A 230,253-nucleotide genomic window follows, 5' to 3' on the forward strand; every position below is an offset into this window, starting at 1 on the left:
AGTTTTAATGTTTAAGGGTGTATATTTGGAGTTCCAATCCACTCTAGTAAAATTTCAAATCTTTAATTTTCTGCCAGTTACAAAAGACAAAACACTTCCTTGTTGCTGTTTCAGGAGGCACCTGGGTCACCAAAGCCAAAGGAAGAGAGCTGAAGAGTGGTTGTCAGACATGAAGGAAGGGGCATGGGGGGGGGTTATGACTTAGTGAATGTAGAGATTGATGAGGTTCATTTTTTTAAAAAAGGGTTTCAAATTTTAATACATACCAGTATAATATGGAAGACCCAACAAAAGAAGAAAGCTAGTCTCCAGGTTAGGTTTCCTGATAGGTTCTGAAACCAGGCTGTAGCCGCAGGAAGGATGTGCTGAAGACTACTTTCAGAAACCATACCTTGAGGAAGGTGGACTGGGATGAACTGGCAACAAAGCTTTGGCCAGGTCTACGAACTCTGGGCCAAAGATGGCTCTTTAGAACTGTGTTCAACAATGGGAAAGGGAGCAGAAAGGTGTATGATAGCACCAGATAGGCACTGGATGTGAGCTGCCTTATGGGTACAATTGTGGGCAGCTCATGTCCCTTGACTGACAGCCAGTCTTTGGGTGGAGCTAAGTTAGTAGGTTGTGGCCAACAACTCTGCTGTAGTAGGCTGGTCAGAACCCTTGCCTTGAATAGGATGTGGGCAGTTTCCACTGTCCTCCAAACTGTATTTAGATGCCTGTATTATGCAAAAATCTATATATACTTGGGTCCAAACCTAGAATGCTCTAACTAATGATTTATTCATTACTCTGCCATTAATATATAGTATTGTGCTAAAAATTGTAACCATAGTGATGGGAATATAACCAGAGGTAAAAGTTCTTGCTTATGATGTGTAAGGCCATGAAGTCAATCTCTAGTACCACACAACAACAACAACAACAACAATAACAAATGTGATAATAAAACCCTAATTTTTCTTTGGTATTTTCTTTTGGTATTTTTCATCCCTGGTATACTAATATCTGGTTTTCTGCACACCTTTTTTGTATGAGACAGGATGTTATGTATCTTATGATGGCCTCAAACTCACCATGTGCAGATAATTTAGAACTTCTATCCTCCTGCCTCCACCTCCCAAGGGCTGGGATTACAGGTGTATAGCCCCATGGTCAGCCAGTGTCTGAGACACTGGAGACACATGCAGGACTTCACACATGCTAAACAAGAAGTTCCCCAGCTGTGCTATGTCTCCAGCCCTGCATGGTCTTATAGTATGTGTTAATCATACTCTTACAGTATGCTTTAATACATTCTGTGTCAAGATCTTTGTCATTTACTTTACATTTTTTTATGGTCATTTTTATTTAGTCTTCTGCATAAGTTCTAGGTTCATTTTTTTTAGCAATATTAGAAAAGAATGGTTGAATTAAAGGCAGAGGTTAATTAATTTAATTCTGAGTCACCATGATCTCAAAGAATTATCTTTGACTTTCAATTTGTTCAAATTAATATCTTCCCCAAATTATCTTTTGTATTTCTCACTGGTATTCTAAACTCAGGGTTTTTTTTTTTTTTTTTTTTGGTTTTTTTGTTTGTTTGTTTGTTTTTTCAAAGTATTATGTATTTTTTGTTAATTTCCTACCTGGGTTGTTTTATATTTTTACTATTTTTTAATTATTTTTCTAAGTGGGGTATTTGCTCTCCACTTTTGAGTTTCCTCCCCAACGCCCCCCCTCATACATATGTATATAAAGATGGATTATGTATTAATTTTAAATAATAGTTGATCTAGTCTTCTGCTTCGGTCTCCTCTTTGCTGACACCACAGATGTACACCATTATGACCAGCCTTGATTTGTTTTTTGAATTAAAGATTTGCTATATAGCCTAAGCTGTAGTCCAGGCTGACTTCAAACTGCCAACCCTCCTGCCTCAGCCTCCAGAATGCTAAGATTGCAAGGCATGAGCTTCCATGCCTTGTTCTTTTCTTTTCTCTTTTGGTTAAGATTTATTATTTTATTTTATGTAGGAGTGTTTGGTTTGTATGTACGGATGTGTACAAAATGTATCCCTGGTGCCAGCAGAATCCAGAAGAGGGTAGTGTATCCCCTCAAATTGGAATTAAGGGTAGTTGTAGGCTACAGAGTGGGTGCTGCAAACTGAAACCATATACCTTGCAAAGCAAATACCCCAAACTGTGGAGCAAATATCTTCTGGTTTTCAACATACTAATTGATTTCTGAATTTCCTTCAATTGTGTAAGAGGTAGAATAGAATAGTATTATACTTAGAACAGTGTATATTTAGAATAGTGAATTCTAAAACATTGAATTCTCAAGCCATTATTTGTTGTGGTCCTATCTTCTAATTCCATGTTTTGAGAAAGTATAACATAAAAACAAAAGCTTGAGAATGTGTGACCTTTGTGACTCAATGCTCCAAGGCATGCTAATCATAAAACAGATAGTGACATTCCTCCACCCACCTGCGTCCTGGGTTCAGGGATTGTTTGTTCAAAAAGGACCACCCTGACCATTGCTGGAACCCGCTATGCAAATGTGTAATTGTTAGAGGCTCATAGAAACTGTCTTGAGAAATAACCCACACAATTACCAGTTATTCCTTGTGACTCTGGTGACTTGTGACTTCTTCGTGACTCTTAGCTGGTATTTTTGGTATTTTCCAACAACGCCCTCCCCACCCCCTTGAGTTGTGGTTTCTTCCTTTAAAAACTCCCTTACCCAGCTACTCGGGGCTCCACAGTCCTCTACCCCTGAGTGGTGTATGACTGTGGGCCCCAGAGTGCTCTTGGAATAAAAGTCCTCTTGCAGTTTGCATCAAGACCATTTTTCATGAGTGATTTGGGGTGTCACCTTTCCTGAGTCAGAACGTGGGGGAGTCCTCACGTTGTGGGTCTTTCAGGTTCAGCTGTTGTCTGGTTAGTGGCTCTCTCTATCATAAAAGGATTCCCATCCCTGTGGGAAAGGCATTGATACCCTCCTTTATAATCCCAGAACTTAGCTTAGTTTCTTAATATTGTTTGCTGGTAAATTAAAGAAAAATCAGCCATCTATCTCACTGTATGTTAAAAATGGCTATTAGCTACAAAATGCCTGCTAGTATTATCAGATATTGTGGTGGTTTGAATAAGAATGGCTCCAAAGGCTCATGTAATTAAATGCTTAGTCACCACTAGGGAGTAGAACTCGTTGATAGGATTAGAAGGATTGGGAGGTATGGCCTTCATAGAGGAAGTGTATTACTGGGGGTGATCTCTGAGGTTTCAAAAGCTGTGACAGGCCAGTCACACTCTGCCTAGAGCTCAGACTGTAGCACTTAGCAACTGTTCCAGCGCTTGTGTGTCACCATGCTTGCTGCCATGATAATCATGGTCTAAAACCTCAAAAACTGTAAGCAAGCTCCCAACTTAAGTCTCTCTCTTGTAAGAGTGGCCTTGGTCATGGTGTCTCTTCATAACAATAGAACCATGACTAAAACATAAATTAACATTAACGACTTCTCTTCATTTGTTTTGGAGACCAGGGGCTATGTTTTAGACTCAGAATATCTTCTCACCAGTTCTCCCAACCAAACATCTGCTTCTCATACCAGTGGATTTTTTCCATAACCCAACACATGGAGAGTTGAAGATTTTCACCTCCAGATGGGAAGGCAAAAGTAAGGTGTGTTATGAGTCACAGCATTCAGTAGGTCATGAGGAACATTTGAATCTCCATGATCAGGATCTGTCATCGGTTTTACTTCCGCATTTTTTGAAAAAGAAAAAAAAAGGCATCAAATACACCCTGATCTATTATTATATCAGTTACTTTTCCATTGTTGCGATAAAACATCATGACCAAGGCGACTTACAGAAGAAAAGATTTATTTGGGCTTCTGGTTCCAGAAGATCATTACCATCACAGCAGGAAAAGCATGGCGATGTGCTGACATGGTAGCTGGAGCAGCAAGCTAAGCTCTCACATCTTAAACTTCAAACATAAAGCAGAGAAAATGAACTAAAATAGCTCAAAGCTTTGAAGCCCTCCAGTGCCTGGTCTTCCACCAAGGCCATACCCCAGACAGCACCAACTGGGAAACATGACTTCAAATGCCAGAGCCCACAGGGGACATTCTCATTCAAACTACCACACCTCCGTTGTTTTTGTTTGTCTTTTTGTTAAATAAATCTATAATGGAACCCAGGACTTGGTATGTGTTGGGCAAGAGCCCTACTATTTTTCTACAGCCCCAGTGTGAGTCTAGACTACTTCGAGGTCTCTCAAAAATTTGGAGATCCAAGCCTACATGGTGACACATGCCTAAAATGCCAGCACTCGGGAAGAATAGGCAGGACTCTTCATAGTCATCAAAGGAAAAATCTACCAAGATAAACTCTCAATTCTGAACATCTATGCTCCAAATGAAAGGGCACCCACATTCATAAAAATAAACTTTACTAAAGCTCAAAGCACAAGAGCAGGGAATACCCACAATACAACTCATGGACCACATGAAGCTCAAGAGGAAGGAAGATCAAAGAGTGGATGCTTCAGTCCAACTTAGAAGGGGGAACAATATAATCAAGGGAAGTAGAGGATAGGATGGACTTGGGAGGAAGAAAGGAGGGGGAGGGGGAATGAGGGGAAGAATCAGGTATGGTAGGAGATGGAGGAGATGTACAGAGGGTCAGAAAATTGAACAGAGCTGTGTAGCAATGGGGGATCGGGAACTGGGGGTAGCAACCAGAGTCCCTGATGCCAGGAAAGCAAGAGCCTCCCAAGACCCCACAGGGATGACATTAGCTGAAATACCCAACAAAGAGGAGGGAGAATCCATCAAGACCATAGCCAGAGGTTAGGCACGGCCCCCTGGTTGAGGAATGGGGCTATCCACCCATCTCCAAAATTTTAACCCAGAATTGTTCTGTCTAAAGGAAATACAGGGACAAAGAGTGGAACAGTCTGAAGGAAAGAGACTGCCTGTCTTAGTCAGGGTTTCTATTCCTGCAAAGACATCATGACCAAGAAACAAGTTGGGGTGGAAGAGGTTTATTCAGCTTACACTTCCATGTTGCTGTTCATCTCCAAAGGAAGTCAGGACTGGAAATCAAGCAGGTCAGAAAGCAAGAGCTGATGCAGAGGCCATGGAGGGATGTTACTTACTGGCTTGCTTTTCCTGGCTTGTTCAGCTTGCTTTCTTATAAAACCCCAGACTACCAGCCCAGAGATGGTACCACCCACAAGGGACCCTCCCTCCTTGATCACTAATTGAGAAAATGCCTTACAACTGACTCTCATGGAGGCACTTCCCCAGCTGAAGCTCCTGAAGTGATAACTCCAGCCTTTGTCAAGTTGACACAAAGCTAGCCAGTACATTGCCCCACCTGGGGACTCATCCCACATACAACATACAGACACCAAACCCAGACTCTATTGCTAATGTCAAGAAGTGCTTGCTGACAGGAGCCAAATACAGCTGTCTCCTGAGAGGCTCTGCCAGATCCTGACCAATACAGATGTGGATTCTTGCAGCCAACCATCTGAGCACAGACACCCCAATGGAAGAGTTAGGGGAAGGACTGAAGGAGCTGAAGGGGCCTTATATGGCATCAATGGGCCCTTGGTCCTGTGAAGGCTTGCTGCCTCAGTGTAGAGGAATGCTAGGGCTGTGAGGCTGGGGGAGGACCCTAAGCAGGGTAAGTGGGGGTGAGATAGGGGTTTGCTGAGGGGAAACCGAGAAAGGAGATAACACTTGAAATGTAAACAAATAAAATATCCAATTTTAAAAATGTATAGATTCAGAACATTCTCAAAGCACTATAAGTGTTCACTGATATAGACAATACTTGAAGCTAAATCACTGACTCCAATTTTAGTGCTTCCTCTAGCATACTATCCAGTTAATTCTACTTGGGTTCTCCTCACCAGGTATATCTTCTGTTCTTTATTTGTTTAAATAGACTTTATTTGATTTATTGTGCACACATGTGCGTGTGTGTATGTGATATATATGCTGGTATGAATATCATGAGATCTAAACACTAGATAAAAGTCAGACAACTTTCTAAAGTCAGGTCTTTCCTTCTACTTTCAGGTGGGTGCTGGGGATAAACATAGGACTCCAGCCTTTCATGATGTCCTGTTTGGTTCTTGCTTTCAACTTGGCACAAGCTAGAGTTATCTCAATTGAGGAAATATGTCTATTCAGATTGTTGTGGGAAAGTCTGTAGACATTTTCGTGATTGATAATTGATGAGGGAGGGCCTAGTTTATTGTGGGTGGTGCCACCCCTCGGCAGGTGGTTCTGGAGTATATTAAGAAAATGTACCAAGAGAAGCAGTGGGAACAAACCAATACACAGCATTTCTCCATGACTTCTGTTTCAGTTCCTGCCTTCAGGTTTATTCCTCAAGACTCTTGCTGCTAGGTTCTTGCCCTACTTCAATTCCTACCTTAGCTTCCCTCAATGACTGTGACTCAGGCTATGTAATCCAAATAAACCCTTTCCTTCACAAGTGGCCTTTGGTCAGTGCTTTATCACAGGGATAGAAAGCAGATTAAGACATGTGGCATGTTTCCTTACCTGCTGAGCAATCTCAAAGCCTTTTCTGTTCTCTTTTGTGAGATAATGTATTCTAATCTACAGAAATACTCTCAGGGGAAAAATGCTATCAAAAGAGGAAATTGAAATAACAATAAACAGTAGAGACAGAGTATGAGATGATATAACTAACATTAGAGATCTTTAAAACTGCACCCCACCCTCACCCCCTCAAATAGCAGAGGGGCGGCAGAGAGTGAACCGGTGAGTAGTTTTTTTTTCCAGGTTTCTGCTTCTGTTCCTGTTTGAGCTCCTGCCCTGATTTCCCTTAATAATGCATTTTAAACTAAAAGTATAAATCAAATGAACCTTTCCACCCAAAGTTGCTTTGGGGTTTGCTTTTTTATCAAAACAACAGAAAGCTAACCAGAGCACCCTTCCTCCTTGAAAAGCCACCAGGTGCCAATTACTTTTCAGCTAGAGGTGGGACTTCATGAGTCCGTCCCTCAACTATGCTGGGACCTCGCCTGACTTGGTCTTGTGCAGGTCTCATCCCCTACTTCTGGCTTGTCCAGTCTTGCCACTCCCTCTTCGGAGATGATCTTTGAGCCTTCCCAGGAGGGAGGATGATATAGATGTTTCACTTAGCTGAGTACTTCTCAGTCTCTTATTAACACTGATCAGCTACGGCTCTTTGAATTCATCTATATCGACTGTAAAAAGAAGCTTTTCTGATGAGGGTGGAGAGATGTCCCAGTCGAGGCTATAAAGGTGAGAATTTAGCAGAGAGTTTAATACAACATTCATTTAGCAGAATAATAGTATCAGGTTCTCTCCTAAGGTCCAGGGCCTAGCCAGCTGTGAGTTTTTGGCTTAGTAAATGGTACCAGAGTTCCATCTTATGGGATGCACTTAGAACCCAGTAAGAAGTTGTTACTTACTTGTATACTATTTGTGCCATTGTCACACCAGTGGACATACCTTGTCAGGCCAGTTATTAGTGTAGCTGGGTAAGACTGTTGGCAATTATTCTACCCCCAGAGCATGCACAGAAACTTATAACACTATGAAACATAGCCAGTAGAGATGAGGCCTCTAGGTCAGTATCAGTTTGATTTCTCAAAGTCCTGTGATTCAAACATATACTGTTTTTAGCAATAGGGTCTTACTCTCCAGTTCTGGAGGGTAACCAAGAGCAATGTAATGTTTCAAGTGGTCTATGGGACTCCACTGACCAATGACTCAAAGAGAGAGTGCTCATGTATGGCATTGGATTCTTGATTTAATTGCTTATGGTATCTGGGAGAAGCATTGTCTCCTTCTCCGTGTTATAGGATAATGACATTTAAATCCTGTCTCAGGGTTTTACTACTGTGAATAGACACTATGACCAAGGCAACTGTTATAAAGGACAACATTTAATCAGGGCTGGCTTGCAGGTTCAGAGATTCAGTCCAGTATCATTAAGGTGGAGCATGGCAGCATCTAAGCAGGCATTGCATAGGAGGAGTTGAAAGTTCTGTCTTTATCCAAAGGAAGCCACGAAGCAAACTGACTCTGCTGCATTGGACAGAGCTCCAATTTGATTGAATTGTCAGTGGTCTTACCAAAGGCAGTACTCTGGATGTTGCAATACCAACCTTCCAGGCAAGATATACCCAGTAGCACAATAGCAGATGATGGTTATAATGACATCCTGCTTGGATATGAGGTGGGACCCTCAGGAAGGAATCTCAGGTCTGGTACTGTAATCCTGGTCAAAGGATCAGGCTGGAGAGGTCATAGGCCCTTGGGTAGGATCTGCTATTGTTACTTTGCAAAATAGTCATGTTATCAAGTTGACTTCTAAATATTTATGTTTATACCCATAGATGTAGACTGAATTCAGCCTTGGTTAGTGAAACTTTTCGTTGTTGTTGTTGTTGTTGTTGTTGTTTGCAGAAGCAGCAGTCAAAGGAGAATGTCATCATTGGCTAAAACGCTGAGTATAAGCAATTGAATGCTCAGTCCTAAGCAGGGCATCTCTACCAAGTGCCTGTAACTGGCACATATAAGAGACACAGAGACCTCACATTTTATTTACAAGCTGTAAGCCTAGAATGGGCAGGTTCTATGTTACTCTCCTTAATATCTAAACCATATGCCCCTTATTACCAACTGCTTGATAACAATTCTCCTGGGTTGCTTCTGCTTCATCAGCCTGTCTTCAGGGTGCACACTCCTGGCCATGTGGTCATGATCTATCCAGGATTGTGGTGGTCTCCTCTCCGTCTTCTCTTTTCCTCTCCTTTAGTGGGCTCTCTCCAGACCTTCACTCAATCAAATCCTGCCTTCCTCTCTCTACCACCCAATCACAGGCTCTAACCTTTTCTTAATCAATTAGGAATTTCTGGGGGAACATTCTTTACAGTGCATAGGATAATAAAATGCTCTATGGTCAGGTTGCAGCCTGGACTAGGGCACAGAATCCAGCTTCTGAATACACAGCACACAAAAGTAACCCCGAGCCCCTCCCTCAACATGACCATGGTTTGTTTGCAGATTGTCACAGAAGCAAAGGCAGAAACTTCACAAGCCTGCAAATGGAGAAGAACATTGTGAGATACTGTCTTCTGCACACGGCATAGCTATCTAACATTCATGAACTCACATTGTGCGGTTCCTTACACAAGATCAAGCTAGAAAAGTTCTGGTATAGAGATGTACTACATGATCTCCAGGCTCCGTCCATTGTGGATAAAGTCTTAAATGAAGGTGTGTTGTGGACATGAGCATAGCACTTCAAGGACCCCAATGCCTCAAACCCACAGGAATGGAAAGCCTTCCCCTGATCAGAGGACTGTTGTTGACATTGTATACAAAAAGTATCCACCACTGTTTCCTCCTAGATGCCTGGATCCTAGGACTGCATGGAGACAAACTAACCTACATCCCCCATCAGCATTGGAGCCTGCCTCCTCATTCAGTCCCACTTAATATACATGCTGAGTTTCTGGGATGGTAGTATTTCTTCATCAGAGCACACAGCCCACCCAATCTCTCTTCTGTGCCTTATGTCTTATCATTTCTTCATTCTCTGCTATCCTAGTCAAATCAGTCCCAAAGCCGTGCAGATGTTGTCAATCAAAAACATCAATACAAACATTCAACCAAAACTTTCAGAAAAAAATATGAAACAATACCATAAAAAGGTAGTAGTCTACAGTTATTTAACCATGGAACATTCTATAGCGATCACTTCCAGGGCTGAGAGGCCATGTCGAGTGCACCTTGATATAAATTGGGCTGCTTGGAAATAAATACCAGAAGCTCTGGAAAGTGGTGGTGCATGCCTTTAAACCCAGCACTCTCGAGGCAGAGGCAGGCAGATCTCTGTGAGTTCAAGGCCAGCCTAGTCTACAGAGTGAGTTCCAGGACAGTTAGGACTACTCAGAGAAACCCTGTATGGAAAAACAAAACAAGACAAATACCAGATACCAAACAGATGTCCCAAAAGACGGCCATGCTATTCTATCTGTTCACTCTGCTAATTAGAGTTTATGTAAAGAGTTAGTTCACTGGAGAAAATGACTGTCTTCAATAAATCTTAACTCCTTTAAGACATTCCCTACCAAAACCAATAACACCATGCTGTGACAGAGGAATCCTTCAGAAAACTCAATGCTGTATCAACTAAAAATATTAAAATGTAATCAAATGACTGACATAAAATATGAAGATAGTTCTTTAAAACATAGGTTTTTTTTTTTTTTTAAGTGCATATGCAGGAAGATGGAGAGAGCTGTGACTAAGCCTCCCGTGTACATACCACCCTACCCAGCTTTAACTACAAGTCTGTCAGGCCTGGCGCTGATCCTAAGTGAAATGGCCCAGATCTTTACGTCCTAGGGACTTAAGCTCTTGGCTGCACTCTCCTTTCTGATCTCTGGCAGCTGCAGGGGATGCCATGCAAAATGCCCAAGGTCTAATATATTGCCCACACTGTAGCAGCCCCACATTTCTGCCAGGTGATTAGGGTCAATGCTTCCTTCAGCTCAGTACTTTCTTTCTTGCTCATTGGTTTCTTGGCATAGAAAACCTAAAGTAACTGGGCACCCAATGAAACTTGAAATTGAGGGATATGCTTGCGGTGTACCTGGGTGGAATATCCTATTTCTTGGAGCCGAGATTTTTAAAGTGTGTTTTTATTACAAAGAGATCTTTTATGGATTCCCTCTTTGGATCAACTTTTCTGTAAAGTACTTTCTGGGGCTCTGTAAATTGGACACATCATTTGTATCATTTGTCAACTGGGCAGAATCTAGACTTACCTGGGAGGTGGGGAGATGGGCTCATTTTGATTGTGTTGAGGTGGCAAGGCATGCCGACTGTGGGTGTCACCATACCCTGGCTGGGATCCTGGGTGTCACCATACCCTGGCTGGGATCCTGAACTGCAAACATGGAGAAAAGAAACTGAGTAGCAGTGTGCATTCTCTGCTTTCTGATTGGAGGTGCACTGTAACCAGACACTTCAAGCTCCTGCTGCCTTGACTTCTCTGCATGATGAGCTATGACCTTGCACTGAGATGAAACAAATCCTCCCCCCCCCACCCCCCATAATTTGCTCTTGTGCGGGTATTTTTATCATAGCAACATGGAAAGAAATTAAGACAGGTAAACCTAGAGACAGAAGTATTGATTCCTGTCAAGATGAAGTATCTTTTCTAAACAGAGCTTTCTTTATTACTTTAGTCATTTAATCATTCTCTGAGCCTCACCATGGAAAATGGGTTCTTAAGCATGCCTTGGCTTCTTTTGAGTGTTGTGTTGAGGACTGAGTCCAGGACTTTGTGCACACTTTGAGCATGCGCCGCTGAGCTGCATCCCTGCCCAGTGTGTGCCTCTTTATGTGAGCTGTAGATTGCTTTCTTTACTACCACAGAAGTTCTGACATTCATTTCTTGCAGAGTGTGGGCATAACTTGTACCACATGTCTAAGAGTCATCCTAGCAGTGTGTCCTGGGGTCCATGCCAAGGTATTAAACTCAACGCATCAAGAGACTGTTTCCATATTCACCAGGGTTTCTTTAGCTAATATATCCTCCTTGATCCTAGACTCTTCACATCTAATCCTGTGGAAGCTGTCTCAGCTGGGCTGAACATACTGACTACATATAGACTAGATCCCGAGATTCTTTTTTCGGATAGATTGCTTGTTCTTCCCTGAGATTCTGGGAGTTCTGTCTCTTCTGGAGCTAGGCAGCTTCTCATATATCAGTGAGGAACCTGCCCTCTATCTGCCCTCCAGCCACAGGAGATGAAAAGTCTGGGTGTAATGTGCCAGCAATCCCTCAGGCTTTTGTGCCACTGATCAATCACCTCCAGCCTTGGCTTGGCTTGTTCCAGAACATCTTTTTGCCCCCAGAGACAGCCACCCCATTCCATTGTCTTCATAATTACTGATGTGCTTATACTGTTCAAATACTGATTCCGTTGCTCTACGCAGTGCATTCACTTCTAAAGCTATGGCATCCCCAAGAGTGTTAATCATACTGCCCCTGGGTGCTGAACCCTGCTCCACCAACCACCCAAGATGGGTTCTTATTTTCAGCCAGTAGATAGTACATATCTTCATTTTGTTTATGTGTTTGTCTGTCTATATCTATTTATTGTGTTGTTAATCAAACCCAAGGCCTACCATTGAACTATGTTAACAACCTTAGGACCTACCTTCAGTGACTACCTTTTCTGGCACCACTCCTGCTATCAAGAGCCACAAGCTATGTTTCCCAGGAAGCACCCAGATATGCTTCAGGTATGTGCAGATCAACATGCAAGATGTTTGTTGGCAAGGGTGTTGCTTAAGAACCCTGCTTAGAGGGGAATGAAGAAACAAGATTGAGCTAAGAGTGTAACTATGATTGTTGTGGCCTGATGCTGTTTGTTTTCTGATGTTAATTCTGCTTCCTCAAGAGGGGTTGCCTCCCCCCACCCCCCAGGAGCAGTCAGCCAAGTACTTAGGTGATCTCATGAGAACCTTCTCCCCATTTTAATTGGTCAATAAAGGTTAGATCCTGTGATTGGGCAGTGAAGGGAGGAAGTGGGACTGGAGGTTTGAGAAGGGGTGAAGGTAGAGGGGTCAGAAAAGGATGAGAGGGCAAGGAGAGGGGATAGAGGAAGAAGAGGATGAGGAGGGGGAAGAGGAGGAGGGGTGGGGGGGGAGGAGGAGGCCACAATGGACCAGAAGCACATGGCCAGGAGACTCGGGGGAATAAGTTAGTATAGTGTTAGATCTGCCCAATCTAAGCATGTAGCTTACAATTATAATAACTTGTTTGTGTGGTTTTTATATAGGCTTATGAAAATTTCAGCAACATATGGAGCTCTCAGAACAAAGACTATGGTAGGGTCTCTTAAATTGTCCTCAGACTGGACAATGAAAGCAGATAGCTGTCACTCTCTACCACCATGGGAAAGGGTAATATTATTGAATGAGCTGTTTCTCTTTGTTGGAGAATAAAACAGGAAGCCAAGCCCCACTGGGAGCTAGCAGCCATCAAGTTTGTCTTGAGGAAGGAGCTTAGGCTGGGCAAGATACCATAATGTCTACTGTAAACAATTTAAATTCTTTATTGGATTTTAATAGTAATAATAAAAAAAGAGTCACTAAAATTTGCTCACAAGGAAAAAAATTCACTTGTCTAGAGACTTAGTAATGGGAAGTAAAGAAGTTTCCTAATCTGAAGAGTGACTTGGACCTTACAAAACAAATAAGAATGTAGGAGTGGCTTTGTTTGTTGAAACTGCTGATAAGGGGTCATTAGCTTCTCACCCCGTCACTTACTCCAATCTGTCTACCTTAGACGAGGTGTGTTGGGGTGTGTATCCAAGCTGTGCCAAACAGAGCAGGGCAAGCAGGGAACCTGTGTAACCGGAGCAAATAAATCAGGGCCTGCTGCTTCGGCTATGAACTCAGTTATCACGTGACACCTACACCAAGAAGCAGTTATGTCTGATTCTCAAGCTTTTGAACATAGCATGTCTCTGCAGAAGTCTGATGAAGAGATGAAGGTTGCTTTTGTTTTATGTGTATGGGTTTTACTTGTATGTCTGTCTGTGTACCACATGTATCCCTCTGAAGCTAGGAGAGGGCATCAGATCCCCTTGATCTAGAGTTACAGATGTTTTTGAGCTGCAATGTGGATTCTGGGAATCGAACCAGGGTCCTTTAAGAGCAACCTTCATCTTTGATCTATAGTCCCTGCCCTTTCTTTTCTTTTTCACTTCCTTATTTTTTTTTTCCTTTTCTTCCCTTTCCTCCAGATTCTCATAACAGAATCCAATCTAAAAATGTTGGTAATAGCAAGTGTTTTATTTTATAAGTTATATAAACGATACATAGAGAAATTATGTGTCAGAGAAGCCAAAATTCTCATTCATTCACCTGTTGGCAAATTATGTTTACAAATGTTTGTTAAGTACTTATTGTTTTGGGGCAGTGTACAGAATTAATCCCCAACTTGAAGATTTGAGCCAGTTAGGGAAAAGAATACATAAGTAGGCAATTGCAATAGATAGAGGATACAGGAGTTTGGGGGAAAGAGAAGGAGAGGGAAGAGCAGCAGTGTAGAGGGCATTTGGGCATTTGATTCTGGAGCTGGTGGTGTGGGGAGAGAATGACACCAATTAGCTACATCCTTACAGAAGGTGACACTTAAACTGCATCTGAGGAATTTTTGGAATGTTTTCTGGAGACAGTCCCTGAGAGGAACAGGGCTTGGGAGAGCCATGGTGCCGTGAGGAACTCACTGTTGGTTATCCAGAGCTGGCATGGAGTATGGACATGGAGATATCATAACAGCAAAGCAAGGAGCAGTGTGGGGGGCTGGGATGCTGCTCTGAGGACTTTACTCATTATTTCAACAGGATGCAAGGACTTAGAAAGCTCTTCCACAAGGCATTATGTAAACTGATTTGGATGTAGCATGGAGGGCATAGGGGGATTCACATGAAACATGGTAAATTTATCTATATAAAATGTACGTGGTATTTAAAGATGATAATAATAAAATCATAAAAGTAACCTATACATGCATTTCTGTATAGATAAGTATGCATATATATCCTGATACCTATTCTAATGTATACATGTATATATATGTATATATATATATGCATTAAAATTATATATGTATGGATGTGTATATGCACATCACTCTCAGCCACTTTTCTTAAATATACCACTTTAATTAATTATTAAATTTACCTCCCAGCCACAGTTTCCCCTTCCTCCTTTCCTCCAAGTCCTTTGCCTCTCTCCAACCCCATCCACTCCTCTTACTCTCCAGAAAAAGGGAGGCCTCTTATGGTAAATATACCGTTTTTAATTAAGATACTTATCATGGCAAGAATAAAGTTATGTGAGGAGATTTCTGAGTGCTTGTGAGAAAACTCCAAGAAAACAAGAGAAGACCTCTGTTTTTTCAAAAACACAGAATTGTTCTTGGAATGTGTTTTTGTGCTCTTCCCAGGTGGGGTTGATAAGAGTGAATTTACTTCAGCTGTCGTTACTCATGTGCCTCTACGCAAAGAAACATGTTTTTGCCACGAGGCTTATCCATGTGGTTGAACAACTTACTCACATGACTCTTCTTAACCCTCAGAGTATAAATTGTCTGATGCATTAAATAAACTTGGCTATTTCATGAGACTTTAGTCTGCCTTGTTTATTGGCTCTGTTCTCCCAGGTTCATGCTGCCAACTAGAGTGGTACAAAGTAATGTCAGGGCAGCTTACTTGTAGTCTGTGTGTATGTATGTGTATGTGTGTATGTGTGTGTGTGTGTGTGTGTGTGTGTGTGTGTGTGTGCACGCGTTGTCTCTGTGTAAATGTGCATGATGTATGCATATAGGTATGTGTGCATGCCATAATGTCTTTTTCAACCACTTCTCTACCTTATGTTTTGAAACAGTCTTTCACTGAGCCCGTTGATCACAGATTGGGTGGATTGACTGGCCCACAAGCCCCTGGGGTCCTCCTTGCTCCCCTGAACTTGGGTTAGAAACATTCATGGCCATGCTCTGCTTTTATGTGGGTGCTGGGGTTCTACAGTCAGGCCTTCATCCTTATGCAGCAAATACTTTATCCACTGAGCAACTTACTCAGTGTTTACTCCAAGCCCCAACATACTTACAGTCTGCTTCTCAGAGAGACCCCTGGTATAATCTCTTTTACCAGTTCAGATCACAATACTATACTTGATCATCATTTATATTTATTTCTACTTTTATTTTTCCAATGCTTGCATTTTTGGTTTAAAATGAACAATGTATAAATATAAATATCCACAGGATACATGTATCATCCAATCTATGCATATTTTTAGAATTTGCTTTCAGGAATGTGGTACCTTCCTTAAACAGTGTATGGCCTCTGTGCTTTATTTTCTAGCTAGAAATTACATCTATGAATATTATCTGTTAATTTATATATTGCAAAAAAAACTCTAGGCAATATAGGATATTAAAAGGAATGCAAGTTTTGGTACCCAAAAGATACAAAGTTAAGTCTTAATTTTATTACCAGATATTTGATGTTGGGTGCAGGTATTTAACCCTTGAAAATCTTCGATCCCTTTATAGAAAGTAAATATAGTAATGGGAAGTTTCAGGAACATGTGTTCAGTAACTTGCATATATGTTAAGACGATGGACTGTTAGATGTAGAGAGCTCATTGTGACGAGGGTATGGAGATGGGTTCTCAGCTAAAGTTCTTGCTGCCTAGATACAGAAGGGTCATACAGGAAGATGCGCTGAATCTCTCTAGAGAATCTCTTCTAAGTACTACCTGTCAAGAAAAAAGCTGATGAGCAATGAGCTGAGGCAGGAAATAGGAGGTGGGACATTGGCAGGAAGTCAGAGGATTCTGGGAAATAGTGCAAGAATAAATAGAGTATAAAAGAGAGATTCAGGAGAGCCATGGGGGACAGATGGAGGGAGATAAACTGAGGAGACAGACAGACATAAACCAGCAGGGAGACACTGAGAGGACTAGAAGAAAGAACCAGGGCAGGAATGAAGGAGAAGTAACTAACTACATGGCAGACACAGAATAATTTAAATGGGTTAAATAAGTTATGAGCTAGTCAGGGAATGAGCCAAAGGCTTATGGTCTAGGCATTTATTAATAAATATTTAGTCTCAGTTGTCATTCCAGGAGCAGAACTGGGAAAGGAAAAAAAATGGATACATAATTTTTTAACAGGCAGGTTAAGTTATGGTGAGAGTAATTTTTCAAAGACTTCAGAGTGTGTTTACAATAGTGAGTCTGACAGCTTCAAATTGTATTGTATAAGACAACAAAGGTTTGATTCTCCCCCGCTGTGTTAGCTCAGTTTCTCTGGGAAACCTTTCTACATGTGAATAGGCATGCAAGGGATGCGTTGAAAGCAGACACAGCAAAGGAGGTTTCAAGTCTGTGGCAGAGAGTCAAAGCAGCAGGCCTGCATAGGCGGCATCCTGGCTGTCAACACAGTGAAGAGACATTCTTCCGGGCCAACAGAGAATTCATCACGAGCCAAGGTCACTTGCTGGAAAAATCCTCTGCTTTACAAGAATAGGCTGAATGGGAGCCCTCAGCATCCTGCTAGTCATTACTGGAAGAGTTCATGGGAAACACAGCCTTGGACGGGATACACTGGTTGATGCCGGGGGGCTAGGTGTTGTACAGTCCACCATCGCAGGATACAGAGAAGGAGACCATCTTTAGTGAGTCAACAAAAGCCAGTTGGACTTTCAAGCCCAAAGCTCAGGCAGGGAATCTGGTGTGTCATAACCCAGATGTCGTTAAAACTACGAATAATCCTCAGATAAAATCACAAAATGGAAGGGCTAAGAGTACAGTTCCAGCAACATCAGAATGTAAGGAAGTACATGGTAAAGTATAGATTTCACGCTCTTTGTTAGGGTGTCTATAGCATACTGAAAAGCTCAGGTGGACGTGTAGTCAGGTGTCCAAGGGTCTGACAATTACACTGGCAATTACACTCACATAAGGCTCCCATTCAGGGCTGAATAAGTCAGGTGATGGAAGGCAATAAAGGCAGGATGGATTCCCTAGGCGGGTATTGTTGGGAACTAAGAGGGTGTGGGGGAAGGAGCGGGGAGGGAGGATAGCCTGCATCGGGCCAGAGTTCCTCCTTTGCTCTGGGCAGGCAGACGCTTTCCACTCGGACCCGGGTGGCCATCTAAGCCACTGACAACACTCGATGGGGGGGAGGGGACTGTGGACAAGGGGCAGCCCCCAATAGGGGGCCCCAGGGATACAGGAGAGAGGGCAGAAGGAAAGAGATTCCCACTCAGGCGAGAGTCCTTAGTCTGGGCCTTGACTGGAGCATAAGATGGTCTTCCATCGGGAGATTACAAAAGGCTCATTAGAGGAAAGCCTATCCCATCGTCCAAACACAGCGGGCCTTGATGAACCGAGACAGTCTATGGTTTTAGAGCTTTGCTGTAGAAAGGCAGGGAGAAAGGAGAGAAAGTGGAGAGAGAGAGAGAGAGAGAGAGAGAGAGAGAGAGAGAGAGAGGCAGGCCATGGCCAAGAGGAGAGAAGGGGGAAAGGAGAGAGAGAAGAAATAGAGAGTAAGAGAGAGAGAGAGTGAGAGGAGAGTATGAGGAGAGGAGAGGGTAAGAGGAGAGTGGAGAGTAAAAAGAGTAAGGGGAGTAAGAGAGTTGGGGCTAAACAGCCCCTCTTATGGTAGGCTGTTATCTTTACTGTTGCTAGGTAACTGGGGAGGAGTGTAACCTGAAGGTCAGAAGCTTGGAACATTGTCTATGTGACTGCTAGCCATACTTCACCTGTGGGGACTGTGGGGGGTGGTAACTTCGACAGGAGCCTTGAGTCCAGGAGATATGAGGGAACTCTTTCTGTCCCAAGTAGGTGACACCACCAGTTCCCAGGGTTCCACACCTCAACTCGACTAGAGACCAAACTGTGCATAGCCCAATGCCCCACAGGGTATACAACACAATTTCAAAACTGTCCTGGTGGGCAGTTTTGAAGTCATGTCCTCACCAGGAAGTACTTCTTAGTTGTGGCTGAAGCAGCTACACCGTTGACAAGTTCATTCTGAGTGTGGCTTTTTTCCTGGTAACTCCATCGGAGTCTATTCTTTTTCTCCCTGAATCCACAAGCCAGTGATATACCTGGGGGTATCCTTGTCTGCTTAAACCAGCTATGAGTATTTGAAACATGACCAGTTATAACTAAAGGAGCCACTAACCAAAGAGTGTAGGTGGGCTGGACAGAGAGCCCTGACACATATGTAGCAGATGTGCAGCTCAGTCTCAGTGTGGGCCTCCAACAACTGGAGCAGGGGCTGTCCCTAAAGCTGTTCCCTGTCTGTGGAATCCATACCCCAACTGGGCTATCTTTTCAGGCCTCAGTGGGAGAGGATGAGCCTAACCCTACATAGACTTGATGTGCAGGGTGGGGATGGAGGGGGTGGAGGGAGGGAATCTGTGATGGAGGGACAGGGAAGGTAGCAGTGACTGGGATGTAAGATGAATTAGTAAATTAAGGGGGGAGTAGCTTGTTCTCTCTCTCTCTCTCTCTCTCTCTCTCTCTCTCTCTCTCCAGCTACTCACACACTCCCATATGTGAGTGGTGAGTTTGGTGTGGTAAAAATGAGGGAGGTGCCTAGGGAATAGACATCCTTGATACCTCCATGCCTTCTGTACAGGAAGCACAATGGGAGATGCACAAGATTGGGATTTGGCCTTCACTCTGATGTTCCAGGCTTCTGGTGACCTTGGGTGACTTGCATATAGGAAGCTTTCTTCCCTGGAAAGGAACTGTAATTTTTTTTTTTTTTTTCATCTCACCAAGTGACTGTGATGTCACGGAGGCATGGCAGGCATCAGGCAAGTCAAAAGTACTTTGAGTTTTCTAAGTGGTTAAAACACCTTGGGGGAGATACCACTCAATACTGCTTTCTTCACAGGGATTCTGGCCAAATGAGAGGATGCTCAGCAAAGCAAGCTGCAAAGCCTATTGTTAGGAGGAAATAGGCCTTGGGGGAGGTCACATCTTAAAGCACAAATTTCCCCCAGTGCTTTAATGATGGGGCCATGCTATAGAGGTCTGGGCCTGCAGAGAGAAGGGAGACATGAAGATAAACTTCATTGTTTTGTGTGTGTAGTTTTCTCTTTTGGCACGCTAAAAGGCACTGCCATCAAAGGACAGTTGTTGACTCTAAACCTGCTGGGGAGGATGCTGAGCTGTTGGAGGTAGAGTTGGCTACAGAGATACAATCGGAGAGTGGAGGGAACAGACAGTTCATTGCTTGAAATGAAGTAGAAGATTCATTTACCAAAATCTTTGGTGTGCCTGCTTTTGCTCACAAACACCCCTCTTCTCCTTGCCTGTGGGGAGCTCTGAAGACCCTGTGCCAATCAATAAACCAAAATAGTAAATTTGGGAACCAACTTTCCTTCCCTGCCTAGCTCAGTCCTGCCCTTGGCCCCTCTAGAGGTAGAATTCATGTCCATTTTCAGCCCTTCCCCCTTTTACTTATCCTCACAGGAACACATGAACGATACTACCTGCCTAGGGCCCCAAGGTTCACAGATCATAGCCAAAGAAGGCTCACTGCCAGCATTTCTTAATGAAGGAGGTAGATTATTTTCCCTCTGTGGATTATTTAACTCTTGGGGTAGGGGTGGGGGTGGGGGTGGGCAGGAGGAAGTTCTTTGTTTTGTTTTTGTTTGGCTGTTCTCCATCTGTAAACCAGGCTGGCCTTGAACTCAAAGAGGCCTGCTTGCTTCTACCTACTTCCCAAGTGCTGCATCCCAAACAGGCATGCAGGCCTATGCTTTCCTCATTAGGCTCATATCAGGGATACACAGGGGATGGGCAGAGTGGGACACGTGGGCTGAAGTAGTATGACCAGCTCTGCCACCTGTTGAAGTCTTGCTGGCTGAGTCATCTTCCCTGAGGGACAGTCTTGATACTGGCCCAGAGGAGGTTTAATAAATCCTTCCTGATTACTAACATCTGTGACCTCACACACTATAATTTCCCCTGGCAAGCCCATTATTACAAACCCTCAGTCTGACCGGCACAGTCCAAGGCCAGGTGTTTTGATGAAGTAGGATGTAAGTTCCTACCTTAGAAAATGATAGGCGTAACTTGCCTAGCTGGCATTTTGTAGAATAGTTGACATGGACACATTGTATTTACTTCTTTTGGCTTTCCACAAAACCCTCTCAAAGTCTTTGCAAGCCACCAAATTATACCCACATTGTGGCTGCCTTTTGTATAGGCTGTACTCAGGTGTGTGTGTGTGTGTGTGTGTGTGTGTGTTATAAGTGTGTGTATGTATGTGTGTGTGTATGTGTGTGTTATAACTGTGTGTATGTATGTATGTGTGTGTGTGTATGTGTGTGTGTGTGTGTGTGTGTATGTATGTGGGTTGGTACTCATGTACGAACAGTTGCCCATGCACCCTAGGATGTGGTGGCCCACAGGCAATTGTGGGTCTTACTCAATTGCTCTCTACCTGGTATATATTGAAACAGGGTCTCTCTCTGAACCTGGAGCTCACCACTTTGGCAAATCTGACTATCCAGCTTGCTCCCGTAGTCCATCTCTGCCACCAGCACTGGAATTATGGGCGGGTCAGGCCCTTCCAGGTCTTCGTGAATCCTGCTGATCTGACTTCTGCTCCCTAACTTGTGCAGTAAATGCTTTACCCAGAGTGCTTTCTCCTCACGTCCTGTGGTGGACATTCAGTTCAAGTCAATGAGTGTCTATGGTCATCCTGCATCTGCTCTCTGACTGACAGCACAGACCTGAATCAGGAATTAAAATACCGAGTCTGCTTTGAATGGAAATAAGAACCTTTTGTTGTTGTTTTAGTACTGAAAACTAGACATGAACAGACAAGCGTACTCTTAGCTCTTCCCCCACCTGCTCCAAAAACCATAGGTTATGCGTGGTTTTGAAAGAGAAAAACTGTTATCTAAGGGCTTCTCCTTCCTTTGGAGGGACTTGGCCTCATCATGAACCTTTCTTTCATTGTCAAGTTCAAATTTAACTCATTCCATGGTCCTTTCTTTATCTCCCTTTCCTCTTTGTGTGCTATTTTTGGTTCTTCATGTGTTCAGTTAGTCGTCACCCAATTTAACAGATAGTGACAGAAGCTCTGGGGCAAGCATGTCTTCCAGGCTAGAGTCATAACAAGACATTCCTGGTCTCTGACTTTGAGGAGCTCACTTTGTGACTGAAGTCACACGTTTACTCAGTTAGTAGTCCCTCCTTACCACTGTCAATCGTCCCAGAAGAGTAGCTTTCTGTTCATTTTTCCATACCCTTTGGCCCTCAAAGCTGTTCTGAAATAGCGATCACAGAAGTCATTGGTAGCTTCCCAGTTGCCAAATGGTCAGGCATCATGGCTCCCCAACCCCTTTCACTGTATTCAAGACCTCCTTCAGCTCTTGTCACAGGCATCCATTTATGGAGACAGATACATGTCATGTCCCCGGGGCCTTTTTCTGTTACACCACTCACTAGCTATGTGGCCTTGGTGAGTCACATAACTTCTGACCCACAGTCCACCTCGAGATTCTGTCAACTAGAATGAAAATGTCTATACACCAGGGTTACTGTGAGGATTAAATGTGCTATTACAGATAGGTTCCTGTCACATGATACACAGTAAACAAATATTAGTCATCTTACTTTGAACCGCATGCTGCGTCCCTGGTTTCTTGTTTGTTTCTCAGACAACTTAAGCTGGCATTTCTTTCCTCATTGTTTATATTCCCTGCCTCTCTGGATTAAGCAAAATAAGATTTGTTTATTTATTTATTTATTTATTTATTTATTTATTTGATGTTGCTCAGAATAAATCTATGGAAACTCTAAAATTTTCTCTTTGGAGGAGCAACTCCTTGCCACCACTAGTACTATTCTTTGTCCCCAGTTTTAGTTGGTTTTACAGAGCAGGGCTGAGGTCTGACCCATGCCTGGCCAGTCATCGACTTCTGTTTTTCTAGACAAATAGTAGTTAATTCCGGAAAAGACACTGGACTGCTCAGAAGCTCTGGGAGTAAAAGAAGCATTGCTTTCTTGCTTGTGTGTGATAAGACAGAAGAAATTACTGTGGTCACCTTGCTACTCCAAGCCCACACAACTCCCCAGTGGGGCTAAGTGGAGGAAGTGGAACCAGGAGTGGGAAAAGAAAGATGGTGTCTGGTGACATTGTTTAGGTCCCCTAGATCTAGTTTATGTTTTCTGGCATTCACCAGCAAAGAAATTTTAACTGAAATAGTTTATATGCAGGCACGCACTTGTCCATGCAGCAGAGGTTTATTGTGTGTCTGCTGTGTGCTGGAGTCTATGCTAAGTTGGAGCTGTAATGGTGGGCCAGGCTTGCTCTCTGCCTTTGAAAAGATGATGATTTAGTAAGAGAAAAAGAAGCAATTCACGATATAGTACTATTAAAATGACAGAAAGAGACGGTGGTGCCCTGGAAGCTGAAAGAGGACATTTGAAATGGGGCCAGTAGCAATGATGGATGGCTTTTGGGCTGTGGTGTGTGTGTGTGTGTGTGTGTGTGTGTGTGTGTGTGTGTATGTGTGTGTGTGCACGCACACGCACACTCGTACTATATGGAAATCAAAGATACACAGCCAGGCAAAGGCGAGACGAGCATTGGAAAGTGTTTCTTGTGGTAGGATGATGGTGAGTGAAGAATCAGGGAAAGCAGGAATTGGGGCAACTTGTGGAGGCTTCTCCACAGCATGGCAGAACGCTAAGACTATAGACATAAGCAAGAGTTCAGCCCAGTAAGTAGTTATCAAGTTAAGGGGTTTCAGTGCCAGGGCGAAAGGCCTGCAGGAGAAGATCGTATAGAAATGGTCTCTACTGCTGTCTTCACAACTCCGATCCATGCTACTTCTAGGTAGAAGTGGTCCAGACACAAGGTGCTGTGCCTCAGCCTTCTGTTCTGAGCTCCAAGGAGGGGACTCCATGCAGATGCAGTGGGTCTTCAGGAGAACCTCCACCTTCCTCCCTCCGCCTCCCTCAGGAGCAGGAGGATTATCATCTTTCCAGTCTTGGCTTTAGAGCCCTGAGTCATCCTCACTTCTTCACATCCCTTCCCTTCGTGATCCTCGGTGGTTGCCAAATCACAGAAATTCTATTTCGAGGGTGTCTCCATTTTCATTTGTACTGAAGAGGGTTTTTTTTTTTTTTTTAATTCCTCAGGAAGTTTTTCCATTTTTCTTCTTCTCTCTGAGCTGGTTATATGACCAGGCATGTTTCCCTCCCCGGGACCTTAAGCTCCCTCTGTTCATATCTTTGTGTGATCCCCTCTCCATAAGCAGATGGAGAATCTATCCCATAAATGGCCCCAAGGGTGATGGACTGCAGTTTCCACTGTTACCTGATCTTTTGTGTTGTTTTTCAAGACAGAGTTTCTCTGTGTAGCCCTGGCTGTCCTGGAACTCACTGTGCAGACCAGGCTGGCCTCAAACTCAGAGATTCGCCTGCCTCTGTCACCCAAGTGCTGGCATTAGAGGAATACACCACCACTGCCCAGTTAAATCATCTTAATATAATGCATCTTGTTGAGAGATTTCTTCTAGACTCTGTCTAGAAAGGTGGTCCTCAGTCTGTGGGGTGGGATCATTTGGGGGCAAATGGACCTTTCACAGGGTTCTCAGATATCCTGCATATCAGATATTTACATTATTATTCATAACAGTAGCAAAATTACAGTTATCAAGAGGCAATGAAATAAGTTTATGGTGGGGGGGTCACTACAACATGAGGTATTAAAGGGTCACAGCATTAGGACAGATGAGAACCACTGCCCTAGAGCCTTTTCCTGCATGCTTGATTATATAAGTAGACACACCAGGAAGACCATCTGGCAAGAGACTGAGTAGTCTCTGGAGTTAATGACCATCTTCAGTCAATAACCAGCCACAAGCCAAGGACTTCAGTCCCACAACGTTAAAAAAATAAATTCTGCTAGCAACCTTAGAAGCAGACGCAGTACCCGTTGAGCCTCCAGATGGAAGGCAGTAGTGGCCAACCTGATTACAGCCTTGCAGAAAAGCCCGTTAAAGTCTGTGTAGACTCCCGCTCCCCTGAAAATGATATCAGAGGCTGGAAGCTAACATTTTATGCATCAGTATCGCAGTGGCCTGTTTGCACTGTCGAGCAGAAGTTAACTGCATGTGTACTGACCACTCCCTCTATGTCCTGTTAGAACACTGTGATTCAGATAGAGTCAGACCCTCTGTATCTAAATGTTCAACATCTACAGATCCAGCCAACCACAGATTGAGAAAAGAACTCTCTAAACCCCAAGTCCCAGAGAGTTTCAAAAGCAGAGTTGTATTTGCTACATACTGAGCATTGCCAACGTACCACATGAATGAAGTGGCATATTGACATAACCTGCTGTAGCCTCTTGCCACCCCTCAGGTCCTCTTTCTGTTCAGCATTTACTGGTTTGTCTGGCTTACTGTTCTTGTACTATCTACTAGTGACACCCATGATGACTGCCTATACTGAATAGATATAGATTTCCATATTGTAGTTATTATCTAAGCAATGGATTCTATTTGTTTTCCATTGTTGTTATAAACACTGTGCTGGTTTGAATATGCTTGGCTCATGGGAAATGCTACTGCTAGGAGGAGTAGCTTTGTTGGAGGAAGTGTGCCACTTTGTAGTCGGGCTTTGAGTGCTCCTAGACCTCAAGCTCCTCCCATTGCCAAAGTGTTAGTCCTCTCCTGCTGCCTTCTGATCAAGAGGTAGAACTCTTGGCTCCTTTTCTAGCACCAAGACTGCCTGGATGCTGCCATGATGATAATGGATTAAACCTTTGCAACTGTAAGCCAGCCCCAATTCAATATTGTTCTTTTTAAGAGTTCCCTTGGTCATGGTGTCCCTTCACAGCAACGGAAACCCTAAGACAAAAACCATGACCAAGGTCCTTGATGGAGAGAAAGGGTTTATTTGGCTTACACTTTGACATCATAGTCCCTCTTTCCTCTTTCTCCCTCAGCTAGGAATCCTAAAAGTTTCACCATTGTCCAGTCTGCCCAGCCATTGGCTGTCAGAATCTTTATTTAGAATGTCTTGTGTGTGGACACTTGTGTGAGCAGTTTTGGGGACCCAAATTAACATAATACAAGCCACTACATAGGAAGATATGAGCTATATGGAAATATTATGCTATTTGTATAAGGTTAAGTATTTGCTGATATTTGGTATCCACAATTTTGGGAAGGTAGGGGGCAATCCTTGGGCCAATCCTCCTTGATACTGGTAGACAATGGTATTAGGTATGCACATGCTTCAAGGACTTCAACTTCTCTACCCAAAGGGGCCAAAACAATCTTATTCAGACAACAACTTCAACTCTACCAATGACACTTACATTCAAGGTAGGGGGTAGAAAAGTAGATAGGACTATGATTGTCTCTTTCACTAAGGGCAAATTTCCAAAGCCACACCAAGCAGACCTTTTCTTAAGTTTCATGAGCTACAACTTGGTTCTTGGCTTCAACCTCAGATATATCTTCCAAATGTGTACTGTAAGCCAAAGGCATGCTGGGTTTACATGGTCTTTACGAAAAGGGTGATGTCAAGAAAAAGCAGGTACTGTCAACCCCAGGGGAAAGAGGAAGTGGTCTACCTTGGGTGACATTTCATTCGCAAGGCAGCACAGGTATGACTCTCTGTGTTCTCCTTTCCCATCAGCCAGGGTTAAGATTATCATCACAATTAGGCAAGGGAGGGAGAGTGAAAAGGAGACAAGCAGAAACAGATGTGTACTCCATAAGGACATTAATAGCATTTTGCTAAATTAGATTATGATTATATAGTCATTATGCCCAAGATTTTAATGAATTTTTAAATGCTCATAGCCCAGAAGCATTCTGGGAAGTAAACAAAAAATTAATTGTGCTTTTTTTTCCCCCCAAGAAGTATACAGTCTGTGAGAGAAAACAGTCATTTTGCTAAAATAATTTTAAGAACAAATGAAGACTATTTAATGAAATGTAGCTATGGTTTCAGAAGAAAGTGGTATGCTTTGTATATATAATTTGGAACTGGTAAGACTTAAATGATGTATATACACAGGTAACATTGAGAATCATGACTCAGGTATGGTCCAAACGGAGCATCCTTGCATTGGCAGGATTGATGCTCTCTTGTGTGGATGTTTAGAATAGTCCTTGGGTGAGAGATAATCAGACTGGGCAAACACAGGGGGTACCTCCATTTTGTGGGTCTGTTTCCCCTGGCTTTGCTCAAACATACACTTAGCCAGTAGGCATGTGCTGTTCCTGGCAGAATGAATGCTACCAGCAGCCTAGTTGGGACTTAGCCAACAAAACAGCCATTCTCCAACCTCAGACACAAGACACTATCAATCAATCAAGACATTCTACACTCCCCTGCCCTCTTTGCCAGATGTAGAGTAAGAGAGATGACACAGAAAGAGGCTGCTGAAACTGTAGTGAAATGAGAAGACAGAAGCTGGCTATGTCATGATGCAGCATGTGATGATGGTCAGAAAGCTTGAAAGAAGCAGAGCAAAGCACTTAGCACCCTCCCAGTGGGAGCTAGCAAGTTCAATGTTTTCTTATTTAATAATTACTGAATTACACCACCACATCACGATATGCCTCCAATCCCTGCTTGTGAGCCACAGTCCAAGGCTTCTGGCTACTCATCAAGGACTGATTCAATGTGACTGCATACATAGTTACACTCCTCTCACCAGTCAAACTCATCAGTGCAAATAGTAAAAGCACCAAATCACCTTTCTTCTGTGATTCAATAACGTGAGCATTTTCTATATATGCACAGTGCAGGCTAGTGAGTCAGAGGAAAACCTTGACGGGGGTGGGGGGAAGAAGGGAGTGGGAAGCTCACTGTGGTGGAAATGAGATCCCAGTCTCCATTCTAACACATCTGAGGCACCAGAAAGGTTCTTAACTTCTGTCTTAGTTAGGGTTTTACTGCTGTGAACAGACACCATGACCAAGGCAACTCTATAAAGGAAACATTTAATTGGGGCTGGCTTACAGGTTCAGAGGTTCAGTCCATTATCATCAGCATAGGAAGCGTGGCAGCATCTAGGCAGACATGGGGCTGGTGGAGCTGAGAGTTCTACATATTCATCCAAAGCAGACAGGAGAAAACTGACTTCCAGGAGCTAGAAGGAGGGTCTTAAAGCCTATACCCACAGTGACACACCCACTCCAACAAGGCCACACCTCCCTGGGCCAAGCATGTTCAAACCACCACAACTTCTGATCTTCAGTTTCTTCTCTGTCAAATAATGATGTGATTTCAAATGTCTCTTAGAACTCTACTTTAAAAAAGTATGACATATCAATAGACATTCTGGATTTTTGAGATGGTAGCTCAATCGATAAAATATTTCAATTTTATTCACAAGGACCTGAATCCAGATCCTAGGAAACACATAAAGAAAAGATGGGTGTTGACACTTGATTGTTATCTCAGAGCTGGGGAGACAGAGACAGGCAGGTCCAGAGGCTTCCTGGCTAGCCAGTCTTGCCTAATGGATGAGGTGAGCTTCATGACAATGAGAGACCTTGCCACAAAAGAGGCATCTGGCCCCTGAGAAACAACATTGAAGATTGTCCTCCAGCCTGTACACACACACAAACACATACACACACATGCACACACACACACACACCCCGCATTCACATGAACATTTGAGCAATATATTCACAGAACAAATTTTTAAAGCTTTTCATTTATTCTTTGTGAATTTCACACCATACATCTCAATCCCACTCATCTCCCTCCATATCCGCCCTTGCCCTTGCAACATCCCTCCCAAAAGAAAACAAACAAATAACATCTCACCATAGAAGCTGCAGTATGCCATGGTGTGTCACACAGTATACCCTTTGCCCATCCAGCAACTCTTCATTGCAATGAGTCATTGGTCTGGTTCGAGGCTTTTGGCTTCTGCCACATGTATCAATACTGGATCCTCACAGGGACTCTTCTGAGATATCCTGTTGTTGCCCTGTGTCATGGGGATCCTGCAGCTTTGGATCTGCAGGACTGGCCCCTTCATATGCTCCAGCAGTTCATGATGGGGTAGATGTTGGGATACATCAACTCAAAGCCCTGAATCTGGGCCTGGGTGATAGATGAATTGTTCAGTCCATCTGCTCTCCTGCACGGGCACACCAGGGCCAGCTCTCCCACTTTGCCCAGGCCAGGATTGGGACCACTTCTTTTGTCTGCAACTGGCAAGGAGCAGGTACAGCTCTCTTACTCTCAGGTCACTAGGGCCAGCTCTTCAGCAATGCCTGGGTAAGGGGTGGGGCCAGCTCTCTGGAATGCAGCAATCTGTGAATGAGAGCGGTAGCTCTCAAGCTCTCATGCCCTTGGAGCTGGCTCTACTGTGCCAACTCTACTGTATTGCCCATTTGAGGTGCGGTGCATGTGTGCATGTGTGTGCGTGCATGTGCTGCAGCTGATGAGGGGCAGGGCCAACTCTGTGCAACCTTCAGACATAAACTGGGCCTGAGGTTGCAGCCCAGACCAGTGACATGTCTATAGCCTTTGGTCATTGACACAGACACAGACATGTCCCTTGGAAGCAGCCACCACCATCACTCACATCAGGCTGCACCTCACCACCTTCACTTTTCCAGTCTGCCACCTTCACAGTGCACAAACCATTCTGCTTCTCTTTCTCTTCTGTCTTTCGTGATGGCGGTACATGGGCCTCTGGGTGTCCTCTTCCCATCTGCCCAGAATACTTACTTTTCTCCTAAATAAAATTCTGAATGCTTTTAAGTTTGTGGTATCAGAGATTCACTTGAAAGTCCAGCACTTGGGTGCCTGACACAAGCAGATCTCTGAGTTTAAGCCTAGCCTGGTCTACAAAGCAAGTTCTAGGATGGCCAGAGATGTTACACATAAGAACTCACTTCTTAGGGTTGGCTAAAGTTAAAAGGGGATATTTATTAGAAACAGAAAACAAGGGTGAGCCAAACCCAAATCTACACAAAGATAGCCTAGGTCTAGGGCCCTGGCACAATTTAAACTAAAAAAAGTAGTCATACTGGTCCGAGAGGGGGCACTACTGAGGTCCTCTGTGGATGGCAGGAAAGAAGTAACACTGAGAGTGTCTAGCAACTGAGAAGGATCCCAGTGCCTGAGAATCAACAGCAGCCATATGCCATGCACTGGTCCAAAGCTGGCCAAAGCATTCTAGCTGGATATCAGCCTAGCATTGGGGAAAATAGGACCAGCTCCCAGAAAATACAAAACAACTGCACACTGGGCAGTGATTCCAAGAGTGGTTCATTATAAAGATTCACCAACAAAAATATTCAAATTGTTTAAGAGCAAAAAGCACTGTTCCAGGGAACTGGTTTGTGACTTATGGTGACTGTGTCCCAGTCTGTCTTCTCTTTGCATGTTACAGAGGAGTGTGGGAGGACAGGAGACAGCTCATGTCTACTAGAGCTGCTTGTGCCCTTTAGTGACTAAGAGAAAGGACACTCTACTATTAGACCCAGAAGCCTGAACACCAAGTCTAAACTTCTTGCTGTCCACTCCCTCCATGCTGAGACTGCTGATGGGGCAGACAGCCTGTGGCTACCTTTAGCAGGTCGCCTCTCCTAACATCTAGTTTAAGAGAAGATAAGCATTCTTATCTGTTGCTGTTGTGAGCTCATAAGCACAGGGTGTTCACAAAGCACCCTGCACCACCACCACCAAAATTACTGTAATTAGCTCATTGTAGTTTTATAGTATCATAACCCATGACTAATTATAAAACATCAGAACTATACTTTGGCTCACATCAATAAGCAACAGTCATTCACTTGTGTATTTATTAAGGACAGTTTAAAAACTTATTTACAATTATAGAAAAGGGAACTTAGTTCTGGAAATGCCATTATGAGCATACAACTTTCTTATCTGTGTCCTTTTTTCTTTTCTTTCTTTACCATTCCTTTTGGCAAGGTTGTATGCCTGTGTATACACACTTAAAGCCTGTATCACCTTCCCTACTTCTGCTAACCCATGTGTATTAGTTGCCTTTTTGTTGCAAGGATGAAACATTGACCAAACCCAACTTGGGATGGTTTTTTTTTTTGTTTTTGTTTTTTGTTTTTGTTTTTTGTAGCATACAGTTGCAGTCCATCATTAAGTGTAGTCAAGACAAGAGCTCGAGGCAGGTACGTGGAGGCAGGAATTGAAGCAGAGACTGTAGAGGAGAGTTTCTTGCTCCTCGAGGCTTACTCATTTTAATTACTTCTGCAACTCAGGGCCACCTGACCAGGGAGAGCACTGCCCACAGTGATTACTTACACAGCAATAATCAAACATGAAAACCAATTTTGGGGCGCAATAGGGGCTATTCTTATTTGTGGCTCCCTTTTCACAGATGACTGCAGCTTATGTCAAGTTGACAAAAAGAAAATAAAACAACCAACACATCATAGAAGGACAGATTGCACTTTCTCCTTGTTATGTGGTCTATGCGATTCTTGAAGCTTTTGGCAATCCACCTCACGAACTGACTGCAGTTAACACACACAGTTCTCAGCCATCTTGTCTCGTTGCAAAAAGCACTTTCCCCTAGAGCTTCCTGCTAGGATTTCTCATTGCTATTGCCAACATCCTAAGACTGGTCAAAATCTCCAGGCTGTTGGGTGGTTTGTAGACCATCATCAGATACATTAAGGAGAAAGAATAAAATTGGATCTATACATCCGCAGTGGCTGCTCAAGTCCTTCCTGGATGACTTTGGGGCTGGAGGATTCCAAGTTAATGGGAAGGCTGATGCAGAGACTTGCAAGACTGATACAGGAATTTATTTGGGAAGGAGAATAAAAGTGAAAAGTTTTTCATTCCCTTTTGCTGTTTGTTTGTTTGTTTGTTTGTTTTTCAAGACAGGTTTCGCCTCCTCCTCCCAGGTGCTGGGACAAAAGGCATGTGCCACTGCTGCCTTGATGAAGAACATTCCAACTTCTTAAAGTTCAATGCGACACTTAAAAAAAAGAAGACTGCAGCATATCCTGCTGAGGACCCAGACTCACTCCTCCTCTCTATTTTTCTTTCTCTCCACTCCCCCAATGGTGTTATGGTTTTTTTTTTTTGTTTTGTTTTGTTTTTTTCCCAATTGACACATTTCCAGGTCACCTGCAAAGAGGGAATCACAACTGAAGAACTTCCTCCATCAAATTGGCCCGTGGGCATCTCTGTGAAGCATTTTCTTGATTGGTACTTGATGGCAAGGCCTCATCCCACCCATCATGGTGGTGCCACCCTTGAGCAGGTGGCCCCCACATTGTATAAAGACGGTAGCTTAGCAAGCTAGAGGAAACAAATCAAATAAACAGCACTCCTCCATGGTCTCTATTTCAGTTTCTGCCTCCAGGTTCCTGCCTTGAGCTTCTGCTGGAGCTTTCTTCAGTGATGAACGGTAACCTATAAGTCAAATAATCCCTTCCTTTCCCAAGCTGGGTCAGTGTTTTATCATAACAGAAAAAAAGACAACTAGGACAGATGGAAAAACATATTTCTTCTTAGTTACTTTTTCTGGATTCTATTGTTTCTACCCCCGGTGCGTGTATTCTTCTCTTATTCCATTTCTAGATTGTCCTAATGACTTTTAAGGGTTCTAGAGTATGATCACTCACTCCTGAACCAAGTGTATTCCCAATGTGCTAAGCATTGGTGTTGTGTGGATTATTCTTTCAACAAATGTTTCTTGAGCAGACGCTGTGTGCTGCCTCATACAGGCAGAACAGTTAGGACCATGTACACAGACCTTTATCTATAGAAGCTGAGAGCCCAGTGGAAAAGCCAAAGAAATGAAAAGGGAATGCTAAATGACATGTGAGAGCCGCAAGAAAGGTCACTTCAATATGTTATAGCTCATTTCACCGAATGTCATCCTTGACCAAGGCCACAATGTAGCCAACATCTATGTCCCTGGAGCATACGAATAATCCCCCAGAAGATCCCAATCATGGGCTCCTGTTATGAAATCTATTCTGAGAGGCCGTCCAGATGGCCACATGGGCAGGCCATTTCTAGCTGTTGGCTTGCGACTGGCTCACCCCTCTAAAGCTAAAACAGACTCAGTAAACATGTGCTGAATCAGACTGGCCATTGTTGCTTTGATTTTTTTTTTTCTTGTTAGATGATTAAAACCCAGAAGGCTGTCCAGAATCAAGTATGAATAATGCAATTGTTGCTGGACTTTTTCAAAAATGGACATTTTCTCAGTCCTATCATATTTAAGTTAACTGAGCCAAGATAAGCCTGCCCAAGATAGGTTGCAACTAAGGAGCCGTGGACAGAACACACTGTCCTCTCGGGTTTCCGACCCACAGCATTTAGCAGAGGGGCAGAGGGTGGCCCATGCCATATCAGATGCACTTCCATGATGGATGACTGAATGAGGTAAGCTCTAGGGATCCAGGGATATCAACACACTAATGGAGACAGAGGTGGTATGTGCAAAGCCCAGAGAGCCAAGTATCATTTTTTTTCCTACTCTGAATAAAAATCACATGACTTTTCTCCTCTAGTCCTACATCTGACAACCTTCTCTGAAAAGTCTTTTAGAACATAACCGGAGTTGGGAAGAATGGGGAAAAAAATGTTTCCTTTTGCAAACTTTTGTTATCAGTCTCATTGAAGGCTTCTCGTTGTTCAAGGGCTAGGACACTGCCCGAGTTCTTCCCAGGACACAATGACTAAGAACCAGGAGCAAAGAAAATGGAAAAGAAAACAATTTCCAGGGACTTTAAAGGCTTTAGAAGGAGCTGGAGGGCATTGTCAGGACCCTTAATGGCTGTCCACCAGAGCCATTCACCATAAGGCTGCTTAGTTGTTGTTTTCTGCAGAAAAATAATGACAATGCCCTCCCTTTCACAGCCATACTTTTCTTCATCATTACATTACTATGATCCAATTACACTGTGCATTTCCTAAATTTAGGGTTTGTTTATGAACAAGTGTCAGAATTAGCACCTACCGTGAAGTGTTGTGATTTAGGAATTGTACTGGCTGGTTTTGTGTCAACTTGACACAGCTGGAGTTATCACAGAGAAAGGAGCTTCAGTTGAGGAAATGCCTCCATGAGATCCAACTGTAAGGCATTTTCTCAATTAGTGATCAAGGGGGAAAGGCCCCTTGTGGGTGGTACCATTTCTGGGCTGCTAGTCTTGGTTCTATAAGAGAGCAGGCTGAGCAAGCAAGGGGAAGCAAGCCAGTAAAGAACATCCCTCCATGGCCCCTGCATCAGCTCCTGCTCCCTGACCTGCTTGAGTTCCAGTCCTGACTTCTTTCACTGATGAACAGCAATGTGGAAATGTCAACTGAATAAACCATTTCCTCCCCAACTTGCTTCTTGGTCATGATGTTTGTCCAGGAATAGAAACCCTGACAAGACACATTATTTTGTTAACGATATAAAGAAGTTTCTGGTCATTTTACCATGTGTATCATTGCAGCTTGCCTCCTGATACACTTGCACCAGGAACTAGTTATGGTCAGAAACAAGGCTTCCCAGCTCCAGCTGAGCTCAGTGTTCCTGAGGACCCAGAGGCAATGTCTGCTTCTTGTCTCTCTTGTCTACACAAATTAATTTGCTCCCAGGAAGCTCCAGTTTGTTTTGTTTTCCAGTGCTGGGCATGGAACCTGGGCCAGTGTTCATGATAGGCTAGCAGGTGACCACTGAGCTACCAGCGATGGACTTTTGAGGCAGGATCTCACTGAGAACTCACTGTGTTGCACAGGCTGGACTGAAAGTTCCCATCTTTCTGCTTCAGCATCTGCAGGGCTGGGATTACAGCTGCCTGGCACATGCCTGGCTCAAAATTGTTAATTATTTGTTATTATGAAATAGAAACAGGGCCCAGAGAGATGGTTCATCCATCAAGAGATTTTTCTACTCTTGCAGGAGACCCAGATTCTCAGAATCCACATCTGTTTGGCTCACAACTGCCTGTAATTCCAGAAAATTCATCTTAGTCTGATTTCCCCAGGTACCAGCGTGCATATGGTACACACATATACATACATACATACAGGCATATATATATATATATATATATATATATATATATATACATATTTTAAAGAAGAAAAGGAATGACCAACTTTAGATTGAAATTAAGTGAGCTCTCATGAGTCCTGACCATTCCTCTGTGAAATGAGATAAAATAGACACAATACAAAAGAAAAACCATTATTCTTTTGTAAACTTAGTCTACTTTACCCACAGTTTTGGTTTTCACGTCTTTTTATTCTGTATGTGTAGCAGGTGAAATTAGTTTCTGGATTGCTTTCTCCAACTGGCTAGCTGCAAGGGATCCAGAGAGAGAAAAACAGGATGAAGAAACCCAGATGACAGTGTCAAGAATGTATAGATCTGATTTCAGGTTTAGTTTTCTAATGTTAATCTTTAAGTTTCCCTGAGTTCCTCCCACGTGGCTCACTGTAATAAATACATCTTTTCTTCCAGCAGAAAATATAAATGATGTTTTCATTAAAACCCTTGATTTTTATCTGCTCTTATCAAGCCCTCAGTATGTGTTAGGCACAGTGCTAAGTGCGTGCTGTGTGCCTTTCATTTAGTTCTAGAAATAATTATATCAAGCAGGTTAAGATGATTGTTTCCATGTTACACATAAAGGCTCTGACTCACAGAGAGCTTAGGTTACTGACCACAGGCTCCAAGAAGCCCTAAAGCATGTCATGTCAGACTCAGGATAGGCCAACATCCAAGCTCATGCCTTTAACCAGTACACAAAGAGCCTTTTCTTTTCTTCACCAAGACAATGAAAAATGAACGGGTCTCAGTCCTCCCAGGAGCTAAGAAAACAATGGTAACAAGAGCTTTTGAACAATTCTATTGATTGTATGTCTTGTAAGTGGGTCTTGTAAGAAGAACTCCTTGGGTGTAGACCAGTGTGAGCCAGTATATTGCCCAGGACTACAATTAACAGTTTATCTTGTGCTGCAGTAAGGTCAGCACCAGCCCACATCATGCAAATGTACCAAGGCTGACACTGTGATGCTCTCACGTGTTCTTTGAACATCTTTGAGCATCTTAGCTTTCTTGGGAAAGTGATCATATATACAAGCACAAAGTAGAAATTTTACTGGAAACAGTGGGCCACTTTGGTTTGTTTACAACACAAGACAGGTCAAATTATTTTGGTAGACTTTGGAGCAAATAGCTCCTAAACTTGCAAATTGACTTCTTTGTTGTGATGCTTCTATCATGGCTTTTAGGGGCAATTTGAAAGGAAAAAGATGGTGTCGGGTAGAATGATGACTGGATCAGCAATTTATTCTTCTTACTGGGTGAGCACTGCCTGTTCAGATCCTAGAAAAATCTCAGATGAACATGCATGGTATTACCTGGTGGGAATGTTGCATCCGGAGACATCTACTGGGCTGTGAATTCCATATACTAAGGGTCATCCGGAATGTCCCAGCAGAGGAGGACCCTAACACTTTTATTATGATACAAGAATGGGAAGGTCACTATAGGCCTGTTTTCCTCAGAGTTATAAAAGAGTAAATAAATGAATAAAATAAATTTTCTTACCTACACTAGTCTATCACCACATGGTAAAAATAAGAGCTTCTCTTGAAGCTGCAACTTTTTAAAGAATGTTTTTATTAGCATGTATTAATTCTATATAATAATGGGTTTCATTAGTACGTTTTCACACATGGATGTAATATATTTTGTCCGTATTCACCACTAGCCCCCACTTCTCACTCTTGTCCCCTTCTCTCTTTGGTTGACCCCAGGTCTCCTATCAACTAACTCTCCCTCAACTTTCAGGTTTTGTTTTGTTCTTCTGTTGCCCAATTAGCTTCCTTAGGGTTGCTTACCAGAGTATAGTTACCTTTCCAGTGGTATCGCCCCTGAAGAAAATATCTCTCCCATCAGCCATTAACTGCTTTTAAACCCTCAGGGAGGATACGGCCCTATGAACCACACTACTCCCATGACAGGATGCTGACGTGTAGAATCTTATATAGAGTTTGTCCTGGAAATCACAGTTATGAGTTCAGGTGTACCACAGCCACGTCATTCAAAGAAATCGGTGATAACACCTCACTCCTCCATTTTTTTCTCATATTCTTTCTGCTCCTTCTGTGTTATTCCTTGCATCTTAAAAAAAATTGGTATTATTGTCTCATTTGTGGCTGGGCACTCAATACTCCCTTAGTCTTAGTACTTTGGCTAGTTATGAGTCTCTTTGGCCACTGTTGACCACTGGAGGTGGGAAGGGAAATGCTTCTCTAACCAAAACTGACAGCAACACTGGTTTATGGACATATATACATAGTTATTTAGAAGGGTTCACTGTGTCTACTTAGCAGAACAACTAGGGCCTATGGCCTGCTTAGCTACAGGCTTTTCATTGGGCCAGATATGAATCCTGTGAGATATCATTGGGCCAGATATGAATACTGTTGGCAATTCTCCACCAGAAGCCTGCACAATACCTTTTGGCACTGTGAAGGATAGCTAGCAGGCACCAAGACATTTTTTAAGAGATACGAATGAATGATGAGAAAACATTGCTAATTATCTAGTGGTTCTCAGAAGGCCAGTGATGAACAGGGTTTCTCATCCAGATATCAATGCCTGGGTGTTATACCAGCATTGGGTCACTGAGTAATTTATTTTAGGCTACCTATTCTGAGACCAAGATGGCTGTGAGACTCTCCACTTTCTTTCAGAATGCCTGGGCAAAGCAGCTGGTGCTGGCCATGTCTCTCACCATCATTGTCTTAGTCAGGGTTTCTATTGCTGCACAAGCATCATGACCAAGAAGCAAGTTGGGGAGGAAAGGGTTTATTCGGCTTACACTTCCATATTGCTGTACCTCGCCAAAGGAAGTCAGGACTGGAACTCAAGTAGGTCAGGAAGCAGGAGCTGATGAAGCATGGAAGGATGTGACTCAGCTTGCTTTCTTATAGAACCCAGGACCACCAGCGAAGGGATGGCACCACCCACAGTGGGCCCTCCCACCCTTGATAACTAACTGAGAAATGCCTTATAGCTGCATCTCATGGAGGCATTTCCTCAAGGGAGCACCTTCCTCTGTGAAAACTCCAGCTTGTGTTAAGTTGACACACAAAACCAGCCAATACATTCACCGTCATCATCTCTAGCACCAGCAGGATCACAGGCCTTTGTATAATATGCTCCCATTCAACAACAACACTAGATATGTCAACAGCATCAACAAGGTCACACACTTCAACTACCCAGTGCCTGTTGGAGATAGTGAGAATATGCCCACATACCCAGCCACCGGGCCTGCTTAGGTACAAGCCTGAAATGCTTGAAGAAACTATGAACACTCCTACAAATGGAAGAGGCCCCCTCTCCTCCACTCCCCAATAAAAACAAGAAGAAGACTGCCTTAAGACAGTTCTTTGGCATACATATGGCTTTAGCATTTATTAAAGACTAAGGTGACATTGCACACTAATGAGAAGCATGTGTTTGTTTCTTTTTACAGTGACTTAAACTGGCTGAATATCCATTGTGTTGATTTTACAATCATCAGTCCTGGGAACACAGCTTCACATGAACACACAGGCCCAAATGGTAGAAGCATGTTTGGGGTGTTTCAGAAGTTGTTGGAAATGTGTGCATGCGCTTGAAGTGCTAAACCTGCCCTAAAGTGACACTACACATCAGAGGCTAGAGTCACCAGAGATACCTCGGCTTCCTTACACATTGGCTGTTTTGATTTACATCTTGGTTGTTGCACACTGGAAACCCTTGGACTGTTGTGAGGGTTTTTACAGCCCTACCTTCAGTTCCCTAGCACAGGATTACAACCCACAGTTTTAGAATCAGAGGAATTAGTCTTCTCATAGGACTCCATTTGAGATAAAGGAGCTCTCCCGGGGTGGAAGGTGCTGCAAGAACAGAAGGAGACGCACTTCATGTACTCTATGGTTACTGATGTGGCTCACATCAGCTGACATGAACCTTAGGGTAGACCCTCAGATTTGGGGACTTTTAATATTGTTTCTAGTTTAGGTCTGAGTAGAAATGTATGTGTGGGGGCGGGGCAGAGGGTGGCAGGGGTTCCTTCCTCTTATAGTATCACTTTATGGCTGAGGTCTCTGGCTAAAATAAGAAATATTGGCTAATATGGACGGCCACAGCTTCCCAGGATACAAGGGCAGCCTGGACATCTTCAAGCTAAGGCAGCAGGTGCATCCCAGAGCCTCCTGAGCTTTCGCACGCACCTTTGCACACCGGGTCACTGTCCTGTGGGGAAAGCCCTGCACTGAGACAGGTCCCTGGACTCTCTCGGGGTCCGAATCTGCTTCAGCCTGCCCATAACATCCCAGAATCCAAACATCTTCATTTACGGAGTGAACGAAATCCCACTGTATGAACAGTTCACTTTGCTTCCAGATATTTTGCTGAAGATACACCAAATAACAGATTTTTAAATACTGGGAATGGTAAAAACATGGTTAGATTCTTCCCTGGAACAGGGTGGGTTTAAATGAAAAGAGCCCAAACTCAGTCCAGAACTGTCTCAGAACAGTAGGAAAGATGGGCCTTCTTCGTACAGGCGAGCTGACACAGGCCATCTTCCCGGGATCTGACCTTTCCATTCCCTTTCTTCTGAACGATGCTGGCAGCTTTTCAGCAGCAAAGCCAATTCAATTTGTTAACTGATGGTCCTACTTCCTAAATGGATTGAAAAAAAAAATTATGGTGCATACAGGGTGTATTGTGGGTGAAGAACAACTGCAGTCACTGCGGGCAGACTTAGTGAATGGAGGTTACATGGGGGTGGGGTGGGGCGGGTAGAGGGGTCTGCTTGGCACAGCATACGTGTGTCCAGTGACATGCATGATGCACTCACACATGCAACCGCAGCAGAAGTATGAGTCTTGCACGGGGATGTGAAAATGTGTCCGCAGGGCCTTCATGGGATGCACAGCGTGATTTCCTGGGCATTATACCGAGTTCACCCTAGAGCAATGAGAGGAAAGAAGGCCAGGATTGGAAATGGCAGATGAAGTTTTTTTATCCACCCCCCCCCCCCCAAGGGATTTAGGAAATGGTTTTGGGAAAGAACACAGAGCGCAAACCGCATCCCTGGCTGTCTCAAGCCCCCGAGGGGTTTGCAATTAAGAAGGTCTGGGGGTGGGTGCGAGGGTCTAAAGGTGGGTGGAAGGATGGAAGGAAGCGGCGTCAGTCAACTTCCTCGGCTGGGCTGCGGTGGCTGTAGCAGCAGAGTGTGCACCGGGCTGGGCAGCCCTCCCCTGGGCCGGGAAAGGGCGGAGCTGGGCGTCGCCATCCGGGTTGTCCCCTCCTCCCGGCCGCTCTCGGGTGCAGAGCCCTCGGCGGTCGGGGAGGCTCAGAAAGAGCTCTCCCGGAGCTGGAGTCGGGAGTGCGGCTGGCGGAGCTGGGCTGCAGGAGCTCGGCCGCGCTGGTGTTCGTAAGTCCCGACTGTGGGGGTGGGGGTCGGGCAGGGTGCAGGTCTCCACTGAGATGCTGGGGAGTCTCTGCCAGAGCCGGGAGGCGGGGACGTCAGGATTTCGGCGTAGAGGAGCGCCTGACCCGACCTGTAGGGAGGATGTAGACCCTCATTGCCAGGTGCCCGGAACCTAGCGGCCCGAGCTGGGACCCAATGTTAGAGTTTTAATATCGGCTTTCAGAATGCACAGCAGACAGTCCAAACCGTGGAGTTGGGGAACTGCAGAGCCCTGAAGGGCTAGGAAATCCGGACTGCGATGGTGAGGAGCCTGGGGAGCGGGGATTTGAAGTAGATGTCACGACCGTGAATTGAGGGTGTCTGAGCCCAGAGAACCGGAGAGGAAGGATGTAAAGGAGGAGTAGTCCTGTGCGCATTCTTGGGGCGCCCTCCACAGGGCAGAGGGGAACGGAATCCCGGAGGGGAATGCCGAGTAGAGGAAGAACAGGGCGGAAGGGGGTGCCCAAGAGAGGGGAACCCCCCTCCCGGAAAGAGTAAGGTGAGAGAGGCATGAACTTCTTGAGGAAGATGGAGCGGGATTCTCCAAGGAGACACCGCAGAGAGTTGTGCTGATAGCTGTAGGTTTCAGATTTAGAGGCTATGGTAGACCGAGCGGTGGGAAAGCACAAAGGGGCGGAGGTGGCCGGCGGGACAGTGCTGGGAGTATATCAGCCAGTTGAGAATGCTGTCCTTTCAGTGGAGGTGGCCGTGGACACCTCAAGAGGGTATTCCCTTGACAGCAGATTGAGGAACCCTAGACAGGACAAGTGAGGACCCAGCAGCGTTCGCGAGTCTAGGAGTACTGGGGGACCTATGAAAGGGTGATCAGTTGCCAAGAGCAAGGAAGCAGCCAACTGCCTCAACTCTCTGAGTAGTTATAGGTACCCAGGAATACTAGAGAGACCCTTGGTCCTGGTGAGCACTTTGTCTTGCGTACGTTGCACCTCATATTTCTGACCTGGGTTAGAAATGGTTTTGCTTGGGGGTGCGACGAGGAGAGACTAAGGTGAAAGGAATGGTCTTCAAGTGAGATTTCCGATACACACGGGATATCTACCTTTTGCGCTTTGGGCAGAGCACGTATGATGTAGGTGTGTGTAGAGTTACAATCCGTAGGTCCTATTTGTTCTTGTCCAGTGAGAGACAGCTTCTGAGGGACGTCAACAAGCACACAGCATGCCACAGGCAAACTTTAGTGTTCCAGTGTCCCGTACTCCGTGTTTGCATTAGTGAAGGTTTGTCTCCCGCAGCTAGTAAAAAGTCACCTTTACAGAAGGCACTAGCTACAATTCCCCTGTTAAGGTTATTCATAGTCTGCTCCCATGCCTGGGCTGTTCCACCCTTGTACCCGTCCATCCCTGGCATCTCAGAGGCTAGGTCTAAGTGCAAATCTCAAACCATGACCTAAGCGTAATCTGTTCTCTATTGTTTATCTTGGGTATACAAGTTGTTACATTTAGTTAAAATAATGCTGAGCATCTTGTTACCTAAGGTATATTGCTATTATTTGTGGTAATTTATTTGGGTGTGACAACTGACTCAGGTTTTTTTCTGTGATTTCTTTGCATTGGAAGGTACTTGGGTTTGGAAAGAATATCTTTCCTTCTAGGCTATGAGGCCAGGTTCATTCTCTGGCACACACTGAGATGCCCACTCTCCGAGAAAGCTGAGGGTTTTTGTTTTTTTAACTTTGTTGTTTTGGGACAAGGTCTCATGTAGCCCAGTTTTGGTCTCAAACTTAACTACGTAGCTAATCGTTCTGTCTCCATTTCCCAAGTATTGGGATTAGAAGTATGTGTCAACACACTTAGAAATTTTGGTTTTTTTTTCTTCTTCTATAATGCAGGGGATTAAACACGGAGCCTAGCACATGCTAAGCAAATATTCTATCTCTGTCTACAGCTTCAATCCCCTAGAGCTATTTGGAAACTAACATTTGGTGGGTTTTTCTTTTGTTTTGAGACAGGGTCTTTTGTGTATTCCTGGCTGGCTGGAAATTCTGTATGCAGACCAGGCTGGCCTTGAATTTATAAAAATCCACCTGCTTCTGTCTCCCTAAAACTGGAACTGTGCTCCACACTGGGTAGCCCAGTGTGGTTTTTGTTGTTGTTGTTTTGTTTTGTTGTTGAGGATGTTAGTATTGCTTTTTAAATTTTCTTTTGCTTTTCTTTTCATGTTTCCTTTTTCTTTCAGGAAAGGGAAAGCTTTAAGAACTATGCAAAGCACACTTTCATTGCAAAATGCCATATCTGAATGGAACACACTTGGCTGCGCAGAGCACATACCCAGAGCTTTTTAAACTACCTGACCCTTGCATGAAAGATCCACAATATCATTATTGCAAGCAGTGTGTTTACTCATTTCGACACAAAGCCAGCTGACGCTTTCATTTTTTTTAATTCAAGTATTAAAATGAATATGTTTGTATGTATACAGTCAGAGGACTATTTCTCCCCTTCAAAAGCATTCCCTGGGCAAGCTGGGTACTAAATGTAGTAATGCTGTCATTGCTGAGAATAGTCCCGGAGCGCCTGCTTTGGACCTGCTTGCAGATTCTGCAGCACATTTGCTGCTTGCCCCAGTGCCTGCAGACCTGCAGTTGGCAGAGTCCAAGTCAGTATGAGGTCAGCTTGGGCTTCTGGAGAGCTGGGGTTTTAATATAAACTATGACAACAGTGATGATTCTCTGGAAGGTTTTAACAATTCAAAGGAGGGCTTCCGGTAAGCATGCCACTTTTTCTTTCTTTCTTTTTTTTAATTAGTGCTTACCCAGAAGTTGCAGATTTAGAATAGCAACCAACACCCGAGATAATCAACTTAGAAGCAAGAAGGAACAACCTGGGAAAGCCTTCCTAATGCCTGACCCTTTGATAGAGTTCCTAACGTTGTGACCCCGACCATAAAATCATTCCATTGCTACTATGTAACTGTAATTTTGCTGCTGTTCTGACTCATAGTGTAAATATATGATATACAGAACGTCTCATAAGTGACTTCCCCAATGGGGCTGAGACCCACAGGTTGAGAACCACTGCTTTAGAAGTTTTTGTCTACTTAGCCAGATTCATTTGGGTTTCTGAAAGGACGGAACGGCAGGGCTGGGAGTTTATCACAGGACAAAGCTGCTCCCCTCATGATAGTAAGTAATTGGAGACAGAGACAGAGGCACATGAAAGGGGCCCAGAGCCTTTTAAAGGGATTCCTCCATTAACTGTTTCCCCACCATCTCCTAATACTACAAGGCAAGCAAGCATTCTAGGTGGAAGCCACTGGGAGCCATTTAGGTCCAAATTAGCCAGGTGTAGTAGCATACGCCTTTAGCCCCATCATCATGGAAGTGGAAACACATGGGTCTCTATTAGTTTGAGGCTAGCCTGATCTGTATAGCAAGTTCAAGCCAAACTACATAGGGAGGCCATCTCCAAAAACAAAACAAAACAAAACAAAATAAAACAAAACACCAAAAATGAAAACAAAAACAAAAATGAAAACAAAAAACAAAATAACAACCCAAATCAATAAAAGTATTACCTTCATTTGGGTATCTCCAGTATGTTTAGGAAAAATAGCTTAGAAACATCACTTAGTATACTTTATAATGTATTAGGGTATGTGAAAATCAGTCTCATTTTACCTCGATGCTCTTTGCTGGGCAGTTCTTTGTCAACAGCAAAGTTAAAGACTGGTTTTCTCATTCCCACCGCCACCACACTCCCCAAGGTATCCAGAAAGCCTTACTTATCCATACTTAGGCCCAGAGCTTGAGTTTTGAGTTTGATTTTTAACTTTGCCTAGAGGCAAATGGAAGAGAATGGTTTCTGATAATGTATTTCGCATTAGGATTCCAGGGCACACAGCGAACACGGAAGCCAAAGAACAGAGCTTAGGTCCCCCTTCTCCTTCGCTTTCATACCACCATGGCTCAACATTGAGCTAGGCGTGTTCTTAGACATGTTGCTTCTCCTCTTTGGACCTCAGTTGCTACTGTATAATTTCAATTTCCAGTGGCATCTATTTTGAAATGATTTAAAATGAGAATCATAATTGGTATGGACTATATGGATTTGTGAGAAAAATTAAATATGATTGGGCATAAACAATTCTGAATTCTCTGCCTAACACAGAATAAGTGCTCAGTGGAGACTGGCTCTATGTGTTCGTAAAATTATTTATTCGTAGGTATGTATTAAAACTCTTTTGATTTCTTGTGAAAATTTATCATTTCCTAGGGAATGATATTCTTTTGAGCTGAGCTTTGTGAATTAATATGTGAATGAGACAGATTTATTTTTTTTTCTACCCACCCCTGAGAAAAATTTATTTTTATCTTCCGACCATCTTTGGGTTTTTGTTTTTAAAGTTTTAAATCATGGGGTTTAAAAGCAACTACAGTTAGTTCACTTTTAATTTAGATGTTTTTAATCTGAACTATCCTGTTATGGCTATATATTACAGCTTACAATGGTAGTGAAAATTTAAGAGAAATAGTAATTTAAATCTCTCTTCTGTAGCTCTTTTCTCCTACCCTGATTCAATAAAACTCTCTTTCTTCTTCCCTCCTCCTCTCTGTTCCTCCCTCCGTCCCTCCCCGCTTCCTTCCAATGAAATGCATATTGTTTGCTTAGCTTATTTTGAAACGACTAGCCTAGAACTCACTGTGTAGCTGTGAATGACTGCACCTTTCTCTACCATGAATTCTGGAGCTACAGGTCCCTGCTGTCCCTGGGCCTGTTTCATGTGGTGCTGGCGATTATGCCCGGGCCCTCATGAGAGCTGTGAGTGTCCTACCAATCAGCAACGTCCCCAGCCCTGAGAGGCTGGCTTATGATGAACATTCCTCTTTATTAAAATTCGAGTTTACAATGCTTTTTTTTTAAATGACAAGGAATAACAGTTTGTCATTCAGTCCTCAGCTGTTTTGTAAATGTTGACATTACATTTCTCTGTGAGTTCTACTATTCCAGGATAAACTAGGAAGGTGGTATAATAATTTAATGAAAGCCTAATCAATGGTCGGGGATATAAAACATCCTATTTTATGACGTGTTCAGTGTTTGATGAGAACTAGGCTGGAAACCAGCAAAGGCCAGAAGTGTAGAGGGCCAGGAGACATGGTCTTTGCCTCTGCAGAGTTCCTGTGTGTGCTTTCTACCTGTCCTGAGAATATGTACTAGCAAAGGTCTCTCTCGTAATTACTTTTGCCAAGAGTTAATATGACTTGCACTGAATGTTCTTATATCAGCTCAGCTACTTTTCTTGTTGCCGAGGCAAAAAGAAAAAGAAATCTAATAAAGACAATGGAAAGGAAGGCTTATTTGACTCAGTTTAAGAGAACAGTTCACCATGGCGGTTAGCATGGTGGTGAGAGCCAAGAATTCTGCTGTCTTGGAAGCAGAGGAATGCGTGTGCCCTCACTCAGCTCACTTCTGCTATCTTCCTCTTTATTTGGTCTAGAACCCCAGTGCATGACAATACCCAACCCATAGGGTGAGTCTTCTTTTGGTTACATCCCCACAGCAAGCCCTCCAGGACGTGCTCATCTGCTCATCGGCATTTCTCCTAGGTGACTTCAAAAGAAGAAAGGCACAATTCTCCTGCCTCCAGCTCCATTTCTTGGAGCAAGCAAGACAGGTAGATCTCTCCTGAGTAATCTAGTTTTGAGGCAATTTTAGCTCTTGAGGATTAGGTCTCACTATAGGCTCAGCTGCCCTGAAGGGAGATGATATTAAAGCACTCAGGGGCAGGCCTGGTGGTGCACACCAATAACCCTAACACTCCAGAGATACAGACACAGGAATTGTAAAGTCTACACTAGCCTGAGCTGCATTGGGGCGACCCTGACGCCGGGAGGTAGGGCACATTTCTGGAAAGAGCACAGCGCTTCACAGACAGGGATGTAAATTAGAGCGGCTTTTTAGTTGAAAGCTAGAAACCACTGTGACTGTGACTCTGTTTGTTGTGTACAATAGACACACCTGGGAGTGCCCCAGCTTCATAGCAAACCATCCTTTGAGAAGCTCTGGGTAGGGCCTAGGTATCAGATGTTTAGAATGCTTTTCAGATGATTCTGAAAGTCAAGGGCTACTGCCTTGTGGAATTAATAACCTGGGCGGGGGTGTGGTGTGTGTGTGTGTGTGTGTGTGTGTGTGTGTGTGTGTGTGTAAGAGGGCCTGAGTTGTGGTGGTTTATGTCTATAATCTCAACATTTGGGAAACTGAAGCCAGAAGATCGATATTGAGTTCCAGACCCAGTGTGGGCTACACAGTGAGTCTTTGCCTCAAACACAACAGAAAGAAAAACCAAAACAGAAAAGTTGTTTTGGTTTTTTGTTTGTTTGTTTTGGTTTTTTTTGAAGGGGGAGAGAGGGGAGAGAAGGAGGACGAAAACAAAATAGAATAGACAGGGGTGGGAGATGGGTCTGTTGCTAAGGTACCTGCTGTGAAATAATAAAGACTTTTATTGGTTCCCAGGATCCATGGGAAATGGTATGGTGGCCTCTGTTAACCCAGGACTGGGGGGTGAGAGTGGGAGAATCATGGAGTTGGGTGGATCCCTGCAGCTCATCAGCTAGCCAGCTTAGCTCATCAGTGAGCTCTAAGTTCTACTGAGAGACCCCGTCTCAAGAAAGGAGACGCCTGATGTGAACTCTGGCTGCCACATGTGCATTGCTGTGCATGTACACATAGACCCACATGAACATGTACAATCAGCACACACACACACACACACACACACACACACACACACACACAAACCTAATAAAAATATTGCTTCCTTTTGGGCTTTTGTTTTAGTGATAGGTGTATGCAAGGTTGCTTCAGAGCCTTATAGGACTTTTTCCCTTTGTACTGACAGCTTCCCCTTATTTTCTATCTCTGTGTGTATATCAGTTAAACGGTTTCAAACCTTGTCCAATAGAGCTTTGCTTTAACCTGTGTGACGTGGACAACAACACCGTCACAGTGATTCTAACAATTTTTAATTGTATTTATTCGTTTATTGGGGGAGGGGCAACGCATGCCATGGCGCATGTGTTGAAGTCAGGTGGTGATGACTGAGAGGAGCTGGCTCTCCTTACACCATGCCTGTCTAGGGGATTGAACTTGGGTCCTCGGGTGTGGAACACGGCTTGGTGAAAAGTATTTTTGCCTTTTGAACCATCTCACTGACCCCTAGTTTTTCTTCCCAACTAAGGTCTGAAGATCATAATAAATTTGTCAAAATAATGATGAGGAAATGGGGGGAAATGTCACAGAGACCCTGCTGCAGGATCGCCTGCCACATCTTTGTATCTCTTTTGACTAAACAGATCCTACAAGGAAGGGGGTTGTTGGGAGTGTTAGCTTCCTCGCTGTTAAGTAATTGCCCGTGGCTGGGCACCAGCTAGTAGCAGGCGATGTGTTTACATCATGTCATTTAGTTCTCAGAACAGCCCTGACACATAGGAAGCATTATCCTTGGTTCCATTTCACAGACAAGGAGACTGAGATCAGAGAGGCTGTGACTTGTCTAAAGGGCAGCTCAGATGGAAGTCTGAGCTGTCTTCTCTGCTGCCTCCATACTCATTTGTTAAAGCGCCTCTAACCTTTAGACTCCTGCTGTAAGTAGGAGGGAAATGTCTTGAGGACCTCTGGCTTTTAAAATTAATTAATTATAGGTGGCTGGGGCCTGCTGCTCTCCCCTGACTTGAAAAAGAAGAGCCCTCCACTACTCAAGCTATTGCTCTTATTATTTTTTCAAGACAGGGTTTCTCTGTGTAGCCCTGGCTGTCCTGGAACTCGAGCTGTAGATATGGCTGGCCTGGTGTTTCTGTGTGTAAGTGCAACTGTGTGAGTGTCACAGCATGCATGGGGATGTCAGACACCACCTTCTGTAGTCGTTTCTCACCTTCCGCTTTGCTGAGGTAGTTTCTCTTGTTACAGAGGCTCCGTCCTGCACTCCAGGCTGGCTGGCCCATGAGCTCCCGAGAAATTCTCGAGTTGGTCAATAAATTCTCCGCCTTGCTCTAGGGATGCTCAGGTCACAGATGCTCGCCACCACACTGGTCTGTGGATTTCGGAGATTAAATTCAGGTCATCTGGTTGTTCTTTGACTGCCTGAGCCATTTGCTGGCCCTGAAGTGAGATTGTTGATGGATTTCCCAGTAGTCTGGGGACCACAGGAAAACTTATTCATTCACTCACTCGTTCATCAAATTTAAAGGGCCTGCCAAGTGCCAGGGTCTAGAGTAAACACTGTGGATCAAACAATGAGCAGAAATAATCGCTGCTTCTCTAGAGGCTACAGCTTAGAGGTAACTTTGTAACAACACTGTCCCTCAGAGTCAAGTGGAGAAAATACTTTTTGGGGGTCCCTGCCCTCCCTTTCCTATCTCTCCCCTTCTTTCTGGTCCCCTTCTCCTTCCCCACACCCTCCCCGAACAGTTTCTTCTTTGTCTTTCTTATATGGTTTGTGCACAAAGCTAAGACTGCCAGTAAATAGTGGGGCAGTAGTTATTTACCTATTGGGAAGTTTACAATAGCTTATTTAAATGTCGTATTATCTCACATTGCATTAAAAATTACTCTTCCCAAAGATGAAGAAACTGCTCTCTGTAACAAGTTAAGCAAGTTGGACAATCAGGTTGAGGTAAGCCTTTTGAGATGAAGGAAGCTAGTTCTTTTCTCTATGCCTAGGGGAGCATTGTAAACTTGCAGGACATCTATGGGGCTAACAGACTCTCGTCAATGCTGTGATGAAATAGCTGACAAAAGGAAGAGGGCCACGGGGATTGTTCAGTGGGCCTCATGCTTGCCGAGTAAGCATGAGGACCTGAGGAGTTCAGATCCCCAGAACCCACATCAAAGCCAGACATCGCACTGTGTATCTCTAACCCCAGTGCTTGGGGTTGGCGGTAGAGACTTGCAGATCTCTGGGGTCTTGCTGGGCAGCCAGGCTAGCCGAAACATTGAGTTTCAGATTCTGTGAAAGAGCCTAGTTCAAAAGTAAGATGGGGAGAAATAGAGGACAGTGCTCCATATTGACTTCTGGGTTTCTGCAAGTTCATACTCAGGCATATGCACACACACACATGTGCACCCACACATGTGCACATACATGTGCACACACATGTGTACATACATACATGTACACAAATACACATACATGTGCACACATACATGTGTGCATACATATATTCATCTTTCTTGCAGCTTCCACACAACTAGGAATATAAAAAGGAAGGAAGAGTTTATATTGGTTTACAATTTAGGGTCCAGCCAGTCCTTCCTGATCACGAAGCCTGGTATCAGGTGCATGAGGCAGCTGGTCCCATCGAGTCTGCAGTCAAGCAGCTTGCTTTCCATTCCCCCCTCCCCTTTTTTAAAATTGGCTCTAGGATGGCAGCCCATGGGGTGGGTATATCCATTTCAGGTTGGGTACTTAGGTGAAACCTCCTGGAACCACTGTCATAGGCATGTCCAGAGGTGCAGATCTATCCCTGCAGTAGTTCTGAAATCCAGTCAAGTTGACAATAAAGATTTAGCTATGTAGACTAACTCTGTTTTTCTATGTGAAGAAGACTCCATACTGTATTAGAGCGGTAATCATTGAATGAATAAATTAGTAATAATCATGATTTTAATACACAACAGGTATAAGAATAATTCCGATTTTAAGAAGAGCTAACCTAAATAACCATGAAGTAGCTCCCAGTCTAGGCAAGCTGATTCCTGATTTTAATCAATCCCTGCCCCCCAGGCCTTTGTGAAGCCGAGGGAGCCCAGGGTGAGGGTTCCTGATTTAAGAGACTTTTTGTTGTTGCTCTTGAGATACAGCTGGCAGCAGAGGTGGTGACATTTATCCTTCTCAGCTAATGTTGTCAAAGATTAAATACGGAACAAGTAGGAAAACAGATTCTGTATCCACAAATAAAAGAGTATGTCTTTTCACCAATGTCTTAAAGCATGCTTGGCCCCTCCATTAGAATCTACTCTTTTTAGTCCAAGAGAATATCCACGAGGGCTGCAGGAGGAGCTAGAGAAACTGGAAGAAGGCCGAGCTTCCTCAGACTGCAGAGGGAAGGGAAATTCATAGATGTACTTTGCTTACAGACAGTGGTTTTGTGAGGGAATGAATGAAGCCTTTTATCGGGGAAAGCTGTCTTCTTGTTTGTCGTGGACTTGTTCAAGATAGCATTAATGAAACTCTAAGTAGAGGGCAATGTGAAATCAGCAATGGAAGGCAAGACTACACAAATTGCCAAATTTGTGTTCTGCAAAATGAATTCAGTGCAGAAATCCCACCTTAGCTTTCCTAGTTCTGCACTTTAAGCAAAGCAACAGCGGTATTCTCGAGTTGCCACGAAAGGGGAATTCATTTTTCTGTATGGGCTAATACTGAAATGGCTATGGTATTAAAAGGCCACGTAGGCAAATTCCAGAGGGCTGTGGATGCTGGGTGGCCTTTCAGGAAGGTTTGGTTCATCGGGTCTCTGCACAAGAGGTGTGGATTAATTCAGGAAATGCTATTGCCATTTCTCAGGTTGTACCCCCACCTCTCCTAATTCACAGGACCCTTGACCTCCTCTCCTTCTTGCCCTTTTCGTTATAATATCCCTCCTTACCCCCAACTTTCAATCCTCCTGCCTCAGCCTCTCAAGTGTCTGTAATAACAGGTCTGTGCCACCAGGCCCAGTCTCACTGATGGTTTTCTGTTTCATCTGGGATATTAAAAGTATTACATCTCTGAACCTGAAGAGTCACTCCTACACAGAGGTAACAGGAGAAAAGGGAAATCTGTACCGTTGGGGTATAAATGGCATCAGACAGCAAGGGTGGCTTCAGGCGAGAAGTCTCAGTTCATCTGCAGGGGTTTTGACCACTTCATAGGTACCCAACAGTGAGCAAGACATAGTAAGGGACAATGTGATTTAAGAAGCACATGCCTCTCTCTGTGTGTCTTTCTCTGTCTGTCTGTCTGTCTTCTTACACACACACACACACACACACACACACACACACACACACACTACCCAGTGCATGCATGTATGTATACACGCACACCAGGAGTCTGTAAGATGCAAGGACTCCAGTTTTCCTCCATGAATGAAAAAAGGAAACATTAGACTTAAGCACCGTGGGTTGAGCTGTGAGTCTGTGGTAGAAGATTGCATGCCACATTGTTAAGGCAAAGGCGACTTCAGTGTGATCTCTGTGCTTAGAGTCGAGCGCAGGAGAAACAGCTCCAGAAAGGTAGCATTTGGATGGAGAGAGGATCTGGTTGTTCTTGATGATGCGACAGCTTCAGGGGTAGTACAGGAGGCAGACATGAGAGGTGTGCATGCTGCAGGCCTGCAGCAGGCCTTGGTTTCCACTGTCCTCTATAATACTCCATGCACTGCATGCTTACTCTATGTGTTTGCAAGTTAGTGCTCAGCCACATGAGGCTTCACAAAGCCAGGCTGCAGATCTAAATTCTCTTCTGCAGTTGAGTAAGGAGAAAGGAAAGGGAAAAGAAGCCATTCATTAAAAATTATTGTTTGGGACCTGGTGAGATGGCTCGGTAGGTAAAAGTGCTGTGCAAATCAGACAGACCTAGGTGTGATCCCCAGTAGAAAGAAAACTAACAACTGGAAGTTGTCCTCTGACTGCCTCAGGAGCATCGTGGCATGCATAAGTGCACACTTACACACACCGAATTCATACAAGCACATACACACTAATAATAAAGAAAATCAAAATTTAAGAATACATATAGTGCTCAAGGCTGGAGTGGCACTGTAATGCCAGCACTATGGAGGCAGTCTCAAGAGGAACAGAAATCCAAGGTCATTGCCTACTAAACAGCAAGTTCAAGGTTACAGGAGGTTCTTTCTCAAAAGCAAAACAAACAAACGAATACATAGTCCTGGGTTCTAGTGATGCAGAGAGGAGGACGATGCGTACCAGGATGCAATGTGTTTTTGAAGAGGACCACACAATTAACAAGGAGTATGATTTTGGGAAGTCAGGATTGATGTGCAGAAAGATAAATGAAGACAAAAGAAGAAGGAGTAATTGCTGGCTGTTGGTAACAGTAAGAAAAAGATTTTACAGTATGCCTCAGCTTCTTAGAGAAGCAAAGACCTCTCAAATTTTTGCTAAGGGTGCTCCAGTCTTATTTCATACACACACACATACATTCACACACACACCTTCACACACACATACATTCACACACACACAAACATACATTCATACACGTACTTTCATACACATACATTCACACATACACACACATTTATTCGCACACACATACACATACACACATACATTTACATACATACAAAAATTCACACACCCATACACACATTCACACATGCATTCACACACACATATATTCACACACATACACATTTATTTGCACACACATATACATACACACATACATTCACACACACATACACACACATTCACACATGCATTCACACACATTCACACACACTTGCAAGCTGACAGTGCTTTTCAACTGACATTATCATAATAATAACAGTGGTTCAAAGACTTGAATTGAGCCGTGTGTTTCTCTTTACACTTTATGTATAATTTTTCTTTTGGTATAAGAAACACACTGTCACAAGACATGTACAGAAGAGGGAATTACATAGAGGAGGACAAATAGGGACCCATGACTATACCATAGTCATTCACTTAATAGACTCTGTGTAGACATTGCAGCTCCATAAAAATCTTGACTTATGAAATAGAAAACACTGTCTGTAATTATGTGATATGTCTCTATGCTTGGAGAACCACTGTACTAACTGAATTCCAAACAAGATAATAATATTACCATTCCTGTATGAAGGCACAACGCAGGAACGAGTACTAAGTGACTGCTCTGTTCTAGGCTTGCTGCAATGTAACTTTCTTTGGATTTTCTCTAATTTGTTCAATTCCTGTAGCAACTAGAGGAGAGAGCAGTCATCCCAGTTTTCAAAAGAGCCCAAGTCGGTCTATACCAGGGCTGGTACTTTAAATTCTTTCATAATGATGGGACATGGCATTTTAAAATGCTGATTTAATTTTAAGTTAAGTGCTCCCTGAATATCCAACCTAGAATTACTACAGGGTAGGGCTTCCTGTCCAGCTAAGCACCTTATCTAAGACATTCCAAAAGTTAAGGAGTTTCTGGTGCCGACTGAATTGATATCAGTGGTTTCCTGAATCCATCAGCAGCGTAGGGTAGGATTAGGAGGGAGACTTCACGAAACATTTTTTATTCCATTATTTCATATGCCTGTAATTGTGTGTCTGCCGTCACATGCCTGCCTTCATTCTCTGGCCTTTCCTTGGATCTCTTGCCTGCTGTGTACTGCTTTCAATGCTAGAAAGGTCTTTCCACCTGGGAGCCAGTTGCCTGACAAAACAAAGAAGATTCGGGGAGGCAAGTTCTACCCACCCAGAGACCTGACCTGTGTGTCAAAGGGCTGTATAAGGTCATTGACATTTAGAAATGCTTTGCTTTGGGTTTGGGTAACAACTGTTTGAAGACAGTGAATCTATAGCTCTTTGTGATTGTGTATGGACACAGTATGATTAATACTTAATGAATACAGTTGAGTTAGCAAACTTCCAAACAGAAAGCTTAGGCCGTCATGAGTGGCCTCAAGTGGCAGTGAAGTTTGCTGTGCACCCACCCACCCACCCATGTGCTTTCGTGCTGGTGCCCAGAGGCAGGCTCAACTTCTGATGACTCTGTAATTGTGAATAAAGGCTCTGAGATCCTCCCTGATCTCTAACAGATAGTATTTATTAAACACACGTGTATGCTGTATTTGAACAGTTTTGATGCACTACATTCTCTTTCTTAAATTTGTATTATAAATATTTTGTGACAGAATGGTGACAACCTTCTCTCTAAGGTTCTCACCCAATCTGGATAACTTTAGCCAAGTTTGTTTCCTTCCTTCCTTTCTTCCTTCCTTTCTTCCTTCCTTCCTTCCTTCTTTCCTTCCTTCCTTCCTTCCTTTTCTTCTTCTTTCTTCTCCCCTCTTCTTCCTCCTCCTCCATCTTTTCTCCCTTCTTCTATTTTTTGGAGGAAGGGGGTTTAAGACAGGGTGTTTCTAGATGTCCTGGAACTCACTATGTAAACCAGGCTGGCCTTGAACTCACAGAACTGCCTCTGCTTCCTGAGTGCTGGGTTTAAAGGTGTATGACTTGGAGCCCAGCCTGCCAAGGGTTTTTGTTTGTTTTTTCTTTCTTTTTTTTTTTATGTGCTTTACTTCCAGATTATTTTGAAGTACACCCCAAATATCACTTGTCAATCTTGTCAAATGTGATTTAAAAGATAAGGACTTGTTATAATTTTTTCACCTTCACAACAGCCCTATTAATGGGGTGCCGTTATGATCTGTGTCTATAAGCTTAACAGAGTAGCTCAGGTCACCAAGCTTAGAAATGGCAGAGACACCACACTAATGCTGCCTAGCTCCAGAGCCTGTCCTGCTTACCAAACACCATAAAGTCACCTCCAGACACCATTGCCTCACACTAAAGGACCGGATCGTCCCAGGAGCAAACTTCCAGGGCTGGAACTGAGTTCCGTAAAGATCGATTTAAAGAGTTTCTGGTGCTGACTGAATTGGTATCAGTGGTTTCCTGAATCCATCAGTAGCGTAGGGTAAGGTTAGGAGGGAGTCTTCACAGAACATTTTTTATTTCATTGTTTCATATGCCTATAATCCCTCAAACCTGTTACACGTGCCGCCATATTGGTTTCCAGAAATTGAGTTACCCAACCATTGCTGCTAACTGGGTCTCTCTGTAAGCACATGCAGACAGAATGTCTATGAGAGGCTCCGGTGTCAACCCCAGGACCAGCTTGAAATATTAATGGATTCTATTGAATAAGAAGCATTGATGAAGCAGTCAGACTCTTACTGTGATAGTTTGAAATGTTGGAGAAATCCACACTGAGAAGGGACGGACGTAGTAGGAAATGTGACTTCCACTGACTGCCGCTACCAAGGGAACGAAAAGGTTTCTTTTCAAATAAATTTTTCTTTGCCTTTCTCTCTTGGCAGAGCAAGCCAGTCAGGCTTCCCACTGAATCTTTTCAGTTTGTAGCACTGCTAATTGTGTGTCTGCTGTCACATGGCTGCCTTCATTCTCTGGCCTTTCCTTGGGCCTCTTGCCTGCTGTGTACTGCTTTCAATGCCAGAAAGGTCTTCCCACCTGGGAGCCAGATGGCTGACAAAACAAAGAAGATCCGGGGAGGGGAGTTCTACCCATCCAGAGACCTGACCTGGCAGGCCCCTCCTAAGCATTGAAACCTGACGTAGAGAAGACTAGGAGGGTGGATAAACTCACACAGAACCATGACTCTTCCCTCACAAGGCATCTGCTTGGTCCATCGCATGCTTCAGAACAGAGCAGAAAGCAAATTCTATTTATTGATTGGTCAAGACATTTTGGCTGCCTCGGATCTCCGAAGCTAGAATCTTGTTCTCTCCATCAATCAGGCAGCATATTCTCTCTGCCTCCTTTCGTCATTGAGATCACTAACGTTTGCCAATTCTTGAATCATTATTTCTTCTCCTGTCCCCATCACAGAGGGTGTATAACTAACTACTGGAGGGCTGCCCGGTGCCTTGTTACTACCCTCACTGTGGAAGACTAGACTCTGTCATGGTGCTTTTGAGGCTGAGAACAAATTCCACCCACGTCCCTCATGGAATATGCCAACTAGTTCCTCAGTCGCGGTCCTTGCTAAGAAACACACATGTTCTTTTTTTCTCTGTGCATGTGGTGTAGGTGGGTGTGCACGTGTGTGTGTGTGTGTGTGTGAGTGTGCCCCATTTACACGTGCAGAGGCCAGAAGTTGAGATCAGGTGTCAGCTTACTTACCAGTTCAGATTTGGAGAGGCCTCTCATTTGAACCTAGATTCCATTGATTGGCTAGATCAGATGACACCTACCTTGTACCCTGCCACCAACAACCCCACCCTCCACCCCAAGCTCCCCGCTCCCCTGTAGCGATCCTTTTGTTTCAGCCTCCTAGCAGAGGGATTATCAGTACACGCCACTAGGCCTGACATTTTAGGTGGGTCTGAGGATGCAAACTTAGGTCCTAGCGCTTGCTCAGCAAGAACGGTGTCCACTAAGATGTCTTCCCCAGCTTTGACTCGTGTTTCCTTTAAATATTGGTTGTCCAAACTACTTTTATATAGCTTTCATTATTGGTGTGATTTCAACAGTTAAAAAAAAAAGTTCAATGGGAAAAACAATGGAGAAGAAGTCATTCTTGCCAGTGGAGTGGGTTTAAGTGTGACATCACGGCTCTGTGCCACATTTCCCTTGAGGGTGGCCTCCCATAAGAGCCTATGGCAGACATTTCAATCACACTACCTTTCCTTCCCAGGTCCAGAAGAGACCTGGGACATCCCTCATTACTCCAGGAAGCCCTTACCAAGCAATAGCAGAAGATGTGAACAGTGAAACCTATGTGCCATTTGCTAACCCTGACTTTGGTTTCCCATAGATGTGGGAAGTGGTTCTGAGAGTGAGAACAAAGGATGGGGGAATTTTACTACTCAAGGGAACCAAACCATTTTCTGGAATACAGATGACAGGAAAGACATTCGTTTGTTTGTATGTTGAGACAGGGTTTCTCTACGTAGTCCTAGCTGTCCTGGAACTCTCAAGAGTGCTGGGATTAAAGGTATGCACAATCAGACTCAGCTAATAGTTGTTTTGTTTCCTTTTTGGTTTTGTTGTTTGTTTGTTTTGTTTTGTTTTGTTTTGGGGAGGGGAGTTTCCTCTGTGTAACCCTGGTTGTCCTGGAACTCACATGTATCGCTACTCCCCCAACGAAAGAGAGAGAGAGAGAGAGAGAGAGAGAGAGAGAGAGAGAGAGAGAGAATACTTCAAATGCTAACCTTTCCTAGAGGCTCTGAGGGTTGAATTCCCCCTTTCTGCTCACAATAGGTCTTTCACAGTTGGCACTGTTCCATGGATTTTCAAGAAATTGCAAAGTGTTAAGAAAATGGGACACAGCCGGGAGGTGGCCGCATGTGCTTTTAATCCTAACACAGATTTCTGAGTTCAAGGCCAGCATGGTCTACAAGGTGAGTTCCAGGTCAGCCAGTGATACTCAGAGAAAACCTGGTTGGAAAAATCAAAGGGGGAAAAAGAGAAAAAAAATGAGATTTCCTTGACAGAAACTGTTTGCTGGGTGCCCGGCAATAGTTCATGTAACCCACAGAACTCACTGTGCAATAGGAAGAATGCTTTAGGTGAGTCCCTGCTTACTAGAAAAAATTTCCAGCTGACCAGCTGTGCTGTGTAGGTAGGGGCTTGCATGTTTGACCTCACAAGGACTGGCTGTCCCTAGGAAGACTGACAGAGCATGCTGGGCCGTCTCTGGGATGCCTGAGATTTGCTTTTTTGTTGCTGCTTTGGTTGTTTTAACTAACAGCACCGCCACTCCCCCACCCCCACCCTGCAAAGCAAAATCCACTTTGGAGATGGTCTGATTTGGCTGCAGGAACTACAGAGATGCCTTTTGAAGGACTCAGTTGTGTGTTGGGGATGGAGAAGGGACGATTCAAAGCCTGTATAGGTCAGAGAGCACTTCTTTGACCAAGTGTTTTAGATTGTTTGTTTGCTTGTTTGTTTGTTTTTTAAAAATCAGGTAGGATTTAGAGGATGTTCCCCTCTCTTAAAGTTTATTTCTCTGTGTTAGTGCTTATCTAAAAGTCTTTAGCTGAAATCACTTTGAGCTCATTGGTTTTTGTTTTTTGTTTTTTTTGTTTTTTTGTTTTTTTTTTAATCTTCTGGGTCTTTTCCGATGTTTTCCAAAGGAAGAAGGGAAAAGACCAAACACTATTTGGGAGCGCTGAAGTAACTAGATTCTATGCATGAGGCTTAAATAGCGAGCCAGGAATGAATACAACCTTTCAGAATATAGGACAATCCTTTGTGAAAGGCAGCGCTGGGTTGATGGAAATGAAGTTGCAAGTGCTGACCTTGAATTTTCTGGTAACATTGAGTACTTGGCTGCTCCTAGCTTCTGTTTGGACTTGCAAACAGCTCTGTGGGTTCAGTTTCCTTTGTTTGCTAAAGGGAACTTGGGGCCTTTATAGTGCGCCCTTTGGGTTTTAAACTGAATCTTTGTTTTGTTTTGCTTTGCTTTGCTCTGCTTGAGACAGGATCATACTCTGGAGCTCAGGCTGCTGTCCTCCTGCCTCAGCCTGATCTGGGCTAGGATTACAGGGACAAGCTAGGACATCTGGCTAAAACACATCCCATTTGAATGTCCAGCTGATGGCGAATTGGCCTCATGTGGGTGATTAGATATAGAATAAGTTTGAAAGTGAGAAGAGATGTTTGCGAGCCCTTAGTGGTCTCGACACCTGCAGCCAGGTGCTGAGCCTTTCTTATCCTCCCAGTTTTGAGATGGCACTGTTGGGGCTAGCAGGACTGTAGAGGAGATTTTAAAGTATATGCTTCATTTAATATGACAGGAGCAGAGCTTGGGCCATCGGCCTTCCAGCCTACTTTACTTCTAACACCAATACGTCCTCCAAAGAAGAAAATAGATGATAATAGATAATAGATGGGCCTACTTGATATTAATGAATGTACCAACTATAATATATTTGGTTTAGGGCAGCCTTCAATTAAATTTTTGCTAGCATGTTCTACTTAAAGAAGAAAATAAAACATCAAAATGCAGGAAGATCAAGTGCGATGAGGACTTTTGCTTAAGCCTAACCTGTCAGCAGTCTTAGATCTACGGTAGAAGCCACTCTTGTTACCGGCACTAGCCAAAATTCGTAGAGAGATGAAGGGTGTAGACAGGTCTGCATTGTAAGAATCATCTTCTCATATCAACTGAAGGAAGCCGGCTTAGACATTTTGTAGTGCTTTCCAGGAAATAAGGTTGAAACGGAAAGTGTGTCCGAAATAGCTCGGCAGCCTAGTGGCCAAACTTGGAAGCCAGATGACTCTTGCCTTCGCTACCTCCTCACTGAGTGATTTTGGACAAAAGGCTTACCGTGTTCCCTTATCTAGGTCACAGCTAGAATTCGGTAGACTCTATGTCATCTAGTTAAAAGGAATGGAGAGTTAATATATACCATGGACCTACAACTGCCTAGCATAGGCTGGATATTCGGTGTATGTGGATCTTAATGATAATTTGTTTGCAGGTGGAGAGAGGGCACTCGGTTCCAAAGATGGGAAAAGGCATCTCCCATTTCTGGTAGGAGCACAGGAAAGCTGGGTGTGATGATGAAGGCCTCGGGGAGATGGAGGCAGGAGGATTGGGAGTTTAAGACCTTTGTCAGCTGCATGGGAATTTTGAGGCTGCCCTCGGTTCTTTGAGATTCTGTCTCTAAATAAATAAATAAATAAATAAATAAATAAGGAGCATAGGATAGAAGCAGGTTAGTTGGAGAAGCTTGGTTGTCTTTGGAGAACATTCAGTTTGAAATAGCTTTGTTACAGCTCAGCAGAGATGTTACAGTTACATCAAGTGGGCAGCAGACCCTTACTCCATGACAGCCTAGTTTTCTGCAAATCGCAGACTCTCTGGTTTTCCTGGCAGCTTCATGTGTGTTCCCCACAACCATTCCATGGATTCAGATTCACGAACAATAATGAGGGAGATAATGGCACAGATTAAAAACTCACCAAGTTTGTGTTAAAGAGAGAAAACATTTCCCCCAAAGCCCTAAATATCTTAAATAAAGTAGTATGTAAATGTCTTATATAAAGTAGTACGTAAGTATAAACCTCAGCATGCCACGGTCACAGAAATGCTGAGACTGGACATTCAAACCAGAAAAGGAACATTGTGTCTTTCTCTTACCCATTCAGGTCATTCTTGGTTTTGTTTTGCTTTTGTGCTGGGAACTGAATGGAGGCCTTGTGTATGTCTGTGTAGGGCAGTACCAATGAGCATCTTATCCCCAGCTGATTTCTTACTTTTTGAGGTACAGTTGCTAACTTGTCCAGGCTTGACTTGAGCTCACCATGCAGCCCAGGCAGTCCTTGAACTTGTAGTCTTTCTGCCTCAGCCTCCTGATCAGGCTGGTTCACAAGCTTGCTTTATCAGGCCAAGCTTCCGTGTATTCATTCATACAGAGACTATTCCCTGAGCACTTACTGTGTACTATGGACCGTTCTAGGCAAGGGTGTGATGGTAAATACGCCAGACCAGGATTCCTTTGCTGAGGGAACCTGTCTGGGCTAGCACAGAGGCTAGGAAGAACAGACAATAAACATAACACACAATGTATTAGTTTCCTATCCATTCAGATGGCTGCTGTCTAAGAAAATGGGGCTAGAAAGATGGCTCAGTGGTATCCGGTTACTCTTCCTGGGGACTGAGGTTCAATTCCTAGAATCCACATGGTCACTCATAAACATTTGTAACTCCAATATGCAAAGAATCTGATGCCCTACAGACATTACAGGCATGAAATACACAGACACACATGCAGGGGTTGGGGTGCACTGATACAAATACAGTAATACTCTTAAGAGAGAAAAACAGAAAAGAAGCCAGTATTGAAGCTGTGCAGAAATTGGAACATTCTGGTGGATAACAAAAATTGCAGCTGTCATTGAGGATGGTGTGGCGAGAATATTTAAAATTCCATTTTAAATGTTCTCAAAATATTTAAAATGAAATTACTATTATCCAGAAATCCCACTTCAGGGTATGTGTGTACCAAAGGACTGGAAGCACGGTCCTGAGAAGATATTTATACACCACAGTCACAGCAACTTCACTCTCAATAGCCAAAAGGGTGGGATGACTCCTCTACTGACAGACAAACATGTAGACAAAGCGTGATGTACACACACAATGTTGACCCTCAAAGAAGTGTTGACACATACTACACACATGGCTGAAACCAGGGGACGTGGTGCCAAGTGAAATGTCACTTATAAGTAATACTATTCATTGAATCCCAATAAAAAGCTGAAATGTTCCTTTGGTAAGGATATAGAAAACTGGTTTTTTTTTTCCTTTTAATTTGTGTATGTGTGTCCATATCTCTGTCTCTGGAGCGTGTATGTGTACATATGGGTGTACTTGTCCTGAGAGGAGCATGCAGAGGCCCCACTTTGTGGGGGTCAGTTCTCTCCATGTGCTAAGGATTAAATTCAGGTTATTCGGTTTGGAGTCAAGTACCTTTGCCTTGACTTAATGTTCCCAGCAAACTACTTTTAAATATTGTTGGTTGAATTATAAATTGTCTCAATCATTTTTGGAAGACAGAATTGCAGTCATCGTAGTTTAAATGCATATAGTCCTAGCAATTAATCTTCCAGGATTTACTTCATAGATATATTAAAAAGTGTGCTAAGAAAAAAAAAAGAAAAAGAGATGTCACTTATAAAAAGATTTTGAGTCCGTGAATATGAAGTCCCAAAAACAGTACATAAAACAAAAAAATAGTTTCCAGGGGCCAGAGAGAAGAGAGGAGGGAGGCCTGAGCAGGAGATAATGGGCTTTGTTTTGCAGGAGAGAAAGAGTTGTGGTTTAGACAAATGAGTGTGCTTAACTACATTCTGAGAAGGGAAGAGATGGGACACTGAAATCAGCGGTGCATGTCTGTGATGTCAGGGCTTAGCAGCCCGTGTGGGAGTTTTGAGGTCATCTGGGCTAAATAATGAGACTCTGGAAGAAGAATAAGGAACAAGGTTGAGAGAAAAAGACAGAAGAGGAGGAGGAAGAGGAGAGGAGTGGGAGGGAGAGGAGAAGGGGAGGAGGAGGAGGAAGAAAAGATGAGGAGGAGGACAGGATGAAGACAAAGAGGTTAAGCTGGTAAATTTTGTGTACTTGAACACACAGAGGGAAAGTAATACATTAAGCTACAAGGAGTAAATCTGAAATGAAACGGGGCAGAGTGTGGTGCCTGGTGGAGCGCCAAGCAGCTTTAAATCAGGAGGGAGGCTGGGTTTAAATCAGGAGGGAGGCTGGGTAGCTCCTCGAGAAGCGGAGGCCTGAGGAAGGCCTGAGAGGGCTTGTTTATCTCCTGGCAGCCATGGTGATCTTAATCTAAGACTAAATCTTCCAGGGCCCGTGGGCGTGGGCGCGGGCGCGGGCGCTGTGGCAAAGAGCAGACAACGTTCAGGCAGTGTCACTGGGAGGTTGCTGAGGTTGAAGCTGGGGTTGGCCACTTTTCAGCTTGGTTAGAAAGACAATCCAGGCGCTCAGGTGGCACCTGCACTGGCTTTAATGAGATGTCACCTGAGACCACAGGTCAGGTGACTGCAATGATAAATGCTTGTGACCCTTTCTAAAGTTGAACTGGAGCCTAGAAGCAAAAAAAAAAAAAAAAAAAAAAAAAAAAACAAAACAAAAAAAAACCCCCAGAGGTGTGATTTTTCTTTGTTTCTTTCTTTTTATCTTGGTTTTTCAGGTTGTTATTGAGCCTGGGGAGGCTTGGCTTCCTGGGAGCTGAGAAAACATTCATTTTCAGTATGAATTGTAAGTCCCTCATAACCTTGGGATTTGCAAAGCTTCGTCTGACCTTCTATCACCATCTAAGTAAGGAGGGAGCTCAGATAGTCTTATTTCAGGTACTCTTTACCTGATATATCATGTGACATGGAACGAGGAGCCGCCTAGAAAACTCTGTGACCTGGTTGTGTTTTATGGTGAACTTAGGAGACCAGTGTAAATGGTATCAACTTACCACTGTTTAAGACAACACTTTGTACTTATGACGAAATTAGGAAGAGACCGGCACCCTTTCTTTGCAGTCTTCAACTGATTCCCACAACTCAGTTTTGATATCACTTTTCTAGATGTGATAAGAAAATGGTAGGCTCAGCTTGAATCTCTGCTCTGCAATCAGGAAGATTTCCGGGCCACCACATTCTGACCCTGAGGAGGTTCACACGAGGGGCGGCCAATGACTTTGCCTCTCCCACAATCCTGCTCTCTAGACAGGGGTTCTGAAACTGCACTGCAGGGATGGGGAGGGGTAGAAACAGGCTCTTTCAGCATGTGTCCTTTCCACACTATGACGGTCATAGTTGGAAAAATATATTCCACCAACCTTGAAAATGGTCCCTACTCCAGTTTTTGGTAACCAGTCTACCTAATGTTTGACTTCCTTTAGTTTATAAACAAAATTCTTTCCTCTCTTCCTCTCACCTTCAACCTGTTCCTTCCTTTCTTCCTCTCATGCCTTCCTTCCTCCCTTCCCCTTCCCTTCCCTTCCTCCTTCCCTTCTCTTCCTCTCTCTCTCTTTCTTTCTTTCTTTCTTTCTTTCTTTCTTTCTTTCTTTCTCTCTCTCTCTTTTTCTTTCTTCCTTTCTTTCTTTCTTCCTTTTACTTTTTATTGGTTCTTTATGAATGTCACATCCTGCATCCCGATCCCATTCATCTCCCCATCCCCTCCTCTTCTCTCCACCCTTTCAACCTCCCTCACAACAGAGACATAAACATTTCCTGTGGAAGCTATAGTGTGTCACAGTATATCCCACACTTTTACCTTTTGCCCACACTTCTTTGCTTGCAAATGTTCATTACGATGAGTCTGGTATAAGGCCTCTGGCTTCTGCTACTTTATCACTGCTGGAAGCTCACTGGGACTCCGCTTGGATACCCTGTTGCTGCCCTGTGTCATGGAGATCCCATAGGTTTGAATCTGTAGGACCAGCCTCTTTATGGATTCCAGCAGTTCCTTGATGGGGTGGATGTTGGGGTGGGGCCAATTCAAAGCCGTGGATCTGGGCATGAGAGGTATCTAAGCTGGCTAGCCTGTAGGCTCTCCCGCTCTTATGCCCTTAGGGCTGGCTCACCAGCAACCCCCACAGCCAGAGCCAGCTCAACCCTGCTGCCCAGGTGAGGTACAGGCCTGCTCTCCTGGGTGCTGCAGCAAGTGAGGGGCTGGGACAGTTCACCTGCTCAGATGACCTCAGGAACAGCTCTCCTGCCTGCCATAGGTGGCGAGGAGTGGATGAGGGGCATTGCTTCCCCCCCCACCCCCCCCGTTACCGAACAGAAGACAATGGTGGAGCCAGCTCTTCCACATTCGTGCCTTTGGGGATGGCTAGCCTGTACCCCTGCCACCAGGGTCAGCTCTATTGTGCTGCCCAGGTGAGGCACAGGGCCTGCTCTCCCAAGTGCTAGCACTGGTGAGGGGCCAAGCCAGTTCTCTTGCTCTCATGACCCCAGGGTCAGGTCTCCCGCCCGCCACAGATGGTGATGGGTAAAGGTGGAGGAGATCTCTCCTTCATCCATGCTATCACACCAGAGATGAGTGGTAGGGCCAGCTCTCCCATGCTCATATCCTTGGGGCTAGCTCACCTGCAATACTCAAAATGTGTGGGATCTCTCAGGAGCAGTCTCAGGAGTGTTATGCCTTGGTCGTACATTAGGGCACCAGGCAGGGGTCATCTTGGGCATGAATGATCTGCTCCCTCAAACCTATGTGACCAGACAGATGGTCATTTCAGGCTATTTTTCTGTCTGGGACCCGTGGAGTGAGTCTGATGGTCGTCTGGGGCTTGCTCCTCACTGGCTGCCTGAGTGGCTGCTTGTGAGAGTTGTCCCAGTTTACTCCCAACTGAGGCTGAAGGTGGGCTAAAGGTCCAAGGTGGGTTCTTCTAGTCTCCAGCTTGCTCTCCATCTTGGGCGCCCATTCAGACCTGCCTGGAATGGGATTGTTTGTCATCTCAGGCTTGCTTTTTTTTCAGGGAATGTTAGGTTACTAATCATTCGGACGTTCCTACATCAGAACAGTGAATATAATGTAGACTTTCTCCTCTCTGCCACCTCCTGACACACACGTGACACATTAGCCACGTCTGCAATGCCTCTCTCGGCAGGCCTCTTTTTATTTCTTATACAGGGGATTGAACCTGAGGCTTTGTGCACACTAAGTATATGCTTTACACAGATCCACATCCCTATCACTGGACAAGATTCTTGGTGCATGCTTTCCAACCTAGGTGCTTTCACAGTAAAGAAAGAAAAGGGGTATTTTCTTCATCTTTGTGCATACCCCGCTGTGCACAATCATCTCTCCCTGGTTATTGAGCCCAGAAAACTTCCAGTACCTCTGGTTTCTCTCAGCAGACAATGCTGGGAATAGAGCCAGTTGTCTTACCCCAGGGTCAAATGATCCCATGCAAATGTAGCAACTTCTTACTCTGATAGATCTCTATCAGTGGGAAAGCAGGATTTAGTAGCCATTCTGGGCGGATATGTGTGTGTGCTCGTCAGTTTGACAGGAGTTAGGATCATCAGGGAGAAAGGAGCCTCGGCTGAGCAACTGCCCCTGTGAGATCCAGCCGTAAGGCATTTTCTCAACTAGTGATCAATGTGAGAGGGCCCCGACCCATTGTGAGTGGTGCCATCTCTGGGTTGGTGGTCCTGGGTCCCGGGTTATAAGAAAGCAGGCTGAGCAAGCCAGGAGGATCAAGCCTTACAGTGGTACCCCTCCATGGCCTCTGCATCAGCTCCTGCCTCCAGGAGCCTGCCCTGTTTGAGTTCCTGTCCTCACTGCCTTTGGTGATGAACGGCAATGTGGAAAGTGTAAGATGAATAAACCCTTTCCTCCCAGAATTGCTTTTTGGCCCTAGTATTCCATTGCAGCAATAGAAACCCTAACTAAGAAAGGAGCGAAAGAGTAAAAGTCCAGTGAATTCAGCAGACACTCTGGGTTCTCACTGGAGAGGAAAAAGAATTTAATCCCATGTAACACAGTATTTATCTCTAAGAAATCACAGCCTCATGTGGGTGTAGAAGAAACACCCAGATAAGTACAGAACAAGACTGTGTCTGAATGGGACATCAAACTAAAAGAAATGCAGGCTATTTGCTGAGGCTCGAGGTGTTGCTTTGGCTTCATGCTTTGGAGAACATGGCGAGCTAGCGTCAGAGAGGTGCCTTCAGAGATGGATAAAATTCACAAATATGGAGAAAGTCACACCCAGTAAAGAGATTGGCTTAGACGAAGACCCCAAAAAGGAAGCCCCAGTTGAGCATCTACTTAAAAGATGTGACCACTCAGATTTGTTTGTCAAAATAAAAATCTAGAAACAAACCGTTTATTCACAAGACGGTGGTCAAAGGAATTGTGGTATACTTAGCCAATGAGAAGTGGTCATATGGGAAAATAAGTCAAATAGAGATTATAAAATGATTAATGGAAAAATAAACAATATTAAATGACAGAAGGAGGCTGCAGAACAAGTGAGAATAACATAAGGGTTAAAATATACTACAGGATATAATATTTGTGGATGTGTAATTTCGCAACATTTTGATATCATTAATGTTAATACTTATCCATAATTTCGTAATGTCTTCAAGAGAAAACAGTGGTCGATGAACAACCAATTCAGTACATAGCAACTGTTGCTGGGGAGGAAAAGAGGTTCCTGCTGAATCCGTCTTACTGGGAGATTGGTGACTAGAAGAAAGGTGCACACATATACACTCATGCATGTATTTAAAATCTGAGGTAAATACAACACGCTAAGATTTGACAAACCCTTGTTTATTGTCTATACACTTGAACTATTTAATAATTCTAAAATGAGGTGCATGGACATTGGTGGCACCCACCTGCAGTCGCAGTACTTGGAAAATCAGAAGTTCAAGTAAGAGAAAGTCACCGAGCATTGGGTACAGCAGATGATGTCCGAATGTCCCTTGGAGCCCAGTATGCCATGGTAGGAAGGCAGCCATGAGTTCAAAATTCAAGAACAACTTGTCTTACTTAGTAGCTACAGGCTATCCTAGGATATGATGGGGACCTTGCATTACACACACACACACACACACACACACACACACACACACACACTGGAGGATGGAATAGATAGTCACAGAGAGAGTCAGATACAGAGAGATAGACACAGAGACAGAAATCTATGGCCTCTGGTGCGCTGTTCTGTTTACTCTCTTTGCTGACTTCAGAGAAGGATGAGTCCCACAGATGTAAACCAAGGTTGGGTCGTGGAAATGCTTTGACTGCCAAGGTCAGGAATGTGAGCTTTCATTGGCAGTTGGAAAGTTGGAAGTTACCAGAAGCTTTGGAGCCGCCAGCCCCCGCCCCCCACTTTTTTTTTTTTTTTTTTTAGCTGAGTTTTAGCCAATCAAATAAGATAGAATTCAGGCCAAGAACAGTCAGGAAACTGTCACCATCGGTGCTGCTGGCGCAGGATGCAGGTCTGTAGACATAAACTAAACAGCAGCAGGTTTATGACTATGGTCATCCTACCCAGAACATACTTTATCTTGTCAGAAAGGAGAGGTTTGTTTGTTTGTTTGTTTGTTTATTTGAGACAGGATTTCTCTATGTAGTCCTGCTGGCCCAGGAACTCAATCTATAGACCAGACTGGCCTCCAACTCACCACCCACCTGGCTCAGAAAGGACAGGTTGTTTTGTTTTGTTTTGTTTTTTTAATATGCTAAAACTTGTTTAAATTTTCATATCTAGAAATCTCTATAGCCTATATAGTCCCCACTGTCTTAGTTTTGGTTTTGAGACAGGATCTCACTGAAGTGCACAGACTGCCCTCGAGACGACACGAGTGTAGCCAGCTTTGAGCTTCTGCTCCTTCTGCCTCTGGCTCCTAAGTAGCTGGGAATGTAAGCCTGCACCAGCAAACCTGGTGATGGATTTCAGTCTAGACTTCAAGTCTGTAAGTAAGAAGTTAGCCATGCTAATAACAAAAGTAGGTATGCCAGACATTTGTTTGTGGTGCTGTCGAGGACAGATAGGCAGATAAAGGGAAGTCATGGTTAAAAAGCTAGGACCCATAATGGTCTCACAACATGTCAGGACTTCCCATGGCACACCATACAAGAAGAAAGAAGAAAATGGAAAAACAAAAAGAAAAGAAACTATAATTCGGGTGGGAACGGGCAGGCAGACTCTGTTCAAAACACTCAAGTCGTTGAACTCTTGGGGTGGGAGAGCAGGGTCTATCTGTGCAGTATTGTCCGTTTGCTTTAAGGCTTCAGTACTCTGGCTCTCACCTAGTCTCAGTCAAGTGCCTCAAACTATGATGAAGAGACATTTTTTTTTCTTTTCCATTTTTTATTAGGTATTTAGCTCATTTACATTTCCAATGCTATACCAAAAGTCCCCCATAGCCACCCACCCCCACTCCCCTACCCACCCACTCCCCCTTTTTGGCCCTGGCGTTCCCCTGTACTGGGGCATATAAAGTTTGTGTGTCCAATGGGCCTCTCTTTCCAGTGATGGCCTACTAGGCCATCTTTTGATACATATGCAGCTAGAGTCAAGAGCTCCGGGGTACTGGTTAGTTCATAATGTTGTTCCACCTATAGGGTTGCAGATCCCTTTAGCTCCTTGGGTACTTTCTCTAGCTCCTCCATTGGGAGCCCTGTGATCCATCCATTAGCTGACTGTGAGCATCCACTTCTGTGTTTGCTAGGCCCCGGCATAGTCTCACAAGAGACAGCTACATCTGGGTCCTTTCGATAAAATCTTTCTAGTGTATTCAATGGTGTCAGCGTTTGGATGCTGATTATGGGGTGGATCCCTGGATATGGCAGTCTCTACATGGTCCATCCTTTCATCTCAGCTCCAAACTTTGTCTCTGTAACTCCTTCCATGGGTGTTTTGTTCCCACTTCTAAGGAGGGGCATAGTGTCCACAATGAAGAGACATTTTTGTGATAGCATGCTTGCATAGCAAGCTCAAGTTAATTAATTAAAGATGTTTGGACAACTTCCTTATACATTTTGGCGAAGCTCACCACTTCCAAGTCAAGGAAAACAAGCAAGTCAGCATATAACTAACATTATGGTGTTATAGATTTAAAGTGTTCCCCCCCAAATCCATAAGTTCTAATCCTCATCCCACTTTGAGGATGTTAGGACCTGAATGGTATTGATAACCTAATAAAAGACACTGATTACCTAATAAAAGGAAGCTGCATGGCTTTTGTGCCCTGCCGGGGCCCAGCTACAAGAGAGCTGTCTGTATGTCAGAGGTGAACACTTACCAGGCAATAAGCCTGTTAGCACCTTGTTCTTGGCCTTCAAACCTCCACAGCTGTGAGAAATAAATATTTGCTGTTTAAAAACCCCTTTGGTTTGTGATATTATGCTATGGCAACCTGAAATGCCAGGACTTGATTGGTTCTGTCTGAGGCTGTCCTCAGTGTCACAGAGAGATTCTTTCAGAGCCTGAGTTGAAGCAGGAAGCAGATCTTTGCAGGCACAGTGGGGTACAGTAACATTGGCAGTGTGGAGTGAGTGGCTTGTGCAGACAACCAGGACAGGCTGTTCTGGCTTTCCCTGCGCAACAAGAATAAGAAATTAGGTCCCCGACTCTTCCCTTGTCTCTCATCTCTGGCATTATTGGCCTTTTCCAAGCCTAGATCTCCATTCCCTGAATCTTTATTAGGCCCTCTTGGGACACAAAATTACCAGTGACAGAAGATGAAAGAGTAAAAGCAGGCTGGTGGTCTGAAATTCAGTCAGCAATTTAAAGATGGTTATAGCTATCTACCATGTAGATGAACCAGATACAGGTTCCAATGTCCGATGCAAACACTGTTCACTGTGTAAAACACACTGTGATTTCATTGCGAAAAATTCACTGCATGTGTGTGAGCAGGAGTGTGTCACGGAGCCACTGCGAAAGTAAGGGACAAGTTTGAGAGCTGGTTCTATCCTGTCACCATGTGAGTCCCCAGGAATTGAACTCAGGGCATTAAGCTCAGCAGCAAGTGCCTTTACCCACTAAACCGTCTTGCCAGCCACCATTGTTTTTTAGCTCTCTCTGCCCAAGTCTTGCCATATAACCCAGGCTAGTCTTGAATTCACTAAATAGGCCAGGCTGGTTTTGAACGTATGACAGCCTTCCTGCCTCATCTTTCTAAATGCTGAGATTGTAGGTGTGAGTCACCTATGTATTGACTGTATCTTTTGAAGCAGGCAAAGGATGTCGTCTTTCATTTTGTCTTTGAATAGTTGTTATCTACTGATGAATCCTGGGGTCCCTTTTCTCTGCTAGTTACAACCATCAGAAAGGAGGTATAAGACCATGTTACAGTCTCAAAGAACCTGGGCTGGAGGGACAAAGCTCTCTCTACCACAGTAGTGAAATTATGTGTGCATCTGGCCATAGCATGTGAAACTGTTAGGTGAACATTCTAAGAGGGGGAGACATCGAAATTGCCTGAAGACAGCTTCCCGTAACTCAGAATTGAATTAAAGTCTCCTCTACAGTTTCTAGAGAAAAACTGAGAATCACGTGATTTGCTCGAATTTATAACAAATAAATAGACCAGATCTGGGGACCCTTTGAAAGTGTGTAGCCCATGAACTGCAGAAGGGTTAATGTAAAGCATACGGCTGCTAGGAAGGCTTGCATCTGTGTGGTGTTCCAATTCCACTCTAAGAAGGCAAGGACATTCCCCAGATAGCGTGGAGATGAGCAGCTCCGGGCAGTTCACCTGGGATGACCCAGGTCCCGGCAGGTTTGCGGCTCCATGGAAGCCGACTGCCTGTGAAGCTAGAACAAGCCAAGGGGGTGCATAACTGCAGCCAAACCACACCCAGTGAAGCCAATAGCTTTGCTCGAGAGGGAAGTCTATGGAGACTCCTTGTCCCCAGCCTTTAATTAGCAGGTGTTTCAGACAGCAGGGCTTACCCTGACTCAAACAAGCAGTCTAGAAAGATCAGATGAGCCTCTTTACTCAGCCAGTCAGCTAGCTGATTGGCCTTAGAGTGTTCAGTGCGCTCTACTGAGTTGTTCCCAGCTCCTCTGAATTTTCCCTCCCCGTGACACAGAGGCTGCGTGTCGTGTGAGGTAGATGCATTCTGTGTGTACAGTGACGCCTTTTGAGGAGAGCACCTGCTCAAGTAACGTTAGCTGAGATGTGGGTAGCAAAGCAGGAAAGCACAAAGCGCTCGATGGAGGGCCTTTCCTTTCCTCTCTCGCTCTCGTTATATACAGAGTCATATAGGAAGGCTCAGAAGGCCTAGAAGATGACAAGCCTCCCTGTCAATATCAGACAGATGTAGCTTGGGGCGTGGAGCATGAGATTTTTTTTTTATATTTAATATGAAAAGCAATTGAAAAGAAAAGGACCAGTCCGCATGGCAGATCAGACGCTTCTGGTTGCACCAATCCGAACATTCCAGGTATAAGTTACAGAGCTCGGGTTTATTGGCAAAATAAAATAAAACCAACTTTAAAACAGCATCTTCAAACAAAGACAACAAAACCTTAATGCCCATTCCTCCAGCCAGAAATCCAACACAACGCTTAAGAAGACTCCCCAGTGTCCTGTAATAAGTAGACCACTTCTTTTTCCCTACCGCTGGTTTCTGTCAAACCAGGCTTGGTCAGATTATTCCAAACAGCCTCGTTAGCATGTTAACCAGGCAAGTTCAAAACCCACAGACAAACTGTATATATCCACTAAAATGTCGAGGTGCTTTTTGGAGGGTGGTACTTCAATTGCTAGTATTCATTCTTGCCAATCTTTAGATATTTATGTCAAACATTCTTGTTTCCCAAATTGAAATAGTCCTAGTTTTCCAATTATACAGGTAAATGTTGAGACATCCCATAATGATTGTATTTACCTAAGAAGAAAAATAGATTTCCTGAAATCCCAGCACTTGCTGATATCAAAGCTGCATTAATTCTATGCATAGGTATGTTTTCTGTGTTACACTTCTGTGTTTGCAAAAAATAGGACACACTCTTATTTCTTCCTTGTAGTAAAGCCTTTCATTTCCCTTATCTAACAAGTCTCTTCTGGGCTTGCATGATGTACTTGTACTCACTGTTCAAAATGCAGGGATGCTGCAAAAGAAACGGGGACGTACAATCCTCCTGGATTTCCAGAAATGAGATGTAATAAATATTGCATAGACTTGTAATTTATTCAGTCTAGTCTTCCATTTTTGGATGTCAGGATACTATTTGTTGGGTTTTCTCAAATATAAGGGAAACGTGCACTGATTGTTGGTGAATCCAAGTTAAAATTATCTCGGCTAATAATAGTATTTGGTTGGTAACACTAAGCCTTAAAATATGACATTATAAACAACGATATGATTCTTGGCAGAAGTTACAAAGCTCTGGAAGAGCCCAGCAGTCTCTTGCTTGATAGACGACTGAAGGTTCTTGAAGCATCCGAGTCTGCACTTGCTCTATCTCGGTTTTCAAGGCTTCCTGGGGGGCTGGGGGGGGGCAAGGCTCCAGTTCTAATTGAGCCCATGCTGTTGTGTTAGCTGACATTGTTTCTCAGACCCTGTGGTTATGCAGTGATGTGCAAGGCTGACCTGGGGATTCTGGGAGCATTTCTTTTGACCTCTATCGAGAGTGTTTGCTCTTCTGTTCTTTGCCTAACAACCAGCAGGGCCACCCTCTTGCCATCTGTGCATCCTGCACATAATGGCATGAGGTAATGTCACAGAATCTGTTTGTTGATGATTTCAGTATGAGCAAAATAGCCCGGGTGAATTCTAAAATGTACTGTAGCCGAGCTTATATGGACTGGGATGCTGAGACATGGAGGGATGGTGGCTCACAGCAAGTCTCATGGTTAGCAGTAGAGCCATACTGACAGCTGGAACTTTTTTCCTCACTGGCTTCATGCCATGCAATCAGCAAGTCCGAGTTTGTGGTACGGTGGTGTGGAATTTTTGGAATGCATCAAGGAACACCATTGCTTTGGAGGGTGTCTTGGTGGCTAACAGTTAAACTGTCTTTCATACCAAGATATCTCAGTTTCCCAAATATGGAGTTTACTTGATTTTCTTCTTTGTTGATCTGGGAGAGGCTTTATGAGATTGCGTGGAATCTTAGTAGCAGAATTCAGTAACTGCTTTGCTTTCGTTTTTGTTAGCATGCATTATTTATATGCGGTAGGAGGTTTCATTATGGCATTTTCATACATGTGTATTATGTTGGCGTTCTTTCTCCTAGCATCTTTAGGTTGGAATGTCTCAGTGCATCAGTTTTGTAAATCTGGCCACAATGAATCAGTTGTTAAGAGCACCTTTGCTGCTTTTGCAGAGGCCCTTGGGTTTAATTCCCCGTACCCACAGAGTGGCCTGTAAAACCCCTGTTGCAGGAGAACCTGATGCCTTCTTCTGGCCTCTCAGGTACTGGAATCACAACTGAGACATCTGGGACTGTGATCTCAGTCTAGAGAGCTGATGTTTCCAGGCTAGGAGAAATCTTTACACATCCTCAGGACCACACAAGCAAGGTGTGAGTTTACAATGGGACGGAGCCAGTTGGATTTTCCTCTATGTCATCAGGGACTTGTATTTTAACTGTTTTTAGGGGATTACAACAACCACTGGAAACTTGCCATTCTATCTTTACTAAAAAGGAAAGGTATTCATGTATTTGTCATCAGTCTAAACTAGATAAACAAAGCCAAGCCTTAAGTTTGGGGACTTGAAAGAGGGCTCAATGGCTGACAGCACTGGCTGTACTTTCAAAGGACCCAGGTTCAGTTCCCAGCACATATATGACAGCTTACAACTACCTATAACCTTAATTCCAGAAGATCCAATACTCTCTTGTGGTCTCCAAGGGCACTAGGTGCACAAGTGGTACACAGACATATATGTATGCAAAATACCCATACATATAAAATATAATAATAATGGGAACAACAGTGATCCATTTATCCTTTTAAAAGGTACTTTGTTTAGTGCTGTGACTTGTTTGTTACTTGCTTGAGACTGGGTCTCATTGTGTAGCCCTGGTTGGCCAGAAACTCATGATCTAGATCAGGCTTCAAGTTCACAAAGATCTTTCTGCTTCAGCCTCCAAGAATCTGAGATACAGGTGTGTGCCACCACACCCAGCCTGTGATATCCTTTTAAAAACATTTACTTTACTTTAATTTTTCTGTTTTGCCTTCATTTTACATTTTTATTCTAAATAATTTAAGAGTTTCTTAGTGTAAAACTTTCAGCATGGAGCCTTACAAGACATAGACATGTTATATAACATTTTATAACTTTTATTTTTGATATTAAATGAATTCATGGTACACATGCTCTATTTAGCATATGATTAAGATTTTTTTGTTTGTGGTTTGGGTTTCTCCAGACAGAGTTTCCCTGTCTTCAGTGTACCCCTGGCAGTCCTAGAACTCACTGTAGACCAGGATGGCCTTGAACTCACAGAGATTTGCCTGTCTCTGCCTCCCAAGTGTTGGGATATGGATGTGCCACCACAGTCCAGCGATATTTTAAATCTATAATCACTGGACTCTAGATGCAGAACCCACAGACAAAGGGAGACAGCTGTGATGGCGATGGGGTATAGGAGTGAATATGTTGTAAGAGTTGGGGGCAAAAGGCTCAGCTCCAGGAATTCCAACTGACTGGGTGCAACCACCCATTTTGGTGTGCCTATTAAAGAGATGCTTGGTGGTCAAAGACAGATGAAGAATTTAACCAATGGGGCCACCCTGGGAGCACAGATAAAGGTGTTCAGTGACCTACCTTCCAAAGGGTCATGGTAGCTTTACTCTAAGAATCAACCAGGAAACAAGAACTGTGCATAACTAAACAGCCTAGGTAAACAGTTCTGGTTGACCACTGGCTGGTTCTACAGGATGGTTTGAAGAAATCCTCATGTTTTGAGGGAATAAGCTAGCCACTTCTATAAGGTGACCCTTCCTGCATAGGGTGACTTGTCTGCGAATTCTGGAATCCAAGGTGACTTCTAGGGCAATCCTTGGACACCTGAGGGACTCTTTTTTTTTTTTTTTTAAGATTTATTTATTTTATATATATGAGTACACTGTTGCTGTCTTCAGACACGCCAGAAGAGGGCATCAGATCCCCATTACAGATTGCTGGTTGCTGGGAATTGAACTCAGGACCTCTGGAAGAGCAGTCGGTGCTCTTAACTGCTGAGCCATCTCTCCAGCCCGAGGCGCTGCTTGTAAATGCCTAAAGGAGATAGGAACAAGCTAGAGGCCGATCCGTTGGGTTGGTATTCTGTGTTTACTTACCTTGTGAGCCAAGTGCAGAGCTAAATTGTAGAGGCTTCTCAGCAAAAGCAGTCCCCAAGTGCCTGTCATGCTAAGTGGTGGCTGCTTTGTTCCAAATGTCACCAGAACATTAATGTGTATATTTTATCTTTTCAAAGTACCCTTTACTTCTGCCCACCTGACTATTATTTCTTATTTTCCTGAGGCTTGGCTAGAGCGGAAGTCACCTCCTCTTACCTACATCTTTTGGCAGTCACACTGAGGAGTTCAGTGTCTTAACTGAGCCTGACAAACCCTGACAACCAGTCTTCCTGACTAACAACTCAATAGTTCTTTCCCTCCCCCTTTAAGAGCTATTCAGTCAGTAGTCGCTAATCATCTTCCATATGCTAGATACTATTTTAAATATGGAAACTTCTGCAAAACCAGTCCCTGTCTTGAACTATCTGGTGACTCGTGAGGACGTGGGTGGAGTACACCAATGATCATGTGCAGAAGAGACGTGAGTAGAGAAAGCAAAACTGGATACTACAAGAACTAGGCAAAGCTGTAACTAGGCACACCTGATGAGGAAGGGCTTTTTCTTAGAGAGTGAGCTGGAGTGGAATGGTTAGAACACAGTAAGGTTGCAAGGGTGGAAGCAACTATGGGAGATGGAGACTGCTGGACACTGTAGAAGATTCATTGCTGCGATCCAGGCTCTAGGCCATTGACATTGTGTGGTCTCGGGGGGGGGGGGGGGGCGGTAAAGTGTAAGCTAGTTCTACAGAGAAAGACCCAGTCTTAAAGGCAAGGCATAGAGTTTGCATTGTAAGCAAGTGGGCATTTGCGGAGGAACAAGATGACAGAGTTCCATTTTAACTATCACCAGGAAGTGGGTGGAGACCACACTGAAGGTTGAGGGTGTGAGGCAGGGGAGGTTTACTAACAGGAGAAAGGATACTCATGGGGCTGATGTTGCTATAGTGGAAGTTATTGTTAGAGTTGTGAGTTAAAGAGAGAACGCATAAATAGAAAGAGCACATGGATTCTAGAGATGATGTGCTGAAGCCTGTAGGCCTGGATGTCCTGAGATGCAGGGGAAGGAGCAAGTCTGGACTGAAGATGTTTGAAGACAGTGACTTTGAACTGCCTATGCCACATTCAGCTGGACACTTTTAGAGCAGTCGGTTATTTAAAAAAACCCTAATCTCAGGGACGCTCTGGCCAAAGGAATGTTTGGGAATCTCCTGGTCTAGATAGTGGCTGAAGGGCCTGGAAAAAGAATCGGGGTGGGAGGAGGGATGAAGATGTTCCAGGTGGCTTCTGGGTCTCCCATAGTTGGCGGGGATGGTGAGAGAAAAGAACCGAGAGTGACAGTGGGAATCTTTGATACTCAGGGCAGATAAGCATTGGAACCTGCTGGAAGGGGACAGTACTGCTTCCTTCCTGCACTTACTTCTCTTGCTGTTGTGAGACGACGTCTCACAATGCGGTCAAGTGTGTTCTCGAACCCTCAACCCCTCTGCTTTCCAGATGCTGCCTGGGTCTATTAGCCTGTGCCATCCCTCCTGGCACACCCTCCATTTTCCTTCTATAATATTGAACGTCATCTCTTACTGATACCACTGCACTTACCCCATTCTCTCTTGTGTTACTCCCAAATAGTCCCCCAGCTATGGACCCACCAAGAAGCCACAGCATCCCCCCATTCATATTTCGTTCCTTTGTATCCTTCTAGACCTAACACCAATCCATGTTCCTCATGACTGGCCTACACTAGTCTGTTCCATAGAGATTTGTTTGAGCTTCACTCCACTCTACACTTGATTTTGGGCTAACTAGTGATTTGGGCTGGAGAATTCTCTTTAGAATAACTCTTTTGAGGAAAGGGGTGTAGTTTTAATCTTTCTCTGTGGCCTGGAGTCTGGAGTAGGCTATTTCCTGTTATAGGGAAGTTCTCCTTGGACAAAGTGACTGACTTGAGTTTATCTGTTTGAAGTGGCATCTTGAGGATTGAACTTGTAGCCTTGAGCAGAAGAGGGCAGCCAAGTAAGTCTGTAATGGATCTCATTCTGAGGTGGTATCTTGGTTGGCTGCTAACCACATCATAGGAAGGAGTATGGAAGGGAGAAGTCAAGAGTGAGGGATGGATCTTTCCTCAGAATGGGCACTAGGAATGTGGAATGTACTGTACCTGTATCAACACTGAGATGTCAAGATTCAAAATGAACTCAAACTTTACAGCTGGTCTTTAGAAGCCTTCCTTCTACAAGCAATGTCCACTCTGGCTCGATGAAAATAAAGACTATTAGGTAAGATAGCAAGGCTCCACGAGAAGTATCTTAGGAATTTCATGTTAATAAGAATTATAACTCATTGCCATGACTGTATGACTGGAGTATAAGCGATAAAGTGAGAGCTCCAGCATCCATGATGAGTTGGGTTCACTGACCTATCCCAATATGCCAAGTAAAGTCTCAAGTGATGGTGAAAATAGAGAGAGGGGGGATTTACTCAACACATTGGGAAGAGGAACAGACTAATGAGTCTAGGAACTCCCAAGATGGTCTTCAAGTCACTAAAGTGAGACCTAGGTTGACTAGCATAAGAATGGAGGCAGAAGAGCAAGACGTATTCACAAATGAGCAGTCCCCATCTAGGTGTGATCTGGTCAGTCGTAGATTCAGTTCTGCTCGGAAGAAGTCCTTATTTCTTGAAGGGATCAATCTAGTCTTCAGTGTGATATGATGGCCTGTTATATCCTGGATAATTCCTTTAGGTTAAGAAGGTGGTCAGTCCCATCACGTCCTTTTGGCTGTCCTAGAATTAAAGGTAAATGCAGGTTTAGGACAGTGACTTGCCTCTGTGCTTTAACCTTGAAAGAAGATGAGACAGGTTGGGAAGGCACTCTGAGTGGTTAATATGCATATACAAACTCAGGCAGGAGACTGTCCCAAAGTAAAGGTGACAGCTATACCGTGAAGGCAGTAATGTCACACTTTCATCTTGCAATCAGCTTCCTTGTAGGCAATGATAAGGAGTTAGTGGGTTTTTAACAAAACAGCATCGAGTGTCCGTTATGACTGTGGTTTTGTTGGTTACTCTCAAAGGGAGGGTTTCCTATCAGACAAAGAGGTAGTTACTTTGGAAAGAACAGTGAAATAGTACCCTCTTTTTCTGACAGGTTTAGAATTTCATACCCCTAGACCCCCAAAGGAAAACGTAAGCCTTTTCAGTCTTTAGAAAGACGATCTTTACAACACCCAAATTGCTTGGCCATTTAAGAAATTATGTTCTGGGTTGGATAATGGCAGTTTTATTGCTGACTAACCAGGATTCACTCGCAGGGGCACAACACAGAGAGCTATGAGGGAGATTCAACAACTGAGGTGGCTGCATTTTAAACATCTAATTTGCAAAGGAAATGGTGATTCTGCTGTGTGTGTGTGTGTGTGTGTGTGTGTGTGTGTGTGTGCATGAGTACATGGGAATGTGTGTGTGTTCCTTTGAACACACCAGAAGAGGGCATCAGATCCCATTACAGATGGTTGTGAGCCACCATGTGGTTGCTGAGAACTGAACTCAGGACCTCTGGAAGAGCAGTCAGTGCTCTTAGCTGTTGGGTATCTCTTCAGCTCAATCTTTCCCCTTTCTGCTTCTTAGTTCCATTAACCTCTTCCTAGTTAGTTTTCTGTGAGAGCAAAGTAGAAATACCCAATGCTAGCAGAAATTCAGTATGCACTCAGAAAGGGCACGAGTAGTAGGAAGACTGGAGGAGCTTTAATAACAGGCTCAGCAGCTGTAGCTGTCTGAAGACCAGCAAGTGAGCAGCATCACACACCATCTTCTCTCAGAGCAGACTGATAGCCATTAGTTCCCAGAACCGAATAGGCTTCATTCCATCCATTAACCAAACCCTAAAGTTGAAGTCGTTAGAAATTCTTTTGTCACTTGGCTATAGGGACCCACTGATAGATAGATATCCTATCCCAGAGGATAGGAGGATGAGAAGGGTGAATTTGTGAAGCACTGTATCATTTACCTCTGGATACAGAACTGTATGTGCTTGGTATGACTTTCCCAACACTATGGAAAGTGTCCCATTGATGTATCTGAATGGAGCCTACTGCTCAGCGTCTTTCTGCATGGCATCCTACCCTCAGTGTCTCCCAACCATAAAACTGGAAATGGTAATAATTTCATTTCTTTTTTTTTCCTGGTACTGGCTTTTTATTATGGACTATATGACCATGTATTTTTTTTTAATTAGGTATTTTCCTCGTTTACATTTTCAATGCTATCCCAAAGGTCCCCCATACCCACCCCCTCAATCCCCTACCCACCCACTCCCCCTTTTTGGCCCTGGCGTTCCCCTGTACTGGGGCATATAAAGTTTGCAAGTCCAATGGGCCTCTCTTTGCAGTGTGAACCTGGAGGGTATCATCCTGAGTGAAGTAACCCAATCACAAAGGAACTCGCACAATATGTACTCACTGATAAGTGGATATTAGCCCAGAAACTTAGGATACCCAAGATATAAGATACAACTTGCCAAACGCATGAAATTCAAGAAGAACGAAGACCAAAGTGTGGACACTTTACCCTTTCTTAGAAATGGGAACAAAACACCCATAGAAGGAGTTACAGAGACAAAATTTGGAGCTGTGACGAAAGGATGGACCATCTAGTGATTGCCATATGCAGGGATCCATCCCATAATCAGCTTCCAAATGCTGACACCATTGCATACACTAGCAAGATTTCGCTGAAAGGACCCAGATATAGCTCTCTTTTGTGAGACTATGCCGGGGCCTAGCAAACACAGAAGTGGATGATCACAGTCAGCTATTGGATGAGTCACACGGCCCCTAATGGAGGAGCTAGAGAAATTACCCAAGGAGCTAAAGGGAACTGCAACCCTATAGGTAGAACAACAATATGAACTAATCATTTCTTTTTTAAAAAGACTTATTTTTATTTTTGCACATGTGTGTGTGAGTCTGTATGCTGCAAGTGTGCCAGTGGCCACAGAGGCCAAAGGAGGTCACTAGATCCCTTGGAACTGGTATCACAGGTAGTCATGAGTGGCCTGAGGTGGCAACTGGGAGCCAAACTCGGGTCCTTTGAAAAAGCAGCAAGCTCTTAAATAATGCCTATCTCTCTACCCCCTGACCTCACTTTCTTACCTCCTTTACAAGAGAGATAACAGGAGCCTGTGTATGAACAGCAGAGTTCCATAAAAACCAGCATCTCCAGAAAAGATGTTGCTAATGGCAGCGGGACATATTGAAAGACATATTCTGTCTCCCAGGCTCATCCCTGTAGACGCCCCTTCAAGCTCAGCCTGAGAAGCCCAGGCACTGTCCAATCAATGGTGGAGACACCAAGTAGCTAGCTTGCTTACTCTCTCTCTCTCTCTCTCTCTCTCTCTCTCTCCCTCTCTCCCTCTCTCTCTCTCTCCTCCCTCCCTCCCTCTGTCCCTCCCTCTCTCTTTCTTTCTACTTTTAGAAGAATGATGATATCTTAATATTACTTCCTTCTATATTGTCTTTTTCTGTGTTTCTCTTTCTGTAACCTTTGTTGTTTTTCTCTTGGTACCTTCAATTTCTATGTTGATCCTTAGTTCAGAGTCTGTTCCTGGCGAGATACTATGGTTTTGTGTGTGTGTGTGCGCACACGAGTGTGTGCGCTCCTGTTTGATGGGCGATGGATAAGTGGATGTCTTGGCACAGGTTGATGAATGCCATGGTAGAAGAATAAGGCACACACAAACCACCGTGCTTGTGGCAATAATAAGAGCATAAAAGTTTTTGGGTTTAGAACCAAGCATCTTGTTAACTACTTTCCAGGCTTCCTATATTGTAGCTCTTACTTCAGTGTGTGAGACAGCTCCTCATAAACTATTTCATAGAGGAGAGATTTCAGGCTAGAGGCATATGACTTGTGACATCAGTGTTCAGGACTGGAACCTAGGTCTCTCTGCCAGTGTCACACAGAGGAGTTCACTCAGAGGTTGCATTTTCTAGGTTTGTGACCAAACACAGGTTTTTTGAGTTGCAGGATATGGTAGAACTATTTACTTGGGGGGCTGAAGTAGGAGTTTCATGTGTTAAAGGCTAGCCTTCGATACAGAACACAACCCTGTCTCATAACAACACAAACAACAACAAAAGCAGAGGTGTCGAAGAGATAGTTCATTGGTTAGAGCGCTTGTCAGTCTTGTAGAGGGCTCGGGTTTAGTTCTCTGAGCTCCACTAGAATCAGGCACATGTGTGGTACATGCAAGCAAAACATCAAATAAAACACACATACTCATGAGATAAAATCATTTCATAAAGTAAACTATCTGTGCTCTGCCTGAAGTCTTACGCTGTGTTTCATCTGTTTGTTTTCTCAGGAGTTCCTCAGGTCCTGATTGAAGCACTTGAAGTAGCTTATCTGCCAGCTCTACCTCCCTGCTTGTTTGCAGAAACCCCATGGTTCATCTCACACCTCAGCTGGAGCGTGGATTGCACATCTGTCATAATCCCACTACACGTCTCTCTATGGAACACTACAGACGCTAATCTCTACAAAGGCAAGTAGCCTCCCTTTTTGGTCATTGTATTCCTACTACCTAGAAGTTATTGCCTAACTTGGAGCCCATCCCTGGGACCACTTAGTCACTCACCGACATGGAGCCCATCCCAGGGACCACTTAGTCACTCACCCTTTCAGACCACACAACTTAGACATCACAACAACATACACAGCAGGTAAAATTCTTACCCTCACTTTATAGAGGAAGAGACTAAGACCTGTAAAGTTCTAGCTGGCCATTCAGAAAACAGCCAAACCAGGGCATGGATCCTGGTTGTCCTCAATTTCTTTTACATTTTTATTCTTTTTGTTCCTGATCTTTTTTTTAAAATCCTTACTAGATATTTTTCTTTCTGTATTAAAAAATGGGAAGTTGAGAGACTACATTTTCTGAGCAGCACTTGTATCCCCTTTAGTTGAGGACCTTTGAAAGAAGGGGTGCATTTAGATAAGTAAGATTTAAGTTTCTTCGGGAAAAAATATAGAAAATAAAAGCCACATAAAATGTCTGTGTGTTAAAAATGGATTTTACTCAGTGAATACACATGAAAGCCCATAAATTTTTTGACATAGCTCTTGTTTTATCTCCTGATTCCAGTGGAGCTCAGAAGAGAGTGTGGTTGATCACCACCTAGAAATCCTAAGTATAATGCAAGCATTTCAGAGGCCTGACATTCATCACCTACGGACATAGTTATCCGGGTTTGGCAAATCCCAAGCTACTTGCTTCCCTGAGCACCAGCTAAGGAAAAATAGAGCAGTCTATGCAATCAGATTTTAGTTATATTTAGGCCATGTTTTAGTTTCTCTGTTGGATGAAGGCTTGAGGCAGGTGTTAAAGATAAGAATATTAGGCATGCCAGGCGGTGGTAGCGCATGCCTTTAATCCCAGCACTTGGGAGGCAGAGGCAGGTGGATTTCTGAGTTCGAGGCCAGCCTGGTCTACAGAGTGAGTTCCAGGACAGCCAGGGCTACACAGAGAAACCCTGTCTCGGGGGGTGGGGGTGGGGGGGGGAGAATTAGGCATTACAAACTTGGTCAGGTAGAGAGTATAGAACTAAGAAAATGACCTTGGAAAGGGGTGTTGAGAGGGTTTAGCTGGTAAAGACCCCTCACTACAAACCTGACAACATGGATTTGATCCCCGAAATCTATGAGACAGAAAGAGGGAGAGAGTTAACTCCTCTACTTGTCCTCTAATTGCTACACTTGTGCCATGGCACCCAAGTATGTGTGTGTGTGTGTGTGTGTGTGTGTGTGCGCGCTGAAAAGGCCAAATAAAGGTTTTTGTTTTAAATAAAGGAAGAAAATGCTCAGTAGAATAACATTCATCTTAAAACGAAAGAAAAAGCTGTGTTTCCACTGTCAGCCAGCAGAGGGATCGGTGTGCCTGGGCTTCTGTGACGGACCCACTGAGGCCTCACTGCAGTAACAGGCCTTGACCGTGTAGAGGCTCTGCAGATGGGTACCAACACACCCAGCACGTTTGTTTTTCAGCAATGATGACTTCACACTGCTCAGATGCTCCACAGTATGCACTGCTCTTTGCAAATCTCATTGACAAATAATCTGCCTTTAACTTCAGTGTCAGCCAATTACTTGCCTTAGATTTTAAAGTTTCCAGGAAGATTGGTGAATAGTTTCAGATGAGGTGGGTGCTGAAGAAATAGATGCCTTGTTTATTTGTGTGTTTGTTTGTTTGTTTGTTTGTTTACTTTTGGCTTTTCAAGACAGGGTTACTCTCTGTAACAGCCCTGGCTGTCCTGGAACTCACTTTGTAGACAAGGCTGCCTCAAACTCGCTATTTATGTCGGTCTTTTCATTTATTTATCTATTGATAAGACACTGCTAGCTATAGCACCGGTGGTCTTGAACTGTGGAACTCAGGCCCCCCTCCAACTGACAGCCTTCAAAGTCTGGGATTATACACATATGCCATCATTCCCAACTGAAAGCTATTCTTTTATTTTAACCCACTTAATAATCCAAGGACAACTGATTGATTATATTTAAGTAGTAACTGGGGAATGTAGAGGTCTTTACTTTCTAGGTATCCTTAGATCTTATTACTAAGTCGGGGAGACTACCACGGCCATTATACAAGAAATGCCTCTCCCTCACACTGTAGAGACCAGTAACCAAGGAGTCTGAATGTTGCCACCGTGACAGAGGATGCTGCAACTCCGCAGTACAGATAAAGAAAACGAGGCCCAGAGAACCCACCCAGAATTCCGTGCTTCCTGGGGTTATCTGAGCAAGCCGTGCTCCATTATGAAAAGATATAATTCCTTGGCCACCTTAGCTACATTTGTCTCTTCAGTTTTCCTCTCTTTCCTTCAGGTTGTCTAACTGAGCCCCGAGGAGCCCAGGGCCACCGCTGTCATGACGACTGCCATCCTAGAGCGCCTGAGCACCCTGTCAATGAGTGGGCAGCAGCTGCGCCGTCTGCCCAAGATTCTGGAAGAAGGACTTCCCAAGATGCCATGCACCGTCCCAGAAACCGACGTGCCCCAGCTCTTTAGGGAGCCGTACATCCACGCGGGCTACCGCCCCACGGGGCACGAGTGGCGTTACTACTTCTTCAGCCTCTTTCAGAAGCACAACGAGGTGGTCAACGTCTGGACCCACTTGCTGGCTGCTCTAGCGGTCCTTTTGCGATTCTGGGCCTTTGTGGAGGCAGGGGCATTGCAGTGGGCCTCTCCCCACACCCTCCCCCTGCTCCTCTTTATCTTGTCGTCCATCACTTACCTCACCTGCAGCCTCTTGGCCCACCTGCTCCAGTCCAAATCAGAGCTGTCCCACTACACGTTCTACTTTGTGGACTACGTCGGGGTCAGCGTCTACCAGTATGGCAGCGCCCTGGCTCACTTCTTCTATAGCTCCGACCAGGCCTGGTATGAGCTGTTTTGGATTTTCTTCCTGCCGGCGGCTGCTTTCTGTGGCTGGCTCTCCTGCGCTGGCTGTTGTTATGCCAAGTATCGCTACCGACGGCCTTATCCAGTTATGAGGAAGATCTGTCAAGTAGTACCAGCAGGGCTGGCCTTCGTCCTAGACATCAGCCCGGTGGCACACCGCGTGGCTCTCTGCCACCTGGCCGGTTGCCAGGAGCAGGCGGCCTGGTACCACACCCTTCAGATCCTCTTCTTCCTCGTCAGCGCATACTTCTTCTCGTGCCCTGTCCCCGAGAAGTACTTCCCCGGTTCCTGTGACATTGTGGGCCACGGACATCAAATCTTCCACGCCTTCCTGTCCGTCTGCACGCTCTCCCAGCTGGAGGCCATTCTTCTGGACTACCAGGGACGCCATGAGATCTTCCTCCAGCGCCACGGTCCCCTGTCTGTGTACAGCGCCTGTCTCTCCTTTTTCGTTTTAGCTGCCTGCAGTGCGGCCACCGCCACCCTCCTGAGGCACAAGGTCAAGGACAGACTGATTAAGAAAGATTCCTGAGGTCCTTCAAATGAGGAAAGGTGTGGAGGTGGGCTACTGTGACTTGGAGAAAACTTGACCCAATAATAGAAGTTGACTTTTTATTTTTCAGGCTTGATTTTTTTTCTAAATTAATATGTATTACGGGCTGAGGATGAAACTCACATTGGTAGAGAGTGCTTATACAGCATGCAGAAAGCCCAGGGTTTGATTTCCCAGGGCCACAGAAGCCAGGGGGAGGCACAGGCAGGAAGATCAGAAATTCTAGGTCACCCTCTGACATATAGTGAGTTCAAGGCTAGCCTTTGATACATGATAGATACCATATCTCAAACAAAATTATTATGTATTTTCAAAGGCATGGTATGACTATGGAATTTCAAATGCAGGCCATTTGAGAGTTTTAAAACAGTGCGTTCATTTTTCTGTCTGGGTGATAGCCTTGTTTGGGAAGAGATCTTGGCTAAGATTCATGAGACCCCAAACTAAGGAGAGCCATCTTCACCCATGAGCAATGAGCAGAATTCTGGTTGTAGCTTCCAAAGAGTAGTCCTGAAACTAGACAGATATTTAAACTGGACTGCCAAGTATAACCTTGCCCTAACAGAACAGCCACCCTCCGCGCTGCTGGGCTTGGTGTCTGTGTAAACTGACCAACGAACTCTGTCTTATCAGGATTTCAGATTGCTTTGGGTGGAAAAAAACAGAATCTTCAAGAAGTTTCCTTGAAACTCTTAGACAAAATGGACTATTCAATTTATCATTCCTGGTCTCGACCACTGGTTCTTCTCTCAGGATAACCAACTAAGCTGGCCAATTTGCCTGAAGTACTACTGTTCTCATCCCTAGTCTGCATGGTAACAAAGAATCCCGAAGCTATTACCCTTCCAGGAAATGCTTGGAGCCATATGAACATTCAGGAAGCTGATTCCCGCGTAATACAGAGGTATCGACAGATTTAACAGTGCCAAGAGCTGCCAAGAGACCCAGCCAGCAAGCACGGCTACCCTTGCCTGCCTGCTGCCCATGGGACCCTTGTAGTTTATATCTGAGGACAGCAGTATTAACTGCCAGCCACTTAGGGTTGTCTTGCAGGTCAGGAGATTGGTTGTCTGAAGGTTTGAAGAGACTCCTTTACAAGCATGGTTCTAAAGTTCTCCGAGAAAGCAGACTATGTCAAGCGGATCCTAAGATCCAAGGTTCAAGCTGCTGTTAGATGCTGCCCCGTGAAGGACCAACGCAGCTACCCCAGTTCAGAGTCCTCATGAGGCAGTTCCACCTCCGACTTGAGAAGAAACCTTAAAATGGGTCCTAGGAGGGGTGAATGTGTGCTCACCGTCGTTGGCCCCTGAAGGTCCCTTGAGTAAGAACGAGGCACCTGATGGCCGAAGGCACTGTCCGTGATATGGCTGCCAGCCCCTGATGTGAGGGGAGTGGTGCTTGCAGCTGAGATGTTCTGGCCACACAGCTCTCCCCGAGGACTGTCTTCTGCATGAACCCAGTGGAGGAGGCTGTGTTTGAGGAAGGGCTGAGGTGCCCTCTACTCGCAGGCTGCACTTCCTATCATTATAAGGTCCCTGTGTACTAAAAAAGGAAGCTAAAGTTTCCAACTCCAGTTAATGAACCTCCTCTTGCTAGTCTTAAAACCTTTGTTTTCTATATATATATTTTTTGTGCGAGTGACTTGTGAATTTTGTGCCTTATACATGGGAATGTCTAAACTCTTTTATTTTAATATATGCACACATGGAATTTTTCTGTTTTGTGTTCTTGGGACAAGAAAAAAAAAGGAACCCCCAAAAGCTAGAGTGACCTGTCAATCAACTATTAATCTGTATGTGAGAGGGGTCAGCAGCAGTATCCCTGCTGCTTTTAAATCAAGAGAGCATGTGTCTCCTGCACTGTTTTATTAGATGGGGTTCTTGTTCATTCATGGTCAAGAAGATGAACGCCTATGCTAGCCAAATGACCCAAGGTTCTGATTGTCTAGGTCAAGTTCATGCCAAGGAATGTTAGCAAAACTGAACGGGTTTGGACTGAGCAAAGACTTCTTAGGGTGTGTATGTGTAAACGCTCCAAGTAGAGGGTCTGTTTAAAATGGGAACCAGAAAGTGTTAGAAGTTCTGCTGTTGTGGATTCAAAGACTGTATTCTTTTAAAAGTTGGTGGGAAACGTGAGAGAGGAAAGGGATGAGGAAGGCGGTCTTCTGGTGGTATCTGTGAACAAAGATTTTTTTTTTTCCTTTTTCCTGAGATCAGATCTCACTGTATAACCCAGGCTGTCCTGGAAATCCTTATGTAGACCATGCAAACCTTGACCTCTAGAACTCTATAGAAATCAAGCTGTCTCTGCCTCCCACATGGCAGGGCTAAAGGTGTGGCATTCTGAGTCTTGTGGACAGGGATCTGTGGTATTCAATGGTCCTGCAGCCTAGGGTCGAGCTGAACTCTGTTCCTCACAAGTCTGTGACACCCGTGACACCCGTGACACCCGTGACGCCCGTGAGAAACGTGAGATACTGGCGTTCAGTTCCTAGTTTAATTATACAACTATTGCTAACTATGGACTTGGGAACTGATGAAAAAGAAAAAGAAAGTGATTTCTATGGAGTTGGGACTTGAACCTAAGACCTGCAACATGTTAACAAAGAGTTCTCCCATTGATGTGCACCCCAGGCCAAGCAACCGTGTATTTATAATAGATATTTGGGGAGGGCACTGAGGTGGGGGGAAAACACCAGTATCTAATTGGAATAATGCAAATGCCTTTACAAATGCATACACAAATGGGTGATTTTTAACTCTTCAGAGTCCTCAAACAGTGTCATTAAAATGGGCCTATCAGGATGGTAAAGACTAGGCTAGTTTAAAAGTAACAACCAAAAATTGTAAAGAGGAGTATGCATGCCTCTTGATTTTACAATGGAGTTTGTCACCCTGCAAAATCAGCATAATGTTTAAAAAGGTATAAGGGAGATAGTTTATCTTGCTCTCCAAAACTAGAAATTTTGGTTGTTGCCTCTCTTAGTTAAGACTTTCAACCCATTAATATGTAAACGCCTCTGATAAGATTAAACCATCAGTCATCTATACTTTCTCATGAATAAGATTCTTGTGGGTTGATATAAGGCCCCACTTAGTTCAAGAAGAGGATACACTGGACATGGGGGGCTTGTTTCTCATTTCAGAATCCTGACTTTTGTTTGACGGTGAAGGCTGTTTTTGTTGTTTCTTGTTCAAGGTGTTTGTTTTGTTCGAGATGGACCTCACTGTGTATCCCAGGCTGGCCTGGAACTCCAGATGGATTCTCCTGTCGCAGTCGGCCAAGGAGCTGGGATTCCAGGCTGCACCAACACCATATCCAATTCTAATAAAACTAATTTTAAAGTTCTTAAAGATGTCAGGGTTACAATTTCAGCTCTTAAGTCTCTCAATAACAATAGTGTAAGCCATAGACTGGAAGCTTGAAATAGAATTCAGAGCCCTGACAGGAGGGTAGTTTAGCCCTGTTTCGGTCGCCCTCCATTTGTTTGGTTACTATTCTGTAGTTCCACCTGCATCCTCCAGAGGGTGATGTTGTCACTCTCAGTACACTCAGAGCTTGTTGCCAAGGCTTCATGGCTAGATCTGTGTTTTGCTTGGTTAAAGAAAAAGTGTGGGATTTTTTTTCTGTCTCTATAAACCTACTTACGTGAATAATCATTAATCAGATTTTGCACATGGATTTTTGTCCTGTTGGTAATGGACCCAGAGCTCATTCTAAAGCTGGGTTTTATTTAGCCTGCCAACTGCCAACTGAAAGAGGTTGAACACTACACCTATCTAAAACTAGGAAGATATAAAAACTTTGAAAAATAAGTCTACTGCAGAATAAACTACCCTTCGAAGAAATGTGGAGTTGATTTCTCTGCAGATTTCAGTATAATTGCGTAGATATTCCTAGCTACATCACAATCTTATTAAAGATCTTGGATTTTGAATTGATTTTGGCCTACATTATTTTGAGATATAAAAATTATGAATTACATTGTTGTGTTCTTCAGAATCAGCCTGAGTGGATCACAAAGTCAGATCCACAGAGTTTTTTTGAAAATAGTGTTTGATTCTTCCGTGAAAGTTGTCTGATAATCTTGCCTAACCCCAAATCCCCGTCATGTGTCACTGGGATTGTCCCTTGCCCAAGCAATTGGCTTCCTCCGACAGATAGGAGCTAAGAGTAGAAGGGTGGAGCTTTACAAAGGTTCCCTGCCTTTCAAGGAGCTGTGCAGAAAGATCGGTGGAAAGGTGGGTCTTTTGTTTGTCTTGATTTTGTTTTTTAAAAGCAATATCTGATTATTGAAAAAAATGTAGAAAAGTGAGAGGAAAAGATAATCCATAGACCTATTTAATAACAAATGTTTTGAGGGAAAAGAAAAAGGTTTTATCAAACCATTTTGAATAGTAAAATGTATGTTAATGCCATCCAAAAGTCCCTGGAGGCAGGGGAAGGAACTAAAGGTTTTTAAGCAACTGACTGCTTTCATTTTATAAAGTACGAAATCAGCAGTCTTCATTCAGTTCAGCTTACAGGAATGCCAAGAGCTCCATTGCACCCCCTCCCGACGTTACGCCATGTACATAACCTGATGACGCCAGGTTAGCAGACAAAGTAGGTGGCGCACTGGCTCTCCTGTTGAGAGAACTGTATGACATGCCTCCTCAGACTCAGATGCCCAGCAAGGACTGTGCTAGAGAGCCTTTAGCTGGAGCCCAGCCCGCCCAGCCCGCCCAGCCCGCCCAGCGAGCCCAGCGAGCCCAGCACGCCCAGCCTGAAAACTGCGTACGTGAATCCACTGATAGTCATCTCGCAAACAGCTAGGACTGCCGAGTACCAGGCTTTGCTCTAAGCCCCTGGAACCCAGTAGCAAAGAAAGCACACAGTACCCTTAGTTGTAGACAAACAGAAAACCGAGTAGATGAAGTGTATTCATTGTGTTATCGGTGCCAGGAGAAAAAGTCAGGAAGAAGTGTGAGCGGGAGAGCTAGGGTGAGTTTGGCTTGGCTTGGTTTAGTTTGGTTTATTCTATGAGTGTGGTGTTTTGCCTTTAAGTATGCCTGTGCTTCCAATTTGTATAGGGCCCATGAAAGATAGAAAAGGGCACTGGATCTTCTGAAACTGGAGTTACTGGTGGTTGTGAGCCACCATGTGGGTGCTGAGAATTGACCCCAGGTCCTCTGCAAGAGCCACCATCAGCTCTTAAGAGCTAAGCCATCACGCCAGCCCTATGGTTTTGATACAGAGTCTCATGTTCCACAGATTGGCTTTAGACTTGCTATGTAGCTGAACTTCTGGTCCTGCTGCCTACAACTCCAGAGTGCTGTGATCATAGCAAGGTCTTATGCAGCGATTCTGGTCAAATCCGGGGCTTTCTGATTGCTGGGCAAGTGCTTTATCAATTGGGTTACATCCCCAGGTCCATCAACTGTGAAAGGGAAGTGAGGACTCTGGCTGTGTTTTGTCCAAAGTGTGCCAGCTTAGAAAGGAGAATGGTGAGGACAGAGGTTGGTAGTTAGGATGGAGCACACAAGCCCTTATGGGGACTTTACTGAAACCAGGAAATGTGGGGGTGGGTGTTCTGGTCGCTCTTAATTTTTTAAATTATCAATTATCTATTTCCTTCCATTTACACAAAACCAGGTTATTGTTAGGTTCTTCCATTCATGGGCCTGGCCCAGCAAGCTCTTGCCTTCCTGTGGGCACACATTTGGGGGTGGCAGATTGTTTCCAGAGTATTTTTAAACAGCTCAGGATGCTGGGTTCTGCTTCCTAGAAAGACTTCAAATATTTCCTTCTCGTTCTGTTAGCATTTGAATTGCACTCTGGGTAATTTTCTGGGCAGACATGAAAAGACACCTCGCCAGCAGAGTCTATAAATAACTGTACCAGCTTTTATGACACTTGACTAATCCTGAGTTTTTCTCTCAATTTCTTTCACACACACCCCAATAACAAGCCTGTTAGTACTTCCCATTTTTGTTGCCCCTGTTTTACAATAAGGAATTGAGGCATAAATCAATAAATTAACACAGGACTACCTGGTTTGGTAATGGAGTCTTCCAGAAACTCAGGCCTTTGGATCCGAAGTTTCCATTCTTCCCCATCAGAACCAAGCGAACATAGGGAAAAAAGATGTTCCCCCATGTCTTTGTGTGAACTAGGAGAGCTTTTAAATCGAGAGAAGGGGGCTATGTAGATTCCCTCCACATCCCTCCCTCAGTAGAAAAACAAACCTTTGTGTGCAGTTCTTGGTGCATTTCTGCACACACTGGCCACACTTTTCCTCAGAGTGACACTGCTGGGCTGGCTGCTACCAGAGATGAAATTCCATACGCACTCAGCACCAGGATTCAGCTACAATCCCCAGAAAGACTTTCTAGACCATAAACCTGCTTAAAGAACCACGAACTGGCCTCAAATTACCATGTCTTTGGGTGGCACGATGCTGTAAGTGTATCTCATGTCTCATTCATGTAAACGCGAGCGTTATTCCAGGCAGAGCCAACTTTTTCTCAAAGACAGCTAAAGAAATATATGTCCTGTATACTGTTTCTTGGAATCTGGTTCTGATATAAGAATAATGCCATAGCTTGGCTATTGGGGCTGTTTGCCTTCAGCGAACACCACTGGCAGTCACTCCCACCATTTACAATGAGCAGAATGCTTTGGGTTCTGTACACAGCCCAGTACCCACTCTCTGGGCTCCCAAGCATCTCTCTCCAGAGCAGGGCACCTTTGCATTTGGGAAGGCTTTCTTTCCACCAGGATGGGATGAGATGTGCATCATCCTCTCAGAGACACAGAGTTAGAGAGGGCGTTCTGCTATATCTTGAGTAATTTCTTTGTTTTCTTCCACATTTCTAATGCCATGTTCCTATTATTACAGACTCTCCTAGGCATCAGGGGGAGCAGGGTCCCCAAACCACAGACAGGCCTGCTTACCTATCCTCTGTTACTGTGGTCCCCAGGTCTACAGGAGAACCCTACCGTGCCTTTTTCTTTCCCATCTCAATTCCCAACTGTTTTGTGTCTCGTCCCACAAAAAGTATGCCAAAAGGATACTTTGCTGTGCAAGCCCCAAGACTTGAGTTCAATCCCCAGAACCCATGTTATTAAAAATGGGTACTGTATTGTACACTTGTAATCCCAGTGCTGGGCACAGGGCGGGGCGGGGGGGGGGGTGTGGAGACAGGAGGACCCCTAGGCTTCCTGGCCAGTCACCCTAGTTAGCAATCTCCAAACTACAGAGAGATCCTGTTTCAAAATGAAGTAGCCAGCTCTGAGGTTGTCCCCTGGCTTTCACATGCCTGAGCATGCACAATTGTGTGTGTGCTCGCACATACATGCGTGTACTATTGTGTTGCACTATCCATGGGAAGCTGTGAATAAATGTCTGCTGGCCCCAGTTAGGGAACTCAAGACAAATGAAAGTACAGATAGCACACAAAGTGTTTAATTCCCAGCACCCTTGTGGTGGCTCCTAATGACCTGTAACTCCAGTTCCAAGGAATCTGGTGCCCTCTTCTGGCCTCCTCAGGAACTGTACACTCATGGCACACAGACATTCCTATAAGCAAAAACCCATACATGGGGAAAAAAAACCAACAACAACAACAACAACAACAACAAAAACCAAAAAAAAAAAAAAACAAAAAACTTTTTACAAGTCCCCCTCCCTGTTCTTTTTTAGTGGTAACTTAATTTTATCATCTATAGCTTTCCCAGTTCCCAGCCACCCTTTAGTCCATCCATTCAGGAATTCTCAACCAGACAAAGATTACCATAGTCATTGCACTTATAAGATGCTAAGAACTACCAAGAGAGCTAATATGTGCTAACTCATTCTGTGTTCTCAGCAACTTTATAATTTTTTATTATTATGACTGCTATTATCATTGGCTATTATTATCCCATTTTGAAACCAGGCTGAGGTTAACAAATTTCCAATGGGTCACAGAACTGGCAAGTGAGTGACAGAATCAAGTCCTTTGATTATCCTAGAACTCCCTCTCCTCAAAGTCACGGTGGTCCACCTGTGCCTGCCTTCCAAGTGCTTGCTGTAAAGGCATACACTGCCATTACCTGGCTCAGAAACAGAATCTATACTTCTATGTCATTCAGAGGTTGTCTGTCTTTCTTTCCCCATCCTTATCCTTCTTCTTCTTCTTCTTCTTCTTCTTCTTCTTCTTCTTCTTCTTCTTCTTCTTCTTCTTCTTCTTCTTCTTCTTCTTCTTTTTCTTTCTTCCTTCTCCCCTATTCTTCCCCTTGTTCAGCTTTTGCATTATGGAGAAACTTCCAACATAGACAAAATCAGACAGAACTGTATAACAAATCTTTATGCAATCAAGTTGACAATTATCCACTTATAGATAGCCTGATTTCATTTGTAGCCCCACCCCATCAGCAAACCAGGCACTTTCCCCCAAGATGCTTCCTTGATTATTTTTAAAAGATGGACATTTCTCCTTCTTTTTTAATCTACGTGGGTTTTTTGTTTACTTTTGTACTTATTCAGAGACTGAGTGACTGGCTGTCTGTGACCCAGACTGACTTAGAATTTCCTATGTAGCATAGGCTGTCCTTGAGCTTGTAGCAACCCACCTGCCTCAGTGCAAGGATTATAGGAATCTAACATCTGGCTAAGGTGAAATGTTTTCAAAGTAAAGATCATAATACTTCTACTATGTCTAAAATACTAATCAATTCCTTGGCATCATTAAATATCTAATGTTTGATTCCCAGTGACTTTACAAATGCTATAAATAACTAACATGATGTCTAATTGTTTGTATCAGGGTCCCAACAGAGCCCATACTGCCATTGATTGGCTGTTGCTTATGGTTCTTTTAATCTGTAAGGTCTCTTCCATCTGGATTGCATTGGCAGAGCAAGATCTCATGTCTTGGAAATGTCAATACTCCAACCAGCTACTTTATCCTGTCTGGGGTTCCACCAGGACTTCTCCTTGCATAGATTGCAGGGAAGAGCTTGAGGCATTAATAAACTCATAGGAACTCACTCATTGATTTCATGAAACTATGAGAATCTCTCTCTGTCTCTCTCTCTCTGTCTCTCTGTCTCTGTCTCTCTGTCTCTGTCTCTCTGTCTTTGTCTCTCTCTCTGTCTCTCTCTCTGTCTCTCTCTCTGTATATATACATATACATATACATATACATATACATATACATATACATATACATATACATATACATATATATATATATATATATATATATATATATATATATATATATCTTAGGGTTTTACTACTGTGAACAGACACCATGACCAAGACAACTCTTATAAGGACAACATTTAATTGGGGCTGGCTTACAGATTCAGAGGTTCAGTCCATTATCACCAAGTGGGAGCATGGCAGCATCCAGGCAGGCATGGTGCAGGAGGAACTGAGAGTTCTACATTTTCATCTGAGGCTGCTAGCAGAATACTGGCTTCCAGACAGCTAGGATTAGGGTCTTGAAGCCCACTTCCACAGTGACATACCTATTCTAACAAGGCCATACCTCTGAATAGTGCCACTCCCTGGGCTAATTATATTCTAACCATGATTATATATATTTCATATATAATATATATGTGTGTATATGTATGTAATGTATGCATATATCTGTGTATATACACACACACATATATATATTCGATGTTATTATCATCGTCTTTTCAACCCTCTCTCTCTCTCTCTCTCTCTCTGTGTGTGTGTGTGTGTGTGTGTGTGTGTGTGTGTGTGTGTGTGTACAGTTGAAAGCTTTATTACTCCAGAGTCATCTACGAAGCGAGGGCTTCAATATTTCTCCAGTGCTAAATGAGGAATGTCTGTTATTTTCACAGCTGTGAGTGGATTAAGGTAAAAAAAAAATTCAGTTAGGAAACAGTTACTAGTCAACGGTTCCTTGATGTCTTAAACCCCTGTCTTTGGACTTATAATTTAAAGCTTATTCAGCTATAGTACCTACATTAACATAGGTATTTGAGAATAATTATTCTCAAGATAAAGGGACTTTATGGCTTCTTTTTTGAGGCATAGGCAGGGAAAGGAGAAACTACCATAAGTCACCAAATATGAGCAAAATTAGATCAATTAGGAGCCTATTAAGTGACAACTAAATTTATAACGTTGTTGTTATAGCTCATAAGTTTGTAATAATCATTGCATAGTAATATCTATAATAATCAGTGGCTTCAGTAACTGTTTAGCACCTTGAGTGATTGGTACAACATTTCTTCAAATTAATAACATACATTTCCAAACTTCTCCCTATAGGTGAAGTGGGGGCAGGTGCAAGCTAAACTTGTATATTCACTGTTAGTGGGAAGCCTAGCCCATAACAAAGCATTTATTGCACCATTTTTCTCTTATTTATTTGGTGTGTCATCAATTCTAGGTGCAATTAACTTTATTATTGTAGCTATAAACCGCCAACCACAACAGTATCAACCTCTTTATTCATAGAAACAGTTCTTATTACCCCATCATCCTCCCTATCTTCAAGCATTATAAAATGCTTTTCAAGCAAACAACACTTCAGTATAACTTTTTGTTTGACCTTTTAGAGGGAGGGGGCCCTGTTTTATGTCAGCACATCCAGAAGTACATGTTCCAATTCTAACTGAATTGAGCAAAGTTTCTTATGTTGTTCCTATTACTCGGGTGGAAAATAATAACATTTAAGTACATGGATATCTTATTCCGTGTTCTATTTCTGTGAAGAGACACCATGACCACGGCAACACTCTAATAAAAGAAAGCAGCCAGACATGGAACTGGAGAAGTAGCTGAGAGTTCTGTGTTCAGATTCCAGACAGCAGGAAGAGAGAGACACTGAGCCTGTCTTACTCGGGCTTTTAAAATCTCAAAGCTCACCCTCAGGAAGCCACTTCCTCCAACAAGGTCACACCTCCTAATCCTTCTCAACTCGTGCCAATCCCTGATGATTAAATATGCAAATAATGAGCCTACGGAGGCCATTCTTATGAAAACCACCACAATGGCGATAGTCTGAGCCACACCATCAATTTGCCTCCTGTTTGAGGCCATTATATATTAACTGTAGGTTTAGACATTGATATTCCAGCTTTCTTTACATTGGCTACTATAATTATTACTATCCCAACATGAGTAAAAGTACTTAGCTGGCTAGCCACCCTCCATAGAGGTAACGTCAAATGGCCCCCGCTTTGAATTTCTTTCTTACAGTAAGTGAAGGTGGAATTTTCTTATCTAATCGCTAGACATCATAGGTGCACAGATCTGAACACAGGTCCTCATAGTTGCCTGCCAAGTACTTTACAGACTAAGCCATCTCCTACCAACTCACAGCCCCATTTTTAAGGCAAAGTCTTAATGTGTGCCTTAGGGTTACTACTGCTGTGATGAAACACCAGCACCAAAAGCAAGTTGGGGAGGAAAGGGTTTATTTGGCTTACACTTCTACATCATTGACTATCACTGAAGGAAGTCAAGACAGGAACTCAAACAGGGCAACAACTTGGAAACAGAAGCTGATGCAGGAGCCATAAAGGGATGTTTCTTACTGCTTTTTAATTTTTTTTAATAGAACCCAGGACCACCAGTCTAGAAATGACATCACCAGCCATGGACTGGACTCTCTTCTATCAACCACAAATTAACAAAATGCCTTACAGTTGGATCTTATGGAAGCATTTTCTCAGTTGAGGCTCCATCCTTTCAGATGACTCTAGTTTGGGTGTCAAGGTGACATAAGACTAGCCAGCATACTGCATAGCCTGGACTTTGTGGTCCTCTTTCCTCCCTTCCAGAGTACTGGGATCACAGGTGTGTGACACTTGACAAGGTCAGTCCTCTTTTAAGATAAGAGGCTCCAGAGAATGAGGATAATGGGATTGAGTATGGGAGGGTACTCTGGGGACATGCCACTGGCCAGTTGTCCCTCTTGCCCCCACCTAGAATTCAAGGCCTGCTATTTCTGTCCAGCAGAAAAGAGGAGAATAGCAAAAATCACCGCCAAGATAATCCAGAACACAGACACAGCCATTTGGAATTTGTCCTGGGAATTTAGCAACTGAAGAGTAGGGAGGCCGTGGGATTGAAAACCATGAAGTCAGTTCTTCACAGAGAGTCAAAGAAGTGATGGATATTAAATTAAATAGTCCCTAGAGGGGACTTTTCAGGCCCTGTCCTGTCAGGTTCCTTGGGAGACATCTTCCAGCCTTCTGAGCTCCTTCTCCATCTCTGATAGAGTGTTGATGGGTCCAATTTTGTATGTCTTGTGCAAAAATACTTTTTAAAATTAAAGCTGCTGTCCTTCACGAACGCAAGGCCATGTCATGCTCCCAAAACAGCATTCCATAGCTCCCAAACCCTTCCTCCAGTTTTTACCATTTTTTTCCCATCTTATTTGCTGTTGTTTGGTTTTGGTTTGGTTTGGTTTTTTGAGACAGACTCTCACTGTTTAGCTCAGTTCAGCCTTAAAGTTGCTGCACTCTCCAAAGTACTGGATCCTAGCACTATGATCCTAATGTTCGAGCACACACCAGAGAGAACAGAGAATTCTGTTGTGACTCCAGTTTCTGAAGGCTGGGATAATCTAAGAATGTGGTGTCTGCATCTACTATGTATTAATGTGCTACATACTACTAGTCCTTAAAAGTTGAAGAAGCAAGCAAAAGATACCTTGCTTCATAACAGCCCTTTCTTATAATAACTACTCACAACTCGCTCACCAGACAAAGGCAGCTGCCCCATGACCTAGTCACCTCAAAGACAAAACCTTCTCTCCGCGCCATGATCACTATCACCATAGCAATTACATCTCAACATAAGCACCACAGTGGACAGACCACATTCAAATCACGGCAGAGACTCGACCTGGCATGTCCTCTTTCCAAATGGATAGCAATTTTTAAAGGCCACAGACCAAGGAAGTTGTCTCTACCTATGCCCTTCTGTGGTACAAAAGTAAACTAAAAGACACTCCGCTGACCATTTGACTAGTAGGGTTTACTCTAAAAGTACACGAACAGAAGCCACTCCTCAAACACAAACTGATTCCTCCAGAGCAGTGGGCTCAGGTGTGACTGACCCTTCCAGTCCCACAAGCTCCCTCCTTTGCACCAGGGAAGGTGGACCCAGAGCAGCCAGACTGTTCAGCCATAGTCTCCCAAGCCTGTTTATGTGCCCTGGGGTTTAGGAGAACTGATATGAATGGAGAGATCGTGGGCCTGCAAGAGTACAAGCCTATCATGGTGAGTCACTCATCACTGATGCTGGATACCCAGCAGCTTTGAGGTACTGAGGAGCGGGGAGCTGATGGGCTGAGATGTTCATCATGACTACTCCCAGTCGCCATCCTCGTCACTGGCTTGGGGACGGTGCAATGGTGGGAACTTTTTAAAATTTTCAGCAACTGCTGTGATGCTAGTCAATTCATTGAAAGTTTTAATTAAATAGACAAATCTCTGTAAGTCTGGGCTTCGTGGAGAATTTCAGGAGGTCAGCAAGAAATACATAATGAAATGCTGTCTTAAAAGAAGAAAAGAAGGTAAAGGAGAAGGAGGAGGAGGAGGAAGACATGAATGAACAATAGTAGAGAGAAAGGAAGAAGTACAGGAAAAGAATTTTGTGAGTTAAGCATAGCCTTCTCCAGTAACATCTTTAGCTGTTACTTACTGCATTCTCACCCTGGCCCCTGAAGCTTCATGCCAGTTAGTGAAACCCACAGGATGATTTGCTGTGATAAGCAGCCATAAAGGCAAAGCAGATATGGTATCTATTCTTGCTTGTCAACCTGACACTATCTGGGATTCGCTAAACCCCAAGTGGCTGGATATACTTGTAAGAGATTTTTCTTAATGAAATAATTTGGAGTCAGAAGACGCACCCTTAAGATCTCGTGAGGTGGGAAGATCCACCTTTAATCTGGGCCACACCTTCTGCTTGCAGCCTATATAAAGGATGTGGAAGGAGGAGGCTGGCTCTCTCTTTGCCTGCTTGCTCTGACTAGCAAGTCCCTTCCTTCACTGACATTAGAGTCTACTTCTTTGGGACTCTGGCATATACTGAAGACATCCAGCTGAGACATCCAGCCTTGTGTACTGAACAACTACTGAATTCTTGGACCCTTGGTTGATAGACAGCTGTTGGACTAGCTGGATGACAGCCTGTAAGGCACTCTAATAAACCAAAATCCAGTGTGTTCATGTGTGTATGGTGTGTCCATGTGTGGTGTGTTTGTGTGTGTGTGTGTGTGTGTGTGTGTGTGTGTGTGTTTGTAGTGATAGGTACAGTAAAGCATTTATGTCTGGCTTTAAATGAAAGGTATGGTAAAACCTTTATGTCTGGATTTAATTGAAATGTTTCAGCAAAGTCTTCGCTATGTTTGGGTCAATTAGTAGAAGCTAAAAATTATTTTGAGACTGTTTGAAACCTGAGGAAATGTCGTCTCTCTCTAGAGAATCTGCACTTGGTCCTATGTGAGAGCTTGCAGCTGTACCAACCTTGGTTTTAAGGTGCTCCTAGCAAACCTGGAGTTCTTACTTTTGATTATAGCTAGCAGTGATCAAAAGGCTCGTCTGCTCTCATGGGCAGCAAAGGCAAGATAACTTTGGTAGCTAGAACCTTCCCAGCCCCAATTAAGCTTGTATAATATTTGAACAAAGTCACTGGAGTGAGCTAGCGGGATGCCAGCCTTTTCCAAGAAGGATGAACCCTCTTGCCCCTTCAGAAAATGAAGGCTTAGCATCTTGGTAAGCTTCTCTATTTACTTCGGCACCTACAGCCAACATCAATCAATGTGTTTATTCATTCCATCAGTTCTGCTCCTCTAGGGAACCCTGACTAATGCAGCTGCCATCTTAACTGGTGGCAGCAAATGACCCATGATACTCTCCCTCAGGCTTACTACTCTACCGTTTCTCTAAATTCCTAGGTCAGAAAACATGTTATAAAGACCAAACTCCTAGGAAATTTGAGACATAATGGAAAAAAATCTCTGGGCATCTTAGCTTCCCTTTTATTTCCCCATGCTGACAGACTCTTGGTTTCTTTCTTTTCCTGATGATCTTTCAGGAATGGGGTCACTTTTTTTTTAAAGGAAAAAAAAAAAGTTGTCCAGAAAATGCTATACTCTGCAGTACACATGACCCTGACAATATTTCACTCCCCTGAATTACTTCTTTCTCATGACTCGGTCTCTCTTTGAAGGTTCTCTCTTCCTCTGTGGTTCTTATGTATCACTGATGCTATAGCTATAAAGCAAGGACTAAGGTAGGCGTAGGCACTCTCCAGCTTTTCAGTCAACAGATACCCAGTAAAGTTCTGAGACCTCAGCACACAATCTATAGGAATCTACGGTGGAACAGATAGCTAAGAGGGGACCAGGAAGCCGTGGAAAGACTGGGGCTTCAAATCGGATCAAGTCTGAGCAACGAAAATGCAGTCGATTATAATCTAATCCACAGCCCTTGCCTCATAATTTGATGAGTCTGAAGTATTTAGCGCTTTCACTGGGGAGCAACCACTGTACATTGTGTCTGGACTAGGACAGCAGCTCTTTCCCCAGAGAAAGGGTGCCTGAGCTCTTGGGAGGACTAACGTGGAGCAAGGAACTTCTTTGTAACAACTGATCTAAAGGGACGTGGTCCAATCCCAGACCTCACTGCGCGAGCCAAGGCCTAAGAACATCCGCTTTCTTCAGCCCACCCCTAGGTTGCATCCTCTGGGAGCCAGGAAGTGGGGGCTGAGGAGAAAGGGAAAAGTATGGGAAAGAAAGGGGGCGGAGCCGCCTCTGCCACACCCATTAGCCACGTCCTGTGGCCACTAGAGTCAGTAGTGCTGTGCGCAGGCGCAGACCTGGCCTCCGCCTCCCTTTCCCCGCCCCCTAACATCCTCCCCTCCTCCCCGCCGCTCCTCCCCTCTCTCGACTAGTGTGTTTGGCGTTACCAGGGAGTCTGGAGAGGCCCGCGAGTGCAGTTTGTTGCCAGGGTAACCCGAGCGGCAAAAGGCAACCGAGGTGGCAGCTGCAGGGCAGCGATGGGGACCAACCCGGTGCACGGCCTGCCCTTTCTCCCGGGCTCGTCCTTTACAGACTCCACGGTGAGGGCCAGCCCGAAGGGTTCTCCACTTGGCTCGCCTCTGCGCTCCTTCATTCCGCAGGCTCCGTCGTCCTCGCGCATCCCAGCCTCTGCCGATTTTGCTTGGCCTCTTGGTAGTCCACTCACCCTCCTGGGTCCTCACCGTGGCCCTGTTCTTTCTTTACTGCCCCATCTACCTGCCTTCTGGCCCGATTACCCCAGGCTGTCTCCAGGCCTCTCCCCAGCTGCACTGTAACCCTACTCAGCGCCTTCATCCTCTCCTACCGTCTCTCCACAGCAGCCTCATTCTGGATTTGTCTCACCGCTTCTGAATCCTCAGGGTCACTGCCCTTCAACCCCTTTCCTCTATGTGTATGCATCTTTTCCACGTACTCCTTTCCTGACGGGTCCCCACCCCAGTCTCTGGCCTTTTGAGTTAAGGGTCACTTTTCTCTCCAGCTACAGCCTTCCCTAGAATTGAATCCCCCACCTCCCGCCGCCCCCACATGCTGGTTTTCTTGTAGTTTTTCTCTGTAAAGCATTCTTCCTCCTCTCCTTGTATTTCTTCCGTCTCAACCATAGGAATGAACCACTTAATGTTTCTCTTTCTGTAGCCCGTGTGTGTGTACTTACACACATGATTCATTTTCAGACTGTGTGTGTGTGTGGGGGGGGAGGTTGTTGTTTTATCTTGTCTGCAGCCTAGGCTGGCCTTGAACCTGAGAACCACCTGCCTCGGCCTGCAGACTGCTTGGATTAAAGACATGCCAACACACAGGGCTCCCGTTCAGATTGCATTTTACTCCTTTGCCCCAACTGTTTATAGTCATCATCTAGATGAAATTAAATATTAAATTAAATAAAGTCCAGGGTGGCGATGCACATTCGTAATCTCAGCTTTCAGGAAGCTGAGGCATACGGGTGGCCAATTTGAGTCTAGCCTGGGCTACATAGCTAGTCACTGTCTCCAAACGACAGCAGATCCAAACCAGACAGAACAGGAGCTTCGTGAAAAGGAAGTGGCTCAGAGGATAAAGCACTTGCTGCTCTCATAAGAGGAGTGGAGTTCAGATCCTTAATACCCAAGCAAGACGCTTAGCTAGACTGACCCTTACCTGATGCAGCCTACCCATGCCAACTTTGGTCTTTCATATGTATTTCCACATACATGCAAACAGGCATGTGCATATACACTCATATCCCCCCACACACACATGCTCAGAACAAACCACCCCAACAACAACAAACACGTCCTATCATATCAAAGCCAAGTGATAACAGTAATTTGGGTTCTTAGTTTCCTCCTAACATAGGTTAACTGTTTGTTCATTTCTTTCGACACCAGGTCTCAAGCAGTCCCAGTTGACTTCACACACTATATAGTCTGGGCTGATCTGGAACTGATCCTCTGGGCTCCTAAGTGTGGGGTTACAGGCAGGTCACCAAAGACAGATCTTTGTGTCAGACAAACACTCTAACAACAGAGCTACACTCCCAACCCTAACTCTCAAAAGCATTCGGCATTTAAAAAAATTATCAGAGTTACAGAAGTAATTCTGAAGAGTCAACATTAAGATTGGGTGACGATGACCATAGGTAAGCCAGTGGTCATTTGTATTTATACGGTTTAATGATTCAGACTCTTACATTTCTCTTTCCATTTCTTAAGGCAAATTATTTCATCTACTTGTTTTCTAGGGGACACAGATTTCAATTTTAGTTGAAAATGTGGTGAGACTCTCAGACTCTCTTCTAGTCTTGTATTAAGATGGTCATCTTTTAAAGCTACAAGCTCATTCAATGTGATTCCTGTTTGTTTGTTTGTTTGTTTGTTTGAGACAGGGTTTCTCTCTCTTTTCACCCGACTAGCCTGAAATTTGCTGTGTAACTTAGCCTATCCCCAGACTCACTATGATCTCTAGCCACCATTTCTCAAGGACTGGATTAAAAGAAGTCTGGCATATGGTGCCTGGCCAGCATCATAGATTTTCTGTTTTAATGAACTTTTAAATTTTTATATGATCTAAAACTTGTAGACATTGTCATATGCTGTGTAGCGTCAGCTAACACATTTGGTATCTGCAAGTGTGGATTATATGTGCATGTGTGTACAGGAATGCGCAGCTCGCATCAAAGCCCAGCAACAACAGAAGTTCAGGTGCTTGGTCGATACCCTCGAGGAAAGGCTCAATTGATTTGTGAGATTCTACAAGTGTGGGTAGGAGTGCCAGACTTTAAATATTTATATGGAAAGATGAAGTGTCTTGGACATACTTCAGTCCAGACCACTAGACCTTTTATGGTAGTAGAGACCATAAGAGAGGAGGGAAGGATAGGCTAGACTCCAAGGAAACTGAGAGATAGTCAAGTTATTCTCTCTATTCTTAATAAAAATAAAGTTTATGATTATTTGTAAATCATGTATGCATAACATGTTAACCATATTGCATGTGGACAATTTGAGAGTGACCCCACAAAGAACATAACCCCCCACTGAATTGCTATAACCTTAATTTTGCTTTCCTCCTTTATCTATTTTTTTCTATTTCTGATAACAAACAAATGCGTATTCATGCAGAAAAGGAACATAATCTAGAAACACTTAGTTCAGATGTTTACCAACTCCAGTTTGTATGCTTATAATTATAGTGTATTGATATAATTTTATACGATGCTTTTTTTTTCTTAATAAATGTAGATACTTTACCAGGCTGCTGCATGGTATTTAGAAGCATTTCAATTCTGGCATAACAATCCACTACGTGAAATTTCCATTGTTTCCTTTCTTCCTCATGTGTGCTGTTTAGATTGTTTTCAACATTTAAGAATCATAGGCACACACATATCTTTGTCACTATTATGGCACATATCTTTGTCAGCTTCAAGCATATTATTATTTCCCATAATTTGGGAATGTATTTTAAAAATCAATGTGTAAGGACAGGGTTGCTGGGAGTTCACATATATGCCGGCAAGCTGCTTTTCAAAGGCTTATATGAATGTATCAGTGTCAATATAATAAGAAGAGTTGTTGCTTCAGGTGAACTTCAGAAAAGGTCATGACTCATGATCTCCGGAGAAGAAAAACAAAATTAGCAAAAATAAAAATAGAATACAGATGAAGTGGTATGGTAGAGGCGAATCGGACATCACAGAGCAGGGCTGTTCTATTTTAACCTTAGATGGTTTCTACTTCCCTCCTTGCTCCTGACCCAAGTGCTTCAGTTTAAAAAACAAAGCTTTTTCATGCAGCAAAACATGTTGATGTACGTTTTGTGATGCTAAGAAGCCAACATTTGGAGCTGCAGAGGTGGCTCAGCATTTAAAAGCAAGATCTGCTCTTGCAGAGAACTCAAGTTCAATTCCCAGCACCCATAATGGGTGGCTCATGGCCACCTGACCATCCAGGAGATCTGAGGGCATCTGCACTCACACACACATCCACATAATTTTTTAAATGTACTCTTAAAGCAGAAGTTTAAGGTATGGTAGTTTAGGAAGTTAGTTGTTTTCCTTAAAGACTTATCTGAGGTCATTAACGGTATACACCTTTTCTTCAGAAAACAGCATTCCACCGAAGCCAGACACTCAACTACAGGAACGGCTATGCAGTTGTCCGACGTCCCACCATGGGGATAGGTGGAGACCGGCTCCACTACAACCAGCTGTCTCAGGCCGAGCTGGATGAACTGGCCAATAAGGCACCCATCTTAACTTACGGGCCACTCAAGCAAGCCCCACTTGCAGAGTTTGTTCCTGCGCATGTGGCTTTTGACAAAAAGGTATCATCTGGGATTTTAAGGGCACCCCTTGACTTCAGATCTGAGACTTGCCCCGTGTTACCAGGAGACCACCGGATTCCTCTCCGAGAAAATTGTTCAGATGCCTCAGCGTTTAGTCACAGACACCTAAACTGAGTCTTGCAGCAGGCTTTTCCTGGAATAGTTTCCAAACACAGTTCAAAGTTGCCTGAATTCTAAATCTCACATTTGGGATGTCTCAAGTTCTTCGCTCTGTTTCCCACCTACTCTACAACAGCGAGCCCTTAATCTCTATGGACTGAAAACATCTCCATCTGTTAGGGTTTTTTTTTTTTTAAGTTTTCATTCACTCACTCACTCACTCACTCACTCACTCACTCACTCACTCACTCATTCGCCCACCCTTTCCTTATTGGTCCTATTTAAATTTTAAACACTCTAGTGACTATTTTTCTCCAGTAAAGTTCACATGTCACAAAATAACAAGAACAAAACCCCTCCTACCTCCGACTCCTTTAGGAAGAGAATTTTATCTCATCCTTGAGCCCCAAACTGCTTCTCTGGGGACAGCAGCGATGCGTTTGCGAGTTTGGACAGGCGTTCGCCGCCACTGTTCTCTCGGGCCTGTTCCAGGTCTTTGATTCCATTACTTCTCCATTGCCTCTGGTCTCGCACATGACTGTTCTCCCTCCTGGTTTCCCACTCCCGTCTGTCTGGTCCCTCTTTCTCTGGTCTCCCTGCCTCCTTGGTGGAAGCATGTGAGGGTTCCGTTCTGATTCTTGAAGCTCCCTTCTTAGGAATGTCATCCACCTTTGTGGATTCAGTCTTTTCAGGACAGACAAACTGTCAGTATTTATTTTCAACTCTGACTCCACTGAACTTCAAACCCTAGCCATGGGCAGCTTCTGACAGTGGAATGTCCTCACTTGGGTGAGCTGTTCTTCACACATAGCCTCTGCATTTATTTATTTACTTGTCCATCCATCCATCCATCCATCCATCCATCCATCCATCCATCCATCCATCCATTCAATTATCTATCTATCTATCTATCTATCTATCTATCTATCTATCTATCTATCCATCCATCCATTTGGCTTCTGAGCTTCTATGCTTGTCTCTTCTCCTCCATATTCAATGAGATGACAAGCCAAGAATTTCTCTTCCATTTTTTGCCATTGTCGTTTTTCAAAGTTCAGACAAGCAATGTGATCTCTAGAAACTTAGAAGGTTAGAACACAAGCCAAGACCATTGACTATAGAATTCAGTGAAAAGATACATCTTTAATCAGAGTATATAAATGTTATTTTTCCTTCCTTTCTCCATGTTATCATGACCTCATCCTACACAGGACAGGTGACACTATATTAATACATTTTGTGTTAGCACTGATTCCGATTGCTTCCTCATAGAGGCTTAGAGGTCTCTCTCTCTCTCTCTCTCTCTCTCTCTCTCTCTCTCTCTCTCTCTCTCTCTCTCTCTCTCTTTCTCTTTCTCTTTCTCTTTCTCTCTTTCTCCAGACAGGGTTTCTCTGTATAGCTCTGGCTGTCCTGGCTGGCCTCGAACTCAGAAATCTGCCTGCCTCTGCCTCCCAAGTGCTGGGATTAAAGGCGTGCGGCACCACTGCCTGGCAGAGCTCTTTATTCTTAGCAAGAGAAGGGGCAATTGACTGAAAATTAGCAGTTAGTGTGCTGGAGAGAGAGTTCAGTGGTTAGGAGCACTGGTCACTCTTCCAGAGGATGCAGGTTCAACCCAGCACCCAAATGGTGGCTCACAGCTCAGCTGCCTGTAACTCTGCTTCCAGGGTCTCTGACAACCTCTTCTGGCTTCCACAGTTATTAGTTATGAACATAAAGAACAAACAAACAATAACAACATAAAAATACAAAAACCAAAAAAACAAAAAACAAACAGAAAAAAACCTCAGCCAAACAAAAACCAATCAACTGCCAAACAAATAACTGCTTTATATAATAGAGGGGTTGTACTTTTATTACAGGGTTTCACTGTGTAGCCCAGGCCAGCCTTGAACTTGTAACCCTGCTGCCTCTGCCTCCTGAGTGCTGAGGCAATCAGCTTGTAACACTTTATCTGGTAGTTAGAATCTCCTATGTGCTCTATAAAGGTTAGAGGAAACCCAAGTGATTTTTTTTATAGACAAACTGAAATGTACTTAACTATCCAAGTTCAATACATAGACAAGAACAAGTTCTGCAGCAGTGTTTTAATACCTAGAGATTTTACTGAATATAGTTCTTGTCAGTGAACTTGAGAATAATGCCAGAGTGAATCAGTCAGTTTCTTAGAGAAATATTAAATACATTGTAAGGTACCAGTTTCCCTACAGAATCTGAACATGGGGCTGGAGAGAGTGCTCAGTCGTGAAAGAGCGCTTGCTGTTCTAGAAGATCTGAGTCTGGTTCCCAGGACCCATGGCAGGTTGCTCACAACCTCTTTAAACTACAATTCCAAGGAATCTGATACCCTCTTCTGGCCTCCACAGGGACCTCTCTATCTTCTCTGTCTTTCTGTCTCTCTGTGTCTGTCTGTCTGACTGTCTGTCTGTCTTACACACACACACACACACACACACACACACACACACACACACACAAGAAAGCTTAAAATAAGAGTCCGAGTATAATAAAGTGACTATAAAATAAGGTAATGTAAGATCCATGGTGTGTACCTTGTTTAGCCTTTCTAAAACTTTATAGATTTGTCTTATAATAACAGTTCATTTGTAGATGTGCAAAGATAGGAGATTAGTGTTAATCTCTAATCGCTCTCTGTGTTAGAAAGGGAATGCCTCAGGAGTGTGGCTGTGGCTCCAGTTTCAGTCTTGGTCCTTATCTCTGAGCTCACTGTTTCCTATGGTGCCTATGAAGGTGTCTCCCAAACACATGGCTATGTTACTGCCTCTATTGCTACCTTCCTAATACACAGCTCAAACTGAGCACGTCAGATGTTATCTAGTCACGCCTCTTCCTTCCAAATGCGCTCCTCCGACATGCCCTCATGTCCATTCTTGTCAGTTGGTTAAGAGCTCCAGTTTTCCCGTCTCATGGGCCAAAATGCTGGGGTCACCCTTGTCTATCCTTCAATACCAACTTCCTTCCCCTAATCCAGCCTAGCATCTTAAATCAACATCAGCTCAAATTTCACCTCCCGGTGCACATTGTTAAAGCCACCTTCTTTTAAAGCCATGTCCGTTTTTCTACGGGGTCAGCACGGTATTCCTAGCACTGAATTTTCCTCAGTACATCATCCGGTTTCCACTCCCCCTGACCCACGCCATCCCTAAACACACACACACACACACACACACACACACACACACACACACACACACACACACCACACACACACACAAACACCTCACCATCCATCCATCAGGCTCCTTCTACTGTTCCACTGTGGTCGCTGGTGATTGAAGATCCATTCTTGAGAAGAGCTGGCGCTCCCTTTGCCTCTATATTCTGCCTATCGCTCCCATGCTGTTTCCTTCTTCCATGTTCTGTCACCATTGCCTAGAATCACCCCCCACCCCCCACCCCCCGCACACGTTCAGGTTTATCTAAAACTTTATCATACCTTAAATTTAATAAGTTTTGGCCACTTTTTCCATTCGGGTTCCTCTTCCACCTCAGCCCCAGCTAAGAAGCAGTGAAATGTGTGCAGAGAAGGAGAGGCCAGTAGAGTTTCGGTTCCAGCTCTGGCCCATATATGGCCCCAGAAGAGTTAGTTTGCCAGTGTGGATGCTAACTTTCTTCCATTGTAAAAGTAGCGGTGTTGGACTAGCTGATGGCTTCTGCTTTAACGGTTTGTATGGTTACATGCCTCTGGTTCAAACACACCCTGTTTCCTGTGAGTTTCCGCAGTAGAGTTCACATTTTGAATTCTTTGCATTTGAGCCAAACTTTAAAATTTTCCTTCTCCTCAGTTATTTCCCTTTAAATATCCCACCTTTCATCTTTCTTCTTGGATTTTTAAAATAATGTCTTCCATCTCATTTCTTTCCAAAATTGCTGGAATTTTAAGGACTTCCTTCCTTTATATTCATAGTTTTTCTAAGCAGTAGACATTTATTTTTGTTTGATTTTCTACTTTTAAAAATCTTTACCTTTATATTCTCTCTGATTAAGAAACATACGTGTGTTAACTTAAGGGTCTTAATTTTCTTCCGTGCTCCCCCCCCTTACTTAAATAGAGGTTTGGGTAAACTCTTTTGCCTACCTACAGCATCCTTCTAATGCTTGGTCTCTCTGAACATAAATACTAAATAAAGCACCAAAATACAAGGTAATTCCACAGCATGGCAATATGTGCTTTTATAACATGGTTTAATATTTTAAATATGTCCTTAGTAAGCTATTCTGACTTCACATTGGGTGAATGATCCTCAGAAGTCTAAGCTTTGGTCTCTGTAGAACACAAATGCTTCTGAACACTGTGAGGGCAGGTTTTTAAAGATGCTGTCCAATGAGTTTATGGCAGGACACTAGTTCCACTCTTCCTGGATTGTGCTATTTTAAGGGCAATAGCTGCTGTCCCCCCAGATAACAATGAGAAATCTTCTCTTGGGTTTTACAGGTGCTGAAATTTAGTGCCTACTTCCAAGAAGATGTTCCCATATCAATGGAGGAGCATTACCGAATCCGCCACGTGAACATTTACTACTACCTAGAAGATGACAGCATGTCTGTCATCGAGCCCGTAGTGGAGAACTCTGGGATCCCACAAGGCAAGCTAATCAAACGCCAGCGGTTCACCAAGAATGATATGGGAGACCACTACCACTGGAAGGACCTCAACCGTGGAATCAACCTTACAGTGTACGGCAAAACCTTCCGAATTGTTGACTGTGACCGATTCACTCAGGTAGAGTGCATTCTCCGTGGGCCTGACCTGGCAGCACATTCTAGCTGGTGGGATACAATTAACTGCTCCATTCACTAGTGTATAGGGAAGGACACTGCTGATTGTGTGTGTGAGTTACTAAGCAGGTTAGTGTTTGTGTTAACGTGCACACATGTGCCTCTCTTCAGTACAGAGTATAAACATTAGGGAATCAATGCTAAATTTGTCCTAGCTTTTAAAGAAGTAATTACACACTTATTTTTAAGTGAGTTAGAAAGTTTAGGAACATTATTCCATCTTAACTTGCCTTACCTTGCCTTCAGAGCTAAAGTGGAACATGTTTTTGTGAAATTTTAGATTGTAGATGCTTGTCTTAAAACAGTGCCAGAATTGTGTATATTTAAGATATCTAGTTCTCTTAGCATGATGCCTTCCTACTATATAAGTGTGCGTATATATGTATGTCTATATGTGTATATATAAATATATACATATATATATATATATATATATATATATATATATATATATATATATATATATATGAAAGTGTGTGTATATATAATGAATAAATACCTCAGACAGTTATCAGCTATCATCTGCATTGTAGAGTTGGGTCACTGGAGATAGTATCTCTAATACATGCCCAGTCTGTCAACAACTCGTTAGTATCATCATATCACACTTATTTTCAGAGCATGATTTATGACTTTTAAAACCTTCAGAAAGGTGTTGACATTAATTGTGAAATGTTAGGACTTTTTGGAAAGCCAAGGCATTGAATTAAATCCATCAGAGAAGATACCCCTGGATCCTTACACTCAACTCCGGAAAGAACCTGTGCGCAAATATGTCACCCCGTCAGACTTTGACCAACTGAAACAGTTTCTCACCTTTGACAAACAGGTAAGCCACCTAATCAAGTAGGCTTACTCCTGTTCAAATGTGGACGTATGTTTATGGGTAAGCTGCCTGGATAGCCTGCATATAATTTAACCATCGTCACACAGTGGTTCTGTGTAGGGCTAAAAGCATGCCAGGGCCTAGATTTCTAACTTTTAAATACATTAAACATTTTATTACATTTTATTGATTTTTGGATGTTTAATGCATGCCATGCATGCACTGCCTACTGGAGAAGGTCGGAGGACAACTTCTGGGCACTGGCTCTCTCATTCTGCCCTGTGTGTCCTGGGCACTGAGCTCAGGTTGTCACCTGGTAGGCCTGGGCCATCTGACAGGCCCTCAGTTTTATTATTAGAGATATAAAGGCCTCTGCGGCACTGTCACGTGACTCCGTCTATGTCCTCTCATGGTAAAGCAATTCCTGAGCCTCATGCGTCTACATCCCTCCATTTCAAATTCCTCACTCCTTTTCCTCTATCATAGTCAGGGTTACTGTTGTCGTGATGAAACATCATGGCCAGAAGCAACTTGAGGAAGACAGGGTTTATTTTCCTTTTCTTCCATGTCACAGTTCATCACTGGAGGAAGTCAGGACAGGAACTCAAGCAAGGCTGAAACCTAGGGGCAGGAACTGATGCCAAGACCATGGAGGGTGCTGCACACTGGCTTGTTCTTCATGGCTTGCTCAACCTGTTTTCTTAAAGAATCCAGGACCACCAGCCCAGGAGTGGCACCACCCACAATGGGCTGGGCCCTCCCCTATCAATCACTAATTAAGAAATACCTAACAGGCTTGCCCTACAGTCTGGTCTTATGGAGGCATTTTCTCCACTGAGGCTCTTCGATGTCTGATGACTCTAGTTTGTGTTAAGTTGACATAAAAACTAGCTTGCACACTACTGCCTGATAACTTAATCTCATAGAAGATTCTGGGTAGGCTTACATGCATTTGGGGGAAAGTTTAACGCTGTTATATATTTATTCTGATACTACATAGTTATTAAAAGAAAATAAAGCGGTTAATTAAAGTAGTTATCTTCCTCGGTTCTCCAGGACCTCCATCTCAATGCATCCCCGCTGACTACTGCATTCCTGATAGAGTTCAGAAGGCTCTGAGCACTTTCTGACTCCGGCCCAGCTTTCCAGGCTCTGCTGCAGTACAGAAGCAGTGCTGAATCTTCTTCTACCCAGAAAGGGAAAGAGAATTAATAACAGTGATTACTCTGAAGATTTTGTCCTAACTTACTGAAAGTTTAACTTTTTTATTTCAGAAGTTCTACCCTGTGTTAGCATGGATTTAGCATTATGGATTTTGCTGGGTATTTTGTTTGTTTGTTTGTTTGTTTGGTTTGTTGATTGTGTTTTTATTGTTATTATTGTCTAGTTTGCTGATGTTGTTGAGAAAGGGTCTCACTATGTAGCTCTGGCTAGCACAGAGCTCGATATGGGGTAGGGGTATGGCTGCTCCAAATTCATAGATGCTCTGCCTCCAGGATTGTAGGACTAAAGGTATACACCACACCCTAATCTTAAACAAACAAATAACTTAGTTATTTTTTTTTTAGACAAAGTCTCACTAAATAGCCCAGACAGGCCTCAAGTTTGCTATGTATCCCAGCCTTGATCTGAACTCACCTTCTAATTCGTTGAAGAATTGAGTTGGAATTTTGATGTGGATTGCATTGAATCTGTAGATTGCTTTTGGCAAGATAGCCATTTTTACTATATTGATCCTGCCAGTCCATGAGCATGGGAGATTTTTCCATCTTCTGAGATCTTTGATTTCTTTCTTCAGAGACTTGAAGTTCTTATCATACAGATCTTTCACTTCCTTAGTTAGAGTCACACCAAGGTATTTTATATTATTTGTGACTATTGTGAAAGGTGTTGTTTCCCTAATTTCTTTCTCAGCCTGTTTATCCTTTGTGTAGAGAAAGGCCATTGATTTGTTTGAGTTAATTTTATATCTAGCTACTTTACCGAAGCTGTTTATCAGGTTTAGGAGTTCTCTGGTGGACTTTTTAGGGTCACTTATATATACTATCATGTCATCTGCAAATAGTGATATTTTGACTTCTTCCTTTCCAATTTGTATCCCCTTGACTTCCTTTTGTTGTCTAATTGCTCTGGCTAGGACTTCAAGTACTATATTGAAGAGGTAGGGAGAAAGTGGGCAGCTTTGTCTAGTCCCTGATTTTAGTGGGATTGCTTCCAGCTTCTCTCCATTTACTTTGATGTTGGCTACTGGTTTGCTGTATATTGCTTTTATTATGTTTAGATATGGGCCTTGAATTCCTGTCTTTCCAAGATTTTTATCATAAATGGATGTTGGATTTTGTCAAATGCTTTCTCAGCATCTAACAAGATGATCATATGGTTTTTGTCTTTGAGTTTGTTTATAAGGTGGATTACGTTGATGGATTTCTGTATATTAAACCATCCCCCCACCCCCCGCATCCCTGGGATGAAACCTACTTGGTCAAGATGGATGATAGTTTTGTTGTGTTCTTGGATTCAGTTAGCAAGAATTTTATTGAGGATTTTTGCATCGATATTCATAAGGGAAATTGGTCTGGAGTTCTCTATCTTTATTAGGTCTTTATGTGGTTTAGTTATCAGAGTAATTGTGGCTTCATAGAATGAATTGGGTAGAGAATCTTCTGTTTCTATTTTGTGGAATAGTTTGAGGAGAATTGGGATTAGGTCTTCTTTGAAGGTCTGATAGAACTCTGCACTAAATCCATCTGGTCATGGCCTTTTTTTTTTTTTTTTGATTGGGAGACTATTAATGACTACTTCTATTTCTTTACAGGATATGGGACTGTTTTGGTCATTAATCTGACCCTGATTTAACTTTGGTACCTGGTACCTGTCTAGAAATTTGTCCATTTCATCCAGGTTTTCCAGTTTCGCTGAGTATAGCCTTTTGTAGTACGATCTGATGATGTTTTGGATTTCCTCAGGTTCTGTTGTTATGTCTCCCTTTCATTTCTGATTTTGTTAATTAGGATACTGTCCCTGTGCCCTCTAGTGAGTCTGGCTAAGGGTTTATCTGTCTTGTTGATTTTCTCAAAGAACCAGCTCCTGGTTTGGTTGATTCTTTGAAGAGTTCTTTTTGTTTCCACTTGGTTGATTTCAGCCCTGAGTTTGATTATTTCCTACCATCTATTCCTGTTGGGTGAATTTGCTTCCTTTTCTTCTAGAGTTTTTAGGTGTGCTGTCAAGCTGCTAGTGTATGCTCTCTCTATTTTCTCTTTGGAGGCACTCAGAGATATGAGTTTTCCTCTTAGAAATGCTTTCATTGTGTCCCATAAGTTTGGGTATGTTGTGGCTTCATTTTCATTAAACTCTAAAAAGTCTTTAATTTCTCTGTTTATTTCTTCCTTTACCAAGGTATCATTGAGTAGAGTGTTCTTCAGCTTCCACATGAATGTTGGCTTTCTATTATTTTTGCTGTTATTGCAGATCAGCCTTAGTCCATGGTGATCTGATAGGATGCATGGGATAATTTCAATATTTTTGTATCTGTTAAGGCCTGTTTTGTGACCAATTATATGGTCGATTTTGGAGAAGGTGCCATGAGGTGGTGAGAAGGTATATCCTCTTGTTTTAGGATAAAATGTTCTGTAGTTATCTGTTAAATCCATTTCTTTCATAACTTCTGTTAGTGTCAATGTGTCTCTGTTTAGTTTCTGTTTCCAGGATCTGTCCATTGATGAGAGTGGGGTGTTGAAGTCTCCCACTATTATTGTGTGAAGTGCAATATGTGCTTTGAATTTTACTAAAGTTTCTTTAATGAATGTGGATGTGTCTGCCCTTCCATTTGGAGCATAGATATTCAGAACTGAGAGTTTATCTTGGAAGATTTTACCTTTGATGAGTATGAAGTGCCCCTCCTTGTCTTTTTTGATAACTTTGAGTTGGAAGTCAATTTTATTTGATATTAGAATGGCTACTTCAGCTTGTTACTTCAGACCATTTGCTTGGAAAATTGTTTTCTAGCCTTTTACCCTGAAGTAGTGTCTGTCTTTTTCCCTGAGTTGGGTTACTTGCAAACAGCAAAAAGTTGGGTCTTGTTTATATAGCCAGTCTGTTAGTCTATGTCTTTTTATTGGGGAATTGAGTCCATTGATATTGAGGGATATTAAGGAAAAGTAATTGTTGCTTCCTGTTATTTTTGTTGTTAGAGTTGGGATTCTTTTCTTGTGGCTGTCTTCGTTTAGGTTTTTTGTAGGATTACTTTCTTGCTTTTTCTAGGGCATAATTTCTGTCCTTGTGTTGGTATTTTCCCTTTATTATTCTTTGAAGGGCTGGATTCATGGAGAGATACTGTGTGAATTTGGTTTTGTCATGGAATACTTTTTTTTCTCCATCTATGGTAATTGAGAGTTTTGCTGGGTATAGTAGCCTGGGCTGGCATTTGTGTTCTCTTAGGGTCTGTATAATATCTGTCCAGGATCTTCTGGCTTTCATAGTCTCTGGTGAGAAGTCTGGTGTAATTCTAATAGGTCTGCCTTTATATGTTACTTGACCTTTTTCCCTTACTGCTTTTAATATTCTATCTTTATTTAGTGCATTTGTTGTTCTGATTTTTATGTGTCGGGAGGAATTTCTTTTCTGGTCCAGTCTATTTGGAGTTCTGTAGTCTTCTTGTACATTCATGGGCATCTCTTTCTTTAGGTTAGGGAAGTTTTCTTCTATAATTTTGTTGAAGATATTTACTGACCCTTTAAGTTGAAAATCTTCATTCTCATCTATACCTATTATCCTTAGGTTTGGTCTTCTCATTGTGTTCTGGATTTCCTGGATTTTTTTGGGTTAGGATTTTTTTTTTTTGCATTTTGCATTTTTTTGATTGTTTTGTCCATGTTCTCTATGGAATCTTCTGCACCTGAGATTCTCTCTTCCATCTCTTTTATTCTGTTGCTGATGCTCACATCTATGGTTCCTGATTTCTTTCCTAGGGTTCTATCTCCAGAGTTGTCTCCCTTTGGGTTTTCTTTATTGTTTATACTTCCATTTTTAGATCTTGGATGGTTTTGTTCAATTCCATCACCTGTTTGGTTGTGTTTTCCTGTAATTCTTTCAGGAATTTTTGTGTTTCCTCTTTAAGGACTTTTACCTGTTTAGCAGTGTTTTCCTGTAATTTCTTGACGGATTTTTGTGCTTCCTCTTTAAGGACTTCTACGTGCTTATCAATGTTCTCCTGTATTTCTTTAAGTGAGTTATTAATGCCCTTCCTAAAATCCTTTACCAGCATCATGAGATATGATTTTAAATCTGAATCTTGCATTTCGTGTGTGTTTGGGTATCCAGAACTCGCTGTGGTTGGCATACTGGGTTCTGATGATGCCCAGTGGTCTTGGTTTCAATTAGTAAGATTCTTATGTTTGCCTTTCACCATCTGGTAATCTTTGGTGTTAGGTGTTCTAGCTGTCACTGGCTGGAGCTTGTTCCTCCTGTGATATTTTAGCCCCTGTCAACACTCCTGGGAGACCAACTCTCCTGAGTCCCAGTGGTCAGAGCACTCTCTGCAGACAAGCTCTCCTCTTGCAGGGAAGGTGCACAGAAGTCTGGAGCTCAGATCCACCTCCTGATTCCTGGGGTCAGAGCTCTCCATGGGGGCTGACTCTCCTCTGGAAGGGAAGTTGTCCAGGGGTCTGGGTCTCAGCTCTGTCTCCTGGCTGAGGATGAAGGCCCAAAGGGACCATGTCCAAGAAGCTCTGTTGCTTCTGCCATCCATGTGCTCTCCTGCATAGACTGGTCTCAGTGATCCCAAGATTCTGGGTGTGCTAGAGCCTGCCTTTGTCATTTGACCCTTTTACTGTTAGCACAAGACCCTCTGGGTTTTTTGGAACTGATGTTGTGTTTCACTCACTAGTGATCTCAGGTTCCTAGGTGTGCTAGGGTGCCTGAAGCATAGAGAGTCCTCTGGGGACCTTGGGACCCTCCACTGAGATTGTGCCCAAGATGGCATGGGCTACTTTAGACTCTTAAGTCTCCACTTTGGACTCCTCAAAGGTCCTTCGATTCTATGCCATCTGGGACGACACGGATAGCTTGTTCGGGGAATGTCGTCACTACATCATTCATTACTACCTCATGGATGACACCGTGGAGATCAGAGAGGTCCACGAACGGAACAACGGGAGAGACCCCTTCCCACTCCTCATGAACCGACAGCGTATGCCCAAAGTTTTGGTGGAGAATGCAAGTGAGTTCGATTAAACGTGTCCTGTTTCTTGTGGGGGCCGGGTGGTTGGAGGGACTCAGTAGGGTCAGTGGTGTTAGGCTTTTGTCCTTGGCGCTCTTGGTGCATTCTTGGGTTTTTAAGAATGGTTTTTCTGTAATTTGCCTTTTAGACCAGGTATACCTCCTACATACACCAGTAGAGATGGTTTGACATGGATTAAAAACAAAACAAAACATGCAACAGACAATTCGTTTAAAGACAGATAGAGCAAGGCTTCTAGACTGAACCTGTTTAGTGTTGGGTTCACATGTTTGTCTTGGTGACATGGAAAGTACATGCCAGAGAAGCACTTTGGCACTCAGTACATCCTAGCCCTCTCTCTTCTTTTTATTTTGAGATAGGGCCTCACTAAATTTCCAAGATGGCCTCCCCCTCACTCTGCATCCCAGCCTGGCCTTGACCTTTCACTCCTGCCTTGGATGTTCCGTCAGGCCCACATCCAAGGCCCAAGGAACACCTAATCTTAAATGCATTTCATTGTATGTTTTTCAGCCTTTGATTCTTAGCTCAACTAAGCCAAGTGAGTTACAGAGCATCTCACTAAGTAACACTGGCTCGTGTGGAGTTTACTGTGTAGATAGCACTTCCATGGCAGTGCTGGGATTAAGGTGTGTGCCTTCATGCCCAGCTTTATATCTTGGTTTCGATATAGTAATTAGAAGCAAGAACCAAGATTTACACAAAAAAGCGAACAGTTAGGGCTTAAGAAACATCCTTAGGCTGCATAAGAACAGAAAGTAAAATGTGATAATGTAATATTTGCATAAAGTAAAATCCATTCTTTGTATCCATGGTGAACATTCATTTAGAAAGCTGGGACCTGTGTCAGAAGTATCTAAACTTATCTTTACACTGAGCAGAGAGTTGGGGAGATGGACAGCCATTTTTGCATGCTCTCTGGTTCATGCTGATCTCAATAAGCAATTGATGTATACCAGAGAGGTAGCAAACAAGGAACAAAACAATTCGTTTTTTATGTTTTTTTCTGAGAGAGAGAGAGAGAGAGAGAGAGAGAGAGAGAGAGAGAGAGAGAAGAGAATGAATCAGAGCAAAAACAAATAAAACAGATAAAAAGAAAAAATACAAAGAATCATTAAAATAGTTTGTTCTCCAAGAAAAATGAGCAAAATTGGCTGTCTTGAACTAAGGAAAAAGAGAAGACTCAGAATCATCAATAGGAAGGAAGGGGACATTACAATAGATACTCAGAATCATTAGTGAGAAGGGAGACATTACTGTAGATAGCACAGCATTATAAAAACTTGCTACAGGCTGGAGAGATGACTTAGTAGTTGAGTGAATACTGATCTTGCAGAGGACCTGAGTTGGGTTTTCAGTGCCTACACAGGGTGACTCACAATTGCTGTAACCCCAGTTCCAAGACCCAATACCTCTGGTCCCAGCACACATATATACACATAATCAGAAAGAGAATAAATACTTTAAAAAGCTCACTAGAGATCATTATGAACACATAGATGACAAATTTAGATATCTAGAAGAGATGGACAGACTTAACAGGCAATACAACTCTTTCAAGATACAATCAGCATAAGAAAATCTTTAAAGATGAACAGACCAATAACAAGCTCCAAATTCTTCATTAAAACCACATGACCATCTCAGGAGTCACAGAAAACACATTGTATAAGATTCAACATCCTTGCTTAATAAAACCACTAAACAAATTATATTTAGAAGGAATGTTGTACTTCAATGAAATAACCTGGCATTATACTGAATGAGGTGAAGCTAGGCATCTTTATCTGAGATGGGAATGGTTACTCTCTTTTGCCAATTACAACAATAAAGTCAAAAGAGATTAATTATGTAAATGCCAGACACTAAACAAAGAGGGGGAAATGACTTAAGAAACTGAAAAGGGCAGGTTTGGTTTTTGTTGTTGCTGTTGCTGTTGTTGTTGTTGTTGTTGTTGCTGCTGCTGCTGTTGTTGTTGTTGTTGTTGTTGTTGTTGTTGTTGTTATTTCTCAAGATCAGGAAAGCCTAGGAAACCAAAAAAAAAAAATGTGCAAATGGGCTTTATGAAGTTAAAAGGTTTCCACAAAGGAAACAAAGAAAGGGTTTAGAGACAACATGTAGAATGGAAAAAACATTGCAAACTATACTTCTGTAAGGGACTAGTATCCAAAATACCTGCAGTGCTAAAGGGTAAATTCTCAATAGCAAAACCAAACAAGTGGACAGACAGACAAACAGCAAGTGGCTCTGTTAAGAAACAAAACTAAATCCGGATGAATAGTGATAAAAACAAAACCAAACCAAAACCAAAACCAAAAAACATACAGGGCCAAAAAGATAGATGCATTTAAAAAAGATACGTGGCTAACAGTTACAGGAATGAGTGTTCAAAATTAGTAATCATCAGATAATCTGAGCTCAAAACTATAACAAGAGTGCTTCATTGGGGGCTGGAGAGATGTTTCAGCAGCTAAGAGAACTAGTTGCTCTTTCAGAGGACTTGGGTTCTATTCCCAGCACCCATAATAGCAGCACAGGGACATCTGTAGTTCTGACTACAAGGTGCTGGTGAGAATGAAAATTAATACAAACATTATGGAAAACAGAATGGTGATTCCTCAAAAAATTAAAGCCAGACCATCCATCATCCCTGTGTGTCTCTCTCTCTCTCTGTGTGTGTGTGTGTGTGTGTGTGTGTGTGTGTGTGTATTCAAAGAAAGTGATATTGGTATGTTTAAGACATATCTGTGCATGTATGTTTAATGCAAAACAACTCATAGTATCTAAGAAATAGAAACAGTCAAGTGTCCATCGACCAATGCACAAAGAAAACTGTGGTTCCTACACAATGAGATACCAGTTCTCCATAAAAAGAATGAAACCTGTCATAGGTGCCAACGTGGGCAGAATGCTGGAGATCATTTATTGGGTGACGTAAACCAAGCACAGAAAGAAAATTATTATATGATCTCACTGACTTGTGCATAGAGTATGACATTGATCTTGCTGGGGCTCGGCGGCTCATACCTGTAACCACAGCACTTGGGAGGCTGAGGCAGGAGAATCACCAATTCAAGGACAGCCTGGGCTTCCTAGTGAAACCTTGTCTTAAAACAGAAAGAAAATAAGAACATTGAACTCATGAAAGTTGGCCATTAAGTGGTGATTATCAGAAGGTGGGAAGAGTGATGGAGAGGGAGGGGCTGGGGAGATGGCTCAGTCTGCAAGGTGTAAACCTTAGAATCAAACTTTGGATCTCAAGGAGCCACAGAAAAACCTTGTGGGTGCAACAGCTTACCCTATGTGTATCCCCAGGGCTGGACGGTGGTGGTAGCAAGAAACAGGCAGATTTCCAAGAGCTCATTGGTTAGGCAGCCTAGTTAATTAGTGATCTCCAGGTTCAGTAAGAGTAATCTAGATAGGTGCCTGATGTTGGTCCTCGGCCCCAATGTTGACTCCAGTGTAGTTAGTGCACACACATATGAATGTGCACCTACAAGCCTTCATGTAAATATGTATACCTACACAACACACACACACACACACACACACAGACAAGTAGAGAGGAGAGACAGGAAGAAATTGGCTAATGCTACTACACAGCAACATAACTATAGACAACTGTATACTGTATATTTCAAAAAGCTAGGACAGCCACACCAGGCCACGCCTGAGCTAGCCCACAGGAGACTGAGGCTACAAACTCAAGGAAATGCAGTGCTACATAATAGATAGGGCTCTGTCTCAAACAGGACAAGAGAAAACAAAAGAAAACAAAACAAAATATGAAAACCAAAAGATCTTGACTATTTTTACCATAGAGAAATAAAACATTAACATATTAATCACCTGATTTAGTCACTACCCAATATATATATGTATACCTATCAAAACATCCCATTAATCTCTGCAATTTGTGAGAGGGATGTGTGTTCAAGATAGGATTCCTCAGTGTAACAGCCCTTGCTGTTCTGTAACTCGATTTGTAGACCAGGCTGGCCTCAAATTTACAGAGACCCACCTGCCTTTTCTGGGATTATGCCAAGTGCTGGGATTAAAGGTATGTGCCATCACACCCGGCTACTACATACAATTTGGCGATGTCCACAGAGACCGTGTGCTGATCTGAAATAAGTCAACCATTAGTTCTCAAAAAGCACTGAAAAAAAAAAAAAGAATCAGACTTAGTTCCCAAATGCAAGACTCATTCAGTATTTGAAGGTGAAGATAATCCACATGAGTGGATTATTGTAATCATCTCATTAATTGTCTATGTCCCTGCCTCATGTGTACAACTAAGCCATGCTCATTCATAGCAGTGGTGATCGTTAGGTGGACAGCGACCCATTACCCATGCTATTATTATCTAGTGTCTATCTCAACAGAGTATTTTCTCCACAAAGATCGGAGTTGGTTTTGCACAATTACTTGTGTAAACTCGGTAGCTAGCAGTGCACTTTGTGTGCAGATAATTCCTAATAATTGTTGGGTAGAAGATTGGGTGGCAAGCTGGAACCAATTCTCTTATATGCCTCATATGACTAGGTATTAATTCTGTGGATCTTTGAAGTTTGTGATAATAGAAGAGGTGTAGAAGAGGGATTTTATGAAAAATATCTGGCATATTATTTGTGTATTCTCTCAAAGATTGGAAAAACACAGCCTGATGACCATCAATAGGTACTCAATCCTTAACCAGAGCCAGCCCTTAAAGTACTCAGCTCTCCACAGGGTCCCCAGTGAAGGAGCTAGAGAAAGGACCTAAGAGCTGAAGGGGTTTTCAGCCCCATAGGAGGAACAACAATATGAACTGACCAGTACCCACAGAGCTCCCTGGGACTAAACCACCAATCAAAGAAAACATATGGTGGGACTCATGTCTCTAGCTGTATATGTAGCAGAGGATGGCCTAGTTGGTCATCAATGAGAGGAGAGGACATTGGTCTTGTGAAGGTTCTATGCCCCAGTATAGGGGAATGCCTGGACCAGGAAGCAGGAGTGGGTGGGTTGGGGAGTAGGGGGAAGGGGGAGGCGGGAGGGGATAGGGGATTTTAGGAGAGGAAACTAGGAAAGGGGATAACATTTGAAATGTAAATAAAGACAATATCTAATTAAAAAAAGATTGAATATGTCTGCTAGAATATAGGATTATAAATTAAAAAAAAAAGAGTACTCAGCTCTCATGTCAAGCTTTCTTTTCCTGTTTATTCTTTCACCCTTCCAACCCTGTCTCCTATTAGAGAATTTCCCGAAGTGTGTGCTGGAAATCTCAGACCAAGAGGTGCTGGAGTGGTACACTGCCAAGGACTTCATTGTGGGGAAGCCGCTCACCATCCTGGGGAGGACCTTCTTCATCTACGACTGTGACCCATTCACACGACAGTTCTACAAAGACAAGTTTGGAATGCCTGACTTACCACCAGTTGATGTGACCAAGAAGGAGCCACCTCCAGTAAAACAGGTAACGGGATAGAAGTCCCAAATATGGTAAGAATAAGATGTAGACACTGAAGAACTCCATAAAGATGGATGACTTCTGTATGATAGAAACTTAAAAAGAAGAAATACAGAGCCCATCACTCTATGAAAGTAGCCATGGTCTAGCGATAACCAAAGAAACATAGCATTAATAATGAGGTTTTATAATCTGCACAATTTTAAAGATTTTCAGTACCTAGTGTTTGTCTCATAAAAATGCAATTTTCTTATACTGTTCACAAGAAAGCCAGTTAGAATAACCTTTCTGAGGTGCTGTTTGTTGTCATTTTAATTCCTTAGAATATTGTTTATCTTTGGTCTACAAAATATGCTTTGAGGGCTGTAAAAGAATACGTGTTTTATGCAGAATGAAGAATGAGGTTGACAAAACTTATCTATCCATACTAGTAGAAACTTGTAAGGCCTGTAGAAAATAAAGTAAGTGTATGCATATTAATGTGGAAAATGCCCATAGCGTTTCTCAAGTGACCGAGTATCTACAGTTCTGAATATAACCGCTGCTTCTAAAGGCTAAGCAACAGCTGTCAGAATGGATACCGTATCAGTTGTGGGCACTGCTTTCCTTTGTAGGAGTGGGAAGGTATCAAGCAGGATGACCAGAGAACTTCCTTCTGATAGTCACCAGGCAGCTATAATAGTTACGTTTATAGCCAAGCTCACGTTAGTGTTAAGATGTTTTAATTTTTTTCCTATTTTCTTTTAGAAGCAAGGTTTCTCTGTGTAGCCTTGGGTGTCCTGGTTAATCTCTAGACCAGGCTGGCCTGGAATTCACAGAGATCTGCCTGCCTCTGCCTCCTGAATACTGGGATTAAAGGTGTGTACCACCACCGACTGACTTTTTTCAAGCTTTAAATCATGTACAAATCCAGATAACATACTATCTTACCTACTTCCATGGCATTAACTCAGAGGACTTTCTGTAGATTCAAGTGGTTTCCCCACTGCTTTTAAGTCAATCAGTCTCCCACATCTGGAAAGTATTTTTTCCTTTTTGTCTTGTTTTTATTGCTGGCCATCAAACCTGGGATGTTGCACATGATAGACAAGTCTTCTGCTACCTAGCTATATCTCTAGCTCTCTTAAACTACACAGAAGAGAAAAATATGGCATTACAACCCAACATTATAATACTATTTACTTTAGATGACTTAGCAATGTCTCTCAATTAACCTCTGTGTGTTCAGTGTAATAGAATGGTTAGAGGATGCTCTAATGTCCTTTCACTTTGCATACTGCTTGCCAGGCATGTTCAGAGGTCACAAACTCCCCCAGCTTTGGTTCATTTAGAAATACCTCTGTTTGTCCCTCATTTCTGAAGGACAGCTTTGCTACATATAGAATTCTCCATGGGCGTGCTTTCTTTCTTTTCTATGTTTTTAATGTTGCTGTGGTCTCTGTGTGTGGAGGTCAGGGGAGAATTTTTGGGAGTTGGTTCTTTCTTTCCACTGTAGATTCCAGGGTTCAAATTCAGGTCGAGAGGCTTCTGTGGCAAGTGGTTTCAAGTCGATGAATCACTCTGTGGGCAGGCCCTCTTGGACCATTTTTAAGACGGTTGTTTTAAAGCCATTGTCAAGCACACCTCCCTTGGATCTTCTTCAGGGATAACATCTGCTTATTTTTCTTTTCCTCTAAATGTGCCAATTTCCTAGCTCCTTAATGTGTCTTGTGACTTGCTGAGACTAAGATGTTTATTCATTTGTTTTTGAGACAAGCTCCAATTACACGGCCCAGGTTGGCCATAAACTTACAGTCCTCAGAAGTTGCTTTTGAGTGTTTCTGAGCTGGTTGACCTTTAAGAAGACACTCACAAGTGACCTCTAGTGGAATGTGAACACCAGGAGCTCCTCTTCTTGTTTTCTCTCCAGGAGTTGCCTCCTTATAATGGCTATGGACTAATTGAAGACTCTGCTCAGAATTGTTTTGCTCTCATTCCTAAAGCTCCCAGAAAAGATGTCGTTAAAATGCTGATGAATGACAATAAGGTGCTCCGCTACCTGGCGGCCCTGGTGAGTGCCTCTGTTAAGCAACTGCAGATGTGTATAACATAGTCATTTGTGTGTCGACAGACCTGTCCAGAGTCTATTTCCTGAACAGTAGAAACTGTCTTACTGATTTTTAGAACTTGATGTGATAACTACACTGGATACACTGTGTTAAGTATAAAAAGTTGAATTATACTAGTTTAACAGATACTGCCTTTTGAAAAATTTAAAAATTACTTTATGTGTATGAATGCTTTGCCTGCATGTGTGTTCATGCACTGTAGAGAGCAAGAAGCTGCTTGACCTGTCTTCCTCTAGGGATGTTGGGAATGTAGTTTACAACCTATTGATTCAGGCTCCACTCGTATCTCCCAGCATTTAGGTTTTGCCTCTTCCAGACTCTTTCCCCCTAAAACCTAGAGCACTACCTCTAAGCCATAAAACTCATCTTTTTACTTTACTAAGTGACTTCTCTGTTATCTTAGAGCCAAGCCAAATCCTGATGCTCACAGACTATTATATTTACCTATCCTTCTCCCTAGACCTTATCTTGAGAATTGCGTCTAAGTCAACAGAACCAACCTTATGGTCAAAGCCATATGTACTTTGAAAAGGACTTCAATGTAAACATATGTGAAGCTTTGTTGTACGCATGGGACTGAGTTAATTCTTATCAGAAAACTTTCTTCCAAAATTGTAGTGTGCTTAAATATGGCTAAAATAAATGAATTGGCATCAGGCTCTTGACGTTTTGACCCAGTACTGGTATCTGAGTTGGGCTGAGCAGAGTTTTATTGTTGCCTCTTTGTGGACCATTTTCCTGCTGTCCAGAGACCTGTAGGAACACCTCCCTCCCCATACACACAATATACCATGTGTGTGTCCTGTGCCATGAGGCCAGAAGATAGGTGTCAGGTCCTACAAGTGGAGTAACAGCTGGTTGTAGATGTTATGTCTTAGGGTTTCCATTAATGTGAAGAGACACCATGACCAAAGCAACTCTTATAAAGGCAAATATTTGATTGAGGGCTGGCTTACAGGTTCAGAAGTTCAGTCCATTCTCATCATGGCAGGAAGCAGTGTCTAGGCAGACATGGTGCTGGAGAATGAAAAAGTTCTGCGTCTTGATTCCAAGGCAGTCAACAGTAGACTCTCCCTTCTTCCCTGGGCGGAGCTTAAGCAAAAGTCCTCAAAGCCCATCCTCACAGTGACACACTTCCTCCAACAAGGCCATACCTCTTATACTGCTACTTCCCACCACAGGCCAGAGTCAAGCATACTGAAACCACCACGGGTTGTAAGTCATTATATGCGTACTGGAAATTAAACCCAGGTCTTCTGGAAGAACAGCTAGTGCTCTTAACTCCTGAGCTTCCCATAGTCTAGCTCTCTACACTCTCCCTTTGATAAATAGCAAAACTATTTTAAAGTGTGAGGCTTAGAAAGAAATGTAAGTTCAGGGGCTGGTGAGGTGGCTCAGTGGTTAAGAGCATTGACTGCTCTTCCGAAGATCCTGAGTTCAAATCCCAGCAACCACATGGTGGGTCACAACCATCTGTAATGAGATCTGACACCCTCTTCTGGTATGTCTGAAGACAGCTACAATGTACTTAGATATAACAATAAGTAAATCTTTTTTTTTTTAAAGAAAGAAATGTAAGTTCAAAATCAAAATCAAGCTTAAAAGGATGAAGGATGTGTTCATCAAATATAAGGAGCTAAAAAGCAAGATTGAAGATTTCAACAGAGAATAAAAACAATTCCTCTCTCCCCCAAAATTTTAAGTTTTGAAATATATTTTGAGGATGAAACTGAAAAAAGATTTGCAAAACACTTGTTAAGAAATCAATCCATCACATTTTAAAACAAATCTCTTGAGAAACGGAGAGTAAAGGAATTGTCTTAATCTTATAAAATACACCTATAAAACCCACAATAAACAGCACACAGAACAGTGAAACGTTGAGAAACTACTGTCTGGTATCAGGAACAAGGAGGCAAGACTGCCAGCACACTTTATGCTCAACTTTGTTCGGGAGTTTCTAGGCAGAGCAGTATAAGGGAGAAAGGATCAAGTATAAGCCCAGGGTAGTTAATACTGTAGCTGTAGGTGGATTCTAAGTACCTTAGGAGTAGAGAATGTACCCACTGCAGAGTGCTGAGCCCTGTACTTGGCAGAAGACCTGTCCCATGCTTCCCAGATCACTAAGTGTTGACCACTGTGGTGGTTAGAACAAGATGTGTCCACTACATAATGAGCATTATAATACTTGGTTTTTTATTGTTGGCACCTTTGCAGGTGGCTTAGGAAGTTCGGTCTTGATGGCAGAAAATGTGTCACAGCAGGGTAGGGATGGGACTTTGGCTTTCAAAAGCAACTGGCCATTCCCAGTTCTTTTCTTTCTGCTTGTGGGTAGAGATGTGAGCCCTCAGCAGCTGCTGCCCCATCTGCTCCATCTCCTTCTGCACCATCAGCATGGACTCTAATGCTGTAGACCCATGGGCCCCAAACAAACTCTTCTATAAGCTGCCTTGTTTATGGTGTTTGATCACAGCAACAGAAAATGAATACAGTCACTCTGTGGAAGGGATCCAGCTTTGGATGTATGTACAGTTCCCTGGAATGTCAGAGCTCTGGAACTCTCCAACAGTGACCCTCACAGCAGATAGGTGTCCCTGGATGTTGATGCATTGCCTGACCTGAGACTCAAGGCTACAAAGACTTTCACAGTTGATGAGACCTGTGGGGGTAGAGCTATTTTTCCTGTACACCTTTTTTGCCTCAGTTGAGCCACTTACCACCTTCACTTCTTCGGTTTGTCAACATCCACCCCCTGGCTCTCTACAACTGCTCATTGGAGCAGTCTCTCCTACTGGGCCTGTGGCAAGCTGACCCATGCCCGTGCTTGTGTCTGTTCTCAGGCTGCAGATAGCTCAACTACTATCTTTTTTGTTATTTTGGTTTGGTTTCAAGACAAGTTTCTTTTTGTTGCCCTGGAACTAGCCCTGTAGACCAGGTTGGCTTGGAACTCAGTAGAGATCCACCTGTCTCTGTCTCCAGAGTGCTGGACCTAAAGGCATGAACCACCACGGAGTCTCAAAATTGTGTCCAGCCTCTGCACTCTGAGGTGGGGAGTCCTCTATGCTGTGTTTGAGCCTTTTGAAGGCTGTGAGTTTGTCAGGTTGCTGGGCTCACCTTTTGGGTGAGTTTTCTCCCTCCGGCTGGAGCTATGCTCAGCCTGCTTTCTTCCCAGTGTTTTGCTCTTGTGATTCTCTGCTGCATCCTTTCAGGGATGGAGATGCATCCTTTTGTAAATTGCCAAAGCACTTCCTCCCTTTCTGACTTTGGACTCTTAAGCCACCAAGGGTTCTTAAATAGAAACCCCCACGAGTTGTTCTTCTCTAAAACTAGAAGATCTACTAACATTGGGTCTACACTCCTGCAAGGCAGCAATCACCTGGAGTTCAGTGCGGATGGCTTCCCTTTCGAGGCCTTCCTGAGATGAAGCCTGTCTGTCCCAGCCTGGACCCTCAATACATGGAATGTTTATATGAATCCAGCTTGGTTTCATTTGGCGTCCTAGAAAGATCATAAACTTTGATATTCTCTTTCCTTCATCTTCCTAGGAATCCCCTATCCCAGAAGACAAAGACCGTCGGTTTGTCTTCTCTTATTTTCTTGCCACGGATATGATCAGTATCTTTGAGCCACCTGTTCGAAATTCTGGGATCATCGGGGGCAAATTCCTGGGCAGGACTAAAGTTGTTAAATCATTCTCTCCAGTTGACAACCCCATCTACTACTCACCAAGTGACTTCTTCATCGGTGCCGTGATTGAGGGTAAGCCTAAACATAGCTCAGAGTTTCCTCTTGCCCTGGAAAATGGATTCTTTGTAGCTGTGACACACTGCATTCTTAAGCCTTATAAGAGGTAGTTGACTGTGTTCTGACTAAGATGATAGTAATATGACTGTTTTCATGCTACCATTTCTTAATCTCCTTGCTTATCAACTAAACTATAAGCCGTTGCACTTGTTGATACTACATTGTTGTTTATATCAGCTTCAATCATTAGATAGAACCCGAGGAAACCACTGCATATTAATGTATACAGCTGCTCAAATTTCACCTACATGAAACACGCCTGTCATCTAAGAACATAGGAGGCAGGTGGGTTTCTGCATTCAAGGCCAACCTGGTCTACACAGTGAGTTCTAGGACAGCCAGGGCTTTGTGGAGAGACCTTGTTTCCAAAAACCAAAACAAAGCAGTCCACTAGTCTGGATCACAGACGCTAACCTGTGGGCTTATCTCTGCAGGGTTGGCATCATTTTGCTCCTGCTTGCATGAGAGAAACAAAGCTGAATTGAGTGTGATGCTCCTCTCTCCTCAGTGTTCGGCCATCGGTTCGTCATCCTCGATACAGATGAGTATGTTTTAAAATACATGGAGAGCAACGCTTCCCAGTATTCACCAGAAGCCCTGGCCTCAATTCAGAACCGGATCCAGAAGCCGGAGCTTCCCGCACCAGAACTGGAAAGGTCTGTCTGACGGCCTAAGGTCAAGACTTGACACATGCAAGGCATCTAGAAAGCAATTCCTCTCTGTGTGATTGTATGTGTATGTGGTATAAATGCACACGTGTGCACAGGTGTGCATGCTCCTTCATCCGTGTGCAGAGGCCTGAGGAGACCCTTAAGTATCCTGTTCTGTCACTCTCTGCCTTCTTTCTTTGAGGTACAACATCCCACTAAGTCTGGAAGGTGCCCAAGAAGCCAATGATCTTCCTGTCTCTGCTCCCCACAGCACTAGAGTTGATGGTGCAGCCACACCCAGGTTTTTTGTTTTGCTTTGTTTTTATGTAGGTGCTGGGACCTGGGCTCCTCAGACCCACATGCATACGCAGCAAGCATTCTGACCCACTAAGCTATCTCTACAGACCCCCTAGAAAGTAATTCTTGTCGAAATAAATATGTAATCACGGTTTAGAATTTCAAATTTCCTTCTGCTGGTAGAAGCTGTTGGGCAGACATGGAAGATGCTTTGGGCTCAACACAAGAACTACGATGTTAGACGTCTTCCAGTCTTCATCCCTGTAGCAAACAGTTATGAATGGATGCCTGTCAGATCTACTTCAGATCCCTTGACCACTGGCCTTATCAGTAAACAAAATAGATAAGAAATTGCTATCTTTCTGGACTGACCTAAACAGGAGTTGATAGAGAGTAATATGAGTTTGTCATACAGTATAATCCGTGATAAACACCCTCCAAAACTAAAGAAAATGTAGGAGGAAAGCCTTTATGGAGGTTGGCAGTGGTTTGTACTTGGGAGGGAGGGGCGACGCCGTGAGGGCAACTGGAGCAAACCCTTGAAGGGAAGGGAGATCTCTGGGTCCATGTGTAGAGATTTTCAGGGTGAGCACAGAGGCCTGCCAGTTAGCATGCTCAGCTGAGCATATGCAAGGCACTGGCAAGACAAGTGGGAGTGGCTGGGGTGAGAGTGGGAAGAAGAGGGGTGCTTGCTGAAATAAAAAAAAAATTAAATCAACAAGGAGCTAGATGGTGTAAGATACCCTGTGTTTTTGCAAAGGTACTAACTTTTCTCTGAATGAAGCAGAGAATTTCTGAGTAAAGGAACAGCAGGGTTTGACATATGCTTTGAAGAGGCCCCTGACTGCTGCATTGATAATCCAGTCAGAGCCACATGTGGTGGTGCATCCCTAATCCTAGCCCTAGGGAGGTACAGGCAGGAGGTTCAGCTACATGGGGAGTCTGAGGCCAGCCTGAGCTACATGACATTGAAAGGGCGTGGGGGGAGGGGGGAAGGGAGAGAATGAGAGATCAGGAGGGAGATTAGAAACAGGGGCTGGAGGGGAAAGTGTGGTCAGGATGTAATATATTAAAGAATAAAATAAGTAAATAAGGAGCTGGAGAGATGGCTTAGTGGTTAAGAGACCTGGCTGCTTGCTCTTCCAGAGGTCCTGAGTTCAATTCCCAGCAATCACATGATGGCTCACAGCTATCTATGCTGTGATCTGATGCCCTCTTCTGGCATGAAGATCACTCATATACACTAATATATATATATATATATCGATACTGTGGGAGATGTCTCCTGAGCATGAAGGCAGGAGACGTGAGGAAGTTATCTCATTGGCTGAGGCAATGTGATGAAAGAGAAGCCACACGGGGGATGTGAGAGAATCAGGCGACTTCAAGAGGATTCTAAGATGGGGTCTGAGCAGCAGGAAGGACTTCCACCAACTGAGTACGTGGGTAAAGGAGTTTGTTAGGGTAATGTGGTAGAGATTTGGGTTTGGGATATATTTTATATTTAGGAGATAAAATAGAATCAAGGATGAGCTGGCATCGAGCAGGGAAGCAAGGGCTTCAATGAGGAGCTTCATCAGAGTCTGTGCTCAGCTTAAGATTGAAAAACAATACGAGAAAAAAAATGCAAAAATACAAAAGCTGCCTGCCTTTGACCCCATCTCTCCGGAGGCCAAGGCAGAGCTACGGTAGATTTGAGGCCATCACAGTCAAAACCCTGTCTCAAACAACAGAAAAGGTGCTGTGGTATGTTAAGATTAAGTCGGGGAGGGAACAGAGGATGTGTGGGAGGTGGGCAGAATTGCTGAAGTGTGTGAGAGAGGATGAATTTAGCAAATAAATGGAGAGAAGCTAGTGCTGTTAGAAGCACTGTTTATCTAGCACAGTGGTCCTAACGCATGGTAGTCTCCGACCATTCACAATTTACAAAACTACCACAGTCCTGTATCAGTTATTTCTCCGTTGCTGTGGGAAGATTCTATAACTAAGCAATTTATAGAAGGCCTTATTTAGGCTTGTGGTTCCAGAGGGGGTGAGAGTCTATTGAGGAGGTGAGGGAAGCACTGAAGGAAACAGGAAGCAGGAAGCAGTAGGCAAGTAGGCATGGAGGCAGGAGACACATTGTCAAATGTAAGCACCAAGCAAAGATAATGAGCAGGAAGTGAGGCAAAACTATAAACACTCAATCTCCACCCACAGTGATGTTCCTCCTCCAGCAAGGCTAGCACCGCGCAAAGGTTCCAAGGCTAGCACCTCACGAAGGTTCACAACCTCCCGCAACAGTGCAACCAGCCGTGGACCAAGTAATCAAATACATGAGCCTATGGGGAACTGTATTAGTCACAGTTCTCTAGAGGAACAGAGCTCATAGAATGTATGAATATATGTATACGATAATGTGAAGGAATGGACTTGCCAGTGACAGTGAGGTCAAGTAGACAAAGAGGGCCAGCTTCCTTTTTCCATGTCCTTTACAATGACTTACATCAGAGGGCCTGGCCCAGATTAAAGGCACATCTCCCCACCTCAAAATCAAGATTAAACATGGTCATTCCGCTTCAAATAGGATTTAAGTAAATTTAATGTTTTTAAAAAAATCCCTCACAGGTGCACCCAGCAGCTTCGCTTTTAGTTAATTTCAGATGAAATGAAGTTGACAACCAAGAATAGCCATCACAGGGACAATTTTCATTCAAACCAGGGACACGAAAGATTTTTTTTTATGTATTCATATTTAACATATTGGAAATTCTATCTGAAAATGTAAAAATGTTTCTTTTTAAATACACTAACAAAGATAACTTTGGGGGGGGCACAAGGTTGCAGGTATTCTCAACTAGCCTTGAAATAAGTAGCTGAAGCTGCCCAGAATTATGCCTCTACCTCCCAAATGCTGGGACCACAGGCACGTACACGAGCACTCCTGGTTTCATAGAGTTCTAGGGATCAGACTCAGGGCCTCACACATGCTAGTTAACCACACTACGAACTGAGTCACAAAAAGGGAGCAATCGTGGAGAAAGCAATGTGTCTGTTTCCTCAAAACAATTATTTGGAAGAATTATATTTTACTTCTGTTGAGAATATCTTTTTAAAAATATTTATTTATTTCATTTATGTATATGAGTAACACTGTAGCTCTCTTCAGACCCACTAGAAGAAGACATCAGATCCAATTTCAAATGGTTGTGAGCAACCATGGGGTTGCTGGGAATTGAACTCAGGATCTCTGGAAGAGCAGTCAGTGCTCTTAAACTCTGAGCCATCTCTTCAGCCTTGAGAATATCTTTAGTATATGGCTTTCTTTAGAGGAGACAACTGAATTTTCATGCTTTTAAATTCAGCCTGGAAAAGCATCATTTATTGTGTAATATTTGGGAAGATTCTTGTACCCTTGTGGGAAAGAGGAGTGGAAGGTAAACATTGGCAGTGTTGTCATTTTTCACCTTATAGAACCATACTAGGGTCTGCCAAACACCCTGGGGTCCAGGAATTATTCTTTGAAACATTGATTTTGGTGGCAGGAAGTCAGAACTTGTGGGAATAGGCATAGATGGGCAGACAGAAGTGGTTGGCAAGTCCTTCTGATTGTTGTGTTAGTGTGGAGTACATTAAGCACTGGAACTTATAAAATGTTTATATATCTATTTCTATATCTATATATCTCCAGTATTATTTTATTTACTACTGCAATAGGAAAAAAATGACCAATTATAATGCATATTCACCATCAATTTTTAAATGCATCTTAATTCTAGAGATGCTAAATGTGTGTGTGTGTGTGTGTGTGTGTGTGTGTGTGTGTGTGTGTGTGTGTGTGTAGTTCAGGGGCAACCTGAGCCTCACAATGGTGGAAAGAATTTCTAGGTGAGTCAGTATGAAGCAAAGTTGAGGTTGTTTTATGAAAATAGAGACTTTAATATAGATTTACGCAAAGGCATAGGAGGAACAGAAGGAGGGAGGGAAGGGAAGAGAGAATGGAAATGGGTAGGAAGAAATTGAGAGGGGAGAAGAGAGAGGAAGGGAGGAGAGTGAGGGAGGAAAGAGGGAGGGAGGGCAGAAGGGGAATGGAGAAGGAATCAGAGAGAAGGCAGAAGAGAAGGGAGGAGAAAAGATGGGGAGAGAGAAGAGAGAGGTTTGAAAAAGGGACTGTTAGACGTACCCTAGAGTGGGCTCAGGCTCCCTGGGGGAGAATCATATTTAAGTATATTCACTATAGTGTATGCATATGGTTTCGATGGCTACCAAAAAACACATTACTCAGAGAATTTGAAAGATTAAATAAAAAATACTTGGGTATAGTTATTTTCTCTAAAGAACTCTCCTTGCCCGACTTTAGGGCACAGGCCTGTGGTCCTATCTATTGACAGCTTCAAGGCATTCCTGAAGAACTTAGGGAAAACTTGTCTCAAGAACAAAGTAAGATGAGACTGAAGATGTAGCTCAGGGCAAGGGAACTCGCCTGGCATGTGCACCATCTGGTGTGTAATCTCAGTATTACAAAAATAGATAGATGAATAAATAAATAAGCAGATCCCTTCTTTATTAAATGAGGTTACAAAGTGGCTTCACAGGAGCATTATAAGTGTTCAAACAAAGGAAGGAGTGCTGACTAAAACCACAGGTCCAGAAAGACCAAAGGAATCCTTACTGTATCATACTTCCCACAGAGCCAAGCACACGTCCTGATTATAAACCTGTTCAGCATTTGCTTGTGAGATATTTCTTTTTTAAAAAACAATGGGACTTTAATCCTTTACAGGTGACTTGATGCCATTCAGTGAAAAGCTTAGTCCAGGTACTGGGTGGGGAGGAGGGTGAGAGTTTGCCCCTCCCCCCAACTTCCCCATCTTTCCATTTTGGTTCATGAGAACTGAAGAAGTAGTTCGGCCGTGAGTGCTAAGGGCCCACTTGGTATTCATGGCCATTACATTCAATTCAACTAGTTCTCAAAAGGGTCCCCTTCTATTCTGCCGTGTGTGTGTGTGTGTGTGTGTGTGTGTGTGTGTGTGTGTGTGTGTGTGTCTGTGCTAACACCAGCAGAGCCTGGGAGCTATTTGCTTAAGCACCGCTACCCTACCAGCAAAATCTTACATTTGGCAATGAGGAAAAGATGCAATCAGTGCTCTGTGACCTCTCTACCAATAAAAGTCAGGGGCCAGGCAGGGTCTGGACTAAGAGGACTGTTGCTATCTCGGTTTGTTCCTTCTCACCTCTCCCAGTTCTCTGTGAGAGGAAACACTTGCAGACGAAATTCATCTTGTGTCCTGTACTCCCGTGTCTTCAAGCCCATCCAGCTTTGGCTCTTTACCTTTCTATGTATAGCAAAGTCTACACTAGGATGTGCACACATCCTTCATTCAACTAATAATCCTAAGAACACTGCTCCGCCCACCCCCATGTGTGTGAGTATGCGTGTGCGCGCACACACACACACACACACACACACACACACACACACACACACACACACACAATGTGGCTCGAAATTATCCTTAACTCCAGTTCCAGAAGTACTGATGTTCTCTTCTGACCTCCATGGGTGCCAGACACACATGTGCTACACATATATTGATGCAGGCAAAATGCCCATATGCATTAAATAGGTAAGCCAAAAATAAAGAAAAGAAAATTCAAATGTGAGATAAAGTGGTCTAGTGGGCACTTCCTCAGCTCACCCATCGAAAGTTCTTTGTCACCTTCTCTTGTCACCTTCTCTAAATGCCAGGCTTCTACTTTGCATCCCTGGCTGCTTAAGAATCAAAACATTCTTCATGAATTGCTTTCTTGAAGGCCATTGACGGTTTTCAAATATAGCAGTCTCAGCCAGGCAATGCGGCGCACACCTTTAGTCCCAGTGCTCTGGAGGCAGAGGCAGGTGAATCTCTGAGTTTGAGGCCAGCCTGCTCTACAGAGCAAGTTCCAAAACAGTCAGGGCTACACAGAGAAACTCTGTCTCGAAATCCAAAAACCGATGAACCAAACAATCAAAAGCAACAACAACAAAACAAGTAGTAATAAGTACTTAAACTTTTAAGAAAAAAATAGTCTCGCTCATTAGTTGAGCAGGTATTTGAGCTTGCACCCTGCATTAGACCTTACATTAATGCTAGCTTATACAAATACCCGAGATGACAGGGGGCTGGGATCTGGATGATCCAGAGCAGAAACCAGCAGCTTTCTGTTGGTAGAGATTTGGATGCTGAGTGATTCAGTCACAGCATCTCTTGGAAATACCCAACCCCACCCTTCCAGCATGAAAGCAGCCACAGACAAAGGGAAAGGGATAGGAGATCTTTCTGAATAAAGAACAATCTTCAGCTAGCTTTGCCCAGTCCAGTTCCCAGTCCTCCCCTCCCTGGTTAGCTTGTTTGGTGAACATGCAGTAGTAAGTACTCTTTATTGCCCTTCTCTGGAAACTTCTGCTCTAATCTGGAGTGTCAGAATCTCCTGCTCCCCGTCTGAGAGCCTGTCAGGTACATCTTCTGATTTACATCGTTGCTGTTTGTCAAGATCCCGGGTTTGTCCTTTTATAAGCTCTCTAGGTATTGCAATGTGAGCGCTCTCTGTCCTAACCACTCTCCTAACTGATGCCTGCATTCTTTTTGTCTGTTTACGGTGTCTTTTGAAATGCTGGTTACAACTGAAAAGCCATTGTCACTTCCTCTCCCAGCACATCTGCTCGTGCGTCCTGTCTTTATTTTTGCTTCTGGTCTTCTAAGGTTGAGGTAATGCGTTGGGATGATATCTGAATCCTCAGCGCAGTGTCTGGTAGAGAGGGGGCTATCAATGCGGGCTAGCCCCACCCTTTCTCTTCTCTATGGAAACCTTGTAGACACCTTTGACCTCTTATATCTTGTACCATGTCCAACAAGCTGTTGCGTTCTGTTGTTTGGTGCTACAATACCTCTTGCTTCTGGTTTCTCATGTTTTTGTTCTCACCACCTGCTCTTGATTTAAAACAGGCTGTCATTAAGAGCTGTATTTGCATGCACTTGGTACCCACATCGGTAACACCAGAAACAAGTTCTCACTGACTTAGCCCAGATGGGTTTATGTTTTCCATGTATCACAGCAGCTAGAGGCAGATGGCTGTTCCCAGCTGGAGATGGGAGTTCAAAGTCAGCCTCAGCTATATAGGGAGTTCAAAATCAACCTCACTATATTATGTCTTGTGCCAAAACAAAACAAAAAACAGCCAAACGAGCAAACAATAACTATAATAATTAATTAAAATTAAAAAAAACTTTCCCAGAATCCCCTACCTGCCAAGTTTTTTTGTTTTGGTTTGGTTTGGTTTTTTGGTGTTTTTTGTTTGTTTGTTTGTTTGTTCTTTGTTTTTTTCAATCTCATTGCCTGGGCTACATCACTCCAAATGCTAGAAAAATCAAATATTGAAAAGAGTTCTGGCCTTAACCACATCTCCCCCTGAAATCCAAAACCAACCAACAAACAAAAGCTCATGACTTTTTGAAGCAATTTAAATTAATTGTATGAAGAAGAATAAGTAGGCAGAATGACAAAGACAACAAAGCAACAAAGGCACTTTAGAGAAGCGGCACCTGGCCCCATGGAACCCCTGCACCCACACAGGTCTCCATGCAGGGATGGGCCTTGGCATGAGTTAAGCAGTACTACTCATTCCTATCCTAGCCACCCGCATTTCCTCCACATGGGATGGGTATTTCCTCTGCTATTTGAAGGGACGTGGGTACCTGGATTCCTCAGGGAAACCCCCAAATGATCCATCTGATACGTATAATAACTTTGATCATATATATTAAGATATGTGACAGGCTGGGGACCCCATCTCCTGAAAGCATGGGAAAGATGGAGGTTCAAATACCTCGTATCACTAAATAGCCCCTGCCTATTCACTTACATTTTAGTGTATACAACTCAGATAATAAGAGTCTGTTTTTACTTTGCTATAAAAGTAGTATCTGTTTGAAATTTACAGGAGTAAACCAGGCATGGTGGTACATGCTTGTAATATCAGAACTTAAAAGCTTTGCTAGGAGGACTGGGAGATAAGAGCTAGCCTGGGCTACATCATGAGACTATGTCTTAAAAAGTTAAGAATGACAAGGACAACAAAGCAGAGGGAATAAAGCTTAGGTTATACAAGTCGAAGTGAACACAACTATGTGGGGAAGTCTCACAAACCAGAAATGACAGCTTCTAATATTTTGTTGTTTAATAGACATATAAAAATCAAATATTCTTTGGATGCTGTTTGCTGGCTTTTGCAATCTACCAGGAGCATTCCAGATATCACAGAATGTTGTATGAAACATCAATAGTCGTATTCTCCAGCCAGGCGCTTCTATTGTGTGTATCATGTGTGACTATTTTTGTGTATGTGTCCATGAGAAGGTTTGCCCATTTGAGTGCAGGGCCCACAGAGGTCAGGAAAGGGCGCCGGATTCCTTTGGGCTGCGGTTCCAGGTGGCTGTGAGTTGCTGAGCTACAGGACATGGGCACTAAATTCGTGTCGATGTCAAGAGGAGTGTGCAATTTTAATTGCTGCAGTTTCTCCATCCCCACATTTTTTTATATTTTTAAATATTTATTTGTGTGTTTTGCTGAGTATATGTATATGCGTCATGTGGGTACCTGGTGTCCTCAGAGGCCAGAAGAAGGCATTGGATCCCCTGGAAGTGGAGTTACAGATTGTGTGGGTGATCAGAACAAAACCCAGGTCCTCTGCGATAACAAGTGCTCTCACTGCTGAACCAGATCACCACAGCCCTGCCCCCACATCATGTCCTTTTATTTTCTAAGTGTAGTTTCCTGGAGTTTCTTTACACAGAGAAGAAAATCCAAATGTCTATATTTTTATACTTCTGTACATTTTACACAAAAGCTAGCACTCTGAACACACTTAGGCACCAACACACTTTGGTTTTCTAACAAGCTTATTGCTCAGAGGAAATACAAATTGAGCTTCTACTTCCAGTGGCCATGTTGTGAAGGGACAGACATCCCTCTTTCTAATACTCTGTTACTAATTTCTCAGTAATGGCGAAGCCTAAACTCCTGCCTGTCCCCTAGAGAAAGAAAGTCTGTAAACTCCCATAGACGGTCTTTTACACACTCACCAAAACTGAGCAGGGGACGTTCAATCTGTGAGAGCTCTCCTGTTGGCATAGCTACAGGCATCTCTTCTAAGGACTCGGGCACTTAGATTTGGATGAGGCAATGCTAGTCTGCAACAGTTGAAAGAGAGAAACGTGGCCCCCACAAACAGCAAATGGGGAATGGTCGAGTATGAGACCTGTGAAGGGAGATGGGGAATGGTCGGGTATGAGACCTGGGAAGGGAGACAGCCCAAACACGGTCCTTAAGATGGGGAGATCAGCCACCAGGAGCTGCTTCTAGGCTCCGTGTTACAACTGGTTTTTTATTTATTTGTTTTGTTTTGTTTTTTAGGAGCTTCCCAGATTTCACCAAATAAACGCTTTGATCGCTGAGGTTGATATTGAATATATATCCCATCATTTCCTTTTTTCTCAACAGCAAGCAAGCTACAGGAGAACCCATGGTGCAGGGTACAGAGGAATCCAAGGTGCAGGACTTGGATGCACTGATAGACCAAATCCATATGCACCTGAAATACAATTCATGCAAAGAAAACCTCCGTGAAACATTTCAAATGTATGACAAGGATGAATCGGGATATGTGGACAGAGAGACGTTCTTTAAAATCTGTGAAACTCTTAATGTCCCGGTCGATGACTCGTTGATTAAGGAGGTCAGTGTGGATTGTGGTCAGTGTGGATTGTGGTTTGGCCTGATTGCACAGGCTGAGGACTGCTCATTCCTTCCTACAGAGTTAAAAGAATCAGATCTCCTGGTCCATTCTGATGATGGGATTTCCCACGTCACAGGATCGACTTCCTTTTCTTATTGTTGCAGCGGGAGTCTCTTAAGATGGGGGTGGGGACAGATGGCAGAGAAGTTGTTAGACTAGCATGTAAGGGATGGGACTAGCATGTAAGGGATGGGAGGCAGTGAAGATCTGTTCCTAGGGCAACAGCTGTCAAAATAAGTGAACTGTACTGGATGCTTGCAGGCTTTGAGGTTTTACAAAGCTAACTCATCAGCAGGGACTATCATGGAAGCCAAAGCCGACAGGCCCACTGCCCAAGGCAGTAGTGTCTCTAGGAATAACATGGGAGCTTTAGATGGGGAGAAGACATAGACCTTCTCCTCTTAGACGTCTCATGATTGCTACATAACAGTGTCATCTCTTTTATTACAAATCATAAGGGACCCCCGTGGAAGTCAGAAAACCTTTCCCTCACCCTGGCCAGGACTCTAGCTTAATATCAAGACGGGCTCATTGATTAAGAACATAGAGGCTTTCTTGACCTTTTTGAAGAACTTCAAGCAAGATGGAATGTTTGGAAATTAAGGTTTCTTTAGGAAGTGGTTTTGATTAAGATTAGGACGCAGGGTTTTACTTGGTCTTTTTAAACATAGACAGGATGCTAAGGCTGTGATAATGACGATGCCCTTATAAATATGGATCTCACCACTGTGGTCTCGCTATGTGTAACATGGGCCTTAATGTCGGACCTACCTTCCAGGGTCACAGGATTACTTTGGAGTCAGCTGAGGATATAAAGGCTGAACTTTGTTTGGGTTGGCAAAAGCTGGGGCTCTCTCTGCGTCAGTGTAAGTGCACTCTGTGCACGCCGCCGTTAAGCTGAAGGAAGCTGGCTCACCTATCCTCTTTCTTTCTTTTTATTTTGTCCCCTTGCAGTTGATCAGGCTGTGCACCCACGGAGAAGGCAGGATTAACTACTATAACTTTGTTCGAGCTTTCTCGAACTGACCTGAACGAGAGAATGCGACAACATTTTTGACACTGAGCCGACATTGAGAAATCTACCACCCAAGCCTTTCAATAACTCCGGAAGTGGTATTTCTTTTCCCACTCTTCTATTTCACTATTACTCAAGTCTAAATTAATATTCAAAGAATTGAAGACTGGTGCCTTATTTGGAGTGGAAGGGGTACCATGATGGTTAATCGTATACTTAAGGGGCCAAGGGGTTTCAGAACTCATCAGAGAGTATACTGATGTCTGGGAGGGTGCTTGGAATGAGGTTAATTGTTGAACTAGTAAGCAAGTAAAACAGGCTTTAAAGTAAGGAGACTCTAGGCAGTAATTTGAAAGGCCTGAATATAAGCATAAACTGTCATACACCTGAGTAAGAGAGTCCTCCCGCCCAGTTGCCTTTAAACTACCGATATGGCCTCCACCAGCCTTCAGATGCAAACTTCCTGTATCCTGAGCTTACAACCCTCAGCTCCTTTCCAGCTTCCAGACTCTGCCTGCACAAGCACACACGCTCAATCATACCACATCACAGCATACATGATTACCTTTCTGATTCTTTGGAAAAGCTTAATACAGATGTAGAAAGCTGAAGAACAGAAGGACTGATAGACTTTTCTAGACACGTTTGAGATGTTGAAAAATAAAGCTCACAGTAGTCCTGTTACTGCTGACTAGTCAGGGGCCTCTCTACCTACCCATCCAGTCCCTCGATATTGTATGGAGGCAAACTGCATGGGTTTCAGAGTGGAATTCTAAGCCCATCAGTCGGATAAAAACTGGGAGCTTGAGGTCTGGTTTAATGGTAGGTAGAGTTCTTTCTTAGTATATACAAGACTCTAAATTCAATTCCCAATTCCACTAAAACTAAAGTTAACAACAACAACAAAAAGGAATAAGTAGTAATGTGGTAGGTATAGTATAGTACCTATTTTCATAAGACCTGCCTACCTATAAATTAATTTACTGGACTATAATGTACATATTTTAGAAAAGAGTTCCTTTTAGTGACTAGCACTTTCTAGACAGCCAGGGCCACTCTTTGATTGAAGAGAGCCATGCTAGATTCTTTCCTGCCCCTCAAAACATGCAGTAGGGAAGATGAAGTCATGCAAGACCCAGAATGCCCAGGTCTTCTCAAAGCTGCCAAGCCCCTACCCCCCGCCCCCCGCTTTTGCCTTTTGCAAGGAGTTAAGATACATCTTCCTAGCTTGTTCAAGGGGTTCCTTTGCAGCTCCAGGCTATCTCAGGAAGAAACCATGTTTTGTTTCCTCCCCTCATTTCTAGCTGCTTGAAGTCTTAAGTACTTTAAAAAAAAAAAAACCTATTTCAATCTAAAGTTGTCATGCTTTATCCTGCCTGCCCTATCTGGTGCTGTCCCAGGCCTAGTGTGTGCTAGACAAGTGCGGTCCGGCCTCTGGCTCCTGTATCCGGGCTTTCACCTTTGGAATATGAAGGAGGAGTTAAAAAGGAGAACCAGGAAGCTGGGGAGCAACATATTATTCCACTGGTTAGTAATATCATTTGGAGCCAGGGCTGGCTAAATGGCATGTGTCAGACTGGCTTGTTCTTACATACATGGCACTTTTCTTGAGGGAGCTTTTAGGTCATTTTCCACAGAGATCCTGTGCACAACCCTAGTCCCCAACTGCTCAAGTCCAAAGGCTCCTCTGCTCCTCCTCCTTCCCTTCCTCAGAGAGGTCTCTTGGGAGGCGGCCATCTCAGACTGACGTGCCCTTCCATGGGATCTAGCTTACCCAGTGCTCCCTCCCAGAAGGTACTCAGTAATTAGGGAGGCCAATCCCTTTCCTTTAGATTTATCCTAAGCAAGAATCAGCCATCTCAAATATGCTTTCTAAATTCTAGAGCCCTGAGCCAGGGGGATGGGTCTGTGGGTAAAAGTGCTAACTGGGAAAGTGTAATGACCTGAGTTCAAAACCATGGAGCCCAAAAGAAAGCCACTGTAGTTGCATGCATTTGAAATTCTAGCACTCCTCCAGGGATATGAGAGGCAGAGACCAGAGCCTCCCCAGGAAGCTCATAGGCCAGTGATCCCAGAGTTCCCAGTGCAATGGCTATTGAGTCTCTACTTCAAAGAAGACAAGGTGATCCAAGGTTGACCTCTGCTCTCTATATGCACACCATAGCAAGCTCCCCCTCACACTCAAATATGTGTACACATACTGTCTTACTTATAGTTTCATTGCTGTGAAGAGACACCATGACCAAGGTAACTCTTATAAGGGATGACACTTAACTGGGGCTGGCTTACAAGTTCAGAGGTTCAGTCCACTATCATCATGGCAGGAAACATGGCAGTGTCCAGGTAGGCAGGATGCTGGAGAAAGAGCTCAGAGTTTTTAGCATCTTGTTCTGAGGGCAGCCAGAAGACTGACTCTTCCACACTGGGTGGAACACTAAAGCCCACCCCCCACAGTGACACAGTTCCTCCAACAAGGCCACACCTCCTAACAGTACCACCGCCTATGGGGGCAAGCATATTCAAAGCACCACACACACCAAACTAACTATCTATCTATCTATCTATCTATCTATCTATCTATCTATCTATCTATCTAAAGTTTAAACTTGGGCAAGTTGAGTGACAGTACCCAGAGTATCCTGAGAGCCCCTCCCCAACCCAGGATTCTGTATTTTCTAATCTTAAACTATTGCTGCCTCCCTTAGACGATGAAAATTCCAAGATGCTAAGGGCTGCTCCTGTCAATCTTTCACAGATAACTATGGTCAGTAGCACATGGAAACACTTCTCAGTCTTTTTCCAATAGCTTTGGGTTTTTGCTGAGATAGAGATGTTCTCTTTAATTTTTTTTTCATCCCCTTAGAAGCAGCAGCACTCATGCCCTCTGTCAGCATTCTATTGCTCTGAAGAAACACCATGCCAGTGGCAACACTTATAAAGAAAAGCATTTAACTGGGGCTTACTTACAATTTCAGAGGTTTAGTCCAGTGCTGTCATGGTGGGGAGAATAGCTGCACACAGGCAGACAAGGTGCTGGAGAAGGAGCTGAAGTGTTCTACCTCTGAATCCACGGCAGCAGGAAGAGAATGAGTGAGCCACTGGGCTTGGTTTGGGCTTCTGAAACCTCAAAGCCCAGCCAGCCTAAGTGATACTTTCTTGAACTAGGCCACACCTCCTAATCCCTCTCAGGCATGGCTATTGCCTAATGACCAAGCATTCAGATATATGAGCCTTTGGGGACCTTCTGAAGCCACCACACCCTGGGACCTCAGTCCTGACCACATATTTCGTATCTTTCCCACCAGATACCATATAGATAGACCTTTCTATTTGCTCACTGTAGTGTCAAGGAGAAAGTGGTCGTATGTAAAGTTGGCTTCCTTCCCATGCCTCATCTTGCACCTTCCAAACTGATCCAAGACTGAGAAGACCTGCTAAGCCCTGACAAGGTATGAAAGGCATCTCGTAGACCAAGGCTGAAGGGCATTTCTGTGGAAACATCATCCTCACTTTTCACTCCAAAGTCAGAGTGGATCTCACTCTTCTCTGAGACCCTGGAGGAGCATGCAGCCATGAGGTGCCATCAAGTACTGTAGGATACTGTCACAACTGGCATGCATCTTGAAGCCTGGGCTCAGGTGGCAAATGATAGCTAAGTGATACCTGTACTGAGAGCAATACTAAGAGATGACTGCTCTTTCAAATAAGTCACCGGAGAACGGAATCAGAATGAGCACTGCCAATCGTCTGCAGGGTCAGCAGCATACGGGTAGCTAGCCACAGCTATCAGACTTAACTGAAGGAAGTGTCCAAGACTGATAAGGAAGGGTCATTGTTTCAGGGCAGGAAAAAAACAAAAAGCTGCCTTTTGGGTAAAGACAGGCTTGGTGGTGGTGAGCCTCTGGCCAAGAGCCACTATTCCATCCAGGATGTGTACCCCAAATACACCAGTAGGAGGCCTTGGACATACTGTCTAATTTAGGGGTTTCACTTGTGTCAACGGGCTTTCAGTACACTTGGGAATCCCAGCACTTGGGAGGCAGAGACAGGTGAATTTCTGAGTTCGAGGCCAGCTTGGTCTACAGAGTGAGGTCCAGGACAGCCAGGGCTGCACAGAGAAACCCTGTCTCGAAAAACCAAAACAAAAACCAAAACCAAAACAAACAAACGAACAACAACAACAACAAAAAAACAGGTAAAGACGATTTCTCTCTTGTTTCCAAGGACCCCTGGGTATGTGGCTTTTTAATCCTTTTGGAACACAAGCACACGCATGTCCATTAAGATCAGTTTAGCCAGGTATGGCTGTGCACATCTACTATCCTGGCACCTGGTAGGAAGACTGTCCAAGTCCAAGGACAATCTACTCTGGAACACAGTTGAGGCCAGCCAGGACTATATATTTTAAGATCCTCATCTCAAAAGCAAATACAGAACAACTGATTTAAAGGTGGGCATGCTGGTACACACCTGCAATCCATGCTCTCAGGTGGCCTAAGGCTGAATTGCCATTTGAGGCAAGCCTGGACTAAAAAGCCAGTTAACAGGTCAGCCAGAGCTATGTAAAACAAAACAAAACAAAACAAAACAAAACAAAACAAAACAAAACAAACCTGTCTCAAAAATTATATATAGGTTTGTTTGCACCATGATTGTAATACCATCACCAGTCACCATATCTGGAGGTGAGGGGAACCCCCACAGGGCAGATGAGAAATGGGCTGAGCTAACGGCTGGATATCATGTGGCATGCTGTGCAGAGCAGGACAGAAAGCCATCTGCACCAAGGCTTGATGCTGCCAGCTCCACTCTCTCTCTCTCTGGGTGATTTTTACCCCCCCTGGAGGTTTCCTTTGGCTAACTGCCACCTGTAACTGCACACATCTCCTGAGCACCCCCCAAGCATGGTTCTGGAAAGTGCCGCAGACAGCTTCGTGCACAAGCAGGCTGTTTACACGACACCAGTCACTGCTGATGCCACCATGCTTACTAAATTGGGGACACTGCATTCACGGAGACCAAGACCCGTGTCCCTTCCAAAGCTGAATGCCTTCACAGGAGTAGTCAAAACAGAGGCCTTCCTTCTGGTGCTTCCAGCTTACATAACCTCTTAGGAAATCCCCTTTGTTGTTAGAGACGAAATAAAAACAATGCATATTACTCACAAGCATGGGAAATGCAAGTGCCCTCCCTACCCCAGTTCATTAGCTTCCATTACTGCTGTGGACCCACAGACCCCAAACCAACCAACCAACCCAGCCAGCTGCAGTGGCACACACCTTTAATCCTGCTCAGGGGCAGAAGCAGGTGGATCTCTTGTGAGTCTGAGGCTAGCCTGGGCTACACAGTGAGTTCTAGGTCAGCCAGAAATACATAGTGAGATCCTGTCTCGAAACACATAACCAACCAACCAAACAACAACAACAAAAAGCCAAAACAAACAAAAAACCCCAATTACTATATAGTGAAAAATTTTAGACAAAAACTAAAGTTGACACAGACTTGTTTCTCAAAGTAAAAACAAGTGGAAGAATCAAGACTTAAAAAAAACAAAACAACAAAACATAACAAAAACAAAAATCTACCCTATACAACACACCAGTGAAGCCTATCAGAGATTGTTATGACCAATAATTCTGTGCCCTTTATTCATGTATTTCAGAAAATATTTGATCATTTGTTTCAAAATGTACATTTAAAAAATCCATACAAAACTGTAGCTTGTTTCTAAAACCAGACAGAAACAGTGGAAAAAGGACTCTGGAAAAAAAAAAAAAAAAGACTTCACCAAAAGTAAGACGCCCCTCCCCCAACCCTTTAATAAGAAAGCATAAATATGGCAGGTACACATTTTCCTTGAGTTCCTTGTTGAATTTGGTCCATAACATGAACAGGCTAATGTAGAAAAACAGTCAAAGTGTCCACATTTGCATTGTGAGTTGCGCAGGGGCACCAGCTCCTCCGCTCATCCTTCAAGTGTGTGTTAAACAGAGTAACTGAAAAGTGAGGTTTAATCACACATGAATCTGTACCCCAAAGAATGCAGCACTCACCACCACAGCCAGGCCCCATCATGGGGGTGGGCGAGCAGTAGCGGGGCGGACAGGGCTCACCACTGTGGCTGATTCTTGGAAACATGGCCCATTGTTTGCACAGGAACAAGAAACCCTGGAATGCCTTTGGTGATGATAGTGATGTCAGCGACTCCAGACTGATCTTATCCCCAGACACTGACAATGTCCCGGTCTGAGGATGCTTTTGTTTTTGTTTTCTTCAACACATTTATTTTATTTTTTAAAACAACGTAAAGATCTCGAAGACGTCACAACACATTCTGTAAGATTGCCACAGAAACCCACGCAGGGCCGTGCGAATGACAGCAATAGGAAGGGACTGACACTTCTGTAAGGGATGATGACGACCTCTCCTGTGGGTCCCCTCTCTCCAGATATTGCAGGATGGATGCAGTAAGGGACAAGACCACCGGCTGGGAGGGTTATTGCACAACCCGGAATGGCAGGCGGGAACAGGCAGGCAAGCAGGCTAGGGTCAGGGAGGGGATTGGTGTGGTACTAGGAACACAAGATAACCCTGACAGGAATCCAGGAGCTTTGCAGCTACCAGATCACAGGCACTGCCAAACAGGTTACCAATGAGCTAAGACTTGGAACAAGGGAGCACAAGTAAACACATTCCTCATACAGACTCTGGGCTACATGGAACTAAAACAGATAGGAAGAGGGTGCTGTTTCTAACCTGGGGTGGGAATGAGGAAACTGGAAGAGCAGGGCTCGCCACACAGGGCCAGAGGTACACAGAGGTGACCTTTTTCCCAACCCCCAAGCTTCCCTTATTAGACAGGAGGCATGGGTGTCTGCAGCTGGGTTACCTCACAAGCTTCCACAGCCAGAAGGTACAGACAATGGGAGACTAGAAAAAAAAAAAAAAAAAAAAAAGAGAACAAGCAAGGTCTCACGCTATGTGTGAGGGAGAAGAGGGTCATAACAAATGACACATACTGTCAACCCATGTCCCTTTCCCCTGGAGCTGTACTGAGGTATGCTGTCATTGGCTTTGTATGCCAGTCAGCCCTAGAGCCTTGGCAGTTGGGGGGCCAGGCCATACAGTACCAGTGAAGGCCACAAGGCAATATAAGGCACTTTTTAGAGTGACAGGACAAGGACCTGCTTAGGACAAGAACAAAAGTTTCACAGAGGCCACTCGGCGTGACTTTTCTTCTCATCTGCAAAGCTTTGAAAGCAGATGTAATGGAGCTAACACTTGTATTAAAAGGCAGGGAAAGGGCGAGAAGTCGGTGCCAGCATCCTCCTCACGCTCACCACGGGCTGGAGAAGGGTTCTACGGATGTTTTCAAAAGCCTGGCATTGATGTTCTCCCTAGCATCCTGTTCTGAGGGAAGAGGCTGCACTCAGGACGCCGAGGGAGGTGGAAGAGCAGCTCACTGTTCTGACTCACTGCCTGTCGGTCCATGCCGCACCAGAACAGAGCCAGAGAGAAGAATGTGCTGTAGACACAGAGGCCCTCAAGCAGAGAAAGTTCCCTAAGCCCGGACCCTATACCTCCTCCCACTCCAGACTTCAGCAAACCCAACCAGGAAGGCTGAAAGCCATTAAAGACAAATGCAAATGAAGGCCTTCCCTCGCTGCAAGAAGTCAGCAAGTTTCTTTGAGGATGTGTGGAATCTAAGTGAGCTTTGTAGACTTTTGGAAAATGCACTCTTTCTGTTCCTACTTTAAAAAAAAAATGCCGGAGGGGACTAAACAGGGGAATAAACCTTCAGGGGCTCTTACAGTCCCAGGCACTCTTCAAAAGTACTGTGTGAGTAGCCAGAGCATAGTCATCTAAATAGAAGTGACTAAAGTTCACCCTTAGGCTAGCCACATGCTGCTGCTGCTGCCGCTGCTGTGAACCAGTTAGGGACACAGGGCTAGGACTGACCAGAATAGCAGAAAGCCTCCTTCCCTGGCTTTAGCCTGCTTCTTCTTCCCCAGGACCACCTCTGACCATAGGAGGAAGACAAGGAGCTAATTCATAGTGTAGGCACCCAAGCCTGAGGAGCTTGTAGAAGTAACTGTCCCCTGAGTCACCACACCTCTGGGGAGGGCAACTAGCAACAGGGGGTTCTCGGTCCACCAGTCCTGCCACTGGCACCTACTGGAATTCCAGGGATGTTGAGAGACAGGCAGTGGCTGCTGAGGTAGTGATTAGAATCTTCTGGTCCTGGTAGATGGTACTGAACATCTCAAACTTGGCGGAGTATGGCAGGTCCTTCACTAAGGGTGTGGTACTTTGGGGACAGGAGAGCCTGCATAAAAACAAAGAATGGGGCCAGAGCACCCAGATTACATGCTAGCCTGCATGTTTGAAGGATGGTGTGGAACTTAGTTTCTGTAATTCTGGCAACAAGGTTTGTGCCAACTTCACAAAGTCTTGGCTTTCCTATAACATCAATGCCAGAGAGGCTGGGTGGGTGAGAAAGCACCCCATAGTTCTCCCAAGCCTGCTAACAGCCCAGAAGTCAAGGCTGGCGAGCTGCTGCCCTTGGTCTCAGGCTTTTCTGGAAATGAACACCCCAAACTCCTACTACTGACCTTATGTTCTAGAAGAGCCTAGATCAATCCCAACAAACCAGCAACAGAGGACGCTTGCAAGACTTCTAAGGAATGAATCCATATCATCTCAGGCATCTAAGTGTACCGGGAATAACAAACCCCTCCAGAGGGACAGGACCCCTGGATCCAAGACAGCTGCTCTTTATACCCCTGTTCCTCCAAGACCTTCACATGTCTCATGCTTGTCACAAGTATTTACTTAAGGAGTAACTAAGTAGTTCAGCCTAGAGACGAAGTTCCTGCAGTGAGCTGGCAAGGGCCTGCCAGCAACTTAGGGAGGCAGGCTCTTAGCTTGGAGATGGTCCAGGAGGTCACCTAGACTGATGGGGTAAGGTGAGCTTGGGAGCCACCGGCTGAGCTTCCACACAGCAACAGAAGGCATTTCAAAGCATAAACTCAATTAAAATCCCTACCCGGATAGGTGGGCTACACTGGCTGAAAGGTGCCAGATCAATTCTTTGGGGATGCCCAGAGAAGGGCCAGGAAAGAAGAGGGAGAGAATAGAGGAATGAGTTTTCAAAATTCTGTCTTGTTTCCTAAGCTCACACACAAGAAGCCAAGGGGATCTCATCTCTATTCTGTATGCTCAACACATCCAGCATGTCTATGTGTAAGCTGGACACAGAGAAAAAGAATGCCACGTTGGTGTTTGGAACCAAATTCCTCAGTTGTGGGTAAACTAGATTTTACATCCATCGTCAGTGGCTTGGAAGGGAGCTCTTGCTGAAGACCCAGCTCCCTCTTTATGGGTAAACACTCAAGCTCTGGTCTCAGATATGGTGTCAAAGGAAGGCCAGGCAGAATATTAGGTAACATTAATGTCTTGTGTTACCAAGAACTGCTCCCCTATACTCTAGCTCAGAGTTTGGGGACCCTTTAAAGCCTAAATCCATTCTAAAAGTCCTCACAAGGTACCATAAGGACCTGATGACCCCGTCTTCAGGTAGAAGAGAGAGGAAAGAACACCGAAGGGAAGGGGGTCACAGACTCCTGTGGACATGGCTGTGTCAGCTCATGCAACCAGAAGAGTAACCCTGAGGCATCCTGGTGTCAGGCTCTGGGTGTGCTCAACAAACAACATTAACAACTTTAAAAGAACACTCAGGTGAGGCCAGAGGGAAGGTGGCCAAAGGAACACATGGCGGGCGATGGAGTCCTTGGGGCTTCCTGTTTCTGCAGAGAGATGAAGTTGAGGTTGCAAGTTTGGCCGGCTGGGGCAGGCCATCTCTGGACTTGGGAACAGCGTGTCTTGGGCGGGTTTGTAACTGCCTTTTGGTTTGGTTTCAGATGCTGGTGGGTGGAGAATGGTCCAGATCGACTCTTCTGTTTGTCGAGCCACCTTTCTAGAAGAGGCAGATGTTTGATGTGCTTTGCTCTTGTGGGACAAGTGGGAAGGCACATCCTCCTTAGCATGTCCCCTCAGAGAGTGAAGGCAGGCTGCTTTCCAATTCAAATGACACACTGGAAGCTCTCTGGAGTCCTGGGACTCAATAGTTAATTAACACTGTCTTTCTGGATTAAGTCACTATGTCCCCAAAGCGAAGGATGCGTAGAACCAGAATCCTACATCTTGACTGTCTGTCGGTCAGCACCAAGAATATTGTAATCCAATCTGTCCACAAGGGCCACCGAGGATCTGCCACCAGCTCTAGGGGAGGCTCCTTGGCCAGAGGCTTCCAGATTGGCAAGCCCTGAGACCCAAGGGCAGGGCTGCCATCTTAGCTCCCCCCGGTTGTACAAATCAGAGAAATTGCACATTAAAGTTAGGAAGAAAGGAGGATGAGAAGCAGCCATGAGAGAGAGAGAAAGAGAGAGGGGAGGAAGGTGAGAAAAGGGGGAAGGGGGAGAGAGAAAGAGAGGGGAAGAGGGAGGAGAGGGGGGAGAGGGAGAGGGGAGGAGGACAGGGGGAGGGACGGATGGAGGGAGGGAGGGAGAGAGAGAGAAGGAGGAGGAGGAGGAGGAGGAGGAGGGAAGGAGCAGGAAGACAATCAGGAGAATGCAGGCCTCTGAGAAAACTCAAGATAGGACAGAGGTGAGGCCATCTGGCGGCTCAGGGGAGCAAGAGTATAAGATTTTTGGCTTTATTGAGAATGGTTTATGAAAGAAGAGAAAGACTAGAAGGTAGAGAGGAACTCCCCCTTTGATGCCAAGGCTTCTGCTGGTGGAGACGAGCATGGGCAGGAGGGTGGAGAGACTGAGCTGGGGCCAGGGCTTCCTCATCCAGAGGATCCCTGTTCTCAGCACAGTGGCGCTAGGGAGACTTGAGTTTCTTAGTCCGTGAGGAGGTCCCGTTCTCTGCCTTCACCACTCCGTTTTCATGGTAACCTGGGGGAATGTAGAGAAGAGACACACACAGGGTTTCAGCTGACACTGAGGCAGGAAAATGGAGACATGGAGGGTCGGGTGTTATGGGGACATGGCTTTGTGGCAGGCAGACCATCCGACCAGGAAGCAGGCTGTAGCCAATGGAAGCCCAGAGACAGTCCAGGGCAGATTGCTGCCTGTCCTAGTGTCTTTGATAAGTGGCTTTGCTTTACATGTTTAGCCTTTGACTATCTTTTAGTGGAGGGCACCTACCGTGATTCACAGAAACTGAGGAAAGGGCAGCAGCCTACACTGAGATCTGAGCAATGCCGGCGTTAATCTCTTAGTTCTCCCAGTGTTCTCAATCCCTCAGCTCCACAGAGCTCTGACAGGTCTCAGCAACAAGAATGGTAACAAGGAGAAGAAATGGGGAACAAGATACTGCAGGGGCAAGGCCTGACATTCCTTTGACCAAGCTGGGTGGTGGTCAAAGCTTTTAATCCCAGCATTCGGGAGGCAGAGGCAGGGGGATCTCTGAGTTTGAGGCAAGCCTGGTCCATGGAGCAATTTCCAGGCCAGCCAGGGCTACACAGAGAAATCCTGTCTCAACCAAACACAACAAGAATAAAAAAGGAGAGAAAAATACCTCCACAAATTTAATGAGTTGTGGCATCACTGAAACCCCTCCTCCTAACCCATTCCAAGTCTTCCTCACATCCAAATGACTGCTAACAAACAAACACACACACACAGGCTCTTTCCAGGCAGGCAGCTGCATGGGAAAATGCAGGTGAGTCAGAAAACAGGCATGCAGACAGGCCAGGCCCCAAGCAAGGCTGGGTAGTAGACTTGAGCTACAATGTCTGAGGACCTGTGAGCATAGGGGATCACTTGAGGATGCTCAGGAGTTAAAGGAGATGTGTGTGCCCCATCTCCATGGCTCCTCCCTAACACTGTCACTGTGAGTCAGTCAGTCCTGAAGAGAGATGGGAAGCCTCGGAGGCAGGGTTGGGCCAAGACGGAGAGCACAAGAGCAGGTAAGGACACACACGGCCACTTTGTAGCACGGGACACGGGTGACAACAGCAGCAACAGCAGGAGAACTTAGCTACATGCCAGAAGCTACCCCCACCCAGTGCTGCCCTAAGCCAGGCCCTGTTAGAGCCAGCCTGCTCACACTGGGTCTCTGGCTCATGGCCAATTACATGCTGGTTACCGTGTTCCAGGCTGGGAGAAAAATGTCTACAAGGAGGGGACGCCAGCAGGACTGGTTTGTGGAGCACTTAAGTGCCAGCTCTCCTTCACCAATCTGCAGTCCCCAGCCACTCGCTCATTTGCCACAGGGTGTCACTCACCAGGTTCTCTCTTGAGGAGCTTGGCTGGGGGCCTGGGGACAGCAGAGACTCTACGCTTGGCACTCTGCTCCTTCCAATACTCCCGCCAGTGCCGCAACTGGGAGTGGATGAAGCGCCACATGAGCCAGGCCTGGGCGACACACACCAGCAGCAGCATGCCAAGCCTGCGGAGGGTAGAAATGGATCTATGGGCAAAGTTCAGGTCTACAGACTGCAGAAGGAGGTCTCTGTAGCTCCTGTGGCCCACCCTCCCCACAGCTCCCGACACCAGCAAGGGTGTGCTCTTCAGTCTGTCTCTTCTCTGGTACACGAGCAATGTGAGGTGAAGGCCCTAAGGTGATGATGGTCACCACAATCAAACTAATCCTACAGATCCACCACTGTCCTCTCTCCCACATGCCTGGCCCATAACAATCTAGATGAATATTGCTAACATTCGAAAGAGCTAGCATATGAGAGTGCAGAAATAATTTTCTTCTCCTATATCAAGATCACACACACTCTAATGCCTATAGCTTCATGGACCACACAGCTTGAAATAAAAGATGAAGCTTCTATCTTGAGCTTCCTGAGAGTGTCATGATCAACCCCGCTGGGATGAAAAATGTCCTCTGCACCATGATTGCTGAGCAAAATGTGAGGGGCCCCACATTGCATCTGGACTGGGTTCCTCACAAGAGCACGTGAAAGCTGTGGACTGAAGAATGTAGGACAGAGGCAGGAGACGGATGTTAACATACTTGCCCCTAAACGTCACTGTGTGGGAGGTTGTACCCCGACCTTCTATGAAGACACGCCATGTTCAGGAGGTACCTGGCAGTGCTCAGAGAGCCCCTCTATTCACCACCCCAGACTTCTGCCAACTCACCTACAAGGCAAGGTGTTAAAGTTCCCTTTCTCGGGGTCAAACACTTGGTTTTCCACCCGAGCCAATCCAAAGCCAATGGTCAGCACAGCGAGGGTGAGGATGAAGAGACGCGTGACCCCAAACACAGCAGCCCAGGCGTTAAACCTGCTCTCAGGGGTAGAAAAGGGATGTCAGCTTTGGGAGTCATTCAAGGAACCTTCACCCCATTTCCAGAAGCAACCCAGAGTGGGAAAGAGCATCAAACAGGACCCAGGAAGGTGAGAGTTTCAGAAGTTCCTGAACAGACACAAATGTAGGGTGGGACCCCTCAAACAGTCAGATTGCATGAGATACCCAGGTCCCACCCCATCAGTCTCTGGACAGGCCAGCATCCAGCAACCCTACTTACAGCCTCTCGTTATTCTCGTCTGCAAAGTGGAAGAGCCGAGCCATGTGAAAGAGGGCCTCGGTGGAGTACTGCAGTAGTAGCAAGATCAGCCCCAGGCGGCTCAGGCTGGAGGGAAAGACAAGCCTTACTCTCCCTGCCCGACACCCCAGAGCAGAAGCCATTGGTCTGAGGTAGCTCAGGCTGCTCTCTGTTCTGCCATCCACTTCTTGCGGGACAGTGCTTTATCCTTCCTCACAGTTCGGCTGCTGCACCTTCCAGTAGTTTTCTTGTACTGACTCCCCAGACTTTGATCCATTTCACCTGCTTGTCCCTACAATGAACCTGATCCATATACGTCATGATATCTGGCCCTTTCTATGCTCATGCTACTGGAATCATACATAGAAGTGTGTGGGGGGGCTAGAACAAGGTTGCTGGGCTTTGGGGGTACATATATGAAGATTTCCTGCTATTTGACTTTGCACTATCTGAGGAAGCAGGAAGTTCTCCCCGTGTGTGGTGCTCAACACTCACTGCTGGGTGATGCTGTCACCATAACCCTTCTGCATGTGAGTTGTGAGCATCCCACATCAGAGCACGGCTGAGACAGCTGCCATGACCCTTCACCTCGAGACAGAAAGCCAGAACGTGAGAGCTGATGGGCTCCGCCACACACACTATTCACCCACGTTGGTCGGTCTCACAGGAAGCCTGTTATGAGCTCCTCAGAAACAGGGCTCCCCAAGACATCTGGGCATTACAGCGAAGCTCTCAAAGGCTAGCATACACAGAGTTTGGGCCCTACTCAGAGCATGAAAAGTTCATAAAAAGCCCAGTTACCAAGCACAGTTCATTCATCAAAATACTGTCTGTAAAAGAGGCACTTGAGGCCTAATGTAGTAACGCTTCACACTTCCAGAGCAACCATATGGCTACCCGCTCTCTATTTCATTATAAGACAAACTGAAATTAACTGTAGGGCCCGTACTGCTCCAGCCGCATTGGATACCATGTGGCAAGAGCCAAGTTTCTGACTGGAAAGTCACAGTTCAAAGGACCACTTTACTAGAAGCCTTCCTCGCCTCTGCCTCGAGAACAGGTGGCTAACCCTCTGGGTTCTCTTGGCTATCGGTCCATACTGCATCACACCCATCTTTCTTATAGACTGTCTTTCCTACCAGTTGGAGAATGAATAATTGGAGATAGGAGAGTCCTCCACTACTGCCTGTATTCCCAAGGTAGCAAGGTACTCCTCTAAAAGCCAGTATGCACTAAATGCCTGCTAACTGAGTGACCCTGTGGGTAGGCACCGAGGCATGAAAGGGCGAGGAAATGGGGCTGGCTCCCTCCACACTCACTCACTTTAAGAGGTATGCCCCAGTGATGTGAAGAAGGTACAGACAAATGTATTGCAGCTGGCGTGGGACTTCTTCCTGGAAAAGAGATGGGCAGACAGTGAGCTTGCTCAGACTCCAAATGAATATGATTAGAACTGAGAGAACATGAGAGGTTAACAAGGAAGGGTCAGGTCTCCATACTCCCACGGTTCCATGTCACACCAGAACCACACACACGGGCTAGTAACAAGAAGGCCGAGGCAGCAGATTCAAGACTGGTGCCAGAAGGCAACTCTGGGTTGGGAATGAAGACACAGGAACTGGGAAGAGGGCTTTCTGCATTACTCTGAGGAAAATTATAAAAATGGATGGGGGATGGCGAGACGGCCTTGATCAAATATCTGGATTAGATTAGATTTTGCCAGTGGGCACACATCTCGTGGAGGAGTCAAGACCCTGACAACACTCTCGTGGGTGTCTGTGTGGTTCCCTGTCATCAGCCAACACATCATGCTTCCGGAGAAAGGGAAGGGAGAAGTCACTGGGAAAAACAGGAGGCCTGCAGGAAAGAGAGGCCTCTAAAGGGGGTGGGGAAAGGGAAGACTCACCTTCCGCACCTTCTGGAAGTAGAGTTCAGGTAGTGAGTGCAACCAGTATGCCAGCTGTCCCAAGTAGAAAAACTTCACCTGGAAGCTGGAGATGAGGGGTTTGGTGTGACCAAGAACATCCCCAGGGGACTTGCCAAGAGCATAAGGAAAGGGCTAAGCCAAGACTGTGGGTGAACAGCAGGACCAGAAGCAAGGGAGGGAGGAAGGGAGGGGTGGATGCAGGGATCACCACGCCCACGGCAGGCATCATGTATAAGACCACTTAAGGGGTCACAGCATGTCCATTAGAGGAAGCAGTAGCGACCAAGCACATCATGTTAACCCAGAGAAGGACCACTGAATACAACCACAGAAAGGCTCTAAGTTGTTCAGCTTCACACCCTTTGCTATTGCTGCTCTGGGAGGCCTAAGAAATACAGTGTGGCCTCTGGAGGGAGACAGGCCTGGTCTTGGCAGCATCACAAGTAGGAACATGAGTATGGAGGGGAAGATGTGCTATGAATTTAAAGGGTCTCCAATAAAACACAAATCTAGAGTTGTGTTTGTATCTGTCCCGTGCAGAATAGGTACCTCTGTGGAGTTAATGCAGATAATGCCTCACGTGGAGATTCTCAAACAGACAGACTGCCTGCCACCCCATGCTCTACAGGCTCAACTCACAGCTTGCTCATCACTGGCTTTAATGAGTCACACAAATACTCACGAGAGGTACACATGCGGGTAATCTTCCCAGAGGCTTCTTGGGTTTGTTAAATATCCTTCCTGTGATGGGTGAGAAGAGAAGGCATTTAGAGATGTCACCATGTGACCTGCTAGGGCCTTGACTGGCCCCGAGATCATTGATGCCAAGAGGAACAAACAGATTTTGGGAACAAAGGACCTCAGGGTGTAGGACGTGCATTGGCACTTGTCCCACTGTGGAGTGATGTGCCATGGTCTTGGGTCTGGCCACCCATGTCTCCAGAGGGGTCTGACAGAAGCTACGTCTACTGAAAACAGCTTGTCAGTCTCTTGAAGGTTCCCCAGGCTCATGTGTAAAGTGAAATGCTAACTAACTTTACAGAGTTACTGTTGGGAATAAATGTTTATGTGACAGTGTCTAGTGAGGTATCTGTCATGTACACACTCAGGAATTGCTTCCATAATAAAACAATCCTGCACGAGAAGAGCAACACCCAGCGGAGACTGAAACTCTTCTCATCATTGTGATGGATAATATTGATGGTCAACTTCACAGGCTCTAAAACCACCTGTGTATGAGGCAAATCTCTGCCCGTGTCGACAAGGAAGTTTCTAAATTGGACCAAGGAAGGCTCATACTGTGGGTGTCACCCCCATGTGGGCTGGAGTCCCAGGCAAGATAAAAAGGAGAAGGAGCACTGAACCCCAGCATTCATCTTGCTGTACCTCCTGACTATGGATACACTGTGACCCTGACTTCCCTGGAGGATGGACACCAAGCTGTAGGGTTGTAAACCCTTCCCTCCCTAAGTTGCTTTTGGTCATGGTGTTTTATCACAGCAATAGAAATCCTAACTAGCCATCCCCTCAGCCGAAGACCTACTGCATTCATAGACAGGCAAGATGGATCTCTACTATAAGACACAGGAGTAAACAATCCATGTCCAGCAAGGGTCCAATCAGAAAAGCTATTTGACTGACTGAGTGAGTGACCGAGAAATGAATGTTCTCAACAACTCTTTTCTGAAGAAAAACCAAACACACCATCAAAACCAAATCAAGCCAGGAGGGGCTCTTATCATCTAGACAAATTGTCACCTCTTGCAGAAAAAAAAAAATCAAAATGAAGGCACAGTCTGGAAAGATCTGAAATGAGGTTTGTTCAGTAAGCCAGCTGCAATCTGAGTTGGGCCTCCAACCTCCTCATCCCAGAGCTTCGGGCATGTTGCTTCAGGAAATGAGACTGTCAGCTGAGCTGGTGGCCCGGAGAAGTCTGAGAACCTTAGGCTTCCCCTGGGATGCAGGGCAGGGGCTCATCACGGCTGGGGGATGGGAAGATCAAAGTCCACAGAGCTCCTGGAAATGACTGGAAGCTGCTAAGCTGTGTTTCCTCTCACCTACAGCGTGCAAGCTGAGTCCTGTCCACAGTCCTGAAGCTACAACCCTAGGCTTCCCTAGCACAGTGAGCTAGGCAACCTAAGGGCCAATCAAGATACCTGTATCACAGGCATCTTAGTGTAGATACAGCAAGGAAGACTGGAGAGAAGAGGTCTCCCCCAAGCCCTATAATCCCAATTATACTCTCTGCTCACCCCTCCTGTCCTCCCTCTTGCCTGGGTCGCACACACAGTGAGGCACAGAGCTGCACTGGGCTCCAGCCATGGGGGTGGTGGTGTGTGGTAGCAGTGACCTTTGACATACCCACACCACTGCTGTCTCATCCCCGTATATGTCACACACATTTGTGCCTCTGTCAGACCTTGGCACTCAGGAACAGCGACACCTAAAGAGCCACACTCAGACTCCATTCAGAAAACCCTAAAGGGTGAGATAGCCTCTTCTTAGAGGAAGCAGCTATGCATTTAACATGAAGAGTGGTGTTTCCTAGATTGGTGGTGGCAGTGGTGGTGGTGGTGGTGGTGGTGGTGGTGTGTGGATACATTTCTGTCAAAAAGATTGGCCAGGAGCCTTGGTATCCCAGAGACCCAAGGCCCGGATGGGCTTGTGTGTTTAAACAGGAACTTCTTCACTTTAAACAGGCCTCTTCACATAGAAGACAGAGAATTCAGAACTTGGAAGCCAAGAAGCCTAAAAAAACTTCTCGGAAAAATGCAGCCTGCTCACAAATGTCCAGTCCACTGGGACTGTAGGAGGCAGAGTTAAGAGTCAGAGGAGAAGTGACTCATGCTCTGTGAGGAGCCCTTTCTAGCCCTGTCTAGGCAGCTGTCTGAAGGAGGATAAGGGAGGGCTGGGGCTGGCTGCCTCTGAGCTCAGGCATGCCAAGGCACCTGAGTTCCAGGGTCGCATGTGACAGTCACAGCAGCCATAGTAACCCCTTACAGCCCAAGCCATGGCCTCGACAGGTGGCTGGGGGTTGGGGGTGTGGGTCCAGGTCAAATACCCTGTTCTTTTCTGACTATTAACATCTACCCACGCTAGGCCTCAGTGTGCTGGAGCAATTCATCCTATTTTCCTAGCAGCCTTCCTTTCTGCTGTTTAAATAAGAACTGAAAAACTACCCAAATATAGACACAACAAATCCAGCTGCTACCTAGACTCAGATAGCCTCAGTGTCATTTGCCTATCAGAAAAAGAAAAACAAAACAAAACAAAACAAAAACAGGCGATTCATAATCACTCCAAGGCAACTGTAGACAGCAACCAGTTCTGACTCTTGGTTTTCTGTGTCACTGACTACTGAATTTGGAGTTTTAAATAGGAAGTCAGACATCTGGTGAGACCGGGGGGTGGGGGTGGGGGTAGCGGGGGACAGTGCACACAGGCCCTTGGCATCCTTCAGTAAGTAGGCTGTTCAGTTCCCCTCCCTTCCTTCCTTCCTTCCTTCCTTCCTTCCTTCCTTCCTTCCTTCCTTCCTTCCTTCCTTCCTTCCTTCCTTCCCTAGTCCCTCTCTACTCTCCTCCTCTTGACATTCTTAGAAAATCTAACCTCACTCATCAGCATCCTATTTGCATATAACCTGTGGAAAATATCTGTGTCAAATACTCAGGTAAAACTGGAATTTCTGGTAGGGAATTTGATGTAATTCTGGCTGTCCTTTAAAACTCTAACAGCAGCAAAATCCCGATCATCTATGATGTTTCTGAAAATCAACTCATTACTTAAAAAACGGATGAAGGGCAGCTAGAGAGACCTAGCTTGTTCTCCCAGAGGACCCGGGTTTATTCTCAGTGTTCATGTTAGGTGGCTCAAAAACGCCCTTCAACTGACACCGTCTTCTGCCCTCCATGGGCACCCATTTACATATATATGTGTTACATATCTGTGTGTCTGCGAGTGCGTGCATGCGAGACTAAAACAAACATGAATAAAAACAAACCTTTTATAAAAAGGTAAGGAGATGCCTTTCATAGCTTCTTCATCAGACTAAGACTTGATACTGAGTGCTTAGCATGTGCCAGAGACCACACTTGCCTGTTAGCAGGCAGCTTGAGGCAGACACACAGAATACACATATGAACCAGTAAGATACCAGGGAGGCGCAGAGTGTGGAAAATCCACATAGGAAGGGTGTTTGGAGGAAGTGGCACTTGGGTGGAGGACAGATGGCAGGAAAGGGCTCACCATAGGAATGGAATGACGCTAGTGGACAGAGCACTTCAACAAGGGGCGCGGCCAGCAGAGCAGGAGGGCAGAGGTGGACGTGGAGGGCTATGTCCTGCCCCTGCTGATGTCACCAGCAAGGCTCCAGGGCCCAGGTCTCACAAGCAGGGAAGAGAAAACAATTCCAGTGCAGCTGTGAGGGGAACTTATTTTAAGTAGGAGGACACATGATTTCGCTCAGGCCTTAAAGAGAGCCATCTGGCTGAGCAAATCATGGGCTGAGTGGAGTGAGGGCCCACAATGGAAACAGACTCCAGGCAAGGGAGACATTGCAGTATAGGCAAAAGGCAGAGGGGCCTGGGTTCTGTATCCTTTACATTAATGACAGCTAGAGCCACATATGGATGTCCTTGTGCAACTGTCCTCTGAACCAGAAAAGAGCATCCCTCACCCCTACTAGGGATGCCAGGGCCATATGACCACCAGCTGACCTATGTGTAGAAAGCTGTGTTGAGAATTTCAGAATCCTGAAGGCAGAGCAGGCTGGTTTTGCTTACTTTGGAAGGTGAAGGAAACAGAAGAAATCAGACCAGTCCCCATCTCCACAGAAACTGATGATTGAAAACTAGGTGTTTTTACTCCTTTTACAAAACGACTTCTCAGAGTCTCCGACGCCCTACCTCCCACGCCGATGGTCCGGACAGAGGAGGTGACTACAGTTAAGCCAGGAGCCCGAATGGCTCCCTGGTCTCCTATACGGATGAGTGTGTTGAGTGGGGGAATGGGCTCTCCACAAGGTAGAAGGCCTGAGAGCATCTCTCCAAGAAGACGCTGAGTCTGTCCCTACTTGGCACAGCTGGGGTGAGGGTGCAAGGGCTGAAGGGATTCAGAGACGAGGCAATGCCCCCCCACCTTCCCCCCCCCCCCAACAAAAACCAGTCCAGTGTCTTTAGTATTCTGAGGCCTTTTTTTCTTGCCTCAAGCAGCTAAGGCCTCAATGTCAGGAAGCTGAGGAGGCCCAAGATGCTAAAGTACACGGGACCTGTGTAGCTCTGCACTACACGGGGAGCTGCCCTGCTCCTGCAGTGTAACACTGTCTGCTTCGAGTGTAATGTAGGAGCCCCCTCAGAGAGGACAGAAGTCTTTGGTCTCCCGTTTAAAATTCCTAGCGTGCTGCTCGGGGAAAAAGTGTTCTGAGATGAACTGATAACAGGGATAAAGGCAACACACAGAGAAGACATGTTGCCTCCTGCTTTGAGACTCTGCAGTCGGCCGGCATTCAGCGTTCCTTCCAATGGGAGAGCCCATGTCTTGTCAGTGAGGGCAGAGGGGACGTATGGGAGCAGGGAAGAATCTGAGGTCAGATAGCTCATGTGGGACTTGGCTCCAGACAAGAGGTGCTCCAGAGGACTGTGGGCACTAACAGAACAGTACCACAGGCAGGGCCTCCTTACAGTGAATCCCGAAACACAATCCAGATGGCTTTGATGTCCACATGGGTAACATTGGCCTTTGCTAATTGGCTAGACATGAAATATATCCCTAGAACTTGGGTGTTTATTATAGCTTGGTCCCTGGTACGATGGTCAGGGCTCTGGCTTTAGAGAAGTGGCTGGATCCTGTGGCATCAACTATGGATATTGAGGTTGGTGGTACTTTTCTGTGGTGGTGGACCCACCTGGAGGAAGTAGGTCACTGGGACATGCCCTTCAAGGGAGTACATTGACCCTGGTTCCCTCCTCTCTGTCTTTGCTTCCTGTCCACCATGAGGTGAGCTGCTCTGCGCAACATGTTCCATAAAATGTTTTGCTTTTTCTCAGGGTCAAAGCAATGGACTTGAATCCCACAGATTGAAAGTATGAGCCAGTATCAATTTTTTCCTTCCGGTTGTTTGTATCAGGTTATTTTGTCATAGTGATGCAAATACAGCCAGACTTCTGAGCCCAAGCCATGCTTCCACACTTGCTGCATTGGAAGTGCACAGCTGTGGACACATTGGGAAAAATGAACTTGGGACCCTTAAGTCAGCATTAGGGGTAATAAGTGAATATAAATTTGTGGGTGTGGGTGTGGCTCAAGGGAAGAGCATGTACAAAGCTCAGTACTGGGGGCAAAAACAACCTTGAGGGACAATGTCTGAAGACAGGGCTGGTAGAACAATACATAGCTTTGTGGATACCTGGGTAAAAACTGTAATAAGTCCATCCTCAAGAGAATATGACTCTATTAAGTAGCATCTACACTATTCCACTACAATACCAGGGCAATGCAAAATAAGTTTCAATTCTATGATGCCTGTTCCTGGCTCTTTCTCTTATCTTTAAGCCCTTCAAAGTCATGACATCAGCAGAGAAGAGAGTACTTGGTGGCTTCCTCTTCAGCCGTCATGAGGACTACTCACTGTTACGATCACATAGAAGCACCACGCCACCGCGCTGAGATGAAAGACAAGCAGCTGTCCAGATTCATTGAACTTGCTGTGTTTGACCTTGGAGAGATGAAGGCGTTTGCTGATTTTCTAAAGAAGGAAGAAAACGCCACGCATTAATACAGTGATACCTGGCAGATTACACACTCCTGTTTCCCCTTTCTGAGACAGAGTTCAAACTCCTTACAACCCAAGCTATTTAACATAAGCCTACTGTGTGCCCATGGGGTGCTGACTTTCAGGAAAGCACTTTGAGAAAGCAGTAGGTGTTAAGGCTGTGAGCTACTTTGGAAAGAAAACACCTTCTGGTCCAGCTCTGCTTCATGGGCTCCTCGGGATACACTCACGCTGTGTTTCAGACAGCTTCCTCCCCCAAATGTGAACGAACGAACTCTGCCAGAGAGGGCAGAGGCAATGCATGGTGAAGGAGTCTAGCCAGGGGCCAACTAAAGGATCTAAGTTAGAGGACAGAATGGATCAGAGCTGTGGTTTCCTCCAAGGAAGAGGGTGGCCATCCTAATGGGTCAGCAGCTTCTGACCTCAGAATCCAAACCGGTCACTTACGTCTAAGATGTCACTTACGTCTAAGATGTACTCCTGGACCACAGCATGGAAGATGATGGTGATGACGACGTAGAACAAGATGGTGACCAGGTCCTTTGGGCCATAGTGGTAGTGCACTGTCTCACTGTCTGTGGGGTAAAAAGGATCTGGTCAGCATCCCCCAGGCATGAGATGCTATAAGACCCCACAGGGGAAAAAGATGGAAACCACAGTGTATTCTCAAGTGGTCCTCATCTGCTGCAGCCTCTCGCAGAAGGAAGCTTCCGCCCCGGCATCCTGCCTCACCTCTACACTTGGTCCTTGGGAAGCACCCATGGGGAGGGCCTAAGTTCTTATCACCATGTGTACGTGGTTGTAGATCACATATGTACATATGTCTTTGAGTAAATGACTAATGTCTCTGGGCCTCAGTTTCCTCTTCTAGGTCATAGTTCTGCCCTTTACTTCCCATGGCACTGTGAGGCACTTCTCTATGTAAGGTTTCCTTCTGAACCTCAGGCTGCTACCTCTGAAGTATGGCTAAGAGCTTCTGTGTCACAGAAAATACATGAAGCCATGTTAAGTTCCGTGGGATGATCCTGACAACCTGACTTGAGTTTAAAACCACCATGGAAGCACACTTCTGGGTCTGTCTAGAAAGGTGTTTCCAGAAGTGTTTAACAGAATAGGAAGACCCTCCCTAAAGAGAGAAGGCTGAGCACTTCCCTACTGCAGATACAATGAAAGCAACCGCTTCAGGCTCCTGTGCCACGCCATCCCCACCATGGTAGGACTTGAGCCCAAGTAGACCCTCTCTTCTTTAACCTGACATTGTCAGGTGTTTGTTTGCTTTTGGCACTGCAATTCGAAAGGTAGCTAATGCAGCAAGAGTATGGCATATCGTGTGTGTGTGTGTGTGTGTGTGTGTGGTATATACTTATATATTTGCTATTACTTGTGCTGCTGAGCTACTGTGAAGATTAAACAGGATGAAGTCTACAACACAACATTTAAAATCACAGTGGGCCTTTAGCAAATGATGGATTATTATATAATAATATTAAGTCAGGCAGAAGAATTGTATTGTTTTTACACGTGTAGATCTCTAACATGTGGCAATCCCCCTGGCTCTGCCTCCTGTCCCCAGCTCTGAGTCCCATTCAACCATACAGGCTGGGGAAGGCCAGCTTAATGCCTTGCTCCAGTGTGCAGGCACCAGAACTGGAGGAAGCTGGTTGGCACACAGTTGCTCGCCTGGGGCTCTGGCTCTGTCACGCCCTCCCCAGAAGACGTGCTGGCTGCCCTTCCAGCTGTGCGGCTGAGCCTGAGTCACACGAATGAGTCATCTCTGCTGGGATGTATTTACCAGAAGGTAGGCCGGGTCAGTTTGTTTCAGGGTGGCCAGAGAAAGAAGCAATGCTGAACTGGGTCACCATGGGAGTTCCTGCTAACTTCGGCCACCCTGGATGGGGAGAACGTGACTGACAGAGGGCAGTGTCTAGATCAGAGACATGAAGTAGAAAATTTCACACTTTTACTTTTCTATCTCCCTCTGCCTCTCTACAAATACCTACTCAGTGAGAGGCACTGAGCTAATGTTAAGTCTCTGCCTTTCGGGGGCCAAATCCAACTGGGGGTTGAAAAATGGAAGTTACATTTCAGACAGGCTCCACTGCCAAAAGGCAGGCAGAGGCTGCAGCAGGCAAGGATGAGCTGTGGCTAAGGTGTAGGGTACAGGCATGCATGCATGTATACATACATACATACATACATACATACACACACACATATACATACATACATACATACAGTTGTATGAGCATTCCAGGCTCAGGGCTCAGGGCAGGTGATCAAGGTTTAGGTAAATGACAGGGCTGTCATGGGTGGCCTATGTGCCACTGAAGTGTGTGCTCTTTATCTTGAGGGATGTGTAGAACCACCCAAGAGCTTGAATTAAACAGCCAAGTGTCAAAACTTGCATTATGAAAAATGTACTCAGCAGCAGTGAACAGGAACAGGCCTATAGGTAAGGACGCTGTCAGAAAGCCACCCTGGGATCCAGCTGAGGAACCTCAGGTCCCAAAAGCCAGGCAGGAGGTGCGACTACCTGCAGGACTAGGTTCTGTTTCCCTGCCTTCCTCACAAAGGAGGGACAAAGGGGACAAAACTAGGGCACAGTTTGGAATCACAGAAGAAGTACACACATACAGGGTTTCATCGTCAAAATCAACACAAGGTAAAATGGGACCCAGACTCAACCAAGTGAGAGCAGTTTAAAATTAATGAAATAAGCCCAGTCTGGTGGTACATGCATGCTGACAGCCCTAGGAAACCGTGTCTGACATTGTTGAGCATCAGGAAATGAATATCACAACAGCTTTTCCACTAGGATAGCTACCATTAAATTAAAAGAAAATTGTTGTTAGGGATGTCAAGAAATTGGAACTATGAGCTTCCTTGGTAGGACTATACCTCAGTGCAGCCAGTACAGAATATCATATGGTAGTTCTTCAGAAAAATTAAAAAGTAATTAGTATAGCTGCCAGCATTACTACTGAGTATACATTCAAAGGAACTGAAAGCGGGATTTCAGGGCTGGAGAGATGGCTCAGTTGGCAGTCTTTCTGGCATAAAAACTTGGGTTATACCCTCAGAACCTACAAGAAAAGCTGGGTGCAGTGGCATGTGCTAGGATTACAAATCCTAGCATTGGGTCAGTAGAAAAAGCCAGCTTTGTGGATTGCTGGTCAGCCAATAAACCCACTTGGCAAGCTCCATGCCAATGAGAGACTCTGTCTCACGCCCCTGAGGAATGATATTCAAAGTTGACCTCTAACCCCACAATGCATTGATATACACACCCACCCACAAATACGCACCAAACTACACACAAAGAAAACACTAGACAAGTCCCTTCCGGTTGGCACCAGCACCAGGGCACCTTGGGTGAGGAATCTGCGGACACCCCCAAGGTCCCCACAGGACTCTCCATGGGATCTTAGGACCTCTGGTGAGTGGAACACAACTTCTGCCAGGAGGCAGTTTCGAACACCAGATATCTGGGCACCTTCCCTGCAAGAGGAGAGCTTGCCTGCAGAGAGTACTCTGACCACTGAAACTCGGGCGAGATCTAGTCTCCCAGGTCTGCTGATAGAGGCTAAAATAATCACCTGAGGAACAAGCTCTAACCAGAGACAACTATAACAACTAACTCCAGATATTACCAGATGGCGAAAGGAAAACGTAAGAATCTTACTAACAGAAACCAAGACCACTGACCATCATCAGAATGCAGCACTCCCACCCCACCGAGTCCCGGGGACCCCAACACACCCAAAACATAGACCCGGATCTAAAAGCATATCTCATGATGACGGTAGAGGAAATCAAGAAGGACTTTAATAACTCACTGAAAGAAATGCAGGAGAAAACTGCTAAACAGGTAGAAGACCTTAAAGAGGAAGCACAAAAATCCCTTAAAGAATTACAGAAAAACATGACCAAACAGGTGATGGAATTGAATAAAACGATCCAAGACCTAAAAAGGGAAGTAGACACAATAAAGAAAACCCAAAGAGAGACAACTCTGGAGATAGAAACCCTAGGAAAGAAATCAGGAACCATAGATGTGAGCATCAGCAACAGAATACAAGAGATGGAAAAGAGAATCTCAGGTGCAGAAGATTCCATAGAGAACATCGGCACAACAATGAAAGAAAATACAAAATGCAAAAAGATCCTAACTCAAAACATCCAGGACACAATGAGAAGACCAAACCTACAGATAATAGGAGTAGATGAGAATGAAGATTTTTCAAAGTAAAGGGCCAACAAATATCTTCAACAAAATTATAGAAGAAAACTTCCCAAACATAAAGAAAGACATGCCCATGAACATACAAGAAGCCTACAGAACTCCAAATAGACTGGACCAGAAAAGAAATTCCTCCCGACACATAAAAATCAGAACAACAAATGCACTAAATAAAGATAGAATATTAAAAGCAGTAAGGGAAAAAGGTCAAGTAACATATAAAAACAGGCCTATCAGAATTACACCAGACTTTTCACCAGAGAATATGAAAGCCAGAAGAGCCTGGACAGATGTTATACAGACACTAAGAGAACACAAATGCCAGTCCAGGCTACTATACCCAGCAAAATTCTCAATTACAATAGATGGAGAAACCAAAGTATTCCACGACAAAACCAAATTCACACACTATCTTTCCATGAATCCAGCCCTACAAAGAAAAAACAGAAAAAAACGAATAGAAGGACGGAAACCACGCCCTAGAAAAAGCAAGAAAGTAATCCTTCAACAAACCAAAAAGAAGACAGCCACAAGAACAGAATGCCAACTCTAACAACAAAAATAATAGGAAGCAACAATTACTTTTCCTTAATATCTCTTAATATCAGTGGACTCAACTCCCCAATAAAAGACATAGACTAACAGACTGGCTACACAAACAGGACCCAACATTTTACTACTTACAGGAAACCCATCTCAGGGAAAAAGACAGACACTACCTCAGAGTGAAAGGCTGGAAAACAATTTTCCAAGCAAATGGTCTGAAGAAACAAGCTGGAGTAGCCATTCTAATATCGAATAAAATCGACTTCCAACCCAAGGTCATCAAAAAAGACAAGGAGGGACACTTCATACTCATCAAAGGTAAAATCCTCCAAGAGGAACTATCAATTCTGAATATCTATGCTCTAAATGCAAGGGCAGCCACATTCATTAAATAAACTTTAGTAAAGCTCAAAGCACACATTGCACCTCACACAATAATAGTGGGAGACTTCAACACACCACTTTTATCAATGGACAATCATGGAAACAGAAACTAAACAGGGACACAGTGAAACTAACAGAAGTGATTAAACAAATGGACTTAACAGATATCTACAGAACATTTTATCCTAATACAAAAGGATATACCTTCTTCTCAGCACCTCATGGAACCGTCTCCAAAATTGACCACATAATTGGTCACAAAACAGGCCTCAACAGATACAAAAATATTGAAATTGTCCCATGCATCCTATCAGACCACTATGGACTAAGGCTGATCTTCAATAACAACATAAATAAAGGAAAGCCAACATTCACGTGGAAACTGTACAACACTCTTCTCAATGATACCTTGGTCAAGGAAGGAATAAAGAAAGAAATTAAAGACTTTTTAGAGTTTAATGAAAATGAAGCCACAACATACCCAAACTTATGGGACACAATAAAAGCATGTCTAAGAGGGAAACTCATATCTCTGAGTGCCTCCAAAAAGAAACTAGAGAGAGCACACATTAGCAGCTTGACAACACACCTAAAAGCTCTAGAAAAAAAGGAAGCAAATTCACCCAAGAGGAGTAGATGGCAGGAAATAATCAAACTCAGGGGCTAAATCAACCAAGTGGAAACAAAAAGAACTATTCAAAGAATCAAGCAAATGAGGAGCTGGTTCTTTGAGAAAATCAACAAGATAGATAAACCCTTAGCCAGACTCACTAGAGGGCACAGGGACAGCATCCTAATTATCAAAATCAGAAATGAAAAGGGAGACATAACAACAAACCCTGAAGAAATCCAAATCACCATCAGATCCTTCTACAAAATGCTATACTCAACAAAACTGGAAAACCTGGATGAAATGGATAAATTTCTAGACAGATACCAGGTACCAAAGTTAAATCAGGATCAAGTTAACGATCTAAACAGTCCCATATCCCCTAAAGAAATAGAAGCAGTCCTTAATTGTCTCCCAACCAAAAAAAAAAAAAAACCAACCAACCAAACAAACAAACAAAAAACCCAGGACCAGATGGATTTAGTACAGAGTTCTATCAGACCTTCGAAGAAGATCTAATTCCAGTTCTGCACAAACTATTCCACAAAATAGAAGTAGAAGGTACTCTACCCAACTCATTCTATGAAGCCACAATTACTGATATCTAAACCACAGAAAGATCCAACAAAGACAGAGAACTTCAGACCAATTTCCCTTATGAATATCTATGCAAAAATACTCAATAAAATTCTCGCTTACAATTATCCATCCTGACCAAGTAGGTTTTATTCCAGGGATTCAGGGATGGTTTAATATAAAGAAATCCATCAACGTAATCCATTATATAAACAAACTCAAAGACAAAAACCACATGATTATCTCTTTAGACGCAGAGAAAGCATTCGTCAAAATCCAACACCCATTCATGATAAAAGTCTTAGATCAGGAATTCAAGGCCCATACCTAAACATGAGAAACGCAATCTACAGCAAACCAGTAGCCAACATCAAAGTAAATGGTGAGAAGCTGGAAGCATTCCCACTAAAATCAGGGACTAGTCAAGGCTGCCCACCTTCTCCCCACCTATTCAACATTGTACTTGAAGTCCTAGCCCGAGCAATTTGATAACAAAAGGAGATCAAGGGGATACAAATTGGAAAGGAAGAAGTCAAAATATCACTTTTGCATATGATATGATAGTATATATAAGTGACCCTAAAAATTCCACCAGACAACTTCTAAACCTGATAAACAGCTTCAGTGAAGTAGCTCGATATAAAATTAACTCAAACAAGTCAATGGCCTTTCTCTACACAAAGAATAAACAGGCCGAGAAAGAAATTAGGGAAACAACACCCTTCTCAATAGTCACAAGTAATATAAAATACCTTGCGTGACTCTAACTAAGGAAGTGAAAGATCTGTATGATAAGAACTTCAAGTCTCTGAAGAAAGAAATTAAAGAAGATCTCAGAAGATGGAAAGATCTCCAATGCTCATGGATTGGCAGGATCAACATTGTAAAAATGGCTATCTTGCTAAAAGCAATCTACAGATTCAATGCAATCCCCATCAAAATCCCAACTCAATTCTTCAACGAATTAGAAAGAGCAATCTGCAAATTCATCTGGAATAACAAAAAACCTAGGATAGCACAAACTCTTCTCAATGATAAAAGTACCTCTGGAGGAATCACCATGCCTGACCTGAAGGTGTACTACAGAGCAATTGTGATAAAAACTGCATGGTACTGGTATAACGACAGACAAGTAGACCAAAGGAGTAGAATTAAAGACCCAGAAATGAACCCACACACCTATGGTCACTTGATCTTTGACAAGGGAGCTAAAACCATCCAGTGGAAAACAGAGAGCATTTTCAACAAATGGTGCTGGCACAACTGGTGGTTATCATGTAGAAGAATGTGAATTGATCCATTCCTATCTCCTTGTACTAAGGCCAAATCTAAGTGGATCAAGGAACTCCACATAAAACCAGAGACACTGAAACTTATAGAGGAGTGAGGAAAAGCCTCGAAGATATGGGCACAGGGGGAAAATTCCAGAATAGAACAGCAATGGCTTGTGCTGTAAGGTCGAGAATTGACAAATGGGACCTCATAAAACTGCAAAGCTTCTGTAAGGCAAAAGACACCGTCAATAAGACAAAAAGGCCACCAACAGATTGGGAAAGTATCTTTACCTATCCTAAATCAGATAGGGGACTAATATCCAATATATATAAAGAACTCAAGAAGGTGGACTCCAGAAAATCAAATAACTGCATTAAAAAATGGGGCTCAGAGCTAAACAAAGAATTCTGAACTGAGGAATACCGAATGGCTGAGAAGCACCTGAAAAAATGTTCAGCATCATTAATCATCAGGGGAATGCAAATCAAAACAACCCTGAGATTCCATCTCACACCAGTCAGAATGGCTAAGATCAAAAATTCGGATGACAGCAGTTGCTAGCAAGGATGTGGAGAAAGAGGAACACTCCTCCATTGTTGGTGGGATTGCAAGCTTGTACAGCCACTCTGGAGATCAGTCTGGCGGTTCCTCAGAAAATTGGACATAGTACTACCGGAGGATCCCGCAATACCTCTCCTGGGCATATATCCAGAAGATGTTCCAACTAGTAAGAAAGACACATGCTCCACTATGTTCATAGCAGCCTTATTTAATAGCCAGAAGCTGGATAGAACCCAGATGCCCCTCAACAGAGGAATGGATACAAAAAATGTGGTACATATACACAACGGAGTACTACTCAGCTATTAAAAAGAATGAACTTATGAAATTCCTAGGCAAATGGTTGGACCTGGAGGGCATTATCCTGAGAGAGGTAACACAATCACAAAAGAACTCAAACGATATGTACTCACTGATAAGTGGATATTAGCCAGAAACTAGAATACCCAAGATACAAGATACAATTTACATGAAACTCAAGAAGAACGAAGACCAAAGTGTGGAAACTTTGCCCCTTCTTAGAATTGGGAACTAAACACCCATGGAAGGAGTTACAGAGACAAAGTTTAGAGCAGAGACAAAAGGATGGACCATCTACAGACTGCCATATCCAGGGATCCATCCTATAATCAGCCTCGAAACGCTGACACCATTGCATTCACTAGCATGATTTTGCTGAAAGTATCCTGATATAGCTGTCTCTTGTGAGACTATGCCGGGGCCTAGCAAACACAGAAGTGGATGCTCACAGTCAGCTATTGGATGGATTACAGGGCCCCCAATGGAGGGACTAGAGAAAGTACCCAAGGAGTTAAAGGGATCTGCAACCGTATAGGTGGAACAACATTATGAACTAACCAGTACCCTGGAGATCTTGTCTCTAGCTGCATATGTATCAAAAGATGGCCTAGTCGGCCATCAGTGGAAAGAGAGGCCTATTGGTCGTGCAAAGTTTATATGCCTCAGTATAGGGGAATGCCAGGGCCAAAAAGTGGGAGTGGGTGGGTAGGGGATTGGGGGGGAGGGTATGGGGGACTTTTGGGATAGCATTGGAAATGTAAATGAGGAAAATACCTAATAAAAAATATTAAAATAAACAAATGTAAAAAAAAAAGAAAACACTAGAAAGAGTGTACAAAATCATTTTCTGTAAATGAAAGGTAAATTTGAAATAAATGAAATCTAGTTCAAACATGGGTTCTCCTCCTCCCAAGATTTCTTAATACAAATATGCAAATATTTCCCAATGCAAAGATATCAGAAATATTTACATATACATGTACACATTGGTATTCAAGATGGGTGGTGGGGGAAGAAGGCAGAGCCAAGCAGTGGTCGCTCACACCTTTAAATCCCAGCTCTTGGAAGGCAAAGGCAAGCTGATTCCTGAGTTCTAGGCCAGCCTAGTCTACAAAGAGAGTTCCAGAACAGCTGGGGATATAGAGAAATCCTCAAAAACAAACAAACAAACAAACAAACAAACCAACAACTAAACAAAGTACAGAGAATTCAAGGGCCCATCAATGGATGGATAGACAGACAGAATGTGCTATGTATGTACACAGTGCAATATTTCCAAGCCTTCAAAGACAAGAAAACTAGACAGACGCTTCAACACTGACTTTCTGCCATGTGAAAAAAGTCAGTCACAAACTGATAAGAACTATCTGAACGTACTGGTTCAGGCTCCCTAGGACTGACCGTCTAATTCTTACAGGCAGAGCGGAATGCCAGAAGAAATGGGATGCAGCTTAATGGAGATAGCTTCAGATTATGTGAGTTACCTATGGAGAATGGTTGAACAAACGGTGAGAGTATCTAGCATGACTACCCGTTTACTTAAAAATAAGCGAGATGAAACTTCTGTTGTGTGTTTTGCCATAACTGAATCACAGTTGAATGGCTGTGGCCAGGAATGACCAAATGCTTAAGTAGACTCAGGCTAAGGTCAGAGGAGGGTGGGGGTGGGGCTGCAGGGTGAGAGACTATAGGCTTTATAGACAACAGGGAGCTCTGTGGACTTCCTTAAGCAGCAGGAAGGCCTGGAAGACTTATAAGATCCACTTCTGGCTGGGGAACAGCCATCATTCACCATTAAATCAGTCAGTACCTGTGGGTCTCCGGATGGTGGGACAATGTCAAGTGCCCTGCTAGAGGATGGGGGTGGAGCAACAGGACAATGAACTGGCTGCTGGAAACAAGTCTCAAATCCCTTTGGGACTTTGCCTGTGTGTGTAGCCCTAGTCACCACCTCAGAATTCTTCAAGGAGCATTATGGTGTGTTCCGACCAACCCTTGGGATACGGGCTAGGCAAGTGGTTGTAGGGATGTGGACATTTCTCAGCTCTCCTAGCTGCTGGTAGTCTCTAAATGCTCCCTCAAGGTCAACTCCACCATGTGATCTTTGGCTTCATCTCTGGCAATATGTTGCTCCTTTGAGTCTTTCTCCTATTGCAAGGAACACCATCACATCCAGATTCTCCAAAGGTACACTGAGTCACATATCACAACTACTACTTTCTTCAATAGCTACTTCTTGTTTGATCAGAAAAAGAAAGACAATAGTGTGGTTCCAATTTTCTAATAAGTTATGGGAACTGGAACTTTGCTCAAACAAACTCATACCTGGTTTTTGAAAAGTATTTTAAAATCAGTTGCTCACTGTTTTAGTTAGGGTTTTACTGCTGTGAACAGACACCATGACTAAGGTAAGTCTTATAAAAAACAACATTTAATTGGGGCTGGCTTACAGGTTCAGAGGTTCAGTCCATTATCATCAAGGTGGGAGCATGGCAGTATCCAGGCAGGCATGGCACAGGAGGAGCTGAGAGTTCTGTCTTCATCCAAAGGCTGCTAGTGGAAGACTGACTTCCAGGCAACTAGGGTAAGGATCTTATGCCCACACCCACAGTGACACACCCATTCCACCAGGTCACACCTATTCCAACAAGGCCACACCTCCAGATGGTGCCACTCCCTGGTCCAAGGATATACAAACCATCACACTCACTAACACATATGACACAGCTTCTGGAGCTAGAGATGGTAGGCACCAAGGTTAAGAGGGCTTGCTGTTGTTTTTTTTTAGTACCCAAGTTCAGTTCTAAGCACCTACATGGTGGCTAATAACCATCTCTAATTCCAGTTTCAGGAGATCCAATGCTTCTAACTGACCTGTGTAGGCATGTGGTACACATATATGCGGGCAAAGACTCATATAATAAATTATAAGAAATCTTTTTAAAAATAATTGCTTAAAAAAAATCACACTGGTCGGGTGGTGGTGGCGCACACCTTTAATCCCACCAGAGGCAGGTGAATCTCTGAGTTCAAGGCTTATCTGGTCTATAGAGTACCAGACAACCAGGGCTACATAGAGAAACCCTCTCTCAAAACCAACCAAACAATCAAATAAAAAAACAAGAACAACAACAAAAAAAATCATGCTGTTCTTATTATCCAAGTGGCCCTTGTAGACCATTGTTCTCAGGAAGGACACAATGTTGGTGGAGACTTGTATGTCTCTAGAAGGGCAATGTATTTAGGCTATTAAATTAGTGAAGTAAATTGTCAACAGTCACAGCAAAATGTGTCCTGGGGCCAGCACACAAAGTGGTCCTGGCGTGTTACTCGCACACTCCCTGTATGGAGGCTGGCGTGTTACTTGCACACTCCCTGCATGGAGGCTGGCGTGTTACTCGCACACTCCCTGTATGGAGGCTGGCGTGTTACTTGCACACTCCCTGTATGGAGGCTGGCGTGTTACTTGCACACTCCCTGCATGGAGGCTGGCGTGTTACTTGCACACTCCCTGCATGGAGGCTGGCGTGTTACTCGCACACTCCCTGCATGGAGGCCTGCTGCCGGAAGCAGCCAAGGTTCTACATTTCCACCAAGTAGTTTGCTCTTAACTAGTTTTCTCCCCACATCACCATCTCTCTCTCACACGTCTACTTTAAAAAGAACACGTTCACGAAATTCATCACTATAAAGAGAAGCTCACAGTTAAGCAGGGATAAATGGATGGAGATGACGGGCACCCTCCATTTTAGGGGTCCAGGAGGGAGGAGTGGAGCACGGAGATCTGAGCACGTGCTGGGATGGGGGTGAGAGATGAGACTGCTTCTCTCCAGTTGTGGCCACACAGCAAGTGAAGCAACAATTCCTGCTACTTTAAAAGCAAGGTGAGATCATAGGATTTTTACAGTACTGGAGACTAATTCAAGAAGTTTAAAGACATTGAATGGGCCCATCCTAAGTAAGCCAAAGAAAACTTATCTACAGGAAATCTCCAACCACAAGCCATCCGTTTGTAACCGGCGGTCTGGCTGACCTCTGACCCTTCCCAATACCAACATTCTATGGGTTTCTGTGCTGACAGCTAACTGTTTCCACATTATTTCAGATCATTTCTATTATATATAAATCTGGGATATGGACTTGAAAAAAATTACAGTGAACAAAATCACAGGGCAAATGGAGCTGGGGATGTGGGTCAGTGGGGCATGGATGACGGGGCAGGGAAGGGAAAGGCAGGGCAGGGCAGGGCAGGGCAGGGCAGGGAAGGGCAAGGGCAAGGGCAAGGGCAAGGGCAAGGGCAAGGGCAAGGGCAAGGGCAAGGGCAAGGGCAAGGGCAAGGGCAAGGGCAAGGGCAAGGGCAAGGGCAAGGGCAAGGGAAGGGAAGGGACAGATAGACACACATACAAACACACATAGAAATGGAGGAGGAGGGGAAGGGAGGGGAAGGACATAGATAGATAGATAGATATAGACACCACACACAAAGAGAAAGAGGGAGGGAAGGGAGGAGTAGACAGATCGAGAGATAAAGATACAAGCACACACACACACACACACACACACACACACACACACACAGAAAGAGAGAATGAGACAGAGAGACAGAGGGGGAGGGAAGGGAAGAGACAAGATAGATAGAGACACAAGACACACACATAGAGAAAAGGAGGGGCGAGGGAGGGAAGAGACCCAGATACAGACACAGACACACAAACAAACACATGCACACACATACACACACAGAGATAGGGGGAGGGAGGAAAAGGCAAGGGAGGGGTGGACAGATAGAGAGACATAAACACACAGAGTGAGAGTGAGAGAGACAGAGAGATAGAGGGAGACAGAGAGACACATGCAGAGAAAGGGAGGGGAGGGGAAGGGAGGGGAGGGACATAGATACACATAGACGCACAGACAAACACATACGCGCACACACACACACACACACAGAGAGAGAGAGAGAGAGAGAGAGAGAGAGAGAGAGAGAGAGAGGGAGAGGGAGAGGGAGAGAGAGAGAGAGAGGATGAGACTAGAAAAGAAAAGAAAGGCATCAAATGAGCACCTGGGGCAAATGCTTTAGTTCCCAGACAAAGGGTTCCTCCTGCCAGAAAGTAAAAAGCTCCAGAACTTACATGAAAGATGGAAAATCATCAGAAAAACGGGAAAGCATACGAACAGACAGTTCACAGAGAAGGGAAACACAGGAGGCTCTCATGGGCTGAAAATGATGCTCTGCTTTACCAAGATGGAGAAATGTAAATCAAAGCTACACCGAGATACTGGATCACACCGGATCAGATGGGCAAGAATCCCAAGCCTAACAATGCCGCCTTGCAGGGGCTGTGGAGAAGTCTGTCTTCCACAGTACTGGTGGGGGTGCCAAAGAGTACTCTCACCGTAGAGGGTCATTTGGCCATGTCTGTGAGGTTATGAAGGCACTGAGCCCTTGATACAACAATCACAGTTCTGGGGAATTACTGTTTAGATAGTACGTGTCCCATGGTAAACATGGTGTAGCCTCCCAGCTATGCACTAGAGCACTGTTCAAGAGTAAAACAGCACTGAACTGTTTTTACCTGTAGGGAACTGGCACACATAGACACATAGGTTGACTACCCTTGATACAGACATCCAAAATCTGAAGTCTCTGGAAGATTTCAAGTATGGACATGAAGCCACATTTGGACAATGCCATGCCTAACCTTCCGTGAGAGGCTGCAGTTAAAATTTCAAGGGCACAAGAAATACGGTACAAAATCACTCTCAGAGACTGAAAAGCAAACAGGAAACATAAATAAAGTCTAGTTCAGACATGGGTCTCCTCCTGAGATTTCTTAATACATCCATGCAAATATTCCTCAATCCCCAAACATCGGACCTCAGAAGCACGCTGGACGCAAGCACTTCAGGCAAGTGAGGCTCAGCCTGCAGTGTATCAGGGTTACTCCCAGTGGCAAAGGCTACGCTTTGAGGTGTCTTTGCAAAGCAACAAGGTCTTTCATGCAGGCCATGCACGAGAAAGTCAAAAGCTCACTTCTAGAACTGCTCTTTGCCATCCATGACTCTCCAATTCAGTTGCCCGGTGGACAATGAGAATTAGGCAAACTCCTGGTGGTGCATGCCTGTAACCTCAGCACCTGGGAGGTAGAGGCAGGGGGATCAGCGGAATTCATGGCCAGCCTGGGTCAGAGACCTTGTCTCCACCCGTCCAGATATAAACAGATCGGGTCAGTGAGATGGCTCAGAAGAGAAAGGTGAGAACTGACCTCTACACACACAAGGTAATCAATCATCAATCAATCAACCAATCAATCAGTGTCAGAGCTGATGAGAGTGGCATGGATGAGAGCATGTATTGCTCTTGTAGAACATCCAAGTTTGCTTCCCACACCCACACCAGATGGCTCACAAACCAGCTCCAGGGGATGCAACAACCTCTTCTAGCTGCCCAAAGCATCTGCACTCACATGTACATACTGGGAGTAACCCTGATACACTGCAGGCTCCTCCATATAGCCACATAATTAAGAAATACGTGTAAAAAAAAACTAAAAATAAAATAAACTGCTTTTTACCACAAAGCTCTAAGAATAAACTAGACAAGTGACTTATAAAGCCGTAAAGTGCTCTGCGAATAGAGACAACCATCACTACTATTTCCCACATAAACGAGCTGAAGAGAACAGTCCTGTGCACTCCTTTAGAACACACACCGCAATGGCTACCGTAAGTCCTTTGTTGGGCAGGCCCTATACTAAGCATGTCTGGTAAGTGACATCATTTACTCCCTGTTTACTGACATGGCAGCTGTGGCTCGAGGATAGCAAGAACTGTCACATGATCTGTAGCCCGAGTGGGCCACGGCCATAGAAGCCAGTGGCCAAACCCATCCCCTCCTCACTAGGCTTCTCTGCTGCTGACTGTCCTTCAAATCCCAGCAAAACAGTCCAGTCCTTAAATCTTGAAGGCTTAAGCCACTCCCTGAGATGGCAGGAGAGAGAAGAATCTAGAACATGCAGGGATACACATACTCACGCTCACGCGCACACACACACACACACACACACAAACACACACAGAGCCTTCAGCAGGATTCTGATCTCCCAACCTGGACGATGGAAGACGGGGTCACTGATTTCTTAAGTAGAAGCACCAAGATGTTTTTTAGAGTGTGTGTACATGGATATATATACATATGGTTGTGGGTTATATTGTGTCCCTCACCTCCAAAAGTCACGTGGAGCACCTAGTACCTCACAATAATATTCTATTTGGATAGGGTCTTGACAAAGGAAAGAAGTTAAAATGAGGTTATTAGGGTGGGGACTCATTTCAATACAATTTGTGTCCTTAAAAACCTGGGAAATATTGATACAGAGACAGACACACAGGAGGAAGGTGGAAGCCATCCACAAGCCAACGAGATGGGCTCTTTTCCTGGCAGGTGCAGAAGGAACCACCAGTGTTGACATCGGATTCAGATTTCTAGGACCCAGTGGGTTGCCTTGCAATCCCGCCTAGTGGTACTTTGTATCCACGTCCTTAAGAAACATACTCTCTTTCTATGCATGGGTCCCCAAATGAAAGATGTAGGTGACAATCTCCCAGGCTCACTCAGCCTCTTCTTGCATGTTTTGGAACTGATTTTCATCCATTTGATAGCAAAGTAAGAAGACAAAGGATGATTTTTTTATAGCATAAAAGGAGGTAGGAACTATGAGAGAAGACTAGAGAGGACTCGAATTGAAGCCCACAGCTTCTGAGTCATCTCCTTGAAGAACCAGCTCTTTCTCTAAGGCTGTAAAACTCACGGCAAGAAAATCTCTGAGATTCCTAGGTGTCGGGCACACACTTCAGATCTCTATGCATTCACAGTCTGTGGCTTCCTATGTATGACACACCCTAACATGGCACACCATGCAGCAGGCTGCCACGCCACAGAACCCACACCCTAACATGGCACACCATGCAGTAGGCTGCCATGCCACAGAACTCTTACAGGTGTCGATCACATGGACATCAGAAAAACATCGCCAAGAGTCAGGAAGAAGTGTCAGTTCTTTTGAGTCACATGAACCAGCCACAACAACAACAAAAAAAGTGGAAGTTTTTCTTTACGTTTAAAATTTTAAAAAGTTAAATCAGGGCTTTAAGCATAGGCAAAAACAACAATTTCAACAAACCTGTTCATCTAAGGGCAAAAGAAATATTTTTGCAAATACAGCTGACTAGCAAAATGCCCCTGGATCTTGAGCATCAAGCTGCGAGCCAGCCTGGCAGCTCAGAAGTCCTGGCTAAGTGAAACCCGCAGAGATGTCTCACTGAACAGAATAGACCAGCAATTCTCAACCTGCCACGACCCTCTCACAGGGGTTGCGTCAGATACCCTGCATATCAGATATTTACATCATGATAAATATAGCAATCCCTCTGTGCACCCAGTTCCCCTCTGTCTCAGACTCCCACAGGGTCCAGGCTGCAGTGTGCTCACTGTTAGCAGCTTCCATCTCCAAATTCACTCAATCATACTCCCCAGCTCTCCCACCCCAGCCCCCACCAAATACTTACAGTTCAGGGGTTTGAATGAGAATGGCCCACATAGGCACATATATTGAATGCCTGCCCCGCCCCCCCCCCCCCGCCCCCGTTGGTGGAACTCTTTGGGAAGGATTAGGAGGTGTGGCCTTGTTGGAGGAGTGTGTCAGTGGGGATGCAAAAGCCCACGCCATTCCCATTTAGCTCTCTCTGTAATACTGCTTCAGCACCTTGGATGTTAATCCTCTAAAACTATAAGCAAGCCCCCAATAAACTTTCTTCTCTTAGTTCCATTGGTTATGATGTATCTTCACAGCAAAACAAAGAGTATATAAGACATGAAAAAACAAAAACAAAATTGAATAAGGAAAGAAAGATCTAAACGAGTCACTACATTAGTGGCTCTCCTCATCTTAACCTTTGAGAACACAGGAGCATTTTAAAGACTACCTGCGGCTCTTCACCTGCATAAGTTACACCTGACTTATCCAACTTTATTGGGTTCTGACTCCTCCTCACTTTTCACTGGGGATCTTGCTACAGGTGTGTATTGCTATAGAAGGAGGCCTTAAAGTCAAGTCAGTCTCTCTCTCTCCCCTTTTTTCTTTTTCTTGAGAGAGGGTTTCTCTGTATAGCTTGAACCCACTCTGAAGACCAGGCTGGCCTTGAAATCAGTGATCTGCCTGCCTGTGCTGGGATTAAAGGCAGTACCACCGCCCAGTGAAAAGTCTACATTTCAAATGAGTTCCTAGGTCATGCTAAAAGTCTTGAGAAAAATCTATGCTGCAAACATTTAAGGGGACTTTGAGTTGAAGCAATGACCACCAGTGCCCATTTGCAAAGGATCCATGTGCCCCAGGTGTTCAACAGTTTGCCAAGAACATTTAGCAGCTCAAAAGCAGAACCCAAATAATCCATTTTGAAAATGCTGGGACCCAGAGGCTCATCTGTTCTACAACAGAAAGGGAGGCCAGCAGGTCAGGAGTCACCTATAGAAAAAAAAAAAAAAAACCCTTTTCTATTATATATAGGAGCTCTTACAGTCTATATATTTCTGACCAAGATACCAGGTACCTTGTGGAATTTTAAATAGAAAGTCAAATGCAAAATGTCTAATGAAATAAGACCAGGAAACAAAACAAAACAACAAAATGGCTTGAATATGCTTGGTCTATGGAAAATGGCACTATTAGGAGGTGTGGCCTTATTGGAGGAAGTGTGTCACTGTGTAGGTGGGCTTTGTTCAAGCTCCACCCAGGGCTTCCTGAGGAAGACAGTGTCCATCTGATTGCCTTTAGATCGAGATGTAGAACTCTCAGCTCCTCCAGCACCATGTCTGCCTGCATGCTGTTCAGTTTCTGAACTTCGGAAACTGGAAGCCAGCCCCAATTAAATGTTGTCCTTTGTAAGAGCTGCTTTGGCTATACTGTCTCTTCACAGCAATGAAACCCTAACTAATACACCTGGTCATGAAGTTAAGTTTGAATTTCATATAACAGTGATTGATTTTTGCTGGGTGTGATGAAGCAAGAGGAATCCGGTGAGTTTGAGTTTGGGTGATCAAACACCAGGCCAGCCAAGGCTACCTAACAAGACCTCATTTCCCACAAAACAAAACCACTAGTGAATAATTTCCTATAATTGTATTTTATATATTTGTGTCCCATGAATTACTCAATATACATATACATACATGTTTGTATGCATGCATGTATTAAAACGTGCTTTTGTGAAATTCAAATAGACCTGGTCTTTTTTGTTTGCAATGTCTGGCAACCCAGACAGGATGCCAAGCTGAGGTAGTAAAAGGAGCTAGGGTTGGTTTTAAAGGTGGGGGGACTTCCTGTTTTATCATGGGCAACCTCAAGGTCAGCTTTTGGGACACCAGCATGACAGGCACTGCAGCCTATCCCAGTCACTGTTTGGTCACTTCCCTATATTTGTTCATCATAGTGCAACAAAGCCATCAATTTGCAACTAGTTTACCTGGCTGCCGGATGTGGTCTGGGCTAATTCCTGTCTCTCCTAGAATTTATATTTTGATATACTACCTCCCAGGACCCTAGAATGTGACCTCATTTGAAAACAGGGTCTTAGCTGATGTAAATAGTTAAGATAATGTCATAGTGGACTAGGGAAATTCAACAGACACTGACACACACGGAGGGAACGGCATGAAAAGCTGATGTGGAAAGAAGCCGGGAATAGATCCTCTTCCCTCCCTCACACCTGCAGAGGCAGAGCGGCCCAGAGGCCCGTGGATCTCAGATAGCAAGATTCCAAACTGAGAGGAAAGAAATAACTGATGATACGGTCACTACGTTGCTCAGAACGAGACTTGTAGCAGTCCTGAAGCTGGAGACAAGAGCAGCAGAGACCAGTGAAGAAAGAGTCTCTTTGACCATGCACTGAGTTCCTTAGAACCCACAAACCGCAGCCAGGAAGACCTAGGGACTTACAACTGAGGACAGAGTAGCTCACACTGGTCAGGCAGGCTCAGGAGAGGCTGAGGAAGGAGTTGGTTAGAAGGAGTGTCATGAGCTCAAGGCCACCACTCTACCAAAATCCAAGTTTAAACTGACCGGAGTGACATACATATCATAAAGAAGAATTTCTAGAAGGTGGAGTTTAACTTCCAGCCCCAAAGAGACTCAAGAGCAGGGATTTAGAAATCACAACCCTCAACACACCTGTTACTGTAAAATGCTTTTGTCTCCTGCGAAGTATGCTTTCCTGGGGCCAGGAAAACTGGCACTACCATACTCAGTTGGTCACCACAGGCGCTCAAAAAAAAATTAAGCAGGCTGCTCTGAGTCCATTGTCTCTCTTGTTTTTTGCTTGTCTTGTTTCATATGGCCTCAACTGGTAAGATTCCCAAGACAGACAACTGAATGATACCTTTCTTTTTTTTTCTCTTTTCTTTTTTTTTTTTTTTTTTTTTTTTTTTTTTTGGCTTTTCGAGACAGGGTTTCTCTGTCCTGTCCTGAAACTCACTCTGTAGACCAGGCTGGCCTCGAACTCAGAAATCTGCCTGCCTCTGCCTCCCGAGTGCTGGGATTAAAGGCATGTGCTACCACTGCCCAGCAGCTGACCGATACCTTATCTTCCGTTGCTAAAGTAACTGAAACCCCACCTTTTCGCCCGCACTCTAGTGGCCCTTCACCCAGGGCACGCAGACATAGAGGAACTTTCCAGAGCAGGATTCAATAGTCACATCCTGGAAAAGGCCAACCCCGGCTGCTCTGGGCTCACCAGCAGCACTCGCCCATGAGTACACCCCTGTCATTTGTTTCTCAAGTGAGAGTTTCTCCATCTATACATGCTGGTCCCTCAGCTAGGACTGTCCTGTCCACTCTGTTCACAGCTGTGAATTCTCCACTGCATTATAAAGGCAGGTTTTTGGAAGGATTTGTCACCAGGCCTGTGTGTGTGTGTGTACACGCGTGCATGCACTTGTGCGTGTGCATGTGTGTGTTTCACCTCATAGCTCTGTGTGTTTCCTTCATCACCCTACTGCTATTACCATTATCTACTTATTTATTCTACATCTTTCCCTTAAATTGTTTTACAACCAGGACCATTGTGCAAGAGACACAGGAATATTTGTCTAGAGTGAGCTATTAAGTAATTAACCTAATGAACGTATGATTCAAGAGGCACATTTCCAAGATTCAATGGGAAATTCTTTATGCCCAGCAGCTCTGACAGGGGCCTAACCAGGAACACAGTGTGTAGTTCTCATCCCGACTGTGAGATGGATGGTTAAGACATTGCTTGCTATACATTTCTCCAAGAAAGAGTTAAAAGGATGCCTTAGGCACATGCATGCTCAGTTTTATTACTTTTGTGCTGCTGTAGCAATGTCTGACAGAAACAACTTAAGAAGCCAGCTGTGAGGGAGCCTGCCTGTAACTCAACACCAGAGGGCCAGAGGCAGGAGGATGACCACAGGGTCAAGGCTTACTGTGTCTAGTGAGTTCCAGATCAGTCAGGGCTACACAACAAAACCCTTTCTCAGTTAATCCTGAGAGTGGGAGGTGGTCTTGGCCAACTATGAGTTAGACAAAGGATTAATTGCTAGGATAAATGAAGAACTTCAAAAACTAAACATCCAACCCCACCCCAACCATCCAATCAGAAGTGGGCTCATGAACTACGTAGACAGTTCTCAAAGAATCATAAAAGGGGGATGGCCTTGTCGGTCATCAATGGGAGGAGAGGCCCTTGGTCCTGTGAAGGCTCGATGCCCCAGTATAGGGGAACTCCAGGGCCAGGAATGGGAGTGGGTGAATTGGGGAGCAGGGGGAGGGGGGAGGGGATAGGGGATTTTTGGGAGGGGAAACTAGGATAGGGAATAATATTTGAAATGTAAATAAAGAAAATAGCTAATAAAAAAGAATATACACAAATAAAGGAAAAAAAAGAAAAGGAAAAAAATGTTCAAAATTCTGGCCATCAAAGACATGCAAATGGAAACTGTTTTGAGAGCCCAGCTCATTCCAGTCTGAGTAGCTATCCTCAAGAAGACAAACAACAACACACGAGGCAAGGATACAGGGGATGTTTTGGAGGGAGTGTAAACCCAGAGAGCCACTGTCAGCATCCCACACAGACACTGGCACATCCATGCTGAACTCCTGAGCCATTCTCAACAGCTAAGAAATGGAACCAGCCTAGACACCCATCACTAGATGAGAGAATAAAGTAAATGTGTAATTTTTTTAGCCATAAAAACAAATGACACCAGGAACAATAAAATGGATGGAGCTGGAGATTATGTTAGATAAAAAAATAAGCCATTTTTGAAAAGACAAATACTATGTGCTTCATCTCCTGCAAGGAATCTATATTTAAATTTATATTCATATGTGTGTATGTTTGTGTGTTGTGTGTTTGTGTGGGTGTGTATGTATGTGTGTGCAACTGTGTGTATGTGTGTGTATGTATGTGTGTATGTTTGTGTGTGTATGTGTATGCATGTATATATTGTGTATACATATGTATGTGTATGTATATGTGTGTATGTATGTATGTGCATGTGTATGCCTGTGTATGTCTGTGTATGTGTATGTTGTGTATACATATGTATGTGTATGTATATGTGTGCATATGTATATGTGTGTATGTATGTGTGTGTGTATGTGTATGTGCACACACACATACATGCACATGTATGGAGGTTATGGAAGTAGAAAGGAGGAAGAAAGTGATGCAACACCTGGTCCAGGAAAGCAACAGAAGTCTTCGGTGAGAAGAAAGGGGACCAAGAAAGGATGACATGGAGTGTGGGAGGCTGTGGGAGGGAGGATGAGCAAGAATAAGGCACAACGACCCAGATGTATGACAATGACAATGGAACTCATCTCAAGCTAATTTTAAAGAATAATAAATTGGGCTGGAGAGGTGGCTCAGGGATTAAAAACATAGGTGGCTATTCCAGAGGATCCAGATTGGATGCTCAGCACCCACATGATAGCTCACAACTGTCTGAAACTCCTCTTTCAGGTGATCCAATGCTGTCTCGCATCCGAGGACACTGCATAGACATGGTAAACAGGCACGCATTAAGGCAAAACACCCATATACATAAAACAAAATAATAACTTTTTAATTAAGAGAAACCGAGAGAGAATGAGTCCACACATGGGTGATGGTTGTGTGATTTTATCATGAAGCCATGTCTCCTTCATTTTTGATTTTTGTCACCCGAGAGAAGATGTTACCTTAAAGTTCCAAAGGATTAATGGAATGACTAAACCAGTCTATGACTTTCAGGAAAGAAGAAAGAAGGAAAGCAAAATGCTCCCAACCAAGCTAGCTTCAGTAAGAGGCCTCTTCCAGTGGAAGAAAGAAAAAGGAGGGAGGCAGGGGAGAGGAGGGAATGAAAGGAGAAGGGGAAGGAGAACTGGAAGGGAGGAAGGACGGGTGGGCCACTTGCTCACTGTTAAGACTTTCAAAATGTTAGACTAGAACCATTATTATCACGTGGGAAAGATCTGTAACACTCTAATACCAAACATTTTGCAAGTTCCCCGGGCAGAGAGATGCTCTCAAGTCTCACTTCCCACAGCCAAGAATGTTCTTCCTCCCTTACCAGAACCTCTCAGTTTGACTCTCCAAAACAGGAACTATACTATGTACCCAAAACAAGGATCCCCTCATTGTCTGGCTAGATTGGTTACAGGAATATGCTCGTGTGAAATTCATGGCTACAGTTCCATGAGCCAGAGTCATACACTCACCTCCCCGAGACACTGCCCCAGAGCCAGATAAAGACCCTCATATAAAAGTGAAGACCATTCAACGTCTCCCAAATGATGAGAGGAGAACTAACTTGGCAAGCAAACTCCCCTCCTTCCTTCATCAAGGGGGAACCTGGTATTTTACAGCTGGGACCGAGGGATGCCTCATTCCAAGGCTGAGACCTCAGAAAAGCCAAGGCTGCAGAAATACGGCCCCAAAGCTGAACCTGGCCAGCAGATGCATAAGACTTCTTTCTGTTGACTTTCCTGCATGGCGTTCACCCAAGTAGCTGCCAACATTTAAAGGTGAGGTGTTTATACATAAGATGAAATGTCTTCTGGTGCTCTTGGGATCGAAACCATCTCAAGAGGGAGATGACTCATCTCCTGAGCTGACTTGACTTGATTATCTACTTGAATAGACTGAGGAATGTCTGGAGATTGGGCGCATCCCCACGTCAGACCATGAGGACTCTGACCTAACCAAACGAGGAATCCCTTCGTACCATCGTAACAGGATAAGATCACTGGGAAATGGGGCAGATGGCAGGGACTTACCTAGGAGAAGTAGACCCTTGCAGGTACCTTGCCCCCAGCCTCCTTCCTCTATTTACCCTTTCTCTGCTTCCTTTATTGTCATGGGCTGAACAGCTATCCTCTGTCACATGCTTCTGCCACCATTATGGCTTAAGTACACAGACCCAAGCAGCCATGACAAGAGCACCTGAAAGTGGGAGCCCAAATATACCTTTCCGTCCTTGAGGTTGTTTCTCTTAGGTATTTGGTCACAGTGATGATAAGGGCAACTGTAGAGCCACTCTTGTGGCTCTTCCGAGTACAGACCTTCCTTCCCGCCATGTTTTTATGCTCCACTGAAGTACATCTAACCCACTTTCTTCATGGAAAACTTAAAAAGAAAGGCCATGCTCTTGATCAGTGGACATTCCTGACAGACATCAACACCACCTACTTTAGAGGAAAGGGCTAGAAGCACACGTAGCACCCCATACCGTGGTACTTTTTTGTTCAGGTCCTACGGTAGAGAACAGAGGGCAGGAACTGCTGCCACCTGACTTGGGGAGCACACTGGAGCCCAAGGGAAAGGTCACAGGCATAGAGAAAAACAGAGAAATCTTCCCCAGTCCTTCAGGGTTAACAGGACCCGGAGGGATAAGGAACAGTTTTTCTTACCTGCTGTAGGCACACTAATGTTATACTGAGGTAAAATAAATAGGAAGGCAGTCTTGGCTGTGACCTGGAAAACAAAGGACAAGGTTTCTGTTTACTCCCTGGGCCACATGAAAAGAACAAGCCAGGCCTCCTCCTACAGCCACTCCAGGATGCTGGCTTCTGCCCACCCTGGAGTTAACACCAGCTCTGAGCCACCTCTCCAGGGTGCAGGCTTCTACCCACCCTGGAGTTAACACAATTCTGAGCCACCACTCCAGGATGCAGGCTTCTACCCACCCCAGAGTTAACACAGTTCTGAGCCACCTCTCCAGGATCCAGGCTTCTACCCACCCCAGAGTTAACACAGTTCTGAGCCCACCCCAGAGTTAACACCAGCTCTGAGCCACCTCTCCAGGATCCAGGCTTCTACCCACCCCAGAGTTAACACAGTTCTGAGCCCACCCCATAGTTAACACCAGCTCTGAGCCACCTCTCCAGGATCCAGGCTTCTACCCACCCCAGAGTTAACACAGTTCTGAGCCACCCCTCCAGGGTGCAGGCTTCTGCCTACCCCAGAGTTAACACCAGCTCTGAGCCACCACTCCCAGTACCTGCACTGCAGAGAAACGCAGCCCTGGGCCCCAGATGATGGCTACACATGTGTTCACTTGCTGTATGAAGCAAGCTGTATTGACAGGCAGAACAATTTGTTCACTCGTTCATGTACTGACTCAGTTCTGGGCACCCAGTTCTGTGGAAGGTCACAGCTTAAAGGTGCCAAAGCCAGACTTCTTGGACGTTTCGGTTGCCTACACACTGGGCAGTAGCCCTGATGTTAACTTAAGCTTCAGAAACAGTGGGTTCTAGCTGTTAATTTCACATATTCCCCTCTGTCAAACTGGGAATGAGACCTCACAAACCCCACAATACTGGTTTGGTTTTTTGGTGTTTTCTTTGTTTTGTTTTCTGAAAGCTATCTTTACATGACTGTGGTCCCCATCTGGTTACAAATAGTCAAATTAGTTCTGAGACAGTTTCAAGCAGGTGTGAGATGGCAAAATGTGGACTTGAAGCTGAGATGCAGAAATTGTCTATGTTTGCTTGCTGAGTAGCTATGTAACTATGCGGAAGTCATTTCAAACCCTGAACCAAATCTCTTCTTGTCTATAGAGTTGTGGATATGTGCAGTGCCTCTGCTGTGTACTATTGACTGGCCTGGTACCGAGCTCTCTAGTGGCATTCTTTCAAATTCCAGAGATGTCCAGCCAGGACCAAGAAGTGCTCCGTGAGGCACGCACAGGGTCAGGTGAAGAAAGTCACTTCCCCAGAGGCTCTGAAGACACCTCCTCAGTCAAGGGTTATGGAAAACCCTCCAAACATAGAGGTCAGAAAGTTGTCTGCAGAGAGTGGGGCTAGGGAGGGAGGGATACACCAGCCCATGGCCAAGGCAGTGTGGAAACAAGTGAAGGATGGATGGTGTCTGCCTTTAGCCTATCCTACAGATCCAACCATCACCTTTAAAAGAGAAAAGATCCTGCCGTTACTCTTCAGTGAGGTATCATTTACTTATAGGCAGCTCTGTACCGAGTCTTCCTGTATCCGTGCTGATGCCTTGTGCATCCTCTGTCAAGTTTGTAAGGAAAGAACAGGTATGAGAAGGTCCTCTTCTCCACTCTGCAGCCCCTGAAACTGATTCCTTTGGTCCTTAAGACAGTGCTCTGCATCCCTGACCCCCTTCCAGCCCAAATGCCTGCATTTTCTTTACAATGATGTGCTTGGCTCCAGCCTAAAAACTGCCATTAGATCCCTCTTCCTCTACTACTCCTTATAACTTACCAATGTGCATCTCTCTTATGCATCATGCTGACCCTTAACTGTGAGGGTCACTACTTCTCGAGATCACTCCTTCATAGGCAGGAGAGCCAATACTGTACTATGCTGTGCTATCGTTTCTCCACAGCAGGCAATTAGCTCACCTCCTAATTGAAGGTAGGGATCCCACCTTCTCAGTTTTCATTGCATGCCCTTTCAAATAGCTAACCCAGAAGAGGTAAGTGCTAGGTGATTAAGACAAAGAAAAGAAATGCAGCTCACTTCCTTTAACTGTAGGTCGTTAGTCTCTAGTGGGAACTGCCCTCTGTCACCAAAGGCCTGTTCCTTGGGACCCGTCAGGTCTAAAACTCTGAGCCCACTCTCTCCTGGCTTGTGATCATCTGAGTCAGGCTAGAAGAGGTGCTGCCCAGGGCCTCAAACACCCACAGACTTCTGCTGTGGTTTCTGCTGTCCTGCTCCTAGAGCAGCCATGGGTCTTCAATGGGGCGAGTTGAGCCCTCTTGAAGTTGGCCAACATCCATTTGTCAGATGCACTGTAATTCTATGTGTAGAGGACCTCTGTTCAACCATGCCTTTGGCAGAGTCCCTGAAAGAACTTGAATTTTTTCTATATCCAGGCCATACCCCCTCCCCTGCACCCCTTTCCCCCCAGGCAACTAAATGAGCCGCTGAATGAGTTCAGTTGAGCTGGCTCATCAGCAGTCTAACACACAGCCAAGTCTCGGAGCCATCACACTTAAAACCAACAAACAAGACATAGTCGATTTTCATGCATGGCAGTTCTATGGAAACTCACAAACACCAAAGCACTGCACCAAGGGAAATACAAAGTTAGGGTGCTAAAAACCAGTCACATTTCACCAAGAGATCGACATGCAACCTTGCTTTAGGTGTGCTTCTAAAAGGCACCTTAGTTGATACATACTGCTGGTTCATTAACACTAAACTCTTGGTCAACAGGACTACTGTAGCTCATGTCCAAATGAGGCATGGCTTCTCCATAAGGCACGCTGCCTCCTTCTTAAGATTAGGGATAGCACGTCAGCAAAATACTTAAGGGCCATGGTAAAGAATGAAATCCCCACAAACACCACAAAATGCAAAACTGTGGCCCTAAATAGATGACAAAGGATGATTTGTTTACAGTATGAGAGCTGGAGCAGAAAGTGGGCATGGCCTTGTTTCGACTGAGCGGACGCTCAAGGTTTTGCACCTGTGAACTGTGAGCACACACAAGAGCCAAGTATGAAAGTGGAGGTCACAAGGACGTTCTAGTAAAGGAAGCAGACTCACAAAGATGAAATCTACAATCAGTAGTAGATGAACGTATCAGGACAAACTTGAATGTCAGTTCTACTGCACAATGAAGTTTGTGTGTGTGTGTGTGTGTGTGTGTGTGTGTGAGAGAGAGAGAGAGAGAGAGAGAGAGAGAGAGACAGACAGACAGACAGACAGACAGAAACAGAGACAGAGACAGAGAGAGACATGTGGAGATCAAAGGACAACCTTCCAGGAGTTGGGTCTTACCTTCCCCTTTCCTTTTGACTACACAGTCTCTTGTTTCTGTTGCTACTGCACATGTTCACTGACAGCTGGCTCTTGTCTCCCCCTCTCTCTCCGATTACAGACATGAGCCACCAAATCCAGAGTTTACACTATGGGCTTCAGGGATCACACGGGTTATCAGGCACATGCAGCAACTGTTTATACCTGCTGATGAGCCCGACCAAGGTAGAGGTTAACACCACCAAATATCAGTTCTAGAAGAATCTGCACCTACTTGTCTTGATTACCTTCTCTGCACAGCCTCCAGTGGTGAGAGGACAGAGCTGCCTGGGTAACGAATGCTCATCATGTGGACACAGCCCACCCCACAAGAAAGCTAAAAACTCGTCACCCTGTCACCTGCTCATAGTTCTATCTCTGTACAACTGTTTTCTCTCACTGTGTTCACCCCAGTACTGCCCATGCAGTAGGTGTCTCATAAATACCCATCTAATGACCTCATCCTGTAAGCAGCTGTAGGATTCGGTAACCACAGACGAATGTCTAACACATGTTTTCTGAACATAAGTCCATGAGAGCAGAGTTAAAGCAAAAATACTAGATTCCAGTATTTTTCCATATCTGCCCTCTGGATCATGGCAATAGAAATAAATTCTTTACCATGCTTGTTCCCATGTGACAGTATCCCAGATCCAGTTCCCTTGCTTCATAGGAAAAGAAGTTAAGCTCCCCTCACAGAAGGCATAGTGGCCTTCTACCACCCAGTGAGTATAAGCAAAACAGGCAATCGGCAACTTGAGATTTTCCAAGTTTGTTCCCAAAACAACTTCAGCAGGCATACAACACAGCCCAGGACAGAATGCCAACAAAAATTGGAGGACCAAAACCAAGGCGATCATGTGTCGAAAGCCTAGCGAGGAAGAACAGCGAGCGAATGAGGCTGACCCACAGAAGTGCATCCCACGAAGTCCTACGTTATCCTCAAGCTGCTCAGCCTAAGCTCGCTCCCAACCATCGAAAAGAGCAAAGTAAGATCAGCTCCTATCCACGCATGAAAGGGGGCACAGGGGACAGGAGGTAGAGGGTCTGGGAGCAGAGGGGTAGTGAGGCAACCCTCCTTGTGCCTCATAAAAACCACTCTGTGTGCTTTCAAAGGCTCCCCCCCGGCACCCCACATCTTCATTCCATTACTCTCTCCTGACCTGAGGTCAGGGGACCAAACAACTAACAAGCCCCCCCGCCGCCCCGTGTAATGCTGGGTCCACGTAGCGCAGGGGCTAAGAAACAGGGGCCTATTAAAAATGTCTCTCCAGTTATTTCTCGTCTCTCTAAGGATGTTTATAGGACACAATATTGAGTTTAATAGCATATTAAATGCCAAGCTCGATGGGTGAAAGGTTAAAAGTGACAATGTGTTAATATACTCATGCAAAGGGAAAGCACTAAATGACATAGAGGTGTGCTCTCTCTCTCTCTCTGTCTCTGTCTCTCTCTCTCTCTGTCTCTCTCTCTCTCTCTCTCTCTCTCTCTCTCTCTCTCACACACACACACACACACACACACACAGAGTGCCAGAGAGACTCATTACAATTTTAATTAGAACGTGCCCTTCTGAATCAAAGGCAGAAATGTTGCTCGTGCTCACACAGCTGTAACAAAACCAAAATCATCCCGCATGCCATGTTCCATTAGAGGCACACGGACCTGAGCTCTTGGTTGTAATGACACTAGGAATGCCAGAGAAATCCCTGCTTCCTCGAAGCATGCTGCATGTGGAGTCCTGACCCATGTCTGCTGTGGACCAGTGTGGCTTTGGGTAAGACATGTCATCTCAGTGGGCTCCTTTGCCCAATGATAACAATAGGGACAAATGATGCTATCGGGCGCTTGCTGGGTGCCGGGCATGGCTCTAAGGTTTCCCATAAATGATCAAGTGCAGCTTCTTCAATGGCCCTCCCCAGAAGGGAAGGAACGGCCTTGTTCCAGGCAGGCATGGAAATGATGCAACCCATCGAGGTGGCTGGAATGGAAGTCCATAAAGAACTCTGTCAGCTATCATTCTTTGAATACATTTGATCTAGGTCCAATAACGGCCTTACTGAAGGGCCTAACTTCCAGTTTAAAGCACAGTACTGCTTCTCCACCTGTGAAAATCCAAGTCCGGGCATCATCCCTGCCCCACAGGCAAGAAGAGTAAAGTCCTTGGCCAGCCCCAGGCACTGGCACACCAGGGCTTCCAAACGCACAGTCCCTTTTCCTGGAAGTTGACAGCAATCACCAAAGACAGAAGCAAAGAAGTAAGATGAAGGGGACCACATTGTTCCCCATGAGGTACTGGATGCTTCCCTTCAGCTGGTTCTGACTTGCTCTCAACCAGCACACCAGCAAGGGGCTGCATGGGTACACTAATTCAAGGCTCGGGCACGAAGAAGTCACTGTTGCAAAAGGGTTGTGACCCACTGGTGTCCTGCCCGAGGAGCAGAAATATCAAGTAACACAGGTCCCCCAACTGAAAGCGCAGAGACTCGTTAGTTGATATCACCTGGCTAAAGCTAGAGACCCATCTTGCAGAGGCTGGAGAACTTGCCTCCTCCCATGCTTGGCCCTGATCACAGGAAACCAAATATCCAGGCAAGCTGTCCTGAAATTGGTTTCACATCTTTCTGCTAAGGTGGTAAATAAGAAAACTTCAGGCAGACAGGAAAACACTGGAAAGTTACAGTCAACTGGTGAGAGAAAGATTAAAAAAAAAATAATAAAGTTTTCAGCTTTCTTTTCTGAAGTGGGTGCCTCAGCTCCTTGCTCCAGGAGAAGCTGATGAGACTACCACCGCATGCACAGCAGGACACGGTGTCTGTGGGCCTGCAATTCACTTCTCAGCAGAAGACAGACGGCGGGGACAAAGACGCTTTCCACAGTGGCTTTCTGCAAACCTCTGTTCTGGGTGACCATTATGACGTGAGCGCCCGAGACACAGGGGGCACAGTTCTGACAGTACCTTTTTTGTGTGGCTCCTTAGCAACATCTGAAGATTCCGGTTCCTTGTCTGAATGGCCTCCTTGATTCAAGAACAGGGCGGAGCCAGCCAGCCAGACCCCACAGGTTCTTGAGAGCCTATGGTCATGATGCTGGACAGGAAAGCCATTACCAGGCATGGAAACCTTGCTGTTGTAATGGCTATGATAACATGAGGCTGCCTTGGTTATATCTATCATGCCAAAGTCTAAACTACACAGGGAGAAAACGGAGTTTATACCAGAGCAGAAGGAGAGTTTTAGACGCTTGCTATATAGCCCAGGCTAGCCTCAGGGCCTCAATTTACCATCGTCTTGTTTTCCCTCTTGTTTTGATGTTATAACATATCTATTTCTTGTGGGAACTAAGAATTAAATAAAAACAAAAAAAAAACCTGCGCATGTAAAAATAATTTTTTTGGGAATATGATTTTTCTGAAACACGCATAAACATGTCAGGGTTTAGAACACTGGCTGTGTGCGGATATAAGCAAAACATATATATTTGTCAAAAACAAATATTTTACTTTTTTGTCTGAAGGAAGATGCAGTATCATCTTTCCAGAGAATTTAAAACACAGATAGGAACTTTGAGATGTAGAGTTGGGGTTAAGAGTCAAGATTAGGTATCAGTTTAGAGCTGATAACAAAACGAGCCACCTCATCAGCACATCAGTGTGTTATTTTAACTGCAGTTTTCAAAATGTTTAGCACCATGAAGATAAAGCACAGAGGGCTAGGGAGGGGGTAACTTGAGTTTCAGATGGGTCTGCACGAGCCTGCCAATCATTGATTGCTGGCAGTGTTATGACTGGATGCCCGGCAAAAAGCATCCCAAGGAATGTTTGGCACTGCCTGGCATTTGGGGAGACGAAGGGGCAATTCTCTTCATGGGGTCCACGGACTCAGCTCAGCAGAGGCAGGCAAGGCACAGGAGTGCCTTGATAGATATAACCAAGGCAGCCTCATGTTATCATAGCCATTACAACAGCAAGGTTTCCATGACTGGTAATGGCTTTCCTGTCCAGCATCATGACCATAGGCTCTCAAGAACCTGTGGGGTCTGGCTGGCTGGCTCCGCCCTGTTACACCTTTCTAGGAAGACACGAGTGTCCCCGGCTGATGTGCTGTGTTACTTTCAGGAACTCTTTGCCATCTGGGAACCGCACCACTCAGCATGTTGACTCCTGAGTCTTGTCACATGGATTGGAGCTTACTAGGAAAGTGAGCCTTGAGTTCACATAGTCAGAGCTAAGGGAAGCAGCCTTGGGAGGGCAGAGGTCGGGGTGGGGGTGGGAGCAGGGACTATAAACTGGCCTCCCAGCAGGCCAAGGTCATTATTGCAGGAAGCCAGAGGATTCCCCTAGATCCATGGCTCTCAACCTTCCTAATGCTACCACCCTTTAATACAGTTAAATACCCCCAACAATAAAATTATTTTCGTTGCTATTTCATGCCTATAATTTTGCTACGGTTGTGAATTCATTGTAATGTAAACATTTTTAGAGATAGAGGTTTGCCAAAGGGCTGGTGACCCACAGGTCTACAGAAGAGGGTGTTTATTTCTGTTGTGTTTAAATAGGAGGGGTTTCACAAACCTAAGCACACAGCTCCTCTATGGAGGTTTAAGAGCTGGTGAGAGAACAAGCAATGGGTGTATGGAGTTGGAAGACACAGGAGTCAGACTGGGAGCTCTGGCTTCTTAAGCCCTCTTCTGAATCAACTTTATGTCCCACTGTGCATCCGGCACCAACAGAAGAAGTGGCAGAACACCTGGGTGGGCACGAAGCCTTCTAGCTGGAGTTTTGAAAGACCCACCCAGGACTGTCTTCATGGGGGTACATTATAGGAAGAGTTTAAGAGTGATTAATCACACACACACACACACACACACACACACCCCTTAAATCAAAGCCTTGAAGGTTAATGAGAGACATCTAGCACTCAGACATCTCTGTTTGCAAGTCACAGACACTCATTATTACCTTCAAGTCACAGTGTCTTCATCTGTTCTCATGCTGTGAAGAGACACCATGACTAAGGCCACTCTTTTTTTTTTAAGATATTTTCTTCATTTACATTTCAAATGCTATCCTAAAAGTTCCCTATACCCTCCCCCCACCCTGCTCCCCTACCTACTCACTCCCACTTCTTGGCCCTGGTGTTCCCCTGTACTGGGGCATTCAAAGTTTGCAATACCAAGGGGCCTCTCTTCCCAATGATGGCCGACTAGGCCATCTTTTACTACATATGCAGCTAGAGACACGAGCTCCGGGGGTTACTAGTTAGTTCATAATGTTGTTCCACCTATAGGGTTGCAGATCTCTAGCTTTCTCTAGCTCCTCCACTGGGGGCCCTGTGTTCCATCCAATAGATGACTGTGAGCATCCACTTCTTTATTTGCCAGGCACTGGCATAGCCTCACAGGAGACAGCTATATCAGGGTCCTGTCAGCAAAATCTTGCTGGCATATGCAATAGTGTCTGCGTTTGGTGGCTGATTATGGGATGGACTCCCGGGTGGGGCAGTCCATCCTTTCGTCTGAGGCCACTCTTATAGAGCATTTAACTGGGAACTGGCTTACACTGTCAGAGGTCTAGTCCATTATCATCATGGTAGGGAGCTTGGCAGGTATGGTGCTGTATATAGCAGCTGAGAGCTATATGTTGATCTTCAGGCAGACAGAGAGAGAGAGAGAGGGAGAGAGAGAGAGAGAGAGAGAGAGAGAGAGAGAGAGAAAGAGAGAGAGACTATGCCTGGTATGAGCTTTTGAAAACCCCAAAATCTACTCCCAGTGGCACACACTTTTCCCCCCAAGGCCCCACTTGCTAATCCTCCTAATCCTTTCAAACAGTTCTATTTTCTGGTGACTAAGCACTTAAATATAAGAACCTATAGGGCCCATTCTTACTCAAACCACCACATATAGAAAGGAAACATGGAAGGAAGGCAAGATTCCCAAACTATGAATGGAAGCACAACTCTAGCACCAGAGGCCCGGCCTCAGGAAGACACGACCCACACTCACCCACAAGCCAGAGTCACCCAGCAGCCCTAAATTCAAGGTGCAAGGCCCGAGCAAATGGCAATGTTACAATGAACCCTATATTTTAGCTAGAGCCTGTGGTTCATATTTATAACCCCAGTTCTTGATAGGTAGAGGAAAGAGGGTTGCTACAAGTTCAAGGCCAGCGTGGTCACAATTTCAGACCAATCTATACTATAAAGTGAGACCCTGTCTCAACCTCACTTCAGAATGATAACTTCAAAATGTCATGCATTGTTACGGACCTTACTATGAAATTTCACTATCCAATTTTAATGAGATGTTTTAGCTGATGCTGGAAAAGGCATGGGACTATGGCTAAGGTCTAGTGCATGCAAAGGCTCTGGGTTCCAGGCTCAGCTTCATGGAACAACAAGAATGACAAACTAATGGCTGCACAGACTTGGTACTTAGTTTCAGGCAGGCTGGCTGGGCTTGTTACCATCACAGTCCTCTGTGTCCCAGCATGGCTGTGACTTCAAGTAGCACCCAGGAAAGCCAAACAACCAAGGGGGAGGGTGGACCACTTCGGGCATCAGGCATCTCACCCAGTGTTCAGGGCATCAACTCCCTCTTACTGATGAATCTAGACTTAAGCAAGGTCCAGAAAGCCAGGTATCCCCCCCAGCCCCAAGTCAAAGCCATACAACTCTATTCCAAACGGATGCAAGAAAGCACAGGAACTTGGAAGCTATCCTGTTGGTGGTGGTGGGGGGTGTGGTTTGGAGGGTGCACAAGTAACAGACATGGGACAGCTCTGGATGACTGATATGTGGAGTTAAGGTAAGAGAGTGATCAAGAGTGCTGCTTGGGTCTGGTACAGAACAGACACAGACATGTCCATATAAATAAAGCACACACGCTGCGGGGACAGTCTCTGAGTGTGCTGTGGATAGAGGAGACACATGGCATAGTCAGAAAGGCCACAAATGGTCCTAGAAGCCGAGACAGAGCAAAGCTCTAAGGATTCCAGCAGGTGCTTCAGAAAGCATGGGTTAATCCTGGACCACAGCGGGAGCTACATGAGTGTGGGGCCCTTCCCATGTTCTCCTGGAAGCTAAGCCCTGCTACTTCTCAGGCTCAAAAACTGACGCCGAGGAGACATCAGGAGCTGGTACATCAGGGAGTGTCGAGTGGGAGCTGGCTGTGGGGTGCTTGTCTGTCAAGGAAAGCAAAGGACAGCAAGAAAAGGCATAGGAAGAGACTTACGTGTGTGTTTGGGGGCGCGGCAGGGGGAAGGTCATGAAGAAGAAAGGCAGAAAAAGTGGGGGATGTAGGGAAAACCTGGGAGTCTGAATTACAGCAGGAAAGAGGTGATCAGAGAGAACCCTGCACCCAGAAACTTTCTGTCTCCTCAGAAAGACCCCAAGGCCCTGGGTAACTTCTGGAGTCTAGTCACCTCTATACATACACTAGACATGGGCAATGCTCAGTAAACCTCCCTGAGTAACAAACTGAGCTAATAAGAACCAGAAGATGGTGAGGGGTAGAGAAAACAAAAGGGAGCCCCCCTTTCTGTTACCCTGACAAAGGCACGAAGGACTTTTTGGTTCATTTGTTTTGGTTTTCTATTTCATGTTTTATTTCAAACTCACACCCCATGGTCACTGTCATCAGCCTTGACTTGACGTTCTCATGAGGATGAGAATTCAGTTGCTCTGAGTTCCCAGAAGGACCGTTGCTAGGGAGCCTGCGAGTCTTGGGACCAGGAGAACTACAGTCTCCTATCAGTCTGTCTGCCTTTATAATCTCTTGACTAGACTGATTGGTTTGGAATCGGAGCCAGCACATACACTGATAAGCGCCAACTGTAAGCCACTAGGGCTACCTCCTCCTCCTCCATCCAATTGTGGCCAGAGCAGTTTCCTAATCAGATACGTACAGGAAAGAATTAGAGTGTGTGTGTTTACACAGACATGCTAGTATACATGCACAAGCTGGATGACAAGGTATGTTCAATCCCTACAGACTCATCTGTGCATAGCATTGAACACGATTCGAGTCTCCAGATACATGAAACCTTAAATAAAATTAATCTTAAAAACAAAACAAAATAAGACAAAACTCAGCATTCTGGATGCTGAGGCAGGAGGATCACAGCTAGTCTGAGCCAGCTGAGCCAGCCAGTGACTCCTAATTAGTTCTGGACTAACCTTAGTGATAAGGTCAACACACATATATAGGCTTACACAGATTAAATCAATCTTTCACTCAGAGTATTTGTTGAATACATGCTCTGGGAAAGGCACAACACTAGAGAGGTTCAGACGACCACACAACTATTCCCTTCCCTCATGGTGCAGAGGCCAAAATCAGATGTGTTATCAACTGAGTGGAACTTCCTTGTACGTGGAGGTGGTCAAGCCAACCATGTTGCTCTGAACATTTGATGCAACCCAGCTGAGCATTGCCTCGATCCCTGCATTGCCTCAATCCTCCTACGCCTGAGAGGAAGTACAGCAATGACTCCTGGATGTGTAAGATGGCATGGCAGGCTCTGTGCTACACACAAGATGGTCTCATTTCACCTCCAGCTCTACCAGGAACTACATTGTGACTGCCTCTTGTCGTGTTCAGGATCACACTGAACACCCATAGAAATCTCTCCTTTAGACCATCCAGATCTCCTGAGAACACAAAAATGGAGGCTCAAAGAGCTTAAGAAACTTGCCCAGAGGCGCTCTAGAAATAGCACAGGAACCTGTGTGGGGTGCCTGGACTTAATCCCCCATGCTACCTGAGCACAGTGCCTAGCACCTAACGACCCAGCAAGATTGTGATGCAGGGAGAGTCTGCTTTAAAGTTGGTGACGTGACGATAGGGTAAAGGGAACTCTGTCGCTTGCTCAAAAGCCGACTATGACTATTCATCATCATCAATTCTCAATATCTTTGTCACGAAGGAGGGGCAGAAAATATCTGGTAGCACTGTGGACTTGGAGAGGACTTAAAAGATTTTCCCAAAAGACTGTGGGAGGGGTGAGCTGAGTCAGGAGAATGTAGCCTTGGGTAGGGAGAGGGAAGAAGATAATTAAGACAGCATCATTACAGGGCTAAGAAAGCACGGGAGGAGGCCTGAGTTCAGTTGAAGGTAGTCATGGTGCCCATAGTGCGGCCCAACTTCAGTCTTCAGATGCCCCACTTGTCTTGAACACACTGGCTTAGAGTGGAGAAGAGAAATGCAGCGCAGCCTCACAGTCCTTAGGCATTCACTGACTCCTTCCTTCTGCTCCTGTGCTGAGGCTACCATGGTGGGCAGTGGGTAGAGGGGTAGCTCAATCATTACTGCTTACAGAGCAAGCTTGAGCCTTGGAGCCACACAGAAACACCCAGCACAGTAACACAACTGTGATGCAAGAGCTAAGGAAGGAGACAGGCAGATCCTAGAGATTTACTGGCTCTCCGCCCTCAGTCAGCCACTCAGACAGCCTAGCCTGCTCAGTGAGTCCCATGCTAAGGAGAGACTCGGCCTCAAAAATACACGGTGAATGATATCTGAGGAAGAATAATACCCAAAGTGATCCTCTGGCCTGCATACATGCCACATGCATGAGGTTCACATGTGCGGGAGCACATACACATGCCACATGTATGCAAATGTGTGCACACAAACACACACACACACACATGGTAGGAGGGGAAAAGAAAAGAGAATGGATACTGAATAGGAAAAATTGAAAGCTACTTAGCTGGATTCCAGGCCCCCAAATTTTTTCATTTTGTCTCCTGGTTCATGGGACAGACACCACCCATCCTAGCACCTTGCATATTCAAAAGCCTTGCTGCCCAGGATAACTCAAGGGGAGAGATGACTGCTTCCCTCAAGGTAGAAGAGGATACCTTGTAACGAGTTTCAAATGCTTCATACGCCATCAGTTGAACTGCTTGTCTAATGCTGGGTCAATAGTGTCAAGAAAGTGTTTTCCCTGACCATGCATGGAGGTGCATGCCTTTTGCCCCAGTATTAGGGATGTGGAGAGAGACAGACTTTTGTTAAGTTGGAGGCCAGCCTGGTCTACATAGTGAGATTGATAGTACACTGGGTTACACAGTGAGACCCTGTCTCAATAAATAAACAAGCAAGCAAACAAACCTATTTCTTTGTTTGTTTGTTTGTTTGTTGAAAGCTCCTGGTAACTGTCTCATTGATCAGAGCCTCATGCAGGCTACCCTGAAAGCTCTTGTCAGTCCCAAGGCTGTGTGCACAGCACAGACACCAGAGAAGGAAAGGGGTTTAAGTGGCACTTGAGTGTTATCTGAACTCGACGCAGGAGATGGAGGCAGAGGCATTTAATGTGTTGCTGCTTTAAGAAGCAAGAGTGCTTCTGTCCCCGCAGAAATGGAGGTAGTAAGTAGCCTCCAACAGACCTGGGATACTATTGGCTTGTTACACTCAGGAAAATGCCTCTCCAAAGAGCCTGCTGTCAGGAGGATAGTGTTTCACAGACCTCATCTAGGCTGCCTCCCTTGCAGATGACATTAGCATTCTCAGAGGAGGCAAAGGAGCATCAAAGTGCTCCTTAACCTGAACTCTCAGCTGGGCTTCGACAGGATAAGGTTGGATGCATAGAAGATTAAAGGCCCTGGGCAGAGTGTCTGTCTTTAGTCACTGCTCTGCTGCTATGAAGAGACACAATGACCATGGCGACTCTTATAAAAGTAAGCGTTTACCTGGGGGCTGGCTTACAGTGTTAGAGGTTTAGTTCATTATCACCATGTCCGGGAGCACGGCAGCACACAGGCAGACTTGGTGCTAGAGAGGTGGCTGAGAGTTCGATATCCTGATCCAGAGAGTGAGACTGGCATGATTCAATCATATGAGCCTATGGGGGTGGGCATGCATTCTTACTGAAAACACCACAGTATCCATTTCTCGCCTCCAGTCAGTCTTCTTCCACAGTCACAGGTACTTCCCATCTTAGCTCTGCAGCGGCTACTTGCCACCCGGCCATGTTTTTATAGGATGTCTCGGCTCTTAGAGAAATTTTCACTCCTTATCTGTTTCCAGACTCAGTCAATGCTTAGTCAACAGTGCGTTCAATATCAATTCCTCAGTTATCCCTGGTTTCCTGATAGGACCCTACTTATACAGCCGTGCTTCTCAAGGAAAACACTACACGCCACCACATGAGAGTAACCAACAAAGTCAGTTCCACCATGAGCAAGATGGCACTAACACAGGACAAGCGTCTTCCTGACACACATGCCTGTACAATGAGAGTCAAACAGCCACCCAAATGCTGATAACCAGAGTCTGTCATGGTGTCCCAGAACAGAACACCCTGCTGCACCTGGCCTCTCAGACTGTTCATGGTGACCCAGCACAGGGCCTGGCAGCCTCCTGGGTGACTCGGGGGCTTTGCTGGAGACAAACAGATGTAGGATGCAGAGAGCTGAACCCAGGCAGCAGCCGCAGCAGCAGCAGTGGCAGCAAGTCCCAGCTCCAACTTAACACTCAGCTTGCCACATAGCTTTTATTACTATTTTAGAAAGACCACACCCATCATGCGTAGGAACTGGCTATATACGGATGAATAATGTCTTGTAAATACTATCTGATCTGCCACAGCCAGGAAGCAAAGACCTCCGTGTGCTCAGATGCTATATCAGGGTTGCCGAGGGTGGGGTGAGGGCTTACCCAGAATCCCATTCACCTATCACAAAAGGCTTCTCTTATCCATCCTGTTAGAGAGGCATGAAGGGTAAACAAGAGCCCCACTTAGCTCAGGGCTGTCTTTCACTTTGTTTTATTCTTTGAGGGTGGGTTGAACAGGGTCTCAGACTATAGCTCAGGCTGGCCTGGAACTCACAGAATATATAATTCAGGCTGGTCTCTACTCTCAGTAGCTCTTCTGCCTTGGCCTGGCTGGAAGTATAGGTGTGACCCACCATACCCGCTGGGGTTGTCTTTCTACCTTTTCCTCCAGCTAAGTAGCTTGGGGGCAAGTTGTCTGCCAAGCTTCCCGCCCATGTAAACACTCTGGCACCAGCTGGGGTTTGGAATCTGCTGTCTCTGCCAGCTGGCGACCTGAAGATGGGTCAGATTAAAGGAATGCATAATGAAGGAGGGGGAGACAGAGGCTGTATTTACACAGGCAGGGTCTGTGGGGGTAGACAAGGACTGGCCAAAGGAACTGGAGAAGTGGAAACCATGAAGAGAAGAGGAAAGGGTCGCACTGTACCCAAGTGCCCCACCCTACCCAGAATCCAAGGCTATCGCCCTCTTCTATTTTTTGCTCTTTGAAAACAGACATCTTTGTCCTCGTCTCTGTCTCCTGCAGCATCTCTCAGACGAAATACACACAGCTCTTTGAAGAGTTTGCAGCTGGCCACATGGGAAGGCTCAGCATGATCACACAACGCGGACACTTTATCCCCTGCGATCCCAATTTGGGACCTGTAACACAGAAACCCAAGCCACGTGCTGACAAGCAGGGCCCCGGGCCACCAGCAGCTCCAACTGAGGCTGGGTGAGAGGGGACAGCACTGAGAGCCAGCAGTCTCAGGCAGCCGCACTTGCTCCCAGCCTTGTAGACGTCAGCTCTCTTTGGCAAGGCCCAGAGGGTAACCATGTAGATAGAGAGGGTAGCCCAATGAGCAAGACCAGCCAGCCATACCACCCCTCACTGACCTTCAGATGCAGGAAAAGAAAGGTTGAAACTATATATCCTTGTGGGCACTATGTGAACATATATGCTAGGAAGGCCACCTGCAACCACCTTAACTTCAAAAGGAGATACAAACATATGTGTGTGTGTGCGTGTGTGTATGTACACACACACATGCACACACACACACATGCACACGCACACGCACACACACACACACACACACATTCTATATACAGTCCCATTAGCAAGAAGATTCAGGCAGCAAGAACACCTGTTCTCTGCAGCCTCTGGCCATTCCCCCTTGCTAGGCCAGGAGTCCTTTTCTCTTCAGGACACTCTCTGAAGTCCCTTTGCTTCCTGGATTCTTCTAGGGGCCCCTGGGACATCCATGGCCCTCCAGGTTGGGGTCCAAGCCCTTGCTTCTCTCACTCCATTGGGCGCCCCTATTGCAATGATCTCCTAATCAAGCCTCCTGACCTTTCCAGATCTTTCCTAAGCAACACCCCAGCAACTCCCATGAGACACGAGTGTGTGGGACCCAGGAGGCAGCAGCGCGAGAGCTCCTGCCCAGGCTGCCGCCTAGTTCTCCACTGTCCCTCAAGCCCTGCTGGCTTTCCCCTTTACTATCTTTTTAAAAGATTTCATTTTCATTCTCAGAGATGGGTATGTGCTTGGGTGTATAGGTGTATGGGTCCATATGAATGCCTGTGCCTATCAGGGTCAGAGTCTTTGGATGCCCCTGTTGGAACAGTTACAGACAGTTGTGAGCCACCCAGCAGAGATGCTGAGACGGGAGCTCTGGTCCTCTGCAGAAGCAATACAAGCTCTTAGCCACTGAGTCATTTTCACAGACCCTCTTACACTCTTTTACTACACTAACTTCCCCTCTCAGGGCTGTGGCTGTTATACATACCCATGGCAACAGCCGGCAAAGGACGCTAGATTATCTGATCCCTATGGCCTCCTTCCGGGTCTATCCTTGACTATAAAAATCCCGTACAGACTCGGTACCACTGCGCTGGGTACAGAAAGGCTATTCTGATGCTATCATTCCACGGCATGCTTCCCAGAGTCAGTGAATACGCTTGGCGTGGACACGAGACAGGTATCAGTTATAAGTGAATGGCTCCAACAAGAAAAATGTTTAGGCCAGCCTATCCATCAACAGAAGCTTTTTGTCAGGTAAAGCCTCTTAATTACTTCTCAGTGGTTCTCTGAGCATCGTTTCTTGTCTGGAACACCAGTTCTCCTTTCCATTTGTCCTTCTGCCTTGGTTTCCTTGTGAGGGCTAACGTTGGCTTTCTTCTGAGGGCTAGCCTTGGCCTTACCTCTAGAAAGAAGCCTTCCTCTCCCCCATCCTACCTCAGCCTCATGGCCACTCTGGGCCTGGAGAGATGACAGAGTGCAATGGCTTCACACTGGAATTTTACATGTGAACCCAACTCTGCCCTCACCATGTCTTAACTCAACAGTCACTCAGCTTGCTCGGGGAAGACAGAGAGAACACATTCACAGAGATAGCTGAGCGGACGGTTAAAAGGTCACGTGCAAAGTGGGTACAGCATTCAGCAAGTAAAAAAATAAAATAAAATAATTAATCTTTCCCCTGCCTTACCCTGTTCTTTTTCTTTTTCAACAGGATCTTGCTCTGCATCCCAAGCAAGCCTGGAACACACTACACAGTCCAGACACAGTGCAGACGAGCCCTAAACTTACAGCAATCCTGCCTCCTTCTCTTGTCCAGTGGGATTATAAGGTGAGCTACCATGCCTGGCTTCATTACTCTTCTTAGAGACGCTGTTTTGTCGCCTTTGGTTTTTGGTCTTTCTTCTCCTGCTCTTGTTCCAGACATTGAGTTTCACAAGAGTGGCTAGGCAATGCCCCCCACCCCAGCACCCCATCTAGAGGGACCACAGGAAACAGTTTCACCCACAAGTGAACCGGGAGACCCAGTCCCTCAAACTTCTATCAGCAATGAACAAACTAATTATTCAATCACTGCTGGGCTTGTTTTATATATATATACATATATATATATATATATATATATATATATATATATATATATATATATGTGTGTGTGTGTGTGTGTGTGTGTGTGTGTGTGTAAATGTGTATATTATATATACATATATATACACATATACATATACATACACATACACATATACATATACATATACATAAGAACTCAAGTGGGTTCCCAGGATCAAACTCATGTCATCAGTCTTGGTGACAAGTGCCTTTACCCACTGAACTGGAGCCATCTTGCTGGCTCACAATTCTTGTTTTTAAAGCTTAGAATTTGCTACAAGCCATTTCCTTCACATGTTGTACTCTTAATTTCCAGAACCCAGAAGTTTCCCTTCTGGTTGGGGATGTCCCTGCATTTGGAACAGTGCTCACCTAGCACCCTTAGTCAGCACCACAGAAAACCAGGTGTGACCAGGTGTGGTGGCACAGGCTTGTAACCCACTTTTAGCCCTGTAGAGGTGGAGACAGAAGGACTGATAGTTCAAGACTAAACGCTGCCTCAACAATAACAACCCCAAAATGTCTTTCCACTCCTAGCCATTCTTAAGTTTCTTCTTGATTGTTTTGTGTCCAAAAGCTCCCCCATTAAATAGCTATGAGTACGCATCTTCACGCGAGTCACTCTTTGAAACTCCTGCAAATCAAGAGCATCTTGTCTCTAAGATCAAAGTGTACTCCTCTTCCTGGCTGCTCTGCTGACCCTTGTCTCTCTCCAACTCCCCATATGCCAGCTCACCCTATCTTTGTCCCACACACCTGTCCCAAGTAAAGAGCTCTGCCAAGAATACAAAACTTTGTGCTCTCCCTTTTTCATCATGCCTTTTAAGTTCTGGACACTGAAGAAGTGAGAACCTAACTAAATGAAGATCACCAGTCTGTGTTCTGTCCACCATGAGGCAAGTAGCCTCTGCCACAAGCTCCTGCTGCCACAATGTTCTGCCTCGCAAATGGCCCAAGACCAATAAAGCCAAGGACCATAGGCCAAAGCTTATAAAACTGGAAACCAAAATAGATACTTCCCTCCTTAAGTGGTCTGGCTACCATGTCAATCACCAGTAATAAAAGCTCACTGCATCAAATATGAGTGTGTGTGTGTGTGTGTGTGTGTGTGTGTGTAGACAGATACACTTACGGAGAAAAATGTTTACATGACTTGAGACTCTGTCATACAGAGAAAACTTTTATGGTTGTTTCCCGAGTGTGTGGTGTTGGGGTCAGTATCAGGAGTTCAGCACACTCCAGGGCTGTGCTCCACTCTAGCTTTCCATAACAGTGTTTTGATGATTACCATGCAGGTATCTTTCTGGAAGAATAATGGACTTCTACCTCCTGACCCCCACACACAAAGTCTCACTCTGTAGCCCTGGATGGTCTGGAATCCATTTTGTAGATCAGGCTGGTCCCATCTCACAGAGATCTGCCCATCTCTACGTTCCCGAGCTATAGTGAGAATCTCTTATAAGCATCACCTGTTAATAATAATAATAATAATAAAATTTAAAAAGCCAATGCCCAACGAGTTAAGACAGGAAATGGGAGGTGGGACACTGGCAGGAGGCAGAAAGGATTCTGGGATATAGCTAGACAGGGGAAGGGTCAACTGGGAAGATGTGACAAGATGGATGCATGGTACCTGAGCACAGGTAACCAGCTATGTGACAGAATGTAGGTTCAAACAAATGGGTTATATTAAGTTATAATCTAGTCAGAGAAGAGCCTAGTTATATGGCCAAGGTATTTTATAAATATATTTTTAGTCTGAGTCTTATTTCTGGGAGCATGGGGCTGGGAAGAAGAACCTGACCAAGCTTCTATACTGAGCACTGGGATTAAAGGTGTGTGCTACTGCAACCCACGAAGACCCATGCCTTAACAAAGAGGAAGAGGAAGAAGAGGAAGGGGAGGAAGGGGAGGACGAGGAGGGGGAGGAGAAAGAAGGAAGAAAGGAAGGAAGGAATTATTCTTACCAATGTGGCAGTAATCTGCTTTTAAAAGAAACACACACATACAAAACAAACAAAAACAAAACAAAAAAAGCCCCTGGGCCATGTACTAAGCTTCATTTGATGACACTAGGTCCAGATTCCTGTCGCTCATTAGCAGTTGGTCTAACCAATCCTTTACTAACAAGCTCTTGGGAAACCACCTCATCTTTTAAGAATGTTAACATCTCAAAATATTTGAACACACTATTGAGATGGGAGTGGGAATCAGAGTCAGTCTGTGCATTTTTATTACAACCATGAAAAGCCATAGTATCCAGCCAATAAAACATAGAAGTTAAAACACATGTAAAACTTGAAGAAATCTGCTATAGAAGTCATTTTTATAAGCGAAAACAGTCCTTCAACAGTAAGAATCTCATATTTAAGGTAAAAGATTTATACGATCTGAAGAGAAACCAGAGGTAGCACACGCCTTTAATCCCAACACTTGGGAGGCAGAGGCAGGTGGATTTCTGAGTTCGAGGCCAGCCTGGTCTACACAGTGAGTTCCAGGACAGCCAGGGCTACAACAGAGAAACCGTCTCGAAAACCAAAAACAATCAAACAAACAAACAAAAAAGAATCTTGTATTTAAAATAAGTAAGTTACTGCGGCCAAGTCTCACTTCAGTGTGAGATGCTTCACACACATGATCACACGGAACTCAACCCAACGTCCACGGATTCAGCAGGAAAGCGGCTCACAGCTCACCAAATAGAAGCCCCAAGAAGACCTACACAGGCTGTATATCCCAGACAGTTTCACTGGCTTATTCAGAGATGCCGGAGGCAAAAACATGTCTTGAAGGAATGGACACACCAGGAAGAACAGGCTGAGTGTAATCTATATGCAAACAAGAACCAGGCATGGCAGTTGTGGTGGTTTGAATATGCTTGGCCCATGTGAGCTGCTATGACTGGGAGGCCTGGCGTCTTTGGAATAGGTGTGGCCTTGTTAGAGGAAGTGCATCACTGTGGGCAGAGGCTTTCAGAGCACCTATGTTCAAGCTCTTCTGGCTGCCTCTGGATTAAGACACAGACATTTCGGCTCCTTCTCCAGCACCCATGCTTCCTGCCTTGAGGATAATGGCCTGAACAGCTCAAACTGTAAGCCAGACACAATTTAATGTTGTCCCTTGTAAGAGTTGCCTTGGTCATGGTGTCTCTTCACAGCAATAAAACCCAAACTAAAACAGTGGTACAGCACTAAAATCTTGGCACTCAGAAAGGTGAGGCAGGAAGAATGCTGTGAGTTTGAGGCCAGCCTGGGCTACCCAGCACCATGCCAAGCAGGGTTACATAGCAAGGCCCTGCCTCAAAGGAACGTAAGAAAGGCAGGCAAATGGCAGATTAGTTATAGGGACAATATTTATGGAATTAGTTTTTAGGCACAACGAACTCAGCAGACTGAGACCTCAGTATGTATCAGACTTGGTTTAAAACACTACACATGTGTTCTGAGCTCGGCTTGCTCCGGTGACAATCTGTAAGAGGCAGTACAAGTACTTTTATCCCCTTTTACTGAGAAGAAAATGGGTCCAATTAAGTATCTTAACCAAGCTGTCCTCCTACATGAGGAAAAGCAAGGGCTTTAGATTCAATCAGCAGTGACACCTCGGACACATGTCCCACCCCCCCCCCCCTCCAGCTCGACCTTTACAAGCTTGACACAACGTGGCAACACAAACTAGAGATTCAAAGTGCAAATCCACAGAGAAAGCAATGGGGACTCAAGTCTGTCTCTTCTAAGGACTGAGCATGCAGGGAGAGCCTCCAGAGTGACAGCCTCCTTCTGCACGGGAGTCTACACACCGAATGCGAAGCCACCACTGCTGAAAGGCCACTGTGGAAGAGCAAAAGCCAGATGCTACCTGCAGCCCATCCTCACTAAGGACTTTAGTTTTACACGTGACCCTTGGGCCACATCACCATGGACATTTTTCCAAGACAAATTGAGAAAAAGCACTTTATAATAATTACTGCAGTCACCCCTGGAGGAAGCCAGGCCTCCAAACTGAAAGACAGTATATTTAGTTTATGCATCATGGCTGAATTCAGGGCCAGGAGGCTATATTTGGGCAAACCGTTGATTTGGGGTTTGGTGAAGTTCTGGTTTTGGCAGAGGTGTCCTTCTCCTGCCCTGCCCCCTCCACAGGCCACATGGGCATGGCTATGGAGCAAAGTTCCAGACACTCACACTGGCTTCATCCACAGACTTGGTAACAGGCCCTGATACTTCCCAGGGCGCCACAGAGCACAAACTGCAATCCTTCTAGACAATCTGTATAGCCATGGAGCTGAGGAGAGGCAACCCCAAGTCTTGGTTGATGAGAACATGGTTTAAGTTGAGGCCCAGAAGCCCACCAAGGATCCAGCTCTTTAATATGTACTTTATTTCTCTGTCCATGCTGAATTCTCACCCTGACTCAGATCCATCCGAGACTGGGTGGAAGAATGTCTGTTTGTTTTGTAGCCCCAGGTCACTCACCTCAAACTCATGGCTGCTGGGGTTACCTTCTTGTACGCTGTATAAAGGTTGTGTTTGTGTATTCAATTGTTGATGGCTGAATGGGCAGAGAGTGAGTACTGGCCAGATTTTGATATTGTTATTCTTAAGGCTTATCACTTGCCTCAGGATTTTGAAAGAAACAGCTGACAGCCAATAGCTCGGCAGGAAAGGGAAGGTGGGACTAGCAGGCTGAGAGAGGGTCTCTGGGAGAAGAAGCAGAAGCAGGAAGATTCACCAGCGGTATCCAGAGGTGATCAGATATACAGGGATGGAGAGGGAGGTGAAAAAATAGTTGGTAGAGTGTCATGGACTAGGATAATACAATTAAGTGACAAGCTAGCTAGGAGGTAGCCTAAGCACTAGTAAAAATGAGTAAGTCTCCATGTCATTATTTAGACCGCCAGTGGGTCCAGGAAGTCCCCCTATACATGGTAATCCCCCTATCTAAGTTTCCCAACTGGTGGGATTACAGGTGTGTACCGTCACACCCAGAAAGAAGTCTGTCTTCACTGTCTCCCAGGAGGTGCTCGAGAAATGCCTAAGAAGCAAATGAGAACAGTTTTGGAGACTGACTGGACCCTAGACTACACTCAGAACCATGGTGATATACCTCAGAATGGCCCAGATGGCTCTCTTTCTATTAATCTCAATTTTCCTGCAATCACTTTAAGAACATAACGGTACATATTAGGATGACAATGGAGGAAGAAGAGGATGAAGAAGTGGTTGCTTGAAGAACATCTGGTATTGTAGGCTGAAGAATTTAGGATCTGGGGGAGGATCAATTAGTAACCGATCAACAATGAATCATGACCTATGGAAATGAAATGCCACAGGAGGATGGGTTCTTTCCCACAGGATCCAATAAAACGCACAGAAGGCCAGACATGGACTTCCAACCCACCCATGAAGCCACCCTCCCTAACTCACCCAAACTCTGGTTTTCTTTTTTTCTTTATCTTTTTTTAAAAGGGTATTTATTTATTTTATGTGAGTACACTGTAGCTGTCTTCAGACACTCCGGAGGAGGGCATCAGATCTCATTACTGATGGTTGTGGGCCACCATGTAGTTGCTGGGATTTGAACTCAGGACCTTCGGAAGAGCAGTCAGTGCTCTTAACCACTGAGCCATCTCTCCAGCCCCCAAACTCTGGATTTCAAGTTCAACCATGACCGTGTCAACTGACACTCGCGCTCACTGAGAGTTGGACACCTTCAATGCTCAGCATCTGCTACAAAGAGGCCTTCCATCGAGTGCTACCTGTCAGAAACACTGCTCACCACTTGAAGAGAGATGATCACTCAGGTCTGAGAAGAACCGGATACTCCCATAATAAAATACGTGTGCCTATCATATCGGTGCTAGCAAGTAGAGGCAAGAGGTGGGGAGCTCAAAACCTCAGCTATATAGTAAGTTTGAAGCCAGCCTGAGCCACATGAGAGCCTGCCTCAAAACAATCCACAAATTTATATGACACATGACTCTCCAAGAGGAGTCCAACATGCCTCTAACCAGAGTCTACCAGCTCCCATGAGCGGTTCTGGGAACTCCCAAGGAAAAGGCATGTAACAGAAACAACAGGTTTTAGGGGAAAATCCTTGCCCTCCGATGCATAGAGTCATCCCAAACGCAGAGCTGGCAATATAGCCTACATCTTAGATCAATGCCTAGTGCTTCCGGTGGATTTTATTAGCAATGCTTTGTGTCTGTGAGAGAGAAGTGGGGGTGTGAAATCAATTCAAAAGCTATACACACCTCCTGGGGGAGAAACACATCACTGAAAGCTAAAACATCTCCTGTAGCCTTCCTCCCAGTCTGTTTGGACCTTTCTTGGCTTTGCCTCTGCCTTCATAAACATAAGCTTTTTATTAAAATGGGCCAGTGCTATACATGCTAATCTCCAGCCAATATTTTCCACAGGCATCAGTCCACGCCAATACATAAGGCACGGATGGCCTCATCACGTTTTGAACAGCTACAGTGTGCCCCTGCATGGCTACAGCCATAATTTGATAAGTGGGTCAACACAGATGGATAGTTAGATGGCTTGAAATGAATGATGGTATCGGGGCAAGATAAGCGTCCATCAGCCTCCATAGTCAGCAAAGCACAGAGCGAGAGGAAAGCAGTAAACATCGCTGTTGTATGAACTCAGACATCTGCCTGTGAGTTGCAGACGAGCACCCCACAGTCCATCAAATATAACTCCAGTAACTGCTGGGTGAAGGCGGGATAATGGTGATATATACAGTACTGGCCTGGAGATAAAACCCTTGAGTTAAAAGGACAGTCTGTTCAATACACTTTCAACCCTGGCTCCTCGCCTACATGGGAATTATGTACTGACCTAGCAACTCCGCTCAAAGGGATACACTCAGGAGAACCAAGCACATGCTATCTACACCAGTGCCTACAGAGGAGTGTTCAGAGAGGCATTATTCATAATTCTCAAAGAGCAGAAAAGCTCAAATGTTGATCAAATGGGCAAGCCACACATGGTATCTTCATACAATGGAACAAGTCAGACACAGAGTGAATGAAATACTGATGTGTGCTATGGCGTGCATAAATCTCAAAAACATTATGCTAAATAAAAGCCAGGCCTGAAGGCCATATGTAGTATGATTGCATTTATATAAAATGTTCAGAACAGGCAAGCCCAGAGAGAGATTAGTGGTTTCTGGGTGCTGACATGGGAGCGAAGCAACCATGAGGAATGGATGCTAACGTTTCTTTGAGGAAGGAGGCAAATGTTCTAAACTGTGATAATGTGAGCTGAAAAAAACTGGCGACTGCTCTGAAAATCACTGACCTGTAAATATAGCATGATTAAAAATGTAGGCAAAAGTTTTGATAAGATATTTATCAACTAAGTACCAGTCCTCCTTTCCCATCCACTTGCTGAATATGGCATGAGAGCAAACCAGATGTTTAGTGCTCCTTTACCTGTTACAGAGGCTGATCCATCCTCCAGGAACTGCCCAGTCAAGAGTATGGGGCAAGGAGGCAGTACTCAGGGGGGCTGTCATCTCAGGGAACCTGGGAGCTGAGGAAGGAGTTACTATACAGCCAGCGGGGAAAGAAGGCTTTCCAGAAAAGGTATGTGGAGCCCAAGGAATAAGACAAAGCTGCAGAGGGAAGAGTTTATCCCGAGGGAAGACTTGAGTGAAGGGACAGAGCAAAAGAAACTACAGGAAGATATGCAAGAACTTTGATAGGAGGGTTGGGGTGGAGTGGATGGAGGTGGGATGGGGTGGGTACCATTCTTTTTAGTATGACCACTGGTAGCTTTCAAACACTCCAGCGGATGGCCCCACATTCTGCCCATGTGGGCAGCACTAAATGAACTTAGTGGGTTGTTTTTAAAAAGATATATTGAGAAGGGGACATACTGAGGGGGGACCTGGAGAAAGTCGGAGAAGGGAAACAGGTATAGGTACTGCATAGATGTATGACAGTCTTGAGAATAAAGAAAAAAACATATTTCCAAAGAAAATCAGTAGGAAACGTTCCCCTTATTGAAAGGCATGAAGCAGTACATTAAAAAAAAATCATTTTTGTTATGTGTACAGTGCTGTGGTAAATGGGGAGAACACAGATGTAACCACAAAAAGTGTGGAAATTGGCAGAGCTTTTAGTATCTAGCCATATACAATAGTGTTTTGTCACATAGTGAAATGACCCACGGGTTTGAATACACTACTGAAAGGACGGGAAACATCAGCACCTCTCAAAACTAAATACACTTTAACTGGACTGTCCTGGCTCTGAGAACCTCCCTGTTGGATGTTTCCACAGAGGAGCAAAGTGAAGCACTACCCACATATTCTCTGTAGCATCATTTACAAGGAGCAAAAGACTAGAAACAAGTCCATCAACAGGGAACCCAATGAATGGGCAGAGAGTCCTGCTGTACTGACAGGAAGTCCTCCCAGACTTCTGGATCAAAGGAAATCACTAGGTACAAATCAGTTTAGATAACTGTGTCTTACTGTGTGCCATCAAGGAGACAGCAACATACATGCTTACGGGTATGTGCACAAATACCGATACACTGAATCGCTATTATTTTTATTACTACTATTTTATTATTTTTATCATTATGTTATTGTGTGCATCTGCCTGTCTATCTGTCTGTCTGAGTGGTTTATGTAAATCCATGCACCACAGCATCCATACTGAAGTCAAAGAACAGCCTTGCGAAGTCAGTTCTCTCCTTCCACCTTTACGTGGGTTCTGGGGATCGAACTCGGGTCATCAGACTTGTGTAGCATCTCTACTCACTGAGCAATCTTGCTAGCCCCATATAACATTTTTATGGCTGCTCACATTGGCATAAATAAGGTTAACATGCAAATACCAAGAATAGTAAAAGAGGTTCATGAGGGTGGAGGAGGGGAGATGGATGAGAACAGGTGCTGGGGGCGGGGGATGGGGGTACAGGTCTGGTTTTGAGTCATCAGTGTACTACCAAGTGGTATCTAGTACAACTTCCCCACCCACTCACCCTTCTCTTTGGAAGCTACGACTGCCAGTTCTCTGTGTCTGTTGTGTACAGTAGCTAGCATCTCTCCTGTGCTCTCAAGCACCTCTGATTGGTAGCCTAAGGGCACGGACAGAGGGGCTGGAAATGGCCATCAGTGACAGAAAGTATACACAACACACACGCTTTCCTGTGGGCACCCAGGGCCACCTCAGAAAATCCACATCCCACCTTCGTATTACTATGGACCTGCTTGGGACACGATGAGTGGGAGCTGCCCCTTCCCTCGCTGTGAGAGAGGCCCTAGCGAGTGCAAAGACCTACACTGGCCTACTGTTTATAACCTAGGTCACTCACTCCATTCCTCCGAATTCTTTTGTGGCTCCCTTTTGCATAGGCTGACAGCATTGCTGTCTGCATCTCCGGTATGGTTGGCTCATCTTTCACTACCACATCCTTTCCTAGCCTTCCCACTCAAACACACACTGAAAGGCAGGTGTGGTGTGCACCACACCTGTGATCCCAGCATCGGGAGGCTGAGGCAGGAGGATCATGTGTTCAAGACCAGCTTCAACTTCAAAGCGAGACCCTTTCTAAACAGACACAAATGTCCAAGTGCACACCTTGACTCTCTCCATAACAAATCTGCCTCGCTGACATGCTTTAGGTAGACGTCCAAATAAATGTATCTTTTTAAATACAGACTACTGGGTAGGGCTCCCTTCATTACTGCCACTGTACCTTGTATACCACATAACAATAACCCTGTTACCTTTCGGCCTCTTCTATCCCTGTCTTATCTCCAGCTCCGAGTACTCCTGGCAGGCAGCAGACGCTCCGTCAGCCATGGCTGACCGGGTGAGTAATGAACAGCAAAGATGGCCAAAGGAAGAAGGAGCTCCATCAGAGGACGGCTGGGCCAGGGGAGTCCTGTGCAGGGGTGATGGCTAAGATCTGAGCAGGAGCATTAAAGAAGAACTAAAACCAGGAGATAAGGAGGAGCTTGGGCAGCCATGGTACGTGGGGAAAAGTGATAAAGACACGGGATGTTCAGGAAGCGCCAGCAGACTGGTGTGCCACACAGGTCCGGACACGGCAAGGCTACTCAGATGCCCAGAAGGCGGGCACCCTAGGAGGAGGAGAGAGGACCTGGACTCAGCTCTGTCTGAGAACAACCAAGGTAGTGCTATAGAGAAAAGGAAAGGCTTGGGGTTAAGTCAGAACCCCCTTCTGCAGTGGTTCTCAACCCGTGGGCTCCGACCTTTGGAGACTGAATGCTCCTTTCACAGGGGTCACATATCCTGACAACCAGATATTTACATTACGAGTGATAACAGTAGCAACATTACAGCTATGAAGTAGCAATAAAAATAATGTTATGGTTGAGGGTCCCCACAACGTGAGGAAGTGTATTAAAGGGGTTGCAGCATTAGGAAGGCTAAGAACCACTGCCCTTCAGCAATTCAGCCAAGAGATAACAAGCATCTTAATGAAAGGTCACAGAGAATGACAATTGGGAACTATTCGGGAGCTGATGCTGAAAGACTCCATGGTCACGCGGATGAGTGAGTTTTTGCTGTTACTCGTCCTCCTAAAGACATGCATGGGGTCAGGAGCTAGAGTCCTGAGTGCTCCTTAGATGTCCTTTATAAGGACCCCTAGCCTCATCTCATGGTAGAAAAAATAAATTGTGTGATGACATGCCCTTGGTGCTCCCGAGAGCAATGCACACAAAGACTGAACACCCTGCAAGTGTTTACTGCCTTTCTGAATGACTGCTACAGAAAACAGTCTAAGCATAAATCCCTCTGTCCTCCACCCTCACCCTGTCCCACCTCATCCCCACGGTCTCTACAGACCCTTCCATAAAGGAAACCCCCATGCTCCTGCCTCCCCTGCCTCCACCATCCTAAGGCAAGGCAACGGTACTCTCTTTGTAGCTTCTTAGCTAAAAAGAATATAAAGGGGTAGAGGGAAAAAAGCTGTAATGCATGAGCACTTTCCTTTAAAAACCCACAGATGCTGCATGCGATTCAGTAACATCTCCAGGGGTCTGAGGAACACTTGGTCATGGGAAAGCAACATAAGTCGGTAAAACAGGGTGAGAAGATGAGGCGATTCGGGGGGGGGGGGGGACAAGGTGTGTGTGGCAAAGGTGGGAAAGGCACAGGATGTTCGAGAAGCAGCATTCCTGTACAATAACAACCTTGTATGGTGACAGTGTTAATCACATAAGCTCAGCTCATACAAGTACCTGCTGTTACCCCAGGTCATATAAAACACATTGAAAAGACTGAGACTTGACATCAGTGAATGTTGAGGAGCATGGGTCCCCGATGCTTCTTACAACTCACTTCTAGGCCAGAAGGTGACACAGAAAGATTTCCAAAGGGCAGTTTGCACATAGACCAGCCCCACAGCCGCCTGCCCGGACTCTACATCCCACCTCACCCTCCATCCCTCTCTCCACTGTCTCCAGAGCAACCTCCTCATACCGCTGTCCTCCTGAAAACTCTTCAAAGGTTCCTGATTACCTCCAGGATTAGCTCCACTCTGGCCATGACCTCCCAGGCCTCTGTGATTGAGCCCCACCTCCCCTCTTGTATGCTCTTTCCCCTTTGTCCCACCTCCAGAATAAGCAGTTTAATAACCCATCAGCTGAGCATGCCAGTTCCACACTAGCCTCCCCTTTCATGAGGATACACTGCTCCTCTGCCTAGGTTCTTCCGGGGCCACTCAATTCTCCAGCCTTAGTTAGGAATGTTTTCCTCATATTCTCAAAGCATCCTCTCTGGGAGATACCACACATTCATTGCCACTTCGCGCTACACAGAATACCAATATGGCAGCTCAGTAGGGAAAGCTCAGTCTCTAGTGACTTGCCTACTTCCAATCTGCCTCCCTTCCATGGGGAAAGGCAAGGTCTTTGTGGTTATATAATGTATCCTTTCCCTCTGTGCTTTCAACATCCACCTTGCTGGCTAGTTTTCTGTCAACTTGACACAAGCTGGACTTAGCAGAGAAGAGGGAGCCTCAATTGAGAAAATGGCTCTACCAGATTGGCTTGCAGGCAAGCCTTTGGTGCTTCTTCTAGCTGATGATGTGGAATGGCCCAGGCCAGTGTGGATGCTATCGCCCCTGGGGGACATGTAAGAAAGCAGGCTGAGCAAGCCATAAGGAACAAGCGGTAAGCAGCAGCCCTCCATGGTCTCTTCATCAGTTCCTGTCTCCGGGCTGAGTTCCTGCCCTGCCCTCCTCAGATGACGGACCACAGCTATAGGATCAAATACACCCTTTCCTCCCCAAGTTGCTTTTGCGCATGGTGTTTTATCACAACAACAGAAATCCTGACAGAGACAAACACCATTCGATTAGCATTGCAGAATGCAGACAAGAACCAGCTCATTCCAGACTCCCCTCCCTGGATTCAGTGCCACTCGACAGGTTGCACCTGGCTACAGAATAGCTGAATACTAAGATGGGGCAAGTTACCTGTCACAATCTGGAAAGCCATAATTGTCACGCCTGTAGCGATTTCCACTCCAGCAACTCAGGGAAACCTGGCCACAAGGCACCACCACTTTTTCTTCCTTCTCAAGCTAGTTTGCCAACAAATTTGTTGGCTGCCTTCCCATTCAGATTTCAGTGCCTTACATAGAGTAGCTGTATGTGATGGATGGGAGAAGAAACGAATAGCGAAAAAGAGAGAGGGAAGAAAGGAAGAAGCCAGGTAGGTGAACAGTACTGAGTTAGTACATTTCCCAGGCAGCATGATAAGAAGCCGGAACTGCTTCCTCAGTAGACATGCTCCATTTTGTTTCTGTGCTATAAACCTAGCACTTTCTGGATCATTCTGGACAGCTAACTTCCAACAGGACCACTTCTAGGTTCCAAACTCTAATATTAGCTATTGTGGATATATAAAAATCTATGCTCAGACATGGGTTGGGAAGGCTTCTAGGCTCTTTCTTTCTTCAGCACATGGAATATACTTGCATATATGTAATGAGATACCCTGGGGATGAGACCCAGCTGCAAACATGAAGTTCATTTGTATTTAGATAAGGCATTAGATAAGTGGTAGAGAATTTGCTAGATTCTACAATAGCCTGTGTTCAAACCCCAACTCCCCACCCCAGGCATAATATCAACCAACAAACATATTCAGGTTAAGTGCAAGTAAGATGTGAACTGGACCTGGAGGTCAGGCCAAGTGTGCAGTTCCTGCCAGGGATTTGAGGCCATCATCAGCTCTGACCTGCTTCCTGTTTCTTGGCTCTGTTCCAAATGGATGACACAGCCACAAAGAGGAGCTATATATAGCCAAGATACCATGCAGCACTTTCAGGATGTAATAAGCCATAAGTCACATGTACGAGGCTCTTATCAGTACCTGTACCTAGTACCCTTTTATGTATTATATATTAATATAATTAAAGTATGTTAATATACTATGTATTTATATTAACACTTCATTACTCCTGACATCTCTATGACATTTTTAATCCTCTGTTAAAGATGAGAGATGGAAATACAAAAGCTAATTTGCAAATACAGCAGGGCTAGAGCAAAACGCAAACTCTAGCAGTCTAGTCGTAGGACTGTACGAGACCTTGACCTCTGTAAAATATAGCCTCTTATGGTTTCCTAACAGAGCCAGGTCACAAGGACCTCTTCCTATCTCGTTACTACGAAAACAAAAACAAAGTCAGAAAGCAATGTGGTAAGTAGCACCATCCGGGTGGTAGAACATTCTGGGATCAAAATATTCTATCTAAAGCGGAATTTCTCATAGCATTTTCCAATTCATTTATAAATAGTTAAACATAGCCATACTTAATTAGGTAGCTACTGCTTTGGAGTCAGTAAAAAAAAAAAAAAGTGGTATTTCATTTTATCATTTATTTATTTACTTACTGTGTGTGTGTGTGTGTGTGTGTGTGTGTGTGTGTGTGAGAGAGAGAGAGAGAGAGAGAGAGAGAGAGTCAGAGAAAAACTTCTCTCTACTAATATGTGTTTCAGAGACTGAGCTCAAGTCATCAGGCTCAGTATAGTACCAAGGGTCCTTTACCCGCAAGCTGTCTCATTGGTCCCCAACCTGTAATGTTTCAAATGTTAGCTGTAATGACTAATTCTATTCTTTTTTTTGGGGGGGGGGTGAGGAGAAGGAGCTCAAGATAGGGTTTCTCTGTGTAGCTTAGGGTGCCCTGTAACTTACTCTTCTTACTTGAAATTAGGCATTAGAAGATCATTAAGTACTGATGCTGTCCATTTGCAATTCAGTTCTCAGAAGTGGATTTCAGGCCAGTGTAGACAGAGTAAGAGCCTATCTGAAAACAAAGAAAACCTCTCCGTGTGGGATCCATTCCCAACATTGTGAGGAAGAAAGCAAGCCGCTTTCTTGGTCAGAGTAGGAAAGAAGAGAAGAAGGGGAAGTAAGGTCGGATAGGTCACCAGGTTGATTTGGGGGTCGGGCAGAAGAACACAACAGGGGTGAGGGGCAGAGTCACACACACAGAGACATCCATCTATGACTAAATGTGAAAAATAGGGTTTTTTAAGTCTAAGGTCCCAAACTGCCCACAGAGAGCTGGGGTGACAAAATCTGATCTGGCAGAGCAAAGTACATAGGACAGTGAGGCCAGGCAGGGCCTATGCGATCTGCTCTGTCCTCTTCCCGGGTCAACCCTGCAGAGGACACCAGGGACCTGACTCTGATTCCGTCAGAATATGGGCTTTTCTTCCTTCCCTACTTCAGTTCTCTACACTGATAATTAGATGCTAAGCCCAAACGTCTGAACCGATTCTAACTCAAATCACAAATGAAATCAAAAGAGAAGACAAGGGTGCCCAAGTTACATGTCACAATCTGTGTGGGCGGAGGCAGGCAGGTTCCTCCTTCTATCCCCTTCCCCTTCCTTCCTGGCAATTTAGGTCCCGTGCTCATCCTCGGCTCTTGTACAGGCACACGAGAAGAAGACAGCTGAGCTACAGGAAAGCCATCCCCCCACCCGTGCCCATCCACTCACCAACCCACTCACCCCAACCCCCATAAAGCAAAAGTTAGCCCAGAGAAATGAAGGGTCTTCATGGGCCACACAATTTGCAGGAAGACATACCTCCCTCCCTGCTGCCAGCCACTACAAGGCTCGAGCCACAGATCTAACGCTGAGGAAAACACTCTAGACTTCTGGCCCAAACTAAAGACAAAAACTGCTAATGAAAAAGGAAATAAATAAACCATCCCCCAAGCATTCCTTCCCAGTTCGCCACCAGCCCTTCATATGGCAGCTACGGGATCCATACAGACAAGCTGCCCCTTGTCCACTGAGGTCAAAAGTTGATCCGGTACCAAGTACAAGTTAAAAGCATCCTCTAAAGTCTAGAAGTCTGGGGTATGAAAAGTTCAATTCTGCTCCAAGTCTAATGGAATTTGTCTCAGCCGGAAGTCGAACATTCTGGAGCAGTGTCTCAGCCGGAAGTCGGGCGTTGCGGAGCAGACCTTGGAGTTTCCTGTGGAACTCTTAAGAACCGCTGGAGGGGAGGCTCGTTTTCCCAAGGACTAGATATCCAAGAATCCCCAAACTGCTTTTAACACTAGCTAAGACACCTTTAAACACAAGCCATGCCTAACGCCCACTTCATGAAGGTCCCAGCGCACACTAAACACCAAGCAGAAACCAACAAGTGCTGACTAACTAAAGCCATCTTCCCTCTGTGGAGCGGAGGTCAGCAGGGGCTGGGGAGACAGCAAGAAGAATTCTATGTGTATCTGCCCCACTGTCCTGGCGTCTTTCTCTCTCCCTGGTAGCCACAGACGTCTATTGGTGGTGAGCCACTCAACAGAATTCCCTGTAAAACGAAAGTTCTAAAAAAAAAAAACAAAAACAAAAAAAAAACCTGAAGAGAAAAAGAAAAAAAAAATACTCCCTGTGAGAGAATCTAACTTTACAGGATGTGAAGTAACTCAGTTCTATGAAGAAGTCCTGTCCCACGGATACAGCAACTTACACCTGTAATGGCAGTAATTGAGAGGCTGAGACAGGAGGATAGCCTTGAGTTTAAGGTCAGCCAGGCTACTAGTGACACTGTCTCAAAAGCAAACAAGCAAACAAAAACAGTGGTCAGCACAGCATATACCTTTAATCACACTTAGGAGGCTGAGGCAAGCAGATCTGTGTGAGCTAGAGGCCAGGCTGCTTCACAGAGCAAGTTCCAGGCCAGCTAGGACTACAGAGTGAAATGTTATCTCAAAACAAAACAAAACAAAACACAAACAACAACAATCACAAAATCCAAGAGCAGGGGATGTTGTCTCAGGGGAAGAACACTTACATAGCAAGTGCGAAGCCTGGGTTTTATTTCCAGTCCTGAAAACAAGATTCTTAGATACCATGCATGTGACAGGTTAGGGAGATGGGTCAGTCAGTAATCTTCGAGTCACAATTAGGACCTAACTTTGCATCTCCACCACCCACATCGAAGCTGTCCATGGCAGCAAATGTCTGTACCTGCAGCAAGCAGATCCTGCTGCTCCCTGGCCAAATCACTAAGCTGTGCATTCAGCGAGAGACCCTGCCTCAAAACCATAAGGTGGAGAGTGACAGAGGAAGACACCCAAGATGGCCTCTGGCTTTCACACGCATGCACATATATGTGCTCACATGGAACACACACACAAACACACAGAGAGTCTATTATGGGCAGAACTTTTGATGGCTGCTACTAAAAGTTCCTGGCTAGAAACATATCCCCAGTGCAGTGGCATTAGGAGGTTCTTTAGGGAATAATTAGTTCCAATTACAAAGCCCTCCTGAATGGGCTTGGTGCCCTAAATAAAGAGACCCCAGAGATCCAGCGCCCCTCTCTGTCCCTCCTCCCTAAAGATATAGAGACGCTTCTACAAGCCAGGAATAGGACCCTCCCACAAGACAAGATCTGCCAGGGCCTTGGTCTTGTATTTACTCAGACTTCAAAACAGTGACAAGGAATTGGTGCTTTCAAAGCCCCCAAACCTATGGGAGTTTTGGAACTAGCCCCTCTGCGCTGTCACAACGCAATCACATGCATGAGTGTCCGATGTGCCTGGCAAGATCTCTAGGCCCTGACCATCACTCTTTTTTTCTAAACTCTGACACCCACAGCTAGGGTGCCAGTTCTTAATAAATGTTCTTCCACCAGGACTTAGTGGCTCAAGGCTGAGGCCCAAGCATCTAAGGAAGGTTGTATCTGTCATACGCATCACGTTTATGGCCTGACTCTCATCCACAACGTTTTCCCCTCTGTGGCATGAGTTTGAGTGTAAGGCTTCACACATGCTGGGTAAACATTTTACCAACGAGCTCTACCCCTTTAAAAAAGGCAGTATCTCACTATGCTGCTTAGGCTAGCTCTAAACTCTGTTAATATTCCTGACTCGGCCTCCTGAGGAGTTGGGCTCACGGGCCAGTGCACTGCAACCTTTTTTGAGGACAGGGCCCTGGCCTTCTTCATTTCTGTATTCCCCAAGTTCACGGCAGCACAGCACAGGTACTCTGCCATTCTGTGAAAAGGCAAAGCGTTCTTCCGCATCATACAGCACTTCCAAGACTTCCACACAGACTGGCATTCAGAGTCAGAGTCTAGAGTTCAGGGCAGAGACAAGAGGATGCACCAGAGGTGGACGGGGTGTGGCTCCAGGTTTGTCAAACATTTATTCTAATTGTCTTGGGCAAATCTCTCAACTGCTTTGGGGGTGGGGCTTATTTTCCTCTTCTGTAAACACGGCAGATAATTTCTTAGGTTGCCCTCTAAAGTCATGAACTCACAAAACAGAAAATGTGCCCTTGAGCTATGACCATAATATCGTGAGCAAACTACAACCAGAAAGCCCTTATCTCACGCAGATTATGGCAGGCAGTGATTTCAGTAGTGGGGGAAGCACCCGCCCATTCATCTGCGTTCACATGTGACAGATGAACACATTTGGGTCACTCTCTAAAGTCTCCGGGAGGGAGATGGAAATTTCAACGATCATTCCGGGCAGAAAGGCTCCAGAGTGAGATGGCTACAGACATTACTTCCAGGTAGTCAACAGACCCACTCGGACCAAGGTAAAATAAGGCCGCCTGTGGCTATGTTCCACAGACACCCTGCTTGTGGGGGCATCAGAGCTGCGTTCTAAATGGGAGCCAGACACTGCTGGATTCTTATTTTTGGCTCTGACTCTAACGCTGAGTGGATGGTCATTGGCCAAATCTCTCCTCTAGAAGCCAGGCTTCTGGATGGGTATGACGGCCCCCATAAACCATCCCGATTACAGGGTGAGGCCAGTAAAACATTTCACAGATGTAAAATGCTGCCAATTCCTCCAGATAAATGAAAAAAGACATCAAGAGGCCACGTGGCAGCCTCCCCTCCTAACCCTGGCCTCCAACAAACTCACCGGAGGACCCCAGAGGCCTTGGCACCCCCAACTCACAATCCGGCTCCATTCCCTCTGTTCAAAAGCAAGAAAAGCTACTTGATCATACACTATTCAGAGGAATCCCTTGCAAAGCTCTTTAAACCACACAGACCACAACACTAACCAACTGTGTCTTTAGGTTTGGTTCTCCTCCACAGCAGAGCATCTGAGACAGCAGAGGTAAATCAGGGCAAGGGAGCACAGTGCCTAAAGGATAAAGGCCCGCCCATGAAACAAGGAGGACTGTTCAGTAGCCCTACCCATAGTTTCGATGCCCCCTACCCCGCCCCTCCTTCCTTTAACCATTAGGTACCAATGGATACCAGATACTCAGCACTGCATAAGAAGGTTAAGAGATAGCATCAGTAAAGTTTCCCACCAAAGCAAGCTAACAGCACACAGGCTGGTTAGAAAGCATTTCTGGCCTGTGGGGATTCTAATCCATTCTTATCAGACATCTGGCTTCATCACTTTATCAGGGTGGGAATGAGAGGTACATCAGCTATGCCATGGAATGAGTTCTGGGGCCCCTGCCCACATCGAAGCAGATCAAAAAGGAGTTCATGCCTGCCAGAGTGAAGCTTTCACCATAGCAACTCATGTTATTCCACAAACAGCCAGGACTGGGGCGCTCTGCTGTGACCAGCCTGGATAGCTAGCGCGCCTGGGAAATAAGCCACTGAAGGGCTCAGACAACAACAGAGCCAGCAAGAGAAGCGACACCTATTTAGCTTTCAGGGCTGTTCCCTTGTCATCTCTACTGCCCCAGAGCTGACAGGGGATGGCATCAAGACCCTCGCTACCCACCCTATGTGTTCTAACAAGACAAACATCTGAGAGAAGTATGCCACAGAATCCTTGGGGCAATGGGGGATTAGAGGAATCAGAGACGGTCATTTGGACAGTATAAGGCTAGTGCTGTGGAATTTAGGAGAAAGGTACTCATCTTAAATGACATAGGCACTCATCCCTAAATGACATACAACCAGGGCACTCAATGAGGGGATACAGAGACAGAAAGCAGATGCCCAGACCGGTAAAAGAAGCAACAGTTCTCAGTGTGACTGTGTGGAGCACCAATCAATAAAGCATCCCCATGCTGGGTCTTCATCCTGGACATGGAGTCAAAGCTCCACCAACTATTACCATCTTTCACTTTCCACCAAGTAAGAGAATAATCCCACAGAGTGGGGTTAAACTGGAGTCTTGAGCAAGAGAGACTCAAACTCCAAATGTCTGTCCTGTCGTTCAAGTCACCGAGTGCCACATTCAGGAGGAGTTCACCCATGGGAATGAGGGACCCCTCTGGGGTCCCCTAGCATCCTCAGCAGGCCGTGTCTCAAGCTCCAGGGGTAGAGTCAGGAATTTCAAAAGCTGACAAAGTAACATCCTTAGAAGTGCACTAGAAGTTAGTAAAAATTAGCTGGCATCCACGGGCGTTTCTATATGCTGTGTATGCACTTCTATTAATACAACAGAAGAATCTTTTCACGGTGCATAAAGTTATCTTTGCACCTAGCATCAAGAAACAGAACTGGTTGCCACAGGCCCCTCAGTCCAAGCACGTATGACATATGCAATGGGTTTCCACTGTATATGCTCCAACTCTTTCTTCCTGATGTCATGGGGTCAGGAACAGGGAAGAAAGTAGTTCCTGGAAAAGGGGGCTATCTTCCACACCTGCTTCAGAAACAATGTCCAAAAAGCCCAAACCAGCCCCTATCCTCAAACTCCCCTGGCTCCAGAACACTTCCATCGTCATCATGGTCTCTATAAACACTAAATACAAACCTGCAAATGACCCTCAGAATCTCAGAAACATTTCTCTGCAGCTGCAGAAACGGAAGAAGAAACTAGTTTCTGCCTCAAGATGACATTTTAAAGGTGATACTGAAATTGCTTCCTTTCCTCCAGCCACCCCCTGTTTCTTATTCTCCAGTTGCTAAATGAAAGAGTTTTCCTCTTCCCCTGCCTGTTTCAGTTGGAAACGTGGCACCAGGCACTGGAAAGCCGGCGAAGGGGAAGAGGGAGGAGGGGATGGCTACTTTCAAATCTGACTTATGCACACATCCTAACTGGCCACCCACACCCTGAAGAACCACACTCCACCTAAGAAAGTCCAAACTGTGGAGAAAAAAAACAGAGCCCCTGCACCACCTCCCCCCCCCCCCCAAGCAGGGTTAAGAAGGAGAAAGCTGGAAAAGGAGGGGGAATAAAGTTCCACATTCCTGACATTTTTTTAGCCAAGTGCAGTGGCTGCACAGAACAGCTCTATTCCAAACAGACATAAGATGGGACAAAACCTGGCTTGGGGGAAGAAGCCGTCCCCGCATTGGAAATAAGATAACCCAAAACTAAACTAAAAGTGTGTCTGAGCACAGCTTGGGGGAACAGAGGCCAGACAGCCTTTCATGTGCGCCCAAAAGGAAGTGATCCCGAGGGAAGGAATTTGGCGTCAACATCTCCCTAAAGACAGAGCTGAAGCCTTGGGGATCCTGCAAGGGAAATCAAGCCCATGAGTGCTGCAGAGGTGACTAGCAGGGGAGTACTGACATGGGTGGGAAGGCTGTAGCTTGCTAGGGTGTGGAGAGGGTATAGGGAACAGTAGAGGCTAGGCAGGGACGAGTCACATTCTATTGCAAGAATTACAGTACAGTTTCCTGGCTCAGCTTCCCAAATGAAGGAGTCCTACCCTGACCCAAGATACAAACTCAGGAGCCTGATGGCTTTTCTCCCTGTTCCCCCACCACCTCCTCCTTCCCACTATATGCCTACCTATAAACACCACCAAAACCAGCACGACCCCAAGGAAAATCCCAGAAATAGTCAGTCAATCCGAGGCTAGGTTTGAGGTGCCTCCCACCCCCCTATTTTCCAGGATGTTTCTGTTCTCATTTAGTAATGATAGCAGCGTTCTATGATAGCTGATCTCACACACACACACACACACACACACACACACCACAAAATCTCTCTATAGTAGGTAGGAACAGACACACTCAGTATAGATCAAGATTCAGCTCCAGATACTGGAGATTCAAGGGAAAGCCCCCTTCTTCCTAAACCAGCTCTGACTGGTAAGCCCTCAAAGCAACTTCAGAAAGAAACATCTGCTCTCAAAGTTCCATAGGGCTAAAAGTACCACAGAAGAAGATGGAACTAGGAAGACGGGTGTGTTGGCACCTCAACCAAGTCCTTTCTACAGCCCTAGGGCTAATCCTAAGGAAAAGGAAAATGGCTAGTTTGTTTTTTTTTTCCATCACCTTAGTCCTTTCTCTGGCATCAGGTACTAGGAGTGACAATCCCAGAAGTTGTCAGTTTCCAAGGACTACCACTGATCTGAAGCAAAGCACTCCAGAAGGCTAGAGACAGGGAACAAAGGAGGCAGTACAAACTCTGTGCGTCTCTTTTTGCACAACACTAAGACAGGTAAAGCCCAAACTCTCAACAAAAGCTAGAGACACCACAGAGAGCCACAAGCTAAGCACAAGGCTCTGGCCAGCTGTGGAACACATGGCTATGAGGTTTATGATTGACACATGTGACGATCTGGCCCTAGCCTGCAAGAACTGGAGCATGACACTGAGAAGCGTCTTAGAATGGAGGACTGCACATTGACATGAGGCAAACGTGAAGCAGGGCAGGTCCCCTGCCTTCTCATTAAGCCACTATGTTAAATAATAACAAGGGTCCAGGAGCAAGAGACAGATTAGCTCTTTGGCTGGAAGAATGGCTTTTGTTGCGGATAAAACCTCAGCTTTAAGCTTTATAAATCACTGCATAAGGAAGGTTGGTTTTAATGGTTTCTTCAATGATGAGGAAACTGAGGTCGAGGGAAAATGTGAGTGGAGGAGAGGAAGAAAGTGAAGTGACAGAATTTCCAGAAGAATGTGGACACCAGCCCCAGTCCCAGCTTCTCTCCTGCAAACCCGACAGCCTAGCTACGAGCATGCATTCAGCTCAGACCCGGCTAACCCAAGAACAGCCCCAGCGCGAGGACAAGTTCTTCAGCCAAATAGGTCCTGAGTCGGTAACAGGGACATATGGGTAGATATGGGTAGATAAGGGAGATATGGGTAGATGCAGGGATAGACAAGTAACTCTTAAATGGTGCACCTTCTTACTACCCTGTAGAATGCAGATCAGGAAACTTACACAGAAGAGAGGATAGGAATGAGTGTTCTCAAGACCAGGCGACCCAAGCCATGGGACTGTCACCTATTACCTATGGTGCTCTGGAGACAATATATACTATAGTAAGTCCTTCCCACTTTTCAATATCACCGTTTTGCAGCACTCTGGAGTAGGGACCTCGGATTCTGACCCCTTAGTGGTTTACACAGACAGCTCTGAGGCCTACACCAGCACAGTGCTGAATCCAGGATCCCTTTCTCTGTTCCCACCCCACATCCCTGCAGCGACTAGGAAATCACCTTTCACAGAGAGTATCCCTCTACTGGCTCCTGCAAAGGGGATGAGGCTCTGGGTCCAGTTCACACAGATCTACAGGAACAGTTCAAAGTGCCAAAGGATATCTTAAAACTAGCCCTTTAGGTCATATTTAAAGAGAGGTTGGTAGCAGAAGGTCCCTCTGGGATGGAGCCAGGGCCACATGTGAACACCTGGAGCAAGCTCCAGAGGTTAGGATGAAGAACTTCCAGAAAGCCACAAGAGAGGTGGAGAGGGTTAGGGTCCCTTCCACTAGAAAAGCCTAGAAGATCTGGAGGCCCCCACTAGAGAGAAGGAGGGGGGATTGTGCAATTACAGCTGGTCTAGGAGTTTCCCACATTGGCACCAAGTCGCCAGAAAGGAAACCCCAACCATAGGGCCAGGAAGGCAGCTCTGCAATTGGTTCGAGGCCAGGTATGGGTTTCTGAGATTCAGATAGAGTTGTAGGATGTGGTGGGTGTCCAAGGGGGGCGACAGAGCATGGCACGGCCCGCACAGCTAGGAGTTAGGGGTGCTGTCTGGACTCTCTTAGGTCCAGGCCAGAGTGGATACAGTGCACAAAGCCAGAGGTGCAGATAACGTGCGGGACATCCCAGCCGGGCGCGCTCCAGCCCAGATGAGGTCCGGGAATCCCTGTCTGCGCCTCGGAGGACGGGAGTTAGGACCGCCAACCCCTGCAGCACCCCCTCCCCGCTCTACTCACCTCGAACATAAGCCCGATGAGGACGCAGAGCACCAAGCAGAAACCGATGTCTGCATGGTTGTGGATGATGAACTCCTGGCTGAAGAGCGGGTAACTTTTCGTCCTCCTACGGAAAGCCATGGCAGCGGGCGTTCACCGCCTGCGGGGGCCCGCACCCTCGCTCAGCAGCCCCAGCGAAAACTTCTCCGGCCCGGCCCGGTCCGCACGCCAGCCCCGCAGCCCAGCGCGGAACAACTTCGGGCCCCGCCCCCTTCCTCTGCCCGCCCCGCCCCGGCCTGCCGCCCGGAACCGCCCCCGGCCACAGCCCTCGCCCCGCAGCGGCTGCACAGGCGCGGGCCTCTAGCCACACCCCCTTCCTCCGTCCGCCCCGCCCCCAGGCCGCAAAGGCGCGCGCCTCTGGCCACACCCCCTTCCTCCATCCGCCCCGCCCTCAAGCCCTTTGGCCAGCGCCACCGGCCACGCCTCCTGGGCGAGCCCGGCGCGCCTAACCCTTGTGCCGCGCTCGCTACCGGTGCTTGCGGCTTCCACCGGGGGTACACTCTTCCGTGAACCTCGCTGAGACGCGGGAATGGAAGCCCTGTCCTCCGGCTTTGAGAGGAAGCGGCTCCCGAGCTGCTGGACAGGAAGTGGGCCGGGATCCCACTCCTAGCGCCCAGCTTCTTCCTCTGCAGGAAGGGCCCGGGGCGGGAAGCTTCGTGCCGGCCTGTGGACTGGCCCCAGCCCTGCGCTGGATCTTAAATGAATGCATGGCTACTCCTGTGTCTGAAGGATTGCACAGTGTAGGTTCAACCTCTCAGAACCTTCAGCAGCTACCCCAAGGCCTTGCCTTAGTAGAGCCTACTTTGCAAGGGCGTGCAGGTACCCCGCGTTTTACTCCTTCACTTAAAAGGCCAGGTACTGCCCAGAATTGGTTTTTCAGGGCTCACTACCTTCAATATTAATTGATCAGAAGTGGAAGAATAAACACTGAAGAAATAAAAAAAAAAAAAAAAAAAAAAAAAGATCCTCACCCAACGTTTCCATTTAATATTAAGTTTCAAAATTACTTCCGGAAGGACAAAAGGTCTTTTAAAATAAATTATACTAGCAAATATTGGATTTAATCCTGCCAGTAATGAAGGAACAAATAATCGCTTCTAAATGTACAGAAATGCAAAATGAACAGAGGACTGTTTAATTTCTTTTCTTTTTTTAAAATTAGTTTCACGGTTACGAGTTTGCAAAAATAGCAGTCTGAAGGTAACTAGAACTGAATGAAGTTCCTTAAAGAAATTTATCTCCTGTATTCTAAACTGTGCACTATTTAACAGACAGCCCTAGGGCTTCTAACTCCACGGGCGGGGCGGGGGGCATTAATGCCTATATTGGACTAACCTTTGTTTAAAGTTAAGACCGGTGCGTGCGTGCGTGCGTGCACGTGCGTACAGTTTATGACATATAGGGGCTGCACATGCATGAGCTCACATATTTATGTATTTTCGCCCCAGTGACCTCCGGTGTCAGGCCTCACCTTCCACCTGGTTTGTTCCAAGGTCTCTCTTTGTGTTGACTTTTCCACTAGGTAGGCCAGGCTAGCTGCTCCTCTAGCTCCTCCCATCTCCCAGTAGAAATGCCCCTTGTGGCCAACTTTTACATGGGTTCTGCGGATTCCAAGTCAGGTCCTAGTATTTGCACAGCATGGACTATCACTCACTACGCTGTCTCCCCAATCAAGACTCTTCTGAAATTCGGACCTAGCCTTGTAAAGAACTCTGGAGCACCTTGACTCTCAATGTACAAATGTTCTAATGGTCAATGATTTGTGGGAATTTCCTTCGCATATGTAATGGTGTCAATCTAACGTTTAATACTTGAGGCCAAAATCCATGGGAAACAGTA

General features: G+C 44.8%; 3 protein-coding genes, 2 long non-coding RNA genes and 1 other non-coding gene across 9 annotated transcripts; 2 read left to right on the top strand and 4 right to left on the bottom strand.

Moving 5' to 3' along the window:
• Positions 1 to 38,031: 38,031 nt before the first annotated feature.
• On the bottom strand, positions 38,032 to 39,855 carry 6720483E21Rik (RIKEN cDNA 6720483E21 gene). The gene is made up of 4 exons (NR_040492.1): positions 39,490 to 39,855; positions 39,228 to 39,311; positions 38,858 to 39,037; positions 38,032 to 38,521 (listed from the first exon to the last, which is right to left on the bottom strand). It is a non-coding gene; the product is annotated as an RIKEN cDNA 6720483E21 gene (long non-coding RNA).
• Positions 39,856 to 39,929: 74 nt separating this feature from the next.
• Paqr8 (progestin and adipoQ receptor family member VIII) lies at positions 39,930 to 89,032 on the top strand. 3 transcript variants are annotated; one of them, XM_030243207.1, is made up of 4 exons: positions 40,002 to 40,068; positions 40,289 to 40,366; positions 81,442 to 81,621; positions 83,964 to 89,032. In XM_030243207.1, exon 4 carries the CDS (start codon positions 84,006 to 84,008, stop codon positions 85,068 to 85,070), a length of 1,065 nt encoding a protein of 354 aa, XP_030099067.1. In that variant the 5' UTR covers positions 40,002 to 40,068; positions 40,289 to 40,366; positions 81,442 to 81,621; positions 83,964 to 84,005; the 3' UTR covers positions 85,071 to 89,032. The 3 variants fall into 3 exon arrangements, with proteins under 3 accessions (NP_083105.3, XP_030099067.1, NP_001342051.1); NM_028829.4 differs by lacking the exon at positions 40,289 to 40,366 and having other exon boundaries at positions 39,930 to 40,068; NM_001355122.1 differs by lacking the exons at positions 40,002 to 40,068; positions 40,289 to 40,366 and adding an exon at positions 67,222 to 67,271.
• On the bottom strand, positions 64,792 to 64,922 carry Gm24171. The gene has a single exon (XR_003949288.1). It is a non-coding gene; the product is annotated as a small nucleolar RNA SNORA17 (small nucleolar RNA).
• Positions 74,939 to 108,598, bottom strand: Gm51618. The gene is made up of 3 exons (XR_003947758.1): positions 108,513 to 108,598; positions 77,239 to 77,864; positions 74,939 to 75,021 (listed from the first exon to the last, which is right to left on the bottom strand). It is a non-coding gene; the product is annotated as a predicted gene, 51618 (long non-coding RNA).
• Positions 100,935 to 140,223, top strand: Efhc1 (EF-hand domain (C-terminal) containing 1). 2 transcript variants are annotated; one of them, XR_003946579.1, is made up of 11 exons: positions 100,935 to 101,178; positions 104,717 to 104,938; positions 109,512 to 109,799; positions 110,535 to 110,684; positions 116,706 to 116,898; positions 122,157 to 122,377; positions 124,281 to 124,421; positions 128,025 to 128,238; positions 128,718 to 128,939; positions 138,750 to 138,984; positions 139,999 to 140,223. XR_003946579.1 is itself a non-coding variant. In NM_027974.1 (11 exons), exons 1-11 carry the CDS (start codon positions 101,116 to 101,118, stop codon positions 140,068 to 140,070), a joined length of 1,947 nt encoding a protein of 648 aa, NP_082250.1. In that variant the 5' UTR covers positions 101,008 to 101,115; the 3' UTR covers positions 140,071 to 140,223. The 2 variants fall into 2 exon arrangements, 1 of the variants encoding a protein (NP_082250.1); NM_027974.1 differs by having other exon boundaries at positions 101,008 to 101,178; positions 128,792 to 128,939.
• Positions 140,224 to 150,778: 10,555 nt separating this feature from the next.
• On the bottom strand, positions 150,779 to 228,607 carry Tram2 (translocating chain-associating membrane protein 2). The gene is made up of 11 exons (NM_177409.3): positions 228,376 to 228,607; positions 186,779 to 186,842; positions 162,784 to 162,893; positions 162,175 to 162,291; positions 156,235 to 156,293; positions 155,532 to 155,616; positions 154,949 to 155,019; positions 153,608 to 153,712; positions 153,220 to 153,363; positions 152,352 to 152,515; positions 150,779 to 151,017 (listed from the first exon to the last, which is right to left on the bottom strand). The coding sequence occupies exons 1-11, from the start codon at positions 228,493 to 228,495 to the stop codon at positions 150,944 to 150,946; spliced, it is 1,113 nt and encodes a 370-aa protein (NP_803128.1). The 5' UTR covers positions 228,496 to 228,607; the 3' UTR covers positions 150,779 to 150,943.
• Positions 228,608 to 230,253: the final 1,646 nt, after the last annotated feature.

Source organism: Mus musculus, chromosome 1 (genome assembly GCF_000001635.26).
Source record: "Mus musculus strain C57BL/6J chromosome 1, GRCm38.p6 C57BL/6J".
Lineage (NCBI taxonomy): Eukaryota > Metazoa > Chordata > Mammalia > Rodentia > Muridae > Mus > Mus musculus.

What these genes read in the sequence shown, in the direction of transcription:
- Efhc1 (NM_027974.1), top strand. Translation starts at nt 101,116, where the DNA reads ATGGGGACCAACCCGGTGCACGGCCTGCCCTTTCTCCCGGGCTCGTCC. An exon ending in AGTTTTGGTGGAGAATGCAA is followed by an intron (nt 116,899 to 122,156) that starts GTGAGTTCGATT and finishes GTCTCCTATTAG; the next exon opens with AGAATTTCCCGAAGTGTGTG. An exon ending in CCCGCACCAGAACTGGAAAG is followed by an intron (nt 128,940 to 138,749) that starts GTCTGTCTGACG and finishes TTTTCTCAACAG; the next exon opens with CAAGCAAGCTACAGGAGAAC.
- Tram2 (NM_177409.3), bottom strand. Translation starts at nt 228,495, where the DNA reads ATGGCTTTCCGTAGGAGGACGAAAAGTTACCCGCTCTTCAGCCAGGAG. An exon ending in ACTTCCAGAAGGTGCGGAAG is followed by an intron (nt 155,020 to 155,531) that starts GTGAGTCTTCCC and finishes TCTCTTTTCCAG; the next exon opens with GAAGAAGTCCCACGCCAGCT. An exon ending in TTTAACACCTTGCCTTGTAG is followed by an intron (nt 152,516 to 153,219) that starts GTGAGTTGGCAG and finishes TACCCTCCGCAG; the next exon opens with GCTTGGCATGCTGCTGCTGG.
- Paqr8 (NM_028829.4), top strand. Translation starts at nt 84,006, where the DNA reads ATGACGACTGCCATCCTAGAGCGCCTGAGCACCCTGTCAATGAGTGGG.